Source organism: Haliotis rubra, unplaced genomic scaffold (assembly GCF_003918875.1).
Source record: "Haliotis rubra isolate DU_JTF1 unplaced genomic scaffold, ASM391887v1 Scf416, whole genome shotgun sequence".
NCBI lineage: Eukaryota > Metazoa > Mollusca > Gastropoda > Lepetellida > Haliotidae > Haliotis > Haliotis rubra.
Window position 1 is genome coordinate 787987 of NW_025767098.1, and position 202568 is coordinate 990554.

Below are 202568 nucleotides of genomic sequence, written 5' to 3' on the forward strand. Positions count from 1 at the left end.
GCACATGACTAAAACGATCATGTGAACCCAGAAAACAATAAGACTAAGCCTGTGACTGACCAAGTGACAATACCCATGAACCTATGTACAATGAAAAGGCTGAACTATCCAAGCTTACCTTTGAGTTAGTAGATTTGTGCAAGTGCTGAAGTTAACACAAGTATTTAAGGAAAATAAATTTTAAAGGTCACATGCAACGTATAACACAACTTTGCAGATTCTGATACCTTTCGGTATGGACTTACCGAAACAAATCGTCAAAAATGCAAATTCAACTTATAAAGTTGAAAAATAACGCGATGAAAAAAACCGCGCGAAATCGGAGTTCAAACGTTTCACTAATTTTCCCCAGACTTTTCTGGGGAAAACGGGTTTCAAAACTCAATGTCTTGTTTTATTGACACCTGTGTGTCTGCCTGCCTGTCTGCTAATGACAATATTCAATACACAGCTGCTATCACTGACCACATGCAATTTGAACTTAACACCAATCATGCTATACACCATAAACAAAATGCATTGATTTATGGCCCGAGTTCGGTCTCTGTCACATTATGTAATTACACAGACAGGCAGGTGTGATACTTGAACACATGACATGTTATGATGTTTGTTGATTGCAAAATGTTATACACAAAAAATGAGCATGTATTTACAAAACCAAACATCTCTCTAGATATATACACACAATTAGCCGTGAAGGCATCTGCAAATGAACCAGCCGTTACACTTGAGTGCACACCCACCCGCTCTGACTGGGTTCGGTATCCCGGCTGCTTCGTTTCTTGGGAAGTAAACCGAAGTACACAATTTGCACTTTCGATTTGCGATTGTACGCTTATAATGTTGTTTATATATTTTTTCGTAACCAGCAATGGATATTATATGTCATGAATAAGTGATAATCGTGTTTTAATTATGTTTCATTTTTTGGTTGCATGTGACCTTTAAATATTTAGGTTTAGGTTATTCAATATACTTCATATAAGTTCACTATAATGATGCATTAAAATCTAACAATATACTATTTACAAAAACATACTGCTACAAAACTAAACTCACTCACTCACTCACTCATTCGGGGAACATATGGTATATATTCGATCCATGAACCGACAGTCCGGTCAGTTCACAGTTATCCCCCATAGACTGCAATTTCTTTATCCGTGCATACATACAAGATACGGAGCCAAAGATACATATTGCGCCAACATTCCGTGTTCAAACAGTGACAATATTCTATAAACTACATGTGTTTTGTCAAATCGTCGTTGTTGCAAGGCCAGGAGGATTGGTTACCATTGCATTCCTCCGCGTGGCGATGCCGTGTCGTGTGCTATCGCCTGATGTCTGTTGTATAATGTATGTACCCACTGGGATACGCATGCGGTTCCATTAGGTCACAGCCTTGGTCTCAACATTTTCATAATCTAATCCTTGTCTAATATTTGTGACGTGCCACGACTGCTAAACGTGATCAATCTGCTGTAATCTCTCTACCGTGCCCATGACCTCTCAACTTTGACCGTCAACCTTGATCACCGGAAGGTCACCACACGCAAGTTCCCGGATTAACGGTAGCAGATTGCTGAAAACAAGGTTATCGGGTAAGTTGTTTTGTCAGTGTTATATGTATAACCTAGCCGTGATTTACACACTTTGTCGCTTCAGTTGTTTAACATATTCATGTATAGACATTTTTTGTCGAGAACTCCGCGATCGCGTGATTCAGAGCTGAATTCCAGCGATGTGAAGAGGCGAACTACGTCGTATGCTATAGCCTTACTTCGTTTATCTGTCGATTTCAATAACCGAATGAGTGGTTCTGTTACCTGTCAAGTAGTAATATTGATTGACATTTGTAAATATCAGCTGAGTGGAAGGGTTCACATCTTCCAAGAATTACCAGAGAGTTGTGTCGTATTGAAAGTGGATGTATTTTGGGGAGGAACGATCGCACCAAACGAAGGCGTGACCTATTTGAGATTGTTGGTGCATGCTTGTCAGTCGGATATGTGGCAGGTTTCAGTCGGCTTGTGTATGTAATACAGGTGTCTGTGTGGTGACACGAGAGTGATGGGTGTATCGAAGTTTCCCACGTGTGTTGGGGTCGTCAGCGAGTCCCGTGTGTGTGTTTTTCTGTGACGCAGGGACTTATACATGTTGCAATCTGTACAATGTGACCTACTTAGGAGGTCAAGCAAGCCACATCTACGTGGAATACATGTTCGTCCATTCATTCTGTGAACCATGTATTGTAAATTATCAGGTAAACTCATAGTGGAAGCTACTATTTCATATCAGAAATTCTATTCAGTGTTTCCCTTTCATAGAACTGATTGGGTATGTGGGGCCAAGTTTTGGGAATGGTTTGACCTATATTGTTCCAGAGGTCAGTATACATGTATGCTGGGTACTCTGGTCTGGTCAGGGAGTTGGGAGGGGTGTAGAATGGAAGGGTGTAAGGCAGGGATGTTTCACAGGTGTCAAGCCTTATATGGACTGAGGAGAACTTCATGTAATTTGGTGTTCAATCTTCAAACAAAGAAACAAATTTAAGGAGTGGTTTTCTGTTGATGATTAATGTGTAATAAGGTTCCAAAATGTGAATCACACTCACTGCCGAAATGTCACTATCTTGATTACATTGTATGGCCTTGTGATGATGATAGGATTCGTTTTATGAATATTTTCTTGTACTAACAATCAATTTGTTTCATATAATTGAAGTATTCACTCTGTCCTCCATGTCAGTTGGCATGGTTTGATTTATTCATAAGATGGTTACTTTAGAATCACACTCTACGGCCTTCACATTGAAGCTTCATTAGTCTATGAAATTTGTATGAGGTTGAAACGCTTAACGTTCATTTTGATGAATATATATTCATGAATGATTGAAATGGCTTTATCAGATTAACAAAAAAAAAGTATTGCTGCTTTTATTTCTGTTTAGCACCTTCTGCTCCAAGCTCAAATGTTGATGTAATAGACAAAAGGTCAGGATATTAGGCTGAAGTTTGTTGGAAAGTGCATACAAGTCTGCACTCTGGTGTTTATTGTGTGCTAAACTGCACATGCCCAGGCTACCAACATTCTACATGTCCTCCTACCTCCTGTTTACTAAGGGATCTGTTTAGCAGCAATATGTTATTTCAAACCTATGGAAACAAAAATAGGGTTTATGAAGGACATTGTTAAAATAGTTATGAACAGTTTGTCAACATAATGCAACGTAACCCAATATTTGAAGGCATTGCTGCAGTAGTGAAGGACAACCTCAAACTAACATGCTGATTGGAAGATCCAATGCACACTGTTGTATGTACATACTGCTAGTGCAATTATTTGTAACTTTCAGAAATCAACAAATTCACTTGACAATTGCCAATAAGTTTTTTCCAGATATTTAGGTTAGGCTCAAATGACTGGCTAGTGGAATATATGAGAATCTCTAGTTATTTCAACTTTCAGTATTTGAAATTAAGCGTGGAAGTTTAATCTTAACCCTATTGTTGAAGATTATTCGATGGTGTATCACAACACCGCAGACATGTTTTAACAAGAAATATGTATGTGTTGTAATTCAAGTATTGTACACAATCTGGTACATAATACTGTACAGAACTGAGTAATTGTTGGGAGTCTTGTCAGGTAGATCGTGATAAACCTGCTATTGATTCGATGGGGGTTGGGGGTGACGTAAGTAAAGCAAAATATATCAACATATATGAAGGGAACATTGGGTTTTTTATTAAGTGGAATCAGAAAATATTATTTTTATTATATATATTATTTCATTGCGACTGAAAGGTTAAAAGCTAAATTGTTGTTTTGATGAATAGGGAGTTTGATTAAAAAAGAAGAAAATTATTTTTGAGGTTGAAGGTGTCAAAATGTTGGATATTTGTGTCATCATTCTACTTCTGTTTTGAGAGATTAGATGTCCCCTAGTCTGTAGCCCAGGAACACATGGCACCTCTCAGATTCTTTACTCTGCTGCGGTGGTGATCACAATCTGTATGTTGGAGTATCATGAAGTACCTTGGCCAGAAACGTGCATTGTAGTAGCTGCTGAACTCACAGCCCCTGGGCCAATCACAGGCCTACGAAAGAAAACTTTCCAACTGTGCAGAAAAACGCAGAAAAGCCCACATTAATTGTGGAAATAGCAACATAAACATAATACCTCGCTACTGGAACAGTGAAAACGGCAACTTTAAATCGCTAACACTGCATCATAAAACGAGGAGCCCGCAACTTCGATTTTGCGCATGCGCACATGGAAGAGGAAATCTCGACCGCATGTTGACATTTTCCAGCTTGGACAAAAGTTAAATTCCTTTTTAAGTATTTCTGTTGTGTTATTTGTCATTTATCATCATGATACTTGTGTGCACACTTGTTTAGTTTACTTTCCATTCGTATGAAACGATTGACAGCAATTATTTCGACATATTTAATACTTTTTCTACGCGAGGCGATTCACGGTTGCTCGGTAATTGAAAAGAAGCCCGGAACGTAATGCGCATGCGCAGTAGAGGTCAAAGTTCGCTGATATAAAAATGTTGCAGTTTCATAGTTTTTCGTTGCCGTTTTTACTGTTTCAGTAGCGAGGTAATGTGTTTATGTTGCCATTTCCACGATTAATGTGGGCTTTTCTGCGTTTTTCTGAACAGTGGGAAAGTTTTCTTTCGTAGGCCTGAATCTGTGACAAAAGGTTGAGTGTTTTTATTGTAACGGATAGCCTGTAATTTGAACAAACGAAAACATTTTGTTGAAACGAATGGTCATTGCAAGATGATGCTTGTCCCACATCGTCAACAGGCCAGTTATTGACTGTCAATTGTTACTTAACTTGCTGATCATTAGAATCTTGAATGCAAGATTGACTTGGATACTTTACCTAAACATGCTACACATGATACAAATCCATGTGCTGTCTTTCTTTGTATTTCGTTTGTCATTATGATTAACTTGCTTTAGAACTCTCACCACTTATTAAACTGTAAATGAGAAAAGAGAACATAGCTGCCGATGTTTCGGTTAAAATCTACTCAAGCAGCCTTCTTTGTGTGTCAATCACCTGCAAGTTCCTACTTCCACTTCAAAACTTACAGTAAAGCTCTTAACAGTGACACTTTGCAGTGAAGCTCCTAACAGCGATGCTTTACATTCTACCATGACTACATGACATACTCAAACTTGACTGGACAATCAATACAATTAGACACTATGATAGTATCAATTTGGATTGAAAATGCGTCTGATTTCATGACTGCTTCACTGCACATGTATACAACACTGCCGCACTACTTCAGCCTGCCCACCAACATGGCTGATATCAACACAATAGACGTGATATCAACACAATAGACGTGATATCAACACAATAGACGTGATATCAACACAATAGACGTGATGGACATGTTAATAAAACATACATTCAAACTTGATAAAATACAATTATATGATTTTTTCCTCCTCAAGTAATAGAAAACCTGACTATCATGTTACCTCCTATTCTAATAATATTCAAACTCAATTACAATGTATAGCCCAAAACATAAACGAACAATATCTAACTTATCAGAAAGCCCTGTAAAAATACATCCCTATTTGTACAAACTTTACAGCAAAACGTTAGTAAGATTTGAGTCAGACATAGTGCTTGCATGTTATCGACATTCGCAAAGTCTGTGTATATACTTAATTATCTCGTTTCCGAATGAACATTGAACAACGCTGGCGAATTTGTCGAAATAGTTTAAAATTTGTTTTGTTTTGATCTTAAGGTGTTTTATAGTTGGTGTTCGAAGTAAAGATTTTAGGATCCTGATACATATCGTATCACCACCCTTATATCGGGATTCGTATCATATCGCAGCTTCAGTGCACAATACTTTGGCAATATATCGTTGTGACTAAAATTTTAGTATCGTGATGTATCGTATCGCAGGTTGTATGCCAATACCAGCACTAGTTGCGGAACTGTCAACAACTACTTCCAAGAATAAAGTTACGTTTTCAGTTTCAGATGAAATTTCAAGACCAGCAGTTCAGTCTAACATTCATCTAATTTCCAAACACAGTACGTTTATCTCCTAACAGTAATACCTCCAGAAGTCTGGAAGTCAAGGACCCTTGTCCTTACCCATATTGTAAACATGAAACATTTTTGTGGCCATCAACATTGGATGCCATCAACATCTGCTGCATATGTTTTCATTTCTCTAATTACACACCATAAGTCCTCACTGGTCATAATCAGCCTGTGACATTTAATGTAAGATGTAATGATGATTGTATTAGTGACTTGGGTACTGAAGGACCATGTTTGGTACAGATGGACCAGTTGTCTGATGTACCCTGTACCCACAAGGTGGCCATTGCCTTCTGTTCTGGGTTGTGTTCATCAACACTACTGTTGGCAAATAACGATATGCTCACAATAGCCATAAAATAAGGATTTCAAACATTTTAAATTTTTTTATATCTTTTTAAAATAGCTGATGGTGTATGATATCTGTGTTGGACAGCATGTGGTATCTCTGACAAATGGTGTATGGTATCTGTGTTGAATGGTGTGTGTGATATCTGTGATGGATGTGATGTGATATCTGTGTCTTCACTGTTGTTGTGAAGCCAGGAATGGTGCAGGTCTTCACCATTGTTGTGAAGTCAGGAGTGGTGCAGGTCTTCACCATTGTTGTGAAGCCAGGCCTGGTGAAGGTCTTCACCATTGGTGTGAAGTCAGGAGTGGTGTAGGTCTTCACCATTGTTGTGAAGTCAGGAATGGTGTAGGTCTTCACCTTTGTTGTGAAGTCAGGAGTGGTGCAGGTCTTCACCATTGTTGTGAAGCCAGGACTGGTGTAGGTCTTCACCATTGTTGTGAAGTCAGGAGTGGTGCAGGTCTTCACCATTGTTGTGAAGCCAGGAGTGGTGCAGGTCTTCACCATTTTTGTGAATCCAGGACTGGTGTAGGTCTTCACCATTGTTGTGAAGTCAGGAGTGGTGCAGGTCTTCACCATTGTTGTGAAGTCAGGAGTGGTGCAGGTCTTCACCATTGTTGTGAAGCCAGGAGTGGTGCAGGTCCTCACCATTGTTGTGAAGCCAGGACTGGTGTAGGTCTTCACCATTGTTGTGAAGTCAGGAGTGGTGCAGGTCTTCACCATTGTTGTGAAGCCAGGACTGGTGTAGGTCTTCACCATTGTTGTGAAGTCAAGAGTGGTGCAGGTCTTCACCTTTGTTGTGAAGTCAGGAGTGGTGCAGGTCTTCACCATTGTTGTGAAGTCAGGAGTGGTGCAGGTCTTCACCATTGTTGTGAAGTCAGGAGTGGTGCAGGTCTTCACCATTGTTGTGAAGTCAAGAGTGGTGGAGGTCTTCACCATTGTTCTGAAGTCAGGAGCGGTGCAGGTCTTCACCATTGTTGTGAAGTCAGGAGTGGTGCAGGTCTTCACCATTGTTGTGAAGTCAAGAGTGGTGGAGGTCTTCACCATTGATGTGAAGTCAGGAGTGGTGCAAGTCTTCACCATTGTTGTGAAGCCAGGAGTGGTGCAGGTCTTCACCTTTGTTGTGAAGTCAGGAGTGGTGCAGGTCTTCACCATTGTTGTGAAGTCAGGAGTGGTGTAGGTCTTCACCATTGTTGTGAAGTCGGAGTGGTGCAGGTCTTCACCATTGTTGTGAAGTCAGGAGTGGTGGAGGTCTTCACCATTGTTGTGAAGTCAGGAGTGGTGCAGGTCTTCACCATTGTGAAGTCAGGGCTGGTGTAGGTCTTCACCATTGGTGTGAAGTCAGGAGTGGTGCAGGTCTTCACCATTGGTGTGAAGTCAGGACTGGTGTAGGTCTTCACCATTGTTGTGAAGTCAAGAGTGGTGGAGGTCTTCACCATTGTTGTGAAGTCAAGAGTGGTGGAGGTCTTCACCATTGTTGTGAAGTCAGGACTGGTGCAGGTCTTCACCATTGTTGTGAAGTCAGGACTGGTGTAGGTCTTCACCATTGTTGTGAAGTCAGGACTGGTGTAGGTCTTCACCATTGTTGTGAAGTCAAGAGTGGTGGAGGTCTTCACCATTGTTGTGAAGTCAAGAGTGGTGGAGGTCTTCACCATTGTTGTGAAGTCAGGACTGGTGTAGGTCTTCACCATTGTTGTGAAGTCAAGAGTGGTGGAGGTCTTCACCATTGCTGTGAAGTCAAGAGTGGTGGAGGTCTTCACCATTGTTGTGAAGTCAGGAGTGGTGTAGGTCTTCACCATTGTTGTGAAGTCAGGAGTGGTGCAGGTCTTCACTGTTTTTGTGAAGCCAGGTCTTCACCATTGCTGTGACGCCTGTTGTGAACATAAGAGTGGTGCATGATGAGCTGGTGATATGTGAAAATCAATAGTATTATTGAAGAGACAGTTTTAGATGACATATTGTGAAAAGAGAGGAAGGTGTTTGTTTGCTGTGTAAGACACAGGGATGCATGTACAATTATTGACAGGTTCAGCAATCCTCGCACAATGACATAAACCACGGGACTGAAGGCTGGCTACTTGTTATTGCATATTATGCATACTAAAAGGATTAAGTAGAAATAAATGCTCTTAAAGATAGAAGATTTAAATCAGTGGTAATAAATGTTAATATATATACTACATTTAATACACTTTAAAAATACACACGACACAATAACCACTACAATTCTGGTTGAACTTTGACCCTTGCCTCATCCTCCAAGGTCACGTATTAACGCTTGCAGGTATAACCTATCATTCAACTTCTTATACACATAAAAATTAGCCCAACGCTACGAACACCTGCTGAAATTCTCATTATGCTTAAATTCTACACAGCTGGATGTAAGTCTTAATGCAAGAGCATACAACCTGCTGTATCATGTGACGGCATTCAACAAGTGTTTATCATTATATCCACAGGCTGATTTCAGCACTTTTGGCAAGAAAAACATTTCCTTTGTGTGTGATGACAAAAGCCCTGCCATAAAGTACCTATCCCTGTCAAAGATCAATGGCCGTGATCACTGTGATAGGTTTTTATTATCCCACAAGTCTCCAGAGGTCACGACCCCATCGTATCGCAGAAAGTGACCTAGTTTATGCCATGTTATGAATTCCAGTGGCGACCGCCCTAGGCCACTAATGGCCAGTTTGAAAGGCGGCACATGATTCACCATGCTGCTGCCTACAGGGCATGCCCACCTGTCACCCACAGCAGTACACTGGCCAGGTGGGGAGGGCCAGGTAGGGAGGAGGAGGAGGAGGGAGTTCTCTATGAAGACTTACATAAGTGTTGTTTTCTCATGTGGAGAGTCTCAAAATCATAATGTCCCCCCCCTGTCAAGCCAATGGACATTTTGGTATATTTTCTACTGAAACACAGCAGTATACATTGAAGATCACTCACTCACTCACTCACTCACTCCAAGTGCCGCCGTCATCCACCTACACACATCTCCCAGAATACATCTCTTCTCAGTATTCTTTCCTCTCAGAGGCAGCAGTTGAAGCATGTGTGGTGACCTCATTCTGGCCAGTGACCTCTGACCTGCCCTGATTGGTCAGTAGCAGGGGGGGTTTGGTTGGTCTGTATTCAGCAGGGGAGGTATTGATCATGGGGAGACAGGATTTAATTAGGAAATGGTCCTGACAGCCATGACCGAAAAGCCCTGCTTCATTTCACAAACTGATTGAATGGTCAAATCTTTCTTCATAGATATGGCATTTCTCCTTTCCTTTACAGATGGAATTGGGGCTGAATGTGAGACTTGTGCATGTGTAAGCAGTTTGGGAACAAATTACTTGCAGACCAGTCCTAAATGATAACAAAGATTTAACCTGAATGGAAGAGGTGGGGAGGGGGATGGGAGGGGGCGGTGTTTGACTGTCAGTGGTGTACAAACAATGCAGATATCAGTTGAGTGAGTGAGTAAATGGTTTTATGCTGCTTTTTAACAATATCCCAGGAATTAACAGTAGATTGTATTGTGCAAGTTAACAGTAGGTAGTGTTGTCAAAGTGTTTGATTGTGTTGAGCGAGTGGTTCATTTGCGACACACTTGAGGGTAATCAGATAACACTGCCGGGGTAATAAGGCGCGAGAATCGTGCTTGTGTCATGTGCTGGCATCTCCATTCAGTGCTTCATTACACAGACAACACTTCCCATTAAGTCTCTCAGCTTGTCATTCTCAGGTACTGATTCATCCAAGCTGAGAATGAGCTGGTTACATTAACAGTTAGCAAACATGTTCAAGTCCGGTCTCTGATTTTGTGTTGTTATCCCCCGCCCAGCGTTTAGCTCGAAGCGGGGGATATAGTATTAGGCTCCATCCGTCCGTCCGTACGTACAAATTTGAATATCTTAAGAACCGTTGACTGGATTCTTTTCATATTTTGGTACCTAGGTTCATCAAAGTAAAAGAAAGGTTCCAGTCAGGTTTGGTGACCTTGACCTTCATTTCAAGGTCACAAGGGGACTTTAACGTTTAACCATTGTCAGCGAGATATCTCAAGAACCGTTCACTGGATTTTCTTCATATTCAACACCAAGCTTTATCTAGGGAAGGTGCAGGGCCCGGTCGATTTTGGTCAATGCTTGTTTATCTAGAGATGTGCTTTGGTTGTGATGATAGAAAATACATGTTATTTAGAGTTTTGCTAAAAAACATTTTCAAGAAAGCTACATAGAAAGATTACTGGAATGTTACCCCTGTGTTCTCATTGATCGTACACGAAGTTTTAGAAGCAGTGAATGATTGTGAACATTTTCACCTGACATATCTTTGAGTTCTTTATGGATTGCTGACCTTGACCATGTTGACTTTCAACACAAGGGTCCAGGGTACATCTGTAGTTCTCACCAAACCAGGGTTTACCTTGACCATGTTGACTTTCAACACAAGGGTCCAGGGTACATCTGTAGTTCTCACCAAACCAGGGTTTACCTTGACCATGTTGACTTTCAACACAAGGGTCCAGGGTACATCTGTAGTTCTCACCAAACCAGGGTTTACCTTGACCATGTTGACTTTCAACACAAGGGTCCAGGGTACATCTGTAGTTCTCACCAAACCAGGGTTTACCTTGACCATGTTGACTTTCAACACAAGGGTCCAGGGTACATCTGTAGTTCTCACCAAACCAGGGTTTACCTTGACCATGTTGACTTTCAACACAAGGGTCCAGGGTACATCTGTAGTTCTCACCAAACCAGGGTTTACCTTGACCATGTTGACTTTCAACACAAGGGTCCAGGGTACATCTGTAGTTCTCACCAAACCAGGGTTTACCTTGACCATGTTGACTTTCAACACAAGGGTCCAGGGTACATCTGTAGTTCTCACCAAACCAGGGTTTACCTTGACCATGTTGACTTTCAACACAAGGGTCCAGGGTACATCTGTAGTTCTCACCAAACCAGGGTTTACCTTGACCATGTTGACTTTCAACACAAGGGTCCAGGGTACATCAGTAAAGAGGTTTCCATTCCCAGAAGATCCAGTTTAGAATAGGTCTTCAGCAACCCATGCTTGTATTAGAGGCGACTAATGGGATCGGGTGGTCAGACTTGGTGACTTGGTTTAGACTCGATTTACAGACAACTACTGTATAGCTGCAATATTCCTTCACAACTCAGGCTCAGACAAAACAAGTGATTGATATTATGATGAACCAGTCTTCCAAGTGACTGGGCTCCAGAGTGGACAGACCAGTAGTCATAAGTCACAACAGGCACACAGACACAGAGACAGGCACAGACACACAGGCACAGACACACAAACACAGAGACAGGCACAGACACACAGGCACAGGCACACAAACACATACAGGCACAGACACAGGCACACAGACAGGCACACAGACAGACAGGCACAAACACACAGACACAGAGACAGGCACATAGACAGACAGGCACAAACACAGGCACACAGACAGGCACACAGACAGACAGGCACAAACACACAGACACAGAGACAGGCACATAGACAGACAGGCACAGACACAGGCACACAGACAGGCACACAGACAGACAGGCACAAACACACAGACACAGAGACAGGCACATAGACAGGCACAGGCAAACAGACATAGACAGGCACATACACAGGCACACAGACAGGCACAGACACACAGGCACAGAGACAGGCACACAGACAGACAGGCACAGGCACACAGACACAGACAGGCACATACACATGCACAGGCACAGACACACAGGCACAGGCACACAGACACAGACAGGCACACAGACAGGCACAGACAGAGACAGGCACATACACAGGCATACAGACAGGCACATACACAGGCACACAGACAGGCACAGGCACACAGACAGAGACAGACACAGGCACACAGAGACAGGCACAGACACAGGCACACAGACAGACACAGAGACAGACACAGAGACAGACACAGGCACACAGACACAGGCACAGACACAGGCACAGACAGACAGGCACACAGGCACACAGACACAGGCACAGGCACACAGAGACAGGCACAGACAGGCACACAGACACAGGCACAGGCACACAGAGACAGACACACAGACAGACACACAGACAGACACAGACAGACAGACACACAGACAGACACAGAGACACACACACAGGCAAAGACACACAGGCACAGACACACAGACAGGCACAGACATGCAGACAGACAGGCACACAGACAGGCACAGGCACACAGACACAGGCACAGACACAGGCACACAGACAGGCACAGACACACAGGCACACTGACAGACACAGAGACACAGACACACAAACACAGAGACAGGCACAGACACACAGGCACAGGCACACAAACACAGAGACAGGCACAGACACAGGCACACAGACAGGCACACAGACAGACAGGCACAAACACACAGACACAGAGACAGGCACATAGACAGACAGGCACAAACACAGGCACACAGACAGGCACACAGACAGACAGGCACAAACACACAGACACAGACAGGCACATAGACAGACAGGCACAGACACAGGCACACAGACAGGCACAAACACACAGACACAGAGACAGGCACATAGACAGGCACAGGCAAACAGACATAGACAGGCACATACACAGGCACACAGACAGGCACAGACACACAGGCACAGAGACAGGCACACAGACAGACAGGCACAGGCACACAGACACAGACAGGCACATACACAGGCACATGCACAGGCACAGACACACAGGCACAGGCACACAGACACAGACAGGCACACAGACAGGCACAGACAGAGACAGGCACATACACAGGCATACAGACAGGCACATACACAGGCACACAGACAGGCACAGGCACACAGACAGAGACAGACACAGGCACACAGAGACAGGCACAGACACAGGCACATAGACAGACACAGAGACAGACACAGAGACAGACACAGGCACAGGCACACAGACACAGGCACAGACACAGGCACAGACAGACAGGCACACAGGCACACAGACACAGGCACAGGCACACAGAGACAGGCACAGACAGGCACACAGACACAGGCACAGGCACACAGAGACAGACACAAACAGACACAGAGACAGACACAGAGACAGACACAGACACACAGGCAAAGACACACAGACACAGGCACACAGACAGACACACAGACAGACACACAGACAGACACAGACATGCAGACAGACAGACACACAGACAGACACAGACACACAGGCAAAGACACAGGCACAGACACAGACAGGCACAGACATGCAGACAGACAGGCACACAGACAGGCACAGGCACAGGCACACAGAGACAGGCACAGACACAGGCACACAGACAGGCACAGACACACAGGCACACTGACAGACACAGAGACACAGACACAGACAGGCAAAGACACACTGGCACACAGACACAGACAGGCACACAGATAGGCACACCGGCAGGCACACCGGCAGACACAGGCACACTGACATACAGAGGCACATACAAACAGACACACAGACAGACACAGGCACCAGCATAAAGACACTCTGAGTCAGACACACTCCACACATGCATACACACACAAACACACTCCCTGATCAGGGAATTCAATAGACAGATTATTAGAGTATTATGGCGACTAATAATCTATCCCTTGCAAGGACCCTTAATCAAATAATGATTAAATAATGATTATGTTAATCACAGATTTCAAGAGTTGCCTGCCAGGTATAACAAGTCTGGGATTACGTGGCCAATCCTCTTACTGGCGCTGTCAGTCACACTGATCTCCACGTTCTTATCATAGGCATTACAACTGTCATCTGGTTTTCAGACATATTTATAACCTATTTCTTCCAATTTAGCCTAATGTTGAAATCCTAGAACAAAATCCAGGACAGACTGGTATCTCTATATCTGTGGAACTCGGATGACCCGTTGTAATCTGCTGTCATGGCACTTGGCTGACACCTAAGACATCTGTTTTGATTGGTCCTTTTGCCACTGTCCACCAATCAGTGCGAGTATGACATGTGAGCATGGTACTCAGTATTCACTCACCTGTTATTCACATTTGATATTGGTTGTTTTCTCTAGGTATTCAATATAATTTTACTGCCTTCAATTTAGTTTACTGGACATTGATGAGTAGACATTTTGTTTTTTGAAAAGTAAATCAGCTTCAAATGTTGAAAAATGCTTATATATCAGTTCAATGAAAACACTGACCTCCGACTACAATGAGACAGACTACAGACAAAGAGTAGAAACTAAAAAGATTGTTCTAGGAGAGACTACAGGCAAGGAAGGAAGACTACAATGAGACAGACTACAGGCAAGGAGTAGAAAACTAAAAGATTGTTCTAGGGAGAGACTACAATGAGACAGACTACAGGCAAGGAGTAGAAAACTAAAAGATTGTTCTAGGGAGAGACTACAATGAGACAGACTACAGGCAAGGAGTAGAAAACTAAAAGATTGTTCTAGAGAGACTACAATGAGACAGTTCTAGATTGTTCTAGAGAGACTACAATGAGACAGACTACAGGCAAGGAGTAGAAAACTAAAAGATTGTTCTAGGGAGAGACTACAATGAGACAGACTACAGGCAAGGAGTAGAAAACTAAAAGATTGTTCTAGGGAGAGACTACAATGAGACAGACTACAGGCAAGGAGTAGAAAACTAAAAGATTGTTCTAGGGAAACTACAATGAAAGACTACAGATTAAAAGATTGTTCTAGGGAGAGACTACAATGAGACAGACTACAGGCAAGGAGTAGAAAACTAAAAGATTGTTCTAGGGGAGAGACTTGTTCTAAAAGATTGTTCTAGGGAGAGACTACAATGAGACAGACTACAGGCAAGGAGGAGATTGTCTCTAGGTTCTAGAAAACTAAAAGATTGTTCTAGGAGAGACTACAATGAGACAGACTACAGGCAAGGAGTAGAAAACTAAAAAGATTGTTCTAGGGAGACTACAATGGAGACTACAGGCAAAGTAGAAAACTAAAAGATTGTTCTAGGGAGAGACTACAATGAGACAGACTACAGGCAAGGAGTAGAAAACTAAAAGATTGTTCTAGGGAGAGACTACAATGAGACAGACTACAGGCAAGGAGTAGAAAACTAAAAGATTGTTCTAGGGAGAGACTACAATGAGACAGACTACAGGCAAGGAGTAGAAAACTAAAAGATTGTTCTAGGGAGAGACTACAATGAGACAGACTACAGGCAAGGAGTAGAAAACTAAAAGATTGTTCTAGGGAGAGACTACAATGAGACAGACTACAGGCAAGGAGTAGAAAACTAAAAGATTGTTCTAGGGAGAGACTACAATGAGACAGACTACAGGCAAGGAGTAGAAAACTAAAAGATTGTTCTAGGGAGAGACTACAATGAGACAGACTACAGGCAAGGAGTAGAAAACTAAAAGATTGTTCTAGGGAGAGACTACAATGAGACAGACTAGGGAGAGACTACAATGAGACAGACTACAGGCAAGGAGTAGAAAACTAAAAGATTGTTCTAGGGAGAGACTACAATGAGACAGACTACAGGCAAGGAGAAAACTAAAAGAAAGAGACTACAAAGACAGACTACAGGCAAGGAGTAGAAAACTAAAAAGTTCTAGGGAGAGACTACAATGAGACAGACTACAGGCAAGGAGTAGAAAACTAAAAAGATTGTTCTAAGAGACTACAATGATTGGGAGAGACTACAATGAGACTAGGAGAGACTACAATGAGACAGACTACAGGCAAGGAGTAGAAAACTAAAAGATTGTTCTAGGGGAGAGACTACAATACAATGAGACAGACTACAGGCAAGGAGTAGAAAACTAAAAGATTGTTCTAGGGAGAGACTACAATGAGACAGACTATGAGATGGAAAAAGGAGTAGAAAACTAAAAGATTGTTCTAGGGAGAGACTACAATGAGACAGACTACAGGCAAGGAGTAGAAAACTAAAAGATTGTTCTAGGGAGAGACTACAATGAGACAGACTACAGGCAAGGAGTAGAAAACTAAAAGATTGTTCTAGGGAGAGACTACAATGAGACAGTACAATGAGACGGACTACAGGCAAGGAGTAGAAAACTAAAAGATTGTTCTAGGGAGAGACTACAATGAGACAGACTACAGGCAAGGAGTAGAAAACTAAAAGATTGTTCTAGGGAGAGACTACAATGAGACAGACTACAGGCAAGGAGTAGAAAACTAAAAGATTGTTCTAGGGAGAGACTACAATGAGACAGACTAGAAAACTAAAAGATTGTTCTAGGGCAGAGACTACAATGAGACAGACTACAGGCAAGGAGGATTGTTCTAGGGAGAGACTACAATGAGACAGACTACAGGCAAGGAGTAGAAAACTAAAAGATTGTTCTAGGGAGAGACTACAATGAGACAGACTACAGGCAAGGAGTAGAAAACTAAAAGATTGTTCTAGGGAGAGACTACAATGAGGCAGACTACACTTCGGCTGTAGAAGGACATTAAGGCCAGAAGTAGAAAAGTAAACAATGTTCAAGGACAGCAGGACAGACTTCACTTGATGACATTAAAGCAAGAAGTAGAAAAGTAAAAGATGTTAAGGACAGTTTAGTTGTCTCTGATTTGTTACTGCCTCGAGGCTGTAATGTTTACATGCCTGCCTATTAGCAGTAAGCGAGACTCGCACCTGTTGTATGCATTGTTCACTGCAGAAGAGTCCATGTACACACGGAAATGGATACGTTACTTTTTTGCACTATTTGTGTTTAAAAATTTTGATGAATATTCGTAGACAAACAGCTGAACTTTTTGGTGATAGCAATTTGTGTTTTGCTGTTTTACACAGATGCACAGGTTTTGTGGCTCTCTGTAGAGAAAGTGATAAGTTTTGTAGACAAATGTCATGCTACTGCGATCAGGTCCACAGAGACTGGAGCTCCATCTCACTGCTTGCGATGTACATTGGATGTTGGAAAGGAGCTGTAAGCTGATGCATTGGGTTGTTCTATAAAGTAAAATTGACAATTCTTGATAGATAGGTATTCTGAAACCAGTGTTCCACATAGATGTTTATGAATCAGATAATACTTTAGGGTTCCTTGTCCAGTCCATTGAAGACTAGGTAGATTCAATTTACTTTTAGCTACTGAAAATACAATGAAGTACAATTTATTTGAACTTTTTTATTAAAGAAGGGTGAAGGGAAAATGTGGTCTGTAACTGTAGACTGTAACTGATTGGTGATTTGTAACCATAGACTGTAGCTGATTGGTGATCTGTAACTGTAGACTGTAGCTGATTGGTGATCTGTAACTGTGGACTGTAGCTGATTGGTGATCTGTAACTGTTGACTGTAACTGATTGGTGATCTGTAACTGTAGACTGTAGCTGATTGGTGATTTGTAACTGTAGACTGTAACTGATTGGTGATTTGTAACTGTTGACTGTAGCTGATTGGTGATCTGTAATTGTAGACTGTAGCTGATTGGTGATCTGTAACTGTAGACTGTAGCTGATTGGTGATCTGTAACTGTAGACTGTAGCTGATTGGTGATCTGTAACTGTAGACTGTAGCTGATTGGTGATTTGTAACTGTTGACTGTAACTGATTGGTGATTTGTAACTGTTGACTTTAACTGATTGGTGATCTGTAACTGTAGAATGTAGCTGATTGGTGATTTGTAACTGTTGACTGTAACTGATTGGTGATCTGTAACTGTTGACTAACTGATTGGTGATTTGTAACTGTAGACTGTAGCTGATTGGTGATCTGTAACTGTTGACTAACTGATTGGTGATCTGTAACTGTAGACTGTAGCTGATTGGTGATTTGTAACTGTTGACTGTAACTGATTGGTGATTTGTAACTGTTGACTTTAACTGATTGGTGATTTGTAACTGTTGACTTTAACTGATTGGTGATCTGTAACTGTTGACTGTAACTGATTGGTGATTTGTAACTGTTGACTGTAACTGATTGGTGATTTGTAACTGTAGACTGTAACTGATTGTAACTGTCTTTGTTCAGCATGAATTTATCTTGTAATTAATAGGGAAATTAAGCAAGTTTTGTCAAATGTGAAGCATACTTCAGTAGACCAAATGTACTTTTTATTGCATGCTGGGGCAAATTTCTCCACCACAATATTCCTTGTGAACTACCAACACGAGTTTGTCGGTTAATATGCTTCATGGAGACAGATGCCAAACTGTTTAGGCTGCAGTCTCCAATGTGAATCTGAAAAGGCAGTAGATCGGTAGATGAGGAAGTGTTGCAGTTACTGTGAGACCAGATTGACCTGGTCACCCTGACACAGGGCGCAGTACATTCAACCTAAGGGTTTGATCTGTCAACAAATCATCGCAGTAGTCAAGGATTGTTTATTTTACTAAACTTTATGAAACGTTTCCAAAGGTTTGATCTGCCAGGGTGTATCGTCGCCTCCCATTTCTACACACCTCATTGGTCATACATGGACACTGCGACACATTCGCTGAGCGCAACCGGCAGCGGTAGCCGGTGATAGTGGGAGGGGTTACATAACATAAGGTGTCCTTTATTCTGCGTATATCCCCCAACTCTGGACTAGATACCAACTCAGGCAGCACCAACAGTGAGCTAGTTTATGGCTTCTATTAATGGTACAAGGGTGTATTGTCCTACTTTTAAAAAACAATGACATATAGTTTTGTATAGGACTGACTGACTGACTGAGTTTTGGTTTTACGCCGCTTTTAGCAATATTCCAGCAATATCACGGCGGGGGGACACCAGAAATGGGCTTCACACATTGTACCCATGTGGGGATTCGAACCTGGGTCTTCGGCGTGACGAGCCAACACTTTAGGCACTAGGCTACCCCGCCGCCCCTTTTGTATAGGAATTCATAAGGAAATGTAAGCATGTTTGGAGGCTGCATCGATAATGGCAAGTCATATGCTATATATATTCATTTTCTTCGTTATTTATTTCACCTGAGGGTTTAATATCATATGGTTTGTCATGGTACTCGGAAAAGTTACATAACTGAAAATTTCACTGGAGCAATGTGCAGAACCCTAAATACTTCTGTTACTTGCAAACTGACCCGAATAATTTATCATGTAAACGAAGTGCAAACATGGTAATGTTAACTTTAATGACCCTGTGACTGAAACTCGCACTATTGCAGTAATACAATAGTCAATGTACATTTATGTACAGAATTGTCTATGGCTGTTACAATTCGCTTGTGTCAACAAAGCCACAACATGTCAAATAATATCATAATTACAGCTAACAAATGTTATGATGCTAAAGTTAGACAGATATCTTGTTCGAGAATCCGTCAGTATTCACACAAAGAAACAATGTCCAAACATCTGGAGCTGTACAAGGAAATTTGCTCACTGTCATTGGTCTTTGTAAGAATGTATTGTTTCAAGATACAAAAAGTATTTTGGGATATTGGAAGTGATGTGTTTTTCTCAACTGATCACATGTTTGTTCAAGGTGTTTTAGGCCGATGCCAAGTATCATTGCACGTCTGAGACGGCACACGTGATCACTATTTGACAGACGCAAGATAACATTGATTAATCAATCCTCGTGTCATCGGTTAATCCTTTGTTTGATGACTGTTTGTAACTGGGCTGATCATTCTCCTCCTGCTGTCATGTAACATGTGTATTACATGACAATACAGGCATCATATTGCACACAAATTTATTAGCTTGGAGTAATTACCCCACACTCGAGAAATGCCAAATTGCTACAACTAATTACACGTGTACAACTTCATAACGAGAGTGTGAGTGATGGTAGGGTTGTACCCTGAAACGTTACAACACGGGAGTAGTGATTGTTGTAACATACAATTATGTAAATGGAAAAATAAGGTACATTTTCCGATAGATAATCTGCACCTGTAGTTGATGTATGTTAAAGTATACAACTGTAATGTACACCGACATTTTATTGTTTTTTTATCGTGCGCCACCAACGTGAAGTTTGTGCGGACAGGTATTCCATCATACTTCATTCTCGAAGCACTGTGCACAAACAATTCAATGTTTTTTTATGGAACTTTGTAAACACATCAGGCATAAACATCAATGGCTTGTGCTAATGAAGATATTTTCTATTCCCATGGCAACTAGTTGAAATTAAAACATCTGTTGGGAGTGTCTCCAGAGCATGGCTCATAATTTGTTTTTTCAATTTCTTTGTATCAGGCGAGTGCTGATCTGGTAGGGTTTGATGTCAAGGTATTTGTTACATCTTGTGTGAAGTTGAACTAAGGTTGAAATGAGTGTGATCTGTCATATTGTCAATTGTACTCACAAAACCTGGTCTGCTGTAATGGAGTGTATGACATATTCATGTTTGATTTATGCACATATTCAAAATGGAGATATTGACGCCTTTATTTTCTTGTTCAGGTGCCATCAACAGCCAGTAGTATACAATTACCATATGCAAATGGCAAACTGAAGGTTCATATGCGGCAATAAATAAATCAAACGCTTTTAGTATAGGTGTGTTGACTTTGTATGATTAAATATCAAACTATGAAACACAGAAATGGGATCCACATTTCACGCATCTTATCAGAAAGCTGTCAGAAATCTAAACATGCTTCTATAGTGGTGTAATTTGTTTATTAAACTATAATCATCAGAGGTATTAAACTATAATCATCAGAGGTGTTTATTAAACTATAATCATCAGAGGTGTTTATTAAACTATAATCATCAGAGGTGTTTATTAAACTATAATCATCAGAGGTGTTTATTAAACTATAATCATCAGAGGTGTTTATTAAACTATAATCATCAGAGGTATTAAACTATAATCATCAGAGGTGTTTATTAAACTATAATCATCAGAGGTATTAAACTATAATCATCAGAGGTGTTTATTAAACTATAATCATGAGAGGTGTTTATTAAACTATAATCATCAGAGGTATTAAACTATAATCATCAGAGGTGTTTATTAAACTATAGTCATCAGAGGTGTTTATTAAACTATAATCATCAGAGGTGTTTATTAAACTATAATCATCAGAGGTGTTTATTAAACTATAATCATCAGAGGTATTAAACTATAATCATCAGAGATGTTTATTAAACTATAATCATCAGAGGTGTTTATTAAACTATAATCATCAGAGGTGTTTATTAAACTATAATCATCAGAGGTGTTTATTAAACTATAATCATCAGAGGTGTTTATTAAACTACAATCATCAGAGGTGTTTATTAAACTATAATCATCAGAGGTGTTTATTAAACTATAATCATCAGAGGTGTTTATTAAACTTTAATCATCAGAGGTGTTTATTTTAAACATCAGCATCCCATCAGCTTCTATTTTACTTTTTGTCTGTTTATTTAGGTTAGATAATTATCCAAATCCTCACAGATAATATCTAAGTCTTCATGGATCTTGTTTAACCAATCTGTGTTAAAACATACATGTAGCAGTTAAATTTTGCTGTCCGTACAAATTGTAGCCTAGTCCCTTATAATGTTGAGTTACGGAAACCAGCAAACAGACTGCAGCAGGCTGCATTATGGAACAGCTAGAGCTAGTGACCCTTGATGTTCTCTATTTTTGCGGCAAAGTTTGCTGTTGAAACCACTCAATCAGAAAAACAATTGCATTCATACTGTATCAAGCAATTGAGTCCACAGTACTGATTATATTGATAATTAGTAAGGCTGTAACGATTCACTCGCATATTCGGTGAATTGAACTGTAGCCCTTCATGAATTCAGTTCGTTATTCGCAGTCACCAGAACCAAATATCGATGAATATTTACGATTTTTTTTAAGGGAGCATGTTTTACTTGAACCCTTAAGTCCTTTCCAAAGTGAGATATGCAAGAATGGAATATGTACTAGCATTGCAGTAGTGCAAGTTAGTTTGCCAAGACTGCACATGGTACTGTTGTATAGAACTATTACATACCAAATTCAAGTGTCATGAGATCAATGGTTATTGCTGTGACAAATCAAACGGTCAACATGGGCGTTCCATATTGTACATCAATCACTTAACTACCATAGTGTATTCATGAATAATTATTCATATTCGTTACCCAATATTCATGATACCTATCATATTCGCCACATAGTGTATTCTTGCGGCCCCTAATAATTAGGGATTTAGGTGTGTAGGTGTGATGACATGGGCTTTAACTTTATGTTCAACATTATTGCACTTATGTGCATGCCTGTGTCTGTGTGTGGGTCTGTGTCTGTGTCTGTGTATGCGTTTTCATGTGTAAGAGGTATAATGTGTGTGTGTCTGTGTGTGTGTGTCTGTCTGTGTGTGTGTTCATGTTTAAGAGGGATTGTGTGTGTGGCAGGCAGGCAAACAACAAGTAACATTTTCATGTCTTTTGATACGATGTGAATGGCTCTGACCTTCACCTCTCTAGACAGGCTAGTGTGAAGGTCAGATAGAGGGGCAGCCTACAACAGTTCAGGTTCTCCTTTCACTGGTCACAGTGGTCATTTTGGGGGATTAGAGTCACAGTGTTGATGAGTGGTCCTGACTGAGACTCTGCACCTCACCGACCATTTCAAACAGCATTGTTGTGTCAGGGTTTCATCAAAGTAAAGCACCATTAGTTCCCAGTTTATCATTCTTTTAGAAGAACTTGTAGTGCTTCACTCGTTTAGATTTGATTCCCTCATTACATTATTTTTGGTAGCCATAGTAACTTCTAGCACAACTGTGACAGTCTTCACAGTGGTTTATGGTAACCTTGAACAATAGTTCTCAGACAGGACAAGGTTTCAATTGCACAATAGTCCTCAGACATGACTCAGTTTCCCTTTACAATAGTCACCTGACAGTACATGGTTCTCTTGCACAATAGTCCTCAGACATGACTCAGTTTCCCTTCCACAATAGTCACCTGACAGTACATGGGTTCCCTTGCACAATAGTCACCTGACAGGACATGGTTCCCTTGCACAATAGTCACCTGACAGTACATGGTTCCCTAGCACAATAGTCACCTGACAGTACATGGTTCCCTTGCACAATAGTCACCTGACAGTACATGGTTCTCTTGCACAATAGTCCTCAGACATGACTCAGTTTCCCTTGCACAATAGTCACCTGACAGTACATGGGTTCCCTTGCACAATAGTCACCTGACAGGACATGGTTCCCTTGCACAATAGTCACCTGACAGTACATGGTTCCCTAGCACAATAGTCACCTGACAGTACATGGTTCCCTTGAACAATAGTCACCTGACAGTACATGGTTCCCTTGCACAATAGTCACCTGACAGGACAGGTTCCCTTGCACAATAGTCACCTGACAGGACATGGTTCCCTTGCACAATAGTCACCTGACAGGACATGGTTCCCTTGCACAATAGTCACCTGACAGGACAGGTTCCCTTGCACAATAGTCACCTGACAGGACATGGTTCCCTTGCACAATAGTCACCTGACAGGACATGGTTCCCTTGCACAATAGTCACCTGACAGTACATGGTTCCCTAGCACAATAGTCACCTGACAGTACATGGTTCCCTTGCACAATAGTCACCTGACAGGACAGGTTCCCTTGCACAATAGCCACCTGACAGGACATGGTTCCCTTGCACAATAGTCACCTGACAGGACATGGTTCCCTTGCACAATAGTCACCTGACAGGACATGGTTACCCTGCACAATAGTCCTCAGGCAGGACAAGGTTCCCTTGCACAATAGCCACCTGACAGGACATGGTTCCCCTGCACATTAGTCACCTGACAGGACATGGTTACCCTGCACAATAGTCCTCAGGCAGGACAAGGTTCCCCTGCACAATAATCCTGAGACAGGACAAGGTTCCCTTGCACAATAGTCACCTGACAGTACATGGGTTCCCTTGCACAATAGTCACCTGACAGTACATGGTTTCCCTGCACAATAGTCACCTGACAGTACATGGTTCCCCTTGCACAATAGTCACCTGACAGTACATGGTTTCCCTGCACAATAGTCCTGAGACAGGACATGGTTACCCTGCACAATAGTCCTCAGGCAGGACAAGGTTTCCTTGCACAATAATCCTGAGACAGGACAGGTTCCCTTGCACAATAGTCACCTGACAGTACATGGTTCCCATGCACAATAGTCACCTGACAGGACATGGTTCCCCTGCACAATAGTCCTGAGACAGGACATGGTTACCCTGCACAATAGTCCTCTGACAGGACAAGGTTCCCCTGCACAATAATCCTGAGACAGGACAAGGTTCCCCGGCACAATAGTCCTCAGACAGGACAAGGTTCCCCTGCACAATAGTCCTCAGACAGGACAAGGTTCCCCTGCACAATAGTCCTCAGACAGGACAAGGTTCCCCTGCACAATAGTCCTCAGACAGGACATGGTTCCCCTGCACAATAGTCCTCAGACAGGACAAGGTTCCCCTGCACAATAGTCCTCAGACAGGACATGGTTCCCCTGCACAATAGTCCTTAGACAGGACATGGTTCCCTTGCACAATAGTCCTCAGACAGGACATGGCTCCCCTGCACAATAGTCCTCAGACAGGACAAGGTTCCCCTGCACAATAGTCCTCTGACAGTACATGGTTCCCTTGCACAATAGTCTTCAGACAGTACATGGTTCCCTTGCACAGTAGTCCTCAGACAGGACATGATTACCCTGCACAATAGTCCTGAGACAGGACATGGTTCCCCTTTACAATAGTCCTCAGGCAGTACATGGTTCCCATGCACAATAGTCACCTGACAGTACATGGTTCCCATGCACAATAGTCACCTGACAGTACATGGTTCCCTAGCACAATAGTCACCTGACAGGACAGGTTCCCTTGCACATTAGTCCTGAGACAGGACATGGTTCCCCTGCACAATAGTCACCTGACAGTACATGGTTACCCTGCACAATAGTCCTCAGGCAGGACAAGGTTCCCCTGCACAATAGTCCTGAGACAGGACATGGTTCCCCTTCACAATAGTCCTGAGACAGGACATGGTTCCCCTGCACAATAGTCCTCAGACAGAACAAGGTTCCCCTTCACAATAGTCCTCAGACAGGACATGGTTCCCTTGCACAATAGTCCTGAGACAGGACAAGGTTCCCCTGCACAATCGTCCTCAGACAGGACAAGGTTCCCCTGCACAATAGTCCTCTGACAGGACAAGTTCCCTTGCACAATAGTCCTCAAACAGGACATGGTTTCCTTGCACAATAGTCCTTTAAGAGGTCATGGTTCCCTTGCACAATAGTCTTTAGACAGGACATGGTTCCCCTTTACAATAGTCCTCGGACAGGACAAGGTTCCCCTGCACAATAGTCCTCAGACAGGACATGGTTCCCTTGCACTATATTGCTCAGACAGGACAGAGTTGCCCTGCACAATAGTCCTTAGACAGGACATGGTTCCCTTGCACAATAGTCCTTAGACAGGACAAGGTAACTCTGCGCAATAGTCCTCAGACAGGACAAGGTTCTTCTGCACAATAGTCCTCAGACAGGACAAGGTTCCCCTGCACAATAGTCCTGAGACAGGACATGGTTCCCCTGCACAATAGTCCTGAGACAGGACATGGTTCCCCTGCACAATAGTCCTCATTCAGGACAAGGTTCCCCTGCACAATAGTCCCCATACAGGACAAGGTTCCCCTGCACAATAGTCCTCAGACAGGATATGATTCCATTGCACAATAGTCCTCAGACAGGACTTGGTTCCCTTGCACAATAGTCCTCAGACAGGACTTGGTTCCCTTGCACAATAGTCCTCAGACAGGACAAGGTTACCCTGCACAGTAGCCCCCATACAGGACATGGTTCCCTTGCACAATAGTCCTCAGACAGGACATGGTTCCCTTGCACAATAGTCCTCAGACAGGACAAGGTTACCCTGCACAGTAGTCCTCATACAGGACATGGTTCCCTTGCACAATAGTCCTCAGACAGGACAAGGTACCTCTGCACAATAGTCCTCAGACAGGACAAGGTTCTTCTGCACAATAGTCCTCAGACAGGACATGGTTTCCTTGCACAATAGTCCTCTGAGAGGTCATGGTTCCCTTGCACAATAGTCTTTAGACAGGACATGGTTCCCCTTTACAATAGTCCTCAGACAGGACAAGGTTCCCCTGGACAATGGGCCTCAAACAGGACATGACTCCCTTGCACAATAGTCTTTAGACAGGACATGGCTCCCTAGCACAATAGTCCTCAGGAAGGACATGGTTCCCTTGCACAGTAGTCCTCACACAGGACATGGCTCCCTAGCACAATAGTCCTCAGACAGGACATGGTTTCCTTGCACAATAGTCCTCTGACAGGACAAGTTCCCTTGCACAATAGTCCTCAAACAGGACAAATTTTTCCTTGCACAATAGACCTCTAAGAGGTCATGGTTCCCTTGCACAATAGTCTTTAGACAGGAGATGGTTCCCCTTTACAATAGTCCTGAGACAGGACATGGTTCACCTGCACAATAGTGCTCAGACAGGACATGGCTCTCCAGCACAATAGTCCTCAGACAGGACATGGTTCCCTTGTACAATAGTCCTCAGACAGGACATGGCTCCCTTGCACATTAGTCCTCAGACAGGACATGGTTCCCTTGCACAATAGTCCTCAGACAGGACATGGTTCCCTTGCACAATAGTCCTTAGACAGGACAAGGTACCTCTGCACAATAGTCCCCAGACAGGACAAGGTGCTTCTGCACAATAGTCCTCAGACAGGACATGGTTTCCTTGCACAATAGTCCTCTGACAGGACAGGTTCCCTTGCACAATAGTCACCTGACAGGACAGGTTCCCTTGGACATTAGTCCTGAGACAGGACATGGTTCCCCTGCACAATAGTCACCTGACAGGACATGGTTCCCTTGCACAATAGTCACCTGACAGTACATGGTTCCCTTGCACAATAGTCACCTGACAGGACATGGTTCCCTTGCACAATAGTCACCTGACAGGACATGGTTCCCTTGCACAATAGTCACCTGACAGGACAGGTTCCCTTGCACAATAGTCACCTGACAGGACATGGTTCCCTTGCACAATAGTCACCTGACAGGACATGGTTCCCTTGCACAATAGTCACCTGACAGTACATGGTTCCCTAGCACAATAGTTACCTGACAGTACATGGTTCCCTTGCACAATAGTCACCTGACAGGACAGGTTCCCTTGCACAATAGCCACCTGACAGGACATGGTTCCCTTGCACAATAGTCACCTGACAGGACATGGTTCCCTTGCACAATAGTCACCTGACAGGACATGGTTACCCTGCACAATAGTCCTCAGGCAGGACAAGGTTCCCTTGCACAATAGCCACCTGACAGTACATGGTTCCCCTGCACATTAGTCACCTGACAGGACATGGTTACCCTGCACAATAGTCCTCAGGCAGGACAAGGTTCCCCTGCACAATAATCCTGAGACAGGACAAGGTTCCCTTGCACAATAGTCACCTGACAGTACATGGGTTCCCTTGCACAATAGTCACCTGACAGTACATGGTTTCCCTGCACAATAGTCACCTGACAGTACATGGGTTCCCTTGCACAATAGTCACCTGACAGGACAGGTTCCCTTGCACAATAGTCACCTGACAGGACATGGTTCCCCTGCACAATAGTCCTGAGACAGGACATGGTTACCCTGCACAATAGTCCTCTGACAGGACAAGGTTCCCCTGCACAATAATCCTGAGACAGGACAAGGTTCCCCTGCACAATAGTCCTCAGACAGGACAAGGTTCCCCTTCACAATAGTCCTCAGACAGGACAAGGTTCCCCTGCACAATAGTCCTCAGACAGGACAAGGTTCCCCTGCACAATAGTCCCCAGACAGGACATGGTTCCCCTGCACAATAGTCCTCAGACAGGACAAGGTTCCCCTGCACAATAGTCCTCAGACAGGACAAGGTTCCCCTGCACAATAGTCCTCAGACAGGACAAGGTTCCCCTGCACAATAGTCCTCAGACAGGACAAGGTTCCCCTGCACAATAGTCCTCAGACAGGACAAGGTTCCCTGCACAATAGTCCTCAGACAGGACATGGTTCCCTGCACAATAGTCCTCAGACAGGACATGGTTCCCCTGCACAATAGTCCTCAGACAGGACATGGTTCCCTTGCACAATAGTCCTCAGACAGGACATGGCTCCCCTGCACAATAGTCCTCAGACAGGACAAGGTTCCCCTGCACAATAGTCCTCTGACAGTACATGGTTCCCTTGCACAATAGTCTTCTGACAGTACATGGTTCCCTTGCACAGTAGTCTTCAGACAGGACATGATTACCCTGCACAATAGTCCTGAGACAGGACATGGTTCCCCTTTACAATAGTCCTCAGGCAGTACATGGTTCCCATGCACAATAGTCACCTGACAGTACATGGTTCCCATGCACAATAGTCACCTGACAGTACATGGTTCCCTAGCACAATAGTCACCTGACAGGACAGGTTCCTTTGCACATTAGTCCTGAGACAGAACATGGTTCCCCTGCACAATAGTCACCTGACAGTACATGGTTACCCTGCACAATAGTCCTCAGGCAGGACAAGGTTCCCCTGCACAATAATCCTGAGACAGGACATGGTTCCCCTTCACAATAGTCCTGAGACAGGACATGGTTCCCCTGCACAATAGTCCTCAGACAGAACAAGGTTCCCCTTCACAATAGTCCTCAGACAGGACATGGTTCCCTTGCACAATAGTCCTGAGACAGGACAAGGTTCCCCTGCACAATCGTCCTCAGACAGGACAAGGTTCCCCTGCACAATAGTCCTCTGACAGGACAAGTTCCCTTGCACAAAAGTCCTCAAACAGGACATGGTTTCCTTGCACAATAGTCCTTTAAGAGGTCATGGTTCCCTTGCACAATAGTCTTTAGACAGGACATGGTTCCCCTTTACAATAGTCCTCGGACAGAACAAGGTTCCCCTGCACAATAGTCCTTAGACAGGACATGGTTCCCTTGCACAATAGTCCTTAGACAGGACAAGGTAACTCTGCTCAATAGTCCTCAGACAGGACAAGGTTCTTCTGCACAATAGTCCTCAGACAGGACAAGGTTCCCCTGCACAATAGTCCTGAGACAGGACATGGTTCCCCTGCACAATAGTCCTGAGACAGGACATGGTTCCCCTGCACAATAGTCCTCATACAGGACAAGGTTCCCCTGCACAATAGTCCCCATACAGGACAAGGTTCCCCTGCACAATAGTCCTCAGACAGGATATGAATCCATTGCACAATAGTCCTCAGACAGGACTTGGTTCCCTTGCACAATAGTCCTCAGACAGGACTTGGTTCCCTTGCACAATAGTCCTCAGACAGGACAAGGTTACCCTGCACAGTAGCCCTCATACAGGACATGGTTCCCTTGCACAATAGTCCTCAGACAGGACAAGGTTACCCTGCACAGTAGTCCTCATACAGGACATGGTTCCCTTGCACAATAGTCCTCAGACAGGACAAGGTACCTCTGCACAATAGTCCTCAGACAGGACAAGGTTCTTCTGCACAATAGTCCTCAGACAGGACATGGTTTCCTTGCACAATAGTCCTCTGAGAGGTCATGGTTCCCTTGCACAATAGTCTTTAGACATGACATGGTTCCCCTTTACAATAGTCCTCAGACAGGACAAGGTTCCCCTGGACAATGGTCCTCAGACAGGACATGACTCCCTTGCACAATAGTCTTTAGACAGGACATGGCTCCCTAGCACAATAGTCCTCAGGAAGGACATGGTTCCCTTGCACAATAGTCCTCACACAGGACATGGCTCCCTAGCACAATAGTCCTCAGACAGGACATGGTTTCCTTGCACAATAGTCCTCTGACAGGACAAGTTCCCTTGCACAATAGTCCTCAAACAGGACATGGTTTCCTTGCACAATAGAACTCTAAGAGGTCATGGTTCCCTTGCACAATAGTCTTTAGACAGGAGATGGTTCCCCTTTACAATAGTCCTGAGACAGGACATGGTTCACCTGCACAATAGTGCTCAGACAGGACATGGCTCTCCAGCACAATAGTCCTCAGACAGGACATGGTTCCCTTGTACAATAGTCCTCAGACAGGACATGGCTCCCTTGCACATTAGTCCTCAGACAGGACATGGTTCCCTTGCACAATAGTCCTCAGACAGGACATGGTTCCCTTGCACAATAGTCCTTAGACAGGACAAGGTACCTCTGCACAATAGTCCCCAGACAGGACAAGGTGCTTCTGCACAATAGTCCTCAGACAGGACATGGTTTCCTTGCACAATAGTCCTCTGACAGGACAGGTTCCCTTGCACAATAGTCACCTGACAGGACAGGTTCCCTTGGACATTGGTCCTGAGACAGGACATGGTTCCCCTGCACAATAGTCACCTGACAGTACATGGTTACCCTGCACAATAGTCCTCAGGCAGGACAAGGTTCCCCTGGACAATAGTCCTGAGACAGGACATGGTTCCCTTGCACAATAGTCCTGAGACAGGACCTGGTTCTCCTGCACAATAGTCCTGAGACAGGACAAGGTTCCCCTGCACAATAGTCCTGAGACAGGACATGGTTCCCCTCCACAATAGTCCTCAGACAGGACAAGGTGCTTCTGCACAATAGTCCTCAGACAGGACATGGCTCCCTAGCACAATAGTCCTCAGACAGGACATGGTTCCCTTCCACAATAGTCTTTAGACAGGACATGACTCCCTAGCATAATAGTCCTCAGACAGGACATGGTTCCCTTGCACAATAGTCCTCAGGAAGGACATGGTTCCCTTGCACAATATTCCTCAGACAGGACAGAGTTGCCCTGCACAATAGTCCTTAGACAGGCTGACTGACTGACTGAGTTTTGGTTTTACGCCGCTTTTAGCAATATTCCAGCAATATCACGGCGGGGAACACCAGAAATGGGCTTCACACATTGTACCCATGTGGGGATTCGAACCCGGGTCTTCGGCGTGACGAGCCAACGCTTTAACCATTAGGCTACCCCACCGCCCCCCTTAGACAGGACATGGTTCCCTTGCACAATAGTCCTTAGACAGGACAAGGTACCTCTGCGCAGTAGTCCTCAAACAGGACAAGGTTCTTCTGCACAATAGTCCTCAGACAGGACATGGTTTCCTTGCACAATAGTCCTCTGAGAGGTCATGGTTCCCTTGCACAATAGTCTTTAGACAGGACATGGTTCCCCTTTACATTAGTCCTCAGACAGGACAAGGTTCCCCTGGACAATGGTCCTCAGACAGGACATGACTCCCTAGCATAATAGTCCTCAGACATGACATGGTTCCCTTGCACAATAGTCCTCAGACAGGACATGGTTCCCTTGCACAATAGTCTTTAGACAGGACATGGTTCCCTTGCACAATAGTCCTCAGACAGGACATGGTTTCCTAGCACAATAGTCCTCAGACAGGACATGGTTCCCTTGCACAATAGTCTTTAGACAGGACATGGTTCCCTTGCACAATAGTCCTCAGACAGGACATGGTTCCCTTGCACAATAGTCCTCAGACAGGACATGGTTCCCTTGCACAATAGTCCTCAGACAGGACATGGTTCCCTTGCAGAATAGTCTTTAGACAGGACATGGTTCCCTTGCACAATAGTCCTCAGGCAGGACATGGTTCCCTTGCACAAAAGTCTTTAGACAGGACATGACTCCCTAGCACTATAGTCCTCAGACAGGTCATGGTTCCCTTGCACAATAGTCCTCAGACAGGACATGGTTCCCTAGCACAATAGTCCTCAGACAGGACATGGTTCCCTTGCAGAATAGTCCTCAGACAGGACATGGTTCCCTTGCACAATAGTCCCTTAGACAGGACATGGTTCCCTTGCACAATAGTCCTCAGACAGGACATGGTTCCCTTGCAGAATAGTCTTTAGACAGGACATGGTTCCCTTTGCACAATAGTCCTCAGACAGGACATGGTTCCCTTGCACAATAGTCCTCAGACAGGACATGGTTCCCTTGCAGAATAGTCTTTAGACAGGACATGGTTCCCTTTGCACAATAGTCCTCAGGCAGAACATGGTTTCCTTTGCACAATAGTCCTCAGACAGGACATAGTTCTCTTGCACAATAGTCTTTAGACAGGACATGGTTCCCTTGCACAATAGTCCTCAGACAGGACATGGTTCCTTTGCACAATAGTCCTCAGGAAGGACATGGTTCCCTTGCACAATAGTCCTCAGACAGGACATGGTTCCCTGCACAATAGTCTTTAGACAGGACATGGGCTCCCTTTGCACAATAGTCCTCAGACAGGACATGGTTCCCTTGCACAATAGTCTTTAGACAGGACATGGCTCCCTTGCACAATAGTCCTCAGACAGGACATGGTTCCCTTGCACAATAGTCCTCAGACAGGACATGGTTCCCTAGCACAATAGTCCTCAGACAGGACATGGTTCCCTTGCAGAATAGTCTTTAGACAGGACATGGTTCCCTTGCACAATAGTCCTCAGGCAGAACATGGTTTCCTTGCAGAATAGTCCTCAGACAGGACATAGTTCTCTTGCAGAATAGTCTTTAGACAGGACATGGTTCCCTTGCACAATAGTCCTCAGGCAGGACATGGTTCCTTAGCACAATAGTCCTCAGACAGGACATGGTTCCCTTGCAGAATAGTCCTCAGACAGGACATGGTTCCCTTGCAGAATAGTCTTTAGACAGGACATGGTTCCCTTGCACAATAGTCCTCAGGCAGGACATGGTTCCCTTGCACAATAGTCTTTAGACAGGACATGACTCCCTAGCACTATAGTCCTCAGACAGGTCATGGTTCCCTTGCACAATAGTCCTGAGACAGGACCTGGTTCTCCTGCACAATAGTCCTGAGACAGGACAAGGTTCCCCTGCACAATAGTCCTGAGACAGGACATGGTTCCCCTCCACAATAGTCCTCAGACAGGACAAGGTGCTTCTGCACAATAGTCCTCAGACAGGACAAGGTACCTCTGCACAATAGTCCTCAGACATGACATGGTTCCCTTGCACAATAGTCCTCAGGAAGGACATGGTTCCCTTGCACAATATTCCTCAGACAGGACAGAGTTGCCCTGCACAATAGTCTTTAGACAGGCGAGGCTCCCTAGGACAATAGTCCTCAGACAGGACATGGTTCCCTTGCACAATAGTCCTGAGACAGGACATGGCTCCCTTGCACAATAGTCCTCAGACAGGACATGGTTCCCTTGCACAATAGTCCTCAGACAGGACATGGTTCCCTTGCACAATAGTCCTCAGACAGGACATGGTTCCCTTGCAGAATAGTCTTTAGACAGGACATGGTTCCCTTGCACAATAGTCCTCAGGCAGGACATGGCTTCCAAGCACAATAGTCCTCAGACAGAACATGGTTTCCTTGCAGAATAGTCCTCAGACAGGACATAGTTCTCTTGCAGAATAGTCTTTAGACAGGACATGGTTCCCTTGCACAATAGTCCTCAGGCAGGACATGGTTCCCTAGCACAATAGTCCTCAGACAGGACATGGTTCCCTTGCACAATAGTCCTCAGACAGGACATGGTTCCCTTGCAGAATAGTCTTTAGACAGGACATGGTTCCCTTGCACAATAGTCCTCTGAGAGGTCATGGTTCCCTTGCACAATAGTCTTTAGACAGGACATGGTTCCCCTTTACAATAGTCCTCAGACAGGACAAGGTTCCCCTGGACAATGGTCCTCAGACAGGACATGACTCCCTAGCATAATAGTCCTCAGACATGACATGGTTCCCTTGCACAATAGTCCTCAGGAAGGACATGGTTCCCTTGCACAATAGTCCTCAGACAGGACATGGTTCCCCTGCACAATAGTCTTCAGACAGGACATGACTCCCTAGCACAATAGTCCTCAGACAGGACATGGTTCCCTTGCACAATAGTCCTCAGGACATGGTCATGGTTCCCCTTGACACAGGACAGGACATGACTCCCTAGCACAATAGTCCTCAGACAGGACATGGTCCTCAGACAGGACATGGTTCGCTTGCACAATAGTCCTCAGACAGGACATGACTCCCTAGCACAATAGTCCTCAGACAGGTCATGGTTCCCTTGCACAATAGTCCTCAGACAGGTCATGGTTCCCTTGCACAATAGTCCTCAGGCAGGACATGGCTCCCTAGCACAATAGTCCTCAGACAGGACATGGTTCCCTTGCACAATAGTCCTCAGACAGGACATGGTTCCCTTGCACAATAGTCTTTAGACAGGACATGACTCCCTAACACAATAGTCCTCAGACAGGCCATGGTTCCCTTGCACAATAGTCCTCAGACAGGATATGGCTCCCTTGCACAATAGTCCTCAGACAGGTCATGATTCCCTTGCACAATAGTCCTCATACAGGTCATGGCTCCCTTGCACAATTGCCCTCAGACAGGACATGATTCCCTTGCACAATAGTCCTCAGACAGGACATGGTTCCCTAGCACAATAGTCCTCAGACAGGACATGGTTCCCTTGCAGAATAGTCTTTAGACAGGACATGGTTCCCTTGCACAATAGTCCTCAGGCAGGACATGGCTTCCTAGCACAATAGTCCTCAGACAGAACATGGTTTCCTTGCAGAATAGTCCTCAGACAGGACATGGTTCCCTTGCAGAATAGTCCTCACACAGGACATGGTTCCCTTGCACAATAGTCCTCAGGCAGGACATGGTTCCCTAGCACAATAGTCCTCAGACAGGACATGGTTCCCTTGCACAATAGTCCTCAGACAGGACATGGTTCCCTTGCAGAATAGTCTTTAGACAGGACATGGTTCCCTTGCACAATAGTCCTCAGGCAGGACATGGTTCCCTTGCACAATAGTCCTCAGACAGGACATGGTTCCCTAGCACAATAGTCCTCAGACAGGACATGGTTCCCTTGCAGAATAGTCTTTAGACAGGACATGGTTCCCTTGCACAATAGTCCTCAGGCAGGACATGGCTTCCTAGCACAATAGTCCTCAGACAGAACATGGTGTCCTCGCAGAATAGTCTTTAGACAGGACATGGTTCACCAGCTGCACAATAGTCCTTAGGCAGGACATGGTTGCCCTGCACAATAGTATTGAGACAGGACATGCTTCCCCTTTACAAGAGTCCTCAGAGAGGACAAGGTACTAAGACACCGGATTAGTTGTCTAACAGTGAGTGAGTGAGTTTAGTTGTATGCTGCTTTTAGCAATATTACAGCAATATCATGACAGGTGTCAGTTGTCTAACAAGGCAAACTCTCTTGTGTGAAAGATAGATAGATAAGATATGGTTATGTCCAAACAATTATCAATATAGTTCAGTTGTCTCCCCTGGATCTGAAACACTGTATTAGCTCAGGTGTCTCCTGGATCTGAAACACTGTATTAACTCAGTTGTCTCCCTGGATCTGAAACACTGTATTAGCTCAGGTGTCTCCTGGATCTGAAACACTGTATTAGCTCAGTGGATCTGAAACACTGTATTAGCTCAGGTGTCTCCTGGATCTGAAACACTGTATTAGCTCAGGTGTCTCTCCTGGATCTGAAACACTGTATTAGCTCAGGTGTCTCTCCTGGATCTGAAACACTGTATTCAGGTGTCTCCTGGATCTGAAACACTGTATTAGCTCAGTTGTCTCTCCTGGATCTGAAACACTGTATTAGCTCAGGTGTCTCCTGGATCTGAAACACTGTATTAGCTCAGGTGTCTCCTGGATCTGAAACACTGTATTAGCTCAGGTGTCTCCTGGATCTGAAACACTGTATTAGCTCAGTTGTCTCCTGGATCTGACACACTGTATTAGCTCAATCTGAAACACTGTATTAGCTCAGGTGTCTCCTGGATCTGAAACACAATGATCAGATTCATGATCAGACTAGGCTGGAGCGGGTGGGTAATGAGGTACCCGGATCTGTCTTGATCATGTGACTAATAGATTAAACAATGTAATCTAAGGGATATAGGGGGTGGGGTACCTGGGTAGAAAACCCGTCCCAGCCCTAGATCAGACAGTCACCTTTTGTGAATATTCTTCCTCTTTACACTTTTAATCCTTTTGGAAATGTTACACAAGCAAAACCTTAACTTGTTCAATTTAGTTATTGAGGACTATCTGTAATTAAGAAGCTACTTACTGCCTCCCTGTTTTTGTTGTTCAGTATTCTGCATCATGACAACATGGCCACCACCACTACTAGTGAACGTCCCAGTTTCCGAATGGTACATTGAGTTAGCTTGCAATGAATGTTTAGATAAGACTCCAAGAAAACAAACAACCTTCTCTAAATATTGAGGGAGACCATTTATTACATATCTCTGAATTCAAACTGCCATCTGTGTTCCAAGTATTTTTTTATGATGATTTTCAACAATCACACAAAATGGTTTGACTGTCGTTCCAGGCTACAACGTACCAGGTATAAAAATGTCCAGTGTGATGAGGTCACAAGACTAACAAAACAAAGTGTATCATGATACGTCCTGATCTGATCTGATACGTACCTCACAGGGATTTACCTTGGGTCCTGTATCTGAGGGTCCCAGGCACTCATACTCTTAATTTTCAGGGGTCCTGGACAACAAGATGGGGATCCCAGACACTTAAATATTATTATTAATACTGTTACTGTATTGTGTATCATCACATTGTTACAGTAATTAAATTCCAAATGATACCCAACCCAGCTAGTAGCAAACTCAGTGATAACTTATTGTCACTTGATTGGAATTTTTACAAAAAGTATTTTGACTTTGTGGATGCGCTATTAAATTTGTTGCATCCATTGTCAATCTCTATGCGTATAGGATGCAGGAGTTCACATCCTGTAAATCCCTGACCTCATTATCTCATTTCCTGGTATGTATGATGATGCTTTACAATGTTTTGGGTGAAGTTCGGATGAGATACAAAGTCAAACAGTTTTTTTTCAGTAGTTTGCCTTTTACCAAATATGCAATGGCATTAGTGTGTTGTGCGGAGATAGTTACATCTTGTTTCCAGACCTGAACCTAGATTTTCGAAGCTCTCTTAGCACTAAGATAGTCATAACTGCCATACATTAACATTAACTTACGACGATCTTAGCGCTAAGAGAGATTCGAAAATCTAGGCCCTGGTTACTCTGTGTGAGGACAGTGTAAGTGTGGTGCCAGCAATACACTCACAACATGCCGCTAGATGGTACATGGCAATTATCACTAATTTCGATTACATAGTCTGTGTGAAAAAGATTCACAAGGACTAATTTATTTTACACACCAGTAAAGAGAGGGTCAATATTTAGTAACCCATCTTGTTTACTGAGTGATATTACGTTATTTATAGTGTTGCATCTGTCCTATATAGATGCTCAATCATATCACTGAAAGTGGTTGTTGTCAAAATAGAAACCAAGCAATAAAATTGTCAATATTGTCAAGCTTTAATGTCGTGACCTGAAGATGACAGCAAAAGACTATAATGGGCGTTCAGGAAATGCTGATATCAGATGCTGATCTCATAGACCAACATCAGATGCTGATCTCCAAGACTGATATCAGATGCTGATCTCATAGACCGACATCAGATGCTGATCTCATAGACTGATATCAGATGCTGATCTCATAGACTGATATCAGATGCTGATCTCCTAGACCGACATCAGATGCTGATCTCATAGACTGATATCAGATGCTGATCTCCTAGACCGACATCAGATGCTGATCTCATAGACTGATATCAGATGCTGATCTCATAGACTGATATCAGATGCTGATCTCATAGACTGATATCAGATGCTGATCTCATAGACTGATATCAGATGCTGATCTCATAGACCGATATCAGATGCTGATCTCATAGACCGATATCAGATGCTGATCTCATAGACCGACATCAGATGCTGATCTCATAGACCGATATCAGATGCTGATCTCATAGACTGATATCAGATGCTGATCTCATAGACTGATATCAGATGCTGATCTCATAGACTGATATCAGATGCTGATCTCATAGACCGACATCAGATGCTGATCTCACAGACCGACATCAGATGCTGATCTCATAGACCGACATCAGATGCTGATCTCTATCAGATGCTGATCTCATAAACATACCACCGACATCAGATGCTGATCTCATAGACTGACATCAGATGCTGATCTCATGGACCCGACATCAGATGCTGATCTCACTGACGTCAGACCTGATCATCAGATGCTGATCTCATAGACTGATATCAGATGCTGATCTCCCTAGACATCATCAGATGCTGATCTCATAGACCGGACATCAGATGCTGATGATCTCAAGACTGATATCAGATGCTGATCTCATAGACCGATCATCAGATGCTGATCTCATAGACTGATATCAGATGCTGATCTCCTAATGACATCAGATGCTGATCCTCACAGACCAGATGACTCATAATCGGCATCAGATGCTGATCTCATAGACTGACATCAGATGCTGATCTCGACACATCAGATGCTGATCTCACAGACCGACATCAGATGCTGATCCTCAAGACTGACGATGCTGATCTCAAGACTGACATCAGATGCTGATCTCATAGACCGACATCAGATGCATCTCATAGACCGATTATCAGATGCTGATCTCAGATGATATCAGATGATCTCATCAGACTGATCTCAAGATCAGATGCTGATCTCATAGACAGACATCAGATGCTGATCTCACAGACCTGATATCAGATTGATCTATAGACTGACATCAGATGCTGATCAGACTGATATCAGATGCTGATCACACAGAGCATCAGATGCTGATCTCAAGACTGATATCAGATGCTGATATCCCACATCAGATGCTGCTGCATTCACAGATCGACATCAGATGCTGATCTCATAGACTGACATATCAGATGCTGATCTCACAGATATCTCTTATCAGATGCTGATCTCATAGACTGATATCAGATGCTGATCTCCTAGACCGACATCAGATGCTGATCTCATAGACCGACATCAGATGCTGATCTCATAGACTGATATCAGATGCTGATCTCATAGACTGATATCAGATGCTGATCTCATAGACTGATATCAGATGCTGATCTCATAGACCGACATCAGATGCTGATCTCATAGACCGACATCAGATGCTGATCTCATAGACCGACATCAGATGCTGATCTCATAGACCGACATCAGATGCTGATCTCATAGACCGACATCAGATGCTGATCTCATAGACCGACATCAGATGCTGATCTCATAGACCGACATCAGATGCTGATCTCCAAGACTGACATCAGATGCTGATCACACAGAACGATATCTCTTATCAGATGCTGATCTCATAGACTGATATCAGATGCTGATCTCCTAGACCGACATCAGATGCTGATCTCATAGATCGACATCAGATGCTGATCTCACAGACTGATATCAGATGCTGATCTCATAGACCGACATCAGATGCTGATCTCACAGACCGACATCAGATGCTGATCTCACAGACCGACATCAGATGCTGATCTCACAGACCGACATCAGATGCTGATCTCACAGACCGACATCAGATGCTGATCTCCAAGACTGACATCAGATGCTGATCTCATAGACCGACATCAGATGCTGATCTCACAGACCGATATCAGATGCTGATCTCACAGACCGACATCAGATGCTGATCTCCAAGACTGACATCAGATGCTGATCTCATAGACCGACATCAGATGCTGATCTCCAAGACTGATATCAGAGGCTGATCTCCTAGACCGACATCAGATGCTGATCTCACAGACCGACATCAGATGCTGATCTCACAGACCGACATCAGATGCTGATCTCCAAGACTGATATCAGATGCTGATCTCATAGACCGACATCAGATGCTGATCTCACAGACCGACATCAGATGCTGATCTCACAGACCGACATCAGATGCTGATCTTCAAGACTGATATCAGATGCTGATCACACAGACCGACATCAGATGCTGATCTCCAAGACTGATATCAGATGCTGATCACACAGACCGACATCAGATGCTGATCTCACAGACCGACATCAGATGCTGATCTCCAAGACTGATATCAGATGCTGATCTCACAGAACGATATCTCTTATCAGATGCTGATCTCATTGACTGACATCAGATGCTGATCTCACAGACCGACATCAGATGCTGATCTCATAGACTGACATCAGATGCTGATCTCATAGACTGATATCAGATGCTGATCACACAGAACGATATCTCTTATCAGATGCTGATCTCACAGAATGATATCAGATGCTGATCTCACAGAACGATATCTCTTATCAGATGCTGATCTCATTGACTGACATCAGATGCTGATCTCACAGACCAATATCAGATGCTGATCTCACAGACCAATATCAGATGCTGATCTCACAGACAGATATCAGATGCTGACCTCATAGACTGACATCAGATGCTGATCTCACATACCAATATCAGATGCTGATCTCACAGACCACTAGCAGATGCTGATCTCACAGACCAATATCAGATGCTGATCTCACAGACAGATATCAGATGCTGATCTCATAGACTGACATCAGATGCTGATCTCACAGACCAATATCAGATGCTGATCTCATAGACCACTAGCAGATGCTGATCTCACAGACCAATATCAGATGCTGATCTCACAGACAGATATCAGATGCTGATCTCATAGACTGACATCAGATGCTGATCTCACAGACCAATATCAGATGCTGATCTCATAGACCACTAGCAGATGCTGATCTCACAGACCGATATGAGATGCTGATCTCATAAACCGATATCAGAAAATCCTAGATAAGTCAGTGGCTCGTCTGTAGACTTATGCTAAGTGATATATACTTTGCTGTAGGGATGTCATCAGATATTGCAACATTACTGTAATCTTGATACTGTATTGATACAACTTTATACATATCGATACTATATTTACTTCCCAGAATTGTTGCCAAGGTTACTATGGACAGTGATGATGTAGGGGCAGACTTCTGGTTCATACATTGATTAGTTGCAAGTCTGTGTTGGTAATTTTTATCAATGCATGTACAGAATGATTTATTTTTTTATTTATTGATGTACCATTTTTCATTTGTGTCAATATATCAATAAAGAGATTTTGAATCCAGGACATCCCATGTTTGCTGAACAAAACATGTTGTGGTTATTCAATGTTCGGAATGTTAAAGGATGCTGTAAGTTTGTTACCTTTAGGGGAGTTTTAGGTATCATCCTCCTGAACACGATTAAAGTTGGAGGTATCACTCAAATAGAAATAATCATAATCATATTGATTCAAATTCCCTGTGGCGGTTTGCCACTTCTTGCTCCTTTGGGTTGAATAACAGGTCATAATGAGCATAGATATCTCCCCAGCAGTTCTTTAATACAAAGTCTCCCAATGAGCATAGAGATCTCCCCAACAATTCTTTAATACAAAGTCTCCCAATGAGCATAGAGATCTCCCCAACAATTCTTTAATACAAAGTCTCCCAATGAGCATAGATATCTCCCCAACAATTCTTTAATACAAAGTCTCCCAATGAGCATAGAGATCTCCCCAACAATTCTTTAATACAAAGTCTCCCAATGAGCATGGAGATCTCCCCAACAATTCTTTAATACAAAGTCTCCCAATGAGCATAGAGATCTCCCCAACAATTCTTTAATACAATGTCTCCAAATGAGCATAGAGATCTCCCCAACAATTCTTTAATACAAAGTCTCCCAATGAGCATAGAGATCTCCCCAACAATTCTTTAATACAAAGTCTCCCAATGAGCATGGAGATCTCCCCAACAATTCTTTAATACAAAGTCTCCCAATGAGCATAGAGATCTCCCCAACAATTCTTTAATACAAAGTCTCCCAATGAGCATAGAGATCTCCCCAACCATTCTTCAGTACTTCACTAAACCTTTGATAGAGATAATCATTGCTAAACGATACACTTGTCAAAATGAATTAGTGTATCAAGCTTATTTTGAAAATAAAATCCAAGGAATATTAAAGAACATTTAAATGCTTTCTAATAGATAGTTTCATAGCTGTTGTAGCTATTTCATATCTGTTGTAGCTATTTCATATCTGTTGTAGTTGTGCTTAGTGTTGGCATGTGATACCTGCAACTGTGTGATTGTCAGGTCGGAATGATACGGATCAACTCAAAGAGTTCCCTTCAATTACCTGTAAAAGCCCCAACTTAAGTCCTACAAATTATCCAAGCATACCGAACTGCCTACTTGATGGTCCCCGAACCCCCTGGCTATAAATCATGTATGTTGATGAACCTGGGGAGCACAATAACATACATAGACTGGACGCCCCAAACGCTTCCCTCGAGGTGTTGTTTTCTCGCCACATGTATGTGAGTTATTTCAGTCGAGTACGCTTAGAAACCAGCGGACTTGTTCAAATGTCCATGTCTCAAATACCCATTGTGTTAGGCAATAATTGACCAGTACCCTGTAATGAACCAGTGGTCGGATTGTATGTCCTGCCGATTGTAAGTCCAACCACTTCCTATGTACGTCAATAGCACTGTTTGTCTCTCATAGTGTTTAGAGGGTCATTCTGAGGTCAGATAATTTTAGGCCATCTTATTTATCTTATGTTGAGGTGAGGTCATGGCTGACAGTGGAAGTGTTTTATGCTGTAGGACCACCTCCTTGCCAGCCTGTTTCAGGCAGAGGGACGGTCTGTTTATTGAACGTGGGGATTCTCATGTCGGACTTCTTTCACCTTTTTTTTTTTTTTTTGGTGAGCATGTATATTTAATAATTTGGAGTGAGATCTCACCTGTGTTTGGCATCATCTAAAGTAATTAGGAATTTGTCATTAAAACTATACCCTACATATTCATGTTTCTTTTATTTCCAAGTTTAAAATTAAAATGGATTTAATTATCAAATTAAACTTGATAATAAAAACTGTTTTTGTTTCAGTTCAAGTAGAAGTTTGTTGTGAAAAAGGATTGAGATATCAAGCTAAACATACTTTTATATGTACTATTTTTATTATGAAATCAAACTGTGTATTCTTAAAAATTGGAGGAAATAAATAAAATTTATTTTTATGTTAGTAAGAGTAGAAAAAGGCATCGAGATGCCATGTGAAGTGGAGAGTTAGTTTTCTTTAAGTTGAGACATTAGGTCAGTGAAACATATAGAATTACCAAATGAATCTGTCATGGAAATCTTTAAATTGAAAATGTAATGATTATGGTAAGAACAATATGAAAGGGTATAACTTATATCTCTTTTCATCATACTACCTGTGTGTAGACAGTGCCACAGTTAGTGTTGGGAATCAGAAACCAAATCCACTATCGATTATCGGAGGACTTGTGGTGAATGATTATCAATTATGATCGAAATATATACATACTTAATGTAATCATCAATTTTAAGGTTTGTTTTTTTCTAATGTATGTTTTTTATAACTAATACTGTCATGCAATGAAATGCACGCATGCAAGAAAGACACTGGAATTGTAAGTATACAGTAAAAGTGGTTAAACTTTACAGTACTAACTGTCATCTTTTCATTACTTGATTATGTTATTCTATATCATTAAATACAGAGCTCCAGATAAGATTTAGCTCATGTGGGTACTGTACCCACTGTATTTTTTTTGAATGGGTGTTATGAATGTTGAGTGGGTATTTCATTTTCCGTTACCCACTGCTTTCAAATATGTGCATATTTCAGTCATTTTACTCACTTAAGTATTATGTCATTGAGTAAGTTTACTAAGCAGGTATGTTCTGCCTTATGTCATACCTAATCAAAACCAACTTAAATATAATGGAAATGATTTCATTAAAAATCACTCATTCTATACTGACAGTACAACACTATTCCTATACTAACAGAACAACTTGATAGCAATCGATGTCGTTTTCATTACGCAAGCGATTTTTATAAATATATTCTGTACGTATTTGTTTTAAACTTTTTGCGTATCTAACATTTTAAATGCGTAATTGGTACGCAACAATTATTTTTCAATGCGTAATTTGAAATTTTCTATGCTTATTTTACCCGGATACGCAGCTGATCTGGGCCTCTGTAAATATATCTACCTTCATTCATGAGTATCCTGAATATTTGTCAAATCTAATGGTTAGTGTACTTCATTCAAGTGTGTTATACTAAAACAACAAAATTCTGATTACTCGAAAATATGTTTTTTACAATCGATAATGATTTTTTTATCATCGGAACACCTCCAGCCACCATCATGGTCGCAAACACACCTTCCACACATACTCATACCCATGCTCATGACCACCGACTGTCCATGGGAATATGCTATGGAATATGCTATGGAATATGTTGACTATTCACCCTAATTACACATATCAAATTTCCTCCAAATGCATTGTCAATTAGATGAGCATAGCATGTAATTTGTGTGCCTGTTATTACAGGGGAGTTAAAGCATGTATTCATCCACGGACAACATCATGGCAATTTTGTTCTCAGCAGCATGTCAGGCATGACACCTGTGAGATGGGGAATTAATCCGTTACCTGCCGCCTGCTTGGGTTGGCTGGAGGTCAGTCTACATGGTGGTCAGCTGGACGCATGTAGTATTACCTTAGTACACACAACGCACTGCGGAGGTCAGGGTAGGTCGCTGAACTATGTAGAACGTAGCGGTGGTATAGCTAGCTGTACATTTGGTCCACTGTCTGACTACATGGAGTACTTACCAACCGGGCACACAAGTATGTCACACTTTGTTTGTTTACTGTATTTTGTTTACAGCTTGGTATTGATCCAGGGAGAGGTTTCAGTGTTACTGTGTAATGTCTGATAACTGACATTTTGGTCTGAAAAACGTGGGAGTTGGTGTATTTCGTTCATAACTACTAGCATGTGTGTCCTTTGGTATTATTTGATAAAAAGATGATTTTGCAATAAAATGTATAAATTTTGGATTCTGTGATTCTTTACTTTAACATTGTGGAGGAGATTTTTACAATTAACAATTTTTGGTTGACTTAAAGATTTTGGAAAGTATATTATTTCGGGAAAAAAAATTACCCAAGAAAATAATATTGTTATGTGACCAGGTTGTATAAGAAACCGGTAATGGCCAGTATGGGAACTTGTCTGACACAAGTGTAGGTGAAGCATTTCATGGAGGCGGGATGCCTTATCTGACACTAGTAGAATATTCACTTCCCAAGAAACCTCCAAATAATATGTCCCACTTGTTCAAGAGTCAGTGAGTATTGTTCTATTATTCTTTTAGCCATGTTCCAGCAATATGGAAGTGGGTTACACCAGAAATGACCTTCACATGTTGTAACCATGTTGAGAATCAAACCAGTATCTCCTGTATGATGAGCGGACACTTGCCCCACTGGGTTTCCTAACCACAGCTTTTAATTATGTATCTTGTGTATGATGATTATGATGATTACTGTGAAAAGAATGAAACTAGAGATTTATTGTTTTCTATGTTGTCGTATACAAGTTCAATGTATGTAGTACTATGTACACAATGTGCATATATATACAATGTATTTCAATCTCGAATCACACGATATCTCGAACCTGTCTTGATGGTGCCTTGGGGTTCGAGACCCAGGGAGTATACTGTACTAGAAACATTTCTGTTGATTTGCCTAATGGGCGCAGCCAATGTATAATCGGAACTTTTGGACTTTGAGGACAGTCAGTAGGTTCTTGAAAGTAGAATATAAACCCTTGTTGATGTAAAAACACCCAGCCCAATACTGAATTTTAGGCAGAAAAAAACATACAGGTATCAAAACGGTAGAAAATAAAAATGTTGAAGGAATGACGAAATATCATAAAGAGTAATTAAAACCGACACTTAAAAGTTGATGTGTGGCCGGTGTGAGATACAAGTGAGTTGATGTGTATCTGATGTGAGATACAAGTGAGTTGATGTGTGGCAGGTGTGAGTTACAAGTGAGTTGATGTGTAGCCGATGTGAGATATAAGTGAGTTGATGTGTGGCCGGTTTGAGATACAAGTGAGTTGATGTGTGGCCGGTGTGAGATACAAGTGAGTTGATGTGTGGCCTGTGAGAGGTACAAGTGAATTGAAGTGTAGCCCGTGTGAGATACAAGTGGCTGGACTCTTAATGAGCAGCCAGTCATCACGCATGTCAATGGCTTGTTGATATCGTTGAGTGTCATTACATTTGTTGACCACAGAAATTGATTTGCTTTCCATTGCTCCTCAGCTTGAGCGTGCAAGACAAAGGGGAGTTGATAGATTAATGTAGGTTTGTGCCAATGACCGGCCCCGTCCTGAACTATTCACATCAGCAGTCCAGCAGACTACCGAGATGCGCGCTTCCAGCGCCACTGGCTTTGGATTGGTCGTTACCATTACCTCGTCGATTTCATTAGGGTATTTCAATTTGCAAACTGTTTCACTGAACTTGTCTTGGTGGATTTAGCTGTGTATTAGATTAATTATTTATTTGTGTCATGTATGACTACGAGGGCTAGCTGTTGATGGTTGTGAGATGGACTGAAGTGGGACATTAAAGCCAGGTAGGATCTCTTGTTGCCCCAGTACACATTAGTCAGGTGTCCACACCTCCAAATAGGGGGATACCAAAGTTTCTGTTAGGCATCATGTGTGTTTTTTGTCAGTGACAATGTGTACTCTTTTTTTGTCAAGTTGTCAGAATCATAGCTTATAATTTTCTTTGAATATTCTATTAATGGTTCTGATAAAGTAAAAAAGATTTCTTTATTTCCCAAAGCAAATGTGGAATAGTATTGTATGTCTTAAAGGGTACATAGGGTTTACTAAAAGTAGTCCGGTTGTCAGTACAGTGCCAGTTGTGTTTGTGGACCGGCTACAGGTATCTATAAGCTGTGGTTCGTTGCCATGACAGGTGGCCGGTTTATGGAGATTTGCAGGTGATATTGGTATTGAAATAAAGCCATGTTCTGATCCTTCAAAGAGATGGGTTACAAGTTATGCAACAAACTTTTACAAGCCAAAATATGGTGGTTATTTCATAACTGACCAGTCACTGACCATGATGAGAGTTTCTGTCAATAACTGAAATCCATTTGTTGACCTGAAAGCAGTGGTTATATGCATGCACTAAAAATATTTATTATACAGAGGTAAGTTAGGTACTCCAGTTCTTATTGGATGACACACCAGTCTTGGTAGTACATGCTTAAGCTACTGTCGTTGTATAGTTGAATCAGAGCTCATTGCTTATGTGTAGAGAGAGTACACATTACTACTAAACACTTGTATATTTAACATAGAGTGCTTTGTACACAATAAATTACTGTATGTTTATTAACAATTTATTTGAACGAATTTTGTGAATGTATTCAGGAATAATATTCTGTACAGTTACCTCATTCTCGACATGTTGAGTATTTGGCTCACTGAGTATTTGGGACAACTAAGAACTTTTGCAGACTGCTTTATAAGGAGTTTGCTGTGGAGATCCCGATAGATGCAAAGACGGGACATTGTTAATCTGGACTCTGGTACCCAGGAAACTGTACGATCTGCGTGAACGGTATATACCGCTGATATCATGGGATCTTAACTAGTAGGCCCAGTGCTATTCCAGGGTTTGATATCAGCCCCTACTTTATATACTCAAAAAGAAAAACAAATGTGATTATGTTGATATTTATTATTGTGTCAGGCTTTAAAGTACACCGCACTGCTTTGTAAACTGGTTTGACAAGTGTGATAGCGTGTTTAATGTTGGTGATGACTGGAGATCCTGTAAGTCTGTAAGTACACTAAGTCTGTATGTTTGAGAGACTACTGTCATTGGTGGAGACAGGATCGGACTGAAGGCTTGAGATATATAGACCCAATGTGTGTAGGAGTGGACTGAAGGCTGGAGATATATGAACACAATGTGTGTATAGGAGTGGACTGAAGGCTGGAGATAAATGGACACAATGTGAGTGTAGGATCAGACTGAAGGCTCAACCTTTAGGCCTTCTTAATCAACTCAGTAGTTAAAGGTAACTGGTTTGTAACATGTTAGTATTATTAGACAACACATCTGGATGTTGTCCATGTTGAATCAACTTGTCACAAATCTTGCATAAGAGATCAGAAAGTGACCCACTAGAGGGTGACTCTCAGTTAGCAGGGATGGATGACCAGATACTCTACCAGAACTGAAATTCTGAACAGAGCACTGAGACACAGTCAGAACTGAGGGACTGAACAGAGCACTGAGACAGCTAGAATTGATAGACTGGACAGAGCACTGAGACAGCTAGAATTGATAGACTGAACAGAACACTGAGACACAGTCAGAACTGATAGACTGAACGGAGCACTGAGACAACTAGAATTGATAGACTGAACAGAACACTGAGACACAGCTAGAATTGATAGACTGGACAGAGCACTGAGACACAGTCAGAACTGATAGACTGAACGGAGCACTGAGACACAGTCAGAACTGATAGACTCGACAGAGCACTGAGACACAGTCAGAACTGATAGACTGAACAGAGCACTTAGACACAGTAAGAACTGATAGACTGAACAGAGCACTTAGACACAGTCAGAACTGATAGACTCGACAGCACTGAGACACAGTCAGAACTGATAGACTGAACGGAGCACTGAGGGAGCTAGAATTGATACACTGAACAGAACACTGAGACACAGTTAGAATTGATAGACTGGACAGAGCACTTAGACACAGTCAGGACTGACAGAGCACTGAGACACAGTCAGAACTGATAGACTGAACAGAGCACACAGTCAGAACTGATAGACTGAATCAGAACTGAGAGAGCTAGAATTGATACACTGAACAGAACACTGAGACACAGCTAGAATTGATAGACTGAACGGAGCACTGAGGGAGAGCTAGAATTGATACACTGAACAGAACACTGAGACACAGTTAGAATTGATAGACTGGACAGAGCACTGAGACACAGTCAGAACTGATAGACTGAACGGAGCACTGAGAGAGCTAGAATTGATAGACTGAACAGAATACTGAGACACAGCTAGAACTGATAGACTGGACAGAGCACTGAGACACAGTCAGAACTGATAGACTGGACAGAGCACTGAGACCGTGAGATCCCTATCCTTAACCCTAACCCTAACCCTAATTTCTTCAAATCTAAAGTAGGAAGGTAGAATGATGGTTCTTTCTGTAAATATGTATTCGACAACAACAGTCATTGAGAACAGAGTTGTCATGGGATATACAACACCCACAGTTTAACAACATTCTCTGATTTCAGCAAGCTATGAAGAGTAGTGTCCCTTGGCTGCAGTTCCTGACGATGATGGTTGTAGTATGTTCAGTTCCTGACGATGATGGTTGTAGTAGGTTCAGTTCCTGACGATGATGATGGTTGTAGTAGGTTCAGTTCCTGATGATGATGGTTGTAGTATGTTCAGTTCCTGACCATGATGATGGTTGTAGTAGGTTCAGTTCCTGACTGATGATGATGGTGTAGTAGGTTCAGTTCCTGACAATGATGGGTGTAGTAGGTTCAGTTGACAATGATGATGATGATGGTTCCTTGTAGTGAGGTTCAGTTCCTGACAATGATGGTTGTAGTAGGTTCAGTTCCTGACAATGATGGTTGTAGTAGGTTCAGTTCCTGATGATGATGGTTGTAGTAGGTTCAGTTCCTGATGGTTGTAGTAGGTTCAGATGATGATGATGATGATGTTGTAGTAGGTTCAGTTCCTGACAATGATGGTCGTAGTATGTTCAGTTCCTGACAATGATGGTTGTAGTAGGTTCAGTTCCTGATGATGATGGTTGTAGTATGTTCAGTTCCTGACAATGATGGTTGTAGTAGGTTCAGTTCCAGACAATGATGGGTGTAGTAGGTTCAGTTCCAGACAATGATGGTTGTAGTAGGTTCAGTTCCTGATGATGATGGTTGTAGTAGGTTCAGTTCCTTAGAATGATGATGATGGTTGTAGTAGGTTTAGTTCCTGACAATGATGATGATGGTTGTAGTAGGTTCAGTTCCTGATGATGATGGTTGTAGTAGGTTCAGTTCCTGACAATGATGGTTGTAGTAGGTTCAGTTCCTGACAATGATGGTTGTAATAGGTTCAGTTCCTGACAATGATGGTTGTAGTAGGTTCAGTTCCTGACAATGATGGTTGTAGTAGGTTCAGTTCCAGACAATGATGGGTGTAGTAGGTTCAGTTCCAGACAATGATGGTTGTAGTAGGTTCAGTTCCTGATGATGATGGTTGTAGTAGGTTCAGTTCCTGACAATGATGATGATGGTTGTAATAGGTTCAGTTCCTGATGATGATGGTTGTAGTAGGTTCAGTTCCTGATGATGATGGTTGTAGTAGGTTCAGTTCCTGACAATGATGGTTGTAATAGGTTCAGTTCCTGACAATGATGGTTGTAGTAGGTTCAGTTCCTGACAATGATGGTTGTAGTAGGTTCAGTTCCAGACAATGATGGGTGTATAGGTTCAGTTCCAGACAATGATGGTTGTAGTAGGTTCAGTTCCTGATGATGATGGTTGTAGTAGGTTCAGTTCCTGACAATGATGATGATGGTTGTAGTAGGTTCAGTTCCTGACAATGATGGTCGTAGTATGTTCAGTTCCTGACAATGATGGTTGTAGTAGGTTCAGTTCCAGACAATGATGGGTGTAGTAGGTTCAGTTCCTGACAATGATGGTTGTAGTAGGTTCAGTTCCTGTTGATGATGGTTGTAGTAGGTTCAGTTCCTGAGAATGATGATGATGGTTGTAGTAGGTTTAGTTCCTGACAATGATGATGATGGTTGTAGTAGGTTCAGTTCCTGATGATGATGGTTGTAGTAGGTTCAGTTCCTGACAATGATGGTTGTAGTAGGTTCAGTTCCTGACAATGATGGTTGTAGTAGGTTCAGTTCCTGACAATGATGGTTGTAGTAGGTTCAGTTCCAGACAATGATGGTTGTAGTAGGTTCAGTTCCAGACAATGATGGTTGTAGTAGGTTCAGTTCCTGATGATGATGGTTGTAGTAGGTTCAGTTCCTGACAATGATGATGATGGTTGTAGTAGGTTCAGTTCCTGACAATGATGGTGGTAGTATGTTCAGTTCCTGACAATGATGGTTGTAGTATGTTCAGTTCCTGATGATGATGGTTGTAGTAGGTTCAGTTCCTGACAATGATGGTTGTAGTAGGTTCAGTTCCAGACAATGATGGGTGTAGTAGGTTCAGTTCCAGACAATGATGGTTGTAGTAGGTTCAGTTCCTGAAGATGATGATGGTTGTAGTAGGTTCAGTTCCTGAGAATGATGATGATGGTTGTAGTAGGTTTAGTTCCTGACAATGATGATGATGGTTGTAGTAGGTTCAGTTCCTGATGATGATGGTTGTAGTAGGTTCAGTTCCTGACAATGATGGTTGTAGTAGGTTCAGTTCCTGAGAATGATGGTTGTAGTAGGTTCAGTTCCTGATGATGATGGTTGTAGTAGGTTCAGTTCCTGACAATGATGGTTGTAGTAGGTTCAGTTCCTGACAATGATGGTTGTAGTAGGTTCAGTTCCTGACAATGATGGTTTTAGTAGGTTCAGTTCCAGACAATGATGGGTGTAGTAGGTTCAGTTCCAGACAATGATGGTTGTAGTAGGTTCATTTCCTGATGATGATGGTTGTAGTAGGTTCAGTTCCTGACAATGATGATGATGGTTGTAGTAGGTTCAGTTCCTGACAATGATGGTCGTAGTATGTTCAGTTCCTGACAATGATGGTTGTAGTAGGTTCAGTTCCAGACAATGATGGGTGTAGTAGGTTCAGTTCCTGACAATGATGGTTGTAGTATGTTCAGTTCCTGATGATGATGGTTGTAGTAGGTTTAGTTCCTGACAATGATGGTTGTAGCAGGTTCAGTTCCTGACGATGATGGTTGTAACAGGTTCAGTTCCTGATGATTATGGTTGTAGTATGTTCAGTTCCTGATGATGATGGTTGTAGTAGGTTCAGTTCCTGATGATGATGGTTGTAGTAGGTTCAGTTCCTGACAATGATGGTTGTAGTAGGTTCAGTTCCTGACAATGATGGTTGTAGTAGGTTCAGTTCCTGATGGTGATGGTTGTAGTAGGTTCAGTTCCTGATGATGATGGTTGTAGTAGGTTCAGTTCCTGATGACGACGGTTGTAGTAGGTTCAGTTCCTGATGATGATGGTTGTAGTAGGTTCAGTTCCAGACAATGATGATGATGGTTGTAGTAGGTTCAGTTCCTGACAATGATGATGATGGTTGTAGTAGGTTCATTTCCTGATGATGATGGTTGTAGTAGGTTCATTTCCTGATGATGATGGTTGTAGTAGGTTCAGTTCCTGATGATGATGGTTGTAGTAGGTTCAGTTCCTGACAATGATGGTTGTAGTAGGTTCAGTTCCTGATGATGATGGTTGTAGAAGGTTCAGTTCCTGACAATGATGATGATGGTTGTAGTAGGTTCAGTTCCTGACAATGATGGTTGTTGTAGGTTCAGTTCCTGACAATGATAATGATGGTGGTAGTAGGTTCAGTTCCTGACAATGATGGTTGTAGTAGGTTCAGTTCCTGAGGATGATGGTTGTAGTAGGTTCAGTTCCTGACAATGATGATGATGGTTGTAGTAGGTTCAGTTCCTGACAATGATGGTTGTAGTAGGTTCAGTTCCTGACAATGATGGTTGTAGTAGGTTCAGTTCCTGACAATGATGGTTGTAGTAGGTTCAGTTCCAGACAATGATGGGTGTAGTAGGTTCAGTTCCAGACAATGATGGTTGTAGTAGGTTCAGTTCCTGATGATGATGGTTGTAGTAGGTTCAGTTCCTGACAATGATGATGATGGTTGTAGTAGGTTCAGTTCCTGACAATGATGGTCGTAGTATGTTCAGTTCCTGACAATGATGGTTGTAGTAGGTTCAGTTCCAGACAATGATGGGTGTAGTAGGTTCAGTTCCTGACAATGATGGTCGTAGTAGGTTCAGGTCCTGATGATGATGGTTGTAGTAGGTTCAGTTCCTGAGAATGAGGATGATGGTTGTAGTAGGTTCAGTTCCTGATGATGATGGTTGTAGTAGGTTTAGTTCCTGACAATGATGATGATGGTTGTAGTAGGTTCAGTTCCTGATGATGATGGTTGTAGTAGGTTCAGTTCCTAACAATGATGGTTGTAGTAGGTTCAGTTCCTGAGGATGATGGTTGTAGAAGGTTCAGTTCCTGACAATGATGATGATGGTTGTAGTAGGTTCAGTTCCTGACAATGATGGTTGTAGTAGGTTCAGTTCCTGACAATGATGGTTGTAGTAGGTTCAGTTCCTGACAATGATGGTTGTAGTAGGTTCAGTTCCAGACAATGATGGATGTAGTAGGTTCAGTTTCAGACAATGATGGTTGTAGTAGGTTCAGTTCCTGATGATGATGGTTGTAGTAGGTTCAGTTCCTGACAATGATGATGATGGTTGTAGTAGGTTCAGTTCCTGACAATGACAATGATGGTGGTTGTAGTATGTTCAGTTCCTGACAATGATGGGTTGGTAGTAGGTTCAGTTCCAGACAATGATGGTTGTAGTAGGTTCAGTTCCTGACAATGATGGTTGTAGTAGGTTCAGTTCCTGATGATGATGGTTGTAGTAGGTTCAGTTCCTGAGAATGATGATGATGGTTGTAGTATGTTCAGTTCCTGATGATGATGGTTGTAGTAGGTTCAGTTCCTGACAAATGAGTTCCTGATAGGTTCAGTTCCTGACAATGATGGTTGTAGCAGGTTCAGTTCCTGATGATGGTTGTAGGTTCAGTTCCTGACGATGATGGTTGTAGTAGGTTCAGTTCCTGATGTATGATGGATTGTAGTAGGTTCAGTTCCTGACATGATGATGGTTGTAGTAGGTTCAGTTCCTGACAATGATGGTTGTAGTAGGTTCAGTTCCTGACAATGATGGTTGTAGTAGGTTCAGTTGAGTTCAGTTCCTGGTTGTAGTAGGTTCAGTTCCTGACAATGATGATGACTGTTGTAGTAGGTTCAGTTCCTGATGATGATGGTTGTAGTAGGTTCAGTTCCTGACAATGATGGTTGTAGTAGGTTCAGTTCCTGACAATGATGGTTGTAGCAGGTTCAGTTCCTGACGATGATGGTTGTAACAGGTTCAGTTCCTGATGATTATGGTTGTAGTATGTTCAGTTCCTGATGATGATGGTTGTAGTAGGTTCAGTTCCTGATGATGATGGTTGTAGTAGGTTCAGTTCCTGGCAATGATGGTTGTAGTAGGTTCAGTTCCTGACAATGATGGTTGTAGTAGGTTCAGTTCCTGATGATGATGGTTGTAGTAGGTTTAGTTCCTGATGATGATGGTTGTAGTAGGTTCAGTTCCTGACAATGATGGTTGTAGTAGGTTCAGTTCTGACGATGATGTTGTTGTAGCAGGTTCAGTTCCTGATGATGATGATTGTAGCAGGTTCAGTTCCTGATGATGATTGTTGTAGAAGGTTCAGTTCCTGATGATGATGGTTGTAGTAGGTTCAGTTCCTGATGATGACGGTTGTAGTAGGTTCAGTTCCTGGAGATGATGGTTTTAGTAGGTTCAGTTCCAGACAATGATGATGATGGTTGTAGTATGTTCAGTTCCTGACAATGATGATGATGGTTGTAGTAGGTTCATTTCCTGATGATGATGGTTGTAGTAGGTTCATTTCCTGATGATGATGGTTGTAGTAGGTTCAGTTCCTGATGATGATGGTTGTAGTAGGTTCAGTTCCTGACAATGATGGTTGTAGTAGGTTCAGTTCCTGATGATGATGGTTGTAGAAGGTTCAGTTCCTGACAATGATGATGATGGTTGTAGTAGGTTCAGTTCCTGACAATGATGGTTGTAGTAGGTTCAGTTCCTGACGATGATGGTTGTAGTAGGTTCAGTTCCTGACAATGATGGTTGTACAGTGTTCCCGTTCTCCGGTAATTACCGGATTTTTACCGATAAAAATTGTGAAGATCCGGTATTTTCAACTGCCGTCGGTAGCTGCCGCCGGTAAATTTTGTATTGCTTAAAGTTGCCATTTATCGGCAGATTTAATAAACTTGCAGATAACATCTTTGTTTATTCTTTGTTCTCTTCAGATCATTATGCAAACGTATATTGAAAACTAGGGTGGCAATCCCACATCTAAATATGGACTATATAGTTTTTTCACAGTTGTAAGAAGCGATTTTATTGGATAAAGATTGGTTTCTAATGGCGCTTTTAAGCATACAGTCTGCTATAAGGGTCGTAATTGGTCAAAATCTGACACGTGACCTAAAGCAGCCAATCATATTACGGCAATGGATTCCGTCCTAAGTAAACCAAAACTTTTAGATTTAGACAGAAGTTTTGGGTAAAATAATGCTATTCTGAACATATTAAGGAAGAAATCTCTACCTATCGTAAATTATGGAACTTTTGGACGTATCGTGCTAGGTTATGACCTGTGACAAATATGCTTCATGTATATATTTTAGCATTAAACATCGTGTCGGTATTGAAGATTGAGGTGGTTGAGAGCGAGATGTCAGTTGTCAGTGACTTGACTTACATTACATGATCGCACAAAAACATGGAAAATAGTAATTTTATATGTACAACTTTTATGAATGTTGTTGATTTTATTCATTAGTTTATTCAATTTATTTAATGAATTCCTCGAAACATGGTTACTTTGCTCTTTGACAATGTTATTGTGGACCGCTGCGAAGCATGTGTCCGAGAATCGTTGTTTTCAACTCGTGAAATGCAGGTTGAAATTCACCACAGGTATATAAACACTAATTATTTGCACATTTCACAGTCATTTAGATAGCGAATGACATTCTGAACACATTTATCGAATTTAGTTGGACCGCTTTCATTTCCTGATTGTGACAAAATACGAGACGAACGGCTATATATGCCAAATGGCGAATACTTTTGTCAGGTCTAATGAGCATTCTCGAAAAACAAGCAACTCGTACGGCAGACTTTTCAACACATTTACGTACAGTATATCGTTGCGATTACTGATTAATTTGTCTCTCCGGATAAAAACTAGTTCAGCCGGAATTTTCAGACCCCGTCGGCATAAGCCGCCGGTAATTTTCAAAACCACCGGGAACACTGTTGTAGTAGGTTCAGTTCCTGACAATGATGGTTGTAGTAGGTTCAGGTCCTGATGATGATGGTTGTAGTAGGTTCAGTTCCTGAGAATGAGGATGATGGTTGTAGTATGTTCAGTTCCTGACGATGATGGTTGTAGTATGTTCAGTTCCTGACAATGATAATGATGGTTGTAGTAGGTTCAGTTCCTGACAATGATGGTTGTAGTAGGTTCAGTTCCTGACAATGACAATGATGGTTGTAGTAGGTTCAGTTCCTGATGATGATGGTTGTAGTAGGTTCAGTTCCTGATGATGATGGTTGTAGTAGGTTCAGTTCCTGATGATGATGGTTGTAGTAGGTTCAGTTCCTGACAATGATAATGATGGTTGTAGTAGGTTCAGTTCCTGACAATGACAATGATGGTTGTAACAGGTTCAGTTCCTGACAATGATGGTTGTAGTAGGTTCAGTTCCTGACAATGATGGTTGTAGTAGGTTCAGTTCCTGACAATGATGGTTGTAGTAGGTTCAGTTCCTGATGATGATGGTTGTAGTAGGTTCAGTTCCTGATGATGATGGTTGTAGTAGGTTCAGTTCCTGACAATGATGGTTGTAGTAGGTTCAGTTCCTGATGATGATGGTTGTAGCAGGTTCAGTTCCTGATGATGATGGTTGTAGTAGGTTCAGTTCCTGATGATGATGGTTGTAGTAGGTTCAGTTCCTGACGATGATGGTTGTAGCAGGTTCAGTTCCTGATGATGATGGTTGTAGCAGGTTCAGTTCCTGATGATGATTGTTGTAGAAGGTTCAGTTCCTGATGATGATGGTTGTAGTAGGTTCAGTTCCTGATGATGACGGTTGTAGTAGGTTCAGTTCCTGGAGATGATGGTTTTAGTAGGTTCAGTTCCAGACAATGATGATGATGGTTGTAGTATGTTCAGTTCCTGACAATGATGATGATGGTTGTAGTAGGTTCATTTCCTGATGATGATGGTTGTAGTAGGTTCATTTCCTGATGATGATGGTTGTAGTAGGTTCAGTTCCTGATGATGATGGTTGTAGTAGGTTCAGTTCCTGACAATGATGGTTGTAGTAGGTTCAGTTCCTGATGATGATGGTTGTAGAAGGTTCAGTTCCTGACAATGATGATGATGGTTGTAGTAGGTTCAGTTCCTGACAATGATGGTTGTAGTAGGTTCAGTTCCTGACGATGATGGTTGTAGTAGGTTCAGTTCCTGACAATGATGGTTGTAGTAGGTTCAGTTCCTGACAATGATGGTTGTAGTAGGTTCAGGTCCTGATGATGATGGTTGTAGTAGGTTCAGTTCCTGAGAATGAGGATGATGGTTGTAGTATGTTCAGTTCCTGATCGATGATGGTTGTAGTATGTTCAGTTCCTGACAATGATAATGATGGTTGTAGTAGGTTCAGTTCCTGACAATGATGGTTGTAGTAGGTTCAGTTCCTGACAATGACAATGATGGTTGTAGTAGGTTCAGTTCCTGATGATGATGGTTGTAGTAGGTTCAGTTCCTGATGATGATGGTTGTAGTAGGTTCAGTTCCTGATGATGATGGTTGTATAGGTTCAGTTCCTGACAATGATAATGATGGTTGTAGTAGGTTCAGTTCCTGACAATGACAATGATGGTTGTAACAGGTTCAGTTCCTGACAATGATGGTTGTAGTAGGTTCAGTTCCTGACAATGATGGTTGTAGTAGGTTCAGTTCCTGACAATGATGGTTGTAGTAGGTTCAGTTCCTGATGATGATGGTTGTAGTAGGTTCAGTTCCTGATGATGATGGTCGTAGTAGGTTCAGTTCCTGACAATGATGGTTGTAGTAGGTTCAGTTCCTGATGATGATGGTTGTAGCAGGTTCAGTTCCTGATGATGATGGTTGTAGTAGGTTCAGTTCCTGATGATGATGGTTGTAGTAGGTTCAGTTCCTGATGATGATGATGTAGCAGGTTCAGTTCCTGATGATGATGGTTGTAGCAGGTTCAGTTCCTGATGATGATTGTTGTAGAAGGTTCAGTTCCTGATGATGATGGTTGTAGTAGGTTCAGTTCCTGATGATGACGGTTGTAGTAGGTTCAGTTCCTGGAGATGATGGTTTTAGTAGGTTCAGTTCCAGACAATGATGATGATGGTTGTAGTATGTTCAGTTCCTGACAATGATGATGATGGTTGTAGTAGGTTCATTTCCTGATGATGATGGTTGTAGTAGGTTCAGTTCCTGATGATGATGGTTGTAGTAGGTTCAGTTCCTGACAATGATGGTTGTAGTAGGTTCAGTTCCTGATGATGATGGTTGTAGAAGGTTCAGTTCCTGACAATGATGATGATGGTTGTAGTAGGTTCAGTTCCTGACAATGATGGTTGTAGTAGGTTCAGTTCCTGACGATGATGGTTGTAGTAGGTTCAGTTCCTGACAATGATGGTTGTAGTAGGTTCAGTTCCTGACAATGATGGTTGTAGTAGGTTCAGGTCCTGATGATGATGGTTGTAGTAGGTTCAGTTCCTGAGAATGAGGATGATGGTTGTAGTATGTTCAGTTCCTGACGATGATGGTTGTAGTATGTTCAGTTCCTGACAATGATAATGATGGTTGTAGTAGGTTCAGTTCCTGACAATGATGGTTGTAGTAGGTTCAGTTCCTGACAATGACAATGATGGTTGTAGTAGGTTCAGTTCCTGATGATGATGGTTGTAGTAGGTTCAGTTCCTGACAATGATAATGATGGTTGTAGTAGGTTCAGTTCCTGACAATGACAATGATGGTTGTAACAGGTTCAGTTCCTGACAATGATGGTTGTAGTAGGTTCAGTTCCTGACAATGATGGTTGTAGTAGGTTCAGTTCCTGACAATGATGGTTGTAGTAGGTTCAGTTCCTGATGATGATGGTTGTAGTAGGTTCAGTTCCTGATGATGATGGTCGTAGTAGGTTCAGTTCCTGACAATGATGGTTGTAGTAGGTTCAGTTCCTGATGATGATGGTTGTAGCAGGTTCAGTTCCTGATGATGATGGTTGTAGTAGGTTCAGTTCCTGATGATGATGGTTGTAGCAGGTTCAGTTCCTGATGATGATGGTTGTAGTAGGTTCGGTTCCTGACAATGATGGTTGTAGTAGGTTCAGTTCCTGATGATGATGGTTGTAGTAGGTTCAGTTCCTGATGATGATGGTTGTAGTAGGTTCAGTTCCTGATGATGATGGTTGTAGCAGGTTCAGTTCCTGATGATGATGGTTGTAGTAGGTTCAGTTCCTGATGATGATGGTTGTAGTAGGTTCAGTTCCTGATGATGATGGTTGTAGTAGGTTCAGTTCCTGACAATGATGGTTGTAGCAGGTTCAGTTCCTGATGATGATTGTTGTAGTAGGTTCAGTTCCTGATGATGATGGTTGTAGTAGGTTCAGTTCCTGATGATGATGGTTGTAGTAGGTTCAGTTCCTGACGATGATGGTTGTAGTAGGTTCAGACAATGATGATGATGGTTGTAGTAGGTTCAGTTCCTGATGATGATGGTTGTAGTAGGTTCAGTTCCTGATGATGATGGTTGTAGTAGGTTCAGTTCCTGACAATGATGGTTGTAGTAGGTTCAGTTCCTGATGATGATGGTTGTAGAAGGTTCAGTTCCTGACAATGATGGTTGTAACAGGTTCAGTTCCTGATGATTATGGTTGTAGTAGGTTCAGTTCCTGATGATGATGATGATGGTTGTAGTAGGTTCAGTTCCTGACAATGATGGTTGTAGTAGGTTCAGTTCCTGACAATGATGGTTGTAGAAGGTTCAGTTCCTGACGATGATGATGGTTGTAGTAGGTTCAGTAGGTTCAGTTCCTGACAATGATGGTTGTAGTGATGGAATGATTGTAGTAGGTTCAGTTCTGATGATGATGGTTGTAGTAGGTTCAGTTCCTGACAATGATGGTTGTAGTAGGTTCAGTTCCTGACAATGATGGTTGTAGTAGGTTCAGTTCCTGACAATGATGGTTGTAGTAGGTTCAGTTCCAGACAATGATGGGTGTAGTAGGTTCAGTTCCAGACAATGATGGTTGTAGTAGGTTCAGTTCCTGGACAATGATGATGATGGTTGTAGTAGGTTCAGTTCCTGACAATGATGGTCGTAGTATGTTCAGTTCCTGACAATGATGGTTGTAGTAGTTTCAGTTCCAGACAATGATGGTTGTAGTAGGTTCAGTTCCTGACAATGATGGTTGTAGTATGTTCAGTTCCTGACAATGATGGTTGTAGTAGTTTCAGTTCCAGACAATGATGGTTGTAGTAGGTTCAGTTCCTGATGATGATGGTTGTAGAAGGTTCAGTTCCTGACAATGATAATGATGGTTGTAGTAGGTTCAGTTCCTGACAATGATGGTTGTAGTAGGTTCAGTTCCTGATGATGATGGTTGTAGTAGGTTCAGTTCCTGAGAATGATGATGATGGTTGTAGTATGTTCAGTTCCTGACAATGATGGTTGTAGTAGGTTCAGTTCCTGACAATGATAATGATGGTTGTAGTAGGTTCAGTTCCTGACAATGATGGTTGTAGTAGGTTCAGTTCCTGACAATGATGGTTGTAGTAGGTTCAGTTCCAGACAATGATGGTTGTAGTAGGTTCAGTTCCTGATGATGATGGTTGTAGAAGGTTCAGTTCCTGACAATGATGATGATGGTTGTAGTAGGTTCAGTTCCTGATGATGATGGTTGTAGTAGGTTCAGTTCCTGACAATGATGGTTGTAGTAGGTTCAGTTCCTGACAATGATGGTTGTAGCAGGTTCAGTTCCTGACGATGATGGTTGTAACAGGTTCAGTTCCTGATGATTATGGTTGTAGTATGTTCAGTTCCTGATGATGATGGTTGTAGTAGGTTCAGTTCCTGATGATGATGGTTGTAGTAGGTTCAGTTCCTGACAATGATGGTTGTAGTAGGTTCAGTTCCTGACAATGATGGTTGTAGTAGGTTCAGTTCCTGATGATGATGGTTGTAGTAGGTTCAGTTCCTGATGATGATGGTTGTAGTAGGTTCAGTTCCTGACAATGATGGTTGTAGTAGGTTCAGTTCCTGACGATGATGGTTGTAGCAGGTTCAGTTCCTGATGATGATGGTTGTAGCAGGTTCAGTTCCTGATGATGATGGTTGTAGTAGGTTCAGTTCCTGACGATGATGGTTTTAGTAGGTTCAGTTCCAGACAATGATGATGATGGTTGTAGTATGTTCAGTTCCTGACAATGATGATGATGGTTGTAGTAGGTTCAGTTCCTGACAATGATGGTTGTAGTAGGTTCATTTCCTGATGATGATAGTTGTAGTAGGTTCAGTTCCTGATGATGATGGTTGTAGTAGGTTCAGTTCCTGATGATGATGGTTGTAGTAGGTTCAGTTCCTGACAATGATGGTTGTAGTAGGCTCAGTTCCTGATGATGATGGTTGTAGAAGGTTCAGTTCCTGACAATGATGATGATGGTTGTAGTAGGTTCAGTTCCTGACAATGATGGTTGTAGTAGGTTCAGTTCCTGACAATGATGGTTGTAGTAGGTTCAGTTCCTGACAATGATGGTTGTATTAGGTTCAGTTCCAGATGATTGTATACACCAATCAAGAGAGTGGTTGCAAGTAAAGACTGTATCCTAAGACTAACCAAGTTTACAAATCATTTCAAGTTGCTGCAAAGGTATTTGAGTAGCAGTATAAAATACAGTGCCAGTACACAGTGACAGGCATTATAATACAAAGGCATTGATTTTAACAATAAAGACAGACTTCTTTTATGGGCATTGTAGAAGTTGAGGTGTTGAGGACTGATGATCATTTTATGGATATACAACTTCTTTATTCCGTGAAAGGCGATGTTTGCCATCAGTTCTAATGTCGTCAAGCAACAACAATGGCATTAGAATCTATGTCAAATGTCGCCTTTCACAGAATAAGGAAGTTGTATATCCATAAAATGATCATCATTCTTCATAAAGACAGAGACAATAATATTCCCAGGACTGCTATAATGGTGAAGTTTCCAAGATTGGCTTAGACTGAGTATCCAGGGTCAAAATGATCCCAACACAACACCTCCGTCCTTGTAACTCGAGATGTAATGCGAGATGGGAGGCAAGAGTTAGCTCCCCTTATATACCTCCCGCTGAGAGTGTTCAGCCACAATATTACACATCTATGGAGAGTGTTATTGTATGGTACTTTTTGTGACATGCATGGTGAAAGTTTCCATGTGTCTAAGCATTTCTAAGAGTTTTCAACCAGGGCTTGAACATGCCTAAGATACAGAAATTGGAAAGCTGAGAATTTTGAAACTGTTGTTGCACCATAAATGTTTCATTTTGTGTAAAAATTGTTAGTTTTAAGACAGGTATTACTTCCGGAAAATGTTTGACATTGTTGAGAAAGTTGGATGTGTTGAAGGATTGAGCCTCAGTTGCAGGCTAAACATGATATTTCTTGGATTTTTCTTTTCTTGGAAACGTTTGTGAGGAGATATTATCATGTGAAATATGCACAAATTTTGAGAAGGTAAATTTTGTTATACCTTGAAATATTGTTCAATACGTTTGTAGTATTCTAAATATACAAAACATAAATTATGCAAGCTTAACGACATTTCATTTATCATATTTTACCCTTTTTTTTTAAATTTCATGAAAATGTGTCACTAGGAAGTAGAAATAGCAGACAGTCCAGGGAGTAATCATTATTGCAAAAACCTTTTTTATGTTACAGTAGTGACATCAAACCTTGTGACAAAGTTTGACCTTTTTTAGCAAAATGTTTTTCCATACAAAAAAGGTCAAACCACGCCAAGCATGTAGCTGTAACATCATTAATTATGATATGTTAAAACACTTCTTTTGAAAAACATGATAAAGACAAAAAAATCAAATTGCACATCAGCCACTCGACACATGAAAATTGAGTAAAATTGGGTGGTTGTGGGGGTTTAAAATACCTATATATATAAAAAAATAATCTCCAAATGTTGTTGCTGTAAAGTGTAGAATAAACTGAGATATATCAGTTACTATAAAAAAGACGTGTTGATTTTTACTTAAGTTTGTTAGGTACAAACATATAACATAAATATGCATGAATTTTGAGAATGACTCATATCTATCTATCTATCTATATATCTTTGTTAGGTGATACAAGTATATGTGCTGTATATGAAGTGATACCAGTATATGATACAAGGTGATACAAGTATATGTGCTGTATATGAAGTGATACCAGTATATGATACAAATGTTTGGTAGGTGATACAAGTATATGTGCTGTATATGAAGTGATACAAGTATATGTGCTGTATATGAAGTGATACAAGTATATGTGCTGTATATGAAGTGATACCAGTATATGATACAAATGTTTGGTAGGTGATACAAGTATATGTGCTGTATATGAAGTGAAACCAGTATATGATACAAATGTTTGGTAGGTGATACAAGTATGTGTGCTGTATATGAAGTGATACAAGTATATGTGCTGTATATGAAGTGAAACCAGTATGTGATACAAATGTTTGGTAGGTGATACAAGTATATGTGCTGTATATGAAGTGATACAAGTATATGTGCTGTATATGAAGTGATACAAGTATATGTACTGTATGTGAAGTGATACAAGTATGTGTGCTGTATATGAAGTGATACAAGTATATGTGCTGTATATGAAGTGATACAAGTATATGTGCTGTATATGAAGTGAAACCAGTATATGATACAAATGTTTGGTAGGTGATACAAGTATGTGTGCTGTATATGAAGTGATACAAGTATATGTGCTGTATATGAAGTGATACAAGTATATGTGCTGTATATGAAGTGATACAAGTATATGTGCTGTATATGAAGTGATACCAGTATATGATACAAATGTTTGGTAGGTGATACAAGTATATGTGCTGTATATGAAGTGATACCAGTATATGATACAAATGTTTGGTAGGTGATACAAGTATATGACTCTTTTCGATGAATGTTTCAGGTCAGCAATTAATTGGCACATATATTCTCAAACATACTACATGCTCACTGTACATAGCTACACAGCATCAAATGGAGAAGAAAACATAATTTTATTTATACTGTTTAATGTCATTGTTTAAAGATCAGCAGACCTTTGCCAGGTTGTAAATTAGTGACATTTAGTTAACAATCAATATTTATGGTAGGTTTGTTTTTAAGTTAGCCTTGTTCTCCAGTACATGGTGTGATAGTGACCACAGATTACAGGCAGCACTGTTACGTTTACTTGTGTGTGGCAGTTCTTGATGTGTGTGACATGTTGGATTCTGGTGTAATAGTGACTACAGATTACAGGCAGCACCCTTATGTTTACTTGTGTGTGGCAGTTCTTGATGTGTGTGACATGTTGGATTCTGGTGTAATAGTGACCACAGATTACAGGCAGCACCCTTATGTTTACTTGTGTGTGGCAGTTCTTGATGTGTGTGACATGTTGGATTCTGGTGTAATAGTGACCACAGATTACAGGCAGCACCCTTATGTTTACTTGTGTGTGGCAGTTCTTGATGTGTGTGACATGTTGGATTCTGGTGTAATAGTGACCACAGATTACAGGCAGCACCCTTATGTTTACTTGTGTGTGGCAGTTCTTGATGTGTGTGACATGTTGGATTCTGGTGTAATAGTGACCACAGATTACAGGCAGCACCCTTATGTTTACTTGTGTGTGGCAGTTCTTGATGTGTGTGACATGTTGGATTCTGGTGTAATAGTGACCACAGATTACAGGCAGCACCCTTATGTTTACTTGTGTACTTGATGTGTGTGACATGTTGGATTCTGTGTAGTGCAGTTCTTGATGTTTTGACTTGTGTGTGACATGTTGGATTCTGGTGTAATAGTGACCACAGATTACAGGCAGCACCCTTATGTTTACTTGTGTGTGGCAGTTCTTGATGTGTGTGACATGTTGGATTCTGTCGTGATAACTATAAATTTCTTACAACCAATGCTTATATTTTTGACTCAATAAATGGTCCCAAGGTGAAATGCTAAAAAGACCAACATTTATGAAAGTAAAATAATGTACCAAAAAATATTTGTGTATGAACTAGACACGAACAAGACCAATACAGACGCAGTTGAAGTGGCTGGACCTGAATGTCAGCGTGGATGTATGGTATCACATCCCCCACACGGTGACATCTTCCTGATTCAGTCCACTGCTACTGGAGGCTGTAACATCATCATCATCATCATCATCATCTTCACATAATGTCCGGTTTACGTATGGAACAACAGTTACTCTCTCACAGTGATAACAGCTCTGTTATAGCACGACTATGTTGAGCAATTGACAAGCGTAGATGTGTTTGCCAAGGTCTCGACTGAGCACCAGTCGTCCAAGCAAGCCACACATCTCTAGCATGCTGTCAGTGCATGGCCGTTAGCCTTGCTCAAAGGTTCTCATAATCAGCTGATTGTGCAGAAGGGTCTATTTCACCAACCGTCATTACGCAGCGTATTAAGTGGAGTTATACTGTGTCTGTGGATTGTACCTGGGATTTTACTCTTGTGGATTTAGTTGTGGAAGGCCTGGTAGGTGACATTCTTTGACTTGAGTGGGTTTCTGTGCTGGGTTTGACTGACGGTGGGATATGGTAGACGGTAGGATATGGTAGACGCTCACAGATTGCTGTGGGGCTTGTTGACTTTGAAGCAGTGACATATTTGGCATGTTGTCAGATTGTTTGGGTATGATTGAGACAGACACATTTGTGTGCAGCTCATGCTTCATGTAGCCGGAGTCTCATTGCAGCTAACTGTCAGGCTTAGTGCATGTGAACTGTGTGTGGAGTACATGCAGACTTCACCCACAGGTGTGACTTGGTGTGACTTGACCATAGGTATGATTTGATCAGATTTCTTGTTGTCACTTAGTCACAGGTTTGACTTGATGGAAAGTGTAACAATATCACAGGTGTGACTTGATCATTGATGTAATTTAATCACAGGTGTGACTTGATCATAAGTGTAACTTAATCACAGATTTGACTTGATTCGTCTTTACTATAGGTGTGACTTAAACATAGGTATGATTTGATGTGACTTGATCATAGATGTAATTTAATCACAGGTGTGACTTGATCATAGATGTAATTTAATCACAGGTGTGACTTGATCATAAGTGTAACTTAATCACAGATTTGACTTGATTCATCTTTACTGTAGGTGTGACTTAAACATAGGTATGATTTGATGTGACTTGATCATAGATGTAATTTAATCACAGGTGTGACTTGATCATAGATGTAATTTAATCACAGGTGTGACTTGCTCATAGATGTAATTTAATCACAGGTGTGACTTGATCCTAGATGAAGCTTAGTCACAGGTGTGACTTGATCATAAGTGTAACTTAATCACAGGTGTGACTTGATTCGTCTTTATTATGGGTGTGACTTGAACATAGGTATGATTTGAGTTGACTTGATCGTAAGTGTAATTTAATCACAGGTGTGACTTGATCATTGATGTAATTTAATCACAGGTTCTTCTTGCTCCTAGATGTAATTTAATCACAGGTGTGACTTGATCATTGATGTAATTTAATCACAGGTTCTTCTTGCTCCTAGATGTAATTTAATCACAGGTGTGACTTGATCATAGATGCAATTTAATCACAGGTGTGACATGATCATTGATGTAATTTAATCACAGGTGTGACTTGCTCCTAGATGTAATTTAATCACAGGTGTGACTTGATCATAGATGTGACTTAGTGTGACTTGATTATTTGTGCCACTTGATGAGAAGAGTGACTTGATTACAGGTGTGTCTTAATCATAGGTGTTACTTTTGTCCAAGTCACTTTTCGTTCCTGTGATGTTTTAACTGGAAGTGAAATTAAGAAACATTATGTTGTTGATTTACAGACTGTGCCTGAGTTGCTGATAAGATCTATCAACATGCACATCCGACCATTATTTTCACAGTTTGGCCTGTAAATCAGCAGCTGTTATCAGCACCGACTGTGACAGGCATCCTGCAATACAGATTATCTGCTATAATTAGACATACTTAAAATATAAATGGGTCTATTTATGAGTGAGTGGACAGACACGGTTTGTCCCAGGGGAATGTGATGGTATGGACAGTGATAGGTGTGGTTTTGGGGTGGAATACAGTAGGTATTGACAGTGATGGATGTGGTTATTGGGTGGAATACAGTAGGTATTGACAGTGATGGGTGTGGTTATTGGATGGAATACAATAGGTATTGACAGTGATGGGTGTGGTTATTGGGTGGAATACAGTAGGTATTGACAGTGATGGGTGTGGTTACTGGTTGGAATACAATAGGTATTGACAGTGATGGGTGTGGTTATTGGGTGGAATACAGTAGGTATTGACAGTGATGGGTGTGGTTACTGGGTGGAATACAGTAGGTATTGACAGTGATGGATGTGGTTATTGGGTGGAATACAGTAGGTATTGACAGTGATGGGTGTGGTTATTGGGTGGAATACAGTAGGTATTGACAGTGATGGATGTGGTTACTGGGTGGAATACAGTAGGTATTGACAGTGATAGGTGTAGTTACTGGGTGGAATACAGGAATGACAGTGGGTGTGGTTATTGGAATACAGTAGGTATTGACAGTGATGGGTGTGGTTATTGGATGGAATACAGTAGGTATTGACAGTGATGGGTGTGGTTACTGGGTGGAATACAGTAGGTATTGACAGTGATGGACGGGGTTACTGGGTGGAATACAGTAGGTATTGACAGTGATAGGTGTGGTTACTGGGTGGAATACAGTAGGTATTGACAGTGATAGGTGTGGTTATTGAGTGGAATACAGGAGGTATTGACAGTGATGAGTGTGGTTATTGACAGTGATGGGTGTGGTTATTGGGTGGAATACAGTAGGTATTGACAGTGATGGATGTGGTTATTGGATGGAATACAGTAGGTATTGACAGTGAGGTATTGGAATACAGTGTATGACAGTGATGGATGTGGTTACTGGGTGGAATACAGTAGGTATTGACAGTGATGGGTGTGGTTATTGGGTGGAATACAGTAGGTATTGACAGTGATAGGTGTGGTTATTGGGTGGAATACAGTAGGTATTGACAGTGATGGGTGTGGTTATTGGGTGGAATACAGTAGGTATTGACAGTGATGGGTGTGGTTATTGGGTGGAATACAGTAGGTATTGACAGTGATAGGTGTGGTTATTGGGTGGAATACAGTAGGTATTGACAGTGATAGGTGTGGTTATTGGGTGGAATACAGTAGGTATTGACAGTGATAGGTGTTGTTATTGGGGTGGAATACAGTAGGTATTGACAGTGATAGGTGTGGTGATAGGTATTGACAGTGATGGGTGGTTATTGGGTGGAATACAGTGAGGTATTGACAGTGATGGTGTAGGTGGTTACTGGGTGGAATACAGTAGGTATTGACAGTGATAGGTGTTGTTATTGGATGGAATACAGTAGGTATTGACAGTGATGATGGTTACTGGGTGGTGTGGTTATTGGGTGGAATACAGTAGGTATTGACAGTGATAGGTGTGGTTATTGGGTGGAATACAGTAGGTATTGACAGTGATGAGGTGTGGTTATTGGGTGGAATACAGTAGGTATTGACAGTGATGGGTGTGGTTATTGGATGGAATACAGTAGGTATTGACAGTGATGGATATGGTTATTGGATGGAATACAGTAGGTATTGACAGTGATGGGTGTGGTTATTGGGTGGAATACAGTAGGTATTGACAGTGATGGGTGTGGTTATTGGGTGGAATACAGTAGGTACTCTGGAATGTGTGATATATTGATATGAATACAGTAGATACTCTGGAATGTGTGATATATTGATGTGATTGTCATGTTGAAAGTGTGACATGTTAATGTGGATATATATAAGGAACTCAGATGGTCGACCATCAACATGCAGACTGTAGCAATATGGAGACATGGAACTCAGATGGTTGACTTTGCAAGATGCAGACTGTAGCAATATGGAGACATGGAACTCAGATGGTTGACTTTGCAAGATGCAGACTGTAGCAATATGGAGACATGGAACTCAGATGGTTGACCTTGCAACATGCAGACTGTAGCGATATGGAGACATGGAACTCAGATGGTTGACTTTGCAACATGCAGACTGTAGCAATATTGGGACATGGAACTCAGATGATCAACCGTCAACATGCAGACTCTAGTGATATGGGCACATGGAACTCAGATGGTTATGATAACCACGCATTGGTTTTAGTGTTTATAAGTGTTTGTGTGTATTATAACACTGACCAGGTGATGCTGTAATATTGGTCATATGACTGGAAGCGCCATGGGGATATATGGAATTTATGATAACCAGGAGCCATATAGAGAAAAACAGTTACCTTTTTGTCAGAATTGTGGAACTGACTTACAGCATGATCATATGATCATCATATACCTGTCCATTGCAAACTGACAATGTGATCAGTCTACACAGTCAGTTCTTCTGCTAATACAGTGCTGTGACTGTGGAGAGTCTGCTGAATCACAGCATCTTCATCAAGACTGAGACAGCTGCCAACCCAGGCCTATCCAACTGAAGTAGTTGTAATGTTTCTAGTTACGGTATTCAGGAAGGAGGATTTAGTGGCACGTTACTGTCTCACCAACACTAGGAATTACTCTGAGGTATGCTACAATATAAACTGTAGTTTTATCTGACTTTTACGACAGCTTTAACATAGGCAAAGGAAGAAGTTTGTTTTAATAAAAAAAATAAAATTAATTCTTCAGTTATTCATTTTCAGCTGTCTGCCTACCGGATGGCAACCAGTAGGAAGTCATCATGATGCTGATATCAGCATTCCTTGTCCAGCATCACTGTGTTAAATACACATAATCTCAAACCCACGCATTGATTTGAGTGTTTGAAAGTCTGTGTGTATGAGAACACTGATCTGGCAATGCTGTAATATTGATCACACAACTGAAGTGTCATAACAGTTGAGATATGTTCAGTGAACAGCATCATTTCTTTCTTATGTTCACTGCTTGATATATAAACAAACAAGAGCCACTTTAACACATGGAAAATAGTTTTGTGTAGGTGGCCAGAGTTATGTGCCTTTGCTGTGTAAGGATCCACTGGTTTGGGGTTTGAATCCCAAATGTCCCCAATATTATCCTTGGTTTGTCAATGCCCATTCCTGTGATTTTTAGAAGAATTATCAGTTTTTGTAATCTGCATCCTGATTTTCAGCTTCCAACATTAGGTAGTTAGACAGGGTTCCATTTTGTTACCCATTGAGTTTTAATTGCATGCTATCTTCACCTTGAAAATAAAATGTTTTCTTCGTTATTCAAAATCTTTTGAATCCCGATAAATTGGGTATCTTTTTAACTAATTAGGGAATCTTTTTCGAACAGTATTCAGTTACAATTACTGTTTCAAGTGACTTCTAATTTGCATCTGTCCATATGTAATGTCCAATCTCTCAGCTGGAGTACTTGTCAAAGTTGCTATGAGAGAGGGTAGCTGCCGGTTGGATTGTTCACAGCAGTAGAGTCAGTCAGTCCTATGTGATACTTGGCTGTGATCAGCTACAAACACTTACAGGTGGAGGCAATCTGAAAGGGCTGCACTCTGCTCATGATACATCACATTTGTACATGCTGTGTCATTACACAAATGCAAAACATGGCACACAGGAGTCTATTATCTCTTTGTTGGAGATTAAGGGTGGTCATGGGGCCTTGCTTTCAACTCCAGTGTCTGATGTTTCTCTGACGTTTAGTGCACACTTGGTAAATCCTGGTCACAGGAATCAGTGTTCAGGGTTTATGTATATATGTAACATGCTCTTCGACAGGAAGAGGACTTGCAGTGTTAACTGGTTAAAGAAAGAAACAGACCCATTCGCTTGCTGTTACTCCTTGCTTAAATAGTTGCAAGACACAAGTCAGGAGACAATGTGATTTGTTTGAAATTAATTGGAGAGACCCTTGTTATAAGTTTGCACACCAAGTCCTGTGTATTTGGCTGATAAATAGTTCTTACTTTTCTTCAATTGATCTTACTTTAAATAATTCTTTCTGGGATTAAACATGTCTTTCCTTAAATAAATATGCCTAACTTTAGGTAAATAGATTGAACATCAATTAGACGAACCTTACAAAACAAGTTAAATGAAAAAGACATTTAGACAGACGAAATAGATTCTTGGACAGGTCACAGCAGATCAATATTGTGATTACACCACATTAGACAAAAGCTGTAACCAGTCCATGTATTATTACACTGTATCAACTGTTAGACAAGAGCTGTAACCAGTCTATCTATTATGACACTGTATTGACTATTAGACAAGAGCTGTAACCAGTCCATGCGTTATTACACTGTATTGACTGTTAGACAAGAGCTGTAACCAGTCTATCCATTATGACACTATCGACTGTTAGACTAGCTGTAACCAGTCCATGCATAATGTAGCGACTGTTAGACGAGCTGTAACCAGTCTATTCATTTTGAAACTGTATTGACTGTTAGACAAGAGCTGTAACCAGTCTATCCATTATGACACTATCCACTGTTAGACGAGCTGTAACCAGTCTATTCATTTTGAAACTGTATTTAACTATTAGACAAGAGCTGTAACCAGTCTATGCGCTATGACACTGTATCAACTGTTAGACAAGAGCTGTAACTGGTCCATGCATTATGACACTGTATTGACTATTAGACAAGAGCTGTAACCGGTCCATCCATTATGACACTGTATTGACTATTAGACAAGAGCTGTAACCAGTCCATCCATTATGACACTGTATTGACTGTTTGTCAGTCCATTATGACAACTGTATTGCTTTAAGACCAGTCCATCCATTATGACACTGTATTGACTGTTAGACAAGAGCTGTAACCGGTCCATGCATTATGACACTGTATTGACTGTTAGACAAGAGCTGTAACCTGTCCATCCATTATGACACTGTATTGACTTTAAGACAAGAGCTGTAAGCGGTCCATCCATTATGACACTGTATTGTCTATTAGACAAGAGCTGTAACCAGTCCATCCATTATGACACTGTATTGACTGTTAGACAAGAGCTGTAACCAGTCCATGCGTTATGACACTGTATTGACTTTAAGACAAGAGCTGTAACCGGTCCATCCATTATGACACTGTATTGACTTTTAAGACAAGAGCTGTAACCGGTCCATGCATTATGACACTGTATTGTCTGTTAGACAAGAGCTGTAACCAGTCCATCCATTATGACACTGTATTGACTTTAAGACAAGAGCTGTAACCAGTCCATGCGTTATGACACTGTATTGACTTTAAGACAAGAGCTGTAACCGGTCCATGCATTATGACACTGTATTGACTTTAAGACAAGAGCTGTAACCGGTCCATCCATTATGACACTGTATTGTCTGTTAGACAAGAGCTGTAACCAGTCTATCCATTATGACACTATCGACTGTTAGACGAGCTGTAACCAGTCTATGCGTTATGACACTGTATCAACTGTTAGAAAAGAGCTGTAACTGGTCCATGCATTATGACACTGTATTGACTATTAGACAAGAGCTGTAACCGGTCCATCCATTATGACACTGTATTGTCTGTTAGACAAGAGCTGTAACCGGTCCATCCATTATGACACTGTATTGACTGTTAGACAAGAGCTGTAACCAGTCCATGCATTATGACACTGTATTGACTGTAAGACAAGAGCTGTAACCGGTCCATGCATTATGACACTGTATTGACTGTTAGACAAGAGCTGTAACCGGTCCATGCATTATGACACTGTATTGACTGTTAGACAAGAGCTGTAACCGGTCCATCCATTATGACACTGTATTGACTTTAAGACAAGAGCTGTAACCGGTCCATCCATTATGACACTGTATTGTCTATTAGACAAGAGCTGTAACCAGTCCATCCATTATGACACTGTATTGACTGTTAGACAAGAGCTGTAACCAGTCCATGCATTATGACACTGTATTGACTTTAAGACAAGAGCTGTAACCGGTCCATCCATTATGACACTGTATTGACTTTAAGACAAGAGCTGTAATTGTCCATGCTATGACACTGTATTGACTTTAAGACAAGAGCTGTAACCAGTCCATCCATTATGACACTGTATTGACTTTAAGACAAGAGCTGTAACCAGTCCATGCGTTATGACACCATTAAGACATGAGCTGTAACCGGTCCATGCATTGACACTGTATTAGACAAGAGCTGTAACCGGTCCATGCATTATGACATATACACTGTTATTGAGCTGTAACCGGTCCATGCATTATGACACTGTATTGACTGTTAGACAAGAGCTGTAACCAGTCTATCCATTATGACACTGTATTGACTGTTAGACAAGAGCTTTAACCGGTCCATCCATTATGACACTGTATTGACTTTAAGACAAGAGCTGTAACCGGTCCATCCATTATGACACTGTATTGACTGTTAGACAAGAGCTGTAACCGGTCCATGCATTATGACACTGTATTGACTGTTAGACAAGAGCTGTAACCGGTCCATCCATTATGACACTGTATTGACTGTTAGACAAGAGCTGTAACCAGTCCATCCATTATGACACTGTATTGACTGTTAGACAAGAGCTGTAAGCAGTCCATGCGTTATGACACTGTATTGACTGTAAGACAAGAGCTGTAACCAGTCCATCCATTATGACACTGTATTGACTGTTAGACAAGAGCTGTAACCGGTCTATCCATTATGACACTGTATTGACTGTTAGACAAGAGCTGTAACCAGTCCATGCGTTATGACACTGTATTGACTGTAAGACAAGAGCTGTAACCGGTCTATCCATTATGACACTGTATTGACTGTAAGACAAGAGCTGTAACCGGTCTATCCATTATGACACTGTATTGACTGTTAGACAAGAGCTATAACCGGTCCATGCATTATGACACTGTATTGACTGTTAGACAAGAGCTGTAACCGGTCTATCCATTATGACACTGTATTGACTGTAAGACAAGAGCTGTAACCGGTCCATGCATTATGACACTGTATTGACTTTAAGACAAGAGCTGTAACCAGTCCATGCGTTATGACACTGTATTGTCTATTAGACAAGAGCTGTAACCGGTCCATGCATTATGACACTGTATTGACTGTTAGACAAGAGCTGTAACCGGTCCATCCATTATGACACTGTATTGACTGTTAGACAAGAGCTGTAACCGGTCCATCCATTATGACACTGTATTGACTGTTAGACAAGAGCTGTAACCTGTCTATCCATTATGACACTGTATTGACTGTTAGACAAGAGCTGTAACCAGTCTGTCCATTATGACACTGTATTGACTGTTAGACAAGAGCTGTAACCAGTCTATCCATTATGACACTGTATTGACTGTTAGACAAGAGCTGTAACCGGTCTATCCATTATGACACTGTATTGACTTTAAGACAAGAGCTGTAACCGGTCCATGCGTTATGACACTGTATTGACTTTAAGACAAGAGCTGTAACCAGTCCATGCGTTATGACACTGTATTGTCTATTAGACAAGAGCTGTAACCGGTCCATGCATTATGACACTGTATTGACTGTTAGACAAGAGCTGTAACCGGTCCATGTATTATGACACTGTATTGACTGTTAGACAAGAGCTGTAACCGGTCCATCCATTATGACACTGTATTGACTGTTAGACAAGAGCTGTAACCTGTCTATCCATTATGACACTGTATTGACTGTTAGACAAGAGCTGTAACCAGTCTGTCCATTATGACACTGTATTGACTTTAAGACAAGAGCTGTAACCGGTCCATGCATTATGACACTGTATTGACTGTTAGACAAGAGCTGTAACCGGTCCATGTATTATGACACTGTATTGACTGTTAGACAAGAGCTGTAACCAGTCTGTCCATTATGACACTGTATTGACTGTTAGACAAGAGCTGTAACCGGTCCATCCATTATGACACTGTATTGACTGTTAGACAAGAGCTGTAACCTGTCTATCCATTATGACACTGTATTGTCTGTTAAACAGGAGCTGTAACCACACAGTCTTTATACTTTGGAATCGACAAATGTTGATAAAAACATTGTCCTTGTCCTCCGCCCAAAGCCATAAAATGGTATCGTTTTCAGTTAAAATATTAGGTGTTTTTTAATGTTGGTTTTATATTGATAGATTATGATAGAGCGTTGAAAAATTAGGTCTTTGATACATCATCAGTAGATATATTACAATCAGTGATTCTTCTGTTTCCAACGTTTTTTATTTCTCATTTATTTGTTTAAGTGTGTTGTTTTGTTGAAGTTGTGTACCTCTGAGTTTGATTGCTAATTTCCGTGGCAAGGACGAGAAAAAAACAAACTTTATTTGAATTTGGCCATGTGACAGGACATGACCTGCGTGTGTTGATGAACCATTGATGTTCTATTCCCCTGACAACAACCTATATCAACCAAGGCATAGGATGGACATTGGCAATTAGTGAGTAATAACGTAGTTTTCATAATTGTAAGAATCCATGTGTGAATGAAACGGCCACTATTTTCTTCCATTCAGTACCATAGTAATAGATGGTTTACATTTTGAACCTTAATCCGATTTTTGAGGTGTATTTTCCCCTTTTCTTCAAAATACTTTGTTTTGGGGACAGTTCTGCAACAGTGCATCAACATTTTATACTGAGGTAAATTGTTCTGTTAAACAACAATAGATTTGTGTGTCATGAACATTTTTCACACCCAGTGTTCGACTTTAGCCACTAGCTCAAAGCCACAGTTTAGTGTCCACAAATCATGGGCCTTATGATAACACTAAAAAGTAAATTATATAACATATGATTACTTACATGACACATGAGTGCTTACCTGAGATATGATTCATTACTCCAGATATGATTACTTGCCTGTGAAATGAATACTTACCTGAGATGTGATTACTTACTTGAAATAGGATTCGTCATCTGATAAATGAACGCTGTGGTTTGATTGCTGATAACTCACCTGAAATGTGATAACTCACCTGAGATGTGATAACTCACCTGAAATGTGATAACTCACCTGAGATGTGATAACTCACCTAAAATGTGATAACTCACCTGAGATGTGATAACTCACCTGAAATGTGTTTACTGACCTGACATATGATAACTTACCAGTGACATGACTACTCACGTGAGATATGATTACGTACCTGAGATATTATTACTTACCTGAAATATTACCTGGGATGTGATTACTTACCTGAAATATTACCTGGGATGTGATTACTTACCTGAAATATTACCTGGGATGTGATTACTTACCTGAAATATTACCTGGGATGTGATTACTTACCGTGTGTATGATTACTTATCAGACATGATGACTTAATTGATATGTAATTACTTACCTGAAATGTAAGTATTTTACCTGACATACCATTATTAACCTGAAATGGCATTACTTACCTGAAGTATGATACCTTACCTGAGATGAGATTACTTACCTGAAGTATGATAACTTACCTGAGATGAGATTGCTCACCTGAAGTATGATAACTTACCTGAGATGAGATTGCTCACCTGAAATATGATAACTTACCTGAGATGAGATTGCTCACCTGAAATATGATAACTTACCTGAGATGAGATTGCTCACCTGAAGTATGATAACTTACCTGAGATGAGATTGCTCACCTGAAATATGCTAACTTACCTGAGATGAGATTGCTCACCTGAAATATGATAACTTACCTGAAGTATGATAACTTACCTGAGATGAGATTGCTCACCTGAAGTATGATAACTTACCTGAGATGAGATTGCTCACCTGAAATATGATAACTTACCTGAGATGAGATTGCTCACCTGAAATATGATAACTTACCTGAGATGAGATTGCTCACCTGAAATATGATAACTTACCTGAGATGAGATTGCTCACCTGAAGTATGATAACTTACCTGACCTGAGATGAGATTGCTCACCTGAAATATGATAACTTACCTGAGATGAGATTGCTCACCTGAAATATGATAACTTACCTGAGATGAGATTGCTCACCTGAAATATGATAACTTACCTGAGATGAGATTGCTCACCTGAAATATGATAACTTACCTGAGATGAGATTGCTCACCTGAAATATGATAACTTACCTGAGATGAGATTGCTCACCTGAAATATGATAACTTACCTGAGATGAGATTGCTCACCTGAAGTATGATAACTTACCTGAGATGAGATTGCTCACCTGAAATATGATAACTTACCTGAGATGAGATTGCTCACCTGAAATATGATTCTTAACTGGACTGCTCATGTTCTACTTTATCATGTCAGGTAAATTATCCTTACTGTATATGTTGTTAATGGAACATTGTCTCCTTGTCACTATCCATCATCTCATGCACAGTATTTTGTGTACAATCCCTATCAACATTTGGTGAATGTTTCTGAATCATTGCTGTACAGGTCGTTGCAGCTAATAAATACTGATCAAATGATAAATGGCCTTTTCTCAAACTGTATGTTACTTGTTGGAACTTAATACTGGGCCTATAATAATGGGTCTATAATACAGGGTCTTTAATGTTATCCTTGTCTTAAATAACTCTGGGTCTATAATATTTTACGTAAAATACAGAGCCTATTAAAGTTGGTCTGCAATTCTGGGCCTATAACACTGGGTCTGTAATTCTGGGTCTGTAATTTAGGGTCTACAACACTGGGTCTGTAATTCTGGGCCTATAACACTGGGTCTGTAATTCTGGGTCTGTAATTTAGGGTCTACAACACTGGGTCTGTAATTCTGGACCTATAACACTGGGTCTGTAATTCTGGGCCTATAATACTGGGTCTGTAATTCTCGGCCTATACCACTGGATCTGTAATTCTGGGCCTATAATACTGGGTCTACAACACTGGGTCTGTAATACTGGGTCTGTGATTTAGGGTCTACAACACTGGGTCTGTAATTCTGGGCCTATAATACTGGGTCTGTAATACTGGGTCTGTAATTCTGGGCCTATACCACTGGATCTGTAATTCTGGGTCTACAATACTGGGTCTGTAATTCTGGACCTATAACACTGGGTCTGTAATTCTGGGCCTATAATACTGGGTCTGTAATTCTGGGCCTATAATACTGGGTCTGTATTCTGGGTCTGTGATTTAGGGTCTACAACACTGGGTCTGTAATTCTGGGCCTGTAATACTGGGTCTGTAATACTGGGCCTATAATAGTGGGTCTGTAATATCGGGTTGGTAATTCTTGGTCTATATTATGCTTGTTGAAAGAGGTGACTGTCTTTAGAGGCAGCTAATGGGATTGGGTGTTTAACCTAGCTGGCTTAGTTGCTACGTGTCATCATATTCCAGTTGCTTAATCTGACTAATGTTAATCACTGGATAGGTAAGTCGAGATTAGATAATTGATATACTGCTATTAAATAGCTAGAATACCCGTGAGTTCAGTAAACGATTACAAGAACACAAACAAAGTGAGTTTATGCTCGTGGGTCTTTACTGCTGTGTGTAGAAGCCTAAACTCAGAAGACAAAACTTGAGAAGGTGTGGTCACTGCTGGTTGTGTGTGCAGTTTTAACAGTTGGCTGAAGGATGAGGCTAAAACAGACACTGCTTTTTTCAAGGTGTTTATCCTAATGTGAAATATTCATTATCATTATCATAATCATATGACAACAATCGTTTACTATTATTAACGTATGAAAGCAGTTCAAGGAGGAATGAATGTTTAAAGGTCACATGCAACCAAAAAGTCAAACATAATTAAAACACAATTATCACTTATTCATGACATATAATATACATTGCTGGTTATGAAAAAACATAAAATCAAAATTATAAGCGTACAATCGCAAATCAAAAGTGCAATATTTTGTACTTGGGTTTACTTCCCAAGAAACGAAGCAGCCGGGATACCGAACCCAGTCAGAGCGGGTGGGTGTGCACTCAAGTGTAACGGCTGGTTCATTTGCAGATGCTCTCACGGCTCATTGTGTGTGTATATATAGAGATGTTGGGTTTTGTAAATATATGCTCATTTTTTGTGTTTAACATTTTGAATCAACAGACATCATAACATGTCATGTGTACAAGTATCACACCTGCCTGTCTGTGTAATTACATAATGTGACAGAGGCCGAACTCGGGCCATAAATCAATGCGTTTTGTTTATGGTGTATAGCCTGATAGGTGTTAAGTTCAAGTTGCATGTGGTCAGTGATTGAAATTGTGTATTGAATATTGTCATTAGCAGACGGGCAGGCAGACACATAGGTGCAAATAAAACAACCATTGAGTTTTGTCTGTGACAACGACATATCTATATCACAGTTAGAAATTCTGTGGACGCTAAATAATGACATTGCTTTTAAGTATCGAACTGAGAAAGTGACTCGGTAAGAAGAACGTGAGGTGAAATAGACAAATGAAATCATATAAACAGTTAAATCGGTAATCTACTGTAATAACATATAAAAAGCTCGCGCCTGTGAAATATCAACAAAACATTAGAAAAATAGCTCACACCAAAGCCATCACCGAATATTCACCGGACAACCCGCTTCCAAGCTCCGCGAACCTATTTCATTGCGCTTGTGCTATGAGTGCAGTCCAGCTGTTGAAACCACTTCAATTCCCCCAAGCGCTGAGGGAAAGTTAGTGAATCGTTTGAACTACGATTTCGCGCGGTTTTTTTCATCGCGTTATTTTTCAACTTTATAAGTTGAATTTGCATTTTTGATGATTTGTTTCGATAAGTTCATACCGAAAGGTATCAGAATCTGCAAAGTTGTGTTTTATGTTGCATGTGACCTTTAATGTATTTTATTTAGGCCCAACAAATTGTATTATTTGTGTTAGATGTTAACTGAAGCCACTACAAACTGTAGCACAATCTGATAGTGTTTTATACCAGATGAAACTATAACGATATATTGAAAGGCTGCTGTATTCCTCAGTTGGTTGATATTCAGGTTTAACAGCGAATGGCGCCATCCATCTAACTTATGTGGGTGTCAAGTGTGGCATGCAATGTTTTCAACCACTACCCTCCAACCACAAGTCCCTGGAACCTAACATGGAGGATCCCAGCTGCTGCTTGACAGTGTGATGCTCACTTCCAAATATTCTTACTTCATTGTAAACATGGCTACCACAGCAGCCATATTGGCAAGGTCAAATTGCTTATAAATTGGACAATTCTGCATGTACTCAAGACATTTGTAGGTACATTTGCTCCTTTTGATTTAAGTATTGCAACTACATTATAGTTTACTTGTGTTTTAGTTTTCGCCAGTCAGTCCATGAAGCAGCAGCTTAGTTATCGATGTATAGACACCTGGTGGTGGAAGGTTATCAAGATACCCGGTGAAATAGTCTGTCTGTAGTGTCCCCATCTGACCATTGTCTGTAGTGTCCCCATCTGACCATGTCTGTAGTGTCCCCCATCTGACCATGTCTGTAGTGTCCCCCATCTGACCATGTCTGTAGTGTCCCCATCTGACCATGTCTGTAGTGTCCCCATCTGACCATGTCTGTAGTGTCCCCATCTGACCATGTCTGTAGTGTCCCCATCTGACCATGTCTGTAGTGTCCCCATCTGACCATGTCTGTAGTGTCCCCATCTGACCATGTCTGTAGTGTCCCCATCTGACCATGTCTGTAGTGTCCCCATCTGACCATGTCTGTAGTGTCCCCATCTGACCATGTCTGTAGTGTCCCCATCTGACCATGTCTGTAGTGTCCCCATCTGACCATGTCTGTAGTGTCCCCATCTGACCATGTCTGTAGTGTCCCCCATCTGACCATGTCTGTAGTGTCCCCATCTGACCATGTCTGTAGTGTCCCCATCTGACCATGTCTGTAGTGTCCCCATCTGACCATGTCTGTAGTGTCCCCATCTGACCATGTCTGTAGTGTAGTGTCCTCATCTGACCATGTCTGTAGTGTCCCCATCTGACCATGTCTGTAGTGTCCCCATCTGACCATGTCTGTAGTGTGACCATGTCTGTAGTGTCCCCCATCTGACCATGTCTGTAGTGTCCCCATCTGACCATGTCTGTAGTGTCCCCATCTGACCATGTCTGTAGTGTCCCCATCTGACTGTAGTGTCCCCATGACCATGTCTGTAGTGTCCCCATCTGACCATGTCTGTAGTGTCCCCATCTGACCATGTCTGTAGTGTCCCCATCTGACCATGTCTGTAGTGTCCCCATCTGACCATGTCTGTAGTGTCCCCATCTGACCATGTCTGTAGTGTCCCCATCTGACCATGTCTGTAGTGTCCCCATCTGACCATGTCTGTAGTGTCCCCATCTGACCATGTCTGTAGTGTCCCCATCTGACCATGTCTGTAGTGTCCCCATCTGACCATGTCTGTAGTGTCCCCATCTGACCATGTCTGTAGTGTCCCCATCTGACCATGTCTGTAGTGTCCCCATCTGACCATGTCTGTAGTGTCCCCATCTGACCATGTCTGTAGTGTCCCCATCTGACCATGTCTGTAGTGTCCCCATCTGACCATGTCTGTAGTGTCCCCATCTGACCATGTCTGTAGTGTCCCCATCTGACCATGTCTGTAGTGTCCCCATCTGACCATGTCTGTAGTGTCCCCATCTGACCATGTCTGTAGTGTCCCCATCTGACCATGTCTGTAGTGTCCCCATCTGACCATGTCTGTAGTGTCCCCATCTGACCATGTCTGTAGTGTCCCCATCTGACCATGTCTGTAGTGTCCCCATCTGACCATGTCTGTAGTGTCCCCATCTGACCATGTCTGTAGTGTCCCCATCTGACCATGTCTGTAGTGTCCCCATCTGACCATGTCTGTAGTGTCCCCATCTGACCATGTCTGTAGTGTCCCCATCTGACCATGTCTGTAGTGTCCCCATCTGACCATGTCTGTAGTGTCCCCATCTGACCATGTCTGTAGTGTCCCCATCTGACCATGTCTGTAGTGTCCCCACCTGACCATGTCTGTAGTGTCCCCATCTGACCATGTCTGTAGTGTCCCCATGACCATGTCTGACCATGTCTGTAGTGTCCCCATCTGACCATGTCTGTAGTGTCCCCATCTGACCATGTCTGTAGTGTCCCCATCTGACCATGTCTGTAGTGTCCCCATCTGACCATGTGTAGTGTCCCCATCTGACCATGTCTGTAGTGTCCCCATCTGACCATGTCTGTAGTGTCCCCATCTGTGTCTGTAGTGTCCCCATCTGACCATGTCTGTAGTGTCCCCATCTGACCATGTCTGTAGTGTCCCCATCTGACCATGTCTGTAGTGTCCCCATCTGACCATGTCTGTAGTGTCCCCATCTGACCATGTCTGTAGTGTCCCCATCTGACCATGTCTGTAGTGTCCCCATCTGACCATGTCTGTAGTGTCCCCATCTGACCATGTCTGTAGTGTCCCCATCTGACCATGTCTGTAGTGTCCCCATCTGACCATGTCTGTAGTGTCCCCATCTGACCATGTCTGTAGTGTCCCCATCTGACTGACATGTCTGTAGTGTGACCCCCATCTGACCATGTCTGTAGTGTCCCCATCTGACCATGTCTGTAGTGTCCCCATCTGACCATGTCTGTAGTGTCCCCATCTGACCATGTCTGTAGTGTCCCCCCATCTGACCATGTCTGTAGTGTCCCCATCTGACCATGTCTGTAGTGTCTGACCATGTCTGTAGTGTCCCCATCTGACCATCTGACCATGTCTGTGTGTCCCCATCTGTGTCCCCATCTGACCATGTCTGTAGTGTCCCCATCTGACCATGTCTGTAGTGTCCCCATCTGACCATGTCTGTAGTGTCCCCATCTGACCATGTCTGTAGTGTCCCCACCTGACCATGTCTGTAGTGTCCCCATCTGACCATGTCTGTAGTGTCCCCATCTGACCATGTCTGTAGTGTCCCCATCTGACCATGTCTGTAGTGTCCCCATCTGACCATGTCTGTAGTGTCCCCATCTGACCATGTCTGTAGTGTCCCCATCTGACCATGTCTGTAGTGTCCCCATCTGACCATGTCTGTAGTGTCCCCATCTGACCATGTCTGTAGTGTCCCCATCTGACCATGTCTGTAGTGTCCCCATCTGACCATGTCTGTAGTGTCCCCATCTGACCATGTCTGTAGTGTCTGACCCCATCTGACCATGTCTGTATCTGTGTCCCCATCTGACCATGTCTGTAGTGTCCCCATCTGACATGTCATGTCTGTAGTGTCTGTAGTGTCCCCATCTGACCATGTCTGTAGTGTCCCCATCTGACCATGTCAGTGTCCCCATCTGACCATGTCTGTAGTGTCCCCATCTGACCATGTCTGTAGTGTCCCCATCTGACCATGTCTGTAGTGTCCCCATCTGACCATGTCTGTAGTGTCCCCCCATGTCCCCATCTGACCATGTCTGTAGTGTCCCCATCTGACCATGTCTGTAGTGTCCCCATCTGACCATGTCTGTAGTGTCCCCATCTGACCATGTCTGTAGTGTCCCCATCTGACCATGTCTGTAGTGTCCCCATCTGACCATGTCTGTAGTGTCCCATGTCTGTAGTGTCCCCATCTGACCATGTCTGTAGTGTCCCCATCTGACCATGTCTGTAGTGTCCCCATCTGACCATGTCTGTAGTGTCCCCATCTGACCATGTCTGTAGTGTCCCCATCTGACCATGTCTGTAGTGTCCCCATCTGACCATGTCTGTAGTGTCCCCATCTGACCATGTCATGTGACCATGTCTGTGTCCCCATCTGACCATGTCTGTAGTGTAGTGTCCCCACCTGACCATGTCTGTAGTGTCCCCATGTCTGTAGCGTCCCCTGACCATGTCTGTAGTGTCCCCATCTGACCATGTCTGTAGTGTCCCCATCTGACCATGTCTGTAGTGTCCCCATCTGACCATGTCTGTAGTGTCCCCATCTGACCATGTCTGTAGTGTCCCCCATCTGACCATGTCTGTAGTGTCCCCACCTGACCATGTCTGTAGTGTCCCCATCTGACCATGTCTGTAGTGTCCCCCACTTCAGTAAACCTGTTGTATCTGTAAGAAGCTGAAAATCATTGATTCTAGTCCCGAAGAAAGGTTTTTATTGTTTACACTTGTAGCTGTCAGTTAATTGTTTGAAACAAGAACAGTTAGTGTTCAGGTGTATGCTTTGATTATGGTTGTCATCATCTTAAATATGAATTCAATATTGTGACAATTCAAGAATATAAGTCTTCCTTATTGCTGTCTGTCTCTCGGCAACACCGGACCAAGTTTCAGTAAACGTCTGTAAACTGGACCGTCATGAAAGTGTGTCAGTTGGTTCAAGGTTGTTTAAATCCAGGGTCTATTTGCGAGAAGTACCTGTTGTTACGGCAGCCAAGTCAACATCCAAGGCCCAGCTGATCGGCAAACCATGCACCGCCAAAATAATTGTTGATAAACGTGGAAAGGTTTTTTTTGTGCTAATCTTTTTGACACGTCAAGATATTTTTATTCATGAAACCTATAATAAAACTCTTTGCATTTCTTTTTTTGTTTGAGGCAAGCATTACTAAAGGAATGGTAAAACATTTTTAGACCATTTTGTATTTCTTAAATATACTAAAAATGAACACAGTGAGAAATTATTTGTTTTAAACTTTCACCTTGATTTGGACTATTAAAAGTAGTGAAACATGGATTAAATTGTATACAGTTTCTGTTTCCACTGGTTTGAGAATCATTAGCAGATACAGATAACCCAGCCATGTTGATGTAAATGAATGATTATGTGCTTAGGATATATAATGTTGCTGCAGGGCTCCAGATAATTTTTCAACATCAGGAGTACGTACTCCTTATTTTTTCAATACAGGAGTACTGGAAAACCTTAAGAGTACATTTAGAGTACTGAATGGAAATTATTGGTGTACATTTAGAGTACTGAATGGAAATTATTGGTGTATCAGCAATCTTGTGTTTTGTTTCATATATGCACCACAACATTGCTACTCTTGTGTAAACAGGTCAATAAACTATAAAACAATTCTTTTCTTCAGATAAATACGTCTGTAAATGATTCTAAGACTGTACACACATATTTTTTATCCGTACATACGCCAATACGGCCCTTTTTATCCTGTAAGCTGACTACTATAATATATGTTGTTGTGCCCTTATCTGGAGACTACTATATATAGCTGTGTAAGCCTCACAGGACTACTATATATATATGTTGTTGTAAGCCACACAGGACTACTATATATATGTTGCTGTAAGCCTCACAGGACTACTATATATATGTTGCTGTAAGCCTCACAGGACTACTCTATATATATGTTGCTGTAAGCCTCACAGGACTACTATATATATATGTTGCTGTAAGCCTCACAGGACTACTATATATATATGTTGCTGTAAGCCTCACAGGACTACTATATATATATAAGCCTTGCTGTAAGCCTCTGTAAGGACTACTACTTTATATATATATATGTTGCTGTAAGCCTCACAGGACTACTATATATATGTTGCTGTAAGCCTCACAGGACTACTATATATATATGTTGCTGTAAGCCTCACAGGACTACTATATATATATGTTGCTGTAAGCCTCACAGGACTACTATATATATGTTGCTGTAAGCCTCACAGGACTACTATATATATGTTGCTGTAAGCCTCACAGGACTACTATATATATATGTTGCTGTAAGCCTCACAGGACTACTATATATATGTTGCTGTAAGCCTCACAGGACTACTATATATATATGTTGCTGTAAGCCTCACAGGACTACTATATATATGTTGCTGTAAGCCTCACAGGACTACTATATATATATGTTGCTGTAAGCCTCACAGGACTACTATATATATATATATGTTGCTGTAAGCCTCAGGACTACTATATATATATGTTGTAAGCCTCACAGGACTACTATATATATATATGTTGCTGTAAGCCTCACAGGACTACTATATATATGTTGCTGTAAGCCTCACAGGAGCTATATATATATATGTTGCTGTAACTCACAGGACTATATATATATGTTGCTGTAAGCCTCACAGGACTACTATATATATACTAAGCCTCACAGGACTATATATATGTTGCTGTAAGCCCTCAGGAGGACTACTATATATATATTGCTGTAAGCCTCACAGGACTACTATATATATATATATATATATATATGTTGCTGTAAGCCTCACAGGACTACTATATATATATATATGTTGCTGTAAGCCTCACAGGACTACTATATATATGTTGCTGTAAGCCTCACAGGACTACTATATATGTAGCCTCACAGGTTGCTGTAAGCCTCACAGGACTACTATATATATATGTTGCTGTAAGTAAGCCTCACAGGACTACTATATATATATGTTGCTGTAAGCCCTCACAGGACTACTATATATATATATGTTGCTGTAAGCCTCACAGGACTACTATATATATGTTGCTGTAAGCCTCACAGGACTACTGCTGTTATATGTTGTAAAGCCTCACAGGACTACTATATATATATGTTGCTGTAAGCCTCACAGGACTACTATATATATGTTGCTGTAAGCCTCACAGGACTACTATATATATGTTGCTGTAAGCCTCACAGGACTATATATATATGTTGCTGTAAGCCTCACAGGACTACTATATATATATGTTGCTGTAAGCCTCACAGGACTACTATATATATGTTGCTGTAAAGCCTCACAGGACTACTATATATATATGTTGCTGTAAGCCTCACAGGACTACTATATATATATGCTGTGCCTCACAGGACTACTATATATATATGTTGCTGTAAGCCTCACAGGACTACTATATATATATATGTTGCTGTAAGCCTCACAGGACTATATATATTGCTGTAAGCCTCACAGGACTACTATATATATGTTGCTGTAAGCCTCCTCACAGGACTACAGGACTACCAATATATATATATGTTGCTGTAAGCCTCACAGGACTGCTATATATATATATGTTGCTGTAAGCCTCACAGGCTATATATATACTACAGGACTATATATATGTTGCTGTAAGCCTCACAGGACTACTATATATATGTTGCTGTATATATATTGCTGTAAGCCTCACAGGACTATATATATATATATGTTGCTCACAGGACCTCACCTCACAGGACTATATATATATGTTGCTGTAAGCCTCACAGGACTACTATATATATGTTGCTGTAAGCCTCATATGTTGCTGTAGCCTCACAGGACTATATATATGTTGCTGTAAGCCTCACAGGACTACTATATATATGTTGCTGTAAGCCTCACAGGACTACTATATATATGTTGCTGTAAGCCTCACAGGACTACTATATATATATGTTGCTGTAAGCCTCACAGGACTACTATATATATGTTGCTGTAAGCCTCACAGGACTACTATATATATGTTGCTGTAAGCCTATACAGGACTACTATATATATATGTTGCTGTAAGCCCCTCACAGGACTACTATATATATGTTGCTGTAAGCCTCACAGGACTAGATATATATATATGTTGCTGTAAGCCTCACAGGACTACTACTATATATATATGTTGCTGTAAGCCTCACAGGACTACTATATATATATGTTGCTGTAAGCCTCACAGGACTACTATATATATGTTGCTGTAAGCCTCACAGGACTACTGTAAGCCTACAGGACTATATATATATGTTGCTGTAAGCCTCACCTCACAGGACTACTATATATATATGTTGCTGTAAGCCTCACAGGACTACTATATATATGTTGCTGTAAGCCTCACAGGACTGCTATATATATATGTTGCTGTAAGCCTCACAGGACTGCTATATATATATATATGTTGCTGTAAGCCTCACAGGACTACTATATATATGTTGCTGTAAGTCTGATGGGACAACTAAATCAGTGTTTCCGGAAGCCACACTTCAGTATCAATTTGAGTTTCTTTCCAATAGGAGTGGTTGGTTAGTCTAGTGGTTAAAGCGTTCGCTCGTCATGCCGATGACCTGGGTTCGATTCCCCACATGAGTACATTGTGTGAAGCCTATTTCTGGTGTCCCCTGCTGTGATATTGCTGGAATATTTCTAAAAGCGGCATTAAACCACACTCACTCACTCATTTCCATTAGTTGTTCCCTGATTCCTAACATTGTGACTTGCTTTCCCACAGAAGGATGAACCCCTAGGTACATATGATGTGTCTCAAGATGGGTACTTGTCAATTGTGTCAGTCCTAACGTGTGGAAGTTGATCAATCGGGTCAGAAACAACTCACTCACTCACTCACTCACTCACTCACTCAGTCTTACACCGAACTGAGCTCTTTAGTATCAAATACTTTAGATTTAAATGTGCAAAACATAAGACAACAGGTTGAGTATTATGGACAGCTCGTGTCGATGTGATTCCAAGGTTGCTGATGTGGGTTGTGTGTTTGGCCGAACACTTCCTGCTGCCAATGCTCTACCTCAGTGCATGAGCTGTACACCACAGTTTGTGTCTGTGAACACGAATTTTGCTGAAGTAATTTTTTTAACAAAGGACACAATATTTACCTTGGGTTAAACCTGTATCTTTGACACTAAAAAGTAACAAACAAGTTTGCTTATTTGAAAAAACCCTCTGTTTTCCATCAAAACGTTATTTGGCTGTTCTGTAACTTGGTTACATGGATGTAAAGAATCAGGTTTGTGATTTGCCATTGCCAGCGAGATGTTGTGTGACAATGTGCTTTGTGACTGCTGCTTGTATGTCCAGCTTATAGGATCTAACAACTGAAGACAGCGACGGAAATAGTGATGCCAAGATGCATCGATACATTTATGCATCGTTCCTTTTTCTAAGACGATACGATTGTCGATACATTCAAAACTGTATCGATATTTAGTTTTGAAAGTATCTGTTTAAATATGTTTATGTATCGTTTACATGTTGCAATTGCATGTTTTGTTATGTTATGAGAGTTATAAATGATTATTTTTCATGCACAAAGATGGAAATTAGAACTGTTTAATCTCTGAGAATAAACAATGTTGATCTTTTCGTGGACAATTCTAAAATATGAAATATTAATGTTCAAAATGTAACTAAATGTACGCAATAATGCCGTGAAAATAGGTATCGTGATACGTACCGATTCATGAAACATACGTATCGTGACATCCCTAGACAGAAAGGGAGGTAACTCTCTTTGTCTCTAATGCTCTCTGGTGAATTGGGAATATTGTTCAAAGCAGTGTTGAAACTCACTCAGTTATGATCAATCAATGCAAAAATAGATCTATAACAACATAACTTACAGACTACTCAATGAATCAACACCACAGCATTCTCAAATCAGTGACATTATTCGCCACAATGCTATGACACAAGTACCCCGACCCATTGGCCAAGGAGGAAACAGTGGCCATGGCCTAATTAATTTGGGTTTATGGAGACGTAACTTAAAAGAACTGCTGGCCAATGAAATGCCACAGACTCCCTTGTTTTTATTCTTGTGTTTTGACCCCGAATCTTGTGTTTTCAGGTTCTATGAATGTATAACAAAGTGCAGCCCCCAGTGATGGCGACGACGACCGTGGGGAAGACAGGGGGGAAGTCACCACACTGCAAGGTCTGCGGTGACGAGTCGTCCGGATTCCATTATGGGGTAGACTCATGTGAAGGATGCAAGGTCAGTGTACTTGTCATACAGATTGAGTTGGTGTACTTGTCATACAGACTGAGTCAGTGTACTTGTCATACAGACTGAGTTGGTGTACTTGTCATATAGACTGAGTTGGTGTACTTGTCATACAGACTGAGTCAGTGTACTTGTCATACAGACTGAGTTGGTGTACTTGTCATATAGACTGAGTTGGTGTACTTGTCATACAGACTGAGTTGGTGTACTTGTCATACAGACTGAGTTGGTGTACTTGTCATACAGACTGAGTTGGTGTACTTGTCATACAGACTGAGTTGGTGTACTTGTCATACAGACTGAGTTGGTGTACTTGTCATACAGACTGAGTTGGTGTACTTGTCATACAGACTGAGTCAGTGTACTTGTCATATAGACTGAGTTGGTGTACTTGTCATACAGACTGAGTCAGTGTACTTGTCATACAGACTGAGTCAGTGTACTTGTCATACAGACTGAGTTGGTGTACTTGTCATACAGACTGAGTTGGTGTACTTGTCATATAGATTGAGTTGGTGTACTTGTCATATAGATTGAGTTGGTGTACTTGTCATATAGACTGAGTTGGTGTACTTGTCATATAGACTGAGTTGGTGTACTTGTCATACAGATTGAGTCAGTGTACTTGTCATACAGATTGAGTCAGTGTACTTGTCATATAGACTGAGTTGGTGTACTTGTCATATAGACTGAGTTGGTGTACTTGTCATATAGACTGAGTTGGTGTACTTGTCATATAGACTGAGTTGGTGTACTTGTCATACAGACTGAGTTGGTGTACTTGTCATATAGACTGAGTTGGTGTACTTGTCATATAGACTGAGTTGGTGTACTTGTCATACAGACTGAGTTGGTGTACTTGTCATATAGACTGAGTTGGTGTACTTGTCATACAGATTGAGTCGGTGTACTTGTCATATAGACTGAGTCGGTGTACTTGTCATACAGACTGAGTTGGTGTACTTGTCATATAGACTGAGTTGGTGTACTTGTCATACAGACTGAGTTGGTGTACTTGTCATATAGATTGAGTTGGTGTACTTGTCATACAGACTGAGTTGGTGTACTTGTCATATAGATTGAGTTGGTGTACTTGTCATACAGACTGAGTCAGTCTACTTGTCATACAGAGTGAGTGAGTGTACTTGTCATGCAGAGTGAGTGAGTGTACTAGACACACAGAGTGAGTGAGTGTACTTGCCATACAGACAAAGTGTGTGTAGATCCTGCAGAGATAAGGTGATCTTCATGTAGTGATGGAAACATCTTACCAAGATAGGTGAGCTTCATATAGTGATGAAAACATCTTACCAAGCTAAGACCCGTGAAGGTCGGGGTTAGAATATTGATCTTCAGAAACTCATGCTTGTCGTAAGAGGTGACTGACGGGATCGGGTGGCCAGGCTTGCTGACTTGGTTGACACATGTCATCAGTTCCCAATTGCGCAGATTGATGCTCATGCTGTTGATCACTGGATTGTTTGGTACAAACTTGATTATTTACAGACCGCTGCCATAAACCTTGTCATCATCTTCACGCTAACAATCTCTTGGAAATGTATCAGTGAGCATATAAATCTAAACACAGCACAGAGACAGCTCTTGTGTACATTCACGACGATATCATCACTGCAATGGACCATCAGCAAGTTACTCTTCTTATTCTCCTGGACTTATCAGCGGCCTTCGATACCATCGATCACTGTATCCTCTTCAGGCGGCTAGAGACCAGCGTTGGACTCACAGGAACGGCACTGCAGTTGGTAAAATCGTATCTTTCTTCTCTCGGACACAGTCAGTAAAGATCGGTGACAAAACCTCAATACCATCATTGGTTGCTATAGAGTGCCACAGGGTTATGTTCTGGGACCCCTTCTCTTTAGCTTGTACATTCTACCAAGTTGAGACATCGTGAGAAGTCATTCCCTAAAATTCCATCTCTACGCTGACGATAATCAGTTGTATATTTCCATCAAACCATCAGAAGTTTCACAAGGAGTTCCTTGCCATAGGCTCACGGCAACAGCTGCAGAAGATTCCACCTGGAATCACACTCAAGATAGGAACTGAGGATGTGAAGACTTCAAACTCAGCCAGAAATCTGTGAATCATCTTCCAGTCCAACATGTCCCTAGATGAATATGTCAAGTCCCTCTGCAAGTCATGTTTCTTTCACATCTACAACATCGGCAAGATCCGCAACTTCCTAGACACTGAGACAACAAAGCTCCTAATGCAAACACTTGTAATCTCAAAGCTGGACTATTGCAACTCACTCTTTTGCAACACGGCATCTTCAAAACTTTCTAAATTGCAGAAAATTCAAAACGCAGCAGCTCGTGTGGTCTCTCGAACCCATCGCCATGACCATATATCGCCAGTTCTGAAATCCCTTCACTGTCTTCCAGTAAAGTACAGGATCTACTTCAAGATTCTGCTACTGACTCATAACTGCCTCTACTATGACCAGTCCTGTGACTACCTTCGCCAGCTTGTACATCTGCATGTACCCACCAGAGCTCTTAGATCAATAGATACGTTAAGACTAACACAGCCAAGCACTAAAACCTCCATGGGTGATAGAGCCTTTTCTGTAGCAGCACCAGCTCTATGGAACAATCTTCCAGACACCCTCAGACGAGTCCCAGTAACTTTTCAAGAACTTGCTCAAAACCTACTTCTTCAAGATGGCTTCTGAATAAGAACTCTTTTCACACTTATTGTGTTTTTAACGATGTTTGCGAACGCCGTTGAGCATCTGTGATGGAAACTAGGCAATATACAAGCCAAATATTATTATTATTATTATATAGCTGGAATATTGCTGAATTTCCCACGTAAAACTAAATTCCCTCCCTACCAAGATAAGGTGAGCTACATATATAGTGATGGAAACATCTTACTAAGATAAGGTGAGCTACATATATATATAGTGATGGAAACATCTTACTAAGATAAGATGAGCTACATAGAGTTGACCTGCCCTGACAAAACCTTGCAGTCAACGCTCAGACACCAGGTTTAGGCATCAGACCAGCTACTTTGGCCATTGGCACGAGTTCATTACATCTGAGACACTTCCTGGAGAATAAAATGTGCCACACAACAAGTTAATAAGGCAGTGGACTAGTGGCCACCTGCCTCCGAGTGCAGCAGTTCTGTCTGTCCGTAATCACGCTGACCCCAGTCGGTGTGTTCAGCCACTTCCGGCAGGAGCCAGTACACAAGACAATCTGAAGATGCCACACAATTGAGCTGTGATGTGGGTGACTCTGAGAGTCCATGTGGCATTCACCGGCTTCCTGCAGCAGGAACCACCTTCATGAGTCTGCTACACTTACTGTAACATTCCATTGTTTGGAGCAGCCCTGGCAAAGATTGGATGATGACCTATGTTTAGTCACATCTGTAGAGTGGACAGTCCTGGCCTTAGTTCAGTAGTCAAAGGATTCTTGCTCCAGGTTTTGTAAAACAATGTTTGATTTAGAATTCTTATCATGCCTCTTGTGATATTGTTTTATGAACTGGGAAAACCTTCACGCTCATGTGATTAGCGTGTGACAGTTCATGGGGTTGTTCATTTTACATGGTATTTTTAAGATCACCACTTTTAGAAGCTCCCTACTTTAACAGAGCCATACAATACATCCAGCTTTATGAGGGGACTACCTTCATCACTTCAACACAGACACACAACAGATGTAGGTATAGGACAGGACTACCTTCATCACTTCAACACAGACACACAACAGATGGAGGTATAGGACTGTTCTACCTTCATCACTTCAACACAGACACACAACAGATGGAGGTATAGGATGTAGGTATAGGACAGGACTACAACAGATTAGGTATAGGACCTACCTTCATCACTTCAACACAGACACACAACAGATGGAGGTATAGGACTGTTTTACCTTCATCACTTCACACACAGACACACAACACAGATGTAGGTATAGGGACTGAGACAAACAGCAGATGTAGGTATAGGACAGGACTACCTTCATCACTTCAACACAGACACACAGCAGATGGAGGTATAGGACTGTTTTACCTTCATCACTTCAACACAGACACACAACAGATGTAGGTATAGGACTGGACTACCTTCATCACTTCAACACAGACACACAACAGATGTAGGTATAGGACAGGACTACCTTCATCACTTCAACACAGACACACAGACAGTATGTAGGTATCAGGACAGACACACAACAGACCTTATAGGACTGTTTTATCACTTTCACTTCAACACACACAACAGATGGAGGTATAGGACTGTTTTACCTTCATCACTTCAACACAGACACACACAACAGATGTAGGTACTTCAACACAGACACACAACAGATGTAGGTATAGGACAGGACTACCTTCATCACTTCAACACAGACACACAACAGATGTAGGTATAGGACAGGACTACCTTCATCACTTCTACACAGACACACAACAGATGGAGGTATAGGACTGTTTTACCTTCATCACTTCTACACAGACACACAACAGATGTAGGTATAGGACAGGACTACCTTCATCACTTCAACACAGACACACAACAGATGGAGGTATAGGACTGTTCTACCTTCATCACTTCAACACAGACACACAACAGATGGAGGTATAGGACTGTTCTACCTTCATCACTTCAACACAGACGCACAACAGATGGAGGTATAGGACTGTTTTACCCTCATCACTTCTACACAGACACACAACAGATGGAGGTATAGGACTGTTGTACCTTCATCACTTCAACACAGACACACAACAGATGTAGGTATAGGACTGTTGTACCTTCATCACTTCAGCACAGACACACAACAGATGTAGGTATAGGACTGTTCTACCTTCATCACTTCAACACAGACACACAACAGACAGCCATAGGACTGTGATTGAGGCGAGGCTGATTTAAACTGTTTTTGTGGAAACTAAGTAATTCAGATACAATGGAAGCCTATTTATACCAACAAGGTCTTGGAGCAGTGATTGCGAATGAATTGTTTCACTGTTGGCATCGCCAGTCGAGATGAAAATGTGAGATCCTCTACCCTGTGCATTTGGCAACTACCCCTACTTCAAAATCTCAAATTCTCGGTCTGAAAAACTCGCCTTATACCTAGCGATATATTGTATGAAAAAGACTTGTGACATTGTTCCAGGAATGTCGGCAATAGTTCTGCATTGCTGCATCCAGTATTGTGTGGTGTCTGTCTGTTGTTGACGAGGGTATATCGGGTTCTGGGGGTTTACGTGTCTAAAGCTGGGGAATAGAGAAGAAGACCAGTTAGGGCACAGTTTGTGTCACGACACGGAATATAGTGTACCTGTTTGGTCAACAATCTTGTGTTACAGACAGTAATATTTCTTATTTTTTAAACAGATAAGCCAAATATTTACTTCATCGTTTAGCATTGTTGTAGTGTCATTTAAATACTTTGGACCGCTAATGTTTACAATGCATATACGCATGAAAATAACCCCTTCACACAGTGGGGCTGCCATATGAGTGTTTGTATACTGATTGGTGTAAGTGGTGACAGAGCAAGGCTGTTAATCTGCTCTCTGTATGCTCTCTGTACGCCTCTCTGTATGCCTCTGTATGCTCTCTGTATGCCTCTCTGTATGCTCTCTCCTCTCTGTACACCTCTACACCTCTGTATGCTCCCTCTGTACGCCTCTGTATGTCTCTCCTGTCACCTCTCTCATGCCCCTCTGTATGTCTCTCTGTATGCTCTCTCTCGTCTCTCTGCATGTCTCTGTATGCCTCTCTGTATGCCTCTCTGTATGCCTCCTCTATGCGTCTGCCTCTGTATGCCTCTCTGCCTCTGTATGTCTCTCTGTATGCTGTGTCTCTGTGTATGTCCTCTGTATGTCTCTCTGTGCATGCCCTCTGTATGTCTCTGTATGCCTCTCATGCGCCTCTCTGTATGCTCTCTGTATGCCTCTCTGTCGCCTCCCTCTGTATGCCCCAGCATGTCTGTATGCCTCTCCTCTGTATGCCTCTCTGCCTCTCTCTGTCCCTCCTCTCTGTATGCCCCCTCTCTGTATGTCTCCTCCTGTATGCCTCTCTGTGTCCTCTGTATGCCCTCTGTATGTCTCTCTCTGTATGCCCTCTGTATGTCCCTCTGTATGTCTCCTCTGTATGCTCTCTGTATGCCTCATCCTCTCTGTATGTATGTCCTCTGTATGCCTCTCTGTCTGCATGCCTCTCCTCTGCATGTCCCTCTCTGCATGCCTCTGTATGCTCTCTGTATGTCTCTCTGTCATGCCTCTCTGTATGTCTCTCTGCATGTCTCTGTGTATGTCCTCTGCATGTCCTCTCTGTATGCCTCTGTATGCCTCTCTCTGCACTCTCTGTATGCTCTCTGTATGCTGTCCTCTGCACTCTCTCTCTGTATGCCTCCTGCCTCTGTGCCTGCCTCTGTAAGCCTCTCTGCATGCTCTCTGTATGCTCTCTGTATGTCCTCTGTATGCCCTCTGTATGTCTCCTCTGTATGCCCTCTCTGTGTGCCCTCTGTCCTCCCTCTGTATGCCCCTCTCTTGTATGCCTCCTGTGCATGTCCCCTCTGTATGTCTCTCTGTCTCCCTCCATGCCTCCTCTCCCTCCAGGATATGCTCTCTGCACGCCTCCTCTGTATGCCCTCTGTATGCTCTCCTCTGCATGCCCTCTCAGCATCGCCTCTCTCCATGTATCTCTCTGTATGCCTCTCTGTATGCCTCCTCTGTATGCTCTCTCTGCACTGTCTCTGTATGTCTCCTCTGTATGTCTCTGTATGCTCTCTGTAGCTGTCTCTCTGTATGTCTCCCTCTTGTGCCTCTCTGTACGCCTCTCTGTACGCCTCTCTGTATGTCTCCTGTATGTCTCTCTGTATGCCTCCTCTGTATGCTCCTCTGTATGTCTCTCTGTATGTCTCTCTGTATGCCTCTCTGCCTCTCCTGTATGCCTCCTCTGTATGTCTCTCTGCATGCTCTCTATGTCTCCTGTATGCCTCCCCTATGCTCTCTGTGCCTCTCTGTATGCCCCTCTCTGTATGCTCTCTGTATGCTCTCTGTATGCCTCTGCATGTCCTCTGTAGTGCCTCTCTGTATGCCTCTGTATGTCTCTGTATGTCCCTCTCTGTATGCCTCTCCTGCATGCCTCTGTATGCCTCTGTATGTCTCTCTGTATGCCTCTCTGTACCTCTCTGTATGTCCTCTGTGGCCCTCCTGTATGTCCCTCTGCATGCTCTCTGTATGCCTCTTCTGTGTATGCTCTCTGTATGTCTCTCTGTATGTCCTCTGTATGTCCCTCCTGCATGCACCTCCTCTGTATGTCTCTCTGTATGTCTCTCTGTAAGGTGTCCCTGTGTCTCATGTCCTCTCTGTCTCTGTATGCCTCTCTGTCATCTCTCTGTATGTCTCTCTCTGCATGTCTCTCTCTGTGTGTCTCTTGCGGCCTCTGTATGCCTCTCTGTCATGCCCTCTCTGTAAGTCCCTGCATGCTCTCTGTATGTCTCTTGTGTGTCCTCTGCATGTCCCTCTCTGTAGCCCTTTGTATGCCCCTCTGTAGCCTCCTCTGCATGCTCTCCTGTGTGTCTCTCCTGCCTCTGTAATGCCTCTCTGTATGTCTCTCTGTATGTCCTCTGTATGCTCTCTGTATGTCTCTCTGTATGCCTCTGTATGTCCTCTCTGTATGCCTCTCTGCACTCCCTTTGTATGCCTCTGTATGCCTCTGTGCCTCTCCTGTCCCCCTCTCTGTACCTCTCTGTATGTCCTCTGTATGTCCTCTGTATGTCCTCTGTATGTCCCTCCTGTATGTCCTCTGTATGCCTCTCTGTATGCCCTCTCTGTATGTCCTCTGCATGTCTGTCCTCTAAAGTCTCTCCCTCCTCTGTGTCCTCTCTGCTGTATGCCTCCCTCTGTATGTCCCTCTCTGTATGTCTCCTGTATGCCTCTCTGTATGCTCCTTGCATGCCCTCTCTGTATGTCCTCTGTGGCTCTGTCTGCAGGCTGCCTCTCTGTATGTCTCTCTCTGCACTATGCATGTCTCTGTATACTCTCTCTGCATCTCTGTGCACTCTCTCTGTACCTCTTTGTATGCCTCTCTGTGTATGCCTCTCTGTACGCCTCTCTGTATGATGTGGGGGAAGGGTTGAGCCCCCAACATGTCTGTAGTGACTGCACTGTATGAAGGTTTCCGTTTCCTTTTTGTGGTGACACTCAGCACCATGCAAACAAATCTGCTTGTCATCATGACTCGGGTTTATCATTTTAGTACATATCACGAGAACTATATTTTGTCTTTTGCACTGAATAATACTTGAGTTAACATGCACCTGCTAATTTCTTACTATTAATATACAATTGTCTTTAAGATCAGTGTTTTAACCTACTGCATCAGATCACAATGTATTGGGTATAGTCGTTTAACACAAATTTTGCCAATTTTACAGTGGTTATTAACCAGTGTGTTGCAAGCAGACCCCACCATTGTGTTATTGCTTAAGGGGAGGTACACTGACGTAAGTTAGGGGTGGAGACATCTTATTGATATTAGACACCTTGGGGGAACACCAGTGTACCGAGTTTGTCAGGTTACATGCTAGACAGACTGAACCGATCCAACATATGCCAACATATTCCAGCATATGCCAACATATTCCAACATATGCCAACATTGCCTTCCTTGTCAGTATGTCTCCCTGTGTGACCTTACAGCATGGTAACCATGGAAGCCTCAAGTTGTCATAATCACAGAAAGAAAGTAGTCTGCAATATGGATACCTATTAGAAATATTGATCTGGCTGTGATTGGAGATCCCCCCCCGGCTGGAGCACACCTTACTTAACTTCAGTGTGGACCGTGTTTATTTGACTGTTCCTGCAGCATGTGTTAGTGTCAGGTACTTGGCAGCCATACTTCTCCATAAATCACATAACGTGTATGATACAGATAAGTTGACAACATAAATCTCATTGACTGTTTGTTTTCAACAAGTGTGACAGGTCTCGGTGTTATTTTCTAATGACATTTGATAGTCGTCTTGGAAGAGAGGGGTTATTTTCAGATTGAATCATTTTCTATGTCATCTGTTAGATGGTCACAGCTTCCTGGTATTATGTGAAAGGCCTCTCATTGGAAGATGTGTGTATGACATCAAGATCAAGGTGTAATCCTCTGGACCAGACCGCCTCCATAATGGAGGAGCATGTATGGGAGCGGGGAGCATATGCTGGGGGAGTAGGAGCATCTGCCAGGGGATCGGGAGCTGGGAGTGTCTGCCCGGGGAGTAGGAGCATCTGCCAGGGGATGGGAGCTGGAGTAGGAGGGGAGGAGTCTGCCCGGGAGTAGGAGCATCTACCAGGGGATGGGAGTGGGGAGCGGGAGTCTGCCCGGGAGTAGGAGCATCTGCCAGGGGATGGGAGCTCTGGAGAGTGTCTGCCCGGGAGTAGGAGCATCTACCAGGGGATGGGAGCTGGGAGTGTCTTCCCGGGGAGTAGGAGCATCTCTGGGGAGCATCTGCCCAGGGATGGGAGTGGGGAGGCGTCTGCCCGGGGGAGTAGGAGCATCTACCAGGGGATGGGGAGCTGGGGGAGGAGCATCTGCCCGGGAGTAGGAGCATCTGCCAGGGGATGGGAGCTGGGAGTGTCTGCCCGGGGAGTAGGAGCATCTACCAGGGGATCGGGAGCTGGGAGTGTCTGCCCGGGGAGTAGGAGCATCTACCAGGGGATCGGGAGCTGGGAGTGTCTGCCCGGGGAGTAGGAGCATCTACCAGGGGATGGGAGTGGGGAGCGTCTGCCCGGGGAGTAGGAGCATCTACCAGGGGATGGGAGTGGGGAGCGTCTGCCCGGGGAGTAGGAGCATCTACCAGGGGATGGGAGCGGGGACCGTCTGCCCGGGGAGTAGGAGCATCTGCCAGGGGATGGGAGTGGGGAGTGTCTGCGCGGGGAGTAGGAGCATCTACCCGGGACTTGGGAGTAGGGACAATCTACCCGGAGTGTCTGCCCAGGACTCTGGAGTATGGAGAATCTGTCCGGGGAGTGGGGAGCGTATGCCCGGGACTCGGGAGTAGGGAGAATCTGCTTGGGGCGAGGGAGTAGAGAGAATCTGCCCTGGGGAGATGGAGCAGAAAGTGTCTGCCTGGGGAACTGGATTGGGGAGCTTCTGTCCAGGGAGCAGGAGTGGGGAGAGTCTTCCCAGGGAGCGGGACAGGGAGCAGAAAGCGTCTGCCCTGGGAGCGGGAGAGGGGAGCATCTGCTCGTGGAGCAAGAGAGGGGAACGTCTGCCCAGGGAGCATGAATGGGGTGTGTCTGCCTGGGGAGTGGAAATGGGGGGTGTCTGCCCGGGGAGAGGGGAGCGTCTGCCCGGGGAGAGGGAGCAGTTAGTGTCTGCCCGGGAAGTGGAAGGGGGGAACGTCTGCCCGGGGTGCGGGAATGGGGGTGTGTCTTCTGTGGAGCGGGAATGGCGAGAGTCTGCCTGGGGGGCAGGAGCGGGGAGCATCTGCCAGAGGAGCGGGACGCTCGACAAACAACAAACACTAACATTATGTAAGTGCAACAGTTTGGAGCCAAGTTACACCCTACTGCTCATTGTGTTGTATACCGGATTAATCAAGCTGGGAATAGCGTGCCGTGTCCTTGAACTCAAACATTGGTCTGTTGCTGTGTATCCAAACTGTGTGATGTGTACAGATACCTTCACTAATGTCAAGGTGTTTTATCTGGACATGTACCTCAAACTGAATAATCCCGACTCTGACAGGCTCATCACATGCGTGTAAATATCCTCATCACTAGACTAAATATGTAACTTTAATAGAAACAAATAATTCTATAGATATAAATTGAAAAGAAGCCCGAGTGATCTCAGTGACACAGTAATTTATCAAATCTAGATCTGGGCCCCGTTCCTCAAAGCGATCGTAGCGCTAAGATTATCGTAACTTCCATACTTTAACATAGACTTACGACAGTCGTAGCGCTACGATCGCTTTGAGGAACAGGGCCCTGCTTCATTTAGGGCTATTACATGGCGGAGAGGGTCAGGCAGAAGGGAACAGTTCAGGGACTGCGCGACACACAACATCATCACATGCTGATGGAAGGGGATTCTGGGATACGTTTGGTCCTCCGTAAACTGTGCTGGTCATCAGAGGTGACGATCATGTCAGTTTGTAGGATTTCATGACTTAGCTCCTTGTTTGGCCTTGTACAACAAAGGTGTAGATGATTGCACACAATATCAATCACTGCATTGTCTGGTCCAGACTGAATTGGTTACAGGCTGCCTTCATATGTCTGGAATATTGCTGAGTCAGGTGTAAAACCATCAACACAAACAAACAATCAAACAAACAAACAGTACAGCACACTTAATAATTGAGTGATTACACAATGCCATTTAGAAAGTGGTCAAATGAAACATTGACCACATGTTACATTAATAACTGAGGCAGGCATGGATTCCACTTACACCTTGTGGTGTGATAACCTTGTGGTGTCTGAATGGCTGTGGTACAACCTCTGTGGTGCCTGATTGGCTACTGTGTGACAACCTGTGTAGTGTCTGATTGGCTACTGTGTGACAACCTCTGTAGTGTCTGATTGGCTACTGTGACAACTTGTGTAGTGTCTGATTGGCTACTGTGTGACAACTTGTGTAGTGTCTGATTGGCTACTGTGTGACAACTTGTGTAGTGTCTGATTGGCCACTGTGTGACAACCTCTGTAGTGTCTGTTTCTCTACTGTGTAACAACCTGGTGTCAGTATTGTTGAGCTAGTAGAAGCTCCACTGTGATCCGTTACATTGAATCAGTTTAGAGGTATAGGTTGCATATTTAGCTATGCAATAAAGTTAAACTAGTCTTTTGAAAGTGTGGTCCCTATGTTTAAATGTTGTCCTTCTATTTGAATATTGTTCCTATATTTCAGTATTGTCCCTACATTTCAGTATTGTCCCTATATTTAATGATGGTCCCCATATTCAAGAGCTGTCCCTATATTTAGATGTGGCCATTATATTTAATGTCCCAGCTATTTTTGAATGTTTTCCCTATATTTGAATGTGGTCATTACACAGGTACATGATGGATGCTCCCTGTTCTCAAATGTGGTTCTAATATTTAAGGGTGGTCACTGTATTTATGGATGGCCGTAGTATTCTATATGCATGTTGTATAGCTGTTCATTGTGTTTAAATGTTTCACATTTTGTGTGTCTCTGTATGAGAAGCTTAAGATGGTATTTTATTTTGCAGGGATTTTTCCGAAGATGCATCACCCAAGGAATGACACATAAGTGTGCAAATGAAGAGAAGTGTGAGATAACGCCTTTTACCCGCAATAGCTGTCAGTATTGTCGCCTCAAGAAGTGTTTCTCTGTGGGAATGTCACGGGAAGGTGAGTCACAGTTTCAGTGTACATCTCCATGGATACGTGTGGGTCATGTGACATGTTACGTATGTAAATGTTTCAGTGGAAGACAATGTAGTTGGGGGGGTGGGGGGGGCACCGAGACACCAGCCTTGATGACGTGGCTGGTTGTGTGTCATAGTAGGCAGTGCTCATGACATCAACCACTAGTTTGACCTGCTTGTTGATCAGCCACCAGTATGTTGTGGAAGTATGTTGCTGATATATATATTGCTTCAGCAACAAACTGTAGTGGCTGTACAGCTGGCAGCTGTAGCATGTCTGATGGAGCTCTTGTTGCTGATCTGTGGCTTGTCTGGTCCAGGCCCAAACAACACATTCATCTAACAAACATTCGCTGACTCGGGAATCTGAAGGGTGCGGAGGCTCGACTTGCAGGACAAATGATCAGATCAGTCAAACACCTGTTGAACTGTGGGATAGTTGATATTCATATTGAAGCATTATAAACCCAAGGGTTAAAAATGAAATTTACCCTAATAACTCAACTTTCTTTATAAAAACAAGCCATAGTACATATACCTGTGTCATATTATGTAAGTGTACTGTGATAGTTTGGATGAGTGGAACTTGGATGAGTTGGCCTGTTTTTCTGGCCCTGGAGACGAAGCCAAGGGAATTAGCCTGATGAAACATTGAACTTCTTTACTACTGACATTACTATCTAGATTGTAAGAAATTTTATTACGTTTCAGCATGATGATTGAAATATTGAATTTCTATTTAGTCATTAAACATAATCCGTTATTATTATTAGTAGTAGTATACAGAACAGTGTGGCCAGTATTTCTCAGCATTGTTATAATTTGACGTATTTCTTGATGTGTTTTAATGATGAAACTGATCTTCTGTGAGACGACCACAAGTGTGTTAGTGTGAGGAGGTGTTTGGATTCAGGGAGAATATGTTTTGACACACAAGTCCAAGGTTATAATATGCTGGTGTTCAACTTACGGGGAGTAATTATCACTGCCTAGCCCATCTTCGAGAGCAGCTTGACCCAACTAGACAGCTAAGGGATCTGCTTGTTGACCTTATCTCCACTGCAGCAAAACATGACAGTCAGATGGCAAATTCCTCAACTGATACAAATTTTCCTTGCAGGATTTTTCCATGTATTTTAATGTTGTGTAGTATTTTCTGGTTTGAATGTGACTCGTCTCACTGTTCAGTTCGGTCAAGATGTATTTGTGAGCTGACATGTGACTCATCCTTTTAATTCAGTTCGGTCAAGATGTATTCGTGAGCTGACATGTGAGTGTCTTGCTCTGTGGGAGAAATACAGGAGAGTAATATGGCTGGATGTACCTCATTGTGTCATAGGTATTACCAGGAAGTGAAAAAAGTGAATGTTTAAAAATAGTTGAAAATGTGAAGGCCATGCCTCTTCCTGATGTTAATAATACTCCCTGCATTAAACCAGCACACAATGGAGTTCTCACATACCTGCATGATACTGTCTCAGGGAGGGGGCGTATCCAAACCTCACAGGCTATTTGAGATCCTTCAGCTGAAATTATTTTCAGATGCCTCTTTCAGACTGAAATATCATCTCGTATTGTGGCTTCTATTATCGATAAGGGATAATCATTTTCAGAAATTATTTTATGTGAAATGACATACTGAATTCAGATATTTAGTTTAGAATTTTTGAAACAACCCTTTTGGCATCTCTTGGAAATGAAATGTGTGCATATAAGACCAGGATGACAGGCAGTCAGTGTTGCAAATATCTGCAAATTATTGAGCTAAAAAGGAATGCATTCTGGGAATAACTTGAAACCCTCTCTTATAGTTTTTAAAATGATTCAATTTTTTTGTCAGAACAAATACATGTTCTACAGGCCTACCAAAGAAAACTTTCCCACTGTGCAGAAAAACGCAGAAAAGCCCACATTAATCGTGGTAATAGCAACATAAACACATTACCTCGCTACTGAAACAGTAAAAACGGCAACGAAAAACTATGAAACTGCAACATTTTTATATCAGCGAACTTTGACCTCTACTGCGCACGCGCATTACGATCCGGGCTTCTTTCCAATTTCCGAGCAACTGTGAATCGCCTCGCGTAGAAGAAGTATTAAATATGTCGAAATAATTGCTGTCAATCGTTTCATATGAATGGAAAGTAAACTAAAAAGGTGTGCACACAAGTATCCTGATGATAAATGCCAAATAACACAACAGAAATACTTAAAAAGGAATGTAAATTTTGTCCAAGGTGACTTCCTCTTCCATGTGCGCATGCGCAAAATCGAAGTTGCGGGCTCCTCGTTTTATGATGCGGTGTTAGCGATTTAAAGTTGCCGTTTTTACTGTTTCAGTAGCAAGGTATTATGTTTATGTTGCTATTTCCACGATTAATGTGGGCTTTTCTGCGTTTTTCTGCACAGTGGGAAAGTTTTCTTTGGTAGGCCTGTTCCAACTTTCCTGAGTTATTGTGTATGAATATCTTGAATTTCATACCTTAAAACAAAATTCAGAATTGTTTTTACCCATTGATTGTTTTTATTAGATGCAGATTGTTATGTTTTTAAGACTATTTTTTAAAGTTTTCTTCAATGATAGATATCTAACCTGTCAGTGGAGCCAAGTTTAGAATCAATACTTGTCAAATTACAACAGATCTGATTTACACTGAGAAACTTTCCCTTTCTAACATGACAAAACACTAGCAGTAATGAACTGTTCTACAGGTCAGATGGGACACATTCCTCGGAAACAGTTGTGTGAGAGTAGGGGTCTTGGTGTTTTACAATTGTATCATGAAGCATGTCAGATGAAAGCTTTCCACAAATGTGTTATTTGCCTGTCATGTGTATGATCTTTTTGAAAAACAAAACAACAATCATTTAAGTATAATATACAGCAATATTCAAGTATTAAGTGCTTTTAAACTGAGTGAGGTAACAAAAACCATTTGACACAAACCATTTCAAGATTTCTGTTGATAGAAATTAATTTTAAAAAAGAAAAAAAAGGTTTGAAAACTAAAATATAACTGAATGTTTGATCAGTGTTGCATTTAGGAACATTTGTCGTACAAGTAGTACAAGAAATGCCGTTTCAGATGACACACGTGGTTATAACTGTGACAGTTTGGTTTCTTTTAATGTTTATATCATACATTAACTCTGAGTAAACTTGGATGTTAGGGAGATATCATGTTTGTGCAGTGAAAATATGCCGTGGAAATATATTTAGAAAATGAAATATTTGTGAAAAAATATGAAGACTTTGTAGGTCCCACTTACCAAACATTTCCCTGAGATTTCCCTGACATCCAAAGAGAAGCATTTATTCATTGACTAAACAGACTTTATGTTTCAATTCAATTGTTTTTGTCATTAATGAAACCAATATATACACAGATAAATGAGAGCCATAGTTTCCCAGTATGCCTTATGTTTGATACATCAGTGGACAATTAACGTCAACATTTTCTGTTTTTCTAGTGTTTCTATTTCACATTTGGGGTCACAGTTTGACATTGTTCCATGGCTTTATGAGTATAGGCAGTTGAAATGACTTCTGTAATAATTCATGGTGGCAGCCTTGCCCATTACACTGGATTGGCCTCTCTGCTTGATACACATGTGGCCTTGAATCAAGATGTCAAGACACGTAATGTCAGGAACATGGAGCCAGAGCATGGAGCCAGAGCATGGAGCCAGAGTACTTGTAACATCATCAACTCATCAAAACAAATTCAAAAACCAAGCTCATGATAAATTTTCAGCAGAATTGTATTCCACTGGTACCCTTAGAATCTCTAACTTTGACCTGGGTTTTTCAGAACTCCATCTCACTGAATGTGCAGATATTCTTTCATCATCTGGGCTCTGTGCAGGTTCTGTTGTTGTCTGTGACGGCTCCAGGCTCCTTGGGAGCATGTTGAAGTATTGACCAGGTGCCAGTAACAACTGATGACCTCACTCCCACGCTGTCCTCTGTGACTACGCACACCGTTTAATAGGTTGCTTGATTGTCACGAGGATTGACAGGTGATGGAGGTAGGGGGGGGGATGAAAACATTATAGACTCCGATGACGCAGTAGACCTGCATGTTGTCATGTACCTGTACAGTTCCAGTAGATATAAGACAACTAGTGAAAACAATATGCTGATCAAATCTTGTACCTGTACAGTTCCAGTAGATATAAGACAACTAGTGAAAACAATATGCTGATCAAATCTTGTACCTGTACAGTTCCAGTAGATATAAGACAACTAGTGAAAACAATATGCTGATCAAATCTTGTACCTGTACAGTTCCAGTAGAAGACAACTAGTGAAAACAATATGCTGATCAAATCTAGTACCTGTACAGTTCCAGTAGATATAAGACAACTAGTGAAAACAATATGCTGATCAAATCTTGTACCTGTACAGTTCCAGTAGATATAAGACAACTAGTGAAAACAATATGCTGATCAAATCTAGTACCTGTACAGTTCCAGTAGATATAAGACAACTAGTGAAAACAATATGCTGATCAAATCTTGTACCTGTACAGTTCCAGTAGATATAAGACAACTAGTGAAAACAATATGCTGATCAAATCTTGTACCTGTACAGTTCCAGTAGAAGACAATTAGTGAAAACAATATGCTGATCAAATCTTGTACCTGTACAGTTCCAGTAGATATAAGACAATTAGTGAAAACAATATGCTGATCAAATCTAGTACCTGTACAGTTCCAGTAGATATAAGACAATTAGTGAAAACAATATGCTGATCAAATCTTGTACCTGTACAGTTCCAGTAGATATAAGACAATTAGTGAAAACAATATGCTGATCAAATCTAGTACCTGTACAGTTCCAGTAGATATAAGACAACTAGTAAAAACAATATGCTGATCAAATCTTGTACCTGTACAGTTCCAGTAGATATAAGACAACTAGTGAAAACAATATGCTGATCAAATCTTGTACCTGTACAGTTCCAGTAGATATAAGACAACTAGTGAAAACAATATGCTGATCAAATCTTGTACCTGTACAGTTCCAGTAGATATAAGACAACTAGTGAAAACAATATGCTGATCAAATCTTGTACCTGTACAGTTCCAGTAGATATAAGACAACTAGTGAAAACAATATGCTGATCAAATCTTGTACCTGTACAGTTCCAGTAGATATAAGACAACTAGTGAAAACAATATGCTGATCAAATCTTGTACCTGTACAGTTCCAGTAGATATAAGACAACTAGTGAAAACAATATGCTGATCAAATCTTGTACCTGTACAGTTCCAGTAGATATAAGACAACTAGTGAAAACAATATGCTGATCAAATCTAGTACCTGTACAGTTCCAGTAGATATAAGACAACTAGTGAAAACAATATGCTGATCAAATCTTGTACCTGTACAGTTCCAGTAGATATAAGACAACTAGTGAAAACAATATGCTGATCAAATCTTGTACCTGTACAGTTCCAGTAGATATAAGACAACTAGTGAAAACAATATGCTGATCAAATCTTGTACCTGTACAGTTCCAGTAGATATAAGACAACTAGTGAAAACAATATGCTGATCAAATCTTGTACCTGTACAGTTCCAGTAGATATAAGACAACTAGTGAAAACAATATGCTGATCAAATCTTGTACCTGTACAGTTCCAGTAGATATAAGACAACTAGTGAAAACAATATGCTGATCAAATCTAGTACCTGTACAGTTCCAGTAGATTTAAGACAACTAGTGAAAACAATATGCTGATCAAATCTTGTACCTGTACAGTTCCAGTAGATATAAGACAACTAGTGAAAACAATATGCTGATCAAATCTTGTACCTGTACAGTTCCAGTAGATATAAGACAACTAGTGAAAACAATATGCTGATCAAATCTTGTACCTGTACAGTTCCAGTAGATATAAGACAACTAGTGAAAACAATATGCTGATCAAATCTTGTACCTGTACAGTTCCAGTAGATATAAGACAACTAGTGAAAACAATATGCTGATCAAATCTTGTACCTGTACAGTTCCAGTAGAAGACAATTAGTGAAAACAATATGCTGATCAAATCTTGTACCTGTACAGTTCCAGTAGAAGACAATTAGTGAAAACAATATGCTGATCAAATCTTGTACCTGTACAGTTCCAGTAGATATAAGACAACTAGTGAAAACAATATGCTGATCAAATCTTGTACCTGTACAGTTCCAGTAGAAGACAATTAGTGAAAACAATATGCTGATCAAATCTTGTACCTGTACAGTTCCAGTAGAAGACTAGTGAAAACAATATGCTGATCAAATCTAGTACCTGTACAGTTCCAGTAGAAGACAATTAGTGAAAACAATATGCTGATCAAATCTTGTACCTGTACAGTTCCAGTAGAAGACAATTAGTGAAAACAATATGCTGATCAAATCTAGTACCTGTACAGTTCCAGTAGAAGACAACTAGTGAAAACAATATGCTGATCAAATCTTGTACCTGTACAGTTCCAGTAGATATAAGACAACTAGTGAAAACAATATGCTGATCAAATCTTGTACCTGTACAGTTCCAGTAGATATAAGACAACTAGTGAAAACAATATGCTGATCAAATCTTGTACCTGTACAGTTCCAGTAGATATAAGACAACTAGTGAAAACAATATGCTGATCAAATCTTGTACCTGTACAGTTCCAGTAGATATAAGACAACTAGTGAAAACAATATGCTGATCAAATCTTGTACCTGTACAGTTCCAGTAGATATAAGACAACTAGTGAAAACAATATGCTGATCAAATCTAGTACCTGTACAGTTCCAGTAGATATAAGACAACTAGTGAAAACAATATGCTGATCAAATCTTGTACCTGTACAGTTCCAGTAGATATAAGACAACTAGTGAAAACAATATGCTGATCAAATCTTGTACCTGTACAGTTTCAGTAGATATAAGACAACTAGTGAAAACAATATGCTGATCAAATCTTGTACCTGTACAGTTCCAGTAGATATAAGACAACTAGTGAAAACAATATGCTGATCAAATCTTGTACCTGTACAGTTCCAGTAGATATAAGACAACTAGTGAAAACAATATGCTGATCAAATCTTGTACCTGTACAGTTCCAGTAGATATAAGACAACTAGTGAAAACAATATGCTGATCAAATCTAGTACCTGTACAGTTCCAGTAGATTTAAGACAACTAGTGAAAACAATATGCTGATCAAATCTTGTACCTGTACAGTTTCAGTAGATATAAGACAACTAGTGAAAACAATATGCTGATCAAATCTTGTACCTGTACAGTTCCAGTAGATATAAGACAACTAGTGAAAACAATATGCTGATCAAATCTTGTACCTGTACAGTTCCAGTAGATATAAGACAACTAGTGAAAACAATATGCTGATCAAATCTTGTACCTGTACAGTTCCAGTAGATATAAGACAACTAGTGAAAACAATATGCTGATCAAATCTTGTACCTGTACAGTTCCAGTAGAAGACAATTAGTGAAAACAATATGCTGATCAAATCTTGTACCTGTACAGTTCCAGTAGAAGACAACTAGTGAAAACAATATGCTGATCAAATCTTGTACCTGTACAGTTCCAGTAGATATAAGACAACTAGTGAAAACAATATGCTGATCAAATCTTGTACCTGTACAGTTCCAGTAGAAGACAATTAGTGAAAACAATATGCTGATCAAATCTTGTACCTGTACAGTTCCAGTAGAAGACTAGTGAAAACAATATGCTGATCAAATCTAGTACCTGTACAGTTCCAGTAGAAGACAACTAGTGAAAACAATATGCTAATCAAATCTTGTACCTGTACAGTTCCAGTAGAAGACTAGTGAAAACAATATGCTGATCAAATCTAGTACCTGTACAGTTCCAGTAGAAGACAACTAGTGAAAACAATATGCTGATCAAATCTTGTACCTGTACAGTTCCAGTAGATATAAGACACCTAGTGAAAACAATATGCTGATCAAATCTAGTACCTGTACAGTTTCAGTAGAAGACGAGTGAAAACCCTGTGAGTTTGATCACCTTGACATTGTGTGAAGATACAGACCTGCCGATCTGTGCTGTCATGGTGACCTTGGTGTTTGATTGATCATACACAATCAGTGAAATACAAACAGGATATGGCTTTTTTGTAGTCAGCATTTCTGCTGTTGTAATTATCGTCCCTGTGGGGATTCCGTGTAAGAATCGGTCCCCAGCACGATCTGTTTGTCACAGAAGGTCGTTATATTGATTCCCAGCATGATCTGTTTGTCACAGAAGGTTGTTATATTGATCCCCAGCACGATCTGTTTGTCACAGAAGGTCGTTATATTGATCCCCAGCACGATCTGTTTGTCACAGAAGGTCGTTATATTGATCCCCAGCACGATCTGTTTGTCACAGAAGGTCGTTTTATGATCTGTTTGTCACAGAAGGTCGTTATATTGATCCCCAGCAAGATCTGTTTGTCAGAAGGGTTATATTATATTGATCCGATCTGTTTGCAATCCCCAGCACGATCTGTTTGTCACAGAAGGTCGTTATATTGATCGATGTTCAAGCATGATTTGATCGTCATACCCTGCAAGGTACGAGGTTGTCGTGACGTCAATCATTGGATTGTCAGGTCAGCTATATATATGCCATCCTGCCAGGACTTCATTAAATACTGGATTGTGATTGGTTAATTTAAGTCATTCAAAGCAATATAAACATATTTTGTTGGAAAATCAGAGGTATATAAAAAATTATCTAAATTGAGAGCTATTATAATTTCCTTATATACCTCTGATTTTCCATTTCCAACACATGCTTATCTCCTAAGTATTGCTGACACTGCAGCAGCAGACAGAAAGGCAGACAAACAGAATTATTTTGTGTTAGATCAAATAAGCACATAGAGCCCGGAGCCCAGAGCCTGCAGCCCACAACCCGCAGCCTGCAGTCTGCATCTGTAGCCAGAAGATATCCCTGTTGTCCTGTTGTCGTTAAGTTGAGAAGATGTGGATGTTGGTGTCATCATCCGCACTGATGAGGGGAAGTGATATCATGTCAACGTCATGGTCACGTGGCTGGGGTCTGTGTAATGGCATTGTTGTGGTTAGTGAAGGAAGTGTTGTTGTCAATGGTCTTGATAACAGATTCACTTCAGTCACCATCGTCCTGTTAGTCATCAGTATTGTGTGTAACATTGAATAGTGTGTACTGTGTGGGTGAAAGGATCATTCAACTTCATTTGGTGATCAGCCATTGTGATTATCTGTAAGGGCTGGCTTGGTGTATTCCACTCGTAAAACACCATTAAAATAATACATGTCAAAACAGAAGTCATGCAGAGAACTGAAATATTGTATGGATTCAATTTGACAATAACAGGTAGATTTCCACAATTGCTTTACCTCCCTTTGTCATACCAGGATCTGTAGGTTTTGTTTAGGACATCTGTAGGTTCTGACTCCCATCTGATCCCATGATATGTGTAGATACACATGTCTCTCAAACATGCATGCACATCGAAGACAGGCACAAAAGGTGAAAGAGAGGTTACTAAGCTGTGCTCAACCCAACTTTACATGGGGAAATCAGTGATGCTTATGTTTGTGAGCCATGCAGTTGTAGAGCTGCCCCAGTGGTCACTTTCACCATCCGCTATTTGAATATTTGACGTCATCCCAGAAACACCTCTAACTGAGATTCTGAAATGGGTTTGCTTTCAAGATGAATGTATTCTGGTGGGGATGTTTGAAGCCACTAATGGCCAGGTAATTGTGCGGCCTCATCACCACTACTAATGGTGGGAGGGTGAATGTATTCTGGTGGGGATGTTTGAAGCCACTGATGGCCAGGTAATTGTGCGGCCTCATCACCACTGCTAATGGTGGGAGGGTGAATGTTGCTGCTGCTGTTGCTGCATGGTTGCCTGTAAATGGTGTATGTTTCTATCAACTGTAACAGACAGTTACTGTTCTCCCATCACTGACATCAGACCCTTGGAAACTAGACACGACCTTCCTGTGGAGACTTCTGGCTTTCCAGCCGACATCATGAAACAAGATGGAGACAGCTTTTATTTAGGTTTACGGCCATAAGAATTAATCAGACTAATAACATCTGTATGTGTGCTGCCTGACATCGTGGTCCATCTGTACATGTGCTGCCTGACATCGTGGTCCATCTGTACATGTGCTGCCTGACATGTGCTGCCACATCGTGGTCCATCTGTACATGTGCTGCCTGACATCGTGGTCCATCTGTACATGTGCTGCCTGACATCGTGGTCCATCTGTACATGTGCTGCCACACATCGTGGTCCATCTGTACATGTGCTGCCTGACATGCATCGTGGTCCATCTGTACACACCGTGGTCCATCTGTACATGTGCTGCCTCACATCGTGGTCCATCTGTACATGTGCTGCCATCACATCGTGGTCCATCTGTACATGTGCTGCCTGACATCGTGGTCCATCTGTACATGTGCTGCCTGACATCGTGGTCCATCTGTACATGTGCTGCCTGACATCGTGGTCCATCTGTACATGTGCTGCCACACACCTGGTCCATCTGTACATGTGCTGCCACACATCGTGGTCCATCTGTACATGTGCTGTGCTGACCATCTGTACACTGACCGCGTGGTCCATCTGTACATGTGCTGTCACATGTGCTGCATGTGACATCGCGGGTCCATCTGTACATGTGCTGCCTGACACATCTGTACATGGTCCATCTGTACATGTGCTGTGCTGCCTGTACATGTGCTGCCTGACATCGTGGTCCATCTGTACATGTGCTGCCTGACATCGTGGTCCATCTGTACATGTGCTGCCTGACATCGTGGTCCATCTGTACATGTGCTGCCTGACATCGTGGTCCATCTGTACATGTGCTGCCACACATCATGGTCCATCTGTACGTGTTGTGGTCACTCACTCATTGACCAATGTTGTACCTATATCTGTACCTGTCACTTTGTTGTTCTTCACACAGTCACGCCTGAACATCACCTGATATCAACTTTACTTCACTCAATGTCTGGGCGTGACTTGCCCGCATTAATTCACATGACATGTTTTGATGACTGCCATTAAGGGATACTAGTCTGGAAGGAGTTCATCTTCATGTACATTAATGATGTGTCAATGATGTAGTCATTAGCCCAATGTCTCTGTGGACTTGAAGCTAATGGATGCTGTGTACTGCATTCCGTGAGTGTTAGAGGACATTCACCTCCCTACATTGATGCGTTACACTTGATTGTCACAGATGTTGGGGGATGTTTGTAACTGATAGTGGAAAGCTTACATTTTGTTCAGCCAGGCAGAAACTGTTTGTGAAGGTCAGCTTGTGTTCTTTGAAATCAGAGTTCATGCCAGGCTGTACCATTTTGAGCCATATTCAAGGTAGGGTAAAGTAGTTACTGGCTGGGTAAAGTAGTTACTGGCTGGGTAAAGTAGTTACTGGCTGGGAAAAGTAGTTACTGGCTGGCTAAAGTATTTGTTGTCATGCTGAAAGTCCAGGTTTGATTCCCAGATTAGTTACTATGTGTGAAGCCCACATCTGATGTCCATGCCATGATATCACCATGGTACTTCTGAAGTCACAAGAATACTGACCGGGCCTGATGCATACAGTATTAATACTGATTGTTCATTGTGTCACAATATAAATACTGATGAGGCATGGTGGAACACAATATTAATACTGATGAGGCATGGTAGAACACAATATTAATACTGATGAGGCATGGTGGAACACAATATTAATACTGATGAGGCATGGTAGAACACAATATTAATACTGATGAGGCATGGTAGAACACAATATTAATACTGATGAGGCATGGTAGAACACAATATTAATACTGATGAGGCATGGTGGAACACAGTATTAATACTGATGAGGCATGGTGGAACACAATATTAATACTGATGAGGCATGGTAGAACAGTATTAATACTGATGAGGCATGGTAGAACACAATATTAATACTGATGAGGCATGGTAGAACACAATATTAATACTGATGAGGCACACAATATTAATACTGATGAGGCATGGTAGATGGTGGAACACAGTATTAATACTGATGAGGCATGGTGGAACACAATATTAATACTGATGAGGCATGGATGAGGATGGTACACAATATTAAAACTGATGAGGCATGGTAGAACAGTATTAATACTGATGAGGCATGGTAGAACACAATATTAATACTGATGAGGCATGGTAGAACACAATATTAATACTGATGAGGCATGGCAGAACACAGTATTAATACTGATGAGGCATGGTAGAACACAGTATTAATACTGATGAGGCATGGTGCATACATTGTTAATACTGAGTGTTGATAGTATCCACAGTATTATAATAATAATAATAATGTGTCCATTTATATAGCGCCAATCTTAATACTGATGAATCTCCAATCTTAACACGATGAGGCATTGGCACATAATAACAATCAATAGCCCAGAACATGATGATGCTGGACAACCCAACAAGGTTATAGACACATGACTTATCCCACCGGGTACCCACTTTCTGCTGGGTGAACAGAGCATGGCTGAACAGACTCACTTGCCTAAGGTGACACCACATGTATCACGCGTGATTCGTTGTGGGGCAGGACTGAAGTCCTAGAAACTCTCAGGAATCAAGCTGCCAAACATGGTCACCCATCCAAATTACCAGATAGTATGAGTAAGATGCTGCCATTGCTGCTATAACGAGATAAGATATTTTAATACTAATATATGTCCTGATAACAATTACAGTTTTGATAAGTTTCCTATCACAAAATGAATTTATTTTGTGGTTCAGTCATAGGAATGTTCCAGTGACCTGGGTTAAAAGTTTCGACTCAACCATTTCCTTTTTGGATTCTTTACAAACTTTCAGGATCAATGTGCCTAGTGAATCCCTGTCACCTCTGAGAGCAGTTGGAGAAACTTCCAAACTTGTAATGCTGCCATGGCCTATTTGATCTTAACTTCTTTAAAGAAAATCACACCTATATTGTAGGTTTTACAGTTTTTCACATATTCAGACAAAAGATTAAAAGAAATGTATTTTCAATGTGTATTTTCAAAATGTTGTGTTAAACTCCTGTAAACTTTCTGTTGTGTGTCGACAAATAGCGTTTTGTTCTAATCATAGCCTTGTCAGCACCATACCTGAGCTTGTGGGTTTCACCGGAGTGGAAAACCTCTGGAACCTGCATCACTTTAGGTTGTCTTCCCACATTACACTGACATGCTGTGATAGGACCGCAATACGGGCAATAGCGGAGTTTAACCAAATTCTCTCTGTTACTTTAAATAATGGCTGTTACTTGTAACTATGGCTGTTTATAGAAACAATAGGTGAGTGTCAGTTTATGGAAGTTGTTGATAGTTCCTACACAATAACAGTTAACCTGGTGGAGCATGTGTGTTCTGCCTGTAGGGTACAGTACCAGGCTGGCTGGCCTATATATAGACACGACCACAGCGGCAGGCTCAGTCTTACATAACCAGAAATCGGTCAACAATTATCCTGGAAATATGTGTCGTTATACACTTGAGAAGGTTCCGTTGTATCATGAATAGCATCATGTGACACAGAATGGGTAAACCATCCCACGCTGTGGTACCTTATCAGTGCTGCTCTCTGATTGGCTGAAAACTAGGTGAGTGACCCCGTGAGAGGTCACACATACACATATCAACAGCCTTGTGTATACGTTTGTAAACACACACATTAACAAGTCAGTCAGTTATAAATAAGTTAAAGATACAAGTCTTCATGATTTTGAATATGTCATTTAGAATACCTGAGTACACCTTGTTTTAAAGTGGAGGAAACTCTAAAACCTGTTGAGACAGACATGATGAGAGGTGTCTTCTGATGCAGATGGAATAGTTTTACTCCTAGAGTACGTTCTTGTCCCGAGGGTCTCTATTTATCAGGAATTATACAAATAAACGTTGAGTCTCAGTAAGTGGGTTAACATGGAAGGGAGTGGGATGACACATGAGGAATTGCAGCAGTACTGGTGAAGATACACTTGAGGGGTTTCGGGAGTCGTTGATCCACGAGGTGTATGTCTTATACCTCCTGCTGCTGCTGGGTTTCGGGAGTCGTTGATCCTCGAGGTGTATGTCTTAAACCTCCTGCTGCTGCTGGGTTTCGGGAGTCGTTGATCCTCGAGGTGTATGTCTTATACCTCCTGCTGCTGCTGGGTTTCGGGAGTCGTTGATCCTCGAGGTGTATGTCTTATACCTCCTGCTGCTGCCCTGCAGTATTTGGTGATATCAACACGAGATGGAAGACGCTTTACTGACTGAAGAATGGTGATGTAACTGCTACTTAGATGACTATTGCATGTATTGGCGGAAGGATTGATGAGACACGTCTTGGAAGGAAATGACGTTCCCACCGAATTCCTGTATCCTGGCATTCCAACACACACATCTGTACTCATGTCAAGTTGATGCTTACATCGGTGACAACACTCTTTAGAGGGGATCCATGAGGGTGGGCGTGGGGTCCTTGAGGGTATGCAGGAGGATTTCCTGGTTGGGGGATTCAGAAGGGTTTCACTCTTGGGATTCAGGAGGATTTGCTGGTTGGGGGATTCAGAAGGGTTTCCTTGTTGTGATTCCAGATGATTTCCTGGTTGGGGGATTCAGAAGGGTTTCCTTGTTGTGATTCCAGATGATTTCCTGGTTGGGGGATTCAGAAGGGTTTCCTTGTTGTGATTCCAGATGATTTCCTGGTTGGGGGATTCAGGATGGTTTCACTCTTGGGATTCAGGAGGATTTCCTGGTTGGGGGATTCAGAAGGGTTTCCTAGGTAGGGGGATTCATGAGGGTTTCATTGTAGGGATTTAGAAGGCATATTGAGGTTGTATTACACAACACAAATGCATTTATTTCACACCACACTTGTATTTATTACACAACACACATGCATTTATTTCACACCACACTTGTATTTATTACATAACACACATGCATTTATCACACAACTCACATATATTTATTACAAAAAACATATATTTATTACACATCAGATATGATTTATTACACCACATATATGAGTATCACTGAACACATATATTTATCACAAACACATGTATTAACTACACAACAACATATAATTATCACACAACTCACATATATATTTATTACACAGCAACACACATGTATTTATTACACAACAACACACGTGTATTTATCACACACAGACAGAATGTCACATTTCAATTCAGCTAGTTCAGAATCATAAAAAAAATTACATTTCATATTTAGTTTTTGAGTTGAAAGGTGATATTTTCCAGTGCTGACAGCTGACCGTTGACCTGAGAAGTCAGGTCACATACTAGGCGTATATGATCCTGTGCAGTTTGTGAAACTTGCTACAGCCAATCAGATACAGCCTGACCCAGTTCCTACCAATCAAAGTGCTGTTGTTATTTTCAGTACTGTGTGATAACTGCTGGTATCCTATACTCTGTACTGTACCTGTGAAGTGATTGTCGTAGCCCTGCACTGATATATCTAACTGATGTTACACACAGAGATAAGATCAACTTTCTTTGTCAATATTGTTATTTATCTCTGATTGACACAACTGTGTTGGATGAGTCTGTGTGAGACTACTGCATCAGTTTCAGAGAAAAACATTTACAAAACTGCTCAGTCAGAAATGTTCAAGCATTTTATATACAGTATCATACAAAATGAGTTCTGAAATTCAAGATAGAAGATATTATAGTAGGCAAACATTTCAAACAGTGACACTATTCTATAAACTACATAAACAAGATAATAGATAAGATAAGATATTTATTGCATAGCATTCCATGAAGAAACAGTGGCAATATTCTATAAGCTACAAATATTTACACAGTAGGTACAAGAAATATAGATACATTTCACACATAAATGATACAAGATATATAATGAATCAGAGTAACAGTACATATACTAATACAAATATGTATAGTGACCAAGGACAATCTTGAGATCTTCTAGATATATTTGAAGTTGTATATATGGTAGCAGATTATTTCTATGCTATCTGGCACATTAATTGTAAACAGGAGGCTAAATTTTCTGTGGTGGTGAGGCTTTGAAAGTAATTAATTTGAGAGGAAAGTGAGTTAAATAAGGACTGTCTTACATCTGAATATTTACTACAAGACATGGAATAGTGGTCTTCATCCTCAAGGACTGAGCATTGATCACAGAGATGGCCCTCCAGTCTTCTTCTACCCAGTTCAGTTTCTAGTCCCTGATCACTCTGTCTTAGTTTTGTGTGCCAAGTCAATCCCGAGAGTAAAAGGATCCAGCTGTATTGTTTATATGTATTAAACTGTATGAATGGTATTTCCATGTACTTCAAGATAAGATGGATCTATTTGTTTGAGTTCCAAATCAGTAGCAAGGACACGGGACGTTCCTTTATTTCACAGATATTTTAGGTTACTTCCTGTCCACACTCACACTAAAATTCCTTGCATAATTGTACCTTAAAAATATTTTACACATTTACCAAGTGCACTGGGTGCAGTGGTCAGCCACAGCTGGGGGAGCTGCCCGACAGCTGCAGATGATCAATAGCTGTGTAAGGTAAAGTTGGTGAGTGTGGGGGCGTGCAGTCAGCCATCCTCCGTGGGTTCCCCTGTACTGAACTTCTCACACCAGGGTTAACGACCAGGCTGAGGTCAAGGTGCTCATTTTGTGGGTGGCAGATAGTCAAAGGGAAGTAACTCTGTATGCAATGTAGGGTGTGAGGATGAAAAGAGTTAGCTCCCTTGGACCATCATTTTCTTACCTTATCAATACCTATTGTAGTGTTTGAAACAAGTCAGTATGGCTGTCAGTGCACATTGTGGATCACAATTCCTGTCAAGGTAGAAAACAGCATTATGTGGACGAATGTGTCCATCTATGTGTCTACCAAATTCTCTCTGACCCGTGAAGGTCCGGGTTAGAATATTGATCTTCAGTATACCATGCTTGTCATAAGAGGCGACTAACAGGATCGGGTGGTCAGGCTCGGTGGCTTGGTTGACACATGTCATCAGTTCCCAGTTGAGCAGATCGATGCTCATGCTGTTGATCACTGGATTGTCTGGTCCAGTCTCGATTATTTACAGACTGCTGCCATATAGCTGGCATGTTGCTGAGTGCGGCGTACAACTAAACTCACTCACTCACTCACCAAATTCTCTCTAGAGCAAAGTAGGAACAACAGATGGAGTTTCTTTTGAATAGTTGTATAGTTGGCCTCCTGTTTAACCCACCTCAGGTGAAATAAGGGGACATTTTCCAGCTAAAAGTCTCTTATGTGCATACATATTCAAAATAAATTGAGGATTTCAGTTTAGTTACAGAAGTAATCTTTTTCTACTTTTTCAGTTATTTTAGAAGTAGGTTAAAACTCCCCTGTGTGTTGAGTAATTTCTGTGGTGAAGTCACCACTGATCTTCAGTGCTCCAGGTTTCCCCTGGGGTATGAGGTGTTCCTTGTGGTATGAGGTGTTCCCAGCGGTATGAGGTGTTCCTTGTGGTATGAGGTGTTCCTTGTGGTATGAGGTGTTCCTTGTGGTATAGTCACAATATGGCTGAAATATTGCCGATGTGACGTAATATTTTAACTCACTCACTCCTTGTGGTATGAGGTGTTCCTTGTGGTATGAGGTGTTCCTTGTGGTATGAGGTGTTCCTTGTGGTATAGTCACAATATGGCTGAAATATTGCCGATGTGACGTAATATTTTAACTCACTCACTCCTTGTGGTATGAGGTGTTCCCAATGGTATTTGGTGTCCCCCAGGTGCAAAGTGTTCCCTGTCGTATAAAGTCTTTGTTGTGGTGTTTGGTGTTACCGACAAGGTTTGTATGTGTGTGTGGTGTGTTTGAATCAGACCAAGAGACTGGTAAGATGTGTTTAGAGTATGTAACGCAGAGAAACACTGGATGATGGGCACGAAGCGCTGGCTCCACGCTTGCTGATGTTCAGGGGAGACAACTCTTCCTGGATTAATGCCATGGTTGCATTGATGAGGATGTCACTGTGAGATAGGGTGAACGTCTAACCAATGTATTTACTAGTTTATTGTAACACAAGGGTGAACGTCTAACCAATGTATTTACTAGTTCATTGTAACACAAGGGTGAACGTCTAACCAATGTATTTACTAGTTCATTGTAACACAAAGATTTTATGAAGGACTTGCTTGAGATTTCCCCCAACCTAGTGGCAGGAACTATTAAGAAGTACTTAGATCAGTAGTTGAGGGAACGTAGAAGAATGATAGATAGATTTTTGGTGTATTTTTTTAAGTATTTGTATTTCCCAAGTATATTGTTGACATGTTACATTATGCAATTGTCACACAGTCAGAAGTTAATACATGATACAGAGTTTCCTAATTCACAGGTTGGGTTGTAGTATACACAGTGTATGGGGTATACAATTATCATCATACATTCAGCAATTAGTACAAGATGCAGATATCTACAGATAATTCAACTGTTAAGTTGTACTCTGCATAGTACAAGCAGTAATACAATCATGATCCAACACTGGAAGCTGAGATGTCATACAATCATGATCCAACACTGGAAGCTGAGATGTCATACAATCATGATCCAACACTGGAAGCTGAGATGTCATACAATCATGATCAAACACTGGAAGCTGAGATGTCATACAATCATCATCAAACACTGGAAGCTGAGATGTCATACAATCATCAAACACTGGAAGCTGAGATGTCATACAATCATCATCAAACACTGGAAGCTGAGATGTCATACAATCATCAAACACTGGAAGCTGAGATGTCATACAATCATGATCCAACACTGGAAGCTGAGATGTCATACAATCATCATCAAACACTGGAAGCTTAGATGTCATACAATCATCATCAAACACTGGAAGCTGAGATGTCATACAATCATCATCAAACACTGGAAGCTGAGATGTCATACAATCATCATCAAACACTGGAAGCTGAGATGTCTTACAATCATCATCAAACACTGGAAGCTGAGATGTCATACAAATGTTCTTATGTAATTTGTCAACATCACAGTTGTTGTCCTGTCCTTTTTTCAGTTTAACAGAATCATTATCATCTGATGTGATTTTTTGTGCTTTTGTAACTACTCCAGCTGACAATTGCTGCTTTGAGCCTTCCAGCTGCCTTCTGTTTCTTGATAATGAAATGGGAGGCAATGCATTATTTTTATATTGACTCTAGCTTTTGGGGGGTGAGTGATTAAATATGCGGTCTGTGAATGTTTTGTTGTTATCCTAGATATTTATAAAAATTGTTTTTCTGTTTCTGAATTTACAAGAAAAAACAAAGAAAATAAATGTTGATTTTGGTTATTTTTACGTACCGCCATAATTCTCAGTCGTGCTTGCTGATTTGTCGCCATCCCAAACTGATGTGGCTGGCAGGATTTAATAGTTATACAGGATGAATGATTTAATAGTTATACAAGATGAATGATTTAATAGTTATACATGATGAATGATTTGTAGTTATACAGGATGAATGATTTAATGGTTGTACAGGATGAATGATGTAATAGTTGTACAGGATGAATGATTTAATAGTTAGGCTTGTGCAAGACAAATGATTTAATAGCGATGCTTATACAAGAAGAATGACTTAATAGTGTGACTTCTACAGGAAGACTGATTTAGTAGTGCTGGTTAGTATAGAGCTTGAATGTTGCTGCCTGCTGGGGGTTGTGCCAGGATTGTTGGTCCAGTCATGTTGTCCTGCGAGAAAGTCAGGATCTGTTGCTACCGACACCGATTGCACAGACTGTTCACGGACTGTTAACATGTTGCTTTGGAGATCTGTTTAGCTCATGAAAATAGCATGGGAAAGCCAAGGCCTTGACATTGAAACATGTGAGCTGGTGATATGAAGACACAGGCATTGAATCACTGTGGAAAGGAGTAGGTTTCAATGAGGGCAGTGTGCTGATCATTAGATGTCAAGGGGTATCACAACCGAGATGCTGATTACTCCTTGTCATTACATTCCTATCAGTTGGCCTTAATATAGCTAAGTAAATAATACAAACAAGCTTAAGAACGTGAAAATAGAAAAATATAGGGTGGGTCATACAGGGTAGATGACATGGGTCATACAGGGTAGATGGTCATAAGTCATACAGGGTAGATGGACGTGGGTCATACAGGGTAGATGGACTTGGGTCATACAGGGTAGATGGACGTGAGTCATACAGGGTAGATGGACGTGAGTCATACAGGGTAGATGATGTGGGTCATACAGGGTATATGACGTGGGTCATACAGGGTAGATTGGTGTGAGACGGGACATGTTCCTCGTTCTACATATAGTGTGTAGCTGCAACTAATATTGTGGCTTGTTGGATATACAGATGGCAACAGACCAGGGACAGGCTGTCTTCATGTACTGTATCTGATGTAATGGTGTTGTGGAATATTTGAGTGCCTCAGAACCTGATTTCTACAAGAATCAAGTCATATTTTACCCTTTTTTCCATAGAAGAGTGATATTGTATGGATTAAGTATCAGATGATAGGCAAGTGTGTTTGCATCCTGTTTGAAGGAGTAAGCATGGTGTACATGTCATGAGGACCCACAAGATTTTGCCCGTTCCAGTCAATGCTTTATCTGAAGCCGTACACTATCGGTTACTGTTATTTGCTTGATAAACTTGTGTATTCCTGGAAACTGGATGTTTTATGCAACGTGGTTGATGATATGATAGACTGACTACCTGCCGTCAAGGCAGTTAACCCTTAACTACCACGTCATGGGCTTACACATACACTTTCTACACATTCTTTTAATAGATTAGTTTTCCAAATGATATCAAAGACATTTCATCAGTAAGTTAGTCTTTACTTATGAAACACACAAATTCTGATATTGACCGGAATGGATTGTTGCACTCACAAGCTTTATGTCATGGTAAACAGTTGTGGCTTCTATTATTTTCATCTAGGTAGCCCCACCATCACAAGGTAGCCCAACAACTCCTAGGTAGCCCCACCATCACAAGGTAGCCCCAACATCACAAGGTAGCCCAACAACTCCTAGGTTGCTCCACCATCACAAGGTAGCCCCAACATCACAAGGTAGCCCAACAACTCCTAGTTAGCCCCACCATCACAAGGTAGCCCCAACATCACAAGGTAGCCCCACCATCACAAGGTCGCCCAACAACTCCTAGGTAGCCCCACCATCACAAGGTAGCCCCAACATCACAAGGTAGCCCCACCATCACAAGTTAGCCCCACCATCACAAGGTAACCCAACAACTGCTAGGTAGCCCCACCATCACAAGGTAGCCCCAACAACTCCTAGGCAGCCCCACCATCACAAGGTAGCCCCAACATCACAAGGTAGCCCCACCATCACAAGTTAGCTCCACCATCACAAGGTAGCCCCACCATCACAAGGTAGCCCAACAACTCCTAGGTAGCCCCACCATCACAAGGTAGCCCAACAACTCCTAGGTAGCCCCACCATCACAAGGTAGCCCAACCATCACAAGGTAGCCCCACCATCACAAGGTAGCCCAACAACTCCTAGGTAGTCCCACCAGCACTAGGTAGCCCCACCATCACAAGGTAGCCCCACCATCACAAGGTAGCCCAACAACTCCTAGGTAGTCCCACCATCACAAGGTAGCCCTACCATCACAAGGTAGCCCAACAACTCCTAGGTAGCTCCACCATCCCAAGGTAGCCCCACCATCACAAGGTAGCCCAACAACTCCTAGGTAGCTCCACCATCACAAGGTAGCCCCACCATCACAAGGTAGCCCAACAATTCCTAGGTAGCTCCACCATCCCAAGGTAGCCCCACCATCACAAGGTAGCCCAACAACTGTAAGTCTGTCTGACCCATTGAAAATTCATAGGACCCATAGAATAAAAATTAAACACACATTTCAGATTTATTATTTCTTATAACTGGCATTGAAAATGTTAATAAACATAAGATTTATAAACAGCAAACAAGTGTCTCATGTCACATATAACAACTTCAGTCAAAGTCATTGTGAAATATACAGTCAGACACTGGGGCCGGTGGGTTGTAGACTTCCATCAGACCGTCGGCGAATCTGCCAGATTTGTCCGAGGCTTCGACGCTATTCGTGAACACTGCCAAGGTAGCCCCAGAACCCCGACAGTGTCAGTATGTTATATAGGTCCCAACAGTGTCACTGTGTTATATAGGTGCCAACAGTGTCAGTATGTTATATAGGTGTCAACAGTGTCAGTATGTTATATAGGTGCCAACAGTGTCAGTATGTTATATAGGTCCCAACTGTGTCAGTGTGTTATATAGGTCCCGACAGTGTCAGTATGTTATATAGGTGCCAACAGTGTCAGTATGTTATATAGGTCCCAACAGTGTCAGCATGTTATATAGGTCCCGACAGTGTCAGTATGTTATATAGGTCCCAACCGTGTCAGTATGTTATATAGGTCCCAACAGTGTCAGTGTGTTATATAGGTGTCAACAGTGTCAGTATGTTATATAGGTGTCAACAGTGTCAGTATGTTATGTAGGTGCCAACAGTGTCAGTATGTTATATAGGTCCCAACTGTGTCAGTGTGTTATATAGGTCCCGACAGTGTCAGTATGTTATATAGGTGCCAACAGTGTCAGTATGTTATATAGGTGCCAACAGTGTCAGTATGTTATATAGGTGCCAACAGTGTCAGTATGTTATATAGGTGTCAACAGTGCCAGTATGTTATATAGGTCCCGACAGTGCCAGTATGTTATATAGGTCCCGACAGTGTCAGTATGTTATATAGGTCCCGACAGTGTCAGTGTGTTATATAGGTCCCGACAGTGCCAGTATGTTATATAGGTCCCGACAGTGTCAGTATGTTATATAGGTCCCGACAGTGTCAGTATGTTATATAGGTCCCGACAGTGTCAGTATGTTATATAGGTGTCAACAGTGTCAGTATGTTATATAGGTCCCGACAGTGTCAGTATGTTATATAGGTCCCAACAGTGTCAGTATGCTATATAGGTCCCAACAGTGTCAGTATGTTATATAGGTCCCGACAGTGTCAGTATGTTATATAGGTGCCAACAGTGTCAGTATGCTATATAGGTGCCAACAGTGTCAGTATGTTATATAGGTGCCAACAGTGTCAGTATGTTATATAGGTGCCAACAGTGTCAGTATGCTATATAGGTGCCAACAGTGTCAGTATGTTATATAGGTCCCGACAGTGTCAGTATGTTATATAGGTCCCGACAGTGTCGAGCCGTGAAGCTCCAGGGTTAAGAATAGGTCTTCAGCAACCCATGCTTGCCACAAAAGGCGACTATGCTTGTCGTAAGAGGCGACTAACAGGATCGGGTGGTCAGGCTCGCTGACTTGGTTGTCACATGTCATCGGTTCCCAATTGCGCAGATCGATGCTCATGCTGTTGATCACTGGATTGTCTGGTCCAGACTCGATTATTTACAGACCGCCGCCATATAGCTGGAATATTGCTGAGTGCAGTGTAAAACTAAACTCACTCACTTACTCAACACTGTCAGTATGTTATATAGGTCCAAACAGTGTCAGTGTGTTAAATGATAAAAATAAGATAAGATATTTCTTGCATAGCATTCCATGAAGTAACAGTGGCAATATTGTATAAACTAGAAATGTTCACACAGTTGGTACATATGGGTGTATAAAGGACCCGGGTTCTGAGTGGGACACCGTCACATCTCAAACATCTGATGCTGTGTACTGTGGTTTAAGACAGAGATAAATGTGATGACTCAGCACAGGAAGGGTTAACCAATGCTATTTATGACACAATCAGCTGATTCACGAGTCAGCTGGGCCTGAAGCCGGCTCTTTTATCAGAAGTACAGTGCTCAGCCAATCACAGAAGCCTCGACCTCTTTTTGACCAATCAGATTGAGGATTGATCCCTATTTGGCTAGGTCGCTCACAGTTCAGTGGTTTCCAAACATCTCTCCCAAGGCTGTCTCCCCACGTGGGTTAGGCATGCTGGAATTATTATTCAAATGGGAGATCTATATACAGCTTGACATACAAATTAAATGTGCAGCACAGGGAGGTTTTCCTTCAGAATGTGTGAGCTGGGCAGGGTTATTATTAGTTCCCTATCCCCTCCAAACAGGGGGTTGCTGGGGGGGACTCTTGTTTACAGAGAGGAAGTAGAAATAAATAGTGGAAAATATGCAACAACAAGCAGTCTGTATTTAGAACAACTTTCAGTTCATTTCCTCTTGTAAAGGAGTCCAGTGTCACGTTTGTTTCATCTGGATGATGTTCTTATGTTATGTGATATAGTTATATGTACACACTGTTTGACTAGTATTTTCAGGTTCATGAGAAACTGTAAAGTCAAGATATTTTATTAACAACAACTTTGTTATTCTGTTATGGCACACCAATTCATTATTGATCCTTTAGACATAGTCAGAGACATCTGATAATTGTATGCATGAATGGAAACAACAGCAACAACAACAACAACAGCAACAACAACAACAACAACAATAGAAGAAGTATTGAATAAAGTTACAGAAAGAGAAAGTCATCTGTACAGGGTACAAATGTACAGTGTTGCTTGAATAGAGTGTTTGATCAGTTCATTGTTGGACAAGCGTTCCAGGTATTGTCTGAGAACTATACATTTGTACCTCGTCACGTACAGTTGCTATCTTTCTTTTTTGTTGTTAATACTTTTAAATGTGTGTCTGCGTACAGATCTAAAGACCCAGTAGGGATAATAATGGGATAAGAATGATGTTTAGCCATTCACAGACTTACATATTGAATAAATGGCTATATAAAATATTATCATGGAATTACGTGAGTGGTTATGTCTTCTCTACAGGAAGTGCGTCCTTCATCTTGCAACTGTGCAGACAGAAATAACAAGTCCTGAAACCATGATACATTTATGTGTTTTTTTCTATGATAAGAGTTTCCCAGAATTCATTCATTACACTTTTCAATAGATTTCTTGTGGCATATTAAAAAGGATAAGTTGTGTTGAAGATAGTTTATCTCGACAGCTGGTAAGAATGTGTATAATCATCATCACTTCCAGCCTGAAACGCAGACAGAGATCGCGTGTGTTTTGCTGTTAGCTGGGGAACTTGGAACAAACTTGTTCCATTACTTGTAACCGGGGAGTTTTTAGACCTTCCCCCACAGTTGAATGTTTTCTCCATGTTCTTTCGTAACTGTGGCAGAATTTTAGAAGTGATTTTGATTTTCGAATGGGTTTGTAGCTGAAATGGTGCTAATCCTCAGCTGAAAGTTCACTGAACAACATTAAAATCATTGTTTAAACACTTTTACTTATAAATATTATTAAAAATACCAGATGTGTTATAAGACTCAAACCTGATATTGTTCAGACCGACAACCATTTTAATATATGATTCTTGAAAACTGTCTTCTTAAAATGTATGCTTTGTAGGTTTGTAAGTGAAGTCTGATCATTGCTATTCCTACCTGCCATGTTGCAAGGCAGAAACCTTCATGGATCAAGTCATCGGCTCCCAACTGCGCAGATCGATGTTCATGTTGTTGATCACTGGATTGTGTGGTCCAGACTTGATTATTTACAGACCGCCGCCATATAGCTGGAATACTTCTGAGTGCGGCATAAAACTAAACTCACTCACTCACTCACTCATGGATCAAGTGGTTTGTTGTAGACGGAGCTCCTCCACCTTCCAGTATCAACATCTGTGTGCAGGATAGTAGTGCAGGATAGGATAGTGCACAGCATAGCACTGTGGGGGACTAGGGCAAGCCTTACTTTTATTTAAAAATACTGATATAGTAAATTGTTTTGAAGATATCTGGAATGAAAATTATGTATTTGAGGTATCCTTTGTTCATTTCAAGATATCTCCAATTCTTCAATTAATTATGGGCATCTACATTTAATTGCAAGATATTAGAAACTGAATTAAAAATTTCATTAAAAACATGAATTTGTTTATGTCTTTATATCCTATTCTGATATTAATAATCCAATTTAGATATCAGCAATTCTTTTTAAGATATTATTAATCCTCTCAATGCTACTGTCGAACCCATTTGACAGGAGAGCAGCATAATGACATCCCCAAATAGAACTTGCAATAATTATTCAACAAGTCGGATATATACCTGTAATTTGAATTATGTATGTAATGAATTAATTCTCAGCTTTCTAAATATATAATCTTCAATTAGTTTATGTACCTTAAAAGAAACGCCCGCGAACTAAACATTTGTTCGCCAAAATTCTCGCCACACGCCCACAAATAACGGCCATTTTTTACTTCAGGCACATCACGTCGAGTGGTACCCAGTCTAATATTTTCTTCATAATGAAATATTTTTTTTATAATTTGATCAATATTTTTGTTCTTTGGTGAAGAGGAAACACTGAAGTTTCCCATTTCCTAAAAATTAGTAACTTTCGGTTTAATTATTTATAAACAAAAACAATCTCAATGTTACATCACCGATTGGACAAATAGGAACGATCATGGCAACGGCGGTAAACAGACAACTCCACATGCATTGTGATACCGAAAAAATGTGCCATCCTTTTGATAGATCCAACTATTTTTGCTGGAATTAATTACATGGTCTGATTAGGTAAATGGTATTGTCTTTGTAACAAAATTATCATATTTATCGAGTTTATAATGATTTTGTTGGATAAACCTTCCCACACTGACATTGTTGACAGCCATGGGTGACGCGTAAGGGCGTGACCAAACTCGCTGGTTTTTTAGGTGACAAGACACGAAGGATGTTTGAAAATACGCGTTCATAAGCAGAATCTGAACTCAAAAACATTCAAAGAAAACGACTCAATACCTAAATAATGCAGATCATGAAACATTATCCCAATATTTGTAATTGTACCCACCCTTGATGAAACCGGAAGCACGTACGGCATGGCACCCATGGAGGTAAAATAGGCACGAGTTGGAAAACGACCATTGATACATTTTCTAGATTGATTCAAATTCCCGTAAAATCCAAAATATATAATAGAAGTAAGTTTTCAATCACCTTCAATTCGTTACTGTTAGCTCTTTTCAACAGTAGTTGGCATGTTTTGCTTGTGTTGTACATTTTGTCCCCTCAATATTGCCGCCGGTGCGTACTGCAGTAGATCTATATTTTTACAAATTCGAAGTCGTAATGGTTCTCGTGGGGTATGATTTTCGAATAATGTTCTGACACGGGGAGATATTATAAAATGTCAGTATGTCATAACAATAACATAATATTGTTATGTGCCTATCGTCACAAGGACAATTCTGGTGATTGAAGATGCCGTGCATGAATCTTTTTTTCCTTTCACAGAAACGGATGAAACCAGATCTAGTGTAAGAATGTGATGCAAATGGATTTCTTGAAAATTGGAATGATGGGATAAAAAAAGACATAGTTTGTGTGAATGCATTTCACTCAAAATCGGTGTTCATGTTAGACATTAAAACAGCTAAACATCACATCTTTTGTTCTCCAAGTAGGAGCAAAATTGAAAGAATTCTGTTGCCTCAAAAAGCAGAGCTTTCAAAGTTTTAATTCTACCTACTAGTTCTTCACATTGTTTGACGTGTGTCTATTTTTATAAAATAAAATTAGTGGTCAAGTGACCCAGTGCATGGCTTGATTTAGCATCTAGATTTTGTACTGGTTCAAGCTAAAACTGCAAAATGTAACCTCATATTTACACCTACTTGCACACTGTGCATGTTGATATTTTGCTGTTAAAACAACAGACTTCATCTGGGAAACAGACTGATGACCCAAACTGGTTTGGAGCAATGATTACACTGACAGCGATTGAAAGAATAACCCTTTTTTTCATGGCATGAAATTTTATGAAGTAATATAAAATTATCATACCAGACCCAGAGAATTTGTTGTAATGATGCTGTGAATCAGCAATATAAAAGCCACAAGAAATAGATAATTATATATTGAGCTGGAGGTGCAACCTGTTTTTGTCTGAGGCATCAAGGTAATCATGGAAGGTGGCACCAGGGACATGTAGGTTTCCTTTCCCAAAATCGAGTCCTGCAATAAATGATTTTTGTTGTCCAGTTTGGAGCTAATTCATTGAGATTATTAATTTCAGCATAAGGCATTGTAAAGAGGGTGGGTGATTTCAAACAGTCGGTGTGTCATTAATTAAGGAACAACTGAAATTTATTTTGGCACATTAATGCTAGATAGAAAAACGAACATTATTATCTAAAAACATCCTGATAATTTCAAACATACAGAGGTTAATGACAAGGCAAACATAAATAATGTAAATTTTCCTGAATTTACCTGAATTACTTGATTGACAGTGGAATGCATTTCATATAAGGTAACCTGAATAAATCCATAGCTGGAGCTATGCAGTGGTACAACTCAGGTCCATTGTTAAGTAGGAGACCCGTGAAGGTCCGGGTTAGAATATTGATCTTCAGTAACCCATGCTAGTCGTAAGAGGCAACTAACTGCATCGGGTGGTCAGGCTTGCTGACTTGCCTGACACATGTCATCGGTTCCCAATTGTGCAGTTCGATGCTCATGCTGTTGATCCCTGGATTGTCTGGTCCGGACTCGATTATTTACAGACCGCTGCCATATAGCTGGAATATTGCTGATTGTGGCGTAAAACTAAACTCACTCACTCACTGTTAAGTAGGCATCTCTACCAAATGACATGGGACAGCTTGCAGGCAAAAGAGTATAGACGAAAACTTTGCACTGGGTAATATGAATGATTATCAACTCATTATCACCACTTTTGTGGTAAAAGCACACTCTTTCCATGAAGGTTTCAGATTCCTCCAGCACGGACAGGATATGCTCAATTTTGCACAATTTCCTAACCATCATGTTGCTTGTTATGTTGTCCACATTGAGCAGGATTGATGTAGGACCAGGTTGCTAGACACACCATGATGTGTGGTATATTGAAGTATATTGTATACATTTATCAAGTTGTCTGGTAAAGCTTCTGAGTCTTGTATGCAAATGTCTTTCAGTATCATCAGTATGCTAAACAACTTATCAAAGATTGATTAACCTTCAGAAGATATGCTGTCAACATGGACTGGGGCCTACTGTTACACAACCATTTGGAGTCCAACATGGACTGTGGGCCTACTGTTACACTACCATTTGGAGTCCAACATGGACTGACTGTGTGTTACACAACCCTGCCTACTGTTACACAACCATTTGGAGTCCAACACTGTGTGGTTACACTACCATTTGGAGTCAAACATGGACTGTGTGCCCTACTGTTACACAACCATTTGGAGTCCAACATGGACTGTGTGCCTACTGTTACACAACCATTTGGAGTCCAACATGGACTGTGTGCCTACTGTTACACAACCATTTGGAGTCCAACATGGACTGTGTGCCTACTGTTACACAACCATTTGGAGTCCAACATGGACTTGGGGACACTGTTACACAACCACTTGTCTCGGAGTAGCCACTTTATGCATGTGACATGTACAAACTGTCTGGTCACTAAGCTGGGTAGATTCCAGATTCTTGTAATGTATCCTCCCTGTGTGATACAGATCAGAGGGGAATGGTTGGGGATGGAATCAGGGGTAGCGGTTGTATGAGGTGGGAAGGTTGTATCAGCAGCCTGCTGAAGCTATCTATATCAGTGTAAGGCCTGCCCGACTTTTCTCCACCCAAATGTCTGCAGCCTAGTGTTTGACCTCCAGATCAGGGAATTCGGTTGACTGTGTGCCCCAGTGTAACTGTCCGGGTCACTGCACCGGCATCAGGCATCCGGCATCAGGCATCAGGCAAGCAACATTTGCTTTACAGGAACAGGAACAAGCATGACAAATCTAGCTGTCTATGTGATTGATACATGCAGGCCTGGGTACACAGGAAATCCACTAGTCTGTAAATCCACAGAAATTTCCCGATAGATTTTCTTATGTGTAGAAGGGTATATAAAGCTTAATTGATCTTTGCTCACAATCAGTATAGAACCGTGAATATTTGTGTGTATGCTGATAACTGGATACATATGTAAGTAAGTTCCAGTATGTTTAATGGATGAAGAGTATTAATGACCATCAGCACGATCGTGGACTAATGAATATCACTTGGAGTCTTATCTCCAGTGACTGGCTGAAAACATGCTTAGACTGGTCTCATCGCTAGGTGTTCATGCATGCTGTTAAAACAAGGTACTTGTTGTTGCCATGTCTGCCACTTGACATAAAGGGGTAAGACAAGGTGGACTGGTTGGCTCAGAGTATTTCTGCATATTTGAGTAAACTAAATGTAATACTGCTGATTGTGATTTCTACCATGTCAGAGTGGGTGTGATCATGGTAGTTGAGTAAATAACATCAAGGTGCCGTCGACGCATAACAGGATCAATAAACATTTCTTTGTGTTAGTCTTCAATCTTGTAATTCTCTGGTTGCCTGGACAACAAACGGGTGGACAATTCCCAATTTTATGTACCTGTGTTCACTACATGTTCCTGCGTCAGTTTCAGGGGAACCTTGGACTTGCCTGTGCATGTATTTGTGATGTGTGCCACCAGTGGAGCAGGATATGCTTACTATGTCTTGAAATTCTGGGGTTGTCACTCGCTGATCATAACTGATAAACGTATGTGAGGTGAAGCTCGTTCAGTCTGAATCATAAAACCGACTCATCTTTCAGTTGAAATGTCTCGTTGGTCACCTAATTACAAAGTCATGTCTCTATTTTGTTAAAAATTATCTATTTTTTGCAAAAATGTCAAGCATTCCATTCTGCATCATTTGATCATGTTCCTAATGCATGTAATGTGTAATGTCAGAGGAGATATATGATTGGCGTGAAACACATCTGATGTACAACGCTTCATGACAGGAATCCAGGAAGGCATAATTATTAAGCATTACAATTCTTATGAAATATGTTCCTCTCTAACACTTGACTGGTTTTTGCTCCAAACTTGTTTCTGAAAGCTCAGGTTAAGGTTAGATTAAAAATTTAATGTCAATGGATGGAGTCGCAGGAAACCTCATGATTTTTCTTAGAAAGTTTCAATAACACCCCACCACCCAATGAATAACTGAGTTACTGAATAACTTACTACATTGTTACATTACTGAATAACTTACTACATTGTTACATTACTGAATAGCTTACTACATTATTACATGACTAAAGAACTTACTACATTGTTACATTACTGAATAGCTTACTACATTGTTACATTACTGAATAGCTTACTACATTATTGCATTACTAAAGAACTTACTACATTGTTACATTACTGAATAACTTACTACATTGTTACATTACTGAATAGCTTACTACATTATTACATTACTGAAGAACTTACTACATTGTTACATTACTGAATAACTTACTACGTTGTTACATTACTGAAGAACTTACTACATTGTTACATTACTGAAGAACTCACTACATTATTACATTATTCAATAACTTACTACTTTGCTACATTACTGAAGAACTTACTACATTATTACATTACTGAATAACTTACTACATTGTTACATTACTCAATACTTACTACTTTGTTACATTACTGAAGAACTTACTACATTATTACATTACTAAAGAACTTACTACATTATTACATTACTGAATAACTTGCTACATTGTTACACTACTGAATAACTTACTACATTGTTACATTACTGAAGAATTTACTACATTATTACATTACTAGAACATTAGAACTTACATTACATACTACTTACATACTTACTACATTATTACATTACTAAAGAACTTACTACTAAAGAACTACATTATTACATTGTTACACTACTGAAGAACATTGTTTACTAACTTACTACGTTGTTACATTACTGAAGAACTTACTACGTTGTTACATTACTGAAGAACTTACTACACTGTTTATTAATGAATGACTTACAACTTCACTACATTACTAAATAACTCACTACATTGTTAATTAGTGAATAGCTTATAATATTGTTACATTACTGAATAACTCATTACATTGTTACATTACTGAATAACTTAGTACATTGTTGCAATATCTTGCTACACTTATACGTTACTAAGTCAATTCTACATTGATATATAACTGAAAACCTTTGTTGCAATTTAAATTATTGTCAGATGACTTGCTGTTTAATAATTCCTTCTCTTTCTTCTGAATTACATTTATGAGATTATTACACTAGGTGCAATGCTTTAATGAATAACGCGTACTCCTTGGTTAGAAATATGTATCGCTAGGCAAGAGATGAGTGAAGGATGCAGAATATCATATGGATGTCAGTTACATCACCTTTCAATGGGGAACAAACTGGTGTGTTTTGCAACAGTTACCCCATTTTGAAAATCTTTAACCGAGATATTTGATTTTGAAACAAAACATTTTCATGGAACCAACTGACCGAATTTCTCAAAAAAGTCTGGGAATGACATCTTGTTGAGATACTGTTATCTTGCAGCTCTCCATCATACCGGAGCCCTGTCTGCAACCCTAATCATGTAACTACCCACAGACAGGCAGCTGATGGTATCCAGTGCTGGGAGGGGCGCGCTTGTCAGCCACTCAGTAGTCCCCCCTCACATCTATGTTAATGTATGCACAATCTTCACTTCCCAAGACTTTACAAAATTTTCTCAAGGGGTGACAGGTCCTCCCCAGCTCACATCAATTGTTTCCATACAACAGGCTGTTATTGATCTTGACAACAGTGACAATAAGCTTTAGAAAACCTGCTGTGAATAGGGTCATTCCAGGGACTCCTGACCCTGGTCAGGCAGTGGTCAGTGTGAACTTGCCCTGGCTAGTCCCCCTCATCCCCCCTCAGTCATCATTAACTCATCTGACTGTTGGTGTATAAATGGAGGCAGTTCTCTGTGAGCTTCACTCTTCCTGTGAGAGCCATCTGTGAAGGTAAGCCGTAGTTTTCTCTCTCAGCAGGGCGGGGCAGGGACAAGCATGCTTTCATCAGCTGAATATCTCTCTCAGACTGTGTCTTTAGTCAGATAGCAGGGCTGTGTGTTAGGTTTTACTGGCGTTGGTATACCTGACAATATCGACCTCCTATTGCAGGTGTATAGGATCTGATGTGTGTGTAAATATCAGTGTAAATGTCTGTTTCAAGTATTGTCAGTATTGTCAATGCTGGAGTTTCCAAGGACGGGGTTTAATATAGTGTGTTTATCAATGCTGTGTCTTGAGACTTACTGTTTACCTCTTTATGCAGTAGTATTTCTTGGGTTCCTGAGTCGCAAGGGTTGTTTGCTACACCAGATTCTGTCAGAATCTAGCTGTGTCCTTCAGCGTCTATCACTTTTAACATCAGAACTAGGTTACAACCTGTGGGCATAATATTACATGCAGGCTACAACCTGTCTGTGATATAGGTTACAGGCTACCCTGTCTGGGCAGTATATGGTGTCTGGGCAGTATATGGTGTACTACATGCAGGCTACAACCTGTCTGGGCAGTATATGGTGTACTACATGTAGGCTACAACCTATCTGGGCAGTATAAGGTGTACTACATGCAGGCTACAACCTGTCTGGGCAGTATAAGGTGTACTACATGCAGGCTACAACCTATCTGGGCAGTATATGGTGTACTACATGTAGGCTACAACCTATCTGGGCAGTATTACAACCTGTCTGGGTACTATGTAGGCTACAACCTGTCTGGGCGAGGTATAAGGTGTACTACATGCAGGCTACAACCTGTCTGGGCAGTATAAGGTGTACTACATGCAGGCTACAACCTATCTGGGCTATAAGGTGTACTACATGCAGGCTACACCTGTCTGGGCGAGTATAAGGTGTACTACATGCAGGCTACAACCTATCCGGTATAAGGTGTATTACATCGGGCTACAACCTGTCTGGGCGGTATGGTGTATTACATGCAGGTCTACAAGGCTACAACCTATCTGGGCAGTATATGGTGTATTACATGCAGGCTACAACCTATCTGGGGTCATGTATTAGTAGGCTAATCTGGGTGTATTACATGCAGGCTACAACCTATCTGGGCAGTATATGGTGTATTACATGCATACAACCTATCTGGTCAATTTACAATTTTACGTGTATTACATGCTGGTCAACCTGTCTACGGTATAGAGGTGTATACATGCAGGCTACAACCTGTCTGGGCAGTATATGGTGTATTACATGCAGGCTACAACCTGTCTGGGCAGTATAAGGTGTACTACATGCAGGCTACAACCTATCTGGGCAGTATAAGGTGTACTACATGCAGGCTACAACCTGTCTGGGCAGTATAAGGTGTATTACATGCAGGGATTCAACCTATCTGGGCAGTATATGGTGTATTACATGCAGGGATTCAACCTATCTGGGCAGTATATGGTGTATTACATGCAGGCTACAACCTGTCTGGTCAGTATAAGGTGTATTACATGCAGGCTACAACCTATCTGGGCAGTATATGGTGTATTACATGCAGGCTACAACCTATCTGGTCAGTACAACGTGTATTACATGCAGGCTACAACCTATCTGGTCAGTACAACGTGTATTACATGCAGGCTACAACCTATCTGGTCTGTATATGGTGTACTACATTCAGGCTACAACCTGTCTGGGCAGTATTTGGTGTACAACATGCAGGCTACAACCTATCTGGTCAGTACAAGGTGTACTAAATGCAGGCTACAACCTATCTGGGCAGTATAAGGTGTACTACATGCAGGCTACAACCTGTCTGGGCAGTATATGGTGTATTACATTCAGGCTACAACCTGTCTGGTCAGTATAAGGTGTACTACATGCAGGCTATATAGTGTGTACATGCAGGCTACAACCTGTCTGGGCAGTATAAGGTGTATACTACATGCAGGCTACAACCTGTCTGGGCAGTATATGGTGTACTACATGCAGGCTACAACCTATCTGGTCAGTACAACGTGTATTACATGCAGGCTACAACCTGTCTGGGCAGTATAAGGTGTATTACATGCAGGCTACAAACCTATCTACATGCAGGCTACAACCTATCTGGGCAGTATACGGTGTACTGTTTGCAGGCTAAAACATATCTGGGCAGTATATGGTGTACTACATGTAGGCTACAACCTATCTGGGCAGTATAAGGTGTACTACATGCAGGCTACAACCTGTCTGGGCAGTATACAGTGTATTACATTCAGGCTACAACCTGTCTGGGCAGTACAAGGTGTACTACATGCAGGCTACAACCTATCTGGGCAGTATATGGTGTATTACATGCAGGCTACAACCTATCAGGTCAGTACAACGTGTATTACATGCAGGCTACAACCTATCGGGGCAGTATATGGTGTATTACATGCAGGCTACAACCTATCTGGTCAGTACAACGTGTATTACATGCAGGCTACAACCTATCTGGGCAGTATATGGTGTACAACATGGGGCTACAACCTGTCTGGTCAGTACAAGGTGTATTACATGCAGGCTACGACCTATCTGGTCAGTACAACGTGTATTACATGCAGGTTACAACCTATCTGGTCAGTATATGGTGTACTACATTCAGGCTACAACCTGTCTGGGCAGTATTTGGTGTACAACATGCAGGCTACAACCTATCTGGTCAGTACAAGGTGTACTAAATGCAGGCTACAACCTATCTGGGCAGTATAAGGTGTACTACATGCAGGCTACAACCTGTCTGGGCAGTATATGGTGTATTACATTCAGGCTACAACCTATCTGGTCAGTATACAGTGTATTACATGCAGGCTACAACCTGTCTGGTCGGTACAAGGTGTACTAAATGCAGGCTACAACCTATCTGGTCAGTATACAGTGTATTACATGCAGGCTACAACCTATCTGGGCAGTATATGGTGTATTGCATGCAGGCTACAACCTGTCTGGGCAGTATATGGTGTACTATATGCAGGCTACAACCTATCTTGGCAGTTATGTGTTGAGAATGGTGAATGTGTAGTGTGAAATGGCCAGGCTTCCCTGACACTGACACAAGCAGGCTTGTCAGAAGTTGACAAATCTAAATTCTTCAAATACAACACAGCTTCTGGTAAATTGTATTTAAACAATTTAACAGTTGACCAGAGCATTCTTCCCAGCCTTTGTTTGTGTGAAGCATTAACCGAATTCCGTGTTTGTTTCATGCTTTGAGAAAACATTTCAAGGCTGAGAAAGAAACCGTAAATATTCTGACAGAATTTACCCCACAAACTGGCAATATCATACAGGTGAATAAATCCCTTCTTAATGTATAGTACAAGTCAATAAATACAAGCTAAAGATACAAGCTTGGTGGAGGGGTGAACACTGACATCCATCATGATTAGAGGTTTTGTTGGCCATGTCACCTCATGCTGGACTGGAGTCTCCCGGGAATCCTGGACAGTACGAGTGAAGTATCCAGATGTGGGGGGGATCACAGTGTTTGTGTCAACTGGTAGGCGATGAGCAGTAAGGGAAAGGGTAGGTCATCACAGGAGAAGGTGGGGAAGGGGTAGGTCGTCACAGTAGAGGGTGTCAGTTGGGTAGGTCTACTTCTTGGCCGCTGCTAGTTGTTTCTCTCTCTCCAGGCTTGGTGGAGGTCGTCAGAATAGAGGGTAGGGAAGGGGTAGGTCATAAGAGTAGAGGGTAGGGAAGGGGTAGGTCATCACAATAGAGGGTAGGGTAGGGGTAGGTCATTAAGGAAGGGGTAGGTCATCACAGTAGGGGGTAGGGCAGGGGTAGGTCTTCACAGTAGAGGGTAGGGAAGGGGTAGGTCGTCACAATAGAGGGTAAGGTAGGGGTAGGTCAACCCGAAGAGGTAGGGAAGGGGTAGGTCATCACAGTAGGGGGTAGGGCAGGGGTAGGTCTTCACAGTAGAGGGTAAGGAAGGGGTAGGTCGTCACACTAGAAGGTAGTGAAGGGGTGGGTCATCACAGAAGAGGGTAGGGAAGGGGTAGGTCATCACAGTAGAGGGTAGGGAAGGGGTAGGTCATCAGAGTAGAGGGTCAGGCAGGGGTAGGTCGTCACAGTTAAGGTTAGGGAAGGGGTAGGTCATCACAGAAGAGGGTACCAATTTATTGCTTGGATTCACAATTCTCCCTTTCATTTCAGCATCACGCCTTGGTCGACGTCCCAAACGGCTGAAAGACGTGAGCGGTGATTCACAGCGATCTCATCAAGTGAACCTCCCTATTGCACCATACCCCTCCCCAGCAGAACTCTACAGACTCAGAATGGCAGAACTTCAGAAACTCCTCCAAGCTAATGGCACCTTCAAGTCTGAGCTCATGCAGGCGTTCCTGTCAGCAGCACAGGCCAGCTTCAGGGAACACGCCAAGAACAGCACCACGACTTCCCAGAGCACCACCACCACCACCACCCAGGACGGGAACCAGAACACGTACACACAGGGCATGATCCAGTTCGGGAACGAGTCGGGGTACTCCAGCATGAGTAGCCCAGCCAGCAGCAAGAGCCAGTCTCCCCTTCACGACAACAACCATCCACAGGTGCTCAACAACAACCAGATGATGGACAACACCAACATGAACACCTTGCCACCTACCACTACCTACAATGCCAACTCCACACTGAGCCAGCAGCAGCAGCAGCAACAGCAGCAGCAGCAGCAGCAACATACTATTGGCATGATGAACACACAGATGGGAAACAACAACATGCCCAGCATCTCGACCACTCACGTGTCCAACATCTCCAGCCCAATGTCCAGTACGGTCATGCCCAACACACCCAGCCCAATGTCCACATCGTCCAACCTGAACACCCCTATGTCCATGCCCTACATCATGCCCCTTGACACCATCAAGACCGAGCCCACATCTACAGGTGCCTGTGACTTCCCTGATTCCAATGGCAACCAGGCGACGGAAGTGTTGCGGATGCTGGATGAGGCGAAGCAGATGCCGATGGGGTCGAGAAGGCAGCTGATATTGCAGGTGCAGGAAGCAGTCTCCGCCCACCTCAGCACGTCCCTGAACACAACCAAGTCCGTTAAGGAAGCCAAGGAGAGACTTAGTAAATCCCCCATGCCGATGCAGATGGTGAGTTGGCTGAACCGGATGAAGCTTATGTTACATTATTGCATTGAAACATATCACTGCTTCATACTTCCTATTGTTGTTTCCAGTTTTGGGGTGTTAATGATTGAATACTATTTTTTGGCATATTTCAATTAGAAATTACTACAAAATGTTTTCTCAAGTGGATCTAGCAGAAATGTTGAAGTCAGTTGTTAGACATCCTGCCCAAGGTTTAATGTTCCTTCTGTCTTTACAAAGACCGAAAACCAGAATGTTGAGGTGATGTTGCAATGATGTTGAAGCAATGTTTAGGTGCTGTGTTGTGTTACAGCCCGACATGAGCAAGCTGTCTCTAAATGCCGACTCCATGTGGCAAGGCTTTCTGTCCCAGATGGTGCCAGAGATCACCAACGTTGTCAAGTTCTGCAAGCGGCTGCCAGGTGAGTGAGAGATTCAAGGGTAGACTTTGGCACTAGTAACCTATGCTTGGCGTCCACTAAAGTTGATCGGAAGTACAGTTGGTATATTGGATGTACAGCTTGCAAAGATATCAGAGACGCTGTTCTGCAGAATTGCCATAGGTGTGCAAAGACCAAAGGATGTTGAACCCCCGATTTGCCCTGATAATGATTGTTTGTTGGTGAGCAACTGCATCAGTCCATGTGATAAATAGTCGTTATTTGTTTGCAGGCTTCACAGAGATTGAGCAGGAAGACCAGATTAAGCTGCTATAAATAGGAAGACCAGATTAAAGCTGCTATAAAATAGTCGTTATTTGTTTGCAGGCTTCACAGAGATTGAGCAGGAAGACCAGATTAAGCTGCTATAAATAGTCGTTATTTGTTTGCAGGCTTCACAGAGATTGAGCAGGAAGACCAGATTAAGCTGCTATAAATAGTCGTTATTTGTTTGCAGGCTTCACAGAGATTGAGCAGGAAGACCAGATTAAGCTGCTATAAATAGTCGTTATTTGTTTGCAGGCTTCACAGAGATTGAGCAGGAAGACCAGATTAAGCTGCTATAAATAGTCGTTATTTGTTTGCAGGCTTCACAGAGATTGAGCAGGAAGACCAGATTAAGCTGCTATAAATAGTCGTTATTTGTTTGCAGGCTTCACAGAGATTGAGCAGGAAGACCAGATTAAGCTGCTATAAATAGTCGTTATTTGTTTGCATTTTCACAGAGATTGAGCAGGAAGACCAGATTAAGCTGCTATAAATAGAGATTTGTTTGCAGGCTTCACAGAGATTGAGCAGGAAGACCAGATTAAGCTGCTATAAATAGTCGTTATTTGTTTGCAGGCTTCACAGAGATTGAGCAGGAAGACCAGATTAAGCTGCTATAAATAGTCGTTATTTGTTTGCAGGCTTCACAGAGATTGAGCAGGAAGACCAGATTAAGTTTGCAGGCTAGATTGAGCAGGAAACCAGATTAAGCTGCTATAAATAGTCGATTTATTTGTTTGCAGGGCTTCACAGAGATTGAGCAGGAAGACCAGATTAAGCTGCTATAAATAGTCGTTATTTGTTTGCAGGCTTCACAGAGATTGAGCAGGAAGACCAGATTAAGCTGCTATAAATAGTCGTTATTTATTTGCTTTGCAGGAAGAGGCTTATAAACAGAGATTGAGCAGGAAGACCAGATTAAGCTGCTATAAATAGTCGTTATTTGTTTGCAGGCTTCACAGAGATTGAGCAGGAAGACCAGATTAAGCTGCTATAAATAGTCGTTATTTGTTTGCAGGCTTCACAGAGATTGAGCAGGAAGACCAGATTAAGCTGCTATAAATAGTCGTTATTTGTTTGCAGGCTTCACAGAGATTGAGCAGGAAGACCAGATTAAGCTGCTATAAATAGTCGGTTATTTGTTTGCAGGCTTCACAGAGATTGAGCAGGAAGACCAGATTAAGCTGCTATAAATAGTGGTTATTTGTTTGCAGGCTTCACAGAGATTGAGCAGGAAGACCAGATTAAGCTGCTATAAATAGTCGTTATTTGTTTGCAGGCTTCACAGAGATTGAGCAGGAAGACCAGATTAAGCTGCTATAAATAGTCGTTATTTGTTTGCAGGCTTCACAGAGATTGAGCAGGAAGACCAGATTAAGCTGCTATAAATAGTCGTTATTTGTTTGCAGGCTTCACAGAGATTGAGCAGGAAGACCAGATTAAGCTGCTATAAATAGTCGTTATTTGTTTGCAGGCTTCACAGAGATTGAGCAGGAAGACCAGATTAAGCTGCTGAAGCAGGGATCCTTCGAAGTGATGATGACTCGGAGCAGCTTCACGATGCTGGTGGACAGGGATCCTTCGGAGGATGATGCTGCCACGACCCATCACACAAGGAGGAGATGCTGGACCCATCTCACAAGATGAAGTGTCCAAAGTGAGTCTACTCAACGTTCTACATGCCTGCAGGCAGTTATGGCGCTGTACCAGTAATACTCAGGGTGTAGCACTCACTTATTCCACCTAATCATCAGTGTTGTTCACGAGCACTGCTCTCCTGCCTCGTGGATTGAGTGGGTTATTATTCTACTTTAGCAGAATGCTATGATGGGATGCTGTTGAGCTTTACATGTTGTACCCATGTGGGGAATTGAACCTGCCCTTAGGTGGGATGGCACTAGTAGATATTCCATGATTTACAGTAGCACCACGTGTGGTGGTGACCTCAGAACCATTCTGGGTGTCGATGGTTCTTACATTGCTCTGTTATTACAAGTTACATGTGTAACACAAGGAACATAGAATGAGGCATTCTAAAACTTAACTCCACTTTTTGTTAGGATGATGACAAAAATGGCACCAAATTAGCAGTGAGTTTAGTTTTCAGTTTCACACAGTGAAAGTGACATTGTTTTAAGACCTTAGTCATTGGGCAATAGGACTTATTGTCGGTGTTGTTTTCAGGGCGGTTATCATGTCGATGCCAATGGGGAACTTCTTTCAAGAGTTCTTCAAGGTTGCTGGAGAGCTCAACCCCCTGAATTTGACGGACAGTGAGATTGGATTGTTCACAGCCTGCCTCATCATGTGTCCTGGTGAGTTGGCCTGAAGTGAAATTCCCAACATGGTTATCATCTAAATATAGATCTGCTGGATGACAACAGGGAAGCATCTTCACATGTCATCTATGTCGCTGAAGTCAAAGAACTACTATTAAAAACAGTAAATTCTTTAATTAACAAAGTAGCATTAAATAGCCAACAGCCCAATAAGTGGTACTTTCTTCCACTGGATAAGATGTTGATGACAGCAGTGATGATTCATGTTTGATGTAAGCTGACCTGCTGATGTTTGGTTTCAGATCGCGTGGGTTTGAAGAATGTGAAGGCTGTGAATAAGATCCAGACTCTGTTCCAGCAGTCACTCTACATGATGCTGGACCAGAACCACTCTGGTACGTGTCAGCTCTGGGTACCTCATACCCACCCCAACTCGCTGCCACACACCCCACACACACCCAACACACACTCGCTGCCACCACCCACACACACACTCAACACACACTCGCTGCCACACACCCAACACACACCCAACACACACTCGCTGCCACACACACACCGGCTGCCACACACACACACACTCGCACACACCCAACACACCCACACCACACACACCGCTGCCACACACCCACACACACACTGCCACACACACACACCCCTGCTGCTGCCACACACCCACACCCACACCCAACACACACTTTCGCTGCCACACCCACACACCAACACACGCTGCACACACCCCACACACACCCAACACACACACACACACGCTGCCCACACCCACACACACTGCCACACACCCCCACACACACTCTCGGCTGCCACACACACTCACTGCCATACACCCACATGTGCGCGCATATACTCACACTCACTCACTCACTCACTCACTGTGTCTACTTGTGTTCCAGAACCCGACACGCTGTTCCTGAAGCTGCTGACATCAGTCCCCGTCCTCCGAACCATCAATGAGGAACACTCAAAGGCCATCAACAACATCAAAATGACCCAACCAGGAACATACGAGGAAGTGTTCCCAGCCTTGCATCAAGAAGTGTTTGACGGCAAACTGTAGACTGCCGGTTGTGGCACAGACGATAGACTGGAGGAGAATGCTCCGGTGTGACCAGTCAGAGACTCCGTAGCCTGGCAGGCTGTGTGATACGCGATGTAGCGGAGAGGTTGTTGTTGTCAACAACTCAAGTACAGCATCTGGTCACTGGTCCAGCTCAGTAAACCATCTCTCAACTTTGTTTAAAATTTTAGAAGTTGAATGTAGCTGAAGGCAGATGAAATGGCTCAATACTGTTGCAATGTAACAAGTGATTTGTTAGATACTCTGTCAACAAGGACTATTGTATTGCTATGACTTAACCTATTGCAAGAGATACAGTACAGACATTTGTGCCTACATCAAAGTATTGTATTTTGCAAATGAGTGAGTTTGAGAATATTATTAGATGTACCATATTTAACATATTAAACACACAGAACGATTTAAAATTCCAAGTTTGTATGATCTTTGAGAACGTCATCAGTTCATTTTCACCAGATTAGGAAAGAATGTTATAAAAGTCTATTCATGGAAAAGAAATCTCAACTTTATGTTGATAAAAATGTTTGTGGTCAAAATGGGGTGCTTAATACATGGTTTATGGTAAATGGAATCCATTTTAGGGCAAGTCGTCGGTAACGACACTGACATTACTTCATCTTCATTGAACAAAAACTTTTCCATGACTAGCTTGAAATTCTACGAGAGGTTGTATGGCGTTGAAGGTGGGGAATATTGTGAACTTGTGATACAGCGGGGCTTGAGGATGCTGAGTGGATGTGGGAGTGATTGTCAGACTGACTGTATTCAGCGGTGTGAAAGGTCTTAATGTAAATATATTTCATGTGTCTGAAGGGCCCTGCCGACTGCCAATTGCGAGATTCATGTATTGTTTATAATCCATCATGTACTTTGAATATTAATGTCTGAACATTGTTAAGAATTCATTGTAAACACCAATCACATCAACAGAAGGAGATGTTCTTGTACAGAATAATCTATTTGTATATAACCTGCGTAACACTAGACTTTAGTCAGTGAGTTTTGAAGACTAATTCCTCCTATTTTCAGAGAAATAATTGACTGATGTTCTAGGCAGATCTTAAAGGTGTGCTCGTCAACACCTATTCTCTCTTAGCTAGTTGAACTCCATCACATACTAGTTCAGTCTAGTTTAATTCAGATTCGTCCAGTTCAATCTTGTTAAAGCAGGAGAAACATTTCAAAATGATTTAGGAAGTAGATAATAATTCCCTCATTTTGGGGATTGTTTTGGGTTTGAATCCAGCTGAAACACCCAGTTGAATGATCTGTTGGTACCATCTATGGTTGTCTGACTATGTTACTGCTGTTGTCTCGCTGACCTCGTTACAAGGACGTTCAGATGCTGTTAACATGCCATTAAGATGCTGTTAACATGCCATTAAGATGCTGTTCAGATGATGCTTAGATGATTTGAAGATGGTGATCAGATGATATTAAGATGATGATCAGATGATGTTAAGATGGTGTTAAGGATGATATTAAGGATGATGTGAAGACGAGCCTCTTTTGAGTTCTAGGTGTAGTTATTATATATATCAGTGTCTCGGTTGTCTTGTCCTGATGCTTCTGTACCTTGTAAATGATTGAATATTTCGTGTTCACAAAGTGCATAATTTGTGTATGATATTTCAGGGAATATAATTATGTACAAGCTCCATAGTGCTGACTTTCACAGTGTCTGTTATCTGTGTGTGTTTCATCCATCCTCGTTAGGGGAGGGACTTTGGCTCGTTAACCTCAGGTGTCAAACACTAAGTGCTAAACCAAAAATTTCAGCATCGGCCAGAATTTTTTTCTTTACATGACCGGAAACAATTTTCTTAAATATTGACTCAGATGTTATTCTGTTCATCTGCTGACTGCTTTAGGAGACTGTTTTGAAGTGAATTTTTATCTACATTCTTTTTAGACTTTTTGATTTTGTTAGGTTTTATCTTGTTTGTTATTTACTATGCCTTGGAAACTTGTGTTTTAGTGGTTTGTAATCTTGTTTCACGATGCCGATGTATGGAAGTAAAAACTGGGAATAAAGTTACATAAATACAAACAATGTTTCGTTGTTGTGTGCATGCTGTACTGTGTACACTCAGCTGTGTTGCTGGTTTAGTTCAGTGTTTCTAACTGCTTGTCTCTGACATCTTTGATTGGCATTCTAGAAGTTGGGGAGATGAAGGATGAGGACAATTTCTATAGATATACAACTTGGTGACAACGACATTAGAATCTATGTCGAAAAGTTGCCTATACAGAGTAAAGAAGTTGTATATCCATAGAAATTGTCCTCATCCTTTGTCTCTGACAGTGAGGCAACTTTGTCAAGCAAGACTTACTTTTCAGAAATCACGAGTGAAAACACTGCACCAGGGAGTCCAGGGTCACTCCATCCAGCAATCGGACAGTCAAACTCTATGGTTTGGCAGGATGTCCATCCTTTGACCGTATCCATCACTGGGTTGTCTGGCCCAGAATGGAGATACTGCAAAGTGTGGTTTGGAACAGGGTAACAATTCTACTCAAAAGCAACCTGATTCAACTCTGCAGTACGGCATGCCACAACTACACAGGCTAGTCGGTGATGTCAGCTGGTGACTAGCTGTTACAAGGCATCTCACTGGGCTAGTCGGTGATGTCAGCTGGTGACTAGCTGTTACAAGGCATCTCACTGGGCTAGTCGGTGATGTCAGCTGGTGACTAGCTGTTACAAGGCATCTCACTGTGATAGTCGGTGATGGTCAGCTGGTGACTAGCTGTTACAAGGTGTCTCACTGGGCAAGTCGGTGATGTCAGCTGGTGACTAGCTGTTACAAGGCATCTCACTGGGCTGTGATAGTCGGTGATGGTCAGCTGGTGACAAGCTGTTACAAGGTGTCTCACTGGGCAAGTCAGTGATGGTGCAGCTGGTGACTAGCTGTTACAAGGCAAATCTCACTGTGATAGTCGGTGATGGTCAGCTGGTGACTAGCTGTTACAAGGCATCTCACTGGGCTAGTCAGTGATTTGCGGCTGGTGACCAGCTGTTACAAGGCGTCTCACTGGGCTAGTCGGTGATTTGCGGCTGGTGACTAGCTGGTACAAGGCTTCTCACTGTGATAGTCAGTGATGGTCAGCTGGTGACTAGCTGTTACAAGGCGTCTCACTGGGCTAGTCAGTGATTTGCAGCTGGTGACTAGCTGTTACAAGGCGTCTCACTGTGATAGTCGGTGATGGTCAGCTGGTGACTAGCTGTTACAAGGCGTCTCACTGGGCTAGTCAGTGATTGCGGCCGGTGACTAGCTGTTACAAGGCGTCTCACTGGGCTAGTCAGTGATTTGCAGCTGGTGACTAGCTGTTACAAGGCGTCTCACTGGGCTAGTCGGTGATTTGCGGCTGGTGACTAGCTGTTACAAGGCGTCTCACTGTGATAGTCGGTGATGGTCAACTGGTGACTAGCTGTTACAAGGTGTCTCGATGGGCAAGTCAGTGATGTCAGCTGGTGACTAGCTGTTACAAGGCGTCTCACTGGGCTAGTCAGTGATGTCAGCTGGTGACTAGCTGTTACAAGGTGTCTCACTGGGCAAGTCAGTGATGTCAGCTGGTGACTAGCTGTTACAAGGTGTCTCACTGGGCAAGTCAGTGATGTCAGCTGGTGACTAGCTGGTACAAGGTGTCTCACTGGGCTAGTCGGTGATGTCAGCTGGTGACTAGCTGTTACAAGGCGTCTCACTGTGATAGTCGGTGATGGTCAGCTGGTGACTAGCTGTTACAAGGCGTCTCACTGGGCTAGTCGGTGATTTGTCAGCTGGTGACTAGCTGTTACAAGGCGTCTCACTGTGATAGTCGGTGATGGTCAGCTGGTGACTAGCTGTTACAAGGCGTCTCACTGGGCTAGTCGGTGATTTGCAGCTGGTGACTAGCTGTTACAAAGCGTCTCACTGTGATAGTCGGTGATGGTCAGCTGGTGACTAGCTGTTACAAGGTGTCTCACTGGGCTAGTCAGTGATTTCAGCTGGTGACCAGCTGTTACAAGCAGCGTCTCACTGGGCTAGTCGGTGACGGCGGCTGGTGACTAGCTGGTACAAGGCTTCTCACTGTGATAGTCAGTGATGGTCAGCTGGTGACTAGCTGTTACAAAGCGTCTCACTGGGCTAGTCAGTGATTTGGCGGCTGGTGACTAGCTGTTACAAGGCATCTCACTGTGATAGTCGGTGATGGTCAGCTGGTGACTAGCTGTTACAAGGCGTCTCACTGGGCTAGTCAGTGATTGTCAGCTGGTGACTAGCTGTTACAAGCGTCTCACTGGGCTAGTCAGTGATGGTCAGCTGGTGACTAGCTGTTACAAGGCATCTCACTGGGCTAGTCGGTGATTTGCGGCTGGTGACTAGCTGTTACAAGGCGTCTCACTGTGATAGTCGGTGATGGTCAGCTGGTGACTAGCTGTTACAAGGTGTCTCAATGGGCAAGTCAGTGATGTCAGCTGGTGACTAGCTGTTACAAGGCGTCTCACTGGGCTAGTCGGTGATTTGCAGCTGGTGACTAGCTGTTACAAAGGCGTCTCACTGTGATAGTCGGTGATGGTCAGCTGGTGACTAGCTGTTACAAGGCGTCTCACTGGGCTAGTCAGTGATGGTCGGCTGGTGACTAGCTGTTACAAGGCGTCTCACTGGGCTAGTCGGTGATTTGCGGCTGGTGACTAGCTGGTACAAGGCTTCTCACTGTGATAGTCAGTGATGGTCAGCTGGTGACTAGCTGTTACAAGGCGTCTCACTGGGCTAGTCAGTGATGTCAGCTGGTGACTAGCTGTTACAAGGTGTCTCACTGGGCTAGTCAGTGATGTCAGCTGGTGACTAGCTGTTACAAGGTGTCTCACTGGGCTAGTCGGTGATGTCAGCTGGTGACTAGCTGTTACAAGTGTCGTCTCACTGTGATAGTCGGTGATGGTCAGCTGGTGACTAGCTGTTACAAGGCGTCTCACTGGGCTAGTCGGTGATTTGCGGCTGGTGACTAGCTGTTACAAGGCGTCTCACTGTGATAGTCGGTGATGGTCAGCTGGTGACTAGCTGTTACAAGGCGTCTCACTGGGCTAGTCAGTGATTTGCAGCTGGTGACTAGCTGTTACAAGGTGTCTCACTGGGCTAGTCGGTGATTTGCAGCTGGTGACTAGCTGTTACAAGGCTTCTCACTGTGATAGTCAGTGATGGTCAGCTGGTGACTAGCTGTTACAAAGGCGTCTCACTGGGCTAGTCGGTGATTTCGCGGCTGGTGACTAGCTGTTACAAGGCGTCTCACTGTGATAGTCGGTGATGGTCAGCTGGTGACTAGCTGTTACAAAGGCGTCTCACTGGGCTAGTCAGTGATTTCAGCTGGTGACTAGCTGTTACAAGGTGTCTCACTGGGCTAGTCAGTGATGGTCAGCTGGTGACTAGCTGTTACAAAGGCGTCTCACTGGGCTAGTCGGTGATTTGCGGCTGGTGACTAGCTGTTACAAGGCGTCTCACTGTGATAGTCGGTGATGGTCACTGGTGACTAGCTGTTACAAAGGTGTCTCACTGGGCTGAGTCAGTGATGTCAGCTGGTGACTAGCTGTTACAAGGCGTCTCACTGGGCTAGTCGGTGATGGTCAGCTGGTGACTAGCTGTTACAAGGCGTCTCACTGTGATAGTCAGTGATGGTCAGCTGGTGACTAGCTGTTACAAGGCGTCTCACTGGGCTAGTCAGTGATGTCAGCTGGTGACTAGCTGTTACAAGGCATCTCACTGGGATAGTCGGTGATGGTCGGCTGGTGACTAGCTGGTACAAGGCTTCTCACTGTGATAGTCAGTGATGGTCAGCTGGTGACTAGCTGTTACAAGGCGTCTCACTGGGCTAGTCAGTGATGTCAGCTGGTGACTAGCTGTTACAAGGTGTCTCACTGGGCAAGTCAGTGATGTCAGCTGGTGACTAGCTGTTACAAGGTGTCTCACTGGGCAAGTCGGTGATGTCAGCTGGTGACTAGCTGTTACAAGGCGTCTCACTGTGATAGTCGGTGATGGTCAGCTGGTGACTAGCTGTTACAAGGCATCTCACTGGGCTAGTCGGTGATGTCAGCTGGTGACTAGCTGTTACAAGGTGTCTCACTGTGCTAGTCGGTGATGGTCAGCTGGTGACTAGCTGTTACAAGGTGTCTCACTGGGCTAGTCGGTGATTTGCAGCTGGTGACTAGCTGTTACAAGGCGTCTCACTGTGATAGTCGGTGATGGTCAGCTGGTGACTAGCTGTTACAAGGCGTCTCACTGGGCTAGTCGGTGATTTGCAGCTGGTGACTAGCTGTTACAAAGGCGTCTCACTGTGATAGTCGGTGATGGTCAGCTGGTGACTAGCTGTTACAAGGCGTCTCACTGGGCTAGTCAGTGATTGTCAGCTGGTGACTAGCTGTTACAAGGCGTCTCACTGGGCTAGTCGGTGATTTGCGGCTGGTGACTAGCTGGTACAAGGCTTCTCACTGTGATAGTCAGTGATGGTCAGCTGGTGACTAGCTGTTACAAGGCGTCTCACTGGGCTAGTCAGTGATGTCAGCTGGTGACTAGCTGTTACAAGGCGTCTCACTGGGCTAGTCGGTGATGTCAGCTGGTGACTAGCTGTTACAAGGCGTCTCACTGTGATAGTCGGTGATGGTCAGCTGGTGACTAGCTGTTACAAGGCGTCTCACTGGGCTAGTCAGTGATTTGCGGCTGGTGACTAGCTGTTACAAGGCGTCTCACTGTGATAGTCGGTGATGGTCAGCTGGTGACTAGCTGTTACAAGGCGTCTCACTGGGCTAGTCAGTGATGTCAGCTGGTGACTAGCTGTTACAAGGCGTCTCACTGGGCTAGTCAGTGATGTCAGCTGGTGACTAGCTGTTACAAGGTGTCTCACTGGGCTAGTCAGTGATGTCAGCTGGTGACTAGCTGTTACAAGGTGTCTCACTGGGCAAGTCAGTGATGTCAGCTGGTGACTAGCTGTTACAAGGTGTCTCACTGGGCTAGTCGGTGATGTCAGCTGGTGACTAGCTGTTACAAGGCATCTCACTGTGATAGTCGGTGATGGTCAGCTGGTGACTAGCTGTTACAAGGTGTCTCACTGGGCAAGTCAGTGATGTCAGCTGGTGACTAGCTGTTACAAGGCGTCTCACTGGGCTAGTCGGTGATGTCAGCTGGTGACTAGCTGTTACTGGGCAAAGTGTCTCACTGGGCAAGTCAGTGATGTCAGCTGGTGACTAGCTGTTACAAGGTGTCTCACTGGGCAAGTCAGTGATGTCAGCTGGTGACTAGCTGTTACAAGGTGTCTCACTGGGCTAGTCGGTGATGTCAGCTGGTGACTAGCTGTTACAAGGCGTCTCACTGTGATAGTCGGTGATGGTCAGCTGGTGACTAGCTGTTACAAGGCGTCTCACTGGGCTAGTCGGTGATTTGCAGCTGGTGACTAGCTGTTACAAGGCGTCTCACTGTGATAGTCGGTGATGGTCAGCTGGTAACTTGCTGTTACAAGGCATCTCACTGGGCTAGTCGGTGATTTCCAGCTGGTGACTAGCTGTTACAAGGCGTCTCACTGGGCTAGTCGGTGATGGTCAGCTGGTGACTAGCTGTTACAAGGCGTCTCACTGGGCTAGTCGGTGATTTGCAGCTGGTGACTAGCTGTTACAAGGCGTCTCACTGTGATAGTCGGTGATGGTCAGCTGGTGACTAGCTGTTACAAGGCGTCTCACTGGGCTAGTCAGTGATTTGCAGCTGGTGACTAGCTGTTACAAGGCGTCTCACTGGGCTAGTCGGTGATTTGCGGCTGGTGACTAGCTGGTACAAGGCTTCTCACTGTGATAGTCAGTGATGGTCAGCTGGTGACTAGCTGTTACAAGGCGTCTCACTGGGCTAGTCAGTGATGTCAGCTGGTGACTAGCTGTTACAAGGCGTCTCACTGGGCTAGTCAGTGATGTCAGCTGGTGACTAGCTGTTACAAGGCGTCTCACTGGTGATAGTCGGTGATGGTCAGCTGGTGACTAGCTGTTACAAGGCGTCTCACTGGGCTAGTCGGTGATTTGCAGCTGGTGACTAGCTGTTACAAAGCGTCTCACTGTGATAGTCGGTGATGGTCAGCTGGTGACTAGCTGTTACAAGGCGTCTCACTGGGCTAGTCAGTGATTTGCAGCTGGTGACTAGCTGTTACAAGGCGTCTCACTGGGCTAGTCGGTGATTTGCGGCTGGTGACTAGCTGGTACAAGGCTTCTCACTGTGATAGTCAGTGATGGTCAACTGGTGACTAGCTGTTACAAGGCGTCTCACTGGGCTAGTCAGTGATGTCAGCTGGTGACTAGCTGTTACAAGGCGTCTCACTGGGCTAGTCAGTGATTTGCGGCCGGTGACTAGCTGTTACAAGGCGTCTCACTGTGATAGTCGGTGATGGTCAGCTGCTGACTAGCTGTTACAAGGCGTCTCACTGGGCTAGTCGGTGATTTGCAGCTGGTGACTAGCTGTTACAAGGCGTCTCACTGTGATAGTCAGTGATGGTCAGCTGGTGACTAGCTGTTACAAGGCGTCTCACTGGGCTAGTCAGTGATTTGCGGCTGGTGACTAGCTGTTACAAGCGTCTCACTGAGCTAGCTAGTCGGTGATGGTCGGCTGGTGACTAGCTGGTACAAGGCATCTCACTGTGATAGTCGGGTGATGGTCAGCTGGTGACTAGCTGTTACAAAGTCTCACTGGGCTAGTCAGTGATGTCAGCTGGTGACTAGCTGTTACAAGGCGTCTCACTGGGCTAGTCGGTGATTTGCGGCTGGTGACTAGCTGGTACAAGGCTTCTCACTGTGATAGTCAGTGATGGTCAGCTGGTGACTAGCTGTTACAAGGCGTCTCACTGGGCTAGTCAGTGATTTCAGCTGGTGACTAGCTGTTACAAGTCTCACTGGGCTAGTCGGTGATTTGTCAGCTGGTGACTAGCTGGTACAAGGGCTTCACTGTGATAGTCGGTGATGGTCAACTGGTGACTAGCTGTTACAAGGCGTCTCACTGGGCTAGTCAGTGATGTCAGCTGGTGACTAGCTGTTACAAGGCGTCTCACTGGGCTAGTCGGTGATGTCAGCTGGTGACTAGCTGTTACAAGGCGTCTCAGTGGGCTAGTCAGTGATGTCAGCTGGTGACTAGCTGTTACAAGGTGTCTCACTGGGCTAGTCAGTGATGTCAGCTGGTGACTAGCTGTTACAAGGTGTCTCACTGGGCAAGTCAGTGAAGTCAGCTGGTGACTAGCTGTTACAAGGTGTCTCACTGGGCAAGTCAGTGATGTCAGCTGGTGACTAGCTGGTACAAGGTGTCTCACTGGGCTAGTCGGTGATGTCAGCTGGTGACTAGCTGTTACAAGGCGTCTCACTGTGATAGTCGGTGATGGTCTGCTGGTGACTAGCTGTTACAAGGCGTCTCACTGGGCTAGTCGGTGATTTGCGGCTGGTGACTAGCTGTTACAAGGCGACTCACTGTGATAGTCGGTGATGGTCAGCTGGTGACTAGCTGTTACAAGGCGTCTCACTGGGCTAGTCAGTGATTTGCAGCTGGTGACTAGCTGTTACAAGGCGTCTCACTGTGATAGTCGGTGATGGTCAGCTGGTGACTAGCTGTTACAAGGCGTCTCACTGGGCTAGTCAGTGATGTCAGCTGGTGACTAGCTGTTACAAGGCATCTCACTGGGCTAGTCAGTGATGTCAGCTGGTGACTAGCTGTTACAAGGTGTCTCACTGGGCAAGTCAGTGATGTCAGCTGGTGACTAGCTGTTACAAGGTGTCTCACTGGGCTAGTCGGTGATGTCAGCTGGTGACTAGCTGGTACAAGGCGTCTCACTGGGCTAGTCGGTGATGGTCAGCTGGTGACTAGCTGTTACAAGGCGTCTCACTGTGATAGTCGGTGATGGTCAGCTGGTGACTAGCTGTTACAAGGTGTCTCACTGGGCAAGTCAGTGATGTCAGCTGGTGACTAGCTGGTACAAGGTGTCTCACTGGGCTAGTCGGTGATGTCAGCTGGTGACTAGCTGTTACAAGGCGTCTCACTGTGATAGTCGGTGATGGTCAGCTGGTGACTAGCTGTTACAAGGCGTCTCATTGGGCTAGTCAGTGATTTGCGGCTGGTGACTAGCTGTTACAAGGCGACTCACTGTGATAGTCGGTGATGGTCAGCTGGTGACTAGCTGTTACTAGGCGTCCCTCTGGACTAGTCGGTGATTTGCAGCTGGTGACTAGCTGTTACAAAGCGTCTCACTGGGCAAGTCAGTGATGTCAGCTGGTGACTAGCTGTTACAAGGTGTCTCACTTGGCAAGTCAGTGATGTAAGCTGCTGACTAGCTGGTACAAGGTGTCTCACTGGGTTAGTCGGTGATGTCAGCTGGTGACTAGCTGTTACAAGGCGTCTCACTGTGATAGTCGGTGATGGTCAGCTGGTGACTAGCTGTTACAAGGCGTCTCACTGGGCTAGTCGGTGATTTGCGGCTGGTGACTAGCTGTTACAAGGCGTCTCACTGTGATAGTCGGTGATGGTCAGCTGGTGACTAGCTGTTACAAGGCGTCTCACTGGGCTAGTCGGTGATTTGCAGCTGGTGACTAGCTGTTACAAGGCGTCTCACTGTGATAGTCGGTGATGGTCAGCTGGTGACTAGCTGTTACAAGGCGTCTCACTGGGCTAGTCAGTGATTTGCAGCTGGTGACTAGCTGTTACAAGGCGTCTCACTGGGCTAGTCGGTGATTTGCGGCTGGTGACTAGCTGGTACAAGGCTTCTCACTGTGATAGTCAGTGATGGTCAGCTGGTGACTAGCTGTTACAAGGCGTCTCACTGGGCTAGTCAGTGATTGTCAGCTGGTGACTAGCTGTTACAAGGCGTCTCACTGGGCTAGTCGGTGATTTGCAGCTGGTGACTAGCTGTTACAAGGCGTCTCACTGTGATAGTCGGTGATGGTCAGCTGGTGACTAGCTGTTACAAGGCGTCTCACTGGGCTAGTCAGTGATTTGCAGCTGGTGACTAGCTGTTACAAGGCGTCTCACTGTGATAGTCGGTGATGGTCAGCTGGTGACTAGCTGTTACAAGGCGTCTCACTGGGCTAGTCGGTGATTTGTCAGCTGGTGACTAGCTGTTACAAGGCGTCTCACTGGGCTAGTCGGTGATTTGCGGCTGGTGACTAGCTGGTACAAGGCTTCTCACTGTGATAGTCAGTGATGGTCAGCTGGTGACTAGCTGTTACAAGGCGTCTCACTGTGCTAGTTGGTGATGGTCAGCTGGTGACTAGCTGTTACAAGGCGTCTCACTGTGATAGTCGGTGATGGTCAGCTGGTGACTAGCTGTTACAAGGCGTCTCACTGGGCTAGTCGGTGATTTGCAGCTGGTGACTAGCTGTTACAAGGCGTCTCACTGTGATAGTCGGTGATGGGCAGCTGGTGACTAGCTGTTACAAGGCGTCCCACTGGGCTAGTCAGTGATATCAGCTGGTGACTAGCTGGTACAAGGCGTCTCACTGGGCTAGTCAGTGATGTCAGCTGGTGACTAGCTGTTACAAGGCGTCTCACTGTGATAGTCGGTGATGGTCAGCTGGTGACTAGCTGTTACAAGGCGTCCCACTGGGATAGTCGGTGATGGTCAGCTGGTGACTAGCTGTTACAAGGCGTCTCAATGGGCTAGTCGGTGTTGGCCAGCTGGTGACTAGCTGTTAGAAGGCATCTCACTGTGATAGTCGGTGATGGGCAGCTGGTGACTAGCTGTAACAAGGCGTCTCACTGTGATAGTCAGTGATGGTCAGCTGGTGACTAGCTGTTACAAGGCGTCTCACTGGGCTAGTCAGTGATATCAGCTGGTGACTAGCTGGTACAAGGCGTCTCACTGGGCTAGTCAGTGATGTCAGCTGGTGACTAGCTGTTACAAGGCGTCTCACTGTGATAGTCGGTGATGGTCAGCTGGTGACTAGCTGTTACAAGGCATCTCACTGGGCTAGTCGGTAATGGTCAGCTGGTAACTAGCTGTTACAAGGCGTCTCACTGGGCTAGTCGGTAATGGTCAGCTGGTGACTAGCTGGTAAAAGGCGTCTCACTGAGCTAGTCGGTGATTGTTAGCTGGTGAGTAGCTGGTACAAGGCGTCTCACTGGGCTAGTCGGTAATGGTCAGCTGGTGAGTAGCTGGTACAAGGTGTCTCACTGGGCTAGTCGGCGATGGTTAGCTGGCTAGCTATTCTAGAAACGTTCGTAGCCCTACGAACTTCTTAAGCCCATTCTTAACACATTGGCTACGATCAACGTTAAGAATTCTTAGGGCTACGAACGTTTTGAGAATAAGGGCCCTGTTGACTAGCTGGTACAAGGTGTCTCACTGGGCTAGCTAGTCTAGCTGGTACAAGGTGTCTCACTGGACAAGCTAGTCTAGCTGGTACAAGGTGTCTCACTGGGCTAGCTAGTCTAGCTGGTACAAGGTGTCTCACTGGGCTAGCTGGTACAAGGTGTCTCACTGGGCTAGCTAGTCTAGCTGGTACAAGGCGTCTCACTGGGCTAGCTAGTTTAGCTGGTACAAGGTGTCTCACTGGGCAAGTCAGTGATGGTCAGCTGGTGACTAGCTGTTACAAGGTGTCTCACTGGGCAAGTCAGTGATGTCAGCTGGTGACTAGCTGTTACAAGGTGTCTCACTGGGCAAGTCAGTGATGTCAGCTGGTGACTAGCTGGTACAAGGTGTCTCACTGGGCTAGTCGGTGATGTCAGCTGGTGACTAGCTGTTACAAGGCGTCTCACTGTGATAGTCGGTGATGGTCAGCTAGTGACTAGCTGTTACAAGGCGTCTCACTGGGCTAGTTGGTGATTTGCAGCTGGTGACTAGCTGTTACAAGGCGTCTCACTGTGATAGTCGGTGATGGTCAGCTGGTGACTAGCTGTTACAAGGCGTCTCACTGGGCTAGTCGGTGATTTGCAGCTGGTGACTAGCTGTTACAAGGTGTCTCACTGTGATAGTCGGTGATGGTCAGCTGGTGACTAGCTGTTACAAGGCGTCTCACTGGGCTAGTCAGTGATTTGCGGCTGGTGACTAGCTGGTACAAGGTGTCTCACTGGGCTAGTCGGTGATGTCAGCTGGTGACTAGCTGTTACAAGGCTTCTCACTGGGCTAGTCGGTAATGGTCAGCTGGTAACTAGCTGTTACAAGGCGTCTCACTGGGCTAGTCGGTAATGGTCAGCTGGTGACTAGCTGGTACAAGGCGTCTCACTGAGCTAGTCGGTGATTGTTAGCTGGTGAGTAGCTGGTACAAGGCGTCTCACTGGGCTAGTCGGTAATGGTCAGCTGGTGAGTAGCTGGTACAAGGTGTCTCACTGGGCTAGTCGGCGATAGTTAGCTGGCTAGCTATTCTAGAAACGTTCGTAGCCCTACGAACTTCTTAAGCCCATTCTTAACACATTGGCTACGATCAACGTTAAGAATTCTTAGGGCTACGAACGTTTTGAGAATAAGGGCCCTGTTGACTAGCTGGTACAAGGTGTCTCACTGGGCTAGCTAGTCTAGCTGGTACAAGGTGTCTCACTGGGCTAGCTAGTCTAGCTGGTACAAGGTGTCTCACTGGGCTAGCTAGTCTAGCTGGTACAAGGTGTCTCACTGGGCTAGCTAGTCTAGCTGGTACAAGGTGTCTCACTGTGCTAGTCGGTGATGTCAGCTGGTGACTAGCTGTTACAAGGCGTCTCACTGTGATAGTCGGTGATGGTCAGCTGGTGACTAGCTGTTACAAGGCGTCTCACTGGGCTAGTTGGTGATTTACAGCTGGTGACTAGCTGTTACAAGGCGTCTCACTGTGATAGTCGGTGATGGTCAGCTGGTGACTAGCTGTTACAAGGCGTCTCACTGGGCTAGTCGCTGATTTGCAGCTGGTGACTAGCTGTTACAAGGTGTCTCACTGTGATAGTCGGTGATGGTCAACTGGTGACTAGCTGTTACAAGGCGTCTCACTGGGCTAGTCGGTGATTTGCGGCTGGTGACTAGCTGGTACAAGGCTTCTCACTGTGATAGTCAGTGATGGTCAACTGGTGACTAGCTGTTACAAGGCTTCTCACTGGGCTAGTCAGTGATTTGCGGCTGGTGACTAGCTGTTACAAGGCGTCTCACTGGGCTAGTCGGTGATTTGCAGCTGGTGACTAGCTGGTACAAGGCGTCTCACTGTGATAGTCGGTGATTGTCAGCTGGTGACTAGTTGTTACAAGGCGTCTCACTGGGCTAGTCGGTGATGTCAGCTGGTGACTAGCTGGTACAAGGCATCTCACTGGGCAAGTCAGTGATGACAGCTGGTGACTAGCTGTTACAAGGCGTCTCACTGGGCTAGTCGGTAATGGTCAGCTGGTGACTAGCTGGTAAAAGTCGTCTCACTGAGCTAGTCGGTGATTGTTAGCTGGTGAGTAGCTGGTACAAGGCGTCTCACTGGGCTAGTCGGTAATGGTCAGCTGGTGAGTAGCTGTTACAAGGTGTCTCACTGGGCTAGTCGGCGATGGTTAGCTGGCTAGCTATTCTAGAAACGTTCGTAGCCCTACGAACTTCTTAAGCCCATTCTTAACACATTGGCTACGATCAACGTTAAGAATTCTTAGGGCTACGAACGTTTCGAGAATAAGGGCCCTGTTGACTAGCTGGTACAAGGTGTCTCACTGGGCTAGCTAGTCTAGCTGGTACAAGGTGTCTCACTGGACAAGCTAGTCTAGCTGGTACAAGGTGTCTCACTGGGCTAGCTATTCTAGCTGGTACAAGGTGTCTCACTGGGCTAGCTGGTACAAGGTGTCTCACTGGGCTAGCTAGTCTAGCTGGTACAAGGTGTCTCACTATGCTAGCTAGTCTAGCTGGTACAAGGTGTCTCACTGGGCTAGTCGGTGATGTCAGCTGGTGACTAGCTGTTACAAGGTGTCTCACTGGGCAAGTCAGTGATGTCAGCTGGTGACTAGCTGGTACAAGGCATCTCACTGTGATAGTCGGTGATGGTCAACTGGTGACTAGCTGTTACAAGGTGTCTCACTGTGATAGTCGGTGACTAGCTGGTGACTACCTGTTACAAGGCGTCTCACTGTGATAGTCGGTGATGGTCAGCTGGTGACTAGCTGTTACAAGGCGTCTCACTGGGCTAGTTGGTGATTTACAGCTGGTGACTAGCTGTTACAAGGCGTCTCACTGTGATAGTCGGTGATGGTCAGCTGGTGACTAGCTGTTACAAGGCGTCTCACTGGGCTAGTCGGTGATTTGCAGCTGGTGACTAGCTGTTACAAGGCGTCTCACTGTGATAGTCGGTGATGGTCAGCTGGTGACTAGCTGTTACAAGGCGTCTCACTGGGCTAGTCAGTGATTTGCGGCTGGTGACTAGCTGTTACAAGGCGTCTCACTGGGCTAGTCGGTGATTTGCGGCTGGTGACTAGCTGTTACAAGGCTTCTCACTGTGATAGTCAGTGATGGTCAGCTGGTGACTAGCTGTTACAAGGCGTCTCACTGGGCTAGTCAGTGATTTGTCAGCTGGTGACTAGCTGTTACAAGGCGTCTCACTGGGCTAGTCGGTGATTTGCAGCTGGTGACTAGCTGTTACAAGGCGTCTCACTGTGATAGTCGGTGATGGTCAGCTGGTGACTAGCTGTTACAAGGCGTCTCACTGTGATAGTCAGTGATGGTCAGCTGGTGACTAGCTGTTACAAGGCGTCTCACTGGGCTAGTCAGTGATGTCAGCTGGTGACTAGCTGGTACAAGGCATCTCACTGGGCTAGTCGGTGATGTCAGCTGGTGACTAGCTGGTACAAGGCTTCTCACTGTGATAGTCAGTGATGGTCAGCTGGTGACTAGCTGTTACAAGGCGTCTCACTGGGCTAGTCGGTGATGTCAGCTGGTGACTAGCTGGTACAAGGCATCTCACTGGGCAAGTCAGTGATGTCAGCTGGTGACTAGCTGGTACAAGGCATCTCACTGTGATAGTCAGTGATGGTCAACTGGTGACTAGCTGTTACAAGGTGTCTCACTGTGATAGTCGGTAATGGTCAGCTGGTGACTAGCTGTTACAAGGCGTCTCACTGTGATAGTCGGTGATGTCAGCTGGTGACTAGCTGGTACAAGGTGTCTCACTGTGATAGTCGGTAATGGTCAGCTGGTGACTAGCTGTTACAAGGCGTCTCACTGTGATAGTCGGTGATAGGCAGCTGGTAACTAGCTGTTACAAGGCGTCCCACTGGGATAGTCGGTGATGGTCAGCTGGTGACTAGCTGGTACAAGGCGTCTCAATGGGCTAGTCGGTAATGGCCAGCTGGTGACTAGCTGTTACAAGGCATCTCACTGTGATAGTCGGTGATGGGCAGCTGGTGACTAGCTGTAACAAGGCGTCTCACTGTGACAGTCAGTGATGGTCAGCTGGTGACTAGCTGTTACAAGGTGTCTCACTGGGCTAGTCAGTGATATCAGCTGGTGACTAGCTGGTACAAGGCGTCTCACTGGGCTAGTCAGTGATGTCAGCTGGTGACTAGCTGTTACAAGGCGTCTCACTGTGATAGTCGGTGATGGTCAGCTGGTGACTAGCTGTTACAAGGCTTCTCACTGGGCTAGTCGGTAATGGTCAGCTGGTAACTAGCTGTTACAAGGCGTCTCACTGGGCTAGTCGGTAATGGTCAGCTGGTGACTAGCTGGTAAAAGGCGTCTCACTGAGCTAGTCGGTGATTGTTAGCTGGTGAGTAGCTGGTACAAGGCGTCTCACTGGGCTAGTCGGTAATGGTCAGCTGGTGAGTAGCTGGTACAAGGTGTCTCACTGGGCTAGTCGGCGATGGTTAGCTGGCTAGCTATTCTAGAAACGTTCGTAGCCCTACAAACTTCTTAAGCCCATTCTTAACACATTGGCTACGATCAACGTTAAGAATTCTTAGGGCTACGAACGTTTTGAGAATAAGGGCCCTGTTGACTAGCTGGTACAAGGTGTCTCAACTGGGCTAGCTAGTCTAGCTGGTACAAGGTGTCTCACTGGGCTAGCTAGTCTAGCTGGTACAAGGTGTCTCACTGGGCTAGCTAGTCTAGCTGGTACAAGGTGTCTCACTGGGCTAGCTAGTCTAGCTGGTACAAGGTGTCTCACTGGGCTAGCTAGTCTAGCTGGTACAAGGTGTCTCACTGGGCTAGCTGGTACAAGGTGTCTCAATGGGCTAGCTAGTCTAGCTGGTACAAGGTGTCTCACTGGGCTAGCTAGTTTAGCTGGTACAAGGTGTCTCACTGGGCTAGCTGGTACAAGGTGTCTCACTGGGCTAGCTAGTCTAGCTGGTACAAGTTGTCTCACTGGACTAGCTGGTACAAGGTGTCTCACTGGGCTAGCTAGTCTAGCTGGTACAAGGTGTCTCACTGGGCTAGCTAGTCTAGCTGGTACAAGGTGTCTCACTGGGCTAGCTAGTCTAGCTGGTACAAGGTGTCTCACTGGGCTAGCTAGTCTACACATGTTGTAAACCTTGGACCAAGTAAGACAGATATTTACCATAAAAATGTTGGAAATGATTACTCATTCTGAGTAAAATATATAAGATATTGAAACTTACATCTATAATAATCTGATAGACTAATACTGACAGTGAGAAACTGAGGAACAAAAAGACTATACCTCTATATATTGGACTAAGATTCTGGCTATCTGAACTTCTGTCATTTTACTTCCATATTGAAATCTTATCAGCACTTAAAGAAAACTTCAATATGTTTATATTGTTTGAAAACAAGTTGATTTAAGATCCAATACAAGCATATGTACTGGTACAGCATCAAAAATTACGAAAATTCTTGACTCTTTTTGATTTGGCTTTATGTTCAGGCCTACCATACAAACGGTGAACAAATCGTCAAAACTGAACTCATATACACCAAAACAGAACAAAAATCACCAAAACAGCAACCATATCCTCTAAAACCGAAACAATACATCTGTAATGGAAGACTAATCGTTTGAAATGGAAACAAAACTCGCGTATCAGCTACAAGCGGGCGCGAGAACGGTCGCCGAGCATACAAAACGGCATTCATAGCATCCCAACACGGCAGTCATCGTCAAAGATGGCGGCGAAGGCGGCGAAGTCATCGTCAAAGATGGCGGCGAAGGGAGACGAAAAACATTATGTACCAAAGCCTATTCGTCTCCCCTCGCCGCCATCTTTGACGATTTGTATGCCGTTTCGGGATGCTATGACTGCCGTGTTGGGCTGTTTCGACAGATGCTATTTGCAATTGTGTACATTTTAGAGAAAAACAGTTGTTTTCTTCTATTTCCAACAGTATTTTAGAAACTCTCAGGAGTCAAGCTGCCAAACACGGTCACACATCCAAGGACCACGACCATCGTTGCTTAACTTCAACTGATTTGTGACCTGAGCTCTATGTACAGGGCCACACACCACCGCAAGTTTCAAACAAACTTTTATCAGCCAGTTCTAAGTCTGTCGTCTTGATGTTTGCTGAATATATTTTACAGGTTGAAGGCAGAAAGTCACATTAATTTCACGACATGTCACACGCCGGGGTTAAACGACCACATTGATTTGATGATACGTATGCATTTCAGATGTACTAACTACTACCAGGGGAACTGATTTACAGTTTTGTGTTTAAACAGTGACCGTAGCCACATCGTCGTGGTGTAGACTGGGCCGTGATGGTTGAAGAACTGCAGGGGGCTGAGGTAGGTTGACAGGTCAACAGTCATATTACCATCTCCTACCGGGCACGCATTCACTGCTGGTTGAACAGACATATAGTAAACGAAAAAAGAAATTTCATATGTGTTTCTTTATGTCCCCGACATACCCAGAGCCCCAGTGAGTTGGGAGATTCAGGCTTCATTTAGGGCTTTAGCATTGCAGGGAGGGCAAGGCAGTTGGGGAAATAATGTGGTTCAGGGATTGAGACCGACTAACCCATATGATACTAAGTGTATTGCTAGTGGATATATCTGATATGAACGACACCAGCTCCCGGATAAGGACCTGGTCACGATATCCAGTTGCACTGAGGTTTCCACGCATTTCGTTCCCGCAGAAAGTTCCCCATACCATTACGCCACCGCCACAAAATCGATCAACTTCCTGTATGCAGCACTGGGCGTGGCGTTCACCGCTCCAACGCCGCACTCTTCCGTCGCCAAACACAACCCAGTTCCTTTCCATCTGACATGACACGTGTCCTCGGGTTATGAATTGTCCGTCTACTTTATGTCATGACACGTGTCCCCGGGTTGTGAATTGTCTGTCTACTGTATGTCATGACACGTGTCCCCGGGTTGTGAATTGTCCGTCTACTTTATGTCATGGCACGTGTCCCCGGGTTGTGAATTGTCTGTCTACTGTATGTCATGACACGTGTCCCCGGGTTGTGAATTATCTGTCTACTGTATGTCATGACACGTGTCCCCGGGTTGTGAATTGTCTGTCTACTGTATGTCATGATACGTGTCCACATACTGTGTAGTATATACAGTGTAGGATATACTGCCGGGTATACAGTGTAGTATATACATTGTAGATATACTGTGTAGGATATACTGGGTATACAGTGTAGATATACAGTGTAGGATATACTGTAGGTATACAGTGTAGGATATACAGTGGGATATACAGTGTAGTATATACATTGTAGATATACTGTGTAGGATATACTGTGTATACAGTGTAGGATATACTGCCGGGTATACAGTGTAGTATATACAGTGTAGATATACAGTGTAGGATATACTGTGTAGGATATACTGGGTATACAGTGTAGATATACAGTGTAGGATATACTGCCGGGTATACAGTGTAGTATATACAGTGTAGATATACAGTGTATATACCTGCCGGATATACTGTGTAGGATATACTGGTATACAGTGTAGGATATACAGTGTAGGATATACAGTGTAAGATATACAGTGTAGGATATACAGTGTAGGATATACTGCAGGGTATACAGTGTAGTATATATAGTGTAGATATACAGTGTAGGATATACTGTGTAGGATATACAGTGTGGGATATAGGATATAAGGTATACAGTGTAGGATATACAGTGTAGGATATACTGCATGGTATACAGTGTAGTATATACAGTGTATATATACAGTGTAGGATATACTGTGTAGGATATACTGGGTATACAGTGTAGATATACAGTGTAGGATATACTGCCGGGTACACAGTGTAGTATATACAGTGTAAGATATACTGCCGGGTATACAGTGTAGGATATACTGTGTAGATATACTGCCGGGTACACAGTGTAGGATATACTGTGTAGGATATACTGCCGGGTACACAGTGTAGGATATACAGTGTAGGATATACTGCCTGATATACTGTGTAGGATATGATAAGTACGTAAACACTGAAACCTGTCGTGTATGCTGTAAAAGTCAAATTCCCCAATATAAAATGGTAACTGTAACATATTTTATCCTGACTAAAACAAACCAAGTTTCTTGCAATCTGAGATGAACAGACACAAAAGTGAATATCAACAACGCCGGAAAGTGGGGTCATCATGACTACACCACCAATCTGACTGTCACACACATGACTGTCACACAGTTCACAGCAATAATGATTGCTATGACTCTATGAGTGAGTGAGTTTAATATTACGCCGCACTCAGCAATATTCCAGCTATATGGCGGCGGTCTGTAAATAGTCGAGTCTGGACCAGACAATCCAGTGATCAACAGCATGAGCATCGATCTACGGAATTAGCGTCCGAGTCCTAAAGCTGTTCGATGGGTTTCATATCGCGCTCCTTGCAGGCCATAGTAAGGTATCAATGAAGTGGTTCTACACATGGGCGATGACGTGTCGAGAACGTTGATGTCTAGCGTTGTCATCCATGGCGATCTGACAACTGGCAAGGGGATGGTTATCAAAATGTGGCACGGCGGCGGTATCCAGTACTTCCTGTTGATAACGTTGACCATTGAGTGTTCCAAGTACAGTAATGAGATCCAACTTGCAGCCATGCGAACGCAGCCCTACACCATCACTGAACCACCACCAAAAGGTTGAGTTGCATGGGTCATCTGTTGGTAATACGTCTCCAAACCAGCAGCGGCCATCGGTAACGTGTAATGGATCAGTCCAATGAACCTTGCGCCATGTCCACAACTTTAGGTTTTCCTGGAGCATGCACCACGCCAAAAGATCTGGTCTGTGAGGACGGAACATCTGATCGGACGACGTTCCCCGGGACCAGCAGTCGCAGCGTCTTTCCGATGGTAATGTTGAAGATTCGGACTCCCACACCAAACTGCCAGCTTACTTCTTCGTCATGGATCATGGGATTGCCAGACGAACTGAGACTCGGTCATCATTGTCTTCCTTGGTCTTCCAGGTTTTGGACGATCCTTTACTTGACCGGGGACCACGTGCTTCCTCACATACCGACTGACAAGACAGTGGTTCAGGTTCCACCTGCACCCATGTTGCGACAGGACATATCTGCGCCGTGCGTGCCAATGACAAGCCATCGTGTATTTTCGGAAAGTTTACTTCTTGTCATGTCAAGAAACGGTAGTGTTAGCACTGACGTCTTCAGTGTGTTCGGCGCCTTTGCACGTGAACATGTGACCCATATCCTTTGAGATATTGAGCGAAGCACTTGCTTTACGTGTGCATCAAGTATAGACTTGAACTTTGAAGGATTCAGGTGGTGCTTACTTGTAATGTATGGAATTTACTGTGTAGAATGTGCTGTGTAGAATGTGCTGTGTAGAATGTGCTGTGTAGAGGGAATCAGGTGAAATGTGGCTGACGTGAGCTAGCTGTCATCTGATACTGAGAGAACCCACTTGATGACTCTTCACTGTACTCCGTAATGCAAGATGCTAATTAATCCACAGTTAATTAGTTAATTAGATACACTGCTAGGATGTCAAGACAACAGTGTTTGATGATCATTAGAGTAGAACCACCGGAGCTTGTACTGAATACTGAGTACTGCACGTGACGATGGAGGCACGTGTTACCTAGCACTGCACAGCAGCAGAACAGGATGCACAGGTCGTCATCTCGAACGCTCGTCCTTATCCGAGGTAATGCTGCTATTTTAATCGGAACCATCTTCCTCCTAGGCTAATGTTCAAACATAAACATAGACACTGTGAAATAAGCATTCCTGACTGTAATCACGAGCATCTACTTGGTGGCCCTTGACTTAATATCCAGCTTCTGTGGAACGCCCCTCATTTAACGGATTTATCTTATTAACGTCCCCAGGTAACTCCTGATAAGCTCTGCAAATATAGTTTCACGCTTTGAGAGTGTAATTAGAGAGCAAAGATAATCATCAGAGAACACATTATTGTAGCTACCAGTTTGATTGGACTACCGGGGTGACATCGTTCGAGATGATGTTGCGCAAGTGGTGGGACGTGACAATAATGCCCACCCATTGTGAACGTGTTGTAACAGATCTTTTTAGTCAGTTGTAGAGCAAAGATTGTATGCGGTTTCTCCATACCTCTCCCTAACAGATCATGTCTCGGATGAGATGGTAGTACGTCTATGACAGGATCAGTACCCGTGGGTAAAACTAGCTGAGTGAAACAATCTGTGGTTGACCTTTGGAACAACAACCCCTGGATATTCAATCACGTGTCTTCAATGCGTCAGTTCAATGCATGTGATATTGACATCGTTAACACCCCCTTCCACGGTTCTGCTTCCTGTTACCGGGTATAGGTTTTGTCAATTTGTTATGGCAAAACATTGATCAGAATAATGACCCCATATTTATTTTTAATGATAAAGAATGTTCCCATTTTGTATGAAACACAGTTACAGTTGGCTGCCGACATGTTTCAGATATCATCCTCGTCGTATTAAACGGAAAAAGAGTCGAGTTTTGAGAGTAGCCAAAACAGATAATGAAAAGAAACGAAAGAGCTGGCCATGTCCCCTTGCTGTGATACTCTCGGGGCAATATAGCACCCAGTTCATGAGTACCCAGAAGGTGTACAACGTTCATGTTGCACTCATTGGAACAACTTGGGTTCAACACCCAGTGAATCTTCATTTAAAAATAAACGATCTTCTTCTTCTTCTTCTTCTTCGTCACTGACGTATATAGCTATCGTTATATTTTAGATGCCTGCGATTTTCAACGTTTGAATGATTATTTCGTTAAAAATTTAAAACTGGTCATATATTTCGTCCTTACCAAAATCAACTACAATGTTTCCGTGGCTGCCTTTGAATGAAACGTTTTCTGTTATATTTCTATTCCAACAACCGACCATATGCTGTGAAAAAACAGAAATTCCTATAGGACGTCATCAAAACATTTGGCCTTGTTGTGAGTGACCAGGTGAGTTTCTTCACTGCAGTCAGATTGTGGTGTTCCGGAATCTTGGTCCAGGATGAGGAAATGACGTGACAGCTGCTCGCTATATTGAACAAGTCACAAGACCCCACGTTGTACCACATTTTGGACGTTACAGAAATCACACCTTCCAGCAAGACAAAGCTCGTGCCCACACTGCCAGAGTAAAATTGGACTTCCTAAGACAACATGGCATCCAAACCCTACAATAGCCTGCTCTCAGTCTTGATTTGAGTCCAATAGAACGAGATTCATTTGGGACGAGATTCAAAGAAAACTGAATGACCTCAACCCAAGGACGACAAATGTGCTGGACTCGATCAGGCATTTCACAGAGTAAGGACCCAAGTGCCTATGGCCTTCATCAACTGGCTTATTCATTCCATGTACAGACGATGCAAGGCTTTCATCGATGCCAATTGAGGTCACACACAATACTGACTTTGAGCTATCTTAGTGGTACAATTTTAGGTCATTTTGTTTGTGTGAACTCTAAATGTGATTCCCGAAAATGTGTTAACCATAATTGTCAAGTTTGAACTCAATCCTCCGTTTTGATTGTTCATTAGAGTGAGTTAAACTGTGTGCTTTGAGAAACCACTATCGGTGCAACATTTCTTTTGTGGTTCAGTATAGAATATATAAATTTGATATAGAATCAGTTAATATCTGTTTCGCCTGAAACTGTGCGCCTGGCGTCTTGCCAAACAATAGCGGAGTTTCTTGTTTTCAATTATAAGAAGGTGTCAATGTCTTCGAGAGTTCAATCTACTTGAACGAATATATATATATATCTTTGTTTATTAACACACTGAACGTACGACAAGTCGGGACGTATTTCTATTTGTGAAACTCATATGATACTGGTAATTAATGTTGGTGCCGATGTGGATGTCCCTTTGTAGTAAACAGTTTGTGAATCCAAATATATACACTTCCTGTACCAAATGGCTTCCAGGGCTTACAGAACGCGGTCGGGAGACGTATGGATTATGTGCAAGAAAGGAAACGCTGGCGGGAAGATATCACTGGAACATCACGACACCGTGTTTGTCCCTGGGACATCACGATACACCATAACACACACTACACAGTTTCTTTCACAGTATTGGCGTGATGACGTCATCACAATAGGATAACCTAATAATGTATACTGACACCGTTGCTGTCCCGACTGTCAGGAAGGTTTGTAACCAGACATTGGACATAATTATAGTTATTTCGCCAGATCTCTTCATACGCAGGAGCGCAGCGGCCACAGAAGAATATTGTGTGGAACCAAGGTTTATTATTACCTCTGGAGAGTGATGCCACATTTCCTATAGTTTTTACTTTGGCCGCAAGCAGTTGTCGACCATGTTCTAGAACTCAACACATCAGCCTCCCTCCTGTTATGGCCATCCAAGTGACTGACTTCCGCTTGTATGTATATATACACATCACGTTGCAAAAAGAAAGCTTTATTTACGGAATAAATCAAATATGACACATACGTACATGATCTCGCCATGAGGCGGAAAAGCACAGAAAGATTCTTATAAATAATGATGTTCACAACCATTGACTGGTTCTGACCTGATCACGACTCTATGTTGACCCAATTAATGATGACCTAATGACGACCTGATCATGACTATGTTGACCCAAAGGTGACCTAATGACGACCTGATCATGACTATTTTGTCAAAATGATGACCTAATGACGACCTGATCATGATTATGTTGACCCAATGATGACCTAATGACGACCTGATCATGACTATTTTGTCAAAATGATGACCTAATGACGACCTGATCATGACTATGTTGACCCAATGATGACCTAATGACGACCTGATCATGGCTATGTTGTCCCGGAGGTGAACTAATGACGACCTGATCATGACTATGTTGTCCTCGAGGTGAACTAATGACGACCTGATCATGACTATGTTGACCCAATGATGACCTAATGACGACCTGATCATGACTATTTTGTCAAAATGATGACCTAATGACGACCTGATCATGACTATGTTGACCCAATGATGACCTAATGACGACCTGATCATGACTATGTTGTACCAATGATGACCTAATGACGACCTGATCATGGCCATGTTGTCCCGGAGGTGAACTAATGACGACCTGATCATGACTATGTTGTCAAAATGATGACCTAATGACGACCTGATCATGATTATGTTGACCCAATGATGACCTAATGACGACCTGATCATGACTATGGTGTCCCAGAGGTGACCTAATGACGACCTGATCATGACTATGTTGTCAACATGATGACATAATGACGACCTGATCATGACTATGTTGACCCAATGATGACCTAATGACGACCTGATTATGACTATGTTGTCCTGGAGATGACCTAATGACGACCTGATCATGACTATGTTGTCTTGGAGATGACCTAATGACGACCTCATCATGGCTATGTTGTCCTGGAGATGACCTAATGACGACCTGATCATGACTATGTTGTCTTGGAGATGACCTAATGATGACCTGATCATGGCTATGTTGTCCCGGAGATGACCTAATGACGACCTGATCATGACTATGTTGACCCAAAGGTGACCTAATGACGACCTGATCATGACTATGTAGTCCTGGAGATGACCTCATGACGACCTGATCATGACTATGTTGATCCAAAGGTGACCTAATCACGTCTTGATCATGACTATGTTGACCCAAAGGTGACCTAATGACGACCTGATCATGACTATGTTGACCCAAAGGTGACCTAATGACGACCTGATCATGACTATGTTGTCCTGGAGATGACCTAATGGCGACCTGATCATGACTATGTTGTCTTGGAGATGACCTAATGACGACCTGATCATGGCTATGTTGTCCCGGAGATGACCTAATGACGACCTGATCATGACTATGTTGTCCAATGATGACCTAATGATGACCTGATCATGACTATGTTGACCCAATGATGACCTAATGACGACCTGATCCTGACTATGTTGACCCAAAGGTGACCTAATGACGACCTGATCATGACTATGTTGTCCTGGAGATGACCTCATGACGACCTGATCATGACTATGTTGATCCAAAGGTGACCTAATGACGACCTGATCATGACTGTGTTGACCCAAAGGTGACCTAATGACGACCTGATCATGACTATGTTGACCCAAAGGTGACCTAATGACGACCTGATCATGACTATGTTGTCAAAAGGTGACCTAATGACGACCTGATCATGACTATGTTGTCAAAATGATGACCTAATGATGACCTGATCATGACTATGTTGTCCAAATGATGACCTAATGACGACCTGATCATGACTATGTTGACCCAAATGATGACCTAATGACGACCTGATCATGACTATGTTGACCCAAAGGTGACCTAATGACGACCTGATCCTGACTATGTTGACCCAAAGGTGACCTAATGACGACCTGATCATGACTATGTTGACCCAAAGGTGACCTAATGACGACCTGATCATGACTATGTTGTCCTGGAGATGACCTAATGACGACCTGATCATGGCTATGTTGATCCAAAGGTGACCTAATGACGACCTGATCATGACAATGTTGACCCAAAGGTGACCTAATGACGACCTGATCATGACTATGTTGACCCAAATGTGACCTAATGATGACCTGATCATGGCTATGTTGTCCCGGAGATGACCTAATGACGACCTGATCATGACTATGTTGACCCAAAGGTGACCTAATGACGACCTGATCATGACTATGTTGTCCTGGAGATGACCTAATGACGACCTGATCATGACTATGTTGATCCAAAGGTGACCTAATGACGACCTGATCATGACTATGTTGACCCAAAGGTGACCTAATGACGACCTGATCATGACTATGTTGACCCAAAGGTGACCTAATGACGACCTGATCATGACTATGTTGTCAAAATGATGACCTAATGACGACCTGATCATGACTATGTTGACCCAATGATGACGTAATGACGACCTGATCATGACTATGTTGTCCTGGAGATGACCTAATGACGACCTGATCATGACTATGTTGTCTTGGAGATGACCTAATGATGACCTGATCATGGCTATGTTGTCCCGTAGATGACCTAATGACGACCTGATCATGGCTATGTTGTCCTAAAGATGACCTAATGACGACCTGATCATGACTATGTTGACCCAAAGGTGACCTAATGACGACCTGATCCTGACTATGTTGACCCAAAGGTGACCTAATGACGACCTGATCATGGCTATGTTGTCCCGGAGATGACTTAATGACGACCTGATCATGACTATGTTGTCCCAATGATGACCTAATGAAGACCTGATCATGACTATGTTGACCCAATGATGACCTAATGACGACCTGATCATGGCTATGTTGTCCCGGAGATGACCTAATGACGACCTGATCATGGCTATGTTGTCCCGGAGATGACCTAATGACGACCTGATCATGGCTATGTTGTCCCGGAGATGACCTAATGATGACCTGATCATGACTATGTTGACCCAAAGGTGACCTAATGACGACCTGATCATGACTATGTTGACCCAAAGGTGACCTAATGACGACCTGATCATGGCTATGTTGTCCCGGAGATGACTTAATGACGACCTGATCATGACTATGTTGTCCCAATGATGACCTAATGAAGACCTGATCATGACTATGTTGACCCAATGATGACCTAATGACGACCTGATCATGGCTATGTTGTCCCGGAGATGACCTAATGACGACCTGATCATGACCTGATCATGGCTATGTTGTCCCGGAGATGACCTAATGACGACCTGATCATGGCTATGTTGTCCCGGAGATGACCTAATGACGACCTGATCATGACTATGTTGTCCCAATGATGACCTAATGACGACCTGATCATGACTATGTTGATGACCTAATGACGACCTGATCATGGCTATGTTGTCCCGGAGATGACCTAATGACGACCTGATCATGGCTATGTTGTCCCGGAGATGACCTAATGACGACCTGATCATGGCTATGTTGACACAATCATGACGGCCTGAATTCCTAATGACCATTATCACAATTTTTCAGCTTCCTCAGTCCTGTTGCTGATCGAGGTCTTTGAACGCTTTAATGAATATTTGTGTTGTCAAGCGCCGTGCAGGATACGAAAATCTTGTCTCCACTACTGTCGTCAAGGCTACGGAATTGATACAAATTAGATATGTTTTGAAAATTTGGTAAATTACCAGTCATGTGATTTTTTAGATTAGAGAATGTTAAACCAGTGTGCTTGAAATTCCAAAAGTTTCTTGATTTCTTTACTCCGCACTCAGTAATATTCTAGCTATAAGACGTACCCCTCTAAATAATCGCGGCGGAACCAGACAATCCCGTGATCGATGCTGTGAGCAAGGATAACCCTTTATTAAACAACTTACCGATCCTGGCTATCACGTCCATTCAGTCGCCTTTATAACCACCATTGGCAACTGGGGACTTATTCTAACCTGCAATCCCCATGGTGTCAGTACTGCCATATGTGTCAGCTGTGTTGTAGCACAGATCTGTTCACACATAACACCTAAAGTGGATGCTGTTGTAACACATTTTCGAATCGAGCCTGTGTTCTCACACTGGTGATATTTGTGTTGACGTCAACAAGTTGTTTGCTCTGTGCGTCCAGATCTATACATATACTGTGACAAGCCCCTCGGTACTACATCTGTTGACAGACGTGGACGCTCGAGATGCTCCAGGCTTTCTTGGCATAATTGGCATAATTGGCACCTGTTGGCCTCACTGTAGAACCGTAGTGGTGGTGGCGGTGGTGGTAGTAGTAGTAGTGGTAGAAGTTGTAGTAGTGTAGTAGTAGTAGTAGTAGTAGTAGTAGAAGTAGTAGTAGTAGTAGTAGAGATAGTAGTCGTAGTAGTAAGAAGTGTGGTAGAGTAAGGTGGTGTGAAGTGTAGTTGTAGTAGTGTAAATGTATGGTGATGGTGGTGGTGGTGCAGGGGGAAAAGTGGCTGTAGTGGGGAAGTGTGGTTGTAGTTGGTGCAGTAGTGCTAGTAGGGGAGGTGCTATGGTGGTGGTGGTGTAGTGTGGTGCAGTAGGTGATGGTGGTGGTGGTGTGTAGGGGAATTATGTAGTTGTTGCAGTAGTCCTAGTAGGGAAGTGTAGTTGTGGTGCTAGTGAACAATTGTGATGGTGAGGTGGTGGTCATGGGGAAGTGTAGCTGTTGCAGTGGTGTCTAGTAGTGGTGAGGTGATGATGGTGGTGGTGGTGTAGGGGGAAGTGTAGTTATTTGCAGTAGTCCTAGTAGTAGTAGTGGTGATGGTGGTGATGGTGTGTAGGGAAGTGTAGTTGTTGCAGTAGTCCCTAGTAGTATGGTGGTGATGGTGAGGCAGAATAGTGTAGGGAAGTGTAGTTGTTGCTGTAGTGCTAAAAGTAGCTATTAGTGGTGATAGTGGTGAGTGGTGTAAGAGTATAGTTGTTGTAGTAGTGCTAGTAGTGAGAGTAGTTGGTGATGGTGGTGATGGTGTGGGGAAGTATAGTTGTTGCAGTAGTCCCTAGCAGTGAGTGAGGTGGTGGTGTAGGGCAGTAGTGGTTGTTGTAGTAGTGCCTAGTAGTGTGGTGATGATAAGGTGGGCAGTGGTGTAGAGGGAAAGTGTAGTTGTTGCAGTAGTGCTAGTAGTGGTGGTGATGATTATTGGTGGTGGTGTAGGGAAGTGTAGTTGTTGCAGTAGTGCTAGTAGTGGTGATGGTGGTGGTGATGTTGTGAGGTGTAGGGGAGTGTAGTTGTTGCAGTAGTGCTAGTAGTGGTGATGATGGTGGTGGTGGTGTAGGGGGTATAGTTGTTTGCAGTAGTGCTAGTGAGTGTACTGGTGGTGGTGGTGGTGATGGTGTGGGGAAGTGTAGTTGTTGCAGTAGTGCTAGTAGTGGTGGTGATGTTGTGGTGATGGTGTAGGGGAAGTGTAAGTTTGTTGCAGTAGTGCTAGTAGTGAAATGAGTGATGGTGATAGTAGTGATGGTGTAGGCAAAGTGTAGTTGTTTGCAGTAGTGCTAGTAGTGGTGGTGATGGTGGTGATGGTGTGGGAAGTGTAGTTTCATTTGCAGTAGTGCTAGTAGTAGTGAGTGGTGATGGTGGTGGTGATTGTAGGGAAGTGTAGTTGTTATTTAGTAGTGTGCTAGTAGTGAAGGTGGTGATGGTGAGTATGGTGTAGAGGGAAGTGTAGTTGTTGCAGTAGTACTAGTAGTGGTGGTGATGGTGAGTGGTGGTGGTGGGGAAGTGTAGTTGTTGCAGTAGTGCTAGTAGTAGTGGTGATGGTGGTGAGGTAGTTGGTGTAGGGAAGTGTAGTTGTTGCAGTAGTCCTAGTAGTGGTGGTGATGGTAGTGATATGAATTAGGAAGTGTAGTTGTTGCAGTAGTGCTAGTGTGGTGGTGAGTAGTGTAGGGTAGATGTGGTATGAGTGGTGGTGGTGGTAGGTGTGTAGGGGAAGTATGTAGTTGTTGCAGTAGTGTGCTAGTAGTAGTGGGTGATGGTGGTAATAGTGAGCTGTAGGGGGAAGTGTAGTTGTTGCAGTAGTGCTAGTAGTGGTGGTGATGGTGGTGGTGGTGTGAGGGAAGTGTAGTTGTTTGCAGTAGTGCTAGTAGTGGTGGTGATATTGTGGTGATGGTGTAGAAGAAGTAGTAGTTGTTGCAGTAGTGCTAGTAGTGGTGGTGATGGTGGTAGTGGTTGTAGGGGGAAGTGTAGTTGTTGCAGTAGTGCACTAGTAGTGGTAGGTAGTGATGGTGTGTAGGAAGAGAGTATAGTTGTTGCAGTAGTGCTAGTGGTGGAGGTGAGTGATGAGTAGTGGTGTAGGGAAGTGTAGTTGTTGCAGTAGTGCTAAGTAGTGGTGGTGATGGTGAGGTGGTGGTGTAGGGGGAAGTGTAGTTTATTTTGCAGTAGTGCTAGTAGTGAGTGGTGATGGTGGTAGTAGGGTGTGGGGGAAGTGCTTAGTTGTTGCAGTAGTGCTAGTAGTGGTGGTGATGGTAGAGGTGGTAGTGTAGGCGAGATGTAGTTATTTGCAGTGAGTGCTAGTAGTAGTAGTGAGGTGATGATGGTGGTAATTGGTGTAGGGGAAGTGTAGTTGTTGCAGTAGTGCTAGTAGTGAGTAGTGATGGTGGTAGTGGTGTGGGGGAGAGATGTAGTTGTTGCAGTAGTGCTAGTAGTGGTGGTGATGATGGTGGTAGTGGTGTAGGGAAGTGTAGTTGTTGCAGTAGTGCTAGTAGTAGTGGTGGTGATGGTGAGGTGGTGGTGTAGGGGAAGTGTAGTTGTTTGCAGTAGTGCTAGTAGTGGTGGTGATGGTGGTGATGGTGTAGGGAGGTGTAGTTGTATTTGCAGTAGTGCTAGTAGTGAAAAGTGGTGATGGTGGTGGTGGTGTAGGGGAAGTGTAGTTGTTGCAGTAGTGCTAGTAGTGTGGTGGTGATGGTGGTGGTGGTGTGGTGTGAGAGAGTGTAGTTGTTGCAGTAGTGCTAGTAGTGGTGGTGATGGTGGTGGTGGTGGTGTAGGGGGAAGTGTAGTTTGTTGCGAGTAGTGCTGGTAGTGGTGGTGAGTGATGGTGGTGGTGTGGTGTAGGGAGATGTAGTTGTTGCAGTAGTGCTAGTAGTCGTGAGTGATGGTGGTGATGGTGTAGAGTGTAGTTGTTGCAGAAAGTAGTGTAGTAGGGAAAGTGTAGTTGTTGCAGTAGTGCTGAAGTAGTTGTGCAGTGGGTGGTAATGGTGTGGTAATAAAGTGGTGGTGTGCAGGGAAGTGTAGTTGTTGCAGTAGTGGTAGTAGTGGTGGTGATGGTGGTGGTGGTGTAGGGGGAAGTGTAGTTGTTGCAGTAGTGCTAGTAGTGGTGGTGATGGTGTGATGGTGGAGGTGGTGGTGTAGGGGAAGTGTAGTTGTTGCAGTAGTGCTACTAGTAGTGGTGGTGATGGTGGTGATGGTGTAGGGGAAGTGTAGTTGTTGCAGTAGTGCTAGTAGTGGTGGTGATGTTGGTTGGTGGTGGTGTAGGAAGTGTAGTTGTTGCAGTAGTGCTAGTAGTGGTGGTGATGATGGTAGGTGAGGTGGTGTAGGGAAGTGTAGTTGTTGCAGTAGTGCACTAGTAGTATTTGAGTGATAGTGATGGAGTAGTGGGGGAAGTGTAGTTGTTGCAGTGAGTGCTAGTAGTGTGGTAGTGATGATGGTGGTGGTGGTGTAGGGGGAAGTGTAGTTGTTGCAGTAGTGCTACTAGTAGTGGTGGTGATGGTGGTGATGGTGTAGCAGGGGGAAGTGTAGTTGTTGCAGTAGTGCTAGTAGTGAGGTGGTATTTGGTGATGGTGTGGTGATAGTGCTAGTAGTGGGAAGTGTAGTTGTTGCAGTAGTGCTGTAGTAGTGTTGGTGGTGGTGGTGATGGTGATAGTAGTGGGGAAGTGTAGTTGTTGCAGTAGTCCCTGGTGATGCAGTGAGTGGTGGTGTAGGGAAGAATTGTTGGTAGTGCTAGTAAAATTGGTGAAGTGTGATGTAATAGTGGTGTAGGGGAAGTGCTTAGTTGTTGCAGTGGTGCTGAGTAGTGGTGGTGATGTAGGGTGGTGGTGGTGTAGGAGAAGTGTAGTTGTTGCAGTAGTGCTAGTAGTGGTGGTGATGGTGAGTGGTGGTGTAGGAGAGTATAGTTGCATTTGCAGTAGTGCTAGTAGGGGTGGTGATGGTGGAGAATGGTGGTGGTGGTGTGTGGGAGCTGGTGGTGTGGTGGAATAGTAGGTAGCAGTTTGCAATACTAGAGGCGGCGATTGCAGGAACAACATCAACAGTGATAGTGAAACTGTGATTATAGAAATTGCCTTGGCAAGCATCAGTAACAGCTTAGGGATAAGTAGTGAAAGTAGTAGTGAAATTGGTAGTAGTGGTAGTGGTGGTGGTGGTATTGGTGGTAGTGAGTGGTGGTGGTAGTAGTAAGGTGGTGAGTGGGTGGTGGAGTAGTGGTTTGTAGTAGTAGTAGTAGTAGTAGTAGTGAGGTGAGAGTAGTGAAATTGTGAGGGTGGTGAGTGAGTGAGTGTGGTAGTAGTAGTAGTGTGGTGAGTGGTAGTGGTGGTAGTAGTGGTGGTGTGAGGTGGTGGGCTGGTAGTGGTGGTGTGAGAGTACAGTGAGAGTGAGGTGAGTGGTGAGTGGTGGTGAGTGGTGGTAGTAGGTGGTGAGAAGTAGCTGTAGTGAGGTGGTGGTGAGTAGTGGGTGGAGGTGAAGAGTAGTAGTGAGGTGGTGGCAGTGGTGGTGGTGAAAGAAATGAAATGAGAGTGGTGGTGTGGTACAGAGGCAGGTTGTGAGACAGTTGTGAAGTAAGTAGTGGTAGTGGAAAGTAGTATGTGGTGAGGTGAGGTGGTGAAAGTAGTAGTGAAAGTAGTGAGTGGTAGTGAGTAGTAGTAGTGGTGGTGAGTGGTAGTAGTGAGTGGGTAGTGGTAGTGTGAGGTGGTGTTGAGGTGGCCTAGTTTCTCCACTTTCTCTACTGGCAGCACTCACTAGGCAACACCTGGTTGGACATTAGAGCCTTAAACAAAGTACATTATGTATGTGAAGTAGTGAGTAGTAGTGAGTAGTAGTGAGTGAGTAGTGGGTAGTAGTAGTAGTGAGTGTAGTAGTGAGTAGTAGTAGTAGTAGTAGTAGTGGTGTTGGTGAGTGGTGGTATTGGTAATGAAAGTAGTAGTAGTGAGGTGAGGTGGTGGGTGGTGGTAGTAGTAGTAAGTAGTAGTAGTAGTGGTGGTGGTGGTAGTGGTAGTAGTAGTAGTAATGAAGTAGTAGTAGTAGTAGTAGTAGTAGTAGTAGTAGTGGTGGTGGTGTTGGTGGTGTTGTAGTGAGTAGTAGTAGTAATGAGTAGAAGTAGTAATGAAAGTAAGTAGTAGTAGTGGTGGTGGTGGTGGTAGTAGTTGTAATAGTAGTAGTAGTGTAGTAGTAGTGAGGTGCTTGGTGGTGGTGGTAGTAGTAGTAGTAGTAGTAGTAGTAGTAGTAGTAGTGAGAGTAGTAGTGGTGGTGGGTGGTGTGAGGTGGTGGTGGTAGTAGTAGTAGCAAGTAGTGTGTAGTAGTAGTGTAGTAGTAGTGGTGGTGGTGGTGGTAGTAGTAGTAATAGTAGTAGTAGTAGGTGGTGAGTAGTGTGGTGGTAGTGGTGGGTAGTAGTAGTAATAGTAGTAGTGGTAGTAGTAGTAGTGGTAGTAGTAGCAGTGTAGTAGTAGTAGTAGTAGTAGTAGTGGTGGTGGTGGTAGTAGTAGTATTAATAGTAGCAGCAGTAAGTGAAAATTGAAGTAGTAGTGAGTGGTGGTGGTGGTGGTGGTAGCAGTGAAGTGAGAAATTGGTGGTGGTGGTAGTGAAGAGTAGTAGTAGTAATGAAGTAGCAGCAGTAAGTAGTAGTAATGGTAGTGGTGAGGGTGGTGGTGAGAATTAGTGGTGTGGTGAGGTGGTGAGGTGGTGGTGGTATGGTGTGTGTTAAGTAGTTGCTGGTGCTGTATATGTGAGTATTGATAAATGTATCAACCTGTTTTCTAGGGAGACAGAACAAAGGTCCACAGTGGAGCCCTGGCCATTGAGGGCATTATGTTTATTACACAGAACCTTGCATAGCACTGTTTTGTGTCTAATGGCCTCCACAAGCTCTTAGTGAAAATTGAGCAGAGCTTGACATTCTCAGGCTACTGCTATTGTGTCATTCACACTTGTGAAACCCTACAGGGGTGAGACTGTATACATGTGTGTGTTTGCTGGGACCTACAGGGGGTGGGGAACTGGCATACACATGTTGCAGGGACTTCACAGGGGTGAGACTGTATACATGTGTGTTGCAGGACCCTACAGAGGTGAGACTGTATACATGTGTTGCAGGACCTGAAAGGAAGACTATGTGTACTGCCACAGGAGAAACTTTTAGCCAGATATCGGGCTTCCAAGTAAACACTAATTACCACAGAGGGACAGAAACTCGTCAGATACAATACTAAAATACCTTCTATTGTTGTATGCAAATCAATGCAAACGGACAGAGAAAAACAAGAGGTTATTCCATCCAATCCATTCCATACCATTCAAACCACCTTCAAAGAACCCCCCTGTCCATACCATACCACTTTCATATCCATTCATTCATGGCTTTCTTTCCTTCCACCATGTCCACATACCACTGTTTCTTCACCTGCTTCCATATACCTTTCTTTCCTTCTTTCCATTCTTTTCTTCCTTCTTTCATTTCTTTCTGTCCATATTTTCCGTCTCCACCATATACTGCTGTTCTTATACAAGTCCTTCTGTCCATATACCACTGGGCTCACTGTGCTATACCATGTCTGTGTGTGTCATTCTGTCTGGTCATTCTGTCTGTGTCTGTGTGCTATTCTGGTCACCTTCCATATTTCTTTTCCTGTGTGTCTGTCTCTCATTCTGTGTCTGTCTCATGTGTGTGTGTCTGTGTCTCTGGTCATGGTCATCTCTGGTCTGTCTGTGTCTCAGTTCTGTCATGATGTCTGATGTGTCTGATCATCTCTGTCACTGATTCTAACAATGTCTGAAGGGATGGGATTCTGAATGATCTTCAATGGGAGTCCTGATTTTGATGTCTGGGATATAATGATGTGTGGGATAATGGAATGGTTTTGTACAACAGTCTCAATGATCTGGGGTCTGATAGGATGTCTCTGGGATGATGGGAATGCTACATGTGTGATATAATGTCGTGCTAGGATTACAACAGGATATGATGCATGATTAGGTCTGACAATGTGTGTGCTACAATGTATAATGGACATGTGCAATATAATGGAAGTCTTCTGGGATTCTGATATAATGCAATGTGCTAGGTCTGATAGGATGTCTCTAGGAGTCCTGTGGATGTGTGCTACAAGTCTGACAATGCAATGTCACTGGGATTCTGACAATATAATGGAATCTACATGTGTGTGTGACAGTCACTACATGTGCATCAATGTCTTGTGGAACAGAGTTACAATGATGTTGGTGATATAATGATGCTACAAGTCTGACAATATAATGCAATGCAGTACTGGGGTCTGACAAGGATAACACAACAGTGCTAGATACAATGATAAGTACAGCCAGATAACACAGTCATGCTACAAGTACAACAATATAAAACAGTAATGCTACATGTACAACAATATAATACAGCAATGCTATATGTACAACAATATAATACAGCAATGCTACATGTACAACAATATAATACAGCAATGCTATATGTACAACAATATAATACAGCAATGCTACATGTACAACAATATAATACAGCAATGCTACATGTATAAAACAAAACAGCGATGCTACATGTACAACTAGATAACACAGCAATGCTGCATGTACAACAAGATAACACAGCATGTACAAGATAGCACAGCAATGCTACATGTACAACAAGATAACACAGCAATGCTACATGTACAACAAGATAACAGCCATGTAACATGTACAACTAGATAACACAGCAATGCTGGATGTACAACTAGATAACATAGCAATGCTACATGTACAACAAGATAACACAGCAATGCTACATGTACAACAAGATAACAGCCATGTAACATGTACAACTAGAAAACACAGCAATGCTGCATGTACAACTAGATAACACAGCGATGCTACATGTACAACAAGATAGCACAGCAATGCTACATGTACAATTATCTTACCTCACACATAAATGTCGCTTTCTGATTGGCTGAGCGCTCTTCTATTATTTTCAATGTACCCCGCTTACAAGCGAGTAACATTTCAATGTACCCCGCTGTCAATTTTAACTCATTTGGTACTTCGCGGTAGTAATTCTTTATCTCAAATAACATTGAAACGCGTATGATGTAAGGGAAATGACCGATGTTTTGCGAATGCAAATCGATGGAATCTGTTTTTCGTGTCAGCAAAATCTAGCCATGGCTACAAAAAGATTTGTACCCGTCCTTCAAACAATTCAAAATTAACATTAAGGGGTTCGGTAAGATAAATACATTGTTCACTGGTCCCTCGGAGCCCATGGGTTGATGTACCCTCGATGTTAGTTTATGTTCCCTGAACATAAACAAACATCGAGGGTACATCAACCCTTCGGGCTCAGGGAACATAAACAAACATCGAGGGTACATCAACCCATGCCCCCTCGTGACCAGTGAACAACTTATACAATATAACACAACAATGCTACATGTACAAGATAACACAGCAATGCTACATGTACAACAAGATAACACAGCAATGCTACATGTACAAGATAACACAGCAATATTACATGTACAAGATAACACAGCAATGCTACATGTACAAGATAACACAGCAATGCTACATGTACAACAATATAGCACAACAATGTTACATGCAGGAGAGAGTGATAAGGGTTCGAATCCATGATTAACCCTTGCTACATTAGTGAGTGTCGTGGCTGCCATTATATCCAGCTTTGCTTCTACGTGAAGATGGCACGCCATGATATATATAGACGACTCACCAAACTCACTCACAAACTGAATGTATTTAGGGTTAAACCATTTACAGTTGAAGCAAATGTGAGCTAAAAGACGAAGCATACATCACCAATTCTAACAGAGAATGCCCAATTTGAAAGACACAAATCGTAAAAATCTAAAGACAATATTTCTGTCACTTGTTGTTGCTGTTTTATTGAAGAAAGTGTCACGAACGAAATCAGAAATTGTAGCACTCAAAGGAGCTTGTAAAACTTCCATCACATCTCATACAACACCGCCCTACACGATCGTTGTAATCTACGTGACTGTTCTTTATGATGGCTGCATAACACATTGTTACATGTAACATCCTCTCCACTCAGTGGAGTTTGTTAGCATTATAACAATAAAGTTGATCAAGTCAAAGCTCTTGAAAATATAAATTTATGTTATACTGTTAAATACAGTTCTTTACGCAATAGAAGTCGAAAAAAAGAATCGACATCTGAGAGGTAATATCAAGAACTTCACTGACAATACAACAGCATTTATAAAAGGTAATATTAATGATCAGAAGTTGTGAATGTAACGTAGATTACAGATTTGCAAAAAGACACTTGTTCACATGAATAACATTCATTCCTACTTTCTCCCCATTCCCATGTCCGTAATCCCGCTGGATCTCGTGATGAGTCTTGCCCATTCTGTCAGAATTCAACAATATTTTGTAATCTACGTTACCAAACTGTAATCTACGTTACCTTACAAACTAATTCATTGGACGTAATAATCGTCCTCATATAGACTGATTTTACAACAACTTTCCATATATGAAAGTCATTATTGCTACTTGATTAGCAATAAATAAAATATTCATAACAGTTACCGGAACATGTGATAGCTATGAAGGTATTACTTCATTCATTGCAATCTTCGTTACCATACTTTGAGGAGCGAGTACAAAATTGAGGTGAAAGATATGTTGCAGTTTTTTAAGAGATCGAAATATCCTACGTTTAGGGTCAATATCAATATGTCTTAAAAATCTGATACAAGCTTCACGAAATACAACTTTTGTCAATCTTTTGAAATGATGGCTAACGACACCCAAATATAGTGATCATTTCCAAATGCTTCTACCGAAGAACTTCTCAACAGTAGAACAATTGTTTTGAAATATTGTGAATCTATATCTCTATAATGAAGTAAATTAACAAGCAATCTTACCTGTTACACAGGATTTCCCGAATAATGATGAAGTTTCCTTCCAAATTTGAATTTCGTGAAATGTCACTGAAGTGCTGGGATCACGTGAAAGCAACCGGTGGCAACTGCTGTAGGTTATCAAATTATTTGCCTTCCATCATCTTGTGTATCACCTTTGAACTTCTCTGTAACCATCCATCACCTTGTACTATCTCTGTAACCATCCATCACCTTGTACATCTCTGTAACCATCCATCACCTTGTACTTCTCTGTAACCATCCATCACCTTGTACATCTCTGTAACCATCCATCACCTTGTACGTCTATGTAACCATCCATCATCACCTCTGTACATCTCTCTGTAACCATCCATCACCTTGTACATCTCTGTAACCATCCATCACCTTGTACATCTCTGTAACCATCCACCTTCACCTTGTACACCTTGTACTCTCTGTAACCATCCATCACCTTGTACTTCTCTGTAACCATCCATCACCTTGTACTTCTCTGTAACCATCCATCACCTTGTACTTGTACATCTCTTGTAACCATCCATCACTTTTGTATATCTTGTAACCATCCATACATCTCTCTCTGTAACCATCCATCACCTTGTCACCTCTGTAACCATCCATCACCTTGTACATCTCTGTAACCATCCATCACATCTCTGTAACCATCCATACACTTTGTACATCTCTGTAACCATCCATCTCTGTAACCATTTGTACCTCTTGTACTCTATGTAACCATCCATCACCTTGTACCTCTCTGTAACCATCCATCACCTTGTATCACCTTGTCTCTGTAACCATCCATCACCTTGTACATCTCTGTAACCATCCCACCACCTTGTAACCATACATCTCTGTAACCATCCATCACCTTGTACATCTCTGTAACCATCCATCACTTGTACTCTGTAACCATCTCTGTAACCATCCATCACCTTGTACTTCTCTGTAACCATCCATCATCACCTTGTACTTCTCTGTAACCATCCAACCATCCATCACCTTGTACATCTCTGTACTCTCTGTAGCATCTTCTGCATCCATCCATCACCCTTGTACATCTCTGTAACCATCCATCACCTTGTACATCATCTGTACATCTCTGTAACCATCCATCACCTTGTACATCTCTGTAACCATCCATCACCTTGTACATCTCTGTAACCATCCATCACCTTGTACATCTCTGTAACCATCCATCACCTTGTACATCTCTGTAACGATCCATCACCTTGTACATCTCTGTAACCATCCATCACCTTGTAACCATCCATCTCTGTAACCATCCATCACCTTGTACATCTCTGTAACCATCCATCACCTTGTACATCTCTGTAACCATCCATCACCTTGTACATCTCTGTAAATCCCATCCATCACATCCATCACCTTGTACATCTCTGTAACCATCCATCACTCTTGTACATCCTCTGTAACCATCCATCACCTTGTACTTCTCTGTAACCATCCATCACCTTGTACATCTCTGTAACCATCCATCACCTTGTACCTTATACATCTCTGTAACCATCCATCACATCTCTCTGTACATCTCTGTAACCATCCATCATCTTGTACATCTCTGTGTACATCTCTGTAACCATCCATCACCTTGTACATCTCTGTAACCATCCATCACCTTGTACATCTCTGTAACCATCCATCACCTTGTACATCTCTGTAACCCCATCACCTTGTACATCTCTGTAAACCATCCATCACCTTGTACATCTCTGTAACCATCCATCCATCACCTTGTACATCTCTGTAACCATCCATCACCTTGTACATCTCTGTAACCATCCATCACCTTGTACATCTCTGTAACCATCCATCACCTTGTACATCTCTGTAACCATTCATCTTTGTACTTGTAACCATCATCTGTACCATCCATCACCTTGTACATCTCTGTAACCATCCATCACCTTGTACATCTCTGTAACTATTGATTACTTTGTGCATCCTCCGCTAATATGTATTTTGGAAAGTGTTCTTCTGTCTAGCATTCCCTCGGTCCCTCACTCACACATTCACCAAAATGAAAATGGTCATAGCGTATGTTCAAATATGCTCGTGTTTCGAGTGGCTCCATCAATTTCTTCAAATTTCGGATACTAACAGCAAGATTGTGTCGTTACTAATTGTATCGTGTTCTAATGCTGTCTTCATAGTGCTGAAACGTACGTTATGAGCTGATACAGCTCGATGACTATACGGGATGTACAGCTGTATAAGGAAGGAAGGAGTGATAGGGCTGCTAGGTTCAATGCAGGTACACAAAACAATAGGTCTCAGCTGATTGTTTCCACGATATTCCAGCAGCGTGTTATATCTTGGGTCCATCAGACCAAACCATTCTCACCAAACTCAACCACTTTACTGAGCCAAGCCACCTCAATGAGCCCAACCATTTCATCGAGCAGAAACGTCTCACCGAGCCCAGTTACCGCTCTGAGCCTAACCAGCATAACAAGCACAACCACCTCACTGAGCCTAAACAGCTCACCGAGCCCAACCATTTCACCAAGTCTAAACACCTCAATGAGTCTAACCACCTCACTGAGCCTAACCACCTCGCTGAGCCTAACCACCTCAATGAGCCTAACCACCTCAATGAGCCTAACCACCTCAATGAGCCTAACCACCTCAATGAGCCTAACCACCTCAATGAGCCTAACCACCTCAATGAGCCTAACCACCTCTCTGAGCCTAACCACCTCGCTGAGCCTAACCACCTCAATGAGCCTAAACACCTCAATGAGCCTAAACACCTCAATGAGCCTAACCACCTCAATGAGCCTAACCACCTCAATGAGCCTAACCACCCAATGAGCCTAACCATTTCACCAAGTCTAACCACCTCAATGAGCCTAACCACCTCGCTGAGCCTAACCACCTCAATGAGCCTAAACACCTCAATGAGCCTAAACACCTCAATGAGTCTAACCACCTCAATGAGTCTAACCACCTCAATGAGCCTAACCACCTCAATGAGCCTAACCACCTCACTGAGTCTAACCACCTCAATGAGGCCTAACCACCTCGCTGAGCCTAAACACCTCAATGAGCCTAACCACCTCAATGAGTCTAACCACCTCAATGAGCCTAACCACCTCAATGAGCCTAACCATTTCACCAAGTCTAACCACCTCCAATGAGCCTAACCACGTCAATGAGCCTAACCATTTCACCAAGTCTACAACCACCTCAATGAGCCTAACCACCTCAATGAGCTCTAACCATTTCACCAAGTCTAACCACCTCAATGAGCCTAACCACCTCAATGAGAGCCTAACCACCTCAATGAGCCTAACCACCTCAATGAGTCTAACCACCTCAATGAGCCTAACCACCTCAATGAGCCTAACCACCTCAATGAGCCTAACCACCTCACCGAGCCTAACCATTACACTGAGTCTAACCACCTCCAATGAGCCTAACCACCTCAATGAGCCTAACCACCTCAATGAGCCTAACCACCTCAATGAGCCTAACCACCTCAATCACCTCAGCAATGAGCCTAACCACCTCAATGAGCCTAACCACCTCAATGAGCCTAACCACCTCAATGAGCCTAACCACCTCAATGAGCCTAACCACCTCAATGAGTCTAACCACCTCAATGAGCCTAACCACCTCAATGAGCCTAACCACCTCAATGAGCCTAACCACCTCAATGAGCCTAACCACCTCAATGAGCCTAACCACCTCAATGAGCCTAACCACCTCAATGAGCCTAACCACCTCAATGAGCCTAACCACCTCAATGAGCCTCCACCTCAATCACCTCGCTGAGCCTAACCACCTCACTGAGCCTAACCACCTCGCTGAGCCTAACCACCTCAATGAGCCTAACCACCTCAATGAGCCTAAACACCTCAATGAGCCTAAACACCTCAATGAGCCTAACCACCTCAATGAGTCTAACCACCTCAATGAGCCTAACCACCTCAATGAGCCTAACCACCTCAATGAGCCTAACCACCTCGCTGAGCCTAACCACCTCAATGAGCCTAACCACCTCAATGAGCCTAACCACCTCAATGAGTCTAACCACCTCAATGAGCCTAACCAACCTCAATGAGCCTAACCATTTCACCAAGTACCTAACCACCTCTAATGAGCCTAACCACCTGCTGAGCCTAACCACCTCAATGAGCCTAACCACCTCAATGAGCCTAACCATTTCACCAAGTCTAACCACCTCAATGAGCCTAACCACGTCAATGAGCCTAACCATTTCACCAAGTCTAACCACCTCAATGAGCCTAAACCACCTCAATGAGCCTAACCATTTCACCAAGTCTAACCACCTCAATGAGCCTAACCACCTCCACCGAGCCCAACCATTTCACCAAGTCCTAACCACCTCAATGAGCCTAACCACCTCAATGAGCTCTAACCACCTCAATGAGCCTAACCACCTCAATGAGCCTAACCACCTCAAACATCTCAATGAGCCTAACCACCTCAATGAGCCTAACCACCTCAATGACTGACTGACTGAGTTTGGTTTTACAGCCGCGCTTTTAGCAATATTCCAGCAACATCACGGCGGGAACACCAGAAATGGGCTTCACACATTGTACCCCATGTGGGATTCGAACCCGGGTCTTCGGCGTGACGAGCCAACGCTTTAACCATTAGGCTACCCCACCGCCCACCACCTCAATGAGCCTAACCACCTCAATGAGCCTAACCACCTCCAATGAGGCCTAACCACCTCAATCACCTCAATGAGCCTAACCACCTCAATGAGCCTAACCACCTCAATGAGCCTAAACACCTCAATGAGCCTAACCACCTCAATGAGCCTAACCACCTCAATGAGTCTAACCACCTCAATGAGTCTAACCACCTCAATGAGCCTAACCACCTCAATGAGCCTAACCATTTCACCAAGTCTAACCACCTCAATGAGCCTAACCACGTCAATGAGCCTAACCATTTCACCAAGTCTAACCACCTCAATGAGCCTAACCACCTCAATGAGCCTAACCACCTCAATGAGCCTAAACCATTTCACCTCAAGTCCTAACCACCTCAATGAGCCCTAACCACCTCTGAGCTGAGCCTAACCACCTCACCAAGTCCTAACCACCTCAATGAGGCCTAACCACCTCAATGAGCCTAACCACCTCAATGAGCCTAACCACCTCAATGAGCCCAACCATTTCACCAAGTCCTAACCACCTCAATGAGCCTAACCACCTCAATGAGCCTAACCACCTCAATGAGCCTAACCACCTCAATGAGCTCTAACCACCTCAATGACCTAACCACCTCGCTGAGCCTAACCACCTCAATGAGCCTAACCACCTCAATGAGTCTAACCATCTCAATGAGCTCTAACCACCTCAATCACCTCCTCTTAAAGCCTAACCACCAATGAGCCTAACCACCTCAATGAGCCTAACCACCTCAATGAGCCTAACCACCTCAATGAGCCTAACCACCTCAATGAGCCTAAAACACCTCAATGAGCCTAAACACCTAACCAATGAGCCTAACCACCTCAATGAGCCTAACCACCTCAATGAGCCTAACCACCTCGCTGAGCCTAACCATTTCAATGAGTCCTAACCACCTCAATGAGCCTAACCACCTCGCTGAGCCTAACCACCTCAATGAGCCTAACCACCTCAATGAGCCCTAACCACCTCAATGAGTCTAACCACCTCAATGAGCCTAACCACCTCAATGAGGCCTAACCATTTCACCAAGTCTAACCACCTCAATGAGCCTAACCACCTCAATGAGCCTAACCACCTCAATGAGCCTAACCACCTCACCAAGTCCTAACCACCTTCAATGAGCCTAACCACCTCAATGAGCCTAACCACCTCACGCTGAGTCTAACCACCTCAATGAGCCTAACCACGTCAATGAGCCTAACCACCTCAATGAGTCTAACCACCTGAATGAGCCTAACCACCTCAATGAGCCTAACCACCTCAATCACCAAGTCTAACCACCTCAATGAGCCTAACAACCACCTCAATGAGCCTAACCACCTCAATGAGCCCAACCACACCTCAATGAGCCTAACCACCTCAATGAGTCCTAACCACCTCAATGAGCCTAACCACCTCAATGAGCCTAACCACCTCAATGAGCCTAACCACCTCAATGAGGCCTCAAACCACCTCAATGAGCCTAACCACCTCAATGAGCCTAACCACCTCAATGAGGCCTAACCACCTCAATCACCTCAATGAGGCCTAACCACCTCAATGAGGCCTAACCACCTCAATGAGCCTAACCACCTCAATGAGCCTAACCACCTCAATCACCTCGCTGAGCCTAACCACCTCAATGAGCCTAACCACCTCAATGAGCCTAACCACCTCAATGAGTCTAACCACCTCAATGAGCCTAACCACCTCAATCACCTCAATGAGCCTAACCACCTCAATGAGCCTAACCACCTCAATGAGCCTAACCACCTCAATGAGCCTAACCACCTCAATGAGCCTAACCACCTCAATGAGCCTAAACACCTCAATGAGCCTAACCACCTCAATGAGCCTAACCACCTCAATGAGCCTAACCACCTCGCTGAGCCTAACCACCTCAATGAGCCTAACCACCTCAATGAGCCTAACCACCATACCAAGCACAACCACCTCGCTGAGCTCAACCATTACCCTCACCACTAAGCTAAAGCACTTTCCCAAGCACAACCACCTCACCGAGTCTAAACACCGCACCAAGCATAAACACTAAGGCCAATCAGCTCATCCCGCTAGGGCTGTCACGATGCATCGCAGTATTGAGGGATTGCAATTGTTGAGTCTTCGATAGCAATTAATCGTTGATGGAAACGAAAAACTATCGATGCATCGATAGTATGTGTGACTATCGATAGTTTAGTAATTGACTTCCGTTGATAAATGCACAGCACTAAATACAGGAAGTACCAGATTCGTTCACATTGATTTAGAGTTATCCGCCCCTGTTACCTCTTAAACAAACATGGCGGCAAACACGGTATGGACTCGGAGTTTGAAATTGTGAATAACAACGCTAGAGTACTTCAGCTTGTTCTTATTTCATATAAACTATACACTCATTTGGGAAGTGACTTCAAATGAGACAATTCAAGGAGAAATAAACCCATTGCAATAGTAGGTCCCAGTAGCATGTTGCAATAGACTATCGATACATCCCGCTCATTTATCTCACCCAGCTGAACCATCTCACATCTCACCAAGTCCAACCATCTACCCAACCACAACTACCTCACCGAGCCTAAACACCTCTCTGAGCCCAACTACTTTTACAAGCACAACCACTACATCCACCTTATCGAGACCAACCACCTTAGTGAACTCAACCACTTCTACAAGCACAACCACTACATCCACCTTACCGAGACCAACCACCTTAGTGAACTCAACCACTTCTACAAGCACAACCACTACATCCACCTTACCGAGACCAACCACCTTAGTGAACTCAACCACTTCTACAAGCACAACCACTACATCCACCTTACCGAGACCAACCACCTTAGTGAACTCAACCACTTCTACAAGCACAACCACTACATCCACCTTACCGAGACCAACCACCTTAGTGAACACAACCACTTCACTTAGCCTAAATACCTTATCGAGACCAACCAACTTAGTGAACACAACCACTTCACTTAGCCTAAATACCTTATCGAGACCAACCAACTTAGTGAACTCAACCACTTCACTTAGCCTAAATACCTTATCGAAAGCAACCACCTTAGTGAACTCAACCACTTCAACTTAGCCTAAATACCTTATCGAAAGCAAACCAACTTAGTGAACACAACCACTTCACTTAGCCTAAATACCTTATCGAGACCAACCACCTTAGTGAACACAACCACTTCACTTAGCCTAAATACCTTATCGAGACCAACAACCTTAGTGAACACAACCACTTCACTTAGCCTAAATACCTTATCGAGACCAACCACCTTAGTGAACACAACCACTTCTACAAGCACAACCACCACATCCACCTTATCGAGACCAACCACCTTAGTGAACACAATCACTTCACTTAGCCTAAATACATTACCGAGACCAACCACCTTTGTGAACTCAACCACTTCACTCAGCCTAAATACCTTACCGAGACCAACCACCTCACCGAGTTCACCCGTCTCATCGAACCCAATCACCGTACCTCACTGTAGTCAACCACCTCAACCAGCCCGTTCACCTGAACAAGAGCGGACAGAGGAAGTATCCCAGTCCCCAAGGCGTAGTACTTCCTCCAGGAGGGCGGACCAAGAGGCCAGTATTCAAAGGATTACTTTATGCACCTCACTTTCGGCTCACACGTGCAATTTGTGTAGGCGCCAAACGTCTGTGCTCGGGGAATGAACCGACTGCGTTTTCGATTAAAGATTTGGAAAGCAGATTGGAAAACGTTAAACTTAAGTTAGCCTCAGCTAGGGATTTGTTTCAAATTTAAAGAAACAGATTAGAATTTGAATCTGAATTGTCAGAGTAGCCTGTTTTATGTACTTAATGTATGAATGAATGACAATTTATTTGTATACCGCCTAATATCCAGGTTATTTCCTGCTCAGTGGCGTTTTACAGAAAAAATACACAATGATTAGAAAAAACCCAGTGATGCTTAAAAAAAGACAGTAAAAGATAAGATGCTGAATATGGGGAGTCGAGGATTCAAAGCTAAAATATTGTCTGAATAGATGTGTTTTAAGTTTTTTTTGGAATGAGTCCCTTGATTTTGCACTTTTCAGTTCAGCTGGAAGTTAATTCCACAACGCTGGGGCTGCAACTGTAAAACACCTTTCCCCCATTTTAGTGGTGGTTCTGGGGATGGCAAGATCATTCAAAGCACTGATCTGTTTGAAGTTTTGTACGAAATTAGGCATCTTAGATACTCAGGAGCAGTGGGATCATTCAGGACTGAATATGTAAGAGAAAGCAGCTTATAGGTGACTCGTTGCTGTACAGGAAGTCAATGTAGCTCCCGCAGGATTGGTGTGATTTCACAGTGCTTCCTGGACCCCGTGATGAGACGAGCAGAGCTGTTCTGTAGATGCTGTAGGAGTTTGATGTTTGAGCTTGATGTTCCATAAAGCAGTGAGTTACAGTAATCAAGGCTGGATGTGATACTAGCTTGCACAAGAGTTTTCAGACAATCCACAGTCAGATATTTCTTGATGTTGCTGATATTGTAGAGACAGAAAGAGACAGAACGACAGAGGGATCTCACGTGGGGTTGAAAAGACAAGGATGGATCAAACATCACACCGACATTCCCCATAGCTCAGCTGGGACTGACAGAGCTGTCGCCAATGGTGATGCATGAGGGGTGGGACTTTCAGTCGTTGCTATGAGCCAGTGTAGATACCTAGTTGTTATACTATAACATTCTGCGATACAGATTCTAAGCTAATAGGCTACAGTTTGTGGTTGCGCGTGGTCGTGTGCACACAGCTCAGGTCACAAATCAGTTGAAGTTAAGCAACGTCGACCTCGGACAATCCTTGGATGGGTGACCGTGTTTGGCAGCCTGACTCCTGAGAGTTTCTAGGACTTCAGTCCTGCCCAACAACGAAGCACATGATGCATGTGGTCGCACCTTAGGCAAGTGAGTTTGTTCAAATTGCCTCTGTTCACCCAGCAGAAAAATGGGTACCCGGTGGGATAAAGTCTTGTGACTATAACCTTCTAGCGCCTAACAGGCAGCTTGGGTTATCCGGGGTAATAAGAATCAGATTCTGATTAAGCGCCGTGAGCAATCACTTGGTGTTTGGAGACTGTGCGCTATAGAAGATGACTTATTATTATTATTATTATTATTGTAAAGACATCATGTCGCATTGTCAATCTTACAAAACCGCCAGAAGTCGAGAATGCTAAACCTTCACAGGTTGGTCAAATATCACTGCATCTTCTATATCCTGAGTTGACTGCCAGACATCTCACCCGGCGCCAAGCTGCAGCAGCTGGATCAACAGGTGTTAAAACTTAATGGAGGAGACGGGTGGTTTAGTTGTGTCTAGTGCCGCGATCTAGGTAAGACGTACCATAAGTCATGAGTTCGAATCCGATATTCATGTTTCCTGGTCAGAGGTTTCCCAAAGAGGAAAACGTCTAAGAACTGCATCAACCTGGGCCTCCCTTCCACACTTACTTACGCCGCTCACTCGATACGACATGGTGGACGGAACTCTGATACTGGGCCGGGGTCACTTGTATCTACAACCCACACGAGGTCGGTGTGTAACTGATGTGGAAAGTTCTTTGTTGTGTCATTTCAAACAAGGACGTACTGTTGAGACATTGTAGACTAACAACTAGTCTCTGAAATGAACATATTTTACAGAAAGAAAATGTTCATAGTAATATATATATATAAATACACTTTCTAGACTTGCGTGGGCTTTCCTGGATATATTTGCTTCCAGAGACATTGGTGTAAAGTCAGTTGTACTTGAACCCTCTGAATACAGTTTTGAAATTTACAGTTAAACTGACGCCTCTTAGATATGTAGAAAGACGTTTGTGTTCGTGTGTGTGAGTGAGTGAGGTCCTATGTTGCTTTGAACCTCACCAAGGCCAAGGAAAAGGAAAAGGTTCACCGTCTAAAGCTTACCGCTGGTTCACCGTGTTTTGGTTTTTCATCTTTTGTTAATTTGCATGGAACATGTAACTATAGATAAACATAAGTGAAAGTTCCAGTGGCACCATTTGTCTTATTAGGGGCATTGGTTTCATCTTTTGTTAATGCATACATGTGTAGATAAACTTAATGAAAATACTCATAAATGCTACTCTGTCTCTCTTTATCATGACACTTTCTTCTTGGTCTGCTACTTTCTATGGTCAATATGGAAATAGACTCCCCAGAATCCGAACTGATTATTCTAAATGAATCTTACAATGTGTGAAGCCCATTTCTGGTGTCCCCCGCCGAGATATTGCTGGAATATTGCTAAAAGTGGCGTAAAACCAAACTCACTCACTCTAAATGAATCTTGTGTTAAAAAGAGTTCACTTTCGTTTACGTCTGTGGAATGTAGTTTAAAAGAGGTTTCAACCACAATCCGTCTGCCCACCTTCACTAGTTTCTGCAACATCAACCATGTCAATCTCTTCCTGTGAGCAATGATTGACTAGAACAACTTCACTGTTCACATTCTTGTCATTTTGAGGACTACATGTTGCTGCTGGCTCATGATATTTCTTGATATTCATTTGTTTGTATGTGCTGACAAAACCACCTTCCATAGAGCTAACTTGATACATGTCCTCTCGGGGTTTTCCTGATATCATGTAGGGTCCATTCCATTTCACTATATAAGTCCTTTTGTCTCTTTCGCGATTTCACCATCACTTTGTCACCTACTGTAAACTTTTGTGCTTCCACTCCGTGGCGTCTGTCAAAATGCTTCTTCTGAATTTGTTGAGCCTTCTCATTAATACTCAAAACAGTCTCTGTAATTTGAGCCTTCATGTCTTGTATTGTCTGAACACACTTCTCAATCTCTTTAGCATTCGTGGTTGCAGTTTCCCCATGACAATTTTCATTAGCCTACGGTAATAGTTCCTGTTCGATGGAATATTTGCCGTATGTGCGGAATGTTTATTCGTGTCATCCATTCTCTATTTCACGGCATTTATTCTGAAACGGAACATTTACTACTCGGAATCATGTTTACACTGCGTTATATCTGTTAGCTGACTACGGAGACAAGGAATACATTGCACACATCCTGTGATGACGAATCAGCGCTTCATCAGCATCCGTACATAGATGTGAAGGCAGTGAAGTCAGTGAAGTAAGTTATAAAGGGACGTAACTCGTGCCACACATTAAGCACGGCCTGTTGTCTCAGTCTATACAACATAAACTGCGTCTGCAACTCCATAATTAGTCGACTAGTCTGACTTCTGATAAGAAGTCGAAGATTCGACCAGTCGCCTAGTAATTCAAAAGACGAACTGTGTACATTGATGCCCAATAGTTCCCCAGCCCGTTAGACTAACGCTTAGTTTCTGAATATATATACTTTTGACAGTAAATAACAACCCATTTAAATTGAAAAGGAGCCCCAGGGAGACCAGAGATTGAACCTGAGGAAATCTAGACTTGCTTCATTTTGGGCTTTGCAGGGAGGGTTGGCAGCAGGGAAAATAATGTGGTTGAGGGACTGTGGGTCCGACTACCAGCCTGTGGGCGTGGACCGGTATTGCTAACAGCGCACATGGAGCTGGGCCAGTGTTTACATAAGGTCATAGTGTACGGGCCACTCTCCCGTCCTCTCTCTGCAGCCTTCTTCTCACCCTCTGTTCACGTGATGTTAAACCAGGTCTATCCATGCTATCCTATATTTATAGTGACCCGCACTGGGTTCCGTCTAGGTGCTGAAGCACAAGACGACCTTGCATTCCTCCACAGACTTATCAAGGTGGAGGCAGGATTCAATGACGCATGCCTTGCGATGGAATGAGACAGGACCATTCTCTAGGAACTCGTTCAGTGACGTAGCTGTGATTTATATAAGCGAAATTGATAGTGTTTACAGACCACACCAAGCAAGAGCATGATGGTTACTGTATATAATATACGAAGCAACTGTTTAAGTTAATTGAAAAATGACCTTGAATACGATCTTAACGTCTGTCAAATCAAGAACACATCAGATGAAAACATTGAAATGTCTCTACCGTCACTGATGTGTTCTGCGTGCTCTGAAACTCTGTGGCAACATAGATTACCACAAAACGTCTTCTGGTATGTTTGCATGCTACTAAAGATATATTTTGGCCTTGACACTACTGTCACGTCATTTCAAGGTCGTTTATCAACCTGCAGGCTAGCAAGGTTGTTGATGGGGGGAAAGATTCGTTGGATGAAGTGATGAAATTGGTGAGTGTTCACTTAAATAGGCATATCTGAGTAAGTTCATCCAGAAACCTGTGAGGTATGCGCCCTGTATCCCACAGGCTTCCACCCACGGGTCCCCATCAACCTGTAAGAGGCGTCGTAATGGACAGGGTGTCCAGGCCTGGTCACGTGGGTCATCACTTGTAATAGCGTGGATCATGGTTTTAATCACTAGACTGTCTGGTCGAGATTCGTGACTTTACGGTCCGCCGTCATATTGCTGTTTAGTCGACATGGAACTGGCATGGCGTTCAAGGTCTTTCGACTTACATAGCGACAGGCCGGTTATATACCAGTAAACAAAGCAAGATAAATTACATTGGTGTGTGTGTGTGTGTGTGTGTGTGTGTGTGTGTGTGTGTGTGTGTGTGTGTGTGTGTTAATTGGTAACTAAGTTGTATGAGTGCATATGGATTTAAATAAAAAGAGTATTCCATTCAAAAAGGGTTATGAATTTCGTAAAAACGCCAAAATCGGGGTAAACTTTGAAATTTACAGTGAAAACGTATCAGCGTGTTTCTGTACATTCCAGTGATAAAAAAAACAATCTGAAAGTTGTTCTGATATTGTTTCAAACTAAACTAAACGCTATTTGTGGTTTCTGTTTGACATGACGCGTACGTCAGGAACGGCAACGTGTACTTTGCAAGTTGAAGTCAGTAATTATCAGATAGGCACCACGATATTGGCAGACAAATAACGTTGGTGACGGCGCCACGATATTGGCAGACAAATAACGTTGATGACGAACGACGGTATGGTCGACCAAGGGCGACAACTGGCGCATAAGACCGTTTCATCAGAACGACAGTGTTCCGAAACATTGACAAAGCGCTTGTCAAACTGGAGATATAGCTCCCCAGAGCTACAGGTGTTATAGTGAGTGGGCAGACTTCCGTATCGGCTACACAGGTGAAACCTACATGCCCGACATCCACGTGTTATCCCAAGACACACGGGCCCTCACATTACTGTAGGACATCGTTCATGTCAAGGCGCTGGACCAATCGTCGTTGGGCAAACTTGAGTTTCTTTCGCATGACTGTTCAACTATATATGCCCCATTACAAATATAACGTCAATAGACGAGACCCATTTTTGTTGAATATCCCCTACTTCTTTATATGTAGTCTATATTGCTTGATCCCTGGAACACAATGCCAGGGTCTAACATGGACGCCCCACCCAGACACAGTAGACCGACACACCCTGGCCTATCCCTAGTCTTATCCCCTGGATGTCGAGCGCAAGGCATGCTTACAACAGGTACCTCCTTTGAAAGACTTTTGTCAAGACGCGTTCATGGACTCGAACCGGTGACTTTCCGTTCCATTGATAGACGCGCTGTCTACCAGGCCACAGAGGCGGTTCCAACAGTCTCGGACGGCAATAGGCATGCAAGAACGGCCTTATCGTTCTGGTCACGGCCATGTTTATCAACACGTCAACAAGAAATGAGATCGTTCAAATTCAGTGACAACCGGTTAGTTCAGAACCCTGGTATTACGGACACGCCACTTTTCGGAAGGAACCTTTATGTTACGGACATTTCTCAAGCGGCAACTATTGAAACATGTATGTACATGAACGGAAGCTATTACTTAACAATGAATCGTTACTTCGTAATTCAGTTGTGGAACTATTATATTCTAAAATTATGTTTTTGAGCGAGGTTTCACAACCACAAGTACACACATATATATATCGCTGCTTTGTCAAAAATAATCTTTCTTTATTCTTCAGACAAGTCATTTCTGTGTTTCCGTGTACAATGTCTTCCAGCAGTGACAGAGAACAATGCGTTAAATACAAGCAGCCGTATTTAACTGGAATTAAGATCGATTTAACTGGAAGATCGGAAGAGTGAACATCTGAGGATATTGTATGGTTATGTTAATATCGACATACAAGAAGGGAAGCTTTCAGACAGAAGTTGCCGAGTGAAACATAAGACGTAAGTAGCATCACGCGCTGCTTACAAGCACACTTATTTATTGGACAAACTTCAAAACGCACATTTGAAGTCCATCAATTTCTTCAGGCTAAAATAACCAAGTTTTCTTTCATAACATGCCAACTATTCTAAGGAGCTGTGAATGAATGGCATAAGTGCACTCCCGTCAAGTCTTCATAATTACGATAACACATTTACAAAGGCACCAAAACTCGGTAATAAGTCCTAATTCAAGGAGACTACCTTACAAACCGACGCCAATAGACTTTTCCGAGTGCTTCCATTAAGGGCGTGACGTGAAACTGACGAAAATAGACGAACGTACTTGGAGACTGCCTCGGGCTCGTCCACGTAAAAAGGAAAATTTAAAGAGAAACACATTTTTTATGACATTTTATTAAATAAGTTGTATCTATAAGCGTTTATTTAAACGTAACATTTGAGTCAGTTTCAGTCAGTTGTCTGCACAAACTGTAACTGACAACGGCAGGACACTTGTGTCATTAACTGACAATCACTAGGTACAACTAAACCCTGGGGCCAGTGATTCCAGGGGTCGAATTCCAGATTCGTATAGATTATAATTCCTGGTTTGTTAGAACGATATCAGTTGAATCAAAGTGGTAATTAAAACGTGCAAGACCTGCATCACTTTGGCTATTCTCTCACATAAGTGACGCGCCGTGACTTGGTTCATTGGTTGTCTGTTTGTCATTGTACACCGACCGCGTGACTTGGTTCGTTGGTTGTCTGTTTGTCATTGTACACCGACCGCGTGACTTGGCTCATTGGTTGTCTGTTTGTCATTGTACACCAACTGCGTGACTTGGTTCATTGGTTGTCTGTTTGTCATTGTACACCAACTGCGTGACTTGGCTCATTGGTTGTCTGTTTGTCATTGTACACCGACTGCGTGACTTGGTTCGTTGGTTGTCTGTTTGTCATTGTACACCAACTGCGTGACTTGGTTCTTGGTTGTCTTGTACACCGACCGCGTGATTGGTTGTCTGTTTGTCATTGTACACCGACCGCGTGACTTGGTTCGTTGGTTGTCTGTTTGTCATTGTACACCGACCGCGTGACTTGGTTCGTTGGTTGTCTGTTTGTCATTGTACACCAACTGCGTGACTTGGTTCGTTGGTTGTCTGTTTGTCATTGTACACCGACCGCGTGACTTGGTTCATTGGTTGTCTGTTTGTCATTGTACGGCAACCGCGTGACTTGGTTCATTGGTTGTCTGTTTGTCATTGTACACCCACCGCGTGCCTTGGTTCGTTGGTTGTCTGTTTGTCATTGTACACCGACCGCGTGACTTGGTTCATTGGTTGTCTGTTTGTCATTGTACACCAACTGCGTGACTTGGTTCGTTGGTTGTCTGTTTGTCATTGTACACCGACCGCGTGACTTGGTTCATTGGTTGTCTGTTTGCCATTGTACACCGACCGCGTGACTTGGGTCATTGGTTGTCTGTTTGCCATTGTACACCAACGGCGTGACTTGGTTCATTGGTTGTCTGTTTGTCATTGTACACCGACCCCGTGACTTGGTTCGTTGGTTGTCTGCTTGTCATTGTACACCGACCGCGTGACTTGGTTCATTGGTTGTCTGTTTGTCATTGTACACCGACCGCGTGACTTGGTTCATTGGTTGTCTGTTTGTCATTGTACACCCACCGCGTGACTTGGTTCATTGGTTGTCTGTTTGCCATTGTACACCAACGGCGTGACTTGGTTCATTGGTTGTCTGTTTGTCATTGTACACCGACCCCGTGACTTGGTTCGTTGGTTGTCTGCTTGTCATTGTACACCGACCGCGTGACTTGGTTCCGTGGTTGTCTGTTTGTCATTGTACACCAACTGCGTGACTTGGTTCGTTGGTTGTCTGTTTGTCATTGTACACCAACTGCGTGACTTGGTTCGTTGGTTGTCAGCTTGGAATTGTACAACCACCACGTGACTTGGTTCATTGGTTGTCAGCTTGGAATTGTACAACCACCACGTGACTTGGTTCATTGGTTGTCAGCTTGGAATTGTACAACCACCACGTGACTTGGTTCATTGGTTCGTGGATCGCTCCTCACGCGGTTGGTCATCGGATTGTCCTGTTGTGGACTATTTCTAGGTCGCTGTCATACAGCTGAAGACGGTGTTGAACAATAAATCAATAAATAAAACATTCTGAGATGGTTAGATAACTAAGACATATTCACAAAACCTCGACTGCTGACTGTTACAATTACAAGTTCGCATTGAGATTGTCAGTGCCGACATCTTAGAAGTGTCTCATTTTCTGGACATTCTGTGATGTTGCCAATCAATGGCGGTTACATGATGAGGCAGAAGACACAGAAGATTGCCATCCCGAAATAACCAGGGTTCGTCCTTGACCTACCTACAGATGTTGATCATGTTACTATATCTGGCACGATGTGGAAATATCTTAAAGAGCTGAAACTTTGTAACAAAGTGAGGACGAATGTGAAAATAGATACTTAGACATGTGCGACCTTTAACAGCCGTGTATGTTGTGTGATGTTTGATACTTGATCCCACACACACTCGTAGCTCTTCGTTAAACTTGCAATATATTATTCCAGCAACATCACGGCGGGGAACACCAGAAACGGGATTCACACAGTGTACCCATGCGGGGAATCGAACCTGGGTCTCAAACGTGACGAGCGAACGCTTTAACCATTGGTTTCCCACCACCCCTGTTGAAAAAATGAAAGGAAATATAACGTATACCCAGGGCATAAAGAACGAGGGGTAAGGAAAACAATATTCTTTGTCACACAGTTGTATTCCTATCTGTACTTTCTACAGAGTCGGTCCCCAAGAACTACCCTGACCATTCCCAGTGTCATCCGAATCTTGCTCAAAAGTGTATAAGATCAGGATCAAACACTTAAGGCCTTATAGTAAAGCTTTGAAAATGTTCGCTGGTGCAGGTTGGGGATATATCTGTTAACCTCATGTTTGTAACAATATACTATGTATGTGTATACTTCTCAATACTTGGTTGTGGTCACCTTTAGCTTGATAACGGTTTAAGAATCTACACCAAAACGTCGCACTATGCTATAAACAAGAAGCTGTTGTCCATAAAGTTGTAGGCTTTATTTAGTTCCGGGATGCGACGTGGATCATGTGGACCTGGGCCATCACTCCCCCACAGATGGCATTCCCGCACAGTGGATGGTGATGTGGACCTGGGCCATCACCCCCACAGATGGCATTCCCGCACAGACGGAGGACGTGGATCATGTGGACCTGGGCCATCACTCCCCACAGATGGCATTCCCCCCACAGACGGAGGACGTGGATCATGTGGACCTGGGCCATCACTCCCGCACAGACGGAGGACGTGGATCATGTGGACCTGGGCCATCACTCCCCACAGATGGCATTCCCGCACAGACGGAGGACGTGGATCATGTGGACCTGGGCCATCACTCCCCACAGATGGCATTCCCGCACAGACGGAGGACGTGGATCATGGTGGACCTGGGCCATCACTCCCCCTGCACAGACGGAGGATGGATCATGTGGACCTGGGCCATCACTCCCCACAGATGGCATTCCCGCACAGACGGAGGACGTGGATCATGTGGACCTGGGCCATCACTCCCCACAGATGGCATTCCCGCACAGACGGAGGACGTGGATCATGTGGACCTGGGCCATCACTCCCCACAGATGGCATTCCCGCACAGACGGAGGACGTGGATCATGTGGACCTGGGCCATCACTCCCCACAGATGGCATTCCCGCACAGACGGAGGACGTGGATCATGTGGACCTCGGCCATCACTCCCCACAGACGGAGGACGTGGATCATGTGGACCTAGGCCATCACTCCCCACAGATGACATGGCCATGAGTTAGTGTGGGACGTGGATCATGTGGACCTGGGCCATCACTCCCCACAGATGGCATTCCCGCACAGACGGAGGACGTGGATCATGTGGACCTGGGCCATCACTCCCCACAGATGGCATTCCCGCACAGACGG

At 43.0% G+C, this 202568-nt stretch overlaps 2 protein-coding genes across 5 annotated transcripts; both read left to right on the forward strand.

Annotated features, from left to right (window-relative positions):
• The first annotated feature begins 1521 nt into the window (after positions 1-1521).
• LOC124288365 (nuclear receptor ROR-alpha A-like) lies at positions 1522-146802 on the forward strand. 4 transcript variants are annotated; one of them, XM_046724873.1, is made up of 10 exons: positions 1522-1607; positions 90007-90153; positions 102411-102552; positions 139724-140673; positions 140984-141092; positions 142852-142953; positions 142989-143034; positions 143562-143692; positions 143959-144051; positions 144568-146802. In XM_046724873.1, the coding sequence occupies exons 2-10, from the start codon at positions 90016-90018 to the stop codon at positions 144729-144731; spliced, it is 1875 nt and encodes a 624-aa protein (XP_046580829.1). In that variant the 5' UTR covers positions 1522-1607; positions 90007-90015; the 3' UTR covers positions 144732-146802. The 4 variants fall into 4 exon arrangements, with proteins under 4 accessions (XP_046580829.1, XP_046580832.1, XP_046580830.1 ...); XM_046724876.1 differs by lacking the exon at positions 1522-1607 and adding an exon at positions 48193-48327; XM_046724874.1 differs by lacking the exon at positions 1522-1607 and adding an exon at positions 65892-66050.
• A 43861-nt stretch (positions 146803-190663) lies between these two features.
• LOC124288368 (uncharacterized histidine-rich protein DDB_G0274557-like) lies at positions 190664-191289 on the forward strand. Its single transcript, XM_046724879.1, has 2 exons — positions 190664-190678; positions 190903-191289. The coding sequence occupies exons 1-2, from the start codon at positions 190664-190666 to the stop codon at positions 191287-191289; spliced, it is 402 nt and encodes a 133-aa protein (XP_046580835.1).
• Positions 191290-202568: the final 11279 nt, after the last annotated feature.

Excerpts from the sequence above, each read along its gene's own strand:
- LOC124288365 (XM_046724873.1), top strand. The coding sequence starts at position 90,016 with ATGTATAACAAAGTGCAGCCCCCAGTGATGGCGACGACGACCGTGGGG. Across the intron at positions 141,093-142,851 it reads GTTCTGCAAGCGGCTGCCAG|GCTTCACAGAGATTGAGCAG; the intron begins GTGAGTGAGAGA and ends ATTTGTTTGCAG. Across the intron at positions 142,954-142,988 it reads CACGATGCTGGTGGACAGGG|ACAAGGAGGAGATGCTGGAC; the intron begins ATCCTTCGGAGG and ends ACGACCCATCAC.